This window comes from Lemur catta, chromosome 16 (genome assembly GCF_020740605.2).
Source record: "Lemur catta isolate mLemCat1 chromosome 16, mLemCat1.pri, whole genome shotgun sequence".
In the NCBI taxonomy this organism is placed as follows: domain Eukaryota; kingdom Metazoa; phylum Chordata; class Mammalia; order Primates; family Lemuridae; genus Lemur; species Lemur catta.
In genome coordinates, this window is record NC_059143.1 from 37129989 (window position 1) to 37418346 (window position 288358).

A 288358-nucleotide genomic window follows, 5' to 3' on the forward strand; every position below is an offset into this window, starting at 1 on the left:
CAGCTCTATTTATAATTGAGGAAACCGAGGCCCAAAGATTAGTCCAAGGCTATATAGCTAGAGTCCAGCAAAACATCACAGAAGCATCCAGAATAATGTTTGGCCAAATATTTGGACACTGTGGTTCAGCCAGTTTGACACCTAAAATGAATCGTCACAGGCTACCATAACAAAGTACCACAGAGTCAGTGACTTAAACAACAGAAATGTATTTTCTTACGATCGGAGGCTAGACATCTAGATTGAGGTGTTGGCAGGGTCGGTTTCTTCTAGAGCCTCTCTCTTTGGCTTGAAGAGAATCGTCTTCCCTCTGTGTGTCTGTGTCCTAGTCTTCTCTTCTTATAATGATACCAGGCACATTAGAGTGGGGCCTAATATGACTTACAGATCCCATCTCCAAATACAGTCTCATTCTGAAGTACCTGGGGTTAGGACTTCAGCATATGAACTTTGGAGAACACATTTCAGCCCATAACCTTTCCCATACCATTCGCTCATTTAAAGTGTACAATTCAATGTTTTTAACATGAAAGAGGGAAGATCTACAGCTCTATTTATAATTGAGGAAACTGAGGCCCCAAGATTAGTCCATGGCTATATAGCTAGAGTCCAGGAAAGAAAAACCATATGGCTCCCTTAGGGGAGAAATTTGAGATACTACTAGATAGTCACTTGCTCGATTGTACTATTTTTAAGTGTCAGGATAAGAATTAATATCCCCAGGAATTTTTCCAGCTGTGTGATATAAATCACACTTGCATGATTTTCCATGGCATATCTCATAGATATATCAACTGTGTGATTGTGCTGCTAGATATTTGCTTCTTTTACTCTAGTTCCCTGGTCTATACTTAAGTGTCTTATTTATTACCCCTGGGTTGTATGGACAACGCACCCCAGTGGAGAAGTGTCAGCTAGTGGAGGAATATCCACATCAAAGGCATTCCCTTTTCACCCACACACCTGATGTTTAACTCATACCATGAATGTCAAGAAAGAACCATGATATTAATGGTACAGAAATGCTCCAACATTATCCTCACTTAGAATAGACAAACTGGTTTACATTATTTAGAAAGGACATTGTGAAATGTCAAGATAAATTATATAACAGGTTATGTGGTTTTTGGATTTAAAAAAAAACAGGAAGGGAGGATTTTCTTTCTAGTTATGCATCCCTACTGGTTACTTTTGACTTTCACTTACTTATTTACTAAAGTGACTTCAAGCACAGCATTCAGTAGTCACCCTTAAACTTCTAGCTCCAGAGTTTTCAAGGAATATCGCTGTGCATTTTGAAGATGCCCACGTAGCGTACTACTATTTTGATAAAACAAACATGTACACTAAGAATCAGGTGAAAAAAATAAATAAATACGAAGTTATTCTTGGGTAGTGGTGTTTCCTATGAAAGAAAGCATTGTAGGAGACATAATTTATAAGGGACTGAGAACACTATTCATAGTCTGGTATGGCAGGGTAGATGCTGGGAAAAGTGAAAGCTGGCACCTTTCAGTAGAACCTACTGTACTAGATTTCAGGGCCTCAAAAGTTAGGAACAATATATTCTGCATTGTTATAAATGCAACGATGTATTGTTTGTCCCTCTCTGTAACTGTATCAGAACAACCTTAACATCAAAGGGTTGCAGAATTACATAGCAAGCTCAAAATAGCCTGTGGTTTGGAGACTGAATATAGCCCAATTACCAGGGTCAAATACCTACTGGTGAGACAGGTTTATAGCCACACTTCAGCTCTACTTAGTGGTGCAAGGGTATTCCAGGCCTAAAAGCTCAGAGCAGGCCAATTCTTCTTGAATCAAAAATCATAGGCTGGTCAAAGTTGTTGTTATAGTCCTGTTCCAATTCATTCCCCTTCTAGCTTGGCAAGCCAGTCCACACTCAAATTTCCAGCTCTTCAGGTCCAAGAATAGAACCAGAGATGTGAACCACCCACATTCTAGAAAAAGACATGGATGCTGCAAAGGTGTACACCTCTGCCCAGTTTGTGGGCCATGCCCACCTCCCAAAACAGAAACACAAAACTTGTCAATTCCTCACATGGACAGCTAAAAAAAATAATCCAGGCCAATTACAGATATATTTTTTTGCTTGTCTATGATGTAATTATCTATTAATAATAAAATAAGAAACTATTTGTATTAGTCATTGTTCTCCTGAGAAACAGACCCAATAAGAAAGATTCTTTCTTTCCTTTTCTCTTTTCTTTCTCTCTTTCTCTCTCTCCTTCCTTCTCTCCCTTCCTCTTCCTTCCTTTTTTCCTTCCTTCCTTCCCTCCCTCCCTCCCTCTCTCTTTCTTTCTTTTCTTTTCTTTCCTTCCTTCCTTCCTTTCTCTCTCTTTCTTTCTTTCTCTCTCTCTCTCTTTCTATTGGCTCACATCATTATGGAGGCTGAGAAATCCCCCAATATGCCAACCGCAAGCTGGAGACCCGGGAAAACCTGAGGTGTGGTTTGAAGGCCTCAGAGTCAGAGAGCTGATGGTGTAGACTCCAGTCTGGGTCTGAAGGCCTAAGAACCAGGAGCACCGGGGACAGGAGAAGATCAGTGTCCCAGCTCGAGTGCTCAGGCAGAGTGAATTCAACCTTCTTCTGCCTTTTTGCTCTATTGAGGCCCTCAGAGCGGGATGAGGCCCACCCACACCTTTGGGGAGGGCCGTCTGCTTCATTGGGTCCAACTCACATACTAATGTCTTACAGAAACACCTTCACAGACATGCCGGGAAATAATGTTTAACCAGCTATCTAGGAATCCCATGGGCCTGTCAAGCTGACACAAAAAATTAGCCGTCATACTACCACTAACAACATGAACTGGTTTTCAGATGAACTCAGTGAAATCTAGAAGCATGAAAGTACAGGGCAGAGCCTTATTAATAAAGAGATGCACGAAGTACTAGGACCCAAACTGCTTCTTCACCTCAATTTAGGATTGCAACTCCCCAGACTTTTTCTAATGCTGTCACCAATTTCTAATCAGCCAAGCATAACATTCTAAAACTTGGAGTAATTTTTGACTCATTCTTCTTTTTTTATCTCTCTTATCCCATTAGGCATCAATTTCTAGGCATTGCTTCTTTGAAAAAAACCCATGTTCTCTCTCCTTCTGTGCTCAGCCTGTGCAGGTCTTTGGTAACCATAGACAGAGGGGAACCCCTCAGTCACATCTGCCCGGAACATCCTAGCTAGATATCTCTGCAATATCATCTTCACGGAGTAATTTCTTAGTGCAAACACCTAGCATGATAGCTCGCTGGCACCTCTCCAACGTCAGTTTATAGTCTACTACCAGCTTTTCAGGATCTTCCCTCCAGTAGACTTTTACCTTTTGGAAGGCTGATCTTGCTGATCCTCTGTTATAAGACTGCACAGTGTGGAATACTGAGTACACAGGGAGTGAATTCCAACCAAATGAACCAAAAAACCTTGGAGCCCATGGAGCAAGTCGTATCTCCCATTGGATTATAATTACTGGGGCAGAGTAGTTGGTGAGTGGTGTGGATGTTTTGCTTTCGCACAAAAAAAGCACAGAAAGGACATTTTTTTTTTTTTTTTTGAGACAGAGTCTCACTTTGTTGCCTGGGCTAGAGTGCCGTGGCATCAGCCTAGCTCACAGCAACCTCAAACTCCTGGGCTCAAGTGATCCTCCTGCCTCAGCCTCCCGAGTAGCTGGGACTACAGGCATGTGCCACCATGCCTGGCTAATTTTTTCCTATATATATATGTTTTTAGCTGTCCGTATAATTTCTTTCTATTTTTAGTAGAGACGGGGTCTCACTCTTGCTCAGGCTGGTCTTGAACTCCTGAGCTCAAACAATCCTCCCACCTTGGCTTCCCGAGTGCTAGGATTACAGGCGTGGGCCACCACGCCCGGCCAGAAAGGACATTTTGATAGGTGCATGATCTTGTAAGTTGCTAAGATCCTTCTTGGGTGCAGAACAATAAAACACAATTATTTCATGAGTACTTAATAACAGCACAGACTTAGAGGAAGTGATGTCAAACGTTCCTTAACATTTATTACACATAATGTTAGCTTATGATAAATATCCTGAGTGGTAAGAGCTCATTGATTTTTTTTTTTGTCAGACACGATTACCTACAAATCATAATTGCTATAAATAGGGCCACTTGAAAATATAAAAATAAAAGAGAAGTGCCTTTGGGCAAGCCACTTAACATTTCTGGGCCTCAGATTCCTCATCTTTAATTGAGGAGGTTGCACAGACCGGATGGTCCCTGTGTTTTATTCAGTTCTGACATTATTTGATTCTGTAGGCAAAACACTACCCCTCCGCTCTTTAAATCAGCAAGTTTACTAGTTTGAGCATTCAGTGTTAAGACATCACAGGCCATCAAAATTCCTTTGTCCCTAGCTTTTTTCTGTGGGATCTTCATAGGGTTAGAAGCCTTTTTTTGGGAACAAGGATGGACATTTTTTTTACCAACCATTACCATCATGTCATTTTAACAAGCCATTTTAAGACCAGAAATTTAATCCCTGGGTAAAAGATAATCCTTGTGTTTAATACGTTTTAAGTTTGTAAAAAACTCATTGCAGCTTCCTCATTTTTCTCATTTCACCTCAGACTAGTGAAAACTTTGTCATAGGCTGATATCCGTTGTCATCCTGACTTAATGCTTTTTTTTTCCTCTGGGTGACTTAGAATGTATGAAATCCCATTTCCCCATCTGCAACACAGAGATATGAGGAAATGCACCATTTTGTCATCCGCAAATATTATAAAATCTGAAATTTCAGCATTGGAAGGTATATTAAATAGAAGTAAGGGTAACTGGGTCCATCCATCCATCAGAAAGATGTTTGCATTCTTCCTATTCTGCCGCCTCCGGAGGGTTGTCACACTGACAGCTGACAGCTGGGCAGCTCTCTGATTCTGAAAGTGGGGGGTGGCACAAGAGCAGCTGGCTATGTTTAAAAATACATATTTACTACCATTTTCCTTGTGATAAATCCCAGCTGAGTGATTTATGGCCTCTGAAATGAGACTGAGAAACATGAACATGGTTCAGTGTATATATTTCATGTAACGTAGTTAAAATGTCCCATTTCTGAGTGTTGAAGTTGTCTCCATTTTTCAGTGCTCGGTGCAAATGTCCCCTCCTCCAGGAAGTCTTCCCCACCTCTCCAGCCAGAAGCAACCTGCCTTCTTTTGCACTTCCTCAGTAGTATCTGGCTTTAATCTTATGGCAATTTCCAATTTCTTCCACTTTTGTGTTATGGTGAAATATGTAAAAATCTTATATTCTCCACCAGGTTGTGAAGACCTTGGTGTCAGGAACTACGTCTTTGGACAGCATGTCTAGCCAGACACGTTTAGCAGAGCACCCTACAGGAAATAGATTGTCAGTAAATCGAGGTAGGAAGGAAGCAAGGGAAGATGACAAAAGAAGTCTGTTACATAAAGGAGAGGCCCTTCTGAGTGGAAACTCCCTTTAAGGGAGTATGCAAGAGAAGGTGAGGGAGCAGAGGATAAAGGTGAACTGGGTGAAAAGCCAACTGGTTAAGGAAAGGGACTGTGTCTAAACAAATAAGGAGCAGATAGCGGAGGCAGAGCACGTGGCAGGAGTATGTTACCTAGATGGGTGATACTTGGCCCCACAGCCTGTGCTTGCTGGCTTCTCTCATCAGTTGCTTTTCAAGTCTGCTTGCTCAATGGCTTTGCTTGCTACCCTTAAAGAAGTCAGAGGTAGGCCAGGCTCATGCCTGTAATCCCAACTACTCAGGAGGCTGAGGCAGGAGGATCACTTGAGGCCAGGAGTTGAAGACCAGCCTGGGCAGCACAGCAAGACCCATCCCTCCCACCCCCACCCCCACACTGCCCCATCCCCATCTCTAAAAAATTTAAAAAGAAAAGTCACAGCTAGGCATATGTAACAACCACATGCAGGCTTAAACTCTAAGAAACCAGGTTAATTCCTTCCCTAGAAGGTAAGCGCTGTGTGTATGAGAACAAACAATTGGCTCAATTAGAAACCTTTCCTTGCTGCAAATGAACAGATTCATTCCACTGACTAAGTTACTGGGACATCTCATTCCATCAAATCATTGCTTGTTCAAGGAAACCTATGCCACTGCTGACAAGGATGGCTGTATGTCCCTAATCTAGGACATTGTGTTGACACAGAAACATGATCAGAACCCTCTGATTGGATTAGAGATTACTTCACTGCACACTGCATACTGCGTATCAGACCATCCTTCCCAACTTAGATTTTTTTTTTTTTTTTTTTTTTAGACAAAGTCTTGCTCTGTTCCCCGGGCTAGAGTGCGGCAGTGTCAGCCTAGCTCACAGCAACTCCTGGGCTCAAGTGATCCTCCTGCCTCAGCCTCCCAAGTAGCTAGGACTACAGGCGCGCACCACCACACACAGCTAATTTTTTTTTCTATTTTTAGTTGCCCGGCTAACTTTTTTCTATTTTTAATAGAGACGGGGTCTTGCTCTTGCTCAGGCTAGCCAACTTCGATCTTATTTTCATTTGAAGCAAGCTGGCTGCAAACCAATGAACTCTATCCATCTAAGTCCAGCTCTCCATGTCCTGTTCTCATAATGCCAGCACCTCAAATTCAACTTGTCCAAAATAGAACCCTTCACCTTCCCACATGCCAAGGCTGCCTTTCTTTCTGGTTTCTCAATCCTGGATAAACATATCTATTTCCCAGGCCAGGAGGCACAGAACTTTCTACCACCCAGCCCCAAAGCCTTTTTCTCTCCTAGGCCTTCTCAGATGCCAGGGTCTCCTCCCATGTTTGCTGTCACCTCTAAGGGTGAAGCCAGGGTCCCCTCCTCATCCAAGGGTTATCCCCAAAGCCAAAGTTAAGTCAAAGAGAAGAATGTACAATCCCTTTTCCAAAGAAGGGTTTTATAGCCACTCTCATGGCACAGCAAGCAGTGATTAACTATAAATAAACTTGTAGTTTGCTTCTCTTTCCAAAGGGAAGCTCACCAAAGCCTCGTCACCTGCTTCCTTCTGGCCTGACCTTCAACCCAGGACAGTACAATTCTTGCAGAACACTCAGCTGCCCTTTACCAAGCAGTCTGTTGGCATTTCTGAGACTTTCCGGATTACAGACAGGGACTCTACCTAACTGAAGATTGATCACCATTTTCTCACATCTTTTTTTGAAACAAACTAGTCTTAACACTTTGAAAAAACTCCTCCCTGTCCCTCACAAACTTAACATAGCTCTATCCTATTCTTCCCTTTCTGTTCCTATTCCCCTGGCTTAGGCCCTTAGTGGTTTAGTTAGTCCAGGGTATTTCTTTACCCTCCTAATTGGCCACCTGATTTCTGATATAACTCCAGAATGATACTTCTACAGTACATTTTGTTCTTTTTTTTTTTTTTTTTTTGAAACAGAGTCTCACTTTGTTGCCCGGGCTAGAGTGAGTGCCATGGCGTCAGCCTAGCTCACAGCAACCTCAAACTCCTGGCCTTAAGCGATCCTACTGCCTCAGCCTCCCCAGTAGCTGGGACTACAGGCATGTGCCACCGTGCCCGGCTAATTTTTTCTGTATATATTTTTAGTTGTCCAGATAATTTATTTCTATTTTTAGTAGAGACGGGGTCTCGCTCAGGCTGGTCTCGAACTCCTGACCTCGAGCGATCCACCTGCCTCGGCCTCCCAGAGGGCTAGGATTACAGGCGTGAGCCAGCGTACCCGGCCCTACAGTACATTTTGATCATGTCACTACGGTCACTGCATCCCCCTGTAAACTCTCAAAACCTTTCACTGACTCTCCATTGCTTACAGAACAAAGACCATGTGACTTAGCATGGTATTCAACAAGGGTTCCACATTTGAGCTCCAACCTACCAGTCTAGTCTTACTTACATTCTCATATCCTAAATTCCTGTTAGTGGGGCAAGCTCTAAGATTGCACATCTACTCCTTGGTCTGGACTTCATTTCTTCCTATCAGAACCCTACCTATCCTTCAAAACTCAGATAAAATGGCACCTGCTACATGAGTCTTCCTTGATTTTCCCACCTGAATGCTTTCTCCCTGCTCCTGGCACTAATATGAACCTCCCCCCTAACACTTGTCACCTTTTACTTTGTATTACAGTAGCTTGTATACACACTCTAATACTTCCAAATAGCAAATTCCATGGTCAAGGACGGTGTCATTGAATTTGGTATCCCTTTCAATGCCTAGCACATTCCCTTACATAAAGTTACTTAACAAAGTATTTGCTAAATCCATTAATCCATAAGTGGGTAAGTTTAGTCAACAACTTTTGTTTATAGTTAAATAGCTTCCACTTCAACCTTTTTTAGTTTGGGTACATTTTGTCCAGAAATTATGTTACTTATTTCTCATATGATCATACTCTCAGTGCAGAGGTTAATTCACGCAGAAAAGAGCTTTTCTTCTAAATCCGAGGGTGTTATACTCCAGATAACTGTATAGTGCCTACTTGGCACTTTTCGTAAGAACCAGTTCCTTTGTGTTCCCTGCGAGGCAAGGGGAGGAGAGGAAACTGAAAGGGTAAGGAACATATTCAAGGTCCCCAGCAAATGAGGACAGAGATTAGATACAGAACCTCACGGGGCTGAGGGAAGGTTTGCGCTGAGGTCCCCTGGGTGCTGGTTCTCAGAGCAACTGGGGAGTCGTCCTAGAGGTGCTGACTAATGAACACTGAGATTTAATCAGCCTGTCATGCAGGACACTGAAGAAAGATTATTTTATAGACAGATGATTGCCCTGACAGTGTGGTCAGTGAAACGGGTCAGTTCTGGCCCTGAACTGCTCTGGGCCCTGAGGTGACTCAGTCACTCACCTGTCCACGCCTCGACTGCACCTTCCAAGAAGAAAAAATGTTGGACTTAGGGAACAATAGCTCCTCTCTAGCTCTCAAACTGTGATCTGGAGGCCTTCATTCACTTCGTCAGTCAAAATCTGAATGAGTTCCTCTGTTATATCCCTGGGAAATGCAAAAAAGCCCAAGCACAATTGGGGAGGACAGAACTAACAAATCTGAAAAAAAAAATAACAACTAAGTGGAGGATAGAACAGGGTAGGGATAAAATGGGGCCAACTCATGGAGAATCTGGAGAGCAGGCTGTGACATCTGACTTTGACATGGGGAATGGAGAGGAGAGGGAGGGGTGGGGGGTAAAGGAGTGATAAGGAGAGAAAACAATGAACTTCAGACTTTGAACAAAACATCCTCATCTTATCTGAGCCTCACAGTATGCTCAGTGTTGTGTGAGATCCAGGGATAGCAATCAGGTTCAATGTACTGGTGAATAAAATTTCAGGCCCTCCAACAATAATGCCCCACCTAAATATCTTGATGGGGGATTAATTCCAGGTCCCCTTCCGGACCATCCAGCTCTAGTCATTTGTAGTGGCTTCACACCGTACCTCCCCAGACTCCGGGAAGAAGAAAAACCTGAAATGGGAGAAATGAAATGTCTATCCAGACTTCTGCTGTAAAGTTCAGGGCCTCTTTCCACTACTCTGGCCTGACAGGATAAAAGTGTTGTTTCTGAAACATAAGTTAGGCAGCCACTTGTAAGACAGACAAGCACTGGAAGAGGAAGGGGACAGAAATGTCGCCAGTTAGAAGGTGTGGCAGTTAATGAGGGCAGGAGAAGGCAATGTAAAGAGTAGGAAGCCGGTCATGGTGACAAATTCATTGCAGGAGATGAAAGAAAAACCATTTTCAGAGTCCACTGATGTCTATTGAGCACTTGTACTGTTTCCAGCTATACACTTAGGCACTTTCACATGCCTGTTTAATTCGGTCTTCAGAATGACTCTGAAGAGATAAATGAGTTTTATAGGAGATGTTGAGAGAATTGCCATGGTTTATGGCCAGCAAGCAGTGGGGCAGAATTTGAATCCAGGTGTCTTCACTCCAAGTCCCGTGTTCTTTTCGTGACATCACGAATCTGGAGAAGCAGCCCTTACAGAAATGGCACAGTTGGGAAGGGTGGCCCATGGAGGGGAAATATGGTGGCTTTGATTTTGGGTATGTGGATATTGATCTGTGGGGGGACATCCAATTACAGATTTTCTGTATCAATGATGCTCATGTCTTGCCTTCCATCCTGACTCACATAAAAATCAGTGACCTTCACTGCATTACTCCCCCTGGGTCGTGCTAGATCCCACCATCTCAAGCAACTGCTCCACCTAATACCTCCCTTTATATCTATAACTGTCTTAGTCCATTTGTGTTGCTATATAGGAATACCTGAGTTTGAGTGATTTATAAAGAAGAGGTTGATTTGACTCACAGCTCTGCAGAATGTACAAGAAACATGGTGCAGCATCTACATCCTGTGAGGTCTTCAAACTGCTTCCACTCGTGGCAGAAAGGGAAGGTGGGGGGGGAGGGGGAAATATGTGCAGAGATCACATGGGGACAGAAAGAGAGCAAGAAAGAAGGGGAAGGTGCCAGGTTCTTTTTAACAACCAGTTCCCAGGGGAACTCTCGCAGGAACTAATAGAGCAAGAACTTACTCATTACCATGAGCAGGGCACCAAACCATTAATGAGGGTTCTGCTCTCTTGACTCAAACACCCTCCGTGAGGCCTTACCTCCAACACTGGGGATCAAATTTCAACATGAGACCTGGTGGGGTGGCCAAACAAACCATAGCCAAACTAGTAACAACTCGCCAAACTTCCAGGCTTCCAGTTCTCTCATTCCCATTACAAATGCCTTTGACTTGTTGGAAACATCAATCCCTTGATCTTTCTATTTTCTCCTAATCTTTTCTTAGTTCCTCCAGGTTCCTCCATCTCCCCAGATGACTCTAGACGCCTTAGCTCATCATCCAAATCCTGCTCTAACCTTTGATTCCCCAACACTCTGCCCCTCCACAACATCTCTCAGACAACACCCCAAGACTGGCTTGATATTACAATCTGCAACCTTTACTTAGTTGCCAGAGAAAACTTTCTCAGTCTTGCAGAGAACACTCACAGATCCATGATCTCCAAACTCATTTGGGCCCCCAGCACCCCTCAATTCGTCCTCTGCCCAGCATCTCTCTCTCTCATTGCCTCCTATTTATGGAGAAGTTTCAAGATCTTCATGCCAGCTCTCCCCATCACCCTCCTACCTACAAAGGCAGCAACATCCACACCCTTCCTTACTGCTCTCCCTGCCCCAGCATAGAAGCCCCCACTCCTCTCGCCCAAGTCCAGACCCCACCTTCCTCTGCTGCCCTCGGACTCTGCCCCTGCACACCACTGTGTGTCCTCTCTCTTCCTCTGCTGGCTCCCTTCATTCAGCTTCAGAACATGCTCCAACCTCTCCTCCTTCAGTTCCTAACTTCTCCTTCTCTGCTTCTCCAGACTTCTCAAAAGAAAGCTAGCCGTGACTTCTTCACCTCACACCTGCTTCTCAGCCCGCTACAGTCTGACTTTCACTTCTAACTGCTTTTGAAACTATGCCCCTAAGATCAAAAACACCCTCCCAATAGACACATCTAATTTTTATCTTACTGGACCTCTCTGCTCTTTTTAAAAAGTTTTATATTTTTAGTTCTGGTGAAATACACATATCATAAAATTTATTGTCTGAACCATTTTTAGACATACAATTTGGTAGTGTTAAGTAATACATATTCACATTGTTGTGCAACCATCTTCCCAAACTGAAACTCTCACCCATTAAACAACTCCCCACCCTACCCTCCCCCCAGCCCCTGTCAACCACCATTGTACTTTCTGTGTCTATGAACTTGACCACTCTAGATACCTCATATAAGTGGAATTATATAGTATTTGTCTTTTTGTATCTGGCTTATTTCACTTATCATAATATCCTGAAATTTCATCCAGGTTGCGGCATGTATTAGACTTTCCTTCCTTTTTTTTTTCCCTTCTTTTTTTCTTTCTTCATGAGTCCAAGGCATGAACTGGTCATGGGCACAGACCAAAAGCTAAGCTGGGATAAACAAGGGGTTGTTTTGTCTCTGGCTGATATGAGATGGGCACCCCTCCTTCCTTTTTTAAGGCTGGATAATATCCAATTGCATGGACAGGCCATATTTTGTTCATTCATTCATCTACCGATGGACATTTGGGTTGCGTCCACCTGTTGGCTATTTTGAATGATGGTGAAATAAACATGGGGGTACAAACATTTCTTCAGGACCCTGCTTTCAATTCTTTTGGATATAAATCCTAAAGAGCTATTTCTGGATCATATGGTCTGTTCCATTTTTAAAAGGCCATTATTTCCTCCTTCCTGAAGCTCCCTGCTACACTGTCTCCATGAGACACGGTCCTCATTCTCACCTCCCGTTCTCTTGGTACCCTTCTTACCCTTCTGTCTCCTTTGCAGGCTCTTCCTCTACCTCCCCCAGGGGTCTGAGTCAGTCAGGGTCCAATCAGGAAAACAAAAGCTGTCTTGTAAAGAAAGGGTGTTTGACCTAGGGAATTGATCATACAGACATTGGAGAGCTGAAAAAATATACAGGGGAGTGTCAAGGTAGCCCAGACCAGCAACTGCAGGAAGCCACATCCAAATCCACCTACCCTCGCAGACCTCTCCACTGAACTTCAGACATTTCTGAACTTCAGACATATTTTTTCCCTGGTTGCCTTCTAGGAATGTCCACCTTGATGGCTCCGTAATTAAATGAGCTACAGGCTGGACTTGTCATCTGTCCTCCTCAGCCTGCTTCTACACTTCTGTTCTCTGTCTCAGCTGGTGGCATCACCTGTGCCATTAGCCAATCCAGAAACCAGGGTCCTCCTCAACCTCACTGGCTCCTTTGCTTCCCAAGTCTCTCTCCAGTCCCTTCCCTGTGCTCCATCACTACACCACTCTCAGTTCAGGCCTTCATTTGGTTTGCCTGTGGGTTAGGAGTTCCCACAACCTCCTAAAAGTCCTGTCAGCCTCTCTCCTTGCCCCCATTAGGCTGCCCAAGTACTTGCTCCAAAATCCAAAACTGGCCCTGCCACTCTCTTGCTTACAACCCTTCAGTAGCTTCCTACTATCCTACTCTCATCTGGCCCTTGCCCCCTCCCCGGTGTCCTCTCTTGCTTTCCTACCTTGTCACTTCTTCAGAAACTCTGAATTGCTCAAGCTAAATTGTTTCTCACATTGTATCCCCCTACCTGGAAAAACTTCCCTTCTCTAAACTCCTTCTGAGCTAACCTTACTCGTTCTTTAAAACTCAGGTCAGATGCCCCAGAAAATCTTCCCCAACACTCAGATATAGAGGATACTCGAGTGATGAGGTGTGACAAGGAGTACAGAGTGGTGTCTCCACCCCTGCAAACACAGGTCTCCAGGCTGTCCCCCACCATGGTCAGAACTCCAGCCACCACTGGACTCCCCCATGGCCCATTCCTGCAGCCTGACCACATGCCACGTCCCCACCCATGCAACATCCCAGCACTTCTGGACCATTGTTCTCCTCCTTCTCTTCTAATACAAGCAGCTTCTCCTATGAGCTTTCATATCTACACCTCTCCCTCACCCCCAACATCCAATCACTAGACCCTCTGGTTTCTCAGATCTGTCTACTTCTCCCCACCTCTACTGCTCCACCCAAAACCAAGACATCCTTGACCCTCATCCAGAAGGATGCAATAGCTTCTCCCCTCATTGGCTCCTGCCTCTCCCCAATCCATTATCCCCCTATAGCCAGACCTTTTCTGAACGGACATTTGATTCTGTCAACTACCTGTTAAAAATGAAGACTAGGCCGGACGCGGTGGCTCACGCCTGTAATCCTAGCACTCTGGGAGGCCGAGGCAGGTGGATTGCTCGAGGTCAGGAGTTCTAGACCAGCCTGAGCAAGAGCGAGACCCCGTCTCTACTAAAAACAGAAAGAAATTATCTGACCAACTAAAAATATATATAGAAAAAATTAGCCGAGCATGGTGGCGCATGTCTGTAGTCCCAGCTACTCGGGAGGCTGAGGCAGTAGGATCGCTTAAGCCCAGGAGTCTGAGGTTGCTGTGAGCTAGGCTGATGCCACGGCACTCACTCTAGCCCGGGCAACAGAGCAAGACTCTGTCTCAAAAAAAAAAAAAAAAATGAAGACTATTTTAAAAAAAAAAGTCTGTAGTCCCAGCTACTCAGCTACTCAGGAAGCTGAGGAGGATCGCTTGAGCCCCAGAATTTGAGTCTAACCTGGGTGACATAGTGAGAACCCCCATCTCTAAACAAACAAACAAAAAATTGTGGGATAATTGGCCTTTGTTTTTAAGATAAAGATCACGGTTTTAACTACAAGACCCTGCAAACCACCCTCTGCCTGGTATTCTTACTTCATTATCTCAGTATCAGTCAGTCCTTTGCCGACTTCTACTTCCTTAGGGCCATTGTACACCCTGACTACTCTTTCCTCTTTGCCTAATTAATTTCTACTCAGACTGCAGGTCTCAGCATAAATGTCATTTCCTCAGGAAAACCTTCGCTGATTCCTAAGCCAGATTAACTCTCCCCATTACACACTCTTTGGTGCTTTCTGCTCATCTCTCTGTAGCAGTTATCACAATTATAAAATTATATGAATCGTTTAATGTCTTTTGTCTCTAGCTTGGTAGACTGGGAGCTCCATGAAGGCAAGAACCAGGCCTGTCTTGTTCACACTTGCAGTTTTAGTGCCTGATGACTGGCATATAGCAGGTCCTTGCTATTTTTTGTTGAATTAATGTTAATTAATGGATTTCCCCACCCCCATCCCAGGTGGGTTAGGTGTCCCTTCTCTATGTCCTCATTATACACTGTGACACTTATCTCTATCTTTGCACTGACAATATAATTATCTGTAGATGTCTCTGCCTCCCACCTCTATTCGCCTCTCAGTCCTTCACCTGCCACCCCCATCACCACCTGGGAGCTCTGTCATGGTGGAGGTCGTCATATGAAACCAAGTAGGCATTCCAAAAGTGTTTGCTCAATGAATGGTGCCAACTGGGGAAAAAGACTGGCTTAAAAGTGAAAACCGGCCAGGTGCGGTGGCCCACGCCTGTAATCCTAGCACTCTGGGAGGTTGAGGTGGGAGGATCGCTTGAGCTCAGGAGTTCCAGACCAGCCTGAGCAAGAGCGAGACCCCATCTCTACTAAAAAATAGAAAGACATTATTTGGACAACTGAAAATATATAGAAAAAATTAGCTGGGCATGGTGGCACATGCCTGTAGTCCCAGCTACTTGGGAGGCTGAGGCAGGAGGATCGCTTGAGCCCAGGAGTTTGAGGTTGCTGTGAGCTAGGCTGACGCCATGGCACTCTAGCCCGGGCAACAGAGCGAGACTCTGTCTCAAAAAAAAAAAACGATGAAATAAAAGTGAAAATCCACCATGGAACACCCAGATGTGGGAGTCATCCCGATGGAATTCAGGAGAGAGTCGAACCTTGGTGATCACCCTTAATCATGAACAGAAGGAAGAGTAGATGGCCAAGGTGAGCCAGGAGATCTGGAAGAGCACCATGCCTCAGACGCCAAAGGAAGCGTTTCAAGAAGGAAGGGAAGACGTTGGGTCAAATCTTGCTGAAAGAATAAGGAAGTTGAAGACTGAGAAAAAGTTTGAATTTCACCAAAAAAGAGTCACTTTTAAACAGTTTTAATAAAGTTGTGGAGACAAAAGCCAGATGGTCTGGGCTGCAGAAGGGACTGATTTTCCAGGCGGGAGCAGACCGGTGGGCTGTTTGTTGAAATGGCAACGCAGAGGGGAGTGAAATTCCCCCATTTGGATAGAGTAAAATGAGCTCCAGAATGTTCTCTTTGTCACATTTTCTTCTCACTTCTCCTTTCTGCCCTAATAAATTCAGAATGGGCTGAGAGTCATGGGGTCTGTGACCAGAGCACAGTTCCATTTCCCTTTCCTCACTGTTGGCATCATGCATTTTGTCTACTATATTCACAACTGGATTGAAATAAAATCTTATCCCTTCCCCTAACCTTACACAAAGATTACTGCTGCCACTCGTGCCTATTGAGAGAATGTTAATAAAATATGAAAATATAAACAATTCGTTTGTCTTCACAAAAGAAGCTAAAATATATTTTTCTACCAAAAAAATAGCTGTAAACTGTCGTGGGGATTTTTTTTTGTTCGTTTTTTAGAGACAGAGTCTCACTCTGTCACCCAGGCTGGAGTGCAGAGGCCCAATCATAGCTCACTGTAACCTCAAATTCCTGGGTCCAAGCAATCCTCCCCCCTCTCAGCATTTTGAGCAGGTAAGACTATAGGTGTGAGCCATGACACCTGGTTAATTTTTTTTAAATTTTTTGTAGATATGGGGTCTCCCTATGTTGCCCAGACTGGGCTCGAACTCCTGACTTCAAGTGATCCTCCTGTCTCAGCCTTCCAAATTGCTGGGATTATACCATGCCCAGCCTAAACTTTTATTTAATGCACTATAAAGCAGCATATATATTATTATATCACACATTGGGGATTCAAAAATTATTTTGGTAACTTTATTTTATTACAATTGGATTCTGTGGTTATTCTATGTATTTTGTTTTATGCATTTAAAAAACCATTCTGAGGAGTCTGTAGATTTCGCCAGATTGCTGATGGGGTCCATCACACAAAAAAATGTTGAGAACCCCTGATCTGGTACTGTATGGACAAAGCTTATGGTTCATCATTTTTAGTTGCAGGCAGGAAGATATGAACAAGAGATTCTATCAGTACCATTTAGTGCCCTTGGTAAGCTGGAATCTAGATATCCTTTTTGCAAAGTAGTGTTATTTAGCAATTATCAATTAGTCCATATTCTGTGCAGTCTAAGTACAATTTTGGTTCTGGAATTTTTTTTTCCAGACCTCAGTCAGAGACTTTGCCTCCATCCTATTTAGTGCAAACTTTCTACCTGGTACTTTGTTTGTTACTACACATCTAGTGAATAGTATAATACGATTGTACTGTTCACAGTTTAAGTATAACATATAGTTCAAATGCAAGGAAGCAAAGTTATTCAACTTCCCTTTAGATGCCTGTTAATCCAGAATGTTCCCAGTTAGTTTCTGGGGCTGGTGCAGACCCCCCAGATAACCAGGTTCCAAGGTGAACAACTCAAATTGAGTAAAACCTCCAAGGAGATCCTGGGGTCCTCCAGGCATTCCTAAGGTAACTGACGGCCGTGGGAAGAACATTTGGAAGAATCCCCAGTGCAGGAGTACAATTTAGTGTAGGAGGTACTTCAATTCAGAAAGCATTTTAGAATGATAAATCTAAAGTCAAAAACTATCAGAGGGGAAGGCACACCTAGGAGGTTTCTTTTGTGGTTAGACCACATCTTGTTGATGTAAAATATAGGAAATATTCAATGTAAAGTGTAAAAACTGTTTTTAGGGATCTGATATCCCATGCACCAAAGAACCCACCATTTGTTATTTAGTAGGAAAACATATTTGACAATCAAACTCAATTTATTGATTTTGGTGCCCTTAAATTACCGTTATCTGTTGTAGCTGCTCTCTTGGCCAGAGGAATCTTGAATATTTTATAGAAAAAATGTCCCTGTACTGCCCCCAAGAGATAGACTCTCAGAGGTAGCTTTTGAAACTCGTAGTCTAAGAACAATGAAGCCTGCAGGGTCTATGAAAGACATTTATGTAGAGTTATGTTCAAGATACCAAGGAACACTATTTGATCAAGGCAAACATCCCTGGGATTTTTTTTTTTCCCAGGTCTCAGCCAGACACTGCATCTGTCCTATTTGGTGCAAGCTTTCTACCTGGGGCTTACTTAGTTCATTACTACAGATCTAGGGAATGAACAGTAAAGTTCAATAATGTTCATAGTTTAAGCATAGTGTAATCTGGGGTAGGAAGGAAATGAACAACTATGTGTTTGCCTTGGCACAGGAACTTGCTCTGTCAGCTGGGCTATGGTGTAGTGGCATCATCACAGCTCACTGCAACCTCAAACTCCTGGCTCAAGTGATCCTCCTGCCTCAGCCTCCTGAGTAGCTGGGACTACAGTCATGGACCACCATGCCTACCTAATTTTTCTATTTTTTGTAGAGACAGGGGTCTCACTCTTGCTCAGGCTGGTCTCGAACTCTGGCCTCAAGCAATCCTCCCACCTCAGCCTCTGAAAATGCTAGGATTACAGGCGTGAGCCACTGCACCCATCTGACATAGGAAGTTTTTGAAGGTAAAGAAAGTATCATAGGCTTTCCATTATCCCATATCTAGAAGTAAAAATCTATTTGTGGCAATGTGTGTTCACAGAATCTAGAACTTCAGAGGTTCTCTGTGCTTCCCAAATGTAACTGTGACCTGGGCATGTTGTTACAGAGCAGATTAGGATGAAGTGAGTCTGGGGTGGGTATTTCTAACAAGCGCCCTGGTGATGCCAGAGTTTCTGCTCCAGGAATCCTCTTGTGAAGACTTATAGGTAATGATGCATCCAGGACTAGGATTTAAAATAAGTAACACCAAGCATCCTATGGCTCAGGGAGACTTTTAGGAGCAGCCTCAGCAAGACTGATTCATGTTTATAAAAGGAAGGAGGGTATTTCCACAATGCCATAATGCCAGACAACTTTTATTTTACTTCCCCAAGGTTACCTAAAGTTTGGGAGAAAAATCAGGTGTAGAACAATATTATCCATAAATCTCAACATGCAGTTTTTCCTTACGTTCATAAACCTATGATGTTAACTTCTTCTTCACAAAAATTCCTAGAACTTTCCTTAAAATATTTTGATAATGAAGACACTGCCTATAATAGTATTAGTTTACTCTTTATATAGTCTGAAAAGTTGTACTTATTTTAATTAGTACTTTTTTGGAGGTAATTTCCACCATTAGCGCTTCACTGTATTTTGAGAAAACATTGTTTTTTCTTAATGATAGTACTTACCAAATGCTTTTATGTCTTGCTTCCTGACTAGCTGACAGGTTTGTTTCTTCAGTGTCTAGCTAAAATGCCCTTAGATATGCTGTTTACTTTCTCATGTATTTTTTAAAGAATTTGCATTTTTAACGATCTTAATTTATTACAAGATAATTCCCAATGGTGTAGTAAGTATTCATTATTAATGTTTTCTATTCCAAGGCAGATGGAGTTATATAAATCCAAAGATGTGATTATCACAATCTATCTGCTTTTACTATAGATGTGTCAACCGAAAACCAGTGATCCTACTCATGTATACTCTCTTTACAAAGAGAATGAGCTTCCGTAACTCTGAAACCTCAATAATATGGATTTTCCTTAATGAAACACACCATGGTGTTTGGGTGAAATAAAGCCGTTCTATTTTCATGGCAACCGTTACAATGGCTTTTCCAGGCATCTTCCTTTAATTTTGAGAAACACTGATGGATGTGTGTCTGTCTTGAGATAACTGGCATATATACCTCTTTAAACTCTGCCAGTTAGAAAGTTTTATAGGGAAGTCATGTGGCCAGATGTGCACCTGCACAGTCCCACTTTAAGGCTCCTTCCACTTCACAGGTAAACAGGCCAAACTGAAGACAAAGCCCCAAATAGCAGCCTCAACTCCCAACAGTACAAAACACGCCTTTCTCTGTTCAGTGACCAAGCCCAACACCTATTTCCTCCTTCTGGTTTCCTGTTTTGGGCCTTGGCACCTTGTTTTACCTGATCCTCTGTCTTGCAATCCATCCTTCTTCCAAGAAGAGCTTGTCTATTCCTTCTGGGCTTGGCATTGTCTGTATCATCTGCAAGGCTATTTGACAGCTCTGACAAGGCCCGGTGAGCTGCATTCTGGGCAACCAAGAATGTGCCAAGAATGGTTTCCTCCTTTTTCTTGGAGGGTCCAGTGTAGGACGCCAAGGAGGAAGGAAGAGATTAAGTGCACAACAGAGTTCCAATGGACATTTACTCCAAAAGAAACAGCAATGCACAATGCAAATTGTTTATTTTATGTATTCATTGGGGTAGATATAAAATTCATGCAGAGAGGTGTGCACACCAACTTCAAGCATAATGAATTTTTACATATGTACGTATCTGTGTAGCCATTGCCCAGACTGAGATATAGAACATTTTCAACCCCCAGAAGTCTCCTTTATGTCTCTTATCAGCCAGCCCCTTAAAGGTAACCACTTTACTTACTGTCATCACAAATATTTCCTTAAAAGCTAAGTTTTTAAAACTCATCAAATCAGTTGTTTCTGTGCTCACAGCAACAAGTAAAATGTCACAATGGTTGTTTCTCATTCAAGATAAATTTACTTTTCGGGTCTTATAATGAGCAGTATTTAAGTAATAAATTATCTGCTTACTCCCAGGAAAATTGCAATTAAGAACTACACATGGCCTATCCCTAATTTCAAGGGTTGACTTTTTAATCATATAAACGGATGAAACCTTTGGAGCCAGCTGGGCTTCCAAATTTAGAAACTTTTGCATTTGGGAAAACTTATAAGGAGCATGTGTTATATGATACTATATAGGGCAGAGGGTCATAAACTCATTCACATTTCTGAAGAGAAATAAATATTTATATTGGGGGAAGAAAAGACTATAGATAGCCTTGTGACAAATTCTCACTTGTCACCAAATAAGTTCTGGCACCATCAAAATTAAAAAAAAAAAAAAAAACTTTTGGATTTTGGTATTATGGATAATAGTTTGTGGACCTGGAGTAAATAATATATTATTTAAGGAACTTTTCTACTTAAATCAAGGCCCACTCTGATGTCATGGTCTCCATAAATTTTTCTGAGGTAATTTGAGTTTAAGAAATGACACTTTTTTTGAACTACTACAGCACTTTGAGCTTATTCTTCACGTAGTGCCTTTAGAAAAAAAAACTTTTAGTAAAGAAATGTTCAATTAAACAAAAAAATGTAGTATAATAAACCCCTATATTGACATCATCCAATCATAACAATCTTATTTCAAACATCGTGGTTGTATCACTTCACCCATAAATATTTAATAACACACTGCTTTTTATTATACTTATATGAGTAAATGCTTTGTTTCCATATTACAATGTAGACTCCCTGAGGGCAAATGTATCATTTCATTCCAACTTCCCAATTACCTCTTCTCAGCAGGAAATTTGATACAGAAAAATAAATTATGCCCTGAGGATTGCTTGATCATGCTTGGCATCAGACCGTGGTTTTTAAACTTGAGTGTGTGTCCAAATCACCTGGAGGGCTTGTTAAAAGTCAGATTGTTGGCTGGGCATGATGGCTCATGCCTATGATCTCAGTACTTTGGGAGGCTGAGGTTAGAGGATCACTTGAGGCCAGGTGTTGGAGAGCAGCCTGTGCAACAGACCCCATCTCTACAAAAAATAAAAAATTTAGCTGGCCATAGTGGCACATGCCTATAGTCCCAGCTACTCAAGAGGCTGAGGTAGGAGGCTCCTCTGATCCCAGAAGTTCAAGGATGCAGGGAGCTATGATTGCACCACTGGACACTAGCCTAGGAGACAGAGCAAGATTCTGTCTTGGAAAAAAAAAAAAAAAAAAGGTAAGATTGTTGGGTCCCAAGCCCAGAGTTCCTTATCCAGTGGGTGTAGGGTAGGGCATGAGATCTTGCATTTCTAACAAGTTCCCTGGTGATGGCCATGATGTCCCAGTACTACACTGTGAGAACTCCTGCATAAGATGTCGACACTGACTCACCTACTCAAATAAAACAGAAGCTCTTGTCATTTAATCAAGTGTTAATCATCTGTGAGTATTTGGGAGGAAGACAGGAAGAAATAATTCTTATAAATCTTCACTTTCACGGCATTTATAATATACTGTATAAGACGTATCTAAAACAAATACATGAGAACTATTAAGAAACACAGGTGCTCGAGTTCCAGAACATTCTGGAACTGGTGTAGGGTAGGCATCAATTTTTTTAAAAGCTCCCTGGTGATGTCAAGTGCACCTACATACTATTACACCAGGGTCTTCTGAAGAGGTGAGATTAGAATTTGTCCTTGAGTCATGAAGTGGAATTTAACTGACATCTTACAGTGGGAAGGGCCTTCCCAGGTTGGGGAATGGGGTGGCATAAGCCCCAAATGTTCTTTCAGGTTTTTCCATGACATTGAACTGTACATAAAAATATTTAAAAATATTCAGAGTTTGTATAGCATAGCTTGTATTTTTTCCCACGTATTAGTGATACCCTTGGACAAATAAACTTCTAAGTCCTCAGTTTTCCCATATGTTAAAGGGGGGTAATAATTATACCCACCTCATAGTATTTTTAGGACAATAAAGGATTTTAATATATATACTAGAGGCCTTAGAGCAATGTTTAGTAAATAAGTGCTCAATGAATGATAATTATTATTTATTGAACAGCATCTACATGCGAGAAGGAATCCTGAATGAGAATACTTTGTTTGCATTGTACCGTTTTTAACTTTACAAAACCCTTGCATATTTTTCACCTCATTTCCTCTTTTCGATGCCCTTTGAGATGGGTAGGGGAAAGTTTAATTGCGTCCACCTGACAGGAGAAAAAGGCATCCCGTGCCTTATAAGGAGAGTTTGAGAGAGAGCACTAGAACTCAAGTGTTCCAGACTCCCCAAGCATGCTCTTTCCTTCAATGTAAACAAGCAAAAAAAAAACAAAAGCAAAAAACTGTTGAAGAATTAAGGCAATTGTCCAGGTAATTTGCAAATACCTGCCTTCCACAAACCCCACCCCCCACAACATAGGTATCAAATCGACCTTTCTTCTGTCATTCCCTGATTATGCACAAATGGGATGTCTAATTTTGGACAACCTGCACTCTCCTTGCGGTTGTATTTCTTTTTCAGCTGTAGTTTTAGTCTGGGATTGTCAGGTTCTATCTGCATTTACTGGAGAGACCCTGCATTTAGGAGAGATTCTTTCATTCTCTCAAGGAAAATCCAGAAAGTGATTGAGCCATGTTGAGCCTTGGATCCTACCCCCATATTTCTTGCTTTGGGAAAAAAGCTTCTATCTGTATAAATCAACTTGAATAGGGTTTTCTATTGTTTGCAGCTAAAGAATCATTTCTAACAGTTGCTGTTAAAATGCACAAAAATCTTGTTCCTGTCATAATATTTTAATGCATACTTCTTTCTTTAGAATATAGCTTGTAATTCCTATTAGGCCCAATTGAAGATATCAGATCTAAAGTAGTAGTATTCATAGTAGTAATAGTAATACCACTTTGGTTCTGTGAGCCTGAGACCTATTGTATTAGATATCAGGTCTTTAAATTTATTTTTAAATAAAATTCTATACCTGAAAAATGTCTGCACACGACTTCTAGAGATATATGATTCCCCTTGGCCTTTTAAACATTAAATGAGACATCTTAGTGGCTCACTATAACTATTACTGAATCAAAATAGCATTACTTAAAGATGAAGTAACTCAATTCAAGCAAGAATGCTGGACAGATAGAAGCTAAAAGGTAAATTCAAATGAGCACAGTGTTTTCCAAAGTGTAAGATGATTATAGTGATTAAAGTATGTGAATGACTTTGCACACATCTGTTTTCAATTATACAGAAAACTCACCACCAGTTGCAGAATAATGACCACTTTATTTAACCAGGAGTTACATCCTTCAGTGTAACTCTTGCCCGCAGAAACCAGCAGAAGAAAACTTCAGGAGGTTTTGGGTGTTATGTCTCTATGAATGATTACTCATATTTTCCAATTACATTTATCTTTTTCCTACCATTTCATTATTCAAATCCCAATGTAATGTATATGTCACCAAGTACCTGTTACATCAAAGGAACACATTAGGTTGCTATATTAATTTCCCAGTATGCATAGGTGTGCATTGGAGAAGAGGAATCCAGGCTCTTCTATCCTGCCAATACCCCTAGAGTGTAGGCCTTCATCCTCTTGCTTGTGATCTTACAGCACAATGATGGGCACCATGCCTCTAAACATTGCTGGCAAAAAGTGGGAGAAAAAAAAAAAGCCAAAGGTACAGGCCAGATGAGTCTGCTCTTTTTTAAAAAAGCCTTTTCAGAAGCCCTACCCATTGGCCTTCAAGTGTGTGATTCTAACAGGGTCTCCTTAGACCAGCACTGCTTAACTGAAATACAGTGCAAGCCACAGATGGGAGCTACATATGTAATTTTAAATTTTCTGTAAGCATATCAAAAATGAAAGAGATGAAATTACTTCTAATAGTATACTTCATTTAACCAAAAATATCCAAAATGTTATTCCCACATGTGATTGATACTTTTTAAATCAGGATATTTACATTCCATTTTTGCACTGCCTTCAGTGTGTATCTCAATTTAAACTAACCACATTTAACTACTTTATAGCCATATGTCACTATGTTAGGTAGGAAGCTGTGATAGTGTGATAGAATAAGAAATATATATTTGGTCTCTGCCCTGGCCCGTGGGCCAGAGCTCCTAAATCCCTTGGAATTTCCTGAGTGGTGTGAGGATCTTTTGTTCTAATGGGGCAACTCTTGGTGGGTGGTGGGCTCCTGGATAGCCTCAGGATGGGGCTGGTTGCCAGGGGAACCAACCATGTGACTAGAGGCTTGGAACTTTCAGTCTCACTCCCTTTCCACGCCCCAACCCCTGGCGAAAGGAGAGGGGCTAGAGGGTGAATTGATCACCAATATCAATGATGTAACCAATCCTGTCTACATAATGAAGCCTCCATAAAACCCCAGAAAGACAGGGTTCAGAGTTGCCAAATGCATGGAGATTCCTGGAGGGTGGCTCGCCCAGAGAGCACATGGAAGCTCTGTGTCCCTTCCCACATACCTTGCCCCATACATCTCTTCCATCTGGTTGTTCATCTGTATTCTTTATAATATCCTTTATAATAAACTGGTAAATCTAAGTGAAGTGTTTCCCTGAGTTTTGTGAGCCATCCCTAGCACATTAACGGAACCCGAAGAGGAGGCAGTGACAGCCTAGGGCTTTTGATTGGCATCTGAAGTACGACACAGAGTATGACTGAGCCCTCAACTTGTGGGATGCTATCTCCCAGCAGACAGTACCAGAACTGAGTTAAATTATAGGACACCCAGTTGGTCTCAGCTGGGGAATTGGTTGTTGATAGGGAGAACCCCACACATTTTGGTGACCAGAGGTGAAGTATTGTATTCTGTGGTGACTGTGTGCGTAGAAGCAGAAACACTTTTTTTTTTATTGGAAAGCCTTTGACCAATCACTGAAAATGGCTAAGGAGAAGGAATCTGTGAATCAGAGTAGACCAGCCAAACTGCTTGACATTAGCAGATACTACATTTAATAAGAAATGAATTGAACTCAACTTAAGCATAGTAAGTACCATCCATGGTAGCTCTTCAACCTGGGATTGTTCTAATGTAGGGCAAAATGCCTTTTTTTAAACACAAAAAACCCACTTAATTAATTAATTTATTTATTTGAGACAGAGTCTTGCTCTGTTGCCTTATCATAGCTCACTGCAACCTCAAACTCCTGGGCTCAAGTTATCCTCCTGCCTCAGCATCTAAGTAGCTGGGACTACCGGCTCAGGTGGCCTGGGTAATCTTTCTATTTTTAGTAGAGACTGGTCTCACTATTGCTCAGGCTGGTCTAGAACTCCTGACCTCAAGCAATCCTCCTGCCTCAGCCTCCCAGAGTGCTAGGATTACAAGTGTGAGCCACCTCACCCAGCCTAAAAATTTTATTTTTAATTAACAACTGCATACATTCATGGGGTACAATGTGATGTTTCAATACATGTATACATTGTGGAATGATTAAATTAGGCTAATTAACATATCCATCACCACACATGCTTATCATTTCTTTTTGGTGAGAACACTTAAAATCCACCCTTAGCAATTTTGAAATATACACTACCATTAACCATAGTCACCATGCTATGCAACAGATTGCCAGAACTTATTTTCCTCCTGACACTTTGTACCCTTTGACCAACATTTCCCCTTTCTCTGTCCACTTCCCAATTCCCCCCAAACTGTCTTTCAAAGACAAAAGAATTTCACATCTACTAATGAAGCATTCTTAAAGACGCTTGTAATTTTTGAAGCTTCCTTCATTCAACTTGCTGCGTCTTGAACATTTCTGGTAAGCAGGGTTATTTTAGGTCATGCTTATTTATAACCTCTCTTTTACTGGTAGTTCCTACAGCAGCCACACCTATCGTTTGTCATCTAACTACAGTGTTCCCCCACACGTCACACCCTTTAATGTTCAGAGTGGGGTGGGTGCACCACATTTTACATAATTGTCAAAAGTTTAGGTCTATCCTACATTTCCATCACTTTTGATTTTATTTTATCTGCTTTTCTCTTTTTTATCTTTCACATCTTTATTTTTAAAATTATCACTACCATACCTTGCTTTAACAGTGCAAAAACTTGATTACAGTAAAGAATTTTTGGTGGTAACATTTTCTGAAGTAAGAGTGAAGAAATATCCTCCAATATCACAACTGCGGGTGGATACAGATGTACGAATGAATGGTCCCCACTGTTTTCAAGGACAAAACAATTTAGTGTTCCAGTGTTTTTGTGAGAGAACATTGAATACCTATTTATAGCGAGTGTGACGGTAGAGGTGATTAGTGGATTCCCTGCGGGCCAATAACTGTGCCAGCAACTGCGGAGAGTGGCAACCAATTTTGCAGAAGAGCGAGTCCTACACACACAAACACAGCTCAGAAACATAACACGTCCCTAAAGTGCGGGAGCCTAGTAGTTCTGGGTCCTCCCTCTCCTTACTTTCCATTCTCCCGCCCCGCATCCAGCCCTTCGGTCTGCCCGCCACCCTCCGGCTCCCTCCACGGGGGCAAACGCCTGCGCGCGCTGCGAGACGGGTACCCGCCGGCGCCCCCGTCCGCGCCTGCGCAGAGCCCCTTCCCGCGCGAACGCGCTGCCACAACCCCGATACCCCCGCGGGCCCCGGGAGTGTGGGGGGCGTGGGGTCCGCAGTAAACCGGCCCCAGCTTCTTTCTTGGGGCAGCGTCTCTCCGAGCTCCTCCTACTCTGCCCAGTCCTCACAGCCTCGGAATCGTGTCCACACGGACGCGCGCCCGGCCTCGGAACAGCAGCCTCGAGGCAGCGGACGGAGGAAGGTGCAGGGGCCGTAAGCCCGGCTCCCGGGCCGCCGAGCCTCTGGGTGGAGCCCCGCCCCCAGCCGGCTTCCTGCCTCCCATTGGCTCGCGCGCCTGTCCGTCTCCGCTCCGGGGCCGCGCCGGCTCTCCTGCCGGCCAGCTCTTCTCAGTACGCCTCTTTCTTGGCTACCTTGGCGGGTGTTGGGCGGCCCACGCGGAGGCAAGCCTGAGCTGGCGCCGGCTCGGGCAAGCTCGGAGAAGGGGAGGGCCGGGCGGCGCAGCCGCTGAGCATCGCCTGGGCGGGCGGCAGGGCGCGGCCTCTTCGCCGGCGGCACCACCTGTCGCGGGCCGAGACGTGAGGTAAGGCTGGGCGCGGCGCGCGGCCGGGGGCGTCCTGGCCCGCCGGGGCCCGGGCGGGAGCTCCGGGAGCGGAGCGGGCGCCGGCCTTCTCCGGCCGAGCCCCGGCCGCAGGCCTGTACGCGGGTGGCCCGCAGTGGCCTCCGCCTGGCGGATGGTTGCTGGGTGAAGGGAAGGAGCCCGCGGAGTCCAGCGGAGGGCGAGGGACCGGTTCGGTCGCGGCGACCCCGGGTTCCACCGTCCGCGGCTCTTGCCGGCGCTCGATTTCCCGGTTTCTCCGCTCGCTGGCGCCAGGGCACACCCCCTCCGCCCGGGAGTGAGGCCCTGTGGCCTCCAGACACGAGCATCTTCTTTCTCTCCCCCTCTGCGCCCGTTAAAGTCCAGTTTGTGTGGCTCGAAACCCCTTTGGCAAGTAAATCTCCTTTTCACCCGAGATGAGTTAGTGACAGGAATGACGCTCTGTGTGTGTGTGTTCGTTCGTGTTCGTTCCTTCCTCATTTTAAAAGAGAGTTGTTGAAGGCTAGAAAGTTCTAAGATTGGAACGGTTCTGTCCATTCATATGAAATGGCATCTGTGCGCTGGGATTGGCAGGTGTTTCTGGGACGCTCGCGATAACCACCTCCGCATGTGGTGTTACGTTCGTGGTCCCAGACTTGACTTTCTTTTTTGGCTCCGATGATAATTCTAGAAAATTGATGTTGCTTGTAGTGAGAAGCGCGATCAAAATAATCTCATCCGAAGTGCTTCCTTACAAAACGTTTAATCATACCTGTGGATTTACCTTCCTGTAGATGTGTCAGTCACTGCAAGCAAAGCAGTTTAATAGCATTGTTCTTTCTGTTTGTATTGCAGTTGGTGATGGTGATAGAGCACGTATTCATTGTTAGTGATGAACTAGGCGCTGTTCTCTACAGGGATTACCTCAAAACAACCCTTTGAGGTTGTTACTGTTACTATCTCCAGTTTACAAAGGAGGAAACTAAGATGTAGGGAGGTTAACTAACTCGCCCATGACTACAGTTTTTAAGTGAAAGCCTAGATTTAAACTCAAATAGTCTCACTTTACAGCTCCACACCCCCCCTCCTTAGCTTGTATGCTCCTTAAGCATTGCTCATGTTGTTAAGCTGTTTGCAGTGTTGTACTCATAAATTTTGAGTTCTAGTTTCCAAATATTCTGTAAATTAGATACGAAACAGTCGTTTTCCAAGAATAAGTAAATATATGTATCTTTCCTGTTAACTGCTCTAGTTGATTGTCTATTGTTGTGTTACCGTTTGCAGAAATACAGGAAAAAAACAGTTTAACTCCCTCTTATAATATTAGACCTCTAAATAATCAACTCTGATTTGTAACCTGTGCCTGACTCTTTTGTGGTATTTATAAAGACTTGGAAGTTAGACAGAGTCCAGAAATGCTGATATAACTTTTATCATGCATTAATAGGAAATGTTGAGGTCTGCTTTTGTAGAAGTTCTTCATTCCCTTGAGAATAACATACTCCTGCTTAATAGCTGTTCCTGAGAACTGCTTTTACACCCTTAGAAAGTATTTATGTATGGTTTTGTCTTTTAATATTTTATGAAAACACATTAAAAATTGATAAAGAAAAAACCCATTTACCATTTCTGAATTTCTTTTGTAAATTAAAAACTCCTGTGCTGACCTGCATAATTTATGTATTGTTAAACTAAAATTCTAATTTATTTTGGTGAATTTCAGGCAAACTAGCCATGTTTTAAAATGCAAATAACACTAAAACCCATATTGGTTTACTGAGGATTAATGTTAGAGGATAAAATTAACACTAAATAAAAATTACATTTGATTTTATAAAACGTAACTATTTTATTAGAAGTTAACTACTTAATTTGAAAGTCACTATTTTGATTTTATGGGTGCATATTATATCTTTGATCAATAAGTACAAATTTCAAAAGTAATGAAAAATACTGTATTGATTCTATAGATACTGTTTAGGATAACATTCGATGTTGCCTGGATCTATATGGCATCCAAATTCTCATTCTTGACCTGGAGACTTAATTTGAAATATTTTAAATAAATGTTAATTATGATTATCCTTTTAATGGGGATTTCACCATTAGAAGATATTGATGCAGAAACTAGCAGGCATTTAGAAGGCATCTTCTGACCGTGGTCTGTTACTACTAATAATAGTAATGCTTGGCCGGGCGCGGTGGCTCACGCCTGTAATCCTAGCTCTGGGAGGCCGAGGCGGGTGGATTGCTCAAGGTCAGGAGTTCGAGGCCAGCCTGAGCAAGAGTGAGACCCCGTCTCTACTAAAGATAGAAAGAAATTATCTGGCCAACTAAAAATATATATACAAAAAATTAGCCGGGCATGGTGGCTCATGCCTGTAGTCCCAGCTACTCGGGAGGCTGAGGCAGTAGGATCGCTTAAGCCCAGGAGTCTGAGGTTGCTGTGAGCCAGGCTGATGCCACGGCACTCACTCTAGCCTGGGCAACAGAGTGAGACTCTGTCTCAAAAAAAAAAAAAAAAATAGTAATGCTTATGATAACTAATGTTTTTAGAGCTCCTGGAGGGCACTGTGGTAAGCATCTTAAATGGATTATCTAATTTGAATCTTAAAACAACCTTATTTAGTAGGTCTTGTTGTTTATCAGCCCCATCTGTGTGATGAGAAAACTGCAACTCAGATTGTAACTTAGGATCACAGAGCTAGCAAAGGACAAAGCTGGAATTTGATTCCATGCAGTTTGACTCTAGAGCTTGCCCTTTGATCACTCTGCTAGACTACCTGGGTATGGGTTTTATTAAGGAAGCCTTCAAGTCAAGTAGTCAAGCTCTTTTTAATGGTGATGATGATAAAGCTCTAAAGGCTTGATACTATGTATGTATTTATCATCATAATTACACAAAATTCTGCAAAAGAGACTTTCCCTTCTCTCATTTTACTGATGAGAACAATGAGACGTCTAAGTCAGTGGTTCCCAGACTTTTGGACTTTGTGGACAAGTAAAGTGTGTGTGTAGGGGTGCAATTGGGACCAGACATAAAATCACCTACTTTTAATTTTGCCAAAGTTAAGGACCATCTTAAAAACTAGTACAGATTTCAAAAGTAATCAAAAGATTATATTGGCATGGTGGCTCACGCCTGTAATCCTAGTACTTTGGTAGGCAAAGGTGGGAGGTTTGCTTGAGGCCAGGTATTTGAGACCAGCCTGAGCAGGAGAGAGACCCCATCTCTATACAACATAGAAAAATTAGATGGGTGTGGTGGCACTCACCTGTAGTCTCAGCCACTTGGGAGGCTGAGGCAGGAGGATTGCTTGAGCCTGAGAGTTTGAGGTTGCAGTGAACCATGATGACATCACTGCACTCTCGCCTGGGCAACAGAGTGAGACCGTGTCTCAGGGAAAAAACTGCAATCTACTGTCCCCATTCTTTCTTTAAAAAAAAAAAAAAAAAGGACATTCTTACCACCAAAAAGGTAGGAAGGTGGTCATTACAACATAAAAACAAAGAGAATAAGTTTAGTATTATGAAAAACTATATGACATTGTCCTAGTTTTGGTCAGAGACCAGTAAAAAAGAACATGTCCTAGACTAACACCTATTCATAGATCATTTGGGAATGCCTGGGTGGCGCAACTGATTCTAAACTAGTAATTATCTGAGTCCAGATTCAAGCTCAAGTCTGTCTGACTGGAAAGTGAGTGTGTGTGTGCGTGCCAAGTCATGACCCTCTTTCTAGGGAAAAGTCTCTAGAGTTTTGGGCTCTAGTTAACAGTCTTTCTCAGCTGTTAACAGTATCCTTTCTGCCCCAGGGTAGAGGATGGGGGAGAGTAGTCTCTGGCAGCCAACCATTTTAGTCCCAATCCAATTTGTAAACACCATCCAGAGACTGAATTCCACTGCCTTGTAGATCAAGAACCCCTCCTTTTACCAGTGCTCACTTACAGAAAGGACAAGGCAGTGTGAATGACAGTGGCCACACCAGGGGGAGAAACCACAGGCATATTCCAGGATCCAAGAAACACTCCAGTAAGCAGCTTAATTTTATGTATTTATCCAAAATTAGAAGCCCCACCTTCTTTTGTTTGCTGTTTTTATTTCACCCATTCTTATAGTTCTTCTGTCATATCTATATAACATAAGGAGTTAGGTATGTTTTTCCCCATTTTGTCTTGTCTCTAGCCCATATTAAACCCACCTATCTGTTTCTCTCTTTAAGTATCCTAAGTTGTAATTTTGGCAAAGATTGGTTGTTTCCTTAAGTTGTTTTTTTAGTTAATGCCTACTAAAAACTCTACTAAGATTACTTTTATATTTTATTTGACTCTACCACTTAGTAATAAAGTTCTCTAATAATTTGATTGGTATAACACTTGGTCTTTATGCTTTTTGCATATATTCTCTCATTTGATCATCGGTTATCTATGAGGTAGATCTGACAGGTGGTGTTATCTTTGTTATACAGGCTAAATTCATTATTTGATAGGAGTTAACTACTGATTGTAAAATGTATTTGTTTTAGATTGCCTTTGATTCAGATTAAATATATTTCATACTATTTTAGATTTGTCTATCACACCAATACATTGCAATACTGATCTAATCTTTTGGTATCAGAGTTTTAATTGTGGTAAATAGTGCTGTCTCTCCTGGGAGAGCCACACAAACATAATGAATTCTTCTTTTAAAACTGTTTCTTAATGACACAGTCAGATTTTAAGAATTTTTCTCCATTCACCTGAGTGTCAGCCATCCTATTTTGTTAATACTTTCTTGCCATGTTGTGGGAGGGAGTGGAGAAAGCTACTTGCTATATGTTATTCCACCACTGTATTGCTATAATTTATATTAGTAATATGGTACTGTTTGCCTAATTATTAAACTGTAGAAACTTGGTGTACACAGAATCCCAACTTTTAAAGTCAACTGCTAGTGCTTTCTGCGGTACATTAATAAATGGAAATAAAGTGACATGGGCCTTTTATGTAACAAAGCCTTCAAAAGATGTGTGAAAGTCAAATTTGAGTAATTTGAAATTTCAAAGTGGCCTGAAGGAACTTGCTTCAGGCTACTGAAGCAAGGAGCCCAGTGAGGAATTCTCTTTTAAAGCAAATTCTCTCCCTAGAAAATAAATTCATTGGAGTTTGCTCAAAGCAGGCTCTACCTCTGTTTCTTCTTCTAGATTGTATAATATGTAATCAATAGATATCTAATTATTATTAGGTTGAGATAGTAAAGATAATTCATAAGCACACAAGTTTTTTAGGCAGTGGAGAAATTGCTTACTTTCTGGCTGTTCATCTGTATCTTTTATAGTATCCTTCATAATAAACCAACCTTTTAGAAGAAGCATTAGAAAAAGCAAATTTACTACGGACAATAAGACTTAAAATGGCCATGGTTAAAGACCTGATAATATGCAATGGACAAGGAAATTTAGTTATTTCTGTGACATACAACAATGTAGTATTGGAATTATGACTGATAATGTATCCTAAGCCATCAGATTTCTAGGACTCTCATAGAATTTTGGAACACATATTAACACATTTATACAAATATGACTCCAAAAAGGATTAAAGATTATTTCTTCCTTGACCATGCTTCCTATATAGTTGATCATGTCCAATAAGCCTAATATGTTTCTCATGGACTTCCCAGGGCCCTTTTGGAATGTCAGGAAGTTACTTTGAGGTCAGAAAGAGTTAGAATGTGAAATTTGATTTTAGGAAGCTTGTCAAATATGTCAAAGGTTTTAAAACACTTTATCAAACATAGGATCACAGGTCCACTGTGAAATAATATTCATTTAGCCAAAGTGATAGTTAAAAGATCTCAAAAAGCAAAAATCTTTATTTTTTGGTAGAGAGGAGACTCAGTTTTTCAAACAATGAAAAGACCTAATAGAGATAGCATGAGGCAAACAGAATCTTTCTTTACCTTCTTTTTTTTTTGCAGTTTTCTTAAACGATGAGCCACCCAAAGTCTTTTTCTTATTAATACTGCATGAAAATCTTGTTCAAAAGAAAAAAACAGATTCAGTGTACTATTACTAAAGCTAGTTTTAATAAAACTTTATAAACAAATCCATCCAATCTCAATCAACTTTGACCACACAAGATTTCTATAAAGCTTTTATGACTGCTTAAAAAATTTTTTCTTTCCCCAACTTTTTATATCTGTTAAGTTGTATCTGTGTCATTTTCCACTTCACATTGAACAATGTTTAAATACTCTCTAAACTAGACAAAACTACTTTTCTTTAACAAAAACCACATCTTTATGTCTTTCTTATAACCTTCCTCACCAAAAACACTCACCTACTTTTCTTGTACACTCTGTATACAGAATTGTTTTCTTTATATCTATTTGTCTAATTACATATGTTATAGTTTTAACTCTTAATAACCCTAATTTCCAGTAAAAAGCCTAGAAATAAATGACTTAATTGTTATACACTAGGTGCAGAGCCCAGGACAGAAGACAGAGCTGCAAAGATGATGCCTTGAGGACCCGACCCCTCCTAGCATGGCAAGGAGGCACAGCTGGACCATGCAGGATGGCGCCATCTTGGGCTTGGCACTGCTCTGCAGCTAGTGGCCCAGACGCTGTGGACACCCAGGTCCCTAGGCCTCCTCATGGCCACCTGTCTAGACCATAGAATCTAAAGGTTCAAAACCAAAGACTGAATCTCACAGACAAATCAAGCAAGTATCAAAAATACCACAGAAGAAATAGTTTTATGGCCTTAAAACATCTAACAGAGATAGTATAAATTTGACCAGTGGACCCCAGCAAAAATGTCTAAATTATATCTAATGCTGACAGTTCTAAAGACATATCTATTTCATTTTACCAACAATTTTAAAACTAGAGAGAGAATTTAAGCTTTTTGAAGAAGGAGTTTGAAAAGGAGACACAGAGGAAGATTAAAAATGGATGACAAGGTAACAAAATCATAGGAGTTTACTGCAGGATTATACTGGTAAGTCTAGGAAAAATCTTCACTGGATTACTGAGCTCAAGGCAGAGCTCATTAACAGATAGAACCAAACCCACTCACCACTTTTGGGGCTTCATGGGAAAGACAGAGGACCCAATAAAAGGGGTCAGCAGCATATTAGCTGTGTTCCTCAAGGAGTCTTTAGAAGTCTCTCTTAGATCCCTTTATGTAATAACCAGAATTGATGTTTCCTCTCAGTAGCATTTCATACACTGACCACCAAATGGAGGAAACAGAAGCTAGATGCAAGATTGGAGGTGGCAGAAGGAGAGCCAGAGGCAGATGGAGGAATGAATTGTAGAGGAGCCAGTCTGAGGAGATCTTAAGATTCCTGAAAAGGCCAGTGAAATTTTACATTCTTCTCAGCACAAATCATGCCAACAAGAAAGAAAGTGAATAAAGGGACAAAATATGTAATTTTAAAAATGGATTCAGGAGACTGAAAAGAATTCCCAGGGGAGAAACAGGATCCAAAAGAGGAAAACCAGAAAGCCGTTTTTAAAAACAATTACAGCTCAAATACCAGCTTTTAATTAAACCAGCTTTTGACTATTGAGCTCTTTAAAAACAAACAAAATCTTTTCAAATCTCTTATTAGATTTAGCTAGGACAAACAACCAATATTCTTGGATTTTGAACTTTTTTTTCCTTTCTTTTAAACCAAAGGTACCCGCCAGGTGACTCAGAACCACAACCAGTAAGCCTTTAGCATGAGGCCTCCCCAAAGAGTTGCAAAGAAGCAGATCCAGAGCCACCCCCAAAGACAGCTAAAGGGAAAAAAGAAGTTTAGATATCCCCCTGAGAGCTGGCAACAGTCAGTACACTAGCCACAGATGGGATCCATTTGTGTTCAGCCATATTGGTTTTTCTTATGGGAGTCCCCAAACTTTTAGTTGGCTGCCTGACGTGCAAAGTCAGTAACTTGTGTGCCTCTGACAGGCAGCAAACCAAGCTCTCTTAAAAAGGTCTCAAATCTATGTGTGATTTTGAGGTTTTATGCTATTGATAACATATTCAGAAATGAAATCATTTTTGAACAATACATTGATGAAGATTTTATATTGCTGGCTTTTCCTCTTAGTCATCATTTTTATGTTCTTTCCATTTTCTACATTGTCAGTGTTTATTTCAGGCTCACAATGAATTCTTAAATTTTTTCCTTGGAACCACAAACAAAACCATCCCTACTCTCTTGGCCTGGCTGTCTGTACAATGCTTTTTCCTTTTTTTGACAAACCTTTCAAATAATTCACACATTCTTTTTATCTATTCCCTTCATGCCTTGACTATTTAAAGCTTAATTGAATCCATGACTATTTAATGTGAGTGAAACATTCTTGGCAGTACTGAAGGACTCCAACACTGCATCACATTTAATATCAGGATGACCATTCACAGCCAGATGTGTTGATGAGACTCTAAGCCTCATACAAATGGTCTTGAAACAGTAAATCACGCTTCACTTCAGAGGCTGGTAGAAGAAAGTAATAGGTGAGGCAGAAAACAACATAGTTAACTTGCAGACTGGAGTGTTTCAGTGTCCAGGAATAGGTGATCAGCAACACTCGCAAAACATCCCTTATTTGAAGTCCTTACCTTTGGATTCAAATATCTGTAGAACTAATCCAGAAATAGTGGTGATACCACTCAAACGTACGTGTGTGTGTGTGTGTGTGTGTGTGTGTATGTCTGTGTGTGTGTACACAACACAGGCAGGAGATTTTACTTCCTGCCTTTGAGTTCACGGGAATTTGTAGCCTTTATAGTGGGAGTTGGCAAAAAGCTTTCCTGTAAAAGACCAGATAAGAATTTTAGGCTTTGTGAGTCACAGGCATTTCTGTCACATATTGTTTTGGGGGTTTTGTTTTGTTTTACAGCCTTACACAAATGTAAAAAACATTCTTAGCTCAGGAACCTTCCAAAACCAGGCCACAGCCTATTGCTTTTCAGAAATGCAAGCTTAGCTTTGAGTGCCAGACTACACCACCATAAACAATTATTGGTTTTCCCATAAAACAGTACAGTCTTGAGATTCTGTGAAGCCAGTAACTTGTCTAATGATGAAATTTAAAGTTCAGAGGGCATTTTTTTTGTCCTAGAAAAATCTCGTGGCTTCAGTATCTTAAAAACCTGTTCTAAACGTTGGGGGAAGATGAAACTGGGAGAGGGATGTATGGGAACTCTGCACTATCTTTGCAGCTTTTGTGTGAATCTAAAATTATTGGAAAATAAAAGCTTATTTTAAACATCTTGTTTTTGAAGATAACACTTTTCTTCTGGGATTTTCTTTAGTTGGTCAAGCTAGATTTTTGTTTTTATAAACAAATAAAGCCTAACTACCAGTCTACATATTTTTGGCATTGATATAAACTTTTAAGCTATCTTTTGGTGGCTTTGAAGTTCTGCTTATCAGAGGCTGCTCCTCTTTGGTAGGTAGTTTGAAAAGTGAAGCCAAAAAAGCCTTTTCTTACAACATCAATAGATAAATAGCTAAAAGTCATATCTTCCAGCCCTATATTTAATACCATTTTGGTCTTTACTAAGGTCTTATACTGCAATTAGATTGCTGCTGTAGCATTTGTTAGCATATGTGATGCTAATGTACTGACTGTTTAGATTTCTGTCTTTTTAAAATTTATTTTGGAATAATTTCAAAAGATCATATACATTACACTCCTTTTCCCCTTAATACTTCATTGTATATATTCAGAATAAGGATATCTTATATATGGTCATCAAATTCAGAAAATATAAAATTATATAATACTTTTATGTAATCTACAGTATATCTTCCAATTCTGTCAACTGTCCCAATAATGTCCTATATGGCATTTTTTTCCCCAATATGCAATACAGTTCAGGATTAAGTTTTGCTTTTAATTATCATATGTTTAGTCTTCTTTAAATTGCAATAGTTCCTTAGTCATTGTCTTTCATGACATTAACATTTTTTAAGAAAAAATGTCAGTTATTTTGCAGTATGTATCTCTTGATTCTTGATGTGTCAATGATGATAGAGATTTCTTGTTTTTGTGGTCATGTTTAGGTCCCACATTTATATGAAATATCTAGAAGAGGTAAATTCATAAAGTCAGAAAAGAGATTGGTGGTTGCCAGTTACTAGTGGTAGAAGGGGAATGTGGAATAATTGCTTAACAAACGTGATGTTTCCTTCTGAGGTGATGAACATACTTTGGAACCAGCTAGAGGTGGTGGTTGTGTACAACATTAAGAATTTTCTTTAAAATAAAAAAAAAGAATTTTCTAAATGCCTCTGAATTGTTCCCTTTAAAATGGTTAATTTTATGTTACGCGAATGTCTCTTCAATAAAAAATTTTTTTAATCCTTATGCAAATGATTTTGATGCCCTCCCATGTACAGACCATGGATTTCTCAGCAAATAGAAGTCACATTTGAAAAAACTTAACTGCATGATCATTGCAATGATTTGTAATATTTAAAGAAATGGGAAATTCTGAGTTTTGGTAGAAGAATTGATAAGCAGAAGGATCTGTTATCACTAAGTATTGAAGGTTTTATGTATAATTCTTCATTTAAAAAAGTCCCATATGTTTATGATGTATGCAGAAGTTCTTCATATGTTTTCTAGCCAATTTACATGATTTGTTTATATTAAATAACAGGTTTTCTAAGGTAAAAAATTCTAATTTATTTATTTATTCACTTAATTAATGAATGACAAGGTCTTGCTCTGTCACCCATGCTGGAGTGCAGTGGTGTTCATAGCTCACTGCAGCCTCCAACTCCTGGGCTCAAGCATTCCTTCTGCCTCAACCTCTGGAGTAGCTAGGACTACAGGCATGCACCACCACATCCAGCCCTAGTACATTAAATTTAAACATTGAATATAGTACATTAAAATTCTAAGTCTAGATTAAGAATCTGTATAGTTTCCCTTCCGCTTAATGTGTATGCCCCAGACTTTCCTGTTATTTACTTCCACCTTCAAGCTAAACTCCCACACTCATTACATGGAACTCACTTTGCTGTTTACTAGATGTTCCCTTGTTTCTTAACATCTTAATTTGTTTCTTTCACAAGTGGGAGATATGCCTTGCCACACTTGTGTGCATAGGAGGTTAAATGCTTTGCCCAGTGGCTGACATATATATAGTAGGTGGTACATACAGAGTAGCAGTGATTATTATCTGAGAATTTAAGAGTGTTAGGAAAAGCAAGTCTTCACATTCACCTTATTGTTACCCTTTGCAACTGTTACAACTTGAGAAAACATAAATGTATTTTGTAAAAACATTTTCACATGTGGAAAGATAAGGTTTTTTTTTTAAATCTGCTTTTGAAAACTGATACTCGATGTACATGAGGTTCTGTGTTTCTCATCAATGGTTTATTTGCTTCATTTTTCCCAGGTGAAAAAAAGATGTTATCCCGGTTAAGAGTAGCTGCCACTCCTTGTACTTCGGCATGTCGTCATTTGCACGTAAAAGAGAAAGGCAAGCCTCTTATGTTAAATCCAAGAACAAACAAGGTTAGTAACATTAACATCAAAATGTGTATTCTCTCTTCCTGGTAGAGGTTTGATAATTTTTAGACTGATAAAAGTATGACTTTTTTTGTAGCTTTATGCTGAGACTGTTCAGAGCTGTTTGCTTTTTCTGCTTATCATGCTTCTCCACATGGCAAGAATCATGGCTGCTTTATGCCTTCTAAAGTTCACCCCTCACAACTTTTACCACCAGAAAAGGATTGACTTTGCTTCCTAATTCTAGCTTTAAAAAAAAAAAAGAAAGGAAAGAAAGAAAAAAATTCCTAGAATAGTGCTCTGACCAGAACTTTGGGCCAGATGTGGGCTGTGGGATATTTAGATTTACCCAGGTCAAATAAGGTACTTAACCTGGGCCACTCAGGATCTTGGAAGGTGGAGTCAAAATTGTGAAATGAACCTTTATTTAAAGTCTACCCCACCCCACCTCCACCCAGCTTTTTGGACACAAACCACTACACACAAGTAATTTTGCCTATTAGACTACTGCTTCAAAAGAGAGAGGGACCTCTAAGTCTTTTCATTATCACTCTTGGGATAGAATTGTTGGGTAATATTGAGATCCAGTCATCACGTCATCCTTTATCTAAGCTGGGTTCAATAGGCAAGTCCCTCTCTGTTTTTTAGTTGCAGTATTAAATAGCAAGTAAATATAATTCTGAAAAGAGACTTTTTGGAGGAAGCTTCAAGAGGATACATTGAGTTTATTGTAATATGTGAAATTGGCCTTTTTGGGAAAGGTACATTCAGATTAAAAGCGTGACTTATTTCAAAAGAACAGTCATCAAAAATTTGCCAATCCCATTTATTTCCTGTTATCGGAGAAAACAGTTAATTGTATACTATGATAAGATTTGAAGGGTGTCAGGCCTAGAAGGGAAAATTTGACCATGGGTCACACGGAGCACCTCATCTTTGTATTTTTGGTATCCGGTACAGAATGAGAATTCAGCAAGCAATTAGTGAATTAAATGAAGCTTAAGGAAGGATATTTTAATCCTCTCTTGTTTTTGCCTCATGTCCTCAAATCTTGTGTGCTCTTCAAGGTGTAACTTATTTGAAATTCAGTTCTCCTGTAGAGCCTTTTCATACACCATACACTAAAGTAATTGCTCCCTTCTCTGAAACTTCATAGCAGTTTTTATCTTCCTATTTCTTTGACAAGTAATCAATATGTGTTGCTTTATGTTTCTTTTCATGTCTTAAGCTGTTACTGAAATCACTGATGGTAGTTATATATTCATGAATTTATATCATCTCGACTATATTTCAGGTTCCTTTTAGGCAGGGACCATTCAGATACTTTTTTGTGTGGACCATTCAGATACTTCTTTGTGTCTTTTATAGCGCTGTGGATATAGTAGATATTTGATGACTATGTTGGTTTATGTTCTTTTTTATCCTTATGAAAATATTTAATACCTACTCTGGAGACTTAGGGGTTATAAAAAACTTACAAAACACATTGAGTGACAAACAAATTTCAAGAGGGAGGATAGTCTTAAATGCATTACAGTACTTCGATAAAGAAAGTAAGATCTAATGCTCTGGAATCTCTAAAATAAGATCTAGTGCTTCGGAAATCTCTGAGGTTGAGTAACATCTGTGTAGATACGTCATTGAAGGGCCACTTCTGGAATTCCCTTGAACATCAGAAAGAGTTTGTTTTTGTTTAAGAAGGAACATAGACCAGTGATTCCAAATTCATGGGTTATAAACTTCTTAGAGACTTAAGAAATGTTAAATCAAGTTTGTGCTTCAAACATTGTAGACTGAATTAATTTTCACATATGTATAAATATTGTTTTTAAGAGTATGTTGCTGCTATGGTTAATGAATTAGTAATTAAAGGCAGTACTGAATTCTGAATCTTTTTAAATGTATGTCTATAATCACTGCCTACCTGTTACTATGTTCATAAAACTTTTTTATTGCAGTTAACATAATGTGAAATTTACAGTTTTAACCATTTAAAACTTTACAATTCAATGACATTAAGTACATTCAATTTTGTGCCATCACCACTATCTACTTCTAGAACTTTTTCATTATCTCAAATGGAAACCTAATACCCATTAAGCAGATGCTCCCCATTTCCCATTTCCACTGCCCTCCCAGCTTCTGCTTGCTGTTTCTGTAGGTTTGCCTATTCAGGTATAAACATGAAATTCTTTATGCAAATTCTAAAAATTTCTTATACTTTAAAAGGTTGGACATCATATGCTGGGTTATAAGCAGGAGTTTAGGTGCTAATTTGAGCTCTGCCATTTACTAACCATGACACTCTGGCAAATACCTCTCTAGGCCTCAGTTTTCTCATGTAGATAATAGCGTTTTGAAACATTTAAAGGGCTGTAGAAGTCTAAGATCAGATTTCTCCTTTTCTCCCCATGCTTATTTGGTTAACTTTTCTAATAATATTCCTACCATTCCAGTATATTGTCTATTTTTATTTTGCCATGATCCTCTTAAAACTATATTTACTTTTAAGATCGTAGTATATAGTTTCATATACCATTTTACCACTGGAAAAAGTATATTGTAAATTATCTTCAAAATGTTTGATAAGCCTTATATGGCTGTGTAATAGTGTAGTAGGTAGATTTGGAATCACAAAGGCTGACGAGAGTCTCATCTTAACCCCTTATTGACTGTGTAATCTTTAGTGTTGATGTACCTTTAGACCCAGCTATGGCCTGAATGTTTGTATCCCCCCAAAATTCATTAGTAGAAATCCTACCCCCAAAAGTGATGGTATTAGGAGGTGGGGGCCTTTTGGGAGGTGATTCATTTATGAGGGTTCTGCATGGGAGTAAGTACCCTTATAAAAGAGGCTCCAGTGAAAGCTCCTTCCACTGTGAGAAGATGCAACGAGAAGGCTCCTTCTATGAAGAATAATCTCTTACCAGACCCTGAAGTGCTGACTCCTTGATCTTAGACTTTCCAGCCTCCCAAACTGTGAGAAATAAGTGTTTGTTGTTTTTAAGTCAGTTTGTGGCATTTTTGTTATAGCAGCCAGAACAGACTAGCACAGACTCCAGTTTCTTAATTTAGATTGCTGTATAGAAAAAAGAAAAACTACAAATCTACTTTAGATACAGTAAGATACATATTATATAAATGTGAGTTCTTCCCTTTAGATGTTTTATAATTTAGTTAGCCATGACCCTGTTGTTGAATACTGTTTCCAATTTTGACATTATTAATCATTAGTCACTAGTCATGTTATCAGCTCTATAAATATTTGGAAATTTCCTAATCCCTGGCAGATTATGCTAACTGAACTAAGAGGAAAAGGAGTAGAAGAGCCCTCTATTTGCCCCCTGGCACGCTTACCAGCGTGTTCGAAAGTCAAGTTAAGGGATCTTTATCAATATTGACTTATGTGGAGAAGCAGTATGTGCTAAAGGAAAATAGCTCAGGATCCTTCAGGATCAGCTGAAGGAAACACACCTCTACTATGTAAAGTGGGAGGGAGGGCGTTGCTGTTGCATAGATGAGAAAAAGGGAGAAATAGCATTGGAAGATGGAGAAAGTAGAAGAGTAGACGAGAAGACAGTTGTTTCTGCTGAATGTTAAGAAAGTAATCAAACTGTTCATTTTAAACTAATGTCGTCATCACAGAGTTGCTTCACTTATTAACACCAGGCTAGCAAATTTAAGAATTTGATCAACTATTAACATAAATACCTATAAATAAAATTATGTCTTTGATAATCATTTTATTTCCTACCCTGCATTATAAATAAAGCAATTTTGAGTGTCCCTTAAATCTAAATAGAAGTAAGATAGTGAACCCTTGTGTAGCCAACTCACTTACATTTGGCAGTAAGGATAGATAAAGCACTTTTAAATGAACTGCATAGTTCATTTAAACATAAATTTTAGCTTTTTCTTTAGTCTTTTACTAGAGTTGGAAAAAGGGAGCAAGAGTGACAGTTTGGGTTTTACCTCTTTTATATTTCCCATCCTTCAATAAAATCTTAGCAGCATGAGACATAAAGGATTTAATGATTTGAGTCTTCTTTTTTTCTGTGTCAGTTTATCTCAAAGTTTGTCAATTTTGTTGATCTTTTCAAAAAAGCATCTTTTGGTTTCATTGTTTTTTGGTTTTTTTTCCCAATTGTCTTTTCCCTGTTTGATTTCTTTTCACTCTAATTTTTATTTCCTTCCTTCTGCTTGCTTCAGGTTAGGTTATCGATTTGAGATCTTTCTGCTTTTTTTGAAATATGGGCATTTACAGATGTAAATGTGCCTCTAATCATTGCTTTCACTGCATTCCATAAGTTTTGGTATGTTGTGTTTTAATTGATTTCAGAGTATATTCTAATTTCCCTTGTGATTTCATCTTTAACCAATTGGTTATTTGGCAGAGTGTTGTTTACTATCCAAATATTTGTGAATTCCCCTGATTTCTTTATATTACTGGTTTATAATCTCATCGCATTGCAGTCAGAAGTCATACTTTGAATGGTTTAAATTCTTTCAAATTTATTGAAACTTGTTCTATGATTTAACATATGTTCTGTCCTGGAAAGTATTCCATGAGTACCTCAGAAGAATGTGTATCCTGCTGTTACTGAGTGGAGTGTTCTGTAAATGTCTGTTATGTCTAGTTGATTCACACTGTTGTTCAAATCTTCTCTTTCCTCATTTATCTTGTCTGGCATTTCCTCTATTATTGAAAGTGAGGTATTGAAGACTCCAACTTGTTGAGTTGTCTTTCTTCCTTCAATTCTGTTAGTTTTGCTTCATGTATTCTGGACTTCTATCGTTAGAGGTGTTATATCTTCTTAATGGAGTCACCCTTTCATCATTATAAAATGTCCTTCCGTAGTTACAATGTTTGTTTTAAAGTCTGTTTTGTCTGTTGTTAGTATAGCCAATCCAACTCTCTTTTGGTTTCTATTTGTATGGTATATCTTTTCCATTCTTTTACTTCCAACTTACTTGTGTCTTTGAATCAAAATGTGTCTCTTGTAGACAGCATATAATTAGAACATGTTATTTCATCTATTCAACTAATCCCTGAGTTTAATCCATTTACATTAATGTAATAACTGATAAGGTAGGATTTACATCTGCCGTTTTGCTATCTGTTTTTTGTAAGTCTTTTTTTGTTTCTCTATTCCTCCATTACTGCTTTATGTTACATAGATATTTTCTAGTATACCATTTTAATTCTCTTGTATTTTCTTTTACTACCTGTTAGAGTTCATTTCTTAGTGGTTTGCCCTGGGGATTACAATGAACATCTTTATAACAATCTAGTTCAGATAAATACCAACTTAATTTCATTAGTGTACAAAAACTTTACTCCTATATGACTCTAACCCCCCATTTGTGCTGTTTTTTTTTGTACAAATTACATCTTTATATGTGTGTTTCCATCAGCAGAGATATATAATTATTGCTTTATGCAGTTATCTTTTAAATCAGGAGGAAAAAAGTTGCTCTTTTTATCTTTGTGTATATTTGAGTTTCTGTCTAGTGTCTTTCCATTTCAGCCTGTAGGGCTCTCTTTGATATTTCTTATGGGTAGGTCTGCCAGCAACAAATTTTCTCAATATTTGTTTAGCTGAGAATATCTTAATTTCTCCTTCATTTTTAAAGAATAGTTTTGCAAGATATATTGATAGAAACTATTGGTTGACCGTTTCTTTCTTTCAGCACTTTAAATATGTCATCCTACTGCCTTCTAGCCTCCATGATTTCTGATAAGAAATTAGTTGTTACTCTTATTGAGGATTCCTTATACATGATAAGTCACTTCTCTCTACTTTCAGATTTCTCTGTTTGTCTTTTGACAGTTTGATTATGATGTGCCTATGTGTACATTTATTTGAGTTTATCATACTTGGAGTTGAGCTTCTTGGGTGTGTAGATTAGTTTTTCTCATAATATTTGGGAAGTTTGGGGGTGTTATTCAAATATTCTTCTGCCTCTTTCTCTTTTCTCCTGGGACTCTGTTATACATATGTTGGCACAGGAGATGATGGTGTCTCACAGTTCTCTGAGTCTCTCTCATACCTCTTCATTCTTTTTTCTTTCTGTTTCTTAGACTGGATGATCTCAGTTGACCTGTTTTTAAGTTCACTGATTCTTTCCTCCATTTGCTCAAATCTGCTGATGAGCCCCACTAGCGAATTTTTTATGTCATTTATTGGACTTTCAACCCCAGAACTTCTGTATGGTTCCTTTTTATAATTTCTATATCTTTACTGATATTCTCTTAATTGGTGGAACATCATTCTCATACTTTCTTTTAGTTTCTTAAACATGGTGTCCTTTAGTTCTTTGAATATGTTTAAAGTTACTGTTTAAAGTTTTTGTATAGTAAGTACAATGTCTGGGCTTCCTCAAGGACAGTTTCTATCAACTGCCTTTTTTTCATGTATGTGAGCCAGACTTTCTTGTTTCTTTGTATATCTCATGATTTTTTGTTGCAAACTGGACATTTTAAACAATGTGGCAGCTGTGGAAATCAGATACTCCTTCTTGGGTTTGTTGTGTGGCTGCTGCTTTTGCTTATTTAGTGTCAATTCTGAACTAATTATAAAATCTGTATTCTTGTTCTGTATGCCTACTGAAGTCTCTGCTTGGTTAGTTTAGTGATCCGCTAATGATTAGACAAGGACTTAAATGTTTAGAACCAGTACATTCCCCATTCTTTGTCAAGGAACTCTGTGTGCCTGCTAGGGCGTGCCTCCAGCTCTCTGCCAGCCTGTTTCCAACCACACATCAGCCTTCGCTTCCTACTTGCACAGAGCCTCAAGGTCAGCCAGCAGTGGGAACTCAGGGCCTTCTCAAGTCTTTCCTGGGCATGTCCACAGTTCATGCATTGGCTTTCTTGATTCCCAGTACCACCTCAGAGTTTGTCAGAGCTCCTCCCACAAGGACATCTCATTCCTTAGTCTTTCTTTTTCAGCTGTTTGGTTACCCTATTGTTTACCTCACTGTTATCCACTGCCTCAGCAACTACCTTACTAAATAATTGCCTCTGATTGTTTTCAACAAGCACTTCTGGGGGAAAGACTGCACTGGGTGAGCTCCAAGTTAGGTCAAATAAGGACAGCTTTGCAAGTGGAGTCTTCCAGGGAACCACCAGATAGGTCACATAATGACATTTCCCTGAGAACGGGGCTTTGGAAGAATCTCTAGTCCCTTCTATCCTCTCCAGTGGTTGTTCCAGGCTATTGATTTTCACAGTGATTGTGAGCTATTGGTTTTCAAGACTACCATGGAACTAGAGAAGGGAGCATGATAAAATGTCATGAAGTTTGCTGTTTACTAAAATTCAGGTGTTTTTCTTGAATAAGTGCTCCCCAGTAGAATCTACAAATGTTTGGTTAATTTCCAGTATTCCAAAAAGTGATTTTGATCACTTGCCAGTGTTCTGTTGCTTTTATGGATGAAAAAAATCTTCCGAAGTCCTTAGTCCATCATTTTCACTGACATTGCTTTGATGCAATGAATGTAACCTACAGCAGAATACCAGAAATCGAAAAAGATTTTCTTATGACACAGATTAATTTTTCCTTAGGTATCATTTCTTCCATCCCCCTTCCCTTACCCAACCTCACTCCTTTCAGAGTGCAGAGGTAGCCTCTGCTATGAGTTGGTTTATGTTCTTTCAAACTATGTTGACTTCACTCATAATGTGTACGTGCATCTGTGTATAATATGTAGTTTTATGTGGGTTTTCTAAACATGAATGCGTTAACAGTGAGTTTGCTTTGATTTGAAACTTGCTTTTTTTTTCCTTAACTATATGTCTTGGAGATCTTTCTACTATATGCTTAGAGATATATGTTTAACTATTTCTATGGTATTCATGGTATGGGAATACCATAGGATGCTTAACTGTATCATAATTCATAGACTTTTAGTTTTTAACAGCCAAGAGAACTAGAAACAATACTACAACTAATCTCTTTGTATATGCCTTTTTATTTCATGTGTGAATATTTCTCTAAGGTGGCTAGCTAGAAGTTGAATTGCTTGATTGAAGAGTATGTGCATTAAAAAATTTAAGAATACTTTAAAATTGTCTTCCAAAAGCCTAAACTAGTTTACATTCCCAACAATGGTATATGAGAGTAACTTTGTTCCCCATGTCTGGGCAAAAATAATATTTAATCTTTTTATTTCTCCTCTTTAGGGAATGGCTTTTACGTTACAGGAACGACAAATGCTTGGTCTTCAAGGACTTCTACCTCCCAAAATAGAGACACAAGATATTCAAGCCTTACGATTCCACAGAAACTTGAAAAAAATTAGTAGCCCTTTGGAAAAGTAAGAGTTGATTAAATGTTTTGTTTTTTGTTGATATTCTGATTAGGAATATTGGGAGCATATTATGGTTACTATAGCATGAGAAATATACAGTCTCTTAATAGTTTGTGTTTTTGTCAGTTAACTGTTTTTATAATGATTGTTTCTTTCACTTCACTGACTACTTCACTGTGTTCACTGTTGTAAAATTTAGCAGAAATCAGTTTTTATGCTTAAACTCAGAGCATTTCAGGTTTTAATAGAACATTAGAAGCAAAGTTTACCATCTAATTTGCACACATTGTATTCGACAACGTCTATTGATCACTTACTTTGTGTGCGACACTATACTAGTCACTGAGGGTATCAAGTAGGTAATAGATAGAGTAACCATTTACTATATCATCTAAACCAGGCACTTTGAGGAGTGAAAAAGAGGTGTGACCAAAACTGTCCCTGACAAACTAGAATATGTGACCAACCCAGTAAGGCACAGCCCTGTCTTCTAGAAGCTCATCAGTAGATAGTTACACTATGCTTGTCACTGTACTCTAGACCACAGTGTAAGGTACAGTAAGAAAAAGGTACATGCGAGGTATACGCTGGAAGCATGAAAAGGGTACCTAGCCCAACTTGAGGAATCAGATAAAGCTTCTTGGAGGAAGTGATGCAAAAGCTGAAGTTTTTTAGGAGGTGAGTTCTCACTGTGTTGCCCAGGCTGGAGTGCAGTGCAGTGGCTATGCAGAGGCTCAATCATAGCACACTACAGCCTCAAACTCCTGCCTTCAAGTGATCCTCCCACCTCAGCCTTTCAAGTAGCTGGGACTACAGGCGCACACCACTGTGCTGGCTGAGCTGAATTTTAAACAATATGCTGTAGGTAGCAGGCTAATGAGAAAGAAAGACGAGTTATTCTGGGTAACGGGATCAGCCTGAATACAGGCGAAACATACCCATTGGGTTTGTTAAGTATAGGGGATTATTGGTGACTGGTGAGAGAGATTTCTTTGATGTGACGGGGCAAAATGGAAACTGCAGTGGTTTGAAAAATGAAAGGGAGGGAAGGAAATGTAAACCACTCTCAATAAGTTCAGGCAAGAGGGGACGGAAGGACATTAACAGTAAGTAAGTAAAGGAGGACTTGGGTTGAAGTATGGTTTAGGCTGGGAGGAAGCTGAACATGAATGAGCCCAGGAGAAAGAATAATCGATAGAGCAAGGTCTCAGGAAAAAGGTATAGGATCAAGTGCAGAGGTAGAGAGGCTGGTCTTGAACAAGAACAAAGAATAGTTCATTCGCCGAGGCAGGAGTTAAGATAAATACAAGTATTAGGAAGAATAAGTATGGAGGTGTTGGAGCAGAGATAATGAGATCTCATTTAACCTCTTTGACCTTGATTTTCTTTATGATATAAAATATGAAGGTCATGGCTTAGTTTTAGAAGGGCCAAGGTTGAATAGGTTGGTGAAGGAGAGAGGTAAATGTTTGGAAGAGTCATGTAGCTATGAGATAAAGCCTGCCAATATAGTCTTGTTTGTATAGGTGCCATTCTGAACAGCAATGTTATTTTTCCGCAGAAAAGATGAAATGTAACATTGATTCAGGTTTGGAGTTTGCTGGGCTGGCAAAGGTGCTACATTAATTCAGCTAATACTGATTCAGGGCTGTTATGTGCTAGGCATTGGTCTAAGCTCTGGAACTCAAAAAATGAAAAAACCTAGTCCTTCCTTTCAGGGGATTCACTGTCTGGGTGAGCGGTGCAGTGGTAAAGATAGTGTAATGACAGAGAAAGATTTGCTTGGAGTGAGAGATTTGATTATGGGATCCAGTAGGGAATGAAAAGGATCCCAAAGGGAGCTAATAGAATGGGAGAAAATGAAGGGATCAAGGAGCTAGAAATCCCTGGAAGGATGATGAAGTGAGGGCATTGTATAACTATCCAAAATGGTAAAGGGTTGTGATCTGCGATTGGAATAAGGGCATTCACCATTTCTGAGCTGTAATGATCCTAGGTGAGTGCTACAGTATCCCTGGGAGGAACACAAGGAGTGAGTAAACTGAAATGAAGGTGAGAGTGATAACATTAAGGAAGTCCACAACTTGCCTAACTTCCCTATGTCACATGCCTGATAGGTCACCTGTTCTTTCCTTAATATCTCTGCTGTCTCTTTCACAAAGCCATCTTATTAATAACAGCTCAGGTCATTTGTTTGCTTACTATCCTATACTGAGGAAAAATCTGCTTCCCTTTAATTTCTACCTATTGATACCATTTCTGCCCCTAGTGCTAAATAGAAGATATAATTCCTCCTCTAAATGGATCGCTTCTCCTTACTCAGTCACCAAATATTTGCACAGCAGTTGTGTGCCACATACTTGGCTAGTTCCTGGAAATATAGAAGTATATGAGGTCCCTAGCTCATGGTATTGTCTATGCTGGAGGGAAGCTGGAAAGTCAAGAAGGGGAGTGCAGGTTACAGAAGAGGGAGTAGGGCATCATGGGAAAACAGAAAAGTCTAATGTCTGTGTATGTATGTGGTGGGGGACAGGACTGGGCAGAGAATGGGCCCCAGAGAGCATGCCACCTGAGCTGCATTTGGAGGACATGATTATAGGACCACTCCACGTCATCCAGCCTGGGCAACAGAGGGAAACCCTGTCTCTTAAAACAAACAAACAACAACAACAAAAAAAAAACTAGTTAGAAGGTTCTTGAGGTAGTCCCGGTGAGAAATGATGGTGCCTTGGACTGGGCAAGAGTAGAGGGAGGAAATGGGCATGTTGGAAAGACACAGAGTTTACCTGGTAGGACTTGGTGATTCATTAGATTGGTGTAGGGGAGGATGAGAGAAGAAGAAATCAAGAATGGACTCTGGGTTTTCCATTTGGTCAGATGGAACAGGAGAAGAAACAAGTTTGGAGGAAAGATAATGAGTCTGTTTTAGACATATTTCATTCAAGATGATTACTGGTGTTCAAGCCAATATTTCCCTGTTCTTTAAACTTAAAACGAAGCTACTTATATATGTATTTACATGAATTGACCATTGCCTCCTTTTGCTGCCTCGGTGCTCCATGCAGACCTTCTAATGCTTATAACCCTACTGGGTTACCAACTCCTTTATTTTTTTTTTTTTATTTATTTATTTATTTTTTTTTTTTTGAGACAGAGTGTCACTTTGTTGCCCTGGCTAGAGTTGAGTGCCGTGGCATCGGCCTAGCTCACAGCAACCTCAAACTCCTGGGCTTAGGCGATCCTACTGCCTCAGCCTCCCGAGTAGCTGGGACTACAGGCATGCGTCACCATGCCCGGCTAATTTTTTATATATATATTTTTAGTTGGCCAGATAATTTCTTTCTATTTTTAGTAGAGATGGGGTCTCACTCTTGCTCAGGCTGGTCTCGAACTCCTGACCTCGAGCGATCCACCCGCCTCGGCCTCCCAGAGTGCTAGGATTACAGGCGTGAGCCACCACGCCCGGCCCCAACTCCTTAAGGACAGTGGTCAATTCTTATATCCCTGGAGTTCAAAGTAGTGCCTGGCACGTACTGTTAAGCTAACCTTTGAATGAATGCCACTTGCTTTTGCTTCCCTTTTTAAATGTCAGTCTCCTCGAAGATCAATTCCTTAAGGCAGTGGTCCCCAACCTTTTTGGCACTAGGGACCGTTTTCATGGAAGACAATTTTTCCCATGGACAGGGGCAGGGGTTAGGGGGACGAGGGTTTCGGGATGATTCAAATGTATTACGTTTATTGTGCACTTTATTTCTGTTATTATTACATTGTAATATATAATGAAATAATTATACACCTCACCATAGGTTGGGGACCCCGCTTAAGGTGATCTTTACATTTCCAGTGCCTTGTACAGAGCCTGACTCACAGTAAGGGCTCAGTAAACTTTAGGTGTTGTTTGTGTTGTTATTTTTATCATCATCATCTTCATCTGCATTTTAAGTACCCTTACATTTTTGTTAATTTTTAGTCCAAACCTTTAATGTAATGTGGGCTGATTAGCCATTATTTACTTTGGTTAATTTCAGATACATCTATATAATGGGAATACAAGAAAGAAATGAGAAATTGTTTTATAGAATACTGCAAGATGATATTGAAAGCCTAATGCCAATTGTATATACACCAACAGTTGGGCTTGCCTGCTCGCAGTATGGACACATCTTTAGAAGACCTAAGTAAGGCTTATTTTAAAAAATACAATTGTAAATGATTATTGTATAAGGAAAATATCATTCCATAACACCTGTTATATTTCTATTCTACGTGTTGCAGTCTTATCCCAACCACATTTCTCACGTTACAAAACCTTAATTTGGTTTTAAAGGGATTAATAAAGACCCAACATATTCATAACTTTTTGTAGAAATAGCATTATTCATTCCTAACCTTCTTTAAATTATTGTGATTATTAGAGGAATTGTGTACTTTTGGAACCAAAAAAAGTCTTAATTCTGGGGGCAGATTCTCCAGAATTATCATTAAAGGCTTTGTCAGTCTGGCTAAAATACCGGATTGGTTCTTTATCATTTTATGTCAGCTTTAATTCCTGTTGATTGTTCTCCTTTTTTATGAACTTTCATGAATTTTAATTTCAAATCGTTCTAACACCTCCAAATATTTTAAGTGAGAAGAATACTGGAATGAGCCATTGCCGTAAGGCCTTGAATGAGTCACATAGTCCTCTGGCTGTGTTCTCTCATGTGGGAAATGCAGATAGCAGTACCTGTCAAAGAACTATTGAGAAGAAACTGATAGAACAGTTCTTTGTTAACTTATGAGCATTATATAAATAACTATTTTTACTTAATTTGAATTTTCTTCTCTTGTTACTCTAACCTATTATCATTTTCCCCAAGCCTTATATTTTTCCCTTACCTAGCTAACGTACTGATACAAATGTAGAAATTCAGACAAGGTGTGACAGCGTTTATCTTCAGTCTCCTGCCGTTGAGTCTGATGGCTTTCAAACTTTAATGTGCATAAGAAACACTGTGGAACTTATTGAAAATGTTAATCTCTGCCAACTTTCCTCTCCTTCCCATCCCCAAGATTTCTGATGAATAAGAGATCTGGAGGTCTGGATTTTAGTGAACATCCTCAGTGATTGTGTTGCAGGTATTCCCTGGAAGACACTGAGAAACACTGTTCTGATGTTTATGCTGCCATCAATTAATGTATCTAAAACATTTCTATGAGATGCTGTTCAACTCTTTCATAGTTTCTTATTAGAATAGTGGTTCCCAACCTAGATTAAAGGATAAAGGGAAACTTAAAGATACTGATGCCTCAGCCCCACCCCCAGAGATTCTGATTCAGTTAGTCTAGACTCGGGCCCAGGTGTGGGGGTTTCATTAAGGCTCCTGAGGTGATTATGATGTATGTGCACCCCCAGAGTTGAGAACTGACATGAAACATGAAGAGCACGGCTTTTGGGTGTGGGTAGCTGCTGTATTTTATTTTTGTAGTGTATTGTGCAGTAGGTTTTTTTTGTTGTTTTTTACATAGAAGATGGTTAGTAAATCTTGCTTGATTGATGCACACTCTAAGCCAGTTAAATAAGAATCTCTGGAGGTGGGACCATGGCACTTTAAAAGTCTCATCAGTTGAGCCTATTATGTAGCCATGCTTGAGAAACTGCTGAGCTAAACTGATTTGAACTACAGTAGTAATGCCAAAGTTAAGATACCAATGAGAAAGTTAAATGTAAGAATCTGTTTGAAGGCAATGGGGACCTGTTGGCCCTCATCTCTACCTGACATGTTTTCTAGAAACTATATTTCTTTTCTATTTTTCTCCTTTCCTCCTTTCTCTTTTGAAATCTGGATTATTTATCTCAATTAGATAGCAGTATACTGTGTTTAAAATAACTTTTCATTAACCATTCCACATATGAAATATGTATACATACTTCAAAACATGTACATGATAAATACAGTTGACCCTTGAACAACACAGATTTTCTTCCACCTCTGCCACCTCTGAGACAGCAAGACCAACCCCTCCTCTTTTCTTAATAATAATTTCTTTTCTGTAGCTTACTTTATTGCAAAAATACAGTATATGACACAACATACAAAATATGTGTTAATCAACTTAAATTATTGGTAAGGCTTCTGGTCAACAGGCTGTTAGTAGTTATGTTTTTGGAGGGTCAAAAGTTATACATGGATTTTCGACTTTTGATTTTCTAACTCCCACATTGTTGAGGGATCAACTATACAATTTTTGTCAATTAAAAAATAAAAATAACTTTTCACTTTTCCTAATGCTTTAGGAGTGTCATCTTTTATGTGAATTTACCATAATTTTCTTCCTTCCCTTCCTGTTCCTTCACATTTCAGATTTTTGGTTTTTAGTTTTAATAGTAGTTTATTGGCCTTGTTTTGCTCTCCTACATTGGTGGTTTATCTTTAGTTTTTTTTGTTATTGTTTTTTTTTTTCCTGGAGATGTATTGAGGTTTTGTTGTTGTTGTTTCTGAGACAGAGTCTCACTCTGTTGCCTGGGCTGGAGTGCCGTGGCATCAGCCTAGCTAACAGCAACCTCAAATTCCTGGGCTCAAACAGTCCTCCTGCCTCAGCCTCCTGAGTAGCTGCGACTACAGGTGTGCACCACCACGACTAGCTAATTTTTTCTATTTTTAGTTGTTTGGCTAATTTCTTTCTATTTTTAGTAGAGACGGGGTTTCGCTTTTGCTGAGGCTGGTCTCAAACTCCTGACCTCAAGTGATCCTCCCATCTTGGCCTCCCAGAGTGCTCATATTACAGGCATGAGCTACCATGCCTGGCCTGTATTGAGTTTATTTGAACATTAGATGTGGGTACATTTCTTCTTGGGTAAAATGATCTATAATTTAACGATAATCTTTGTGCAACTGTTACATGAACAATGTAATTACAGTTTGAAATAGTTGAAAATGTTTGAAAATAAACCAGTGTGACTTAGCTAAATCTGCTTGGAAATTATACCATGTCTTGATGTTTTACTAAAATACCTAAATATTCCAATTATGAACAAAAACTTAGAAACAAAACTGTTGTGAAATGCAAAGGTGTTTTTGTTCTGTTGCAGGGGATTATTTATTTCAATCTCAGACAGAGGTCATGTTAGATCAATTGTGGATAACTGGCCAGAAAATCATGTTAAGGTACTATAATAGCACAACCCTCCTTTTCACAATGCTTTCTCTTGCCTTGTAAATTGCCTCTAAATTTTCAAGAAGTTTTTTGTTGTTGCTCTGATTTATTTTGCACTTATATACATGCAGATTTAGTACTTTGTATCTGAGGTGATGATAATAGTAATAGTTATAAAATGGTTTACTGGTTTAGTGTTTGACTCTGAGAAAGAAATTGGAGGTATTACAAAGGGGAGCTCTCTCAGTGTCAGTACCTGGTGTCTCCTGCTTTCTCTGTATTCCTTTTCGATTTCACTAATATTATTCTAGGCAGAGAAAATGCATTAAAATGCCATAAAAACTTTTATTCTGTAGGGTGTTGGAAAGGATTTGTTACGTCTTATTTTTCCTTTAAAACCAAGATAGATTTAGATCCTTAGCAAATATGAGAGTTTTAAATTTAGCAAATATAAATCATGGTCAATCTGGCTGTCTTTCATAAAATAAAAAGTAAGAACTTATTTCAAGATCTTTTGGTAGGCTTTTGTTTTTATTGTAGGTAGTGATCTTACTTGCCTTTATTATGTATGTATTCCTTACCAAAGTAAACATTGATGAACACTCATTAGTTTGAATAATCTAGAAAATACTTCATCAGATAATTAAACTCACAGTATCATCTTAAAACCTTGTAGGTAGGTTTATTTTTTGTCCTAGATCTTTTTCTCTTTCATGGTTGCTAAGGTTTTTCTTGTTTGGCCTACATTATTGTATCAAAGTCCCATGCTATTTAATTCTAAACTCTTATTTTTCTCTTGTGGTAATCTCTCCATCAGAATTTTGTTCACGTCTGCCGTATTTAGTCTTTCTGAAGATATTTAAGTTGGTCCTCTAGTCAAAAACATTCTATTCCTAAACCAAAGTCAAAATGAAATCAAATCCAGTTAATTCTCTTTTTAATATCTTATAATAGTCAGAAATCCTAGAATTTTGAGTATGCTTGTTTGGTTTACATTGGAAGTTAGCCAAGAAACAATTTTATTTTTTAAAAGTGAGAGTGAAATGAATCAATTTTTAAAAATGCTTTTCTTTGGTGCCCTATTATTGACAACTTTTAATTTGCCTTTTTTTTTTTTTTTTTGTGATTAAGGCTGTTGTGGTGACTGATGGAGAGAGAATTCTGGGTCTTGGAGATCTTGGTGTCTATGGAATGGGAATTCCAGTAGGAAAACTTTGTTTGTATACTGCTTGTGCAGGAATACAGCCTGATAAATGCCTGCCTGTGTGTATTGACGTGGGAACTGATAATGTAGTGAGTAACATCATTCTCCCCCTTTGATCTTCTTCCTATATTTTTAAAACTTTTTAGTTATATTCCTCTTTTGAAGATAAGAAGGGAAAATTTTGTGATGGGATGTTGGTCATTTTCTTAAACTCTACTTATAATATTTGTATAAATAGTAGTAAATTAAGCCTATTAAAAGTTTCTTAAAGGGCAATGAAGTTTAAAAAATTGTATTAGTTATTTTTTTATTTTACCGTTTTTGTTTTGTATGTTTAAACTGGTTATGTAATAAAAATGATTTTATTTTTATATTTGGTTTGTTTTATAGGCACTCTTAAAAGATCCATTTTACATGGGCTTGTATCAGAAACGAGATCGCTCACAACATTATGATGACCTGATTGATGAGTTTATGAAAGCTATTACTGACAGGTATTAAAAAAATAGTTTGAGTATATGAAAGCACCTTTAATGAGGTGGGGAGCAGGAACCACAGTTCTTTTGTTTTCCTTTATCTCTTACGAACATTAGCAGGAGATTAAATTTTTGAGAACTTTGGTTCTTTTCTGTCTGATTAGATGTGCTGATACAAGGAGGTATCCATACTCTGCCTTGCTTTCTTGAGTTCCCTGACATCCTGAGGGAAGTCTGCCCTCACTGTGTCTCTCGAACCGTCACTTCTCAGTCCTCCTTTCAGCCGTTGACATCTAGGGTCACTCCCACCATTCCACTGCAGTTCTTTTGTAGCTTTTGTGTTTTAAATTCCCTGACCATTTGATATTCCTTCCTTTCTATCTCTTTGTAACATCTGACCAAGTTTTCCCACTCATACGTCCTTAAAACTCTCTGTTTTGACTACCAAGAGACTTTCCTAGCTTGGTCTTTCTCCCACCTTTCTTTCTTTTATCGTCTTTACTGGTTCTTCTTGCTCTCTTTTATTAAATGTGGGGAACTACATAGTCCTCTTTTTGAGCCATGTAAACTGTTACCTTGATGCATGTGACTCCTAAACCTATGAAAACCCATCTTTGCAGTCGCATTGCCCTTCTGAGGCATGTATTTCTAATACCTGGAATCGATTATTATTGTTATTATAGCTATTATGTCCCTATTATTGGCAGTAATATTCACCCTGTTGCCAAACCTTTGGTGTTGGTATTATCTGTGATTCTTCCTTCTTTATCAACCCCTCCATGTAGTCAAATATTCCTCAAATCCAGCTGATACTAACACTTAAATGCTTCAGAAATCTGTCTCTTGTTTTCCATTGCCACACTCCTTATCTCTCTTCTGGATTCTTCTAATCCTTCTTCCAATTTCTCTTCTCTCCAGTTCATCTACACCTTAATATCAGATTAATCTTTTAAAAACACGTTTCATTGTATCATTCTTTCACTCGAAATAGCTCATTGGTGTCCTACTGCCATAGGGTAAAGTCCAAACTCTTTACCTTAATGATCTAGCCCTAGCCTACCTTTTAAATTACTGGCACATAGAAAATACTCAAAAATTAATTCCTTTTTGGAGTCAAAGTTGACATATCTAAAGCTGAATTTTTTGACTTGCTAGAAATGGCCATCTCCCCTTCTTCTTCTCACTTCCATACCTTGAACAACCAAATAGTATCTTAGTTGTTTAGGTTGCCTTGGTATTGTAACAACTTCCTCCATACTTCCCAGCTGATGCTCATCATCAATTTGTTTGTTCGTTCTGATGTCTCATAGTTACATCCCTTTTGCTTCCCGTATCTTCTGCTTCAGATCTCTTGTCCTTGTATCAGAGTAGCCTCCTAGCTGCTGCTGTTGTCCTCATCTCTCCCCACACCAGTATGTGCTACATATCACTGGCAGGTTTGTCCTTCCTAAAGGGAGTCTTATATGAATTCTTTCCTTCTCTGCAGCCTTCAGTGGTTCTACATGGGATGCAGAAGAAATTCCTTATTCTCTAATTTGGCATTCAAGATTCTCCACTATTTGGCCCCAACCTCCGTTAACCAAGTTCTCCCTTATCTTTTTTTTTTTTTTTTTTTTTTTTTGAGACAGAGTCTCGCTCTGTTGCCTGGGCTAGAGTGCCATGGCGTCAGCCTAGCTCACAGCAACCTCAAACTCCTGGGCTCAAGCAATCCTACTGTCTCAGCCTCCCGGGTAGCTGGGACTACAGGCATGAACCACCATGCCCAGCTAATTTTTTTTCTATGTATATTTTTAGTTGGCCGGCTAATTTCTTTCTATTTTTAGTAGAGACAGGGTCTCGATCTTGCTCAGGCTGGTCTTGAACTCTTGACCTCGAGCGATCCACCCGCCTCGGCCTCCCAGAATGCTAGGATTACAGGTGTGAGCCACTGCACCCGGCCTCTCCCTTATCTTTTAATATAAACTCTAAAATATCTAGCCAGACTGTTAAAAATTCCAGGTCACCCAGGTACACCTTGCTTTTCTTCCCACTTCTTTACTTTTTGTTCTTCTTTCAGGGCCCAAATAAAGTCCCACTTCCTTTTCAGGCCTTCCCTTATTCCCCTAAGTCACCTAGATGTTGATGTCTTCTTTTTCTGAATGTCAATAAACTCATAAAGCAATTATTTATTACTGCTAATTTAATATATACTTTCCTGTGCCTCTGTTTAACTGTTAATGTAATAAGAATGTACATATCAAATATGTACTTTTTGACATTCAGAGTCTCTTTGTTTTAGAAAGTTATTTAGTGTGTGTATGTGCTGGGCACCCTCCTAGGCACTTGGAAATAGTTTATGTAGATTGGTATCCCATGTGCTCATCATGGTACATGTTCTTTTTAAGTATGCCATACATTTTTTTTTTTTGATTAATAGATTTCTACATTTCAGGTCTATCACAGGCTCTGAACATTTTCAGATGACCTTAATTGAACTAACATAATAACATTATTTTTAAATGCTGTCACAAGGAATGTTGGACATAAGGAAAGCTGTTTAATAGTGATATTTTCAACACAACAATTGTGGGTTTTGCTGTTTTTAGATATGGCCGGAACGTACTTATTCAGTTTGAAGACTTTGGAAATCATAATGCATTCAGGTTCTTGAGAAAATATCGAGAAAAATATTGTACTTTTAATGATGATATTCAAGGTAAAACAAAAAGAAAACTTTAGATTTTTGATTCCTACTTTTTTAAACATTTTTATTATGCCCATTTTTTATTTGCAAAAATCTTTGTTTTTCTTATAGGGACTGCTGCAGTAGCTCTAGCAGGTCTTCTTGCAGCACAAAAAGTTACTAGTAAGCCTATCTCAGAACACAAAATCTTATTTCTTGGAGCAGGAGAGGTAAGTTCTTGTAAACTTCTAAAAACAAAAACCACCACTCTGCTTTAGAATTGGAAACTGGGACAGAATGTTGAAAAGACCATAATGAACTTCTAATTTTTTTGAGATAGAGGGTATGAATTCAAGACTTCTTTTGTAAAATAAACAATTTAAGTTTAGAGGGAATATCACAAAGAATCAACATTGTTTGATTTGTGAGGGAAGAATAAACCAAATATTGCTCATAACATATAATCTTCATATATAAAGTAATTAAAGCACTGTGTTATACTCTTTATTCTTAAAATTTATGTTTTGTTGCACAGGCTGCTCTTGGAATTGCAAATCTCATAGTTATGTCTATGGTAGAAAATGGCCTCTCAGAACAAGAGGCACAAGAGAAAATCTGGATGTTTGACAAGTATGGTTTATTAGTTAAGGTAAGGTATTTAAAATTTGGAGAAGCAAAAAGTATGTTATTGTTGTGATATTTTTAGTTGAGTTTTTAAAATATTATCATTTCTTGAAATCTTGCCTCTCACTGGGCTATCCAAATTGTACCAGTTGGGACCTTCCACTATATTTTCAACAGAGATCCTCTAGTCTCAAGACTTGCTTTGTATGTAAATCACAGTCTCTATGTTGGCAGCTGACTTACTCTTTGTTCTCTTGCTCTTAAGAGATCAAATAGCCATTGTACAAGTATGATTGTATTTGACACTTCTGTTAATAAAATTAGGTTTTTAATGGGAACTCAGAACTTCTTAATTAAATTACAGTATTATCAGTACATCTGATATTTGAGCAGAAATTCTTTAACCCTTTGGAAATCATAATGCCCTGTAGCAATCTAATAAAAATATATGGACCCTTTCCCCAGAAAAAAGCATGTACTCCTGAAACCAATTTATTGATAATAAAGAACTTCTCTTTCACAGGGCCTGCCTACCTTCTTTAACATTGATTACCATTTTTTATTATCTTAAGAATATCATATATCTTATACTGTGTAACACATTGAAATATAGGTAAATTGTTTTATAAATGAGCCTATCCAGTATACAATGCTATTGTATTTTGTATGTGCACATCATAATATAATGGTATACTGGTCACTTGGCATTTACGTCCATGGAGCAAGTGATCTCAATGTACTTTCCTCCAGTTTGGAAATCTTTTCTTCTTAATTAGTACCAGTATTCTATTAGTACAAAAAATAAAATGAAAAACTGAAGTGTGTTCATGAAAAATCTTGAGTGCTTAAACTACCTATAATTTAAAATAATAATGGTTTAAGATGTACCAGACATTGTAATAAGACTTTACATGTATTATCTCCTTTAATCCTCTCAAAAATCCTGTGAAGTTTTATAAATGAGAAAACTGAAGTTTAAAAGGTCAGGGAACTTTTCCAAGGTCATTAATTTATAAGTTATCGAGGTCGGATTCAAATCCAAGTAGCCTGGCTCTGAAGCCTGTGCTCTGAATTGTTAAACTGTGCTACCTTCCAAGGAGGCTGCAACTACTGTGCTTGCTAGTGTCCAAGATGCAAAGAAAGATAAAACATATTTTTAGAATGCTGTTGGGGGGATATATATTTTTTACTAGTACACAATTAGTTTGGTGCTTCCTTTTGCAATGTTGTTTTTCATCAAATGTGTTGTGATTCTTTATCATATTGGTAGGTCAGGTCTAAAATGAATAAATATAGTATTGGTAGCTACAGTGTGTTTCCTTAGCACAGGTGAGAATCTCTGTCATCAGAGTATATGCTTCTCTTAGAGTGTGCAGGTAGCTTGACCTATGGGCTTTAGGCTTCCAATGTCTCCTAGCGACCCTAAGTGCTTCCTCTTATTTTGAGACTGAGGGTCTCCTGTTGAACCCCCATATTAAGCTTTGGTAATCCTGGGGGCAGGCAGAAGAAGTCACTGTTTCAAGAACCAGGTCTGCTGAGGCTGTATTTCAGTCCTTTGATTAACTTCTTAGCCGACGGATGATGGTGTGCTTCTTTCCTGGCGTTTGCTAGTTCTTGTCTGGGATTATTCTGGAGTTCTGACAAAAAAAATGACTTTTGCAGGGGAAGTCTTCTCTTACCAAGATATGAATATGAGTTTCTCAGCCTGGTTGGTTTTTGCATTCAATATGTTTTTGTCTGCTTTAAATCTTTGAGAAATTCTTTACTGTTCTAGTCTGTCAGTGGTACCTCTTCTGGGTTTGTGGCACTACTAAGGATTTATTTTTTATTATTTTTGACCTGGGATTTGGGAAGGAAAGCATGTTTCTTCATTCAACCACCTTGAACCAGAATTCCCTATTCCTCTTGTTTCTGAACTCTTGATAGTACAAGTCCATGATGTCAGTGTGCAATTCTGAAATCCTAAAAGCCCTTAAAACCTAAAGTTTTTTTTTTTTTCCCTGAAATTCATTTGGTGGCAAATCTGATTGATCTAAACTTACCTGGTAGCAAAACTTGACCTGAACTAATGAGAGGCTATTTTGTAGTCTTAACCTTTTGTACTTGGTATGACTATTCTTAAGTTAGTTCAGTTATGGGGGTGCCTATCGGGAGGGGGAAACTCATAATATTTGATATATTGCCATATTACATTTCTAAAACATGAAAAATTCTTAACTCTAAAACTCGTCTAGCCCATGTAAAGGATTGTAGGTATTTGTGCCATATTGGATTTAGGAGGACTTCACAGAGTAAATGACTTTTTGAGAAGGACTAGAAAGTTTCTGGGTATAATAGGATTTGATTTTTGTTTTATATTTGAGTTTATGGACACTGTGGAGATAAAATTGGAAGATAGGGACTGAAGAGGAAGGTAAATGAAAATGAAAAGATATTTCTATTGTAGAAACAATTTGTAACTCATAATGATAACTCTTCACTTCATCTTCAATGTGTATGTACCAAAAAATACTGTATTTTATCTCAAAATTCAGGGGCGGAAAGCCAAAATAGATAATCATCAAGAACCATTTACTCACTCAGCCCCGGAGAGCATACCTGATACTTTTGAAGATGCAGTAAATATACTTAAGCCTTCAGCTATAATTGGTAAGTAAAGTTATTTTGATAAATAATTCTGTTCCTTAACTGTATGTTGCTAGTCATAACTACCATGTAGGATTACTAAAAATGAATTGACAGTTTTACTTAGCTTTTGGCATAGATGATGTTTTCTATGATAGTTTTTTGGTTACTGTACATGAAAGTTCAGTTACAGATGTTGCTTGTACTTTGAAGTGCTAGACACTAGCTAGGCAATTATCATGCTTTGCTTTTAGAGTTGGTATGACTGTTGGGCTCAAAACATGAAAAAAAAAAAAGAACAAGGTCATTTGCAGACTATACCACGAAAATCCTATGCAGAGTCCAAGACTCTCATTGGCAACAAAGCTGAAAACTTTCAGTGTGTTTTGACTCAGGCATTGCATAGCTGACATCACACTATGCCAACATGGCATTAAGTTCTCAGCTGAAAATGTAAAAGTCTTTAAAAGAGGTGCTACTTGATTTCCTGTATACCTGTAATATCTGAATCTATTAATTTTTTTTGTAATTTTATTTCATACAGGACTCTATTGAGTAAATAGTAAAACACACTCGCAAACAGTATGTTCCTATGATCAGGAAAAGGATGTCTGTATTAGCTGCTTCATTGGTTAGAACTCAATCAGAATTTTTAAGCACAATAAGGTCCTCTAGTTCATTTCTCTAAAAACTCGTGTGGAGAGTCAAGAAATAAAATGAAAAAAGTTTTTAATTTAAGTAATCTTCCTGGATGGACTATTTAAGTACTACTTAGCTGAGGCATCAGGTTGTCATCCCCAAACTCCAACCATGGCTTAAGTATTCTTCCTTCATGCTGTTCTTCCACTACACTGCATACTTCTATCATCGCACCTGTTACAGGTTTTCTGATTTCTTTTTATTTTGTTATTTTTCTCTCAACCACAAGCTGCCTGCATTGTACTCATTTTTATATTCTAATGGCCTAATACAGTGTCTGGGACATTGTAGGGGCTTAAGGAAAGGTCATTAAACTGAACTGTTTCAAGAAAGTAGATTGCTTTCATCAAGATGATCTTTTATCACCATCAAATTGGTTTCCCTGATCATCACCTAAGAGCACATTTAGGAATAACGTTAATCGGGTGTCGGGCAGATGTGGGGGGGAAGGGGATGGGTGTGTATGTACATAATGAGTGCGATGTGTGCCGTCTAGGGGATGGACATGCTTGAAGCTCTGATTTGAGGGGAGGCCAAGCGCAGTATACGTAACCTAAACTTTTGTACCCCCATAATATGCTGAAATAAAAAAAGAAAAAAAGAAAATTAAAAAAAAAAAAAAAAGATGATCTTTTATCCCTTCTGGATTCTTACTGTTTTATAAGGAGTACCACAGAGTTTAACAATTTAACATTTGGGACACAAACCTTATCTTTTTTAAAAAGTTTTTAATTATGGTGAAATACATATAACAAAATTTTCCATCTTAATAATTTTTAAGCATATAGTTCAGAAGCATTAAGTGCATTCACATTGTTGTGCAACCAATCTCTAGACCTCTCTTCATTTTGTTAAACTGAAATTCTATACCCATTAAACAATTCCACGTTCCTGCAGCCCCTAACAACTATCATTCTACTTTCTGTCTTCATGAATTTGACTATTCAAGGTACCTCATATAAGTGGAATCCCATGATTTATCTCCTTGTGACTGGCTTATTTTACTTAGCATAGCGTCCTCAAGATTATTCATGTTGGGCCGGGCGCAGCGGCTCACGCCTGTAATTCTAGCACTCTGGGAGGCCGAGGCAGGTGGATCGCTCGAGGTCAGGAGTTCGAGACCAGCCTGAGCAAGATCGAGACCCCGTCTCTACTAAAAATAGAAAGAAATTATCTGGTCAACTAAAAATATGTATAGAAAAAATTAGCCGGGCATGGTGGCGCATGCCTATAGTCCCAGCTACTCGGGAGGCTGAGGCAGGAGGATCGCTTGAGCCCAGGAATTTGAGGTTGCTGTGAGCTAGGCTGAGGCCACGGCACTCACTCTAGCCCAGGCAAGAGCGAGACTTTGTCTCAAAAAAAAAAAAAAAAAAAAAGATTATTCATGTTGTAGCAAGTTTTGTCTCTTGAGAGAGTGATGGAGATAGTTTTTTGGTTTTTTTAATTTTCCATAATTTGCTATGTGTGTAGTACATAATAAGTATTTAAGTGAAAACTTTCAGCATTTTATTGTTTTCTTTTCGGATTTGAGACTGTGTTCTCATAGATTTTGCATTGCTGAAATAGTGCTGTCTTTGTAATGAACCTGTGCTTTTGTTATGGTAAACCTGTTGTAGAAATGCTATTGATAAAAATTGCTTTTATACCTGTCATGAAATTGCCTTTTCCCCCTTTATTACAGGAGTTGCAGGAGCTGGCCGCCTTTTCACTCCTGGTGTAATCAAAGCCATGGCCTCTATCAATGAAAGGCCAGTAATATTTGCATTAAGTAATCCTACAGCACAGGCTGAGTGCACAGCTGAAGAAGCATATACACTTACAGAGGTATTAATAATAATTATATGAATTGATATGTGTATTATTTCTGCTTCATTAGCTTATTAGTTATACATTTGCACAGTTCTTTTAGTGGTTTCCCTAGAGATTACATCATGTGTCCATGGGTCTCAAAATCTGTTATAAATTATTGTATCAATTCCGGAAAGCAGTTACCTTATAAATCCATTTTAATGTCCTCACTCTGTTTACACTAATGTTGTGCATTTCGACTTTCTATATATTTTAAGCCCAAAAGACATTATTGTTATTTTATATAAAAATTATTCATTTAGATTTATGTACATTTTAATTTTTTCTGTCACTATTCCTTCCTGTATGCCTGTGCTTCTACCTAGGATCTTTTTCCTTCTACCAAAAGAACACCTTTTCTCAACTGTAGATCTAATGAATTCTCTTGATAATTTCTTTATTTTGCCTTCATGTTGAAGGATATTTTCACTCTGTATAGAAGTAATACTTGGTAAATACGTGAGCACTTTAAAGATATCATTTTATTATTTTCTGACTTCTGTTTTCCTTTTGCTAGGTGTAATTTTCTTTGTATTTATTCTACCTGGGGATTATAGTGCTCCTGAATCTGTGGTTTAATGTCTGGTTTTGTTTTAATGTTCTGGAAACATATTAGCCAGTATCTCTTCTTTGGCCACATTCTCTCCTCCTATGGGGATTCCAATTACAGCGTCAGATTTTTTCACCATTTCTAATGTATCTCTTACACTACTTTCTATATATACTATCATTTTTGCCCTTTCAGTCTGTTGATTTTTTTTTTTTTTTGGACCTGTCCTCCACTTCGCAGTTACTCTTTTAGCTGTGCTAACCTGTTGTTTTTTAGTTATTGTATATTTTTCATTTGTAAAATTTCTGTTTGATTCTAATTATAATAATTTAGTGACAGACTTAAAATCATGTATTATAGAAATAGGCAATTTACAAATACTGCTTTCTTCTGCTCACATTTAATGAGATAATTCTTTTTACTCTCTTCAAATGCATCTTCACTGTCAATGTTTATCTTTACTGGAACCATTTTTTTTGAGTCATCTGACAGCTGTGTGGAACAAATTTTTATTTACATCCAAATTGTTTGAGATTCAGTGCTTTTGGATTCTTTGAAAATGCCACTGGGTTATATGCCAATTTAAAATACCTGCTTATAATACCATTAGGACAGCTCAGTTTTTTCCTACCTTCTGTAGAAAGTACATAATCACTTTCTGTGTTGTTTTTGTAACTAATCTTTAAGTGGCTCGCGGAAGTGATTTTTGAAGGCTTGTTTACAATGATATCTAACAGTTTTAATTGTTAGGTTATGCCCTTGAGAATGATTAATAAATCTATGATAAAATTTTTGTTTCTACTCCTTTAAAAAAAGTTACTATGGAAAATTTCAAACGTACAGAAAAGAGCGAATGGTATAATCAACTCCAATGTACTAATACCTAGCTTCAAAAATAAATCAACTTATTGCTAATCTTGCTTCTTCTGCATCTCACATACCACAGATCATTTTGAAGGAGATCTCAGATATCATATCATTTTATTATAAATATTATGGTACATCTTTCAAAAGTTAAGGATTCTTTTAAAAATAAAATCACAGTACTATTATACCTCATAATTTAAACAAGAATTTCTAAATATTTCTTTAATCCTTTTGTATAAGCTTGCAGTTCTCTGCTGAAATATTCTATCTAATCATTTAATTTCTTGAATATATGAATTATAATTAAGGTTTCTGGTAATAACAAATATCTCACTCTCTGTGAATCATTTTTATTATTTGTCTTTTTCTCCCTCTTGGTTATCAGTTCTTTTTGTAAGCCTAGTTTGTGCTTTGTTTTTGTTTTGTTTATTGAGTGATAGTGTAGATCAAGAATTGTAGCAGGCCGGGCGCGGTGGCTCACGCCTGTAATCCTAGCACTCTGGGAGGCCGAGGCGGGTGGATAGCTTGAGGTCAGGAGTTCGAGACCAGCCTGAGCAAGGGCGAGACCTGGTCTCTACTAAAAATAGAAAGAAATTATCTGGACAACTAAAATATATATAGAAAAAATTAGCCAGGCATGGTGGCACATGCCTGTAGTCCCAGCTACTCGGGAGGCTGAGGCAGTAGGATCGCTTAAGCCCAGGAGTTTGAGGTTGCTGTGAGCTAGGCTGACGCCATGGCACTCACTCTAGCCCGGGCAACAAAGCGAGACTCTGTCTCAAAAAAAAAAAAAAAAATCTGGATTCAGCTTCAACTGCTACAATTTTGGTGTGTGACTTTGTACTTGAAAGTATATTGAAGTCTTGGTTTTCTGATTTTTTTTTTTTTAAATCAGTGAAATGGAGATGATGATAGCCTCATGAGGTTTTCATGAGGACTGAACTCGCTGAATTCACATATAAAGCATCTGGTACAGAGCCAAAAACAGCAGATGTACAGTGAGTGGTAGCAGTTTAAATTTGATGTTCCTCCTTCATTCAGAGGTGTTGACATCAGTCTTTATTATTTGGGATGGTATTTATTGGTCATCTACATTTTAAATTTTTTAAAGGAAATGGAAGTGTCATGTTTTTAAAAATTAATTTTTCAACTTTATTTATTTATTTATTGAATATACACTATGAGTAAAAATGAACCTCATTTTTATAAAAGGATTATAATGAAAGGGTTATATCAGCAATCCCCATCCTTTTTAGTACCAGGGACTAGTTTCATGAAAGACAGATTTTCCACGGGTGGGGGTGGGGCACAGGTATGGTTTGGGGATGATTCAAGTACATTGTATTTTATTGTACACTTTATTTCTATTATTATTACATTCTTACTTGCCACTTATGGATAGGGTTTTGATATGAGTCTGCAAGCAATTATTATGGTCTCTGTGCAGTCAAACCTCTCTGCTAATGATAATCACATGACCACCTCAGCTCCACTTAAGATCATCAGGCATTAGATTCTCATAAAGAGCATGCAGCGTAGATCCCTCACCTGTGCAGTTTACCGTAGGGTTCCTGCTCTTGTGAGAATCTAATGCTGCAGCTGATCTGACAGGAGGCGGAGCTTAGGAGATGATGCAAGTGATGGGGAGCGGCTATAAATACAGATGCAGCTTTGCTTGCTCCCCACCGCTTACCTCCTGCTGTGTGGCCTGGTTCCTAACGGAGCCATGGACCAGAGTGGTACTACCCTGTGGCCCAGGGATTGAGGACCGCAGGGTTATATAATATAGTAAATTATGCCTTGTTTCCAAGTAATGTATTGGTCTGCTTTACTACAGGGTTTAGTTTGGTATGAATTTACCTCACTCTTCTAATCCATATAAAGTAAAAAAAAATGAAGTTATTTCATTTTATTAACAGGGAAGGTGTTTGTTTGCCAGTGGCAGTCCATTTGGGCCAGTAAAACTCAGCGATGGGCGAGTCTTTGTACCAGGTCAAGGAAACAATGCATATATATTTCCAGGTAATGTATTATTTATGTTGTAATAGTTAATTAAATAAAAATACTTTCAGGAATTCTTTGGAATTTAAGATTGAAAAACTGAGCAACAATACTTACAGAATTTTTGTATGAATGTACAGAGAAAGTCAAGAAATTCAGCAAATCCAGCTTGCTTTATTTTCTCTGAAAATTTATTCATATTGTTAATTAACCTTGTTTTCCTTATAGAAATGATATAGTACATGGTTCATGTAGAGGAACAGAATGGTATAAAATTATTTAACGCTCTGTATTTCCCCTTGTTACCTCATCACAGTTCTCAGATGTAACCACTGTCCCAGTGGTGGTCTTTGAGTTTTTCTGGTGGTTACCATCATAGCTGATACACTTATCTCCCTTTACTAATTCTTCCAACTCAACTGTATGTATGAATGTCTCACTATGAAATATAAGTAATAGTGCACAGTATCTTCTAATACCTTGCTTCCTCTCTCTACTGCTCAGTTAGTCTTACTACTTTTAGTTTTTCTCAGTAGTTACCTTTATCTTTATATAGCATACTTAAAGAACTTTTTCTTAGGAACTTAAAAGTTTTTATTAGCTTGTCACAGTGAAAAGTAAAAAAAATCTGATGTTTAGCTTTCTTATTTTTTACTCCATCTCAATTTTGGTCATTAATATTTCTACATTTTAGAGAGGTTTTTAAAATTCACATTGTATTCTTCTGTCTTCTGTGTTTTGTCTACAGATTGATTCTGAATATTCAAAACCATGTTTATGTAAATGTTATTCATGATCTAAACAAGAGTGTGATTTGATAAATATACTAGAATATGCAGTTTTATATCACTGAATTTTTGGCACTCAAAACCTTTCAAGTAATCAAGTGTAATGAATGAATCCTCCTTTAATTTCTTGCCACTGTTCTTCATTTCTTCTTACTCTGCAGCAAACTGTTGCTTGTATCCCATGTTATTCTCTCTCCTACCCATATGTGCTATTCTGTTCCTTCTCTGACTCATGTTTCTAGAATACATCTTTGAGAAAGTTTCTTTTCTGAAATGCGGAATGAAAACTTCCTGAGTTTTTACATATCTGAAAATGTCTTTATTTTGCTCTCACTTGATAGTTTGGCAAGGTAGAGATTTGTAGAGTGAAAGTCATTTTCCTCAGAACTTTGAAAACATTCTTCCATTCACACCTAGTGGCCAGAGTTGCTGATGAGAAATCTGATGGCAGAGAGATTATCATTCCTTTATACATTAACTAGCTTTTTCTCTCTCAAAATCTTTAAAATTTAAAATTTTCTCTTTAGATTTCTAAAGGTTACTGGGATTTTTGTTTCAAGTCTTTTTTTTTCTTTTTATTATGGACAATAATATATATTTCACACATATACAGAACTAGAGAAAATAATTGAATTCAGTCCTATGTTTCAGTCTCTCACTTTTCAGCAATTATCACCATGTAGCCAGTCTTATTTAATCTATAGTCCCTCCCACCTATGCCACCTTCACTGAGTTATTTTAAAGCAAATGAGAGACATTATATAATTTCATTCACAACTGCTTCAGTATGTATCTCTAAAAAATTAAAAAGTATTCTTATTTCTAACCCAAGTGCCCATCAATACATGAGTGAATGAATAAAATGTGGTATATGTGTACCACAGAGTACTACTCAGCTACAAAAAGCAATGGTGATCTACCACCTCTTGTATTATGCTGGATATAGCTGGAGCCCATTCTACTAAATGAAGTATCACAAGAATGGAAAAACAAGCACCACATGTACTCACCATCAAATTGGTATTAATTGATCAACACTTATGTGCACATATGGTAGTAACATTCACTGGGTGTCAGGCAGGTAGAGTGGAGAGGAGGGGATGAGTATATTCAGAGCTAATGGGTGTGGTGTGCACCATCTGGGGGATGGACATGCTTGAAGCTCTGACTCGGATGGGGCAAAGGCATTATATGTAACCTAAACATTTGTACCCCTGTAATATGCTGAAATTTTAAAAAAAGTATTCTTATTTTCAAAAATATAACCATAATACTGGTAGCATACCAAAGGAAATTAAGTTAAATGCTTAATATCATTTGTCATCAATTCAATCAGTTCAACAACTTATTTTTTTATTCCCAGTACCTTTTTCTTGTTCTAGAACTGCTTTTTTAAATAGCTGCTTTTTAAAAAGGGGACAGCAGTATTCTTTCAACTATCTCTGGAGAATTATTAGGATTCTTTTATTTTTATTTTTTTTTTTTTTGAGACAGAGTGTCACTTTGTTGCCCGGGCTAGAGTGAGTGCCGTGGCATCAGCCTAGCTCACAGCAACCTCAGACTCCTGGGCTTAAGCGATCCTACTGCCTCAGCCTCCCGAGTAGCTGGGACTACAGGCATGAGCCACCATGCCCGGCTAATTTTTTTGTATATATATTTTTAGTTGGCCAGATAATTTCTTTCTATTTTTTAGTAGAGACGGGGGTCTCACTCTTGCTCAGGCTGGTCTCGAACTCCTGACCTCGAGCGATCCACCCGCCTCGGCCTCCCAGAGCTAGGATTACAGGCGTGAGCCACCGCGCCCGGCCTGGATTCTTTTAAATATTTCTTTCTTTGTGCTGTTTTTTTCCATGCATTTCGGGTGATCCCCAATTGTGCATTTATTCTAAGGAAAGACTTTGTTGAGTAAAATAGGGATTTGGTATGAGTTTCCTTTGTACTTGTGTCTTTCTTCTTCTTGTGGGCCTTTCCCTGAAGAGCTGGCAGCAGGCTCCAATTAAGATATGACAAGTAGACTGATAGCTTACATAGGCTGGCATCAGGCAAGCATGTGATAACTGTTGTCAAAGAAAGTATTATTTAGACCTGCAAAGTATCCTAGTGCTTTTGTATATTAGCTTTCCTCCTTTTTCCCTAACGAAGTTGTGGTTGTTTCTTGAGACCTAGCATCTATAATACAAACAGTCCCATCATTGATAAATCTCTTTCTAGAACTTGATAATGTTCAAAATCAATCTGTTCTATTCAGTAATATTTTTATGACATAAAGGCATGAGGGCATGAAAAGGAATACTTTTCTGCTGATTTTAACAAAGCCATTTTTTATATCATGTATTTTTATATAATATATTAAGGAATTTGGAAGTTGATTACTTTTATACAGTACTTTAGTGTCCTAACTTTATTAATAACAGTTATGAGCACTATAAATATAGACATAAAAATGACCTGGTAGTAGAGGTAAAAATGAGTGTTGCCTGGGCGCGGTGGCTCATGCCTATAATCTTACCACTTTGGGAGGCTGAAGTGGGAGGATAGCTTGAGCCCAGGATTTAGGTAATGAACTCAACTCAGAAGCAAAGAGAGCCCCCATGATGATAAAGGGATTTTCCAGGATGACAGCTCCACACCTGGAAGGGAGAACAACCACATCAGAGCTTCAGCAGAGATTTGTTCTAGAGGATGAAATTAGAGACTACATAAAGTAGCTAAAATAGAAGAAGATTTAAGCAGTTGAATGAGAGTTTCAGGGTAAAATGATATTAAATCATGAAAAATCAAAGAAAAGAAAAAAGAATAATAATCAGGAAAAACAAAGTTATGCAGAAGAGTAAAAGTAAGTCATGCTATAATGTTAATGCATGACTTGGCTGTGAGTAACATTTATGAAGTCATAATAATATAAACATTGAATATTGATTGAACCAAAATTATGCTCTAACTATATTGGGAAGAAAGGAGAAGGCTGGAAATACAAAAGAGAGCTAAATACTTATTTCCCACAGGAAGGAGTCTCAGTGATCTCTAAAACTCAGAAATCACAAAAAATATAAGCAAGTTACCTAAGAGTGAGAGTGATAAATATTAAGATAATCAGCCAAAAGAATTGAAAGTAGTTGCCTCTGTAGAGCAAGAATTGGAGGGTTAGGGGTGGGCTGGGAACTGGCGTTTTTTGTAACAAGAGTTGATAAATTGTATGCCTTTGTCATTTTGATAAATGTAAAAACTAAATTGAGAAAAGCCATTTGATATTTCTAAAACTATTTAGCAAATAAGAATTATAACAAAGATCATTTTATTTGATTTTCTGTTTTCTCTTGGCTGCTTTCTGCTTTGGGAGAAGCTGTTTGGGATGGGGGAGGGGTTGCCATTTATTTGCTTGCATTAGGAATTTGACTCCTTTCATAATTTGAAAAGTGACCTTACTAAATAAACTACTTAAAATGTATTCTAGGTGTGGCTTTAGCTGTTATTCTCTGTATGACCCGGCACATTAGTGACAGCGTTTTCCTAGAAGCTGCAAAGGTAAATATTTTAAATGTTGTTTATGTTATAAAGGATGAATTTTAAAGATGAATGGATCTTAAAAGCAGGCAGAAAGCCAGGTGTGGTAGTTGTGTACCCGTAGTCTCAGCTACTTGGGAGGCTGAGGCAGGAGAATCTCTTGAGTTCAGCCTGGGCCACATAGTGAGTTGCTGTCTCTTTACAAAAAAATAAAAAGAGAAAGAGAGAGACAGTGTGTTAAATCTACCTTATTAAAGAAAAGGAAGTTATCTATAATTACTTTATGATTTACCTATCTACTTTTGCATAAATTAATTTTTTAATCATGACTTTTCAATATTTGTAAACTATGAATCCTTTCATATTAAAACACTTAGATTGTACTTACATTTTATATATATATATATATATATATGAACATATTATGATAACATAGATAAAATATAACTCCTTGTGTATTTTTAATGGACAAGTACTGGTATTATTTGGAGAGCTGGCCAGTTTGAGTTCACAATATGAGATCTGAAGAATTCACATTAATATAAATATTAATGTCTATTTTCATAGTAGCTGTTGTAATTATGCCAAGCCCTGTATGTATAAAGTAGAATATATCAATAACTCTTTAAATCTGGTTATTTCTTTATTGTTTACTGGTGAACAGTTTAAATTTCTGCTGTGGTTTAAGTATATTTCTGTGAGAAAGGAGAATTATATTACCTGTATCATTCTGTTCCCCAGTGCTTTTTCCATTTTACTAGGTCTTTATTCTGTTATTTAAACAAACAAAAGCAAAATGCTGTTTTTCTCTTCAGGCACTGACAAGCCAATTGACGGAGAAAGAGCTAGCTCAAGGGAGACTTTACCCACCGCTTGCTAATATTCAGGAAGTGTCTACTAACATTGCTGTTAAAGTAAGTAATCCATACCTCTTCACATAAGTTTTAATGACATTTTGTTATACTAGGAACACAAGTTCACTAGATACATTTGAAACATTTAGAAGGATTCAAAGAAGAAATTTTAGGTCACCCATATTCTTACTACCAGAATGTAACACACATTATTATTTTGGGTTTGTGCCTTCTAGTCTTATTTTTTTATATTAATAAATATATAGGTAGATATACATGCATATAGTCACTTGTGCCTGGTTTTATAATTGGTTTCTCACTGCACTTTTTCCATTTAATATACTGTAAGCCTTTTCCTTGTAAGTCAAGAATTATTGTCATGTGTGATCATTAATGTTGCATGGTGTTCTCTTTGTTACTATATCATAGTTTCATAATTTCTCTGTTTTGGGGCATTTAAATTTTTAGTTTCCTATTGTCAGAAATAATGCTGTAGTAAACATCCTCATAGATAAGTCTTTATGTGCATTTGTGATGATTTTTCTTTGAGATAAATTCTAATCATAAGAACAAAAGGTTTTAAGATGCTTAAGGCATCTGATACATATTGCCAAGTATCTCCTGAGAAAAAAAAGTACTGATTTACATGCAGCAATTAGATATGAGTGTATCTTTTCTCACACTTTTGCCAATACATAGAATTATTTTTTAATCTTGCATATTTAATAGGTGAAAATTGCATCTCATTTTTATTTAAAGCACTTATTTTACTAGTGAGATTGAAGAATTGTTTTGTGTTTATTCAGCAATTGTATTTCTTCTGTGAACTCCCTGTTTCATGACCTTTGCTCATTTTTATATTGAGATATTTGTCCCTCCACTTTCTAGTATTGATTTGTAAGGGCTCTTTATATATTAAATATAGTGATCCTCTTGTTGATATGTTGCAGATATTTTCCCATTTGTCGTTTGTTTTAACTTTACGAAATTGTTTGACATGCCATTTTTTAAAAAAGTTTTTTACAGAATTATCTGTTTTCTTTATTTTGTGGATTCATTCCTCAGCTTTTATGACTATTAGTGCCTTCTCTCACCCCAAAATCATAAATATCTACCTAGATTTTTTAATATAAAACTTTTTAATCCTTCTGAGATTTATTTTAAGGTATGATGTGAGATAGGGAACATTTTTAACCAGTTGCCTCAGCAACATTTATTGACTAATGATCTGTTGTTTCCAGTTGATTGGGAATTGAATCTTTTCCTGGCATGTCTGTTCCCTACCATTTTTGTTTACTGTTTGGCACTGTTTTAATTATCATAGTGTATATAACGTATATTAACATTCGGTACTGGCTGGGTACAGTAACTCAATGTCTGTAATCCTAGCACTCTGGGAGGCCAGGGTTGGGGAGGATCCCTTGAACTCAGGAGTTTGAGACCAGCCTGAGCAAGAGTGAGACCCCATCTCTACCAAAAATAGAAAATATTAGCTGGGTGTGGTGGTGTAGTCCCAGCTACCCAGGAGGCTGAGGCAAGAGAATCACTTGAGCCCAGGAGTTTGAGGTTGCAGTGAGCTATCATGATACCACTGCACTCTACCCAGGGGCAGAGGGAGACTCTGTCTCAAAAAAAAAAAAAGTGGTACTTTATATTTCCAATCATTATGCTTTTTCAGTATTTTCTTGCCTGTTCTGAACTGTATATTCTTTGGGAAATTTTTTTGTATGAGTTTTTTAAATTCAGAACTCAAAAAAAATCCTGCAACTTTGTATGACATTGTTACATTTATAAATTAGGTTGGTGAAATTAAGTCTTTCAATGTTGAGTCTTCCTCAATCAATATCTCTCTCCACTTAAGGTCTTTTTAAAAAGTCTTTCAGTATAATTTTGTTGTTTTCTTCATCTGAATGTGACATTTTTACTTCTTTTCCTAAATATTTTAAAAATTTTATTAATCTATGAAAGGTTTTTTCCCATATATTTTTCTCACTGATCATTTCTAATATCTAGAAAAGGTATTAATTTTATGAGTTTACTTGATAACCAGTTTCTTTATGAACAGTCTTAATTCTTTTCAGAGTTTCTCAGTTCTTTTGGAATTGAGTCATCCCGCAAATAATTTTTTTCTTTTTTAAATATATATAGCTCTTTTTTCTCTATCTTACTATAAATTAGCTGGAACTGCAGAACAGTTTTAAGCAATTAGGTTGATAAAGGCAGTATCCTTTTTTTTTTTTTTTAAATATAGAGCTGAGGTCTCATTATGTTGCCCAGGGTGGTCTTAAACTCCTGGGCTCAAGCAATCTTCCTGCTTTGGTCTTCCAAGGAGCTGGAACTACAGGTGTGTGCCACCATGCCCAGCTAACAACCTTGTATTTTAATATTAAATGGGATGCTAGCTTTTGATTAAAATAAGAATTTTCTATCTTTTTTAAAGAAGTGGGCTTCTATTCCTAGTTTACTAAGATTTTCTTAAACATCAGGATTAGATGTGGAATTTATCAACCGTATATTCAGTTTGTATACAGATGATCATAAGATTTTACCCTTTTGACTATTTTATTGTTGCATTGTTTTGATGCTCATAACCTAACCAAAGATTGGAAATTGGGAAAGGATGATGTGTTTAAGGAACAGACACCAGTCCAGTTGAGCTGGAGTCTTAGGTATAGGTAGGAAAATGGCCTAAGAGAAAATCTGAAAGTTATATTAAAGCCAGCTCGTAGAAATATACAAATGACAGGCTAAGGAGTCTGATTACCTTACTACTGCAAGACAATTGAAGATTTTAGACACTAAAACTAGGATGACTGAGTTCAACTTTACAATTTATAGAATGACATTACAGGTGGGGCAGATTTAGGGAAATATGTTGGTCAGTTAAGAGATCCCTGATATGTCCAAATAAAAGGCTAGTACATGAGGTCATTATTAATAGTATAGGAGCACAGCCCCAGGTTCACGTCTCCTCCCCCTTTGCTGCTTCTGCAGTGGTTGTAAGGCTTTCCTTTTTTAGAAACAAAGGAGAAAAGGGCCACAATAGGCAGATTTTGTGCCTGTCCTCACCCCAACCCTCAGCCCCTGATCTCCTCCTCTCAGCCATGTGGGCAGGGCTGTGTGTGGCTTCTCTTCTAGCTACCAGTCCCCTCCTGCTTGCCCACTCTGATCTCATGCCTCGCCCCTAATCTTTTTCTGTGGGTACCACTAGAGGCCTGCGGGAAAGAGATGCCGGTGAATGCAGACTCCCCCCTCCTTTGCGTCTGAGGCTTGTGGCTATACCAGACAAAAACACTAGCTCACGTTGACCTTTACAGTTCCTTAAAATTTTAGCTGACTTCTGACCTGCATGTGTGGTGGCCAGTGCCTCATTCTCCCTCCCATGCTCTGCCACAGGTAAGAGTTTGTATGTCTGGTCTGCCTTCTTCTCTCTTCCATTTATTTATGTACATATTTATATATTGATTTATTGATTGAGACGAGGTCTCACTCTGCCACAGTCATAGCTCACTGATGCCTCGAATTCCTGGCCTCAAGTGATCCTCCCACCTTGGCCTCCCAAAGTTCTGGGATTAGAGGCATGAGCCACCACACCTGGCTATTTATTTTATGTATTTTAATACTGCTCATCAGCTCCAAAACCTTCCCCCTGCCCCAACCCCCAGCTCATGCTAGCAGGCCACACACTCAGCTCTCCAAGGGTGGCTTCTCTACTGCACACTTGGGAGTCTACAGCATTAGTGAGTTGTCATGGTACACATCTCCTTTTAGAGTCGTCTTATGTTTGTTTTTGTATACAATGTCCTGGGGGTTTTAGTTGTATTTAGTGGAAGGAATAGGGAAAAGTGTGTTTACTCTACCTTCCTGGAAGCAGAAATCTTTGCCTATCTTTTCATATCATTTCTGTTTTTCCCGTTTAATAACAAAAACTGAGAAAAAGTTTGCTCAACAAACTGTACTAATGACATGTGTGGTGTTTATTTGGCACTTTGGTTTTTAAATCTTCTCAGATCTTCATTGCTCTTGCTTGCCACTGAGGACTATTCCTTGCCTACTTTGTTTTCGAGTTAATGATGTTAAAATATTGGTCAAATATGTATTCTATAATAGAATAGAAAACAATTCAACACATTTTCCATCACAAATTACACTGAGGTTGAGCTCTTGGAACCATGGATTATTTTTTAACCACCATTTTATTCTTAAAGTTTTCTTTTAGAAAGCTTCTGACACAAAACGTTAATAGTGGTCACCACTGGGAATGGGAATTAGAGGAGGAGGAGAGAGACATGACTATTTGAATTTTCTCTACCACGTGTCACTACATTTTTTTTAAGTTAAAACCATAACTTGAGAACATAATTGTATGACAGGCACTGTACTACCCTGTAAGGAAGCTTTTCACCTTTCTCATTTTACATCAAAACTGAGGTTTAAAGGGCTTATCCTCACCACCAATTGTGGTATGTGGCTTGCTTGCCAAGATCAGATATCCACTCAAGCCACCTTAGGTGGGGAAGACCCTAACTGTTTAGGGTCTGGTATCTGGAATCAGAATGCTTTGAGTTTGAAACACAGCTCTGACTTAACTACCTTGGACAAATACTTTAAGTCCTTATACTTTGGGATCCTCATATGTAAAATGAGAGTAATAATAGCATTTATAAGGTTCTTCAGGACTAAATGAGATCTGTGTAAGACACTTAGAACATGCCTGACACTCAGTGATGGTGGTGTGAGTTTTACCATGTATAGATTCTAGCCCTAACTTTACTTGAATTTATAGTTCTAGTGTCCAACACCTGATGTACAATAATTTCTATATCTGTTAATCCAAATTCTAGAGCAAAGTCAGCTGGCTCACCTTGGGTTAGGTTTTCACCCTGGTCAAGTCAGCTATGGCTACTAGGAAGCAGAGTCTCCTGCACAACATGGCCCCCTAAGCCCACCCTTTTAGCAGGGTTGGGGGCAGTGGCCTGGGCTGGGGCAGGTTACCTGACTATGTGCACTAGATTGACACATAGTAGAATTTAAATTTGTTTGATTTTATCTTTTAAACTTTTCATAGTTTCCAAATATTTTGAAATGAATCAAAGTAATATTAGTAATATTATTTTTTATTTTGAAAAAGGAAAATGTCATTCTTCTAAATTCATTTCTCTGTGTTATTATAGTACCTTGTCTCTCTAATAGGTTAATACTCAGTAATCTTACTTATTTTTATATTTATATATTTTCTCAGTAAATACAGTAATCTTACTTATTTTTCAGGTTACAGAATACCTGTATGCTAATAAAATGGCTTTCCGATACCCAGAACCTGAAGACAAGGCCAAATATGTTAAAGAAAGACTATGGCGAAGTGAATATGATTCCCTGCTGCCAGATGTGTATGAATGGCCAGAATCTGCATCAAACCCTCCCCTGATAACGGAATAGAAGCACTCCCACTGTGAAGTTTTTTCCATGCTTCAGGGAACCCATTTTTTCAGACAAAAAGAGATAATGTCCTGAGATTTGTGGTGTTTTCTGTGTTTTATTCTCCCCTACCACTTTGCTTGACTTACTTTTCTCTATGAAGTACACATCTTTGGGGGACAGATGTGTTGTTAATGCCCACCAGTACCCTTCAATCAAATAACCATGATGCTTTAATGCTAATTTATAACCTATACCACATCTAAGAGATGTTAAAAATGTATTGGTGAATGTCTTTACTTAATAGTACTCTTACTCACACTTGCCAAAGTATTTGCTTTTTATTGTTATAGGTAATAATCTTTTCTCACCTAGTTCTTTTAAGGCTACTAAAATAGAAACTTACTTTTGTGGATGTGAGTACAGAATTCTGAGAGGAAGCCAAATTTTAACCAAATTCCAAGGAAAAATTGTTATCTAAAAATGTTCTTTTATATCTGTTTTATCTTACCTTCATGTTCTAAAATTCCCTTATAGTAAACAGATCTAGGAAACTATGAAAATTTTACCCTATTATTTTCTGGAACTAAATCAAGGCTTAACAATAACATTATGAGAGAGTAGTGGGAACTACTGCTGCCTTTACACAAATAAAACAGTCATTGTTTTCAACAGTATATAAAAATCATAGTGTAACTTTTTTATTTAATAAAAGTAATATCTTAAATTTAATTGCACCAGTTATGCCATCTTATTGCCCAAATGGAAATTTAGGTTTGCTTACTATGAAAAACACATAATTTCATTACTTTTAGATGATTCTAGGAGGGAGTATAGGATACTTAAACATATATATGACTAATGTAATGTCATGTGACTTTTTAAGAATAAATTAGTCATGCTTCACATTTAAATGAGTTATATTTAACTGGAGAGGTTATACACTTATTCCAACAATGATGCTCTTCTTTTTTCTTTCTTTTTTTTTGTTTTGAGACAGGGTCTCGCTCTGTCACCTTAACTAAAATGCAGTGGCATCATCATATTAATAGCTCACTGCAACCTCAAACTCCTGGGCTCAAGCAGTCCTCCTGTGTCAGCCTTCCAAGTAGGAGTAGCTGGGAGTACAGGTGTGCACCACCCCAAGCCCCAGCTAATTTTTCTAGGTTTTTTTGTAGAGATGGGGTCTTGCTCCTTGCTCAGGCCGGTCTCGAACCCCTGACCTCAAGCAGTCCTCCTGCTCAGGCCTCCCAAAGTGCTAGGATTACAGGCATGAGCCACCGTGCCCAGCCTAGTGTTGCTTTTTATTACTTGAAATAATTTTGTAATGTTCCTATGATACCTCTCTCTGAATATCATTAGTAGGGGCAACTCTTTTTCTCCATTGAAGGTGAATTTAAGTTTTTTAAAACTACCAAAATTAATTAAGAGTTAAGTGGGATGAATAAGGTAGGTGTTCAGACCAAGAAATGCCATTTTTAATCCCAGTAAAATGGGCAATAATTGGTTACTGAGAACAGTTTTCTTGTGTGGCTTATATACTGGGGAGCTCTAAAGGAAAATCCAGAAGCATTTTGAGAAATACTGCTATGTATCTGCCTACCATAGTTGCTTTGAGGGCAAAACTTTTAAGTGCTTATTCTAGGATAGTAAAAACAGCAACAGATATATTCATAGGTACATATTTCTCTGTAGAAAAAAGGGTCTTCAATTTTTTGTTCATTTTTTATTCTGCCTATAAAGATTTATTCATAATAATTTTGAATGTAATTTAATATTTAAAGCATGGTTGAAGTGGCATTGCTGTTTGGAGTATGGGAAATGTAGTTGGTTAATCCATTTAACAGATGAGTAAAGTCAGATGTCTTTTTCATAAAATAAGGAATTACGTCACAATTGGTTTCTCTTAATTAAAGATGAAAGCTTTATGTTTTTCATGTTACCTTTGTCAAAACAAATTCACCCCTAAAAGTATTTTCTATGAAATCTTGATTTCAGTTTAACATGAGAAGAATAATTACAATCCTGTTTTTTTGCTTAGTGCTTATCGTAGGCAGGAACATAGGCTGAATTTTACTAAGATGTTTGCTTATTATGTATATCTGGTACAATCCTAATGGAAATTGTTAATGGAAATTATTAAATATTTTAAAGAAAAAAATAGGCTAAATGTCATATAGCCTATTAAATAAGACAAATTTTAGATTTTTTTTAAAGCTAGCTGTTCTCATTGTTATTCGTCAACCAGTATTTTAACAAGTATCAATTATTAGTTGTAAATTAAAATTGTTTAATTTAAGCTCAGGCTACAGGGAGGAACTATTAGCATAGAGGAGTAGGGGAGGGAGGCCAGAATGGCATCAAATTGGAAAAGAAACTAAAACATTTGGGCCTTCTATAGAACTGTTATCTAGCAAGAAGATAATTATTTTGAAAAATAGCAATAGAGAATCTTTCATTCTTTTAAATAGAGAAGAAATTCTGCAGAGTGTCAGTAATTATTTAGTAGGAAAAGATGAGAATACATGTTTTTCTAATCTGCCACAACCACCAGTAGTGTGAAACAAATTGGATAACTAGGGAGGGTAAGGCTTATTGACAATAATGGGGAAAGTTTTAGTTCAAGATTTTGGTTAAAATATTTTTAAAGGATTTATTCTTAATGAGGAGGTTGCCTCAGAATCACTGTGAAGCTTCTTTACAATGCAAATGCCTCTGCTCTCCCTCTTTCCTGGCCACCCCTGGACCACTGGGACAGAACCCTGGCAGGTGTCCTCTCAGCAGGTTCCCAGGTGATTCTGACATGCTCCCCCTGCCCTCACAATCACTGTCTTAGAGCAGACATCAGAATCATCTGGAGAGCTACACGGTTCAGATGCTGATGCAGGGGGTCTGCCGTGGGGCCTGAGATTTCTGACACGCTCCCAGGTGGTGCCTGTGCTGCAGGCACAGAGAACGCAGGCATCGCTCCCGAGTACTGCATGTGCTGTGCAGTGTAAGGTTAGTGCTTACATATCATACACTTCAGTTTATGTGAAAAAGATCAACTGAAATTATGTTCTTACACAAAATAGTTTTCATCTAGTGTTATGTTTAGTTTTTACATAATGTTTATAAGAACAAAAATGTTTTTAAACAGATTTTTCTGCAAATACATAAAAGCTAAAGAACTTAAATCTAAATTATAGATTTGTAACATACTTAGTAAAACGTAACAACCAGTTTTCATTTGTAAAAGATTATCAAGTAGACATTTATTAAGAGTTCTCAAATGACATGACTTACCTTATCCTTTGTCTTTTCTTTCTCTAAATTATCAGCCTCTAAAGAAATAAGATTTTATATACTTGCAAAAGAGTTGCTAATTATTTAAGACCAAAACATAATTATTAAGGAGTGTGGAGCATTATTTGCTGCTCTCAGATAACAGAAAACCCAAAAGGGATGGTGGAAGAGTGGAAAAAGCCTTGTCTTGGAAAAAATACTTCATCCAAATGCTCATGTAGCTTTTTTCTCGAGCTCATTCAGTATCCCTCAAGGATAACTTTTTCATACTCTTAAATAGCTGTAGGGTTCTGTTGGATTCACCAAAATGGAAGCTCTGTTGAGCACATGTAATACTTGAGAACATTAATGTAAATCTCAAAGCTCTTAACTGGGGTTCCATTTAAAGGGAAGTCCCAAAGACTGAAATAGCATCAATACTTTTTTCTAAAACCACTATAAAGAATGTTTAATTTAAAAAAATTTTTAAACCATTATAAAGAATGTTTGATGATAATGTATTTCCATCCAAGACAAGACCACACATGTTCAGGTGCAGGCACATATTTCTATCTACTTCATTCTCAACTGATTTGTGATTTGCACTTTGTGCATCTAAATGTTAAAATGAAAACCTCCATAGATGAGCTAAAGTAACACACTTCATATTTAAAATATTTTAGACAATTTGACCACAGAAAGCTTTCTCCTCATCTGAGATCAGAATAAGATTTTTTTTTAATGTAAGCAGAGAAAAGACTCAGTGCTTTGATTCAAACTTCAGTAAATTCAGTTGGGCCTAATTAGGGCACAGCTCTATTGCATAATTCCCTTAATCTGTGCCAGGAGTTTCTTAGATAAACTAATGATTAGATTTTAAAACATTCATGATTTTTATTTCTTGGATAAGGAAAATTGTGCCTCTCAGAGAAAAGTAAATATGAAAATGTGTTCATAGTTAAGTTGCATAAAATAGACACGTTAAGTCTGTAAACAGCATTTTGCCAACAAACTCTTTTCCTGTGGCTATTTAATCTTGTTTTTTCCAAATAAAAATTTACTTGCCACTTTGCTATTTGAGAAGTTATTCCTACATTCAGCACACTTTAAGTTTTAAGACAGAGAAATTTGTGGGTATGTATTCCTGGGTTTTCAGGATTTTCTTTCATATTCTAGAAAAATTATTTTCCCTTTCCTAATTTTAAGTGTATATTCTAGCAAATCATTGATTCCTATACAGTCAGTGAATTATCACCAACACATTTGGTATATACAGTTGGCAAATAATGACAAACTAAATTTTATTAATAGTAGCTACTCTGTGCCAGATGTTCTAAGCATCTTACATATTTAATTCTCATCATCCTCCGTTTCTGTGCCTGTTTTATAGATAAGGACAGAAGCACAGAGAGGTTAAACCACTAGCCAGCTCTCCTGGCAAATGGCAGAGCCTGGACTCTTCACTCAAACCCCTCTCAGAGGAAAGGAAGGCTTCTGTGTGGGCAAATATATCTGAATCTTACACACTTTAAAGAATCGTTATTTCAGATGAAAATTCTTCACCTATTCTTGCTAGTCTTAGGTCCTTTTTAGTACATTTTACCAGTTCATTTGATTTTTATTTTGTTCCCATTTATAATAAATATGTAATATAAATCTCTTTTCCTTAGTCTTCATTTTAAGTATTGGATGTAAACATTACAGATTTTGTTTTGAATTTGATAAATTACACCAAAGATTCTCAGTAGCCAGTTCACTAACATCCTTTGATTTAGTAATCTTCACAGAACCACAACTGCTATCACTTCTGTGCAAATCAGTTTCAATAGCGCTTACATAATATTCACTTTGTGAATCCACCCATGTCAGTGTGCATTTGAATTATAAGGTATATTTTAAATATCATGTGCATATGTAACTTCTTCCATTAAAAGGTGAGAACAGCTAGAGAATAGTAATATAAAATGTATGTGTGGAATAAGAAATGAGACCTATTTTAGCTAAATATTTGACAAAATTTCTGCCCAATGTTTTATTATACTTTGCCTAATGACCTTTAAAATTAACTAAAATTAAAACTGTATTTTTGCAGTTGATACTTTTTGTGTTCCTTTGATAACATCCCAAGCATTAATGATTGACTTCAAGGAAGCTACACATTGCAAGTCGTTGCTGATCCTTGCTCATCGTTGTTTTTTAGCTGAAATGATGGAATGAATAGTCTTGTGGTAATTGCTTATAGGAAAACTAGGTTAAGGGGAATGCCTGTGTAAAGCATATTATACCAGATTGACTTCTTACAGATGGTTCCCAGAATCGGTCTAAAAACTTCATAATTATGTGAATTATTGTTTTCTCTTTGTGATATGTTAATTGTAACGAAATGCGTGTTCTTATATTTTCCTAATAAAGTTTTTATATGCATAAAAAGTGCTTTATGACCTTGTTTTTAAAGGCTGCCGTGTATAGGACACTTTGAAAACTTGTTATTATTATAAACCCTAAAATACATGCACACACACACGCACACACTCCAGAATACTTGATCCCTTGGGAATGTATTGTTAAAGTCACATGTGGAGTACTAGTTGTGCTCACCTTTTCATTTCCTTTTGTAGCACTTCCTACTCCATTTCTTTCATTTAATGACAACAGTAAAGGAATTATTTCTCACCTCTTCTCCTTCCCCCACCCAAAGCCCCCCATACACAAACATCAAGACCCTAACATTAAAATACAACTCAGGAAAGACTATGATGATTCTGTGATCAAGGGGGTAAATGATAGATAGCTAATACCTACTGAGTGCTTACTTCAAGTCAGGCGCTATGCTAAGTACCTGCTACATATTTACTCATTTAGACTTCACAACATCCCTATGAGGTGTAGGTACTAATATTTTTGTGTTTTACAGATGTAGAATCTGAGGCACAAAGACAGTAGCTAGTAAAATGGCAACACGAGGATTCAGATCTCTCACGTGGTTTGACAAGACCTGGATCCTACTTAAACCAGACTCTTCATCTACTCTGAGCCTGTAGCCCATGCAGCAGATCATCATGTTCATGCTGTCTGTCTCACTTTGTAGTTAGTTACAATCTCTAAATGCAAGAAACCCTTCCTGCTGCCTGGCATTTCTTCATCCAGTGACTCTGATACCATCCCTGCGGTCAAATCTCTGACATCCTACTGCATCCTCACACTGAGCAGGTATCCTTGCCTTCTATCTCATACAGAAATAGAACATTCAGAAGATAATGTCCTCAAGCTCCCCATCTCCCCAGGTACCTTGAGAAAGTGAAAAGCAGCAGCCTCTGACACCCCGGAGCTGGGCTTGCGCTAAGAGCTGGGTTGATTGAAACTCACCTGACCCTGGTGTTCTCCTGTTAAATGTATACCATTTCACAAAACATCGACATCAGACAAGGCCACTCTGACCATTGTAAACTAAAAATAAAATCCTAACCCCCACCCCCGTCCCCAACTGAACGGACCCCCTCTTGGCCAAAGGGACCCCAGAAAAATCTTAAAACTGAGTTCCTGGCCATGAAGGGAAGGGAGGTTGGACATGCCTCCTTATACCTCCTCCCTTTTAGAGTTTAGACCAATTGCAAACAGGACTTAAGGCCATGTAAGGCAATAGTAACACCTGCAAACCAGCAATTTGCTTCACAGATCACTTTGAGTATATTGTAGCTTGCTCTGATAAACAGACTTCCTTATCTTACAACATTACTTTCTACTGATTCCAAGCCTTTAGACAGAACTTTATTTCTTCAACCCATTACAAATCAAAGAATCAACCTGCCTATAACCTGTAACCCATCCCCCTTCGAGACATCCTGCCTTTTTGGGCCAAATCAATGTGTACCTTCCATGTATTGATTTATGATTTTTACCTACAATTCCTGTCTCCCTAAAATGTATGAAACCAAACTGTAACCTAACCATCTCGGGACCACTTAAGGTTTCTTGGGTATGGCTACCTGGGCCAGCAATAACTCATATTCAGCTCAGAACAAACCTCTTTAAATTATTTTACAGAGTTTGGTTTTGTTTGTTAACACCATGATGGATCAAGATAAAAACAAGCCATGTGCAATCATGTCTATGCACAGACAAAACACAGGCGTTGTCCAAACCACAAAATGACCAAATGCCCCCTACCCTAGCAAGTGTGATTCACTACTGATTCTTTACCAATTGTATTTTTAGCCACAATCTAGTCTACACTCCTAAAGATAAGATTTATTGAAATAACCAATCATAAAGTAATTTGTGGGGAGATGTTTTAAGACCATGTGAAAAACCTCTTCCTTATCAAACTTTCACCCACTAAGTTTTAACATCCATCAATTTTCTAACTATAATTCTATAGTTATGAGTTGACATTCTAACGGGAAGGCTAATGGGAAACTTCATATTGGATAGATCAGGCTAACAACACTGGAACCCACCAGATATTTCCAATATTCCTAAAATGTTAAACATCCCTAAGGTTATGTGACACTTGATATGATACAAGAGTAAGTACCCAGCATCACCTATGAAGTAGACTTGACAAAAAAAAAAAAAAAATCCTGAATCAGAAAGAGCCTCTAGATCTAAATCCCAGGTAAAAGAGTAAATACAGAGGATAGAGAAACATGTTTAATACAATGAAGATGTAATCAGACAAGTCCAGAATTTCAGAAATGGTAGAAGACAAATGACCCAATTTCTTCCACAATTAAATGACAAGAAAAAAGAAGAGAGAGAAGAAACAGAGACTTAGGAAACATATCAAATGCAAATTATGAATCTTTTTTGGATCCTGATTCAGACAAACCAACTACATATGAGATATTTGGGAACAATTAAGAAAATTTGAACATTGAGCAATTATTAGATGATATTAGTAAATAAGTAGAAGTTCTAATGAATTAGATTATATTAAGGAATTGTCAAATTTTCCAGGTACAATAATGTTGTAGTTATATTTTTCTAAAAGACCTTTTCTATTTTTTGACTTTATATTTTGATTTTCTGATTTGAACAAATGAGTTTCAAAATGTTATGAGATGATCAGGAAAATTTGAAAAGTGGCTGAATATTTGATGATATTAAGGAGTTATTTTCTTCTTTGTACAATATGATAATGATATTATGGTTGTATTCTTAAAGCCCTTGTCTTTCATATTTACGTACTGAAATGCCAACCATTGTTATATAGTGATGAAGTTTTTTTTAAAGGGTCCTTAAATGCTTACAGAAGTATTTGTGGATAAAATGATATTATGCCTGGAATTTTCTTTAAAATAATCCAGGGTTTTGTTGCTGTTGTTGCTGTTGGAGGGGGACGGGTTATAGAGAAACAAGATGGATCAGATGTTGCTGACTATTGAAGTTGAGGGATGATTATACATAAGGGTTCATTAAACATTTTCTCAACTTTTTTGTATGTTTGAAATTTTCCACAATAGAAAAACTTAAAAATGAACAAACAGTTCTATCCACTATTCTCTAGAAGAGTGGTCCCCAACCTCTTTGGCCGTTTTCACAGATGACAATTTTTCCATGGACCAGAAAGGGGAGGATGGTTTCGAGATGATTCAAGCGCATTTACATTTATTGTGCACTTTATTTCTATTACTATTACATTGCAATATATAATGAAATACTTACACAACTCACCATAGGTTGGGCACCCTTGCTCTAGAAGATAAGAACCTCCAAGAAGGGTAGTAGCAGGAAATTTTGATGGATGGGTAAGAACAAGCCCTGGACAGGTCTCCAGAGGGCACTGCTCTGGGGGACCCCTAGTTGAGTTGTGATCAAGACTAAGCTACAAAATGATATGTGTTTTCTTGAGCAACTTTTAGCTAGGCAAATGTCAGGATAAAGTTCAAGTTCTGGTGTTTAATACTTGCTCCCACATGACCAAGTGCATTTTATTTTTCCAGTTCCACAACATTGATTCAAGTCTCTCGCATCCTACAAGATCCAGGTCAAGTCCTACCTCTTCCTCACTGACGTCTTGGCTGGTGACGTCCCTTTCCCCGTATCTTACCCTTTCTTTTACTTGCTCATTAGTTCCCTCATATTGTTAGTTGATTGCTTGCTGATATCTATTTTCCCAGCCTGAGTGTAGGCTTCTTAAAACAAGGGACCATGACATATTTTTAAAATTCTCTCAGCGCCAAAAATAATACTATCCATAATACTACTCCAAAGTAGACCAATTAATGGCTTTTGAGCTAAGGGTGGCGGTAGGGTTTGTTCTTGATCCCACTTTCCTGGTAGTTTCCCAAAACACCCACTCTTACTCCTGTTGTGAGGCTGTTGGAAACTTTGGCCACCTCAAGCACACTGAGCAGGAAATCAGTGCATCTGGCACTACACAGGAGTCTCAAATACTTTTTGTTAAGGTTGGAATTTAAACTGAAGGCATTTTCCCCTTGTGGTTGTAAGCGCCACGTGCGCGTTGTGTACACCGCAGGCCTGGACTTCTCGCTCTCACGTCTGCTACTTAAGAGGTCACATCTGCAAGGCTTGGGGTGAGTACAGCACAATCAGCCGCAGGTTTTAAGCAAATATTAATATTTCAGCGTTTCCTTGGAACAGGAAAATGAAATGCACGCGGAGGCTCATCAAGGTACACGGTCAGGTCACGCTGATATGAACTCTGCCTCAAAGGCTTTTAGTGGTTACAAGATAGTAAGATTCATTCCAACCAAAGGCTAAAAGTTACACGAACATACGCATGAGCAAAACATCAGGAATAACACTCTTGTTTGAAAAACTGCACGGAAAACAAAAAGCGCAAGAGTAACGTTTTCGTTTCCGCGCAGCCAGCTCCGGTCCGCCCACCCCTCGGCCCGGGTCACCGCCACCGTCTAACACCCAGCCACCCGGGAGGGAGAGGAGCGCCCCCGGGCACTTTCCTCGCGGCCCCCCGGGGCCCTGGCGCGCGCTCGGAGACTGGCCCCGGCGGCCGCCAACGAGCGCGGACCTCCCGCGAGTCCTAGAGCGGCCGCGCGGGACCCGGCCGGCGGCGCACTTCCGCCTGCGCGCGCCGCCGCCCCGCGGACGGCTGGGCCTCGGCGAGGGCCTGCGCCTCCCTCGGCTCCTGCCGCGGGCCTCGGGGAGAGGGTGAGTGGGGCAGGGCGCGCCGGAGGGGGGCGGGCGCGCTTCCTCGGGACTCGCCGGCTCGTGCGGGCCCGGCGCGGAGGACCCAGGCCCCGGGAGCGCCCGGGGCGAAAACGCGCCTCGTCCACCGGCCCGGGCCGGAGCCTCGGTCGCCCGGCGCTGCCGCCGCCGCCGCCCAGCCGCCGTTTTCGAGACTCACAGCGTCTCGTCGGGGAGCCTGGGCTCTGGGCCTGGCTGCGCCTCGGCCGCTCGCTTTCTCTCTCCGGGCCGTGGTTCTTTCAGCTCTAAAATGGAGGACGGTGGCGTCTGCCCTGCGTACGCCACAGGGTGATGGCAGGGCTGACGCTGCCTGCCTGGAAGCCGAGGAGCGCTGTTGCTGAACCCGGCAGCCATTCCACTCCCTTGGGAAGCCTTCCAAATGCTGAGGCTCCGTCGTCACCGGGTGATTGTGATCTGCTGCCGGGACCGAAACCGCGGGCCCAGAGTGTGAAATGACAGTACTGTGATCACGGCCGGAATGTGCACTTCGTCGAAGGTGGATCACAGTCTTGAGAAAGCAAGCGGCTGTTATTTTCTCCGCGAACACAGGGTCCTAATCTGGTTTGCGCAGTTTTAATTCCTAGTGCCTAAAATGGTGCATGTCCCAAAACATGCACCACTGATCAGAGAAATTAATTTCTAATTACTTCCCAACTTAATGGGAGGGTTTTGCTTATATTTGGTTCGATTTTAAGCTTTTTATTATGAAAACTTTAAGACATATACAAAAAATAGTATACTGAACTCCCACTTCATGATCAGCCTTGTTTCATCTATAACCCTCATCTCCCCTAGTATTTTAAAGCAAATCTGAAATGTACCATTCCATCCGTTAAGTCCTTGTTTATGTTTATAAAGCACAATAACTCCTTTTTTAAACATAAAGCCATTGTTAGTCTAATTAGCATTTCATATTTTTTTTTTTACTACCCAGTCAGCGTTTACATTTCTCCAGTTGTATACCCCACTCCCCATCAGTTTGTCCAAATCAGGATCTAGATAAACTACACATGTTAACATTTGGCTGATGTCTCTTGGATCTCAAGCTCTTTATCCCCTCCCTATTTTTTTCCTTGTATTTTACTTGAAGAACAAGTCATATGTCCTGTAAAGTTTCTACATCCTGGATTTTGCTTTTTCCATACCTGTAATGTCCTTTACTAAGCAGTTATTTAAATCTACAGCCCTTTTCAGGTTTCAGGTTCTACTTTTTAGCAAGAAAACGTCGTGGGTACTGCGTATTTCATACTGCATCACATCAGGAGTTAAATAAGATGTTGTCTTTCTTTGTGGACCTTTTATGTACAAATAGCACCACAGGGTAACCAAATAAATGACCAGGGAATTACAGAAGGATGCCAGCTAATAACTGCAGAAGGAATGAGAGTATATCACCTTTTGGCAACCGCTAATGAAATAATGGATCCTGGCAATGATCACTAGTGGCTGTTAACATCAGAGAAAGAGAGACAGCCAGACAATGGGTGCTGCTTGATGGAGGCCCCTCATACTACTTATCCAGTACTGGAGTAATGGAGATGGGGCGGGGGATATAGTTGAAACAAGATTCCCCATGAGTTGATAATTGTTGAAGCTCAGTGATGGCTATGTGGCAATGCATTTTACTAATCTATTTCTGTATGTGTTTGGAATTTTTCATAATAAAACATTTTTTGAAAAGATTGGCCAGTTGACTAGTGAGTTCAGGTCAGTCTGATGCAATCGATTATAGTTCTCCGCTAGCCATTCACTAAGTGGTTCTCAAATCTGACTCCATGTTAGAATCATGGGGGAAGGCTTTTTTTTCTCTCCTCTTTAAATTTTTAATACTAAAACACATGTCTCACTTGCAGAATTTCCTGTCTAATTGTTCTGGGATGGAACCCAATCATTGATAAGGTGTAAAAGCTCTCCAGGTGATTCTAATTATGCTCTCAGGGTTACAGTACCACTGGTCTAGATCCATTATTTGTTAGGGATGGCAACGTGATTATTATCCCTTCTGCATTTTATTAGTTTTTGCAAATTTTAACTTTCTACAATCTGTTTATTCTCACCTGTGTTGCAAACTGTAATCCAATAGGGAAGCCTCAGCAAATTAAGCTCCTTAATTATCAGAGGAAGACTTGATCTTGGAGGTGAAAATGTAGAGTAACATGTGGAAAAAGGTAGCAGTAACCTCAAGGCTTGTGTGTAGGGTAGAGATGTACCACCTTGTATGTGAAAGTTGTGGGGAGCAAGTTGGTAGGGAACTGTTTCCCAAAATGGAAAGGAAGACTGGGTGATGGGTAGCTAGAAAAGCATGTTTATCCTTATGACACATTTAAAAAAAATCATCAGTATTAAATAAATACAATACATTTAAATTAAATAGATGAGATGTCACTGATTGGAACCTAAAAGTATCCAAAGATTTAAAACTAAATAATCCCGTTCCTGTCCCCTGCCTATCACTTTAATCACCCCTGAGATAACCAGTATTAACAGTATGGTATATATCCTTCCACACCAGACTTTGTCTTTTAGAAGTATAGGGGCTTGGGGCATTGTTATAAAAATGAAATCATCTCATAGCTATCTGTAACTTTTCTCACTGTCATTCCTCCAGGACAATAGTTACAGACCTGATTCTTTATTAGCTGCAGAATAAATAGTTAAAAAATAGTAGAATAACAGTATGAATGTATAATAAAATATTCAACCATTTCACTATTGACATATTCAGATTGCTTCCATATTTTAGTTACCTTAAAAGCACCTTAAAAATGTAAACATCATTATACTTAGATCCTTTGATTCTGTAGGGTAGATTCCCAAAAATGGGATTGCTGGGTTAAAGCATATTTAACAGCATTATTATTGGTAATATGTATATGGATAAATTATTCTCCCAGAGCATAATAGCAATTCATACCTCCACCACCAATAACTTATGAGAGTACCCATTTGCCCTCATCCTGGTTAGCACTACCTAGCATTGCTTCACTGATATTTGCCAGCTGATGTGTAGAAAATGGTCTCTCTTTTTTCTTTAATTTGCTTTGTGCTAACTACCTGGAGACTGAGCACTTTTCTTTTTATTTACCTTTCTTTTTTTATTTTTATGGATGCATAATAGTTGTCTGAGCACTTTTCATGCTTATTGGCCGTTTGGATTTCTTCTGTGATTCCTGTATTATCCTTTGCCTGTTTTTCTATTGTATTATTATTTTTTGAATGCATTGGAATACATTTTTTTCTTAGGGGCGTTTACCCTTTGTCATAAGGCGTGCAAACAGTTTTCTCTAGGTGCTTTTTGTCCTTTGGCTTTTTGAGTCTTTTAATATATAAAAAGATTTTATGTAGTGAAAATGTCTGTTTTTTTAATTTCTGGGTTTCCTGTCTTACCAATAAGAGCTTTCTCATCACCAAAGTTAAACAGGTACAAATTCTCCTAATTTTTTCAACATATCTTATTGGATTTTTTTACATTTAAATTTCAAAGCCGTGTGGAATGTATTTTTATCTAAAATGCAAAGTGAGCATCTTGCTTTGTTTTTTCCTGCAAGAACAGCCAATTCTGTCAGTTCTGTTCATTAAAAAAGCCACCCTTTTTGCGTTTTTTTTTTGTTTTTTTTTTTACAGAGTCTCACTCTGTCGCCAGGGCTAGAGTGCTGTGTTATCAGCCTTGCTCACAGTAACCTCAAACACCTGGATTCAAGCCATCCTCCTGCCTCAGCCTCCCTAGTAGCTGGGACTACAGGTGTGCACCACCATGCGTGGCTAATTTTTTTTATTTTTAGTAGAGATGGGGTCTCGCTCTTGCTCGGGCCTAGTCTCAAACTCCGGACCTTAAGCAATCCTCCCGCCTTGGCCTCCCAGGGTGCTAGGATTATAGGTGTGAGCCACTGCACCTGATCCTAAAACCACCCTTTTCATACCTTTGTTATTTACTGTATTGATTCCCATGCATACTTGGTTTATTTATGGACCTCCCCTTCCCTTTCACCTCTATTTATGTGCCAATATTATTCTGTTTTAATTACATCTGATTAATGTAGTAAATATTAGTATCCAGAAAGGCAGGTTATTACTTACTACTTTTTGTAATTTTCTTGTCCCATTCTCAGACATGTGTTTTTTTCTTCCATGTGATTTTTGGATTATTCTTGTTCCAAGAGAAATCCCACTGGAAATCTAATAGGATTTGCACCAAATATACCAACACTAATTTTGGAAAGATGAACATTTACATGATACCAAGTCTTCCTATCAAGGAGCATATGTGTATCTCCATTATAAGTTGGTTTATTTATTTATTCTTGTGAATGGGATATTTTTCCCATTTCTGTTTTTATCTGGTTATTGCTAGGACTGAGAAAAACTATGGAAATTTCTGTATATTTAGCTCTGTCAAATTTTCTTATTATAGTAGTTTTTCTTAAAATTATTATGTCTTCCTCCTTGCCATCAATGTGGATAATCTATAATTGGTTGGGTATATGTTTCAGTTCATTCTCATTTATTCTGTTTGATACACATCTTCCATCACAGAAATATATCAGAGATATTACAATGTGGCCAGAAATAGTGAAAGGAACAGTGCCAGGAGTTGGTAGGAATCCACACATTCAATAGTTTATTGCTGATCAGTTAAAATAGCAGAGTTCCAAGTCTTAACGAGTCATGGACCCTAACATGTAGGGAGTGAGACATTTGCTCAGCATTGTTATGAAGTATCAGCGTTACTGTAGCATATATAGAGCATTACTGTTCATGATCATTCAGAGAAAGGCCTGATCACCAGGGGCACCATTTGGAAAGCATCATTAAATACCATCTCTTGCCCAGAATCTCAACTAGAATTGTTGTTTAGTGTTTATTAGAAGGACTTAAAAAAAATAAGTGGAAAGTAAAGTTCCCATATACCCTCTCACCCCTCACCTCCCAGTTTCTCCTGTGTTAACGTCTTGGGTTTAGTATGATATGTTTGTCACAGTTGATGAGCCAATATTGATATACTCGTAATAACTAAAGTTTACATTAAGGTTCATTCACTCTTGTGTTGTACATTCTGTGTACAGTTGGCCAATGCATAATGACGTGTGTCTGTCCTAACTGTATCATACAGAATAGTTTCACTGCCCTAAAAGTCCCATGCTCCACCTATTCATTCTTCCCTCCATCCCCTGTATCACTAGCAAACCCTGATCTTTTTATGATCTCCATAGTTTTGCCTTTTTGAGAACATCATATAGTTGGAATCCAGCTATAGTTTTCAATTGACTGGGTTTAGTTTTTATTTGTGTGTGTAAGCAGTTGTGCAAAGTTTGGTAATTGTAGTTTTAGCTGATCAAGATTTATTAAAGTCTTACTTTGGATTTGTGTGGAAAACTATTAGAAAATAGGAATCCAGACAGTTCTGAATGAACAAAAAATAAATAACAATAAAACTCACAGGAATGTGTTTTTGGTGCAGTGATATGAAATAATTCCCAGGTGATCTTTGTGTTGCAGGGTGGAAGATGTCTATGGATGTGACGTTTCTGGGGACGGGCGCAGCATACCCATCTCCAACCCGGGGTGCGTCTGCCGTGGTCCTTCGGTGTGAGGGCGAGTGCTGGCTCTTTGACTGCGGAGAGGGAACACAGACACAGCTTATGAAGAGCCAGCTCAAAGCAGGTTAGTGTGCCTTCAGCTCTCATCAAGATTATCTTTGGTCTGCTTCATTTTCCTGGCTCTCCCTGGGCCTTTTGTTCAGAAACAGCCCTGACAGTTCCATCTCCCTTCAGTGCTAGAGCTCTGGGAGACTGGAAAGGCCCTCAGGCATCTGGCCATGCACCCTGAACTTCATTACCTTATTTATTTGCTTTTCATTCATCCTGGAAATGTTGAGAGCAAGGATTTGTGGAAGCTTGGCAGGTGGAGGATGGAGTGGGATACATCAGGCATATTAGATAGACACTGCCCTAGCAAGGGAGCAGTGTATATACTTACTTCCGCCAGGAGATAGTTGTCATGAGAGCATGCAAAGGGCAATAAATGTTCAGAGGAGGGAGATGTACTTTTCCACTTGGGTTATCAGGGTGAGCATCTCAGAGAGATTGGCCTGTGAGTTGTTGAAGGAGGAGGCTGGGGAGAAGAAAGGTATTATAGCCAGAGGGAATGGAGTGAGCAGAGGCCGGCACCTGGGAGCTAGAGGATTCCAGTGAAAAGCCTCAACCCAGAGTCAGGCAGACCTCGGTTCTGGTCCCAGCTGTGTCTTTGGCTTGTGACCTTAGCAGATTAGCAAAGTTAAACTTCACTTTTCCCATCTTGAAAATGGGGATAACAACTCTACTTAGAAAGGGTGTTGTAGCCAGGCCTGGTGGCTCATGTCTGTAATCCTAGCCCTCTGCGAGGCTGAGGTGGGAGGATCGCTTGAGGCCAAGAGTTCGAGACCAGCCTGAGCAGGAGTGAGACCCTGTCTCCACAAAAAATAGAAAAATTAGCTGGAATGGTGACAGGCATCTGTAGTCCCAGCTACTCGGGAGGCTGATGGAGGAGGATCACCTGAGCCCAGGAGTTTCAGGTTGCAGTGAGCTGTGATGAGGCAATTGCACTCTAGCCTGGGCAACAGAGTGAGACCCTATCTGAAAAAAAAAGGGGAGGGGGTGTTGTGGGAATTGTGTATAATAATTCTTTCTCTGTGCTATTGCCTCTTTCTCATAGTTAAATCTTAGCCATCTCCTCAGAGTTTTTTCCTGAACCTCTTGGGTTGAGTAGTTTCTCCCTCACCCTAGTCATTCGTTTACTTCATCTTATTTTTGTTGACTTCTTAGCATCATCAGTGTCTGGAATTATGTTATTTAAGTAATTTGTTTCTGTGTTCTCTATCTCCCTGTACTATAAAGTAAGTTCAGTGATCATTTATGTACCTAGTAGTTGCCTAGTAAATGTATGTTCCATTAGTGAGTAGATAAGACATTTAGCAGCTTAGTATAGTGCCTCTCATTTATTAGGTCTTGATAGATAGTAGTTATTGAAGTCATTATTCCTATAATTCATCACGGTACATGGCACTTGATGACTAAAGAAAGGATACTTCCAGTGTCCAAGGATATCTTGGTCTAGTGATGGAAACTGACATCCAAACTGACAGTCATCAGTGATGTAATATAAATAGAATAATAGAGGTGTTTTCTAAATACTTTTCGAGCACAAAGGAGGGGGACATTAACTGCGCCTCGGTATTAAGAGAAGGCATCCCAGAGATAGTAACAGTTGAGCTAGGATCCAAGAGATAACTAGAAGTTTTTGTCGGGAGAGAAGTAGGGATAGACATTCAAGGAACAGACAACAAAGTAAGCAACAAGTAAGGCAGTTTCCAGGAGAGAAATGGCATGTTTGGGGAACCCCAGGTACTTGGCTGGGCTAGATGGGACTACAAATGCTGAAAAGGAAAGTGAGGGCTGACTGTGAAGTCCTCTGTGGCATAGTACGGTATTTGGACTTTATTATTCTACTGGCAGTAAGGAGCCATTAAATGTTTTTAAGCAGGAGAACGATGTGATCTGATTTGTGTTTTAGGACAGAGTTTTCTGATGGCACATTCATTGGGAGAGAGAGAATAACACCAGGGAGACCAGTTCCAAGGCAGCTGCGATTCATTTGAGAGAGTGAAAGAGAGAGGTTGAGAGAGAATATGAATGAGGGTGTTGAAGCAAGAAATTAGATAGGGATGGAGATGAGAGACTCAATTTCAGAAGTACTTGTAGGGCCGGGTGTAGTGGCTTATGCCCGTAATCCTAGCACTGTGGGATGCAGAGGCAGGAGCATTGCTTGAGCTCAGGAGTTCGAGACCAGCCTGAGCAAGAGTGAGACCCCATCTTTACTAAAAATATAAAACTTAGCCAGGCGTCATGGTGTGCGCCTGTAGTCCCAGCTACTCAGGAGGCTAAGGCAGGAGGATTGCTTGAGCCTAGGGGTTTGAGGTTGCATCATCAAAACTCACTGCAACCTCAAACTCAGTGGGTTCAACTGATCCTCCTGCCTCAGCCTCCCAAAGTGCTAGGATTACAGGCATGAGCTACTGCGCCCAGCCTGCATCATGATTTTTTAGAGGATGCTTATTATTCCACTCCTCTGTGGATGACATTCTCCCATGACTTCCCTGTTTGCAAATGAAAGAGAATTCATGCATTTTTCTCTCTTCATTTGATAGCTTCCTCATACCTTTGATAATTGTGGTTACCATTCCTTTTCCCTCTGAAATCAAGTTTCTTGAAAAATAAAATGTTTGTCTCCTTGAAACTGTGATAACAGTAGGAAGCAATTCTTCACTTACTTATTTTGCCTCACTTGCTTTGGGTTCATGGGTTGTTTTGGTGTTCAGTTTGGCTTTGTTTTGGAGTAGATAGGGAAGGGCCGAGGAAGTCTGACATTGGCAGTTTTGAGGCCAACAGGGGATCTGGACTCAGCGACTGCTGTAGTTCTTTTATCTGCACAGTCCTCGGGTCACACTTGGAGGTGGCTTTGCAGCCTGGATGAGGGGAAGGGGAAATGAAAGGATTCTGGAAGTCAAAAAACAGAAAAACAAGGACTAAAAAGAGAAAAGAAAAAGGAGCATATTGAGGAAACTTCTAGAGTGCCTCCTGGGGATTCTCAGGTCCAAAATCAGCCTCTGCCCACTCTGTTCTCTGCCACTGGGGCCTGGGCTTGGTGTAGTAATTTGGGGAAGACTTGTTTGGAGAGTACTTGATGTCATAGGACAAATCGTATCAATAAACTATCAACAAGTGGTATCAACAAGTGGTTCCTGTACACTTACAGTATCAAATGTTTAAAATAGGTGTGTCTTGAGCAAAGAACAAGAAGCCTCTGTTACACTGGAAATGTGTTAGTTGTGATTGTTACTTGGGAAATGCTGTGTGATGCATCTCAGAAAATGCTGATGTGGCACCCTGCAACATACAGCCGTAAACTCAGTTTACCACTGGCTAAATCAAGTGATAACCTGAGCCAATATGCACTGAAAAAGCTGTTGTGTTAGTTCAGACTGAAAGGAAGAGATGGGCTGAAGTACCCTTACATGATACCGTAGGCGATCTGCCCTCCAGTCTGCATTCTGGCATCCCTGCCCACCCTCTCCCCTCTCAGTTCCTCACCTTGTTCCTCTCCTACCTCTCTTTCCTCTCCCTCCCTTACCCTCCTTCCTTTTTCAGTGTCCCCTTCAACCTCACCCAGACAAGCAGGCTCTGCCTTGATTGGTTAATCTCTGTCCATTGTAGGGAGTCCTTAAAAGGCAGTTTGGGGTTCAGGCACTGGTCCAGTCAGTTGGAGTCAGTGGAACATTTTGTTTTGCTTGATGTACATGTTTGCTATTCTTAGAAGGAGCAGTAGGGGGCAGTGTAACTGCTAAATGCTCTTGACACTTGAGGCCTGTCTACTTAAGTGAAATATTTTGGTATACTTGTATATTTCACATATTCAAGTGGGAGAATATATCGGAAAATGCTCTGAAAACTGTAAAACTGTGTAATCTGAAGATGTTTTATGAAAAAGTTGTACCTTATTAAAATCATTCAGTAAAATAAAGCTTGTTTTTCTTGCTTCTGGAATCATGTAACAAAATGTAAACAAATAAGTTTACAGTGGTAAGAACTTCTAAGTTCAACTTACCACTTTTTATGTGAATTTTTATGCCTGTTTCAAATAGCTTTGTACAGGTTTTTATTTCTGAAAAATTTCCACATGTATTTGTCTGTCTCAATCAAAAGGGAGAATTACCAAGATTTTCATCACTCATCTTCATGGAGACCATTTCTTTGGCCTTCCTGGGCTCCTCTGCACAATCAGCCTGCAAAGCAGCTCCGTGGTTGCCAAGCAGCCTATTGAAATCTATGGCCCTGTAGGACTTCGGGACTTTCTCTGGCGAACCATGGAACTCTCTCACACGGAGTTGGTCTTCCCTTACGTGGTCCATGAGCTGGTGCCTACAGCGGATCAGTGTCCTACCGAAGAACTAAAGGAATTTGCACATGTGAATACAGCAGACAGCCCTCCCAAAGAGGGACAAGGAAGGACTATCCTATTAGACTCAGAAGAAAACTCATACCTCCTGGTTGATGATGAACAGTTTGTTGTAAAAGCATTTCGCCTCTTTCACAGAATTCCCTCTTTTGGGTTTTCAGTCGTGGAAAAGAAACGCCCAGGTAAACTCAACGCACAGAAACTAAAAGACCTTGGTAAGTGTTTTTTTTTTTTCCTTCTCATCAGTCAGGCTATTGTTAACTGAAGCTATTAGAAGTGTCGTAGTATCCCAGGCCTATATGCCAGACCTAAAACTGACATTTTCCCACTTACTTCCTTTGCCCTAAGTTTTCTTATTAAGGGAAATATTAATACATGAGGCCAAAATATACTATTAGAGCAAAATCAAATACATATTTGAATCCTTCTCTCTTCACCTCCCTGGATCCACATTCTTAGTCTGTCTTATCTTCAGCTTACACTGTCTTGGTTGGCCAGGTAGTTTGGGTGGCAGTAGTGGTTGTTTTAGGTCCAGGCTTTATTTTTTCATGTCTTCCTTTTGATATGTTTTCCGTAACATCTTTGGTCTTAGAATTTTTGCCACATTTCTTAACCTTACAACTACAACCAACTACTTTCAGGCTTTCCTTCTCTTTCTACTTTGCCTACTCATTCAACCTTGACTAAGTTAATTTGGTATTCAGAACATTATGCCTCAACCACTTTTACATGCCAGGGTTCATCACAGTTGAAAGCAAGCATACAAACGTGGGCTTGGGGCCCATCTAAGGCTTCACACCTCCTGCATGCACACATGAGGAGGTCTTCAGCACCTCTTCCAAGGCAGAGTCTGGGGCATTAAACCTCCGGTATCACCACCTTCCTTGGCACAGAGTGGCAGTGCCTGTAAAAAGCAGGGTAGCTGGAAATTGCTCTGAACCTATTCTGGTTTGGGGGGCTTCCAGATAAGAAAGAAAAAGAGAAAAAAAAAGCATGGTGGTGGTTTTTTTTTTAATGTCCTTTTTTTAATTTATGCAATCTCTTCCTCAGCTAAAACAAAATGCTACATAAAGAGGAAATATGACTTAAGCCAAGGGTATTTTTATTATTTAAAAGCCTGTGGAAATACTATTATATTTGGAAACTTTAAATGTGATCTGGCTTGGAATTGATGATCACATTATACTTGTTTGTAAGTACTGTCCAGAGTGATGTTATTCCAGATTAATATGAGACTTAAGCCAAGTTTGGTAAACGTGGAACTGTCCCTATCTTCCAAGTAGATTGATCGTGTATGATTGCCTGAAACTCCTTGATCTTGTGATCCAAACAATCCTAACAATTTTTTTTATTAAGTTAGTTTGTAGGTACCTATCTTGATTAGGCATTGATCATATCATTATTTACATATACTCTAAAATTTTACCCAAAGGTGAGTTTATTAAATAAAGCACTCCCAAAAACTGATATTTCCATGCACAGCAGAGAATTAAGACTTTCTTGACTGTGTAAGTTCTTAGAGGGATTTAGGAGCTTAAAAATCATCTGACATATGTGCATGGGAAATGTTTTAAATACTAAGGCATTGCTAATATCAATCAACACAGAACTTAAAAAAATGTATAAATATTTCAGTTTTCCATGAGTAGTAAAACACAACAAGTGTGAAAAGAATTGGATGCCTTTTCCATTAGCTATTTGCGATGCTGTTAAAATAGACTCTTAAATGGTCATACATTCCATTCCCATGATACAATGTTATCTGCCTTCATCATTAGGTGTTCCGCCAGGTCCTGCCTATGGAAAGCTGAAAAATGGAATTTCTGTTGTTCTGGAAAATGGGGTTACAGTTTTTCCCCAGGATGTCTTAAAAAAGCCTATCCTTGGAAGAAAAATCTGCATACTGGGTGACTGTTCCGGGGTTGTGGGTGATGGAGGAGTGAAGCTGTGCTTTGAAGCAGACCTGTTGATCCATGAAGCGACCTTGGATGATGCCCAGATGGACAAAGCAAAGGAGCACGGCCACAGCACACCACAGATGGCAGCAACATTTGCAAAGTTGTGCCATGCAAAGAGGCTGGTTCTGACTCACTTCAGTCAGAGGTACAAACCAGTTGCCTTGGCCAGAGAAGGAGAAACAGATGGCATTGTAGAACTAAAAAAGCAAGCTGAATCAGTGTTAGATCTCCAAGAAGTGACTCTAGCAGAAGATTTTATGGTGATTGGCATTCCAATCAAGAAGTAAAACCAATGTTCCTGAACACATGTTGACATATCTGTGAACTGGACCTATTGTCAAGTTTTTTATTTTTTGTTTTTAGTCTGAAATTATTTGAGCCCTATTAATCCTAAAAAGGATGGAGCTGCATTGCTGAACTGACTCAGTAGTTAGAGGGAGCAAGATTTTTGATAATAAATCATTTTTAAAAGAACAAAACCCCAGCATTCTTCTTAAAGTCCATATCTGACGAAACGATAGACTGTTCGGGTATACTTGTCATTTTGTGCTGCTGCCACAGATATAAGCCATTACTCCATGCAGTCCTCGGCTTAGCTTCTGCTCAGCATTTTTGCTATTGTTCACAAAGTACACAGAGCCTGGCCCTCATGGCTAAAAATAGTATTTTGGCAGTTTATGTTGAATCTGTTTGTGTTATTAACAGAATAGGGAGAAATGTAACGAGACATTGGATATACAGGATTGATGATAGCATGACGATAGCTTTGCTGGAATACGGAATGTAGGGTTGGGCTAGGTGTTTATTCTAGTATTTTATTGAACTTTCTGGTTTGCTCTTAACTCATGATTCTCAGTTGGAGTGCTACTGCTCCCCTAGAAAGAGTTTTGAAATTATGGGGATGTTTTCTTGTTTACAGTGACTGGGTGGGTAGTGATGGTGGTCCTACTCCTACTGGTATTTAGTCGGCAGGGGTCAGGGATGCTAGATGTCCTACAAAATTTGGGTCAGTCCTGTATAATAAAGAATCATCTCACCCCAAAATGCAAATTGCAGACCCATTGAGATACACAGAAAGTTGAAAACTTAATACTCCAGTGCGAATATACTTTACCAAAATTAGTGACATAATAATTTGAATTACTAGGTAAGTCAAATCTTACAACAAATCCTAAAGTGTGAATATGTTGGAATTGGAATGTCATATCAGATATCATTTGAAAGAAATGAGCCATCAAGTGAAGCTTATGAATCTGGAGGTAGAAATGGTATCTTAAACTGAGGTTTAATTTACATGTCCCTATTAATAATTCTTTGAGCACAATTTTAATAAATGTTCGTTCTAGAGTAGCTCTTCCTTCTGAGCTGCCTTCCACCTCCTGTCTGTCTGCCATGCCATGATGTATCTCTGACTCACTTGCCCCACAATGTTTCTCAAAATGTGTTCCACGGAAAGCTAGTCTTACGTGCTGATTCTTTCAAAAAGGCTCCCTAATCAAATCAGCTTGGGAAGCCCTTTATGCTCTGCATCCTTCTGGGAGTGGTCCAGTGCCCATCAGCATATTGAAAACATTGTTAGTATTGCTTTGATGCCCATGAACCAGTCTTTGGTGCCAGAAAGACCTGATATCATAGTCCCATTCTGTACCTTATGGTGGTACCTCTGTGTGAGCTGGAGCAGGTTCCTTAATTTCTCTTGAGTTTCTTCAGCATGTCCATCTCTAAAATGGGAAAAATAATAAGACCTACTTGGTAGGATTGTTGTGAAGGTTAAATGGGACAATGCATATAAAGAACATAGCACATTGCTTAAAGATGCTGAGAATCCTGCAGGCCAGAGGCCTGTCAGCGCTGCTGAATCCCTTTCTCAGTCTTACTGCACCACATACTATCTGTTAACATGTCAAGAACCTGGAGAGTTCTGCAGTACAAACATTGTCATAGTGTATTCCTCTGGGTTCTGGGGATTCTTTGGTCAAAATTTTGATTCCTGGCTAGTTGTGGAGACTCCAAAGTAGCAATGATCAAGATAGGTCTGGTTGCTTAAGATTCAGTCATTCTGATGCAGTCTATAGAGTGGTCTGATTCTGTCCAACTCTAGACTCTGCCCCCAAAGTGCGAAAGTTTGATCAGGCTTAAAGTGTGTCTTGGTTTCCAAACTCAATTCAAATGAACATTAATTAGACACTTATGCCCAAACCTATACAGAGGCTAAGACTAGTATCTCTACTGCATGGAGCCCTTGAGGGTAGAGACTGTGTCTTAGTCACCTTTACATTCTTAGAAATGCCCACCTATAGTAAGCACTCAAATATTTTTTCAATGAAATGAAGCCTTGATAACATGAGTGCACAAACTTCAGGACATACTTCTATGTTTAGCCCATTTCATTACTGAACTTGTCAAAAAAAAAAAAAAATTAAACCGTAGCGGGGTGTGGTGGCATGCGCCTATAGTCCCAGCTACTTGAGTGGCTGAGACAGGAGGATCGCTTGAGCCCAGGAGTTTGAGGTTGCAGTGAGCTATGATGATGCCACTGCACCCTAGTCAGGGCAACAGAGCAAGATTCTGTCTCAAAAAAAATTAAACCACCTGGCTGGTGGGACCCCATTCACTGAGTACAAAATAAGTGCCAGGCTTTATTGTGTTGGGAGTACATAAATGAATAGACAAAGGACAAAATTCCAGCTCTAAGCTAATAGTCTAGTGGTAGGGACAGATAAGTAAACCAAAGTAAATCTGCAGTTACTTCAAATGTTCTCTTAATCTTGCAGCCTCCCACTCAGTTTTGCTGTTCCTAAACATTACTTGCTAGCTGACTTGAACCATGCCCTTAGAAGCAGGCTCTATAAATATATATGGGCTAAGCCCTCAGAGACTGTGGGAACGTGGAAATGAATTGATATGTTGGATCAAGTGTAAGATATCAGTACATGGTGAGAACTTTTTCCAGACCCTCTTCTGGCCTAGAATTTGCTTTCAATGCTAGGAACATTCTAAGAATTTGTGGAGCTGGAATTAAAGTGAAGCTTCTATTGGACTTCTCAGAACCTGTTATCTACTCATGGTTTTGACTCTGAGAGGGGAGAGGGAATGATAGTATGTCTTGTGCCCCAAATTTATTTGATCACTGAATCCTCTTTTTGCCAAGGAACATCTTGGAACATTAGAAATGCTGTTCCTTATGCTTCTCAAAATTATTCTATTTATATTTTTACCTGCACAATTTATTGAGGTAATGATTTCCATATCTACACTTAGTATAGTAATTTCTTTGTCCTAAACTGACTTTCTATTGTCAGGAATCCATAGATACCTACTTAGTACTTTCCAGTTCTCAAAAGTTATTTACACTTGCCCAAATAGATGCTAAGTTAGCTCCATTTTCTAAAGCTTATGCCTCATTAATGCATTTTAAATGAAATTTGAATCATAAAAGCAACATATGCTTGGTAGAGAATTCAAGATTCAAGAAAGGAAGACAATTACTCTTAATCCCAGCACTCAGAGAAAGGTGTAATTTCTGATCCAGTGGTCCTCAAACTGAGGTGTGAATCAGGATTACTCAGGGTGTGTAGGTAGACAGAGATCCTTAGGCTCTGCTTACAAAGACTCCAATTCAGTAGGTCTGGTGTGGTACCTAAGAAGCTGCATTTTAATAAGCCCGCCAGGTGATTCTGAAGTATATGGCTGGCAGACCACACTGGGAGAAAAAAAACTTTTCTTGATGCATTTTAAAAAATTGGGGTATGTATAGATATATATGCTTCTACATATGTTTATATGTGTGCACACTACACACATGTAACATGTATATTTTTACATGTAGCCTAACTGTTTTTCTCATTTAACACACTATGAGCATTTCCCCACCACATTAAATGTTCTCTGTAAGCACAAATTTAATGATTTTATATTATCCCATGCTATAGATGTATCGTTTAGCCATTTTCCCATTTTGGTGCATTGAGATTGTTTTCCATTGTTATAAATAATACTGTCGTGAATAGTCTTGTGGTAAATCTTTTTATCTCTGAGTATTTCCTTCCTTGGAATTGATTTCTCGGAGGGTGAAAACATCTGACTGATTTTTGTAGACTGGATAGGAATCACCCGCTTGTTTTCATGCTCACTTATACTCCTAGCAGTAGCATAGGAGTGGCCTATTTTGCTACTCCATCTGCAGATGATATGGAGTATCGTCAATTAATGACCTTTCTAACACTTCTTCCCCAAGACATTAGTCCTGTAAAGATTATTTTTGCCTCGTAGTGCAAATAAGATTATTGTGTCTTTCAACTGGCACATGTTATGATTTCCTTGAATATTCTCATGCCAGCTTAAGAACTTGGTAGTTTTTACTTAAAGGGGTAAAAAATCCTTACCCCTCAGTCCCCGACAGATGTACAGTGAAGGTACTTTTGTACTTACAAAGGTATACATTTCCAGTGAGATGTACTGTTTCTGTCCTTATTGATTGATGGGTTTTTCAAGCAATGAATGAGTCAGTATTTTTCGTATATGGGAAGACTAAAAAGGAAGTGCTGGTAATGCGCTGAGTGTTCCCTCTTGGCAGGATAAGAATAGTTTTAAGGGAGGGGAGGGAGTGCAGGGTAACAGCAAGAAATTCTTTTCTTCTGTAGTAGGAAGTAATGTCTAAAATTGAAAAATAAATATCACTTTAAACATACTATGTTTTTAAAAAGCAGGGAGAAGGGAAGACCACCAGATGAATAGTTAAGAGTGGAGGGGGAGAGGTCCTTAGTGGACGGGGCCAGGGGGTGGGGAAGGATGGATGGTCAGGGGACTGCTATTTTTTATAAACCTAATAGTACTAGTACTAATTGATATTCTTAACTATTTGTATGTATGTGTTCATTTTGTTTGAGCATTGTATTAAAATACACACAGATAAGGTGATGCTCTGGATAATTATAGCAACTGCTTGTCTCCACGTGGATGCTCCAGGTGGCAGATAGTTCCTCTCAAGCCTTTGTGACGTTCCAATCCCTTCTCCATGCTGCAGCCAGAGTATTTTTTTTTCAAAATGCAAATATGAGCCTCACACTCCCCCTGCTTGGAACTTTTTAGTGGTCTTCTCTTACCCAACTTTCCAACCTAATCTTACTTCACATTTTTGCAGCTCCAGCCACGTGGGCCTTCTTTCAGTCCTTTGTCAGGGCTTTTTGTTGTCACAAAGCCTTTGCATGGCCTGTTCTCTCAGCCTGGAATGTTCTTTCTCTGCTCCCCAAATTAACCCTTACTGGGCCTTCAGGTCACAGCCTCATGGAAACTCTCCCTGGTCCCCTACTGGGTAGTGTATTCCTCTCATAGCACCTGCACCCTGTCTTCCTGGTGCTTGTCACTTAATATTTTCATTTTGCTTGTGTGAGTATTTGATGTTTCTCTTTCCCACTAATGTTGTCAGCTTCACAAGAACACAACTGTCTGATTTTGTTTCCCTTTGTGCCTAGCCCCGTGCCTGGAACATATTAGGCACTTAATAAATAGTGTTGCCTGGCTCAATTTTCCTTGTCATCCTGTTATTCAATTAATATGCAGTGCCTTTGTCTTGTAGGGATTTTTCCTGATTAATATGAACCACAAAAGCCCCTTCCCTAGTCTCTGAACTAAAACTGGAGTGGAGGAGAATGGTTGGTTGCCTGTGACTTTCAGGGGCCAAATCCTTAGTACTAACATTAAAGCTGTAGTTTGGTCCTAAGACATGCAGACAGAAGCCTAGACCCAGTGAAACGGTTGGAAAAATACTTTCTCTGCCTAAGAAATTGGGCTGTTGGCTTTTGCTATGTGTAGGGAAATCAGAACACAGGTAAGAAAGAAAGGAGAGGGCCAAGCCCCCTGCAGGAGTCTGGAGCCCCACGCAGGTAGGAATAGGAAATGGTGGGAGACCTTAAGAACACAGATGGCTAATATTTAATTTTATGGTGGCTGCATTGCTTGGAAGTAAATCCTCATTTCCCCCTAACTTTCTTTGAAGTCACATGATTTCGGGATCCTTCCTCAGTCTGCACACCACCAAAGGAGGACAAGTTCTGAATTCCGTGACTGGGTTGATCTGGGGGAAAGGAGGCAGCAGGAGGAAGAGAGTGAGACAATCTCCAAATGAATACAATTCGCAGGACCTGGAGTCAGAGGCGACCGTGAGAACCATTTCCCAGAAATGTCCAGAAAATCTGAGGAGGGCATTGTCCTTTAGATAGCTCATGGAATGAGGGTGAGAGGGGTTGAGCCAATTTCATGTATATCTTAAAGGACAGGGTAACTCCAGCTGACATCTGGACACAGATATTCCCGTGCCCTTGACATATTCCAAGGGATAAAAAGCTGTCATACCCAGGATAACAAGGAAGTTGGGCAGAGGAGGGGGGAGCAGTGCCTAAGTTTATCCAAAGTAAGAAATATTTCCACCCCTAAATAAAGCTAGCTGAGAAGCACTGCTGCTCAGATGTCAGCATGCTAATTATACACTCAGCAGACATGGCAGGTACAAAGATTAAATGTGCCCACGAAAAAATAAAAGGGGAAAGGTGAGGGATCAGGTTTTCCAGCTGTATAAATCCCCCTTTAACTGCCACAAACTGTTCAGGCAGCCTCAGGTAGACCTGAGAGTTAGTTCCGTGTCACCAAATGAAACCAAGGTTATCTTGCCCAGGTTGTTTTCTACATTGTTGTGGCTTGCAGAGATCATAGGCTTGTCTGACCCTATCTCCTTCACTCTTTCTGGACTGGAGTTGACCTTGTAGAAGTACCCATGTCTGGGTCAGCAGCCCAAATGCAGATCCTAACTGACTTACGAAGGGCCTTGCCATGGAACGTGTTGTCACACAGCTAGCAGATACTAGAACATGACCCATTTCCTCCCCCATGTGCCTATACTGAGAATATAGCCTAGCTATATATAGCCTAGCTGGTCCTCAGACTAGGTGATAATACTCCTCATGATATGCAAAGACTTTTCTAAGGGTACACAGGCATGTTTTTGTATCAATTTCCTAAAATTGATCTTCCTGAGAACTAGTGTAGTCAAAGTGTCTTGCTGGTACTATTGTGCAGTGTTCTAGGATGAAAAAACCTCTGGGATACCAAAGAAAGGGATAATTGAAATACTGGTATTGACGTTGAAAAAACGAACAATTAGATAATGATTCTTTTGCAAGTTAGGTAGTTTCCAATTTGTTGTTTTGAACAAAAGTGAAGGAAAATCTAATCTGTCCAATGATCAATTTTTTAAATAGCTTATTGAGATATAATTCACATGCCTTAAAATTTGACGGTTTTTCATATGTTCACAGAATTGTACAACCATCGCCACTATCAATTTTAGAACCTTTTCATTATCCCCCAAAGAAGCCCCATACTCTTTGGCAGGCATTCCCATGCCTGCCCAGACCCCAAACTCTCCAGCCCTAGGCGACCACTAGTCTGCTTTTTGTCTCTATAGATTTGCCTATTCTGGACATTTTATATAAATGAATTCATACACTATGTGACCCTTTGTGAATGGATTCTTTTACTTAGCATAATGTTTTCAAGACGTATCTCTGTTATATCAGTACTCTATTCCCTTCTATGGCCAAATAATATTCCATTGTATGAATATAGTACATTTTATTTACCTACTCATCAAATGATCCAATGATAGAGTATTAAAAATATTGTCTACAAAATATCCGTATCAGGAATGAAAAAGGAGATATTGCTACAGATCTTGCAAACATTAATAAGATAAAAAAGGACACTATAAATAGCTTTAATTTAAGATAAAATTACTAAAACAGCATTTTTAAAAAATACGATTTACCAGAACTGACACACACAAAAAGTAGGACTATTCAGATTTTCTATTTATCAGAGAAATTGAATTTGTGATTAAAAACCTTATAGAAAAATCTCTAGGCCCAAATTAGTGAATCATTTAAATGATTTAAATCATTTAAAATCAATTAAGCAAGAAATACACCTGGATAGCTTTAAGGTCAACTGGCTTGGGACTTTAATTAAAGTCCCAAAGTCCATTCACAACAGTGGCTAGATTAGAGCTTGATTGAATAACCAGAAGATAAGATCTTTAGAATTCTGCCTAGAAATTTTCATCAAAAATGTTCTTAAGTCAACTTCCCATTGAAAGCTATCCAGGTGGGCCTAGCTCAACCAGGGGAGCCCTTTAATAGCAGAGAATTTTCTCTGGCTGGTAGTAGAAGGGGAAGTGAGATTTGAAGCATGAGAAAGATCTGATCATCCAGTGCTAGCTTTGAAGATGGAGGGGGCCACATTCAAGGACCTAAAAGTGGCCTCTAGGAGCTGAGAGTGGTGTCGGGCCAACAGCTAGCTAGCAAACAGGGACTTTAGTGTTACAACTGCTAGGAACTGAATTCTGCCAATAAGCTGGATGAAGAACACTTCTTCTCCAGATAAGAGCCCAGCCCATCTTAGCACCATAATCTTGGACTTGTCAGACTCTAAGCAGAAAGCCCAGTCAAGCCTCCCCATTCTCCTGAACCCTCCTCCCCGACTTCTGGTCTACGGAACGGTGAGATAATAAATGGGTGGTGTTTTAAGCTGCTAGTTTTGTGAGAATTTGTTATGCAGCTATTGAAAACCAATACAATCACTATGTAATGTTTACCACACAACTTGGGCATAGTCAAAAAAAAAATTGGGTAGCACTATCATTAGAAAATGATTTTCATATTTTCATCCCCATCTACTTATTTATAAAACAAGATTCTCAGTGCTCACATCTACAAAAATGAAAAATAGAGATCATATAGATGTGGAACCTAGTTTTGTTTTAGTAGTCAGTAATATTTATCAATGGATACAAAACTAATTTTTTTAAAAGACTCATCTATCTCATATAAGATATACATTTCCACTAAAATAGAATTTTTTTTTTTTTTCTTTTTTTGAGACAGAGTCTAGGTCTGTTGCCCGGGCTAGAGTGCTGTGGCATCAGCCTAGCTCACAGCAACCTCAAACTCCTGGGCTCAAACAATCCTCCTGCCTCAGTCTCCTGAGTAGCTGGGACTACAGGCATGCGCCACCATGCCCAGCTAATTTTTCTATTTTTAGTAGAGACGGGGTCTCGCTCTTGCTCAGGCTGGTCTCGCACCCCTGACCTCAAAGGATCTTCCCACCTCGGCCTCCTAGAATGCTAGGATTATAGGCATGATCCACCATGCCCAGCCTGAATTTTTTATATTTATAATTTGTAATTAGGTTACAAATTATATGTAACCTAACGTACACTCAGAATTATTGGTTGAATGAATGAATATAAGGTAAATGACAGGGAAGCCCTGTTATTTTTCAGTATGGAATCAGTTTTTCAAGGAAATAATTCATTGCACAGCCCCAGCTCATATCCTTAATCATCATTATTAAGGACCTATTAGGTCTCTGGTGGCTGTTGTTTTGGGCTACCCAGCATGCTTCCACACCATCCTTTCCCTAATCCCACACTCCACTGCTATTTCCAGTCCCCAAGGACAAGCACTCACTCTAGGCATGGTCGACCAGAGTGCTCCAGAATGACTGGGCAGAGATGTGGGCAGAGATGAGCTCATGACCCAAGCTTGGCCAATCTGTGACTTCCTCAAGATCATTCTCACTGAAGTAGGGGAGAGGAAGTAGCCCCTGACATGTGTCATATCATTGAGGCTGTGCATTAAGGGCTCTGGGCGGGGCGGGGGGGGGGGGGGTGTTTCCCAGGCTGGGAAAGAGAGGGATTGAAAGAAAGGTGTTCCAGTGGTGTGGAGCCTGGGTCCAGTTTCCAGAAATCTCTGCTTCCTGCAGCTCTTGCTCTTTCTTCAACCCATGCATTCCCCCAGCATCCTTCCAACACTTCCCTTCCTGCTTTAGCAAATGCCAATCGAGTTCCTGTCACTCCCAATTAAGACTCCTCACTAATATGATGCACCAGGCCGCTGGGCTGGTCACTGAGGATGCAATGATGACCTGGACGCTATCCTTGCCTTGGAGGAGCTTCCAGTTTCCAGGGAGAGACCAGGATGGAAAATGGCAATTGCAATGCAGTATGAACATGTGTAATGGATATGGGACACACTGGAATTCAGAGGTCTGACACATTTCTCATGCCATTGATCAGCTTCTTTAAGTTATTATGATGATTTTATGTTCAAAGCAACCTATGTATCCAAAACAATATTGTCCATGAGCAAATCAATATATACTGAGCACCTATTATGTGCAGGCTCACTATAAGGGCTATGATACAGACCTGTAGAACATTCTAACCAGGGTGGGTTGCACATCTAAAAAAATAATAAAAGATATATAGTAAGTATGAAATGAAGTCATAGGTCATTCTGTTCCTTCTTCTCTATGTTTCTAGAGGAGCAGTTTAGTGCAGTGGTTAGGAGTGTGGGCTTTGGAATCCCAACTCCGTTACTAGCCATGTGATCTTGGGTAAAATCACTGAATCTCTGTGAGACAATGTTCCCCTCTACAAACTAGAGAATATAACAGTACCTATTTTAGAGGGTTGTTGAGAAGATTAAATGAGTCAATTTGAGTAAAGCACTTAGAATAGTGCCCAGTACATAGTAAGTCCTCAATAAATGTTACAGACTATATTATGTCTAAATTATATAAATTATAAATTCGTCAAAAGCAGGGGCCTTTGCATTATTTATGGCTCTGCTAACATGTACAGACCACTCAAGATTTTTCTACTAGCTTGGCTCAGCAGTATTAATTTACTAGCAGATGTAGGCATTGTCTTGCTTGCTGCTTTCTCCATCTGCTTTAAATTTAGTACTAAATAAAGACAGTTGTGGGGGTGGAGGAGGTTTTAAAGATCCCTGGTCCAAATCCTTTGGGTTTTTTGTTTTGTTTGAAAGCTGTAATCCAGAGAGAGTTTGAAAGCATCTGCTGAAGACCATTTTTAGGCATGTTTTGCAGAAATTTATAGCATCTGTTTACATTATGTGCTTCCATACTTTGAATCTTCAACCATTTGCATATAGTAGTATTCTAACTGATGTTCCAAATTTGATCCTACTCTATGCATGGGCTTGCATAATTCCTAACCCATGACATACAGATATTAAATAAATTGGTTTATGAGAAGCAATTCACTTTTGTCAATCTTGGTAAGCAGAATAGTCACAGTCCAACAGACCCAGGTTTAAATAAAGATGTCTAGGACTAGGGCATCATAATTATATCTTAGATTTGTATAGTACATAACAATACCTTACATTTGCATACCTTGTTTAATTCTTACAACAAGTTAGGTAAGCAGGCCTGGGAATATCATGAATTCCATTTTACAGATGAAGAAATTAGAACCAAGAGGTGCTAGCTAACTTGCCTAAGTTTTTTTTTTTTTTTTTTTTGAGACAGAGTGTCACTTTGTTGCCCAGGCTAGAGTGAGTGCCGTGGCGTCAGCCTAGCTCACAGCAACCTCAAACTCCTGGGCTTAAGCGATCCTACTGCCTCAGCCTCCCCAGTAGCTGGGACTACAGGCATGCGCCACCATGCCCGGCTAATTTTTTTCTATATATATTTTTAGTTGTCCAGATCATTTATTTCTATTTTTTTAGTAGAGACGGGGTCTCACTCAGGCTGGTCTCGAACTCGTGACCTCGAGCGATCCACCCGCCTCGGCCTCCCAGAGGGCTAGGATTACAGGCGTGAGCCACCGCGCCCGGCATTGCCTAAGTTTACTAAATGGTAATAATTGGCAGAGCCAAGATCATACTCTGGTTTCCTGACTGCTAGCCCAGTGCTCTTTCTACTTTACTGGCAGAACGAAGTGTTAGGAATTCTCATTTTCTTCTACCAAGATTTACAGCCCAACTCTACAAAGGACCTTAATAGTACTTGCCAATAGTGGTCAAGCAAAGTCCGGGTCTTGTTTGGTCAATCCCACTTTGTAAATGTTACAGGCTCATCCCCCTGGCAATGGAGATTTATATTAGGTGAATGTTACAGATAACAGTGTTTAGCTGCATCTGCTAGAGATGAGAAACTTTGGAATTGAAAGACAGGAAAGAATAATTGATGAACTAACTTTACTAATGGGGGAGAATCTTCCAGTCAATGCTCAACCTCCTCGCTCCTCAATTCAAGCTAAAGATGCCTATAAAACCCAATATAATGTAGCTGCAGAGGTATTTGGTAGACAATACTTTTGTTCAATACTTTGAACAAAAGCAATCGTAGGAGATTTGCAGAGTTTGTTTCCATTGGAAAAGAGCCACCACTTCAGAATTTCTTATCTTTGAGTAGGTGGGAGGGAGCAGGAACTAGAAGTAGAAAGAGAACCAGGTTGAACACACAGATGCTGGGGACTATGGGGTTGAGAGAGTCTTTATGTTTCAAGGGACTGAAAATTAATCCAGTGAGCTTGAAAAATAATGGGATTCAGTGATTCGTAGGTCAAAAGGTCAAAAGGACAAGGATGGTAGCAGCATCAGACATAAGTGGATCCAGGGACTCAAACGATATTAGGGCTTTTCTTCTCTCTTCTAACTTTCAACTCTGCTTGCCTGTTTATTATCTTCTTTCCTAGTGCAAATGAGCTTCCTCTATCCAGTCAGAGCAGGTGGCTGCCAGCAGTGGCAGGCTGACGCTTCTTCATCCTGGGCTGGCACTGTGGAATCTTAAACCAAATCCCAGCACAAAGAAAGAGCACTTTTTCTTGTGGCTTCCATATATAAATTCCCAGAGAGCGATTGTCACTGGCCAACATGGGCCATAGATCCACCTGAGGACCAGTTTCAAGCTCTAGGGCAATGGAGTGCCAGGATTGGCCAATCCTTGGTCATGTCTCCACACCCGTAGCCCAAGCACATGGAGTCTGTTACCAGAAAAGCGGTGTCGAGGAATTTGGTTGAGCTATTATAATCTGCTACAGCAATAGTTCCCACATTTACCTGAAGATAAAAATCACCTGGACCCTTGTTAAAAAACAGATTCTTGGGCTCCCAACTTAGACCTATGTAATCAGAATTTATAGGGAGAGAGATGGTGATTTGTATATTTAACAAATACCCCAGGTGTATTAGTGTCCTGTTGCCACTGTAACAAATGACCACAAACTTAGTGGCTTGAAACAACATGAATTCATTATCTTGTAGTTCGGGAGGTCAGAAGCCCAAAATCAGTTTCACTGGGCTAAAGTGAGGTATTGACAAAGCTGGTTTCTTCTGGAGGCTCTGAGGGGGGAATCCATTTCTTTGCCTTTTTCAACTTCTAGTGGCTTCCTCTATTCCTTGGCTTGTGGCCCCTTCCTCCATCTTCAAAGTGCATCATTCCAACCGCTGCTTCTATAATCACATCATCTTCTCTTCTGACTCTGACTCCTTCCGCGTGCCTTTTAGAAGGACCATTGTGATTATATCTGGCCCACCTGGACAGTCCAGGGTACTCTCCCTACCTCAAGGTCCTTAACTCAATCACAGCTGCAGACTCCCTTTTGCCATATGCCATGGTTTGAGTATGTCCCCCAAATTTCATGGGTTGAAAACTTAATCCCTAAACTTGTATGTTGATGGTATTTGCAGGCAGGGCCTTTGGGAGGCAATTAGTATGAGACAAGTCATCAGGGCAGGGCTCCCATGGTGGGACTGGTGGTTTTTTAAGAAGAGGAAGAGAGAGCTGAGCTGGCACGCTCTTGCCCTCTTGCCATGTGGTGATACAGCAAGAAGGCCCTCACCAGAAGCTGAGCAGGTGCTAGCACCATGCCCTTGGACTTCCCAGGTCTAGATCTGAAAACAAATAAATTTCTCTTCTTTATACATTTCCTAGCCTCAGGTATTCTGTTATAGCAACACAGAAAGTAATTTGATGCAATTACACTAAATTTATAGATTAATATTGGGAGAATTGTTATTTTTACAATGTTAAGCTCTTCTACCAATGAACGTAAACTATGTTCTCATTTATTTAGGCTTCCTTTTATCCTTTTTAAGAGAGTTTTACATTTTTATCCAGATAATTCACGTGCATTCTTTGACAGGTTAATTTCTACATATTTTATAATGTTATGATTACTATAAATGGTATCTTATTTACACTGAATTACCTTATTATTCAAGGTGTAGAGAAAGACTACTGATTTTTGTATGTTGCCCTTCTATCTAGCAACCTTCCTGAACTTGCATTAGATGTTAATAACTTGTTCATTCTCTTGGGTTTTCCATGTAAATTATAATGACAAGATTAATATATTATTAATTATTAATATAATAATTATAACAACAAATTATTTATTCCCCTCTAATCCGTAGTCTTTCTCTTTTTTTTTTTTTTTTTGAGACAGGATCTCACTCTTGTCACCCAGGCTGGAATGCAGTGGCATGGTCACAGCTCACTGTAGCCTCAAAGTCCTGGGCTCAAACAATCCTCCTGCCTCAGCCAGGCATGTGCCACCACACTTGGGTAATTTTTATAATCTTTTTAAAATAAGAATTTTTTTCTGTAAATAATTTCCTCCTTTTTATTTTGTCTTTTGTTTACTTGTATATCTTCCTACTTTCTCTTGATCTGTCTTACCAGAGATTGGTCAATTTTAGCAGTCTTTTCAAGAAAATCATCTTTTGATTTTATCATTCTTATTTATTGCTCTTCTTCTTCCTTCCCCTACTACCTCATATCATTGGTTTTTGCCCTTATCTTTAGTATTTCCTGCCTGCTTATTTCTTCAGAGTTTTTGTACTGAACACTTAGCTCATTTGGTTTTAATATTTCTTGTTTGCTAAATAAATGTACACAACACTATCAATCCTCTTTATGCACCATCTTACACACGCTTTCACACATGGTGCTTTCATTGTAAAAATTCCCTTATTATAATTTCTTTATCCCAATATTATATAGTATCTTTTACACTTCCAGACCCTAAAGAATTTCAACCCGTCCTTTTTTTTTTATTATTGGTTTCTAAATTTATTGCATTGTGGTCAGAGAATACAGGCTGTATGATGTTGATACATTGGAATTTAGTGAGATATATGACTGGTATGTGACTAATCTTTGTGATTATTCCATGTGTTTTTGAGAAGAAGGTATATTCTTCATCTGTTGGGTATAAGGCTATTCGACTGAACTTACTAATTGAGTCATTCAACTGTATTTTATCTTCACTTTATAAAAACTGGTCTATCAGTTTCTAAGGGAATATATTAAAATCATTGATTATAGTTGATTCTTCTGTAGATTGTTGCTGTATATATTTTGAAGCTATAGTGTTAGGTGTATATATATTAATAGTTTATAATCTGTATAGCTTCTTTTTTTTTTTTTTTTTTTTTTGAGACAGAGTCTCACTCTGTTGCCCAGGCAGCAACCTCAAACTCCTGGGTTCAAGCGATCCTACTGCCTCAGCCTCCCGAGTAGCTGGGACTACAGGCATGCGCCACCATGCCCGGCTAATTTTTTTCTATATATATTTTTAGCTGTCCATATAATTTCTTTCTATTTTTAGTAGAGACGGGGTCTCGCTCTTGCTCAGGCTGGTCTCGAACTCCTGAGCTCAAACAATTCGCCCGCCTCGGCCTCCCAGAGTGCTAGGATTACAGGCGTGAGCCACCGCGCCCGGCCTGTATAGCTTCTTAATCTACACTATATATAAAGTCTTCTTTGTTCCTTATATTTTCTACCTTAAAGTCTATTCTGAGTGATATTAAAATTGCTACCCTAGAGTTTTTTTCATTCATATTTACCCTGTATATCTTTTTCCATCTCTTAAGATTGAAATAATCATTCATTGGGCACTTTTCTAAGTAGTGTTTTGCTATAAAATGGCAAGTGTCAGGATGCCTCTGAGTCCAAGTTCAGCTCCTAAAGTTGCAATAGGTAGCTTCAGCCCTTTCTGTGATCTTGTCACTCCACCCTGCTCATTTTCTTATTATTTTCTTCTGCCAAGTCTGTTTTGTTCATGTTGTCCCTATCTTGTAACATAGTACCTGGCACCTGGTAGTCATTCAGTAAATATCTATCCAGTGAATTAATGCATTCATAGAGCATGCAGCCTTATTAGGAAAATAAGACCCCCTTAAGAATAGTTATTTATGGATCACTTACTACATGCTAAGCCTCTTCCACACGTATTACCTTTCTGCTTTCACCTTCTAGTTCACTCCTTTCTTACCCTGCCCTGTGTTGCTCTTACTCCTGTTATGTGAATATGCCCAGCTTATTTCTGCTTCAGGGTCTTTATATCTGCTCTTCCTACATTTTTGCATAGCTCCTTCCTTTACACATTTAGGGTCTTGCTCAAATGTCACCTCCTCAGAGAATCTCCCCTGATTGCCCTATCTAAAATAACACTCCACCCCATCCCCAAATCTAATCACTTTCTATCACTTTCTATTATATAAAATAGCAATTATTATTATTCTTTACTAGTATATTATCCATTTGTTTGTCATATGTATCACCCACTAGAATGTAAGTTCTTTAAGGAGAAAGAATTTGTCTCAGACACCACCATATCCCCATGTAGAGCAGTGCCTGACAAATAGTAGACAGTAAATTTTTGTTGGATGAGAATTTTCATTTAACTCTTAGGAAAAGAAAAACATTATATATATATATATTAGAGATAGGGTCTCACTCTGTCACCCAGGCTGGAGTGCAGTGACACCATCATAACTCACTGCTGCAACTTCAAATGCCTGGACTCAAGTAATCATCCCACCTCAGCTTCCTGAGTAGCTGAAACTACAGGCATGCACCACCGCACCTGGCTAATTTTTCTATTTTTTATAGAGACAAGGTCTTACCATGTTGCCTAGGCTGGTCTCAAACTCCTGGCCTGAAGTGATCTTCCCTCCCAAAGTGCTGGGATTACAGGCATGAGCCACTACAACCTGGTCAGGAAAAGAAAAATTGAAACAAACATTATGATGCCTCCTTTTACAGATGACGTGACTGAAGTTGAGATGGGTTCAGTAACTTGCCCAGGAGCACACAGAGATAGAGCTAGGATTTGGATGCTTGTCTGTTTGATTTCCAACCTCATCCATAATCTTAGCCTCTATGCCACTGTCTCCTAATGCAGTAGAACGTAAACACACAAAACAGTACAAAATCAAGCGCCAGCAGAGGACTTGCGGTTGTTTGGATGAGATCAGCGGAGATGGAGTCATCGGTAGGAGGAGAGCTGGGCCTCATAGAGGGTGAGACTTGTAAAGATGGAAGAGGGAGGAAGGGCAGACCCTGGGCCTGGGCCTGTGATTGTCCACAGTGGCTTTGTGCTTGGCTGAAGAAGCCAGTTCCGATTTTCCCCTGGAGAGAGCAGTGAGGCTGGAGGGCCAGCTGTAGGGGCAGGACTGCCTAAGCCCACATTCCTGGGCCTTTGTGTCAAATCCTCCAACAAAGAACATTTTCCAAGTAGCCTTTGTGGACTGTGGTTAGGGCCGAAGTCAGGGCCTGCATTCTAACTAACCGGTGTAGCCTCGGGCAAGTTCGGACTAACTTTGCAGCTCAGTGATCTGTGTGCTGGAGCAGGCAGCCAGGCCTGACAGGGCTTTTGGGCCATGGCATCTTTCTTAAAGACGATGGGTGCGACTGTTGCACCAAGTAGGAGGTGACCTGGGAACCAGCCTCCCTGAAAAGGAGGAGGGAGAGAAACAGCTACGACCAGTGGTGTGTCACGTTCTTATTTCCTTCCTGATTAAAGATGGGGATGGCTGGGTCCTCGAGGCCCAGAGGAGAGCACTGTGGCCCCAGGGCTTCTTAGGAGCCAGGTCTCCAGGAACACCACGCATTGCATTGGCAGCCTGGGGGGAAGGAAGTATGGGGGCAGTTCAAGGGCAGCAGCTGGGTGAAGCTTGTCAGAAGTGCCAGGGAAGTGAAAGTCAGCCAGGGAAAGGAAAGGGGAAGAAGCAAAAGTAGAGAGGCAGCAGCAGCCCTGGGAGAAAGGGACAGAACAATCCCAGAGGGGTAAGTGTTCTGGGAGCCTCCCTGTGGTGGGGGGACTGGGGGCCATCACGTCTTGCAGGAGGGGCTGAGTCTTGGAACCACCTTCTTCTCTACCCTCCACGAGGCTCATGCGGAGGAGCAGATGTGAGGTCTGCGCCTGCCCAAGTGCTCACAGCATCCTTCTCTCTTCAATACCTGTTTCTGGGCCTAATTCCCACCTTCAAAAAGGTGGTACTTGATTATTCCTGAAACTTTAAAAAAACCAAACAGTAACTGCGATTTTGGTCTCAGCTAGCATTAATTATTTTTTTCAAGGTTGTTTCCCAAGAAAAATCCTTTTAAAATATGAAAAAGATTTGTGTTGTTGAAAGCTAAAAAAAAAAAAAAATGAGCAACACAAATATTCATTAGAAGATCCTTTTATCACTAAAATGATCCCACAGCACATATGGCAACTCTTTTCTTTTCAATGTTTGGTTTTTTGCTTTTGATGAATTTGTCATTTCCAGCACTCCCTGCTTGTGATATTCTCTCTTGTGCCTGTGACATTAAGGGTGACTGGTAGATGCCAAGTTTACTTATTGGACTAAACACTGTCTGCATTTAAGGCTGATGTGGAGTCTCCTGGGAGAAGGGAACGACTGGGTAAATTATCCCTGTTTCAGTTAATGTTCATCCCCATTCAATTCTGAATTCTGAAATATGGCACCCAGTAGTAGGCTCACTCTGCAGGTTTCTGGAATGAAAGGAAGTTTGAAAAAACAAGGCTCAACTTATCACCGAAAATCATTTTAAATGGATAGAATCATGACAGCAAACTGTCTCCTAAATCATTTAGTGTTCCCTTCCTTTATTCTCCTCCCTAACACATTCTGAATTTTAGGCCCTACAGGTCGGGGCCCTGGGGGCTAGGGCCTTGCCTCTGGACCCATGGTCCAGGGACCGGCAGTATCAGCCTCACTTCGAAGCTTGTTAGAAATGTAGACTCTCCAGCTTGGCTTCAGGTCCACTGAATCGGAATTCACTTTTAATAAGATCTCCGTGTGATTTCTGTGTGTGTTAAAGTTGGAGAAACACTGCTCTGAGGCACGGGGACGGGAGGCCTCCCAGGCCTTCGCTTTGGGCTGTAGCTCTTTGGGTTGCAGGGTAGCACCGCAGCACACACTGTGTGCAGAGTCTGAATACCAGATTCCAGCTCTGCTGCTAATGAAACTTCATCACATGGACAGGTGACTTAAAATTTACAAAAATATTAAACTTACAGAAAACTTACAAGAATAATACAAATGACTTCTGCATACCCTTTACCTAAATTCACCAATTGTTAATATTTTACAATGTATGCTTTAACTTTGTTTCTATCTACATATTATTATTATTGCTCAATTATTGGGGAGTTAATTGCATACATTGGTATGCCTTTGCTGTTTTTTTGGTTTTTTTGTTTTTTTACAGACAGGATCTTGCTCTGTCGCCCAGCCTGGAGTGCAGCAGCCTGATTACAGCACACTGTAACCTTGAACTCCTGGGCTCAAGTGATCCTCCTGCTTCAGCCTCAGGAGTAGCTGGTGCTACAGGTGTGCACCACCATGCATAGCTAATTGTTTTATTTCTCCTTTACCCTTCAGTGTGTACTTCCTAAGAACAAGGACATTTTCTTACACTATCACAATACCAGGGCCAGAACCACACAGAGGCGAGCAAGGCCTGAGAGTGAGTGGCCCCTCCAGTGGGCTGCCTTCAATTCTGCACCCTAGGAGACTTTCTTGCTTCACCCCAGTCCTGGCCCTGCATGCTACAGTTATCAGAATCAGGAAATCTAACACCAATTCCATACTACTACAGTCTATTTTCCATCCCCTAGACTCAATTCGGGATCACGCATGGCATTTAATTGTCCTACTTAGTCTCCTTTAGTCTGGAGCAGTTCCTTGAGCCTTTGTCTTTTATGACATTGACATTTTCAAAAAATACAGACCAGTTATTTTATAGAATGTTCTCCACTATGGGGACAAGTTGCTTACATGGGGACAAATCTCTTAATGGTTCACCACCTGTAGATTGAGAAAAGTCCTTCCTTCATGTTAAATCAAATAGCTTAAGACATGGAACGACTTTGAAATATGGCAGGTGTAGGTGGGTTAAACAAGAAGCTAACACTGATGAGGCACTTGTCAGTACCATGCTAAGTGCATCACGTGCATTATCACATTGAGTTTTTACACAACTCTGTGAGATGGCCTCTATTTTTACCCCCACTTCACAGATGAAGAAACTGAGACTTAGAATCATTTGTCTGAGGTCTCTTAGCTAGTAAGGAGTGAAATGGAGACTTGAATCAAGTCAGTTTGCCTCCAAAGACTGTTTGCTTAGTAACCATGCTGTGATGCTTACCTAAAATGTACTTTATAAAAGATAAAATTTATATAAAATTTGCCATTTTAAAGTGTACAATTCAGTGTCTCTTAGTATGTTGACAATATTGTACAACTCTTGGCACTATCTAATTCCAGAACATTTGCTTCACCTCAAGAGGAAACCCCATACTTCCCAATCCCCCCTTCTCAATTCCCTGACAGCCACTAACCTACTAATCTACCTCTGTTTCTGTGGATTTGCATATCCACACAGTGGAATACTACTCAGCAGTAAAAAGGAACTAACTACTGACACACAGTAACATTTTGGATCTCAAAAACAACATGCTGAGTGAAAGAACCCAGATACCAAAGATTATGTATGGTAAGATTCCATTTATGTGAAATTCTAGAAAAACCAAAACCTTAGCAACAGGAAGCCGGGCAGTGGTTGCCTGGGCCAGGAGTGTGGGCGTGGACGCTGACTACAAAGGGACACAAGGGAAATTTTTGGAGGGAGCAAAGTGTTCTAAAACTTGATTATGGTGGTGACTGCACATCGAATATATTTATCCAAAGGCATCAAACTGTCTATGGAAAAATGTTTGTAATATGTAAATTATACCTCAATAAAACTGTAAAAAAAAAGAAAAAGAAAGTCCAAACATATTTGGTCCTGAACGAAGGTCATTCATCAGCATGTCTCCCTTCCTGATCTGGCCCCAGATCTGTCTTCCCAGCTTAATCTCCCACCCCTCCCCTCCACACAGTCATTCAACAAACATTCTCTGACATCTGCTGTGTGCAAGCCTTGGTGTTAGGCACTCAGAGAAGGTGGGGAAGGAGAACCTCTATGGTCAGGGAACTCACAGCCTGGTCTCAGAGCAGATAGAAAGGGTGGCCAACACTGACAAACAGCAGGGAACCATTCCTAGAGGATCACCGGGTCTTAAAGGAAAGGAACAAGAATTTCACTTGGAATTTCAAGTTTGAATCAAGTTTCAATTTAATTTTTTGGACAGGTAATAAATTTACATGGCTTAAAAATAAAAGAAATTTTGCAGTGAAACATTTCTCCCCATCCTAACCCCCATCTGTTCAGCTCCTACCTCACCCCATGCAACCATAGTTGTTATAATACATATTATTTCTCCTCCTTTTAAACACAAAAGTTAGCATAATTTTTGTTGTTTTGGACCTTACTTTTCATATGAGATCTTCCCATATAGGTACAGTGAATATTTTTACTCTGTTCTACAGTTATGTAGTGCTCTGTCATATGGATGTGTTATAACTTATTTAAGCAGTGCCCTTTTAACATCTGAGTTGTTTCCAACCATTTGCTATGGCAAATAATACTGCAATGTGTAACCTTTTACAAATGGTGTTTTGTTTTTGTTTTCATTTTGTTTTATACATGGGCAAGTATATCTGTGGCTACACATTGATTTTTTTTTTCCCAACCATTCCACAAGCAGAACAACCACTTTCATATCTCCAGCCTGTTTCTTCTGCCTTGAAAGTCCCCACTCAATCCTCACTCCTACTGTGCCTCACCATGCAGCTCAAATGTCACTTTCTCAGAGAAGCTTTCTGAACTCCCTCAGGCAAGATTTGGGTGCATCTTCTCTTTCCTCTCCCAGTATTCCCAGTCATCAGAATTGTCGCTTTACACTTCACTCTTGCTCCACTAGACCAGGAGCTTCTTAAGGTCAAGTGCTGTAGATTTATCTTGGAATCCCTCAGTATTTGGCACCTGGGAGGTATTGAATAAAATGTTCATTGCATGAATGGAGGGATCGGGGCAGACCAAGGGTGTGGTGCTGCTCCTGTCCCTCACTGTCAGCAGCTCCCAGCCTCTGTGAATACTTGGAGGACAGCGGCCAAAGGTGGCTGAGAGTTTTCCTTCCCGACCACCTAATTCCTTCCTCTCTGCTCTGTCCCTTTCTCCCATTGGGATTCTGTCCACAGCTGCCCTTGTGGCCCTGCTGGATCTTGCATGGACAGCAGCTATTATAGCTTTTTAGAAGAAAATGAAGATAAAAATGGAGCATTGGCTCCACCCATCTTCTCTCTTCCTCATCAAGTCTTTGGCCTCCTCTGAAGCTAAGGGAACAAATTGTTTGACGGTCAAATGCACATCAAATTCATCCTCAAGCATAACTGTTTATACTTTAAGCCAAAAGAGATGACAGAGTTTATTGAAGTGCTTTTAGGAATGTGGGTAACACTTGCAGTGATTAGGTTAATCCATGTCAAGTAATTTTCAGAGGCAACTTGGATTTTTATTATTATTATTTTTTTCAGAGACAAGTTCTCATTCTGTCACCCAGGTTGGAGTACAGTGGCATGATCATAGCTCATACAAACCTCAAATGCCTGGGCTCAAGCCATCCTCCTGCCTCAGCTGCCTGAGTAGCTGGAACAACAGGTGTGTACCATCATGCCTGGCTAAGTTTTGACTTTTTTTAGAGACGGGGTCTCACTATATTGCTCAAACTCATCTCAAACTCTTGGCCCCAACTAATCCTCTCACCTAGGCCTCTCAAAGTGCTGGGATTACAGGCATGAGCCACCATGCCCAATCACCTTGGATTATTTTTAAAAGGCATTGGGTTACGATGGCATGCACCTGTAATTCCAGCTACTCAGGAGGGTGAGGGAGGAGGATCACTTGAGCCAGGAGTCTGAGTCCAGCCTGGGCAACACAGAGAACCCCCAGGCCCCCTCCCAAATTAGATTGACACTAACTTGTGCCTGGATCTGTCAATTGCTAGGTTCTTTCCAGGATAATATTTCATTCTATTCTTTCCAAGGTGGGCGATGCTGGAGGTGAGAGCTCTCTATCTCCACCCCTGGGATGAAAAGGTTAAAGTTCTAAATTCTCCTCACCTTGGAAAGCTCCTATTTGTAGGAGGTGGAACCATTAAAGAAAATAAAAGGAAAAGAAAACTTTCAAGCTCCCTTTGAGGGCTTTGGGACTGTGGTCTTCAAAAATTTTCTTGCTTTCCTCCTAAAAGAAATTGGAAAAACTGTTTCTTCTTGTACTTTTAAAAGTCATATCTAATATGTTTCATCATAAGTTAAAATAATGGCAAGGTTTGTTATTTCTGGCATTAAGTATTGGCATTTTAAAATAAGATTGTTACATCACTCTTTAAATGTATCCAAGGAAACTTAAATATCATAATGCAACTATCATTCATTTAAAAAATACATGAACAAGCTTTTCTTTAAAGGAAATTTTACATCACTCTTTTTCTCCTTATCTTGTATTTCCCTGAGCATTTTAATATAATATTTTAGGCTGGAAAGTCTTTTATTGATCAGCCTATCATATTTCTCTATAAAAAATTTTTTAATTTTTTTAATCAGTGGACATTAGAATAATGGCCTCTATAAAAATTTAAAAAAAAATTCTTTTGACTCAGTCTCTTAAGTTAAAAAAACATGTTAATTGTATAATTAACATAACTTTAATACCTAATTGATCTTAACATTTAACATAAAATACTACAAATTTTGATATACTGTCAAAATTAAAATGTAGCACTTTTTGCTGGAATGGAATAGAATTTGGAGTGAACCTTAGTTCTAGTTTTCATTTCTATGGATAGAAGCATGAAACACCTTGTCTATTCATTCAACACATATTTACTGAGCACTTCCTGTGTGTCAGTAGCTACCTAGGCACTTGGGATACATTAGCAAACACTACAGATAAATCCCTGCCCTCATGGAGCTTACATTCTGGTGGAGGGCGATGGGCAATAAACAATAAACACAGCACATAAGTAAATCAAATAGTACGTTAGAAGCTGAGTGCCATGGGAAAAGAGAAATCAGGCTAAGGGGATTTGAGGTACAGAGTGAGAGATAAGAATGGGTTGTGATCTTTGTAAGGTCAGGGCAGGCCTCATTGAGAAGGTGACTTTTGACCAAAGGAGGCGAGGGAGTTAGCTGTGCAGATACGTGGGGGAGATGTGTACAAGGCAGAGGGCACAGACAGTGCAGAGGCCCTAACTTGGGCACATGGCTGGCATCTTCTGGGGTCAACAAAGGAGGTCAGGAAGGCTAGAGCAGAGTCACCCAGGAGGAGAGTGATAGGAGATGAGATTAGAGAGGGTGGTGCCGATCTTGCAGAACCCTTTAGACTACTGCAAGCATGTAGCCTGTTACTCTAAATGAAATGAGCGTTTGATGGAGGGATTTAAACAGAGAACTGACATCTGGCATAGGTTTTAAGAGGCTCACTGTGGCTATTATGTTGAGAGGGGCAAGCACGAGAACAGGGAGAGCTTTTAGAAGACATTATAATCTAGGTATGAGATGATGGTGGCTCAGGCCAGGGGGTAACAGTGGAGGTGGTTAGGAAAGCTCTGACTCTGGACTAGACAAGGAGTGTGAGAGAAAGAGGGGGGTCCAGCATGACTCTAGGGTTTTTGGTCTGGGAAACTTGAAGGATGGAGTTATCAGCTGAGATAGGAAAGCTGGTGAGTTGAACAGATTTGAGGGAGAATATTATTCAATTCGTGACATGTTAAGTTTGAGATATGCAATAGACTGCTAGATATCAGAATATAGAGTTCAGGTAAGAGGTCTGAACTGGAGACATAAATTTGGGTGTTGTCATCATATATGATGGTATCAAAAGTCAGGAGCCTGGATGAGATCACCAAGGAAATGAATATAGATAACAGAGAGAAGTCCAAGGAATGAGCCCTGGGTTGCTCACGGCAAGGTTAAGGGATCTGAGAGAAGAGATGGAGCCAGCAAAGAAGACAGGGAAGGAGGGACCAGGGATGAAGGAGGAAAACTAAGAGGGTGCGATGTTAAAAAAAAAAAAGTGAATCAAGTGATTAGCTGTTTCAGCTGTTACAGACAACTCAATCAAGATGAGACTTGAGACTAGACCATTGGGTTTAACCAATGTGAAGTTCACTGCTGGGCTTGACAGTAGCTTTCATGGAGTGGTGAGGATGCAAGCAAGAATGGTGTAAGTTCAAGAGAGGATGGGAGACCTACCACTCAGCTGATGACCTAAATTATGCCACATATGTAGTCTTGTGTGTGTTGTTATGTTTCTACTACATACATATGCAGTCTCGATATACATATGTTTGACATGTTTTTGAACTTTATATAAATGGTAATCATACGGTATATATTCTGCTACTGCAGAATGGGAGGAGAACTAGAGACAAAGTATAGAAAACTCTATTAGAAGTTTTGTTTCAAAAGGAGCAGAGAAATGGGTTGAAGACCTTGTAGGATTGGAGAAATAACAGCTGATTATGGGAATGACCCGAGAGAGGGAAATATTGATAATACAGAAGGGGAGGGATAATTGCTGGAGTGATGGTGATGATCTTGATTAGGCAAGATGGTATTGGGATTTATTGTTTTTTTAAATTTTTATTTTTTAGAGACAAGGTCTTGCTCTGTTGCCCAGGCTGGAGTACAGGGGTGTGATCATAGTTCACTGCAATCTCGAACTCCTGGGCTCAAGCCATCCTCCCACCTCAGCCTTCTGAGGAACTAGGACTACAGGCATGTGCCACTACACCTGGTTTATTGTCTTAGTGGAGGGACTGGCTTTAGCCAGGAGCATGGGAATTCAACTATGTAATGGAGGGGAAGGCAGAGAAGAGGCTGGTGTGTGGGTATGGGGAGGGGTGGGATTCTGTGGAAGTTTTTGTCCCATTGCTTCAATTTTCTCAATGACATAGGAAGCACGGTTCTTAATTGAGAATGAGGATTGAGGGGAGGATGTGTAAGTTAGAGCAGTGGTCCCCAACCTTTTGGGCACCGGGGACCAGTTTCATGGAAGACAATTTTTTCACAGACGGGGGTTGGGGGTGTAGCCAGGGAGTAGTGTGGGAGGCAGAGCTCAGGTGATGATGTAAGCGATGGGGAGCAGCTGTAAATACAGATGAAGCTTCACTGGCTCTCCAACCACTCACCTCCTGCAGTGTGGGTGCCCCCCCCCCCCCGCATCCCCCACCCCCACGGTTCCTAAGTTTCATGGAAGACAATTTTTCCACAGACAGGGTGTGTGTTGGGTGGGCGGCAGAGATCTGCAGCCGCATCCCTAACACATTGAAGACATGTATGGATCAGGGACCGCACGGTTAGAGGACAGAGAAGGTATGAAATCTAGAAGAATGGAGGCAGGAAGTAGGATTGCTGGGTAGCACTAAGGGTCCACCTGAGGTTCACGGTGATGAAAGTAAAGTGAAACTAGTCCATGTGATTGTGTTTTTCTCCAGTCATCTTCAGATGCATGGGTGCTGCAGTATAGGTGGAGAACTGGCTTGAATCAGGATTGTGGTTTTGCCAACCAAGCACAACAAATGGGGAGGGAGGCCAGGGGGTGCAGAGTGTGTGCAAGAGTGATTATAATGATTGGCCAAGGGTCGAAGCTGGGTAAGGAGGGGAGTGAGCAGCTATGAGGTTTAAAAAATTCTTGGAGTTAGAGTACTACAGGGAATGACTTGGAAAAATGAGGTGGTGATCAGTGTGAGATGTCTGAAAGCGTGATTGTGAAGAAGTTGCAGAGTTTGATGTGGCTCCTGTGATTATGACCATAGGAGTCAGTGGCTGAGTTAGGATAGAGGACAAGATCCTTCGGAGTAGAAGAACTCAGGAATTGAGAGGCCAGGGCATTGGGAATATTTTATAATCACCAAGGATTAAGCCAGAAGTGGCATTGGCCTTAATGACAGACTAAATGGTGCAGAAATGAAGGGGAATGAGGGCAACAACGCAGCACTGAATAACAAGAGTCAAACCTGCTGGTTTATCGGGAGGAGGAGGGTAAGGGTCTGGAAGCAAGGAGCAAGGCTTCCTCACCTCCAGGCACAGGCTAAGAGACTTATGATTGAAAACACAGTTGCCACTACTAGAGAGGGGAGAAGCAGCGTCCCAGGGGAAAGTCAGGTTTCTCTTAAGTGCAAAAGTGAAGGGAACCTGAAGGGAAATTCAGCAAAGAGGTTGAGCTTATAGGGAATGTCATTTGCACAAACCATTAGATGGTGTGGTAGACAAACTCTAATGTAGGCCCCGTTTGATCCCCACCCCTTGAGTGTAGGTGGGACCTGTGATTCGCTGCTGGCCAATAGAGTATGGCAAAGGTAGTAGGATGTGTGTGATTTACTGTGTGTGATTATGTTACATAAGATTGTAACCAGTGTCTTGTTGAGATTCTCCCCATTGCTGGCTTTGAAGAAGCAAGCTGCCATATCGTGAGCTTCCCTATGGGGAGGGCACATGGCAAGGAACAGAGGGGGTCTCAGCTGACGGCCAGCAAGGAACTGATCCTGCAAGAAAATGAATGCTGCTAGCAACCACATGAGCTTGAAGCTGATTCTTTTTCCCAGCCTCCCTTTGCAGAGGACCCAGCTAAATCATGTCTGGACTCCTGACCCATAGAAACTTAAAACAATAATGTGTGTTGTTTTAAGCTTCTAAATTTATGGTAATATTGTTATGCAGCAATAGATAAGTAATACAGATGGGATGGAAGAAGTTTAATTATAGCAATGTTACTCAATATTTAAAACTCCTTCTGAGGTATATTACCTAAGAATCACATATTAGTCTATTACCAAATCATTTTTAATAACCTATCAGCTGACAGATCTTCCTTCAATTTTGTTGACAGCAAAGAATTGGCAACTACTTGACTTACGAAAAGAATTAAACCCATTCACTAAGGTCATTTACTTTCTCAGCATAGACACCAATTTTTTCATTGGGGAAAAAACTGAACTGTCCTGGAGATTTTTAGATCTTGGGTCAATGCACCTTAGTAATGGATACGAATTTTTTACTTTCTTTTGCAAGGTGGGATAAGGACAGTTTTAAAAGGGGATGCTGTGTCCTCAGCTCCCTTCTCAAACTGAACAATTTTAAAAAACAGTACATATGGCAGTGGAAGATCTGGAAATGAATTCCCTTAAAACTGGTCTTGGAAAGTCTTCATAAACCCCAGAGATAAGAGAAGACCAATTTGAAGTTTTCGGGGCCTTCTGGTAGAAATGACTGAGGGCAGAATGGAGCACTGAGTGTGGATGGCAGGGGGGTGGGTGGGTGTAGAGAGTTTCCGGGCAACATGACCTAAGAAATGACTTTAGGACTATCTAATAATCAGTTTTGGAGGGACTCCCAAAGGAAGTGTTTCGTGGTTGGTGAAAAACACATGTAATTAGTGTATTTTCTGAAACCTTTTAAGTTACAGAAGAAATTGCTGCGTCTTGTAAAAAAAAAACACATAAAAGAAGTATAAAGTCAAAAGCGGGGCCTTTCCCCGCCCAGCAGGTAGCCTAGTTAATAGGTGTGTGTAGGGCTCAGAGGTCCCCTCCAGCCCCGAGGCTCCGCCTACATCTCTTCCAACAGGAACCACTCACATTTCCTAACAGCTGCCCAGGCTCTTAAATGGGTGATTCCTGGACTGTCCTGTGCGTCTCTCGAGTTTAACCACCTTTGGAACTCGTGATTCAGGCCTGGAGGAAAGGGAAGGAAGGTGCAGCCATCGCCAGTTTCTTCTCCAAATAAACCGATACACACCTTCGCCCCGGAGTTAGCGCTTGGCTGTAAAAGTCTAATTTTTGTGCCCACACAGATCCTCAAAGCAAACAAAAAAACCAAAAAAAGGCCCTGATCGTTATTTATAAACACTTACTGGACGCCCACTCTACGCTGTGCTCTCCTGCGTACTTGGGGACTGTTTTGCCAAACAATGCCAATTTCTCTGACTGCCACCCCCTCAAGCAGGCTCCCCTCACCACAGCGGAGAAGCGGCCTTCGCCAGCGCCCGGGCAGGGAGTCGGCGCCGCCCGCCGACGGCGCTGCCCTGCGGGCGCCTGCGCAGAGCGCCACCCCCGTCACTCGGGGCGGGCGGCGGGGGCAGCCGGGAGAAAGGAAAGCTGCGGGGGGAATAGGGCCAAACCCTGAAATTACCCGGATGTGGTCTGCGCGCGCGCATGCTCAGTGTCCTCTCGACAAGTTGGCAGCAACAACACGGCCCTGGTCGTCGTCGCCGCTGCGGTAACGGAGCGGCTCGGGTGGCGGAGCCCGCGTTCGCGCCCGCCCGCTCTCCTCTGGAGACCCTTGCCGTCCTCCCCTCGGCTCTGCGGCCTCCCAGGGGGTAGGAGCCGGTGAGGGGAGCCGGGCGCCCCGCGAGAGAGACCCCCCCGCCGCGGGGCGGCCCGGGAGCTCGAGGCGGTCCGGCCCGCGCGGGCAGCGGCGCGGCGCCGAGGAGGGGCGGCCTGGCCCGGACGCCTTGGGGCGGGGGCCCAGGAGCGCTCCGGGCCGCCCGGGGAAGCAACTGGCCCTGCGCGTCCGCGGACAAGCAGCGGCGGGAGAGCGGACTCCCCTCGCCACCGCCCGAGCCTAGGTAACCGCGCCATGTCCCCTCCACTTCCCCCGACCGGGCCCGCGCGCCCCGCCCGTGGCTTCCCCGCCCCGGGGCGGGCTCCCGGCGGCGGCGGCGGCGGGGAGCGCGCGGGAGGCCGGCGGGTCCGCTTGGAGGGCGAGCGCGGCCGCCTGACGACCCTGGCCGGGGCCGAGCGACGGCCCCTGCGTTGGCCTGGCCGGGGCGGGCGAGTGCCAAGCGGCAGTGCCTCGCGTCCCTCGGGCTGCGGGGTCGATCCTCCGGCCTCGAACTCCGCTCGCAGTTTGTCGGAGAACCAAGTTAAACTCGGCTAGCGACTCCTGCCGCGGCCGCCGCTCCTCTTTGTTGTTCTTGAGTAGTTTCTCTGTCGCCCCGGCAGAGCGCGTTGGGTCGGCTGGAGTGTGTTGCCTTTGGGTCTAAATGAAAGTTGTAAATGGTTTGTCTTAATTTCTTTACTCAAGCAAATTTTTGTTTTCTCTTTGTCCCTCACTTTCTCTTGGTTGTGTCATTCCAGTTTACGTTTCTACCTTTGATTTGTTTACTTTTTGAATATTGTGGGTGATGGCAGCATGCAGAAAAGATTCTTAGCACCTAACTGAACCTTCCCCCACCCTTAATAAATCATGTCTCCTAATAGAAGGTTTGGTGTGTCTTATTGTTAGGACTAAATGTATTGAGCATAAAATTGGTGTAGGGTGGAGGGCGGTGGCTCCATCACATGCCCCAAACTGCTGTTACGATTTCTCAAGGTAGATTTTCAAAGACATGGTTGTGTTTAGTTAACATGAAAGATTTGTTTGCTGGTATAGAGGGGCTTTAAAAAGCCTTTTTGAAGATTGATAGCTCTTTTCCCCTTAAAACCGCGGTAAACTTGTTGTTTTTTTAAAAATTATTTTTAATTTATTTTGACATTAACTTCTTAACATCTTTAGTTTTTGCACCATAGTTTAAGGTGGAATTGCCAGTTATGTAGGAATAATAAATATAACAAGGTAATCGGGGAATCGTTTTAAGCACCCTGAATTGACTTTCTGTAGGCATAGAGTCCTGGCTAACTTTTGTGAACCTCCTTTGCGTTTTGCCGGAATTAACATCCTTTTAGTCTCGGTAACAGCGTGATTATTCAGGTGTTTTAAGAAGCAGGTTCAGTACTTTTTGCTGGCAGAAACCATTTAGCGTCTTAGTGGAAAATACAGAAATGCATAATTTCATAAAGTAATTAGATTTAGAGCATTGCATTTGAATAATTTTTATTGTAGATTTCATAAATTACCTTTGCTATACCCTACAGAGACTATATATTTCAGCTGAAATATAAGGAAGTTCTAAAGTGTAACTTTTTTTTTTCTACTATGGACTTACTCTCTATTGGAGAGTTCTGGTATGATTAGTGCATGATATTCCAAATTGTAAATGATTAACATTTAAGAATAAGACTTCTTAATGTTTCTTTCATAAAGCTGTCATGATTTTATTTTCTTAAATGGGTTTGTTACAGAACAAATGTAATAGAGGTAGGCCAAGCATTTATGATTTGAAGTAGTTTTAGGTCTAAAGGTGGTGATGAATTATATAGGTTTACGTTATTGGAATTAAAACTAAAAGCCTGTGTAGAGAAAATAGATACAACATTTTGTGAATCTATTAATAGAAGTGGCTTTTTCTTTGCTTTCCAGGTTTTTGGGTGAGTTTGCTTTAAAGAGGTATTGCATCTTGATTTAAAAATTTTAAGATGAGAGTGCCTACTTTGTTTAGCTAAGTGCCTTCAGCGTAAGCCTTGGGCTTAGGAAAAACAAAAACAAACTGCCAGTCTGTTTCAGACTTAATGAAAATTTGTGTGAAGTCTCTTTGAAATATTTTGAAATAAGTTTTAGGTAGATCATTGGCTTTTTCTGATGGCTTTGCTGCTAGAAGCAATTATGCTTATACCACCCAGTTACACTCCCGCTCTCCCACTTGGAAGCTAATTTTTTTTTTATTGAGCCAGTGTTAATAGTAACATCTTTAGACACTGTTCTAATTGAGCTGTGAATTGCTGAGGCCTCTACGACGGGAGCTTACCCTACAGAATCTGCTGGATTCATTACATTTAAAATGAATATTTAATCTTGTCTAAATTTTTCCATATTTTGGTGACAGCATGTGTTATTTTTCTGATTTTTAAACTTAATTCTATTCTGTCCCCCTCTAGCTCATGCCTGACTTTTTTTTTATTCGATGATTTTTACAGTGATTGGTTCTTTAAGCATCTTATAATATATTGGCCATTTCAGCGCTCATTGTACGTGTTTGGATTTCGTTTTTTTTCCTAGATGATTGTGTAGTTAGGCAGAATTTTTTTGTTTTGCTTAAAGGAATGGTGAATGATGACTGAGGTGATCCTTAATCTTGTATAAAACTGACAGTTTTATTGATTTCATTGTTTTCTATTCACATTAAATGAAAGTTAAAGGAGTTAGACCAGCATAATACAGCATTTAATACAATTTTGTTAAATTATCAAATTTTGGACTTTTTGCTCAGTAGTTAAGACTGAATTGTTTTAAAATGAGAAATTAAACAGTTGACAAATATGTCTAGATATCATTCATTTGCGCTACTTTCAGTATGATATGTTTGCATCATAATATGCCAAACATTTGATAATGAGTCAGATTTAGGATTTTTGAATTTTTTTCTCATTCTAAAATATGTGATTTTGGTGATGGGAAATTTGGCTGAATTCCAGTTTCTCAGGAACAAGGTATTTTAGGTTGTGTCACCTTGCCACTGTTACATGCTGTAATTGGCATCCAGGAAAATTTGTTTCAACCACAAGAATGAATGAAAAGTAGGGTAGTGCTCACATATGTAGAACTAAGATGGTAGGTGTTCATATTCTTATATTAATAACTTAAAAGGTTCTTATAATTTCTGATTTGTCTGGATAACTGCTACTGCAGATTACATGATAAGTTAGACAACTACCAGAGACTGATTGTAAAGAGGGTCTGTTTGTAAATACTTTTCAACTCAAGGACTATATTTCATTATTCACACTTGGAATGAGAGTTTTTTGCAGTTTGGAAAACTTACAAATGTGTTGGGTTCATCTTCTTATTGCCTTTTTACTCCCAGGGTTTAGTGCCGTGGTTTTCAGTCTTGGCTGCACTTTGAGATCTCTTGGGGAGCTTTACAAAATACTGATGCCTGAATCCCACCCCTAGAAATTATTCAATTGGTCTGGGGTGCACCTAGGTCAGAGCTCCACATTGGTTGAGCTGTTGGGGTCTTCTGACTTCTTTTGAACTATTTCACTCCTGTCAGTGTCACATTCTTTAATACGGTGATTTACACGTGCACAATGTAGTCATCTCACTCGTCTAACTTACTGGGTCTTTTGAAGGTATTGCCACGTTTGTTTTACTTCCCAGCCTGCCTGCCTGTTTTGTCTGTCTGTCTGTCTTCTCTGTCCCTTTCTTCCTCCCTACCCCCTTTTCTTCCTTCATTTTCAATTCATTTGAACTGTGTGGTAGCAAGTTTTAGGAAGTTGTATTTTCCATGATGAGAAATTGTATATTATCACTATTTTAAATAGGAAGTTGGTCTTCTTTTAAAGTATACTCTCAAATGCTTGCTTGTGCTCCTTTTGGAGACTAACAACCATAAGTGCCTAAATTAGCACAAACTCTCAACAGAATTTGGTCTTCTTAGGGGGTTAATCTGCTTGGAAATCATAAAATTTTTTAGCCACCAATTAACTGGTTCGTTCACTGGTTTTTGAGAGGCAAGTTGCGTTGTTTAGCTTTTGCTGTTACTTCTACACTATAAGACAGTTGCTCAACTAGCCCAGCTAGGTAGCACTTCTTTAGAGATCATCTAGGGGCATATTCAGTTCTCCATTTATTTGTATCACCTGAAGTATTTCCCAAGTGCTGATCTATAGAGTAGTTATATCTGTGTCTCTAGAAGAGCTGTTTAGAAAAGTAAAATATTCTTTGCCACCCAGTTCCAACACACACGCACTGATTTAGAATGGGAATGGAGTGAAGTAGGCATGGGCGTCTCTATTACTTAAAAAGTACCTCCTGATTTTAAAGGCTTTAGTTATTTTAGCATGCTTATACTTACCGTTTCATTTGTTTTAATATAGCACAGGCTTTACTTTTCGATCATCAGCACATTGGAGTAATTTACTTAAAACCTGTCAAATCCCAATTTATGTGTTTTGAATGCAAATCTTATTTATGATTTAAAAAAAAGGACTGCTACTGAGTATTTGTGTTTGTAGTAAGGTACGATTTCTGTATTTTAATGTGGATGAATGTATGCAATTCAGGTCTTTTTCAAGTCAACGTATTTCTAAATGTAAAACTGAATTATGGATATTTATCAGTGATGGTCACTGGTGAATTCTAAAACATATGATATCAATAGATGGCCATTCATTGTAATAATTGAATCATTTGCTGAAAGAACGACTGGAAGTAGTATTTAATGGGGTAAGCTAAGCCAAGAATTATTGTACATAAACCCACTAGGTGCATCTATGTCATAGATACCCCTACTGAAAACTAGGTGAAGAAAGAATTGCATGTGTATAGATGTTGAAGTGAAGCAGCTAGCTAATTGTAAAGAAAAATGACACAGCTTCTATATAATTAGTCATTTTAATCAGTTGCACGTATTCATGATATTTGTTTCACAATCTTTTTGGTAATTTGTAAGGTGAAGCTTGTAGACTAGATCAGTGCTTTGTAAAACTGTCAGTACTTCAGACTCCAAGAATGGTCTTTAAAGGTAGGCCCCTCCCCTTGATATCTATTTAGTAGAGCTGGGCTAACCTGCAGCAGATTCTGATACAGCCCCTTTTGAAAGAATAAGCTAGATGATAGTCTTCTTCATTTAAAAGTTTTATGAAATGTATTTTTTAGTTATCAGTTATTGAAATTCAACTTAGTTTCCAGTCTTCTCAAAGTATGGTCCACAGACCCCTGGAGATCCCTGGGACCCTTTTATTTAAGGGTCATGAAGTCAAAATTATTTTTGTAATGAATCTAAGATGTTATTTGCCCTTTCACTGTGTTGACATTTGTGCTGATGGGTAAGGAGCAGTGGTGGGTAAATTGCTGGCACCTTAGCGTGAATCAAGGCAGTTGTACCAAATCCTATGAATCCTTATTGTGTTCTTTACATCCACACACATGTTAAGCATTTGAAAAAATGCCAGTTTCACTTAAGAATGCCCTTGGTGAAGCAGTAAAAAGTTTTAATTTTTGAAATTTCTACTCCGGCATGCATGTCTTTTAAATATTCAGTGTGATTAAATGGGAAGAATGTATAAAGCATTTCTGCACATCAGAGTGCAATGTTCTTTTCTAGGAGAAGCACTTGTGTGATTGACTTACAAGCTGAACTGGCTGCTTTTTAAATGGAGCATCATTTTTATTTTTACTTAACAGAATGACTGATAGATAAACCATGGTTATTTAGGCTTGAGTGTTTGGCAGGTATTTCCTTGAAAATGAATGAAGTGAGCTGGCCACTTCAAGGAAAACATTAGTTGCCAGTGATAAAATTTTTTAAGTGTAAATTAGATTTTTGGAAAACTTGTATGTGTCCCTATGAATTTGCCAGTTTCCTAATAGTTAAAGACTTTTCTGATGAGATTAGTGGTGATATTGAGGGATGTATTTTTTTTTTTTTTTTGAGACAGTCTTGCTCTGTTTTCCTGGCTAGAGTGCAGTGGCGTCATCACAGCTCACTGCAACCTCAAATTCCTAGGCTCAAGTGATTCTTCTGCTTCTGCCTCCCTAGTAGCTTGGACTTACAGGCATGTGCCATTACTTTAGGCTAATTTTTAATATTTTTTGTAGAGACAGGGTCTCGCTCTTGCTCGGCTGGTCTTGAACTCCTGGCCTCAAGCAGTCCTCCTACCTTGGCCTCCCAGAGTGCTAGGATTACAGACATAAGCCACCATGCCTGGCCATAAGGGATATAATTTTAAAAAATACATAAGGAAATATGTCAACATTTGGTAGATTTGTATAACTTACTGAACCAATATTTTCCCCAATGACCAATTCATGATGTTACAAAGTCATGCATGGGTGGGAGATCCATTCAAAGTATAAGAGAAATCATGCATTTTTATATAACAGAACCAAAAATTTTGTTGATAAGGATTCAGACTCCACATTGCAAGTAACTTTTGAAGAATTGCCACTTGCGGAGTTTTGGTGTTGAGTAAAAGGTGAATATCCTTTATTATCTGAAAAGGCTATTAAAATACTTCTCTCTTCCAATTATATCTCTGTGTGAGGCACATTTTCTTCATATACTTTAACCAAAACAACATATCACAACAGATTGAATGCAGAAGCAGATATGAGAATCCAGCTGTCTCCTTTTAAGCTAGACATTAAAAAAAATTTGCAAAGATATAAAACAGTTTCACTCTGATTCCTAACTTTTTTTTTTTGGAAAGTACCATTTTTTCATAAAATGTATTATTTATATTAACACATAATAGCTTTATTATTTTAAGTGATTTAATAAAATAAATGTCTAAACTTTTATTAGTTTTAATTTGTAATATAAATATCAGTTGATATAGCCCACATAAACAAAAGCTATTTGGCAGCCTCAATAATTAAGAGTGTAAATAAAGGTATCCTGAGATCAGAGACTTTAAATTAACAGCTGCTATTTTAAAGTAACTAGTTCGGTGGGGCATGCTGGCTCATGCCTATAATTCCGGACGCTGAGGTGGGTGGATACCTTGAGCCTGGGATTTTGACCAGCCTGCGCAACATAGTGAGAACCTCCTCTGTATTGTTTTAAAAAGTAACTAATTATCTGTATTATTGATTACTGATTGGTTCCACTGTTTATGTGGTTAATACTTTATTGCTGCTATTTCTGAGGATGTTAGTAATTCAATTTTTGTTCAGTTATTATATATTAGGGAACATGTAGCAGTCAAGCTTAAGTAAAAGGGAGGGGTTCATTGGCTTGGTATGGAGATAGAGCTGGCCTCAGACTGCTGGATCCAGAGTCTCAACCAGTATCATCAGAACTTGGCTTTGCTTTCCTTTCTGTTTAATTCTCAGGTAGTTTCCAGGCTAACTACTCCAAACTTCAAGTCAGCATAAAGAGGGCTTTTTTTTTCTTCTGTGTAGTTTCCATCAGAAGTGTTGGAGCTGTGTCACTGGCCTGGCTGGGGTTCTTTTCCATCTCTGAAACAACAGTGTGGCTGGGGGGTGGCTCTGATTCGGCCGGGAACTGTTCTATCTGCCGAGATCGGGAGATTCTTCTTGGAAAATCAGACTTCTGTTACAGAAGTGGAAATATGCGCCGGTAGACAAAAACAGATGCCACCTGTAGTACTGTTGTTCCTTCTTTTAACAATCTCTATTAATCTAGAAAATGTTAATTTGGAAATAAAATTATTTTAAAGCTGGTCTACCAAAATGACTTTAAATTTAAGACCCATGGGTACGCAAGAAGTATACCTCTCAATTTGTCGCTTGTAGGACATCTTAAAACTTACCACAGAAACATTCTTTTTGTTGCTTTGATTGCATTGTTAAACTTTTGCACTCTTGGAAGTTTTGTTCCAACTGCCCTCAGTTTGAAGAACCTCAACTTGATGTCTAAAATCTTGTCTCTAACTTGTGCTACAGGCCTGTACTAAGCCTGAACACCTGGTAAGCCTATGCTTAGAATTTCTTTCTAGTGATATTTGATTTACCAGGCCAGGCTTTTTTCCCCCCACCTGGTTAAACTTAAGCGTTTTTCTCAAATATTTCCATACTAAGTAGTTTATTGATTAATGATCAAAAACACTTAAAACTTCTAGAAAATATACCTGTATGTTTGACACTTACAATACAGTCAATGCAAAAGTAAACTAACATCAGAGGACTAAAAATGTCAACACTCATTAACTAAAATTTATGATTTTACACGAGAGCCTCAAGCCAGTATTCAGCCTATTTAATTTTAGAGAGTGTCTTAATTAGTTTGGTTATCTGGGTTTGGAGTCCATTGGCTGTTACATCTATGGTCAACGTCAGGTGACAGCTTACGATTAATAGCAAGGCTGGAGGAAAAAACACACAATAGGTAGATAGGAGAACAAACCTCATCCCTTTTGCTGACTCTTTACCTCCCATTACCTTTTACTTTATCTAATACCTGTATATGCTAGTGACTTTTTTTTTATTTTTTTAATCATTCTGTCTTCTGGATCAAGGTGACTTTCAAATAGGCTTAACTTGTCTACTAAGCTCTTCAAACTCAGTGTATCTAAAACTGAATTTGTTACATATCCCCTTTTAAATCTTATTCTTTCTTTGTTAGTTAACCTGTCAAGGAAATGGGTCATCTTTTGTCTGTCCCCTTTTTTTCACCCTTCATATTCAGTTGGTTAAAGAGTCCAGTCTGTTCTACCTAGAGAAACCCCCTTGGTTTCCACTGCTCATACCCCAATCTAGGATCTTATCACTTTTCTGATCATTGTTTCTTAACTGGTTTTCTGTTTCCTTTTCCAAAGTTGTTCTTCGTGTTCTCACTAAAGTTTTCTTTCTAATACAAATCTAATGCTGTTATTTCTCCTCTCTTTCCTACCATGAACCTACCCTAGATAAAACATGTGTTCTCTTATACCTCTCTGCTTTGTGATTTTCCTTCAGCCTGGCAAATTCTTGTTCACATATGGTAGTCATTAGTACTATTCTACCAGTACTCTAATGGCCCTCCTCTGGCACATGGTAGTATTGCATTTCTTTGTCTCCCCCATCCCTCCCTTGAAATTAGGCATGGGCCAAGGTTTCTCAGCCTCGGCACTGTTGACATTTTGGGCTGGGTAATTTTTTGTTTGTGGGGTGGGGGCGGTCCTGCGTGTTGCAAGACATTTAGTAGTGGCCCTGGCTGTTGCCCACTCGATGCCTAGTAGTACTGCGCCTCCCCCACCTCCCCTTTCTAGTTGTGACCATCAGAAATGTCTGCAGACATTGCCAGATGTCTCTTGAGGGACAGAGTTGCTCCTGGTTGAGAACTCACTGGCATGGCCATATGACTTTGGCCAGTCAAATGTGAACATAAATGATAGCCTTTAAAAGATGGTGCATGAACTGTCCTGTCCCTTCCCTTGCCACTTAAGCACATTTGTAGAGATGGAGCCTTTGTCACTCTAATCCCTGAGAGATGACCATGAATAGTGCCTCCAGTTGATCTATGATGAACATGTAGCATAAGCAGAAAGTAAACTTGTTTTAAGCTATTGATATTTTGGGGGTTGGTTGTCAATACAGCATAGCCTAGCTGATCCTGACATATCACGGTAAGATTTAGCTTACCTGTGAACTTTCCATGCTCCCTCATTTATAGTCCCAAATTATTTTATACCTATCTCTTTTATTAATAGCATTTATTGCTTACTATAATAATATGTTTGGGTCTTCTAGATCAGTAGTTCTTAATGGAGCAAATACTGCTCTTTAAGGAGTATTGTGGAAATTTGTAGAAGGAACTTTGGTGGATGGGGGCCAGGGATGCCATCCTGCAATGTGAGAGACAGTGAAGAATTATTTTGCATCCCACAAGACTTCTAAATCTCTGGAAATTCCTGAAGGAGGAAGACATAATTAGCTTAATATATATTCACTTTTCCAGGAATTAAATTTCTCTTAATTTATTTTCTTAATTGAAGTTGTTTTGTTTGGAATTTCTTCAGGAGTTCGCCATTTGAGAAAATCCATGTTACCAGCTGCAATGCCATTGTGTTATTTGAGTTGCCAATGCAATACACCTGTCTTAGAAGGTCTGCATTGATAGCTGCCATAGTTGTGATGATTCTACCTAAAAGTGCAACCATCTAACTTCTTATACATTCTAAGCTAGTTGGTATGCGTGAGCATTTATATATGGGAATACACATTTTATTGTATATTAATCTTTTCCTCCTTTTTATTACAGTTAGGGCATTGTTACATTTTTAAAAATACGAGTTAGTAGTTTAGAATTTTGATGTAGCTAAGGAGGTGATTATAAATTGCTAGAAAAAAAATGAGATGTTGGTCTGAGAGAGTTGAGATCCATTTTCTGAGTATGTGCTACTTGTCTTTATATGTGTAGTGCTTTGTACGTGATACATACATACAGTGTTTGCTGAGTTGCATTTAATTACCACAGTAAGTCTGTAAAGTTGTCAGGGCAGAAAGTGTTCCCATTTTATGGAAGAGAGAATTATAAGAGATGTTAGTTAACATGTCTATTCTTGCCGTTAGAACTTCAATTAGAATATATAATTTTATTTATACCAGTATTATGCCCTTGTCTGTCATACTTCCATAATTTCCAGTCGTTTTTAATGTAGAAAATATATCTATACATCCCTGCTGGTATAATTTTTTATACATGGAACTTTTAATTATGTTTCAGGAACTTGTGGTCATAAGACTACAACAAAGAGAAAGATGAGAAAGCTGTGTTTAAGAAAGCAAGGTCATTTTCATTCATGTTCAAAGAAACTTGTAATTAAAACAACCTTTGAGATACAATTAGGCCCCCAAATAGCATGAATTTTAGAAATGATGACATCTGAGATTGTGGTGAAATAGTCACAGACACTTTAATTACATTATAAATTGGTACATATCTTTCGAAATATAATATCAGAAAATGAGTCCAATAAAATTGTTTGTACTCTTCAAAATTTATTGTAAGAAAATTCTACAGAATAGGCCAGGCGTGGTGGCTCACACCTGTAATCCTAGCACTCTGGGAGGATGAGGCTGGAGGATCACTTGAGCTCAGGAGTTCGAGATGAGCCTGAGCAAGAGCGAGACCCCGTCTCTACTAAAAATAGAAAGAAATTAGCCAAACAACTAGAAATAGAAAAAATTAGCCAGGCATGGTGGCACGTGCCTGTAGTCCCAGCTACCAGGGAGGCTGAGGCAGGAGGATCACTTGAGCCCAGGAGTTTGAGGTTGCTATGAGCTAGGCTGACTCCACGGCAGTCTAGCCCAGGCAAGAGAGTGAAACTCTGTCTCAAAAAAAAAAAAAAAAAAAGGAAAGAAAAGAAAATTCTACAGAATAAATAGCTGTAGTCAATCCACACACACTTTCATGGTGTTTCTCAGGAATTGTGCAGGTGCTGGGAATTTCTAAGATGAAAGGGATTGCTGTTTTCTTGAACTTCTAGATTTTTGGCAATGTGTGACAAATACATAATCAAATAACTATAATGTAATATGTTAAATTGTAGTAGAGGTATGTTTTAAATTTGAGGGAGGGTTCCAAGTAACATACCAGGAAATGTACAGTAAACACAAGCAGCTCTTTGGGATTGCGAGGAGATGAGACAGTGTGTTAGGGAAAACTCTTGGAGAAATGGAGATATTTAAGTTGCACTTTGAAGGATGGCCAGGACTTTACTGAGTGGATAAAATGGGTCTGGATGTTTTAGGCAAAAGAAATAGCGTGAGCAGGTATCTGAAAGCACATACAGAGATGCATTCGTTGGACAACATGGAGCACTTACCTGTCCTAAGAATTGGGCATATAATCATAAATAAGACAAGTACGGTCTCTGTCTCCCTAGAGCTTTCAGTCTAGAAATTAAAACTGTTGTGAAGGTGGCATTCAGAGATTTCAAACTGGTGGTTCTCTTGGGTCAGTTTTGAATTGAAGTTATGTTTTGTTTGGCATGCACATTGGTTTCTCGCAGACCCTCTCCTTTCCTTCCTTTCCCCGTAATAAATCACCAACACTCAAAAATGAGATTTCCCATTCCAATTTTTTGGTTTCTCTTTAAATTGAAGACCTGGCAGCAGTGGGCCAGCATTCTCAAATGCCACTTCTGGAAGTAAGTAGTGGCTACCCACTTTAGATGGGTATGCATTTGTTCCTCAGTACCTTTCTTTACACTGGGCACATTGTGTTCGTTTATAGAACTTGCCTGCCTCCTCTGTGCATTTGAGTTGTGAGTCCTGGATCAGTGGTTTATTTCTGTCTCTGCCCTCCTATATTTTCTTTGACAATTTTTAATAGAAAATGCAGAAAAGTGCATAAGGTGTTTTAGGAAAATATTCTTTTAAAACAATTAAAATAAGCATTTGAATATTCAGACAATAGCTACTTTTTGCTTAACACTATGTGCCCAGCACTTTAATATAGATTTCTTCCTTTGGGCTCTATAAGCCTTTTTAATCAGAGAGTTCAGGGAATTTAAGTAACTTCATTTGTCTGACTACGTGATGTGAAAGCTGGCTTTCTAATCCAGACCTCTGACTCCAAAACCCCCCATGATAATCTTTGTTTATCTGGAAGGTGTGTCTTCAACATGTATTTATTGAATGTGAGCAAGTGCTATAAGACGTAAAAACCTGCTGCTTTGCATGGGGCTTATAATAAATTGAAGAGACAGGCATTTATGTAAAAAGGATAACAATAGAAAGAAATATTAAATACTGAGTGATTGCTATAAATTCTAAGGAGGCTCAAAACTGTACCAGTGGCGGGGAGAATAGAAAGTAGGAGACAGTGCCGGGCATAGTGGCTCACACCTGTAATCCTAGCCTTTTGGAAAGCTGACACGGGAGGATCACTTGAAGTCAGGAGTTCCAGACCAGCCTGAGCAAGAGTGAGACCCTGTCTCTATAAAAAATAGAAAAATTAGCTGAGCTTGGTGGCACACACCTGTAGTCCCAGCTACTCGGGAGGCAGGAGGATTGCTTGAGCCCAGGAGTTTGAGGTTGCAGTCAGCTATGATGATGCCACTGCACTCTAGCTGAGGTGACAGAGTGAGACCATGTCTCAAAAAAAAAAAAAAAAGAAAGAAAGAAAGAAAAAAGAAAAGAAATGACTAAGGTAAAGAATCTTGTAACTTTGTGAGGGAATGGCGTAGTGAAAGAAAGGGAGGCCAGAGGTGATTTGCTAAACTTTCCAAGGCCGGGTAATTGAGTTGAATTGATGCTTTAACAAATAAGGTTCTTCAGAAGAGGAACAGGTTTGGTAGAAAAATGATGAGTTTTATTAATTTTAAGGGAGCGTTTAAAGATTCATATAAATAGCAAAAGAAAATAAAAGCAAAATAAGCCTGGAATGCAACAACATCAATGAACAAATAAAATACAATCCAGCATATAAAGTACAGGCTCCAATCCTGTTTTATCATGTTTATTCTTAGGCTGATGGCCTTTTCCTATTCTATGTAGGATCTTGAGGTCAGATAAATTACTTTAGTTTTCAACAAGTTGAATGGATTCTTCATTAATATTCATTTTCAGTATTTTAATTTTTCTGCAAAATAATTTACCTTGTTGCTTTTATATATAAAAACTTTTGAGGAATTCAGTGGTCTCTTTTTAAATAACAGTTTTATTGAGATATAATTCAAATGCCACAAAATTCACTTTTAAAAAATGTACACACAATTCAGTGGTTTTTAGTATAGTCACAGAGTTGTGCAGCCATCACCACTATCAATTGTAGGACATTTTCATTATCCCCAAAGAAACTGCATACTCATTAGCAGTCATTCCTCATTCCCTTTTCCCTCGGCCTCTGGCAACCATGATCTGCTTTTTGTCTCTATGGATTTGCCTATACTGTATTTTTTTTATATAAACGGGATCATAATACAAGATGTGACCTTTTGTGATGGATTTCTTTCACTTAGTATATGTTTTCTAGGAATATCCCTGGTATAGCATGTATCAGTACTAAATTCTTTTTTATGGCTGAATAATGTTCTGCTGTTTGGAATTTCATTTTATTTATACATTTGTTAATTGACAGCCATTAGGTTGTATCTATGTTTTGTCTACTATGAACGTTCACGTATGAGTTTTTGTGTGGACATAGGATTTCATTTCTCTTGGGTAGCATTGTGAAGAGTGGAATTGCTGGGTCATATGGTAACTGTTTAACATCTTGTATAATTGTCAGACTGTTTTCTGGAAGTGGCTGTGCCATTTTGTAATCCTACCAGGAATGTGTGGGGGTTCCAGTTTCTCTCCTTCCTCCGCCATACTTACTGTCTTTTTGACTTATCCATCCCAGTGGGTATGAAGTGGTATGTTATTGTGGGTTTTGTTTATTTTGTTTTTTTGTTTGTTTTTATGAGATAGGGTCTTACTCTGTTTTCTGGGCTAGAGTACAGTGGCATCATCATAGCTCACTGAAGCCTCAAACTCCTGGGCTTAAGTGACCTTCCTGCCTCCCAAATAGCTGGGACTACAGATGCGTGCCACTAGACCCAGCTACTTTTAAAATTTTTTGTAGAGATGGGGGTCTCACTATGTTGCTCAGACCAGTCTCAAACTCCTGGGCTCAAGTGATGCTCCTGCCTTGGCCCCCCAAAGTGCTGGGATTATAGGCATGAGCCACCACGCTGGCCTCATTGTGGTTTTGATTTGCATTTCCCTAATGACTAATGTTGAGCATCTTTCTGTGCTTATTGGCCATCATCTTTGGAGAAATGTCTGTTAGAATTTTTTTGTCCATTTCTAAATTGGGTTTTCTTTTTGTTATTGTCAGTGGTCTTTTAACAGAGGTAGGTGTTGTTAACTGCCAAGTAGCATTTTGTACCAGATGATGGTGAATTTTTCGTAATATAGATTAGTGATAGACTTTTAGGCATAACTAGTTGTTAATCAAGAATACTTTATATAAAATGTGCATCCTTATAAGTAATCCTTTAAAAAGTCCTGCTAAGATTTTACTTTAAGGTGACTGGAACAGTCAGTAAGACTTGATTGAGCATGCCTCTGTAGTAATGAGAAGACCTAACTTTAATATTTTTGGAATGTCAAAAACAGCAACGTTTTAATTAAGTAGTTTTAAACTCTAAGCATCAAATTTTAATTATGTACATTGAGTCTTTGACTTAACTGGAGCAATTTTGTCTTTTCCCAAGTAATTGAATCTACTTTGTGAAATGTGTTCTCATATCTTTGTTTCTTTTTTTTTTAGGTTATCCTGAATACATGTCTAACAATTTTCCTCGCATCGTCAGCCATTGTTTTTCACTGCCTCTAAAAGATAAAAGTTGCTCCGGAAATTGGAGACATATTTGATTTAAAAGAAAAAACTTGAACAAATGGACAATATGTCTATTACGAATACACCAACAAGTAATGATGCCTGTCTGAGCATTGTGCATAGTTTGATGTGCCATAGACAAGGTGGAGAGAGTGAAACATTTGCAAAAAGAGCAATTGAAAGTTTGGTAAAGAAGCTGAAGGAGAAAAAAGATGAATTGGATTCCTTAATAACAGCTATAACTACAAATGGAGCTCATCCTAGTAAATGTGTTACCATACAGAGAACGTTGGATGGAAGGCTTCAGGTTAGTCTTATACTAGAGTTTTTCTATGTCTTCCGTGGTGGCAGATTTTAAAAAATTATTGTTTCCTTTTAAGTTACTATAGGATAATTTAATGCGTGCTCCATCTCTTCAGATACTGTGCATCCTGTACCAATATGCATTATGGGAATATGTGGAAGAATATGCAAAAGATATGTCTTAAAAGTTTTTTAATGTTCTGACTCAAAAGTTCAATGAAGAAAGTTTGGAAAATAAAAATAAAAAGCAGAAGAAAACCCCACATTCTGAGAGAACTACCTTTAGCACTTTGGTATTCATTCTTATAGCTGTTTTTCTTTTTTGGTATTGTATGAACATTTAAACATCTGAATTGTACTTATTTCTTTTATAATTTAGAAATCTGACATCATTTTGCACTGATATCAAATGTTTCAGTGGTCACATTTTTCATGTAGAACTACATAATACATTTCCTGTACTTAAAGAAACTTACAGAAATCTTATGTCATTAGATTTTAAAATTTCATTTCAAAATTTTAGGCATAGTTTCTACAAGAAATTCTTTTTGCATTTTTAAAACCTGGCACAGGACTTAAAGTTATACCTAGGTTCATTTCTACCTCTGATGTGTGCAATGGCCAAGTTAGTTATTTTAAGCTTTAATTTTCTCATTTATGAAATGGGGATTACAATACTGACTTTGTAGGATTGTGAAGATTAAATGAGAACATATATAAAGTGTCTTGCATAATGTCTGACATGTAACTGATGCTCCTTTATTTTTCCTAGGTGGCTGGTAGGAAAGGATTTCCTCATGTGATTTATGCTCGTCTCTGGAGGTGGCCTGATCTTCATAAAAATGAACTAAAACATGTTAAATACTGTCAGTATGCCTTTGACTTAAAATGTGATAGTGTCTGTGTGAATCCATATCACTATGAACGAGTTGTATCACCTGGAATTGGTAAGTAGACTATGCTTTGGTCCTTAGAATAATAAAAGGAAAAAAGATCTCAGTAGTATTTTAATTTTTCTAAGTGAAATTATAAATTTGGAGATAGCCCAGGACTTCAAATAAGGTTAAAGAATCAGACATTTTTTTAAGTATTTAAGTATTTAAATTTGAACTTGGTAAAAAAATTTGTATTTTTACTGCTAAAACTGAGGAGTATATAGTTGATATTTTGACCATTTAGAACATTGTTTTTGAAAAACAAGATAGAAAACATTATAGATTTGAATAGTTTATGTATTAGATATTTGTGCTATTTCTCCTTAATTGAAATGGTTCGTGAAGTTTTATAATTTCTGGCTTAAATTTACATTCTGTAATTTTAAATATAATATTTTTTATTTTAAATATAATATATTGTCATGGTAATGATTAATGTTTCATTTTTTTTCCCTTTAAAAAATTAAGATCTCTCAGGATTAACACTGCAGAATACTGGTAGGTAATCTTACAACTTTCTGTATTTTCTTTCATCCTAGCCTCTCTGTTTGTTGACCTAGAATTAGTTGGTATGAATGCCAGTAACATTGACAAGAAAAAACCTTACTGCTTTGGAAATGTGGATTTTTAGGGGACATGCGTCATCATTTAAAACTGGATTTACACTTTGGGAGACCGAGGCCGGGAGGATTGCTTTAGGCCAGGAGTTTTGAGTTTGAGTTTGCAATGAGCTATAATCATGCCACTACACTTCAGCCTTAGGTGACAGAGTAAAGACCCTGTCTCAAAAAACAAGCAAACCTAAAAAACCCCTGGATTTAAATAGGCTATTGGGGACCAGGCAGGTGCCTGTAATCCTACCGCTTTGGGAGGGCGAGGCAGGATTATCACTTCAGCCCAAGAGTTCGAGACCAGCCTGGGCAACATAGCAAGACCCTGTCCCTACAAAAAATTTAAAAATTAGCTGGGCATGGTGACGCATGTCTGTAGTCCCAGCTACTCAGGAGGCTGAGCCCAGGAGTTCAAGGCTATAGTGAGCTGTGGTCATGCCACTGCACTCTAGCTTCTGTGATAGAATGAGACCCTGTTTCTAAAAAATTAAATAGGCTATTGGCTTTTTGGATTTGAACTGCAATTTATGAACTTAAGTACCCTAAGGAATATGATAGAGGAGTGCACCAAAAACATAAATACAAGGTAGAATATTTTTGAATTACTAAAAACTGGCTATTTTGAAGAAAATCTCACAGAGCCAATTTTTAAAATCGGTAGTAAGTACCCATAATGTTTGGTAATTTGGAATCATGTATAACATGTCCTTTAATAATACTAGTACTGTAATTTTTCTTCATTTCAGTCTAGCTGATTTTTAAGAATGATATTGTTGAGAATGATTAAAAATTACATTTATTAGTATTTTTTTCAATTTTGTTGCATTTTGAGTAAATAAATCAAGGCTACTTTAAAGTATACACCCATCACAGCTAATCTAATCCCATTTTTAAAAAGAAAAATGTTTTGAGGTGAGAAAATGAAACACAAGTGGGGGGTGTGTTTTTTTTTTTTAGTGTAATATTTGAGAACAGAGTTTTATTAAATCTGTAGCTCTGCTACTTAGAACTTGGTAATGAACTAAAATTTCTGTAAGAACTAATTCATTTGCAGAGAAACTCTGATAAAGAATCTCTATTATCTTGGAAAGGTGTGCTGTTGTTCTGGAGGGGAATTAGCTTGGCACCTAAAGTTGCATAATTGTAGAGGTGGGTCAAAAATATCATGTGACCTTAAAATTTAGGAAGAGCACGCAAGTCTACTTGTTTTTATTCTCCACTTTTCTTTCATGTCACTAATACTAGATGATGCCAGTGCCTTGTGGTACTTGTTAATGATTACTAGGTTTCTGATAAGTGTGGGTTGTCAATAGGAGCTGTTGTGGTCTGGGCAGGGTGGCTTTAAGATCAGGTAAAGCTCTGCCTCTTTGCCCCACGGACATTGATATCACATCACTTCTGTTTTTGGAAAGTAAACACCCTTCAGATCTTCACCATTCTTGCTCAGTCCATGTTTTTGGAGAATTAAAACATTTAGCTCAGTGGATATTAAGGGTTGGGAGACTGTAATGATAATTGTATCAGAATCTCTCTACGGAGTTTGGGCTTGGTGGCTTACTTACACCTGTAATCCCTAGCACTTTGGGAGGTGGAGGTTCAAGGATTGCTTGAGGCCAGGAGTTTGAGACCAGCCTGAGCAACATAGCGAGACTCTGTCTCTATCAAAAATAGAAAAATTAGCCAAGCACCTGTAGTCCCAGCTACTCGGAAGGCTAAGGCAGGAAGATTGCTTGAGCCCAGGAGTTTGAGGCTGCAGTGAGCTTTCATGATGCCGCCGCATCTAGCCCAGGCAACAGAGCCAAGACCCTGTCTCAAAGAAGAAAAAAAAAGAATCTCTCCATGGGAGTGGTTGTGAGGGGGTCCAAATTCTGAATGCTTATCACATACCTCATCCTAAAATTACTGCTGTTCTGAACACTGGTTATTGATGGGATTGTATGGGTTGATAGCCTCCCTTTAGTGACTCTAGGGCTGTGTTCAGCCTGTGTATCCCCCTAGTGGTGGTTATGCAAAGACAGTTTGCAGTGGTTTATTTCCTCAGAAAACAGCAGATGTTTCTCATAGCTCCTTCTAGATCTGGACAAAGAAATAATATAAGACCAGACCACTGGAAGTTAAGAAAATGGAAAAGTTTCTTCACTTTTGAGTTGAAATCTTATGGTAATCATTTGCAGCCTGTTTCATCTCTTTCATGAAATTTTCCTTGACCACATTGACATATGTATTCATTTTAACAAATATTTAATAAGCATGTATTGCCTGGTAGTGTGTTAGGTTCCAGAGATGCTAAGATAGTAAGATATGTTTTCTCCACTCTAGGGAGCTCATGATCTAGTGAAGGAGAGAAAAAGTAAATAAGAGAGTGATAGTACCATTTGACCAGTGCTGTGGCCTGCCTGCTGATGTTGATAAAGAACACAGACCTAGGGTAGGCCCAGTGGCTTCAGCTTTTTTGTCGCCTATAGAGAGTACATTTTTTTTTTTTTTTACCCCTTGTGGAACATTTATATATACATATATGTAGTAATACATTATTCTCTTTATATATAACTACTCTAAAAATATGGTTCAGTAATAATAGCTAACACTGAATACTCATTGTGTATCAGGTACTGAGCTAAATGATTTATGAGTACTGTGTCATCATTCTCATATTACTTCTACATGATAGGTGGGATTGTCCACACTTTACCAGATGGAAACACTGGTGCATGGAGAGGTCAAGGGACTTGCCCAAGATTAGACAGCTAGGAGGAGCTGGAGTAGTGTATGCTATTAGATATTAAACAATAGAAAAATAATACAGGACTATAAGCTCCACGAAGGCAGGGATATTTGTTTATTGATATATCCCAAGTACTAGAACAGTACCTAGAACATAGATGCTTAAGAAATACTTTTTCAGTGAATGAATTTGTTGAATGCTAGACCATGAGGGAAATACTTAATGGTTTGGTGTCTTTTTCTGGACTTGTTTTTTTGAATAGGCAGTAGATGGTCCATAAATCAAAATACTATAAAAAGGTATACAGTGAAAAGAAGTGCTCCTACCCCTGTCCCCATTCCCCAGTACCTCAGGTAATCACTTTTATTAGTTTCTGGTGTTTCCTTCCAGGATTTCTTTATGCAAAAAATACTTGTATTATTTCCCTCCTTTCTTACACAAAAAGCATACTGTGCACACTGTTCTGTACCTTGTATTTTTACTTAGAGTATGATTGTTTTTTTAAACAGCCTATGATCTCAGTGTACAGTAGTGTTTCATAACTTTTTTTCTCTTGGTAAAAATATATCGCAGACTTCTATCTTTGTAGATACCTTCAGTTTTACCTAAGAAACATATATTTTAGGTTATTTGATTAAAGACACCTGTAGACTGGTAGAAGTCCCAAACTTGTATTTGGAAAGTTTGGCCAATATATTAAGGTGAGAAAAATTTGAATCATAACTATTTAAAAGCAAAGTACAGCTAGTACTTGGAAATGTCATGATTGCCCATTAAGCTGAAGAGTCAACTGAAAAGCAGAAGCAATAAGTATCAAGTTGACCAAGTATATCCTGAAATCAGCTAGCAGTGCCAATATATTGGTTAAAAGATCCCAGTCACTGTAACAACAAAAAACCTAAAATGTCCAGGAATTAATTAGAGATGTCAAGATTTTTCCAGCCTTTTGGTTTTTACCTACGTCATGTTATATGTTTAGGTGATTATTATTCTAGGTTTATTAGCTGTTGGAATATAGTCTAGCTTCAAATTTGAGTCAGATTGATAAAATACACGTGTTGCTATTACCTCTAAGAAATTGGCTTTTGCTGATAATGTAGTAAACTTTTAAAATAATATGAAAAAAGTCTCAATTGGAGTTATTTATACTATAGTTGATTTTAGGCCTTATGAGATTTTTTTCTGGGAATAGAAACTTATAAAAATTAAAAATATGTTTAATTTTCTACATAGGTCCACCACCAAGTATGTTGGTAAAGGATGAATATGTTCATGACTTTGAGGGACAGCCATCGTTATCCAGTGAAGGACATTCAATTCAAACCATCCAGCATCCACCAAGTAATCGTGCATCGACAGAGACATATAGCACCCCGGCTCTGTTAGCCCCATCTGAGTCTAATGCTACCAGCAACGCCAACTTTCCCAACATTCCTGTGGCTTCCACAAGTGAGTTCTAGAATCAGATGTAGTCAGCAAGTTGAATTTTCCCAATCGTTGCATATTTATATGTAGTCACTTGTAGGAAAACTCCAAGTAAGTAAAATTAAGAGTGCTATGATATCTTTCATAGGTAAACAAATATTAAATAGATCTTTGGGTTGGTCCTAGAAAAAATGATGTTTGTAATTTATTTAAAGGTTCTTATGTTGATATACATTCACTTGGAATTTAAGTAATGACTTTGATTTTAATATTGATTTTAAATTAGTGATCTAATTTGTACTTTACTATTACATGCAGAAGTAAGAAGCTTGAGTTTTCAGATAGATTTTAGGGAAATATTTAAGTTATTCACAGGTAGGTAGATGTTTATTAATATAAAGATTAGTGTTACTGGATTTGCAACCTTTCTTTTAATCCAGTGTTCTTATTTTGCTTTATCTAGGAGAATAAATATTACATTGTAGTAGTCATCTCATTCTCACATTGTACAAACTTAGAAAAAGAGATCTTGATAAACTTTTTATAACATATCCTTCAAGATAGACATTAAGTCTTTTAGTCAATTTTGATACAAAGCTAAATTCTACATCTCTCTTTTTTTTTTTAAACATACTAATTTTTTCAAATAAGTCTATTTCAAAAGGGTTCTTCTTCTCTGGCAGTGTTACAGGAATTAGAAGCCCTAATAAGGTTCAGGTTTTTTGGAGCCTGATCATGTGACTTGGTTCAGTTAGTACTGCTGTTTATTTTCACAGTCACCAAAGGCTGGACAGTTTGCTGCTTGGCAAGTGGAGTGGTTTTTTTTTCTCTTCTTCTCTTTTTCCTTCAATTCACAGAGCATTGTCTTGGTATGTGTATGGTATTAGTTGTATCTAAATCCACATCAATAGATTTTTGATAGATCTGGACTCATACTTGGTTAGTTGCTACCAAAGGGACCACTATTTTATTTAATATTAGATCAGATTCATTTTAAGAATTTTATCTTTGGAATAAATGGGGACTGATTTCTATAATTGTGAATTTTCAAATATACCACATTTCCCCCTCTTTAATACATTTCACTACTTCAAAGCAATATCTTTTTGGTTTGCTTATGTAAGAGATGACAGTCTCTCACCATGGACAGCATATTCTAAGTGGGTCATATAGGTTAAGCACAGCAGAATCTGGACTCTTAATTGCTTGGTGCTTCTGTTATCTAGTTTTTATTTACCAATTTGGGAATATGGTTGACATACAATGGGTAGTAATGGAAAATAAAATAAGGTACGTTACAGCCACTTGAGCATAAATTAGTGCTAGAGCGCTCTGTTTATATTATCTGGAGATTGAATTTCTGTGCCTTTACTATGTCACTTTACTAAAGTGACTTCATTTTGACTGTTCTGTTCCCTGGGGCTGAGTCCAATTCAAAGACCAGAAAAAGTGATATGAACGAAATGCAGCTAATTTTGTCTCAGTATGTTTTGGTTAGATATTTACAATTGAATAGTAAATACTGTAAATTTCAGAACTTGTGGCAAAATGGTTCCTTAGATCTCAGAAAGTGTATTGATAGAAAATGAAAGGAAAGAAGTTGGACTAATATAGAGGAATTGGCAGGCTGTTTTCCATGAGCTGATTTAGTTGTATTATTTATCTTATGCACTTGGAACTAATGTAATGGAAACATCCAATACAGATAATTCTACCGGGCCACTTTACAATTTATGTTCATTTGGTACCTGAATGTCTTCAAAGTTTCTTTTTAAATATCTGTAAATTAAAATCATTTCATTTCTCCTGTGTAGTGATAGTTTTTTTTTGTGTGTGTTACCTAAGAATATGTAGAATTGTTAAAAATGAGCAAAAATGTAATTAACCTTTAAAGATACCTTGCAGAATTTTGGGGGATGAGTAGAAAGGGAGGTTGCTAAAAATAGTATCTTTACAAATAAACAGTTCGGGGAGTACTGAAATTTTCTCCTTAGCTTTTGGTTTTACAATCTTAGCTTTAATGAAATGTCATCTGTAGAGAAGGTGTTCCTTTTCCATGATACTTTGAGCAATGGTGACATTGACTCTCTTCCATCTGATTATACTCCCATTTAGATGAGGAAAGAATGAGGTGATGCCAGTGACAAATAATTATAAAATTTAGTGCTTTCCAAATGGGATAAACAATTGACTAACTACTTGCTTTAAGAAATCAAGCTTTTTCCACTTTAAAAAAAGAGGCTTAAAAATGTAAGAAAGTAAGCAGTATCACAGAATGGTTTTTTTGAACAGAAGCCAGAGAGGAAGTTTAGTCCTCCTGGTGTATTACATGTAGAGAGGGCAACTAATGTGTAAATCTGGGAATATGTTGTTCTTGAAAAGACGTGATTCTTGGCTTATAACAGCACATGAAAAAATTTCAAAGTAGACTGATAGGTGTTTTTTCATTTGTTCTTAACCACTAAATGCTCTATTGATTGGATAGTGGAGCTGGATCTTTTTTAACTTCCTCATTTTCCCCATCACATCCTATTTAAAATATCTTTCTGTTCTGCTTTTCTTTTATCAAATCCTAGCATTCTGCCATTACCAGTACCAGTGCTGATAATGATTAATTTTCCAATTTGCAACATTATCTTGAGCCTGGATTTTTGAGGTCCTAATCAGAAAGGTCCATAGAAAGCTGGATGGAGTGGCCAGTGGTGAACTGATGTGCTTCTGAAGAAGTTATTAGTTATTGCGATAGATTAGACATATTAGAATTTTGCTGGCATTTGAAGAATATTTGTGAAGAAATAGGTCACTAAAATTAGCTAGACATTGCTTAAAATGGAATAATTTTGAGCTTCTTCAAGTTAAGGTTTGCCTTTATAAATGACTAGGTTTTTTATTTGATAGGCCATGGGTGAGTTCCACTTTTTACCCATCTTTATAGTTGTGGATTATCAGATATAATTGGTCCTTCATGTATTATAGAAAATCGTAGAATTGGATCTATATATGTGCCATGTTAATGTCTTCTTGTTCCTCTAGGTCAGCCTGCTAGTATACTAGCAGGCAGCCATAGTGAAGGACTGTTGCAGATAGCATCAGGGCCTCAGCCAGGACAGCAGCAGAATGGATTTACTGGTCAGCCAGCTACTTACCATCATAGTATGTGCATGCTTTTTAAAATCTTTTAAATAGTTGAGAAAAAAATAGGCAGCCTTTATAAAAGCAAATTAATCCATGTGGGCCTTAATTTTTAGACAGCACTACCACCTGGACTGGAAGTAGGACTGCACCATACACACCTAATTTGCCTCACCACCAAAACGGCCATCTTCAGCACCACCCGCCTATGCCGCCCCATCCCGGACATTACTGTAAGCTCTTGTTTTTGTTGTAAGGGCTTTTTCTTTTGTAGGACTTTGTTTTCTTTCTATTTTTTAAAAAACGTTTTGCATCTTTTATTCATCCTACAATTTTGTTTCATTAAATAATTAGTGCTTTTCAGTATTTTTTTGTAAACGGTATTATTTACTTTTCATAATTATGTTCTCATACCTTCTTTATAGAAGAGTGATATTTACTAAATACATTTATTTCTCTGCTGCTAATGTTTCATTAACACCACATTGATTTCCATTCATTTGTTTGTTTGCTTTGTATGTATTCTTAGATCTCATGTGTATCTTGTATATCCACCCAAAGTGTATTGAAACCCCTTGAGTGCTAAGTTCTCAAGGTTTCCCTCACCTTAGTATTCACTGCAGCATAGATACTCAGTTGTTGAATCTGTAGATACTCTGTGCAGGCATGATTGGGAGGGATACCCTATAGATAGCCTATAGTTTCAGGCAGAATAGGAACACTGTTCATTTGGCTTAGTAAAATTAAGAGTATAAATCTTTCATATATATAAAATCCCTTACCTCTCATTGTAAGATTAATAGTAGTACCAAAGAATACTTAAAATACAGAAAAGTATAAATAATAACTCAGAATCCTACCACCCAGAGAAATCCACTTTTAATATTTTATCGTTTTCCTTCCAGTCATATAAATGGGTATATATAAATTATGCGGGGGGGGGTCATACTATATGTATATTGTATATATCTTGCTTTTTTTCAATTATGTTACTGTTTTTCCACATCTTTAGAGAATATACTTTTTAATGGCTGCCTGGGTCAGCATAGGGGTTAAGAGTGCTGAGTTTGGGGCTTTAGCTGTGTGACCATTGGCAAGTTATTTAACCTCAAGGGGTGTTGTGAGAAGTAAATGTAATAATGTCTCAACACACAATAAGCTTTAAATGTTGTTAACTACTATTCCATTATATAAACATCCTTAATTTAATAAGCACTTGTTTTTAGAAGAGACTTAAAATTTTAAATTATTATTATACATTACAAATTATACGGTATTACGTGTTACATGAATAATTTCTTTATAATCTACATTAAATATCGCATGTACAACCATTTGTAAATTGCTTAATTGCACTTGGCACATAGTTCTAAAATGTTAATTATTAAATATCTACAAAAGTAATTTAAGAGTATTTGTTTATTATACTTATAAAGTAATATAAACTAAGCTTTTAGGTTCTTAGACATTGTATAAGCTTGTTCTAAACAAGTCCTAAGGTATGATAGTTATATTTAAGTAAGGTCTATTAAAAGGTTTAGCATTGGAAAACTTTTAATAAATAAAAATGGGGTTTTTATTGTCGTTTCTTTAGGGCCAGTTCACAATGAGCTTGCATTCCAGCCTCCCATTTCCAATCATCCTGGTAAGTGTATTTCAAAATTGATTTCCTATATTTGGATTTTCTTCACGGTGACTGAAACATACACATATAAGTTTTAATATAATTAATTACAGGGTAACTTGATTTCTAAGATAAGGACAATATTCATTATGACATGAGTTAATCAGCAGTTTAAGAGTAGCTGTTAATAGTCACACATAGAATGTCTGTATTTTAGCTGAAAGCATAGTTCTTTTCTTTTAGAGATAGTTAAAAATCAAATATAAAGTATGGAAATGCTGACTTCAGCATTGAATAAATAATCAGCAGAATAACATTAGGTTTCAAAATAGGACAGCTATAAAACTATAGCTTAAGAAGCCAGGGAAGAATCTTAGGTAGATGCTGAAAAGAAAAGTAATTCACTGTATCTGTCTTAGAAGATAGATTTAGGAGTCTCTGGTTGACTAGAATTTAGAAACTATTGATGAAATTGTGTTAAAAAGAGTAAATAGCTAAGTACCTTTTGAAGTTTATACATAATTTTGAAACTACAGAAAGCATTTGAAAATAAAATACCGAGGGTCCCTTCCAACACAAACATAGGATTTTGAAGTTTTTTCCTTTACCCCTTCATATCCATTTTTCTTAGCTTAGAAAGATGCAAACATACTACTTTAGCTCATAACCTTAGGTTTTTTGTAACCATAAAATTCAGTTTTGCTTTTAGTTAAAAAAAAATTATTATGAAGAATTTCAAACATAATCAGAATAGTATAGGAAATCCCCCCATTGCACCCATTCTTCAGTTTCAGCTAATGGGCAATCTTATTACATTCATATCCTCCCCCTTTCTGCTATCTGTATTGTTTTAAAGCAAATTCATATAATTGCTTTATTTGTAAATACATTAATAAATATTCCCAATAAAGATTTTAAAAAATGTATAAACATAGTACCCGTAATGATTAGTTTACTGGGTAGCTTACAGTTCTCAAGTAGATCTACATGGTTTTCTTCATGTACATAGTGTTCTGTTATTACTTGTGTTGGTTCCAATTTTTCTTCTAGCTGTTTAAAAAAAGTTGAGGGGAAGATCTTTGTATTTATAACTTTTCTTATATTTCAGTTTCAGAGATTAGTAGAATTTCTAGACCACATTGCTCTCCAGTGGCAGCATGAGAGTAGGAGAACCAGTTTTACCATGCTCACTGGCGGTAGATGTGAAGTTTAATAAACTTTTTGCTGATTTTGGAGGCAAATAATATTTGTTTTGGTTAGGAGAAAGTGCTGGTGGGGCAGAAGCATGTTTTTTAGTTATACATATTTACTAGTTAAATTATCCTCTTTGATGAATTTTCCATATATGTTGTGTATTGTGATTTTAAACATTTTTTGTGGGTCACGCCTTTACATAAGCATTTTATTGAGAAATGTAATATACAGAGAAACATAATACTAGTGTACAGCCTAATTTCACTGAAGCTAACACCTGTGTACCTACCACCCAGATTGAGAACTAGAACATTGCAGCACCCCCAAAACCCTCCTGCCTCATGCTTTGTGTCTCAGTCAAAACCTTTTTCTCTGTTCTTCCTAGAGGTACCACTGTCCTGCTTTTTATAGATGTCATTTTTTTCTTTTGGTTTTTTTTAAAGTGATGAATACATTCCTAAACAGTCTCATTTAGTAGTTTGGTTTTACAAGTTTTTGAAATTATATAAAGAGAATCATTATATCAGGATCTTAATTTGCGTGTGAATATATTGTGATAAGAGGGGGAAACCTAGAGTCTGAAGAATGAGAATTTTTCAGGCTCTCCTTGAGAGTCAGTGGTGGCTCCTGGCAACTTAGTGGGAGAAGGTCTGCAGGAGCAAGGGTAATCAGGGCTCTGAAGACAGACCTTCCCTGGATGGAATCCTGGGGTGGGGGTGGGGGTGATGGCATTTAGCCAGTCATTGGACTCATTTTTGAATTCCGCAATTGCCTTTGGCCTCTTGATATATATACTTCATTCTTGCGGTAGAACTGATATTTAGGGCATTTAGGCCTAACAGCTACTGGTGGTTTAGGGAATAGCATTATCTAGTTGAGGATATGTATATGTAGCAGCATGCACTGGCATTAAAGCCTCTTTCTTCTTCTTCTTCTTCTTCTTTTTTTTTTTTTTTTTTAAAGAGATGGGGTCTTTCTGTGTCCAGGCTGGAATCAAACTCCTGGGCTCAAGCAATCCTCCTGTCTCAGCTTCCTGAGTAGCTGGGACTAAAAGCCTCTGTCTTTGAGTAGAATAAGGAAATGACATAATGGTGAGGCTATGATCCTGAAAAGGTCTCTGTCCAGTTGGTTGCAGGAGGGGATTAGCTCTGCATATATGCCTTTAATGGGGCCAGGAGGTTTAGAACCTAGATAGTCTTTGGCTGTGGATACTAATGGGGCACTGAGGAGTTTGACCTCATAACTGTTCTGTTCATTTCTCCTCTTGTACTGCTACAAGAACATTCTAACTGGTCTCTGTGTGAGGAGCACTTCTAGTCCTAGTACCCTCCTTCTCACCAATTAATCTCTATTGCTGCTCAGTATTTGTTCTGCAGTTTGACCCTACTTATGTTATTTCTCTGCCTAAGTACTTGCATTAATTCCCCTACTCATTGCTTGGCCATAGGATAAAGTCCAAATTCCTTAGCTAGGCAGAAAAGCGTGTCTGGTCTTTGTCTTTGTGTACTTTTCTGGCCTTTTTTTTTTCTTGAGACAGTCTCTCACTCTGTTACCCAGGCTAGAGTGCTGTGGCATCTGTCTAGCTCACAGCAACCTCAAACTGTTCGGCTCAAGTAATCCTCCTGCCTCCGCCTCCCAAGTAGCTGGGACTGTAGCTGGTACACACCACCACACCCAGCTAATTTTTTTTTTTGTATTTTTAGTAGAAATGCAGTCTCACTCTTGCTCAGGCTGGTCTGGAACTACTGACCTCAAGCGATCCCCCAACCTTGGCCTCCCAGAGTGCTAGGATTACAGGCGTGAGCCACCATGCCTGGCTTCTAGCCTTATCTCTTGATTCTTTAACCATCCTGAACTGCTTACCTAAGATTGCTAGGTATATCATCCTTCTGTATTTTTTTTAAATGCCATTCTTTGCCTGATATATCTTGTATTCTATATTAGTTATCTGCTACTGTGCAACAATGACCCCAAAACTTAGCAAGTTAAAACAACAATTACAATTTATGATATCACTTAGTTTCTGTGGGTAGGGATCTGGGAGTGGCTTACTTGGGTGGGTCTGGCTTAGGGTCTCATGAGGTTGCAGTAAAGGTTTTAGCTGAGGTTACCATCATCTGAAGGCTTTTGTGGGGCTGGAAGATTCACTTTCAGTGTGGTTTACCGGGCAAGTTAGGGTTATTGTTGGTAGGAAGCTCCAGTTACTCTCTGTATGGACTTATTTTAGAGCTGCTTGAGTGTCTTCATAACATGATAGCTAATGAGTGATCAGGAGAGAGTAAGACAGAGCCTCAGTGGTCTTTTAAGACTTAGTCTCCTAAGTCACATTATCATTTTGGTAAAATCCTATGTCATGTGAGAGGGGACTGCATAAGGATGTGAATATCAGGAGGTGAGAATCATTGGAGGCCATCTTGAATGCTGGGTACCATGCACCCCTGCCCTCCCAAGTGTGGCAAACTCAAGATCCATCTGAAGCATACCACCGTTCGGAAGCCTCATCCCTTGTCTCCTGCTACCTAGTATTTTCTAATCATACTAAATTGTAGTTACTACTTTGTATGTCTGCTATCCTTGCTTAATGCAAATAGAAAAGAAACCAAAGTGGAAAATATTTATATAGGTATATGGTCAGTGAAACCGCTAAAGGTCTGATTATGAAATGCTAAAATCTACCACAGACCTAGAACCATTTGAATAGGAAATATGCATATACCTCTGAGTCTTTTATATATGTCATCATCATCACAACATTAATATATAGTAAATCTATTTTGAGAAATTATGTTTGAATATAGTTACATACATGTTTCAGAAAATAGGTGATATAGGTTGTAGAAAATGAAAATAAATAATATTGGTCATTACCTTTGTATTAAAGATTTCAGACAGGCAATATAGTTGGTATTTCCATGCTTTGACTTTGATAACAAAGTTGAAAAACTTTTCAGCTTCTAAACCTTTTTGGAAAAGGTTAATCACTTCATTTCTTTTTCAGGGACTTTCTCGGTTTTTGCTTTTTCTTAAAGTTGAGATATATTCATCAAATTAAATGTTGATTGCAGATTAAAGGGTTTCTTCAGTGTCTTTGAGGTTGTTTTGTGTTCAGATTCACAAATGGATTGGAAACCAACAAATTTCCAAGTTCCGGTGCACTTTAGAGCAATCCTCCATTCAAGAGAGTACCTTTATGTGTTCATAAAAGATTCTTATTCAGATCTGAATAATAAAAGGCATAATTTATAATGAGTATGTTAGGTGCTTTAACTGCTTTTTTTTTTTTGAGACAGAGTCTCGCTCTGTTGCCCGGGCTAGAGTGCCATGGCGTCAGCCTAGCTCACAGCAACCTCAAACTCCTGGGCTCAAGCATTCCTCCTGCCTCAGCCTCCCGAGTAGCTGGGACTACAGGCATGCGCCACCATGCCCGGCTAATTTTTTCTGTATATATTTTTAGCTGTCCATACAATTTCTTTCTATTTTTAGTAGAGACGGGGTCTCGCTTTTGCTCAGGCTGGTTAACTACATTTTTTTACTTTTTCTTGAATGACTTTATTTCAAAAATTAAAGATATGCCTTGAAGACTTCAAATTTTTTATTATAATTAAGCAATATTTGATGATAAAACTGTGCTGTATAATACATTTCTCTATTATAAAAAATATTTAGCTAAGTTCTTATATTGTAAAAAGAAAAAATTTTAATGTTGTTAACTCAGTCTTTTTAAGAACCTTTTCTCTGGCCAGCGATGAACAGCCCATAAGTTTAGGCTTTATGAAACTGGCTTAACTTCACTAATTTAGGAGCAAAAACTAAAAATATCAGAGTTAGCACATCTCTCTTACAAATGAGTTGAGGCATTCAGAAAGCCCACTCTATACTAATTCTAGACTTCTTCCATTGAGGCTAGTTTTGAGAAGCTGCAGTGTTGTCATTTACATGGCATTTGGTCCTTGGAGGCAAAAAAGAGCAAAGAAATATCCAGAAAGGTTTAATAGGTGTTTCATATTACTCTCTTCTGTTATAAAAATAAGAATGTTCCCTTCTGACTGTTCAGCATATTGAGAGTGGCGTAGAAGTGTTTTTCACATAGTATTTTGTATCCCAACACTGCCAAATTTTGGGGACCCACTTTGATCTCCCTCTTTCTCTTTCTGTCTTCATAAATAGTAACCCGCTTCCTCTTGCTTTCCTAGGCTTTTTTTCATCCCTGGTCTATGGTGTAACTCTGATGCCAGGTTGTTTTTATCCTTGTTTCTTAAAACTCTTTTTCCCAATAATAGTAGGTCAACTAAAACTAAACCTGTTCAGAGATGCAGCTTTATATAACCAATATGGTTGTGTTATATGGTGTCTGAAATATTAGGCAAACAAAAGAAATCCTTTGGTGACTGGGAAGTAATAAAATAAGGTTTAAGTGCAGTTGCAGATGCTGTAATTCGTGATGATGAAAGTATATTTTTCTTAAACATATGGAGGCTGTAAAACCTCCCCCCTTTACCCCTGAATTGACTCTTCATGGAAAAAAGGTTGCTCACCATCACACTGTACTTCCGGATTGTATCCTTCAGTATGAACTGGGAAATGCACATACTTGGGACCTCATCTTTTCACCTAGTGTTATAAACATTCTCAACACCAGGGCATTGTTTATAACAAAATTTACTGTTTGGATTAATTGTTTAAAGACCTCTTTTAAAGTGCTATTATTGTTTTGTTGCCACCAAACCATTGAGTAATTATCTTGTCTTAGACAGTCTCTTTAGTTTTAGCTTCAACCAGTATACCTACCAGTTGTTTGCTGAAGCTTCTTGTCCACAGCATAATGTGATATCTTCAATAAAGAATTTTACTATAGAAAATAACCTCATAAATGCTTCAAAGCTGGCTTTTTAAGAAGATGCTTTTGTGTATCACTAGTTTTTATGTTCTAGTCATAACCAACTACATTAAAGGAATGTTTGTTTGTGATGAGTTGATTAGATTGACATAGCAAAACATTCAAATTTTTTTTTTTAAGTTTTTGAATCACCCAATCTTCACGTGGTTTGTTTTATTAACTTGTCATTGGAAAGTACTTTATTGCTTGATGGCATTTTGAAAAGCACTTAGGTACATAGCCTTTGTAAGTTTTTTGTTTTTATTATTTAGAGACGGGGTCGCGCTCTGTCACCCAGGCTGGAGTGTAGCCACATGATCATAGCTCACTGCAGCCTTGAACTCCTGGGTTCAAGTGATCCTCCCACCTCAGCCTCCTGAGTAGCTAGGACTGCAGGTGCAAGCCATCACGCCTAGCTTATTTTTTTAAAAAATTCTTTGTAGAGACAGGGTCTTGCTGTGTTGCCCAGCTGGTCTTGAACTCCCGGCCCTAAGTGATCCTCATCAAAGCACTGGGATTACAGGCCTGAGCCACCACACCCAGCCTGTTTTAATTTTAAACATCAGTCATACTTCATGGTTTTTTTTTTTTATTTAGTTTGAAAAGATCCGGGTTTTTTGTGGGTTTTTTGTCATTCTAAGTAATGTCAGATTGTTGAAAATTTTATTGCTTCAAATTCTAGTGTAACGTTCATAAGTAGCAAATTGAGATGCAGATAACTTTGCAGACAAAATTGTGCCACTCTCCTTTTCATTATAGCACTGGCCTTGTGTTTTTCTTTTTCTTAAAAACGTCAAACCCATTTCTACTCTAGGGTGTTTGCTTTTGCTTTCCTCTCTGAAGTGTTCTGTCTAGTCTTCACATAGATCCAAGGCTTTTCAAGTGTTACTTTTTCCGATAGGATGCCCCCCCACCATCCAGTCTGAAGTGTTCTTCCTAATCATCTTCTGTACCTTGTTTTATTTTATTCATATTGTCATTATCTGAGTTATCTTGTTCAATTTTTTGTCTGCCCTTACACCTCTGTGAGAATAGAGGATGTAGCTGTTTCATTTCTTGCTGTGTATACAGTGCCTAGAGTGATCCCTAGATACTCTGTTAAGATACCTGTTAAATGAGTTAAATAAAGGAAAACCACATAATTTTTGTATATATGGGCTTGATGTAATAATTGCTGTGTTCAAATGAAAATTAAAAGTTACTTGATCAGCAGTATTTGCAAACCAAACCAAGTAATGCCTCTTTTCCGCCCCTAATCATCTTAAATTATTTTAAATCATTTATTGTTCAAGTGAGTACACTAAACACATCTTTAGAGTTAAAATTGTCGTTAACATGAACTGATTTCACTAAAAATATCTGTTGCTATGGCATACCCGCACAGATGGGACGAATGACCTTTCACTCAAGAGACAATTGAGAATCCCTATGTTCAACAACTGTGTGGTTAGAGTGTAATTAAGCTTGACTCAGGGCCTGGGATAGCTTACTTGCTTATGCACTTTCTCAGTTAGGAATCTATAAAAATATGCAGTGGATTGATGTTATTCAAGAACACATCCATGAAATACATCTTAGAGTCAGTGTGTTTTAAAAAAAATCAAAGTTCAGATACATGGAGAATATGTGCAGTCAAATAAAACATTGTAAAATTATTTTAGATTCTGATTACTTGTTTTTTAAATTCAGTTGACTTTGATCCTTTGAGGTAAGAATCAAATGCCAGATTTTAAAAATGACTTTTAGAGTTTCAAGAATAGTGCTAGGTACAGAAGGCATGGAAATTCCTACTTTTTAATGCATCGTTTTATTTTCATCCAAGTCTTTGAGTACTTTTCATTTCCCTCTCTCCTCCCTTCACCGTTTCTTTTAGGAAGAGCTTTGTCTCGAGGAGTGAAAGTCTCACATCTTTCTCTCATGGGTGGATGTTCTTTCTCATTTCCTGCAGCTCCTGAGTATTGGTGTTCCATTGCTTACTTTGAAATGGATGTTCAGGTAGGAGAGACATTTAAGGTTCCTTCAAGCTGCCCTATCGTTACTGTTGATGGATATGTGGACCCTTCAGGAGGAGATCGCTTTTGCTTGGGTCAACTCTCCAATGTCCACAGGACAGAAGCCATTGAGAGAGCAAGGTATTGATTGTATAGTCAGTAATTTTGGAAATTAAGCATAGTACATTGTCTTTTATTCAAGGTTATATTTGTTAATGTACATTATATAAGTTCTTAAATGTAAATAAAGGACTAAAGGTCACCTTGAAAATTCAGAATTTATAAGTATTTGATTTTAATTGTAGATGTTTGTTTAATATATAATGATAAAAGTTGGCTGTTTTAAAGGTTGGTCCAGGGCTGGGAAACCTGTGGCCCCAAGGCTGCAGGTTCCCCTTTGGAAATTAATTTACATTTCTCTGATCATATATTATTTCTACAAATCTACTGAAAGGAAATAATATAAAGTGAGAACTATATTTCTGAAAGCATTATTTATAATGTTGAAAATTGGTAATAAAAGGGAAATGGTTAATTATAAACTTTCAGTTTTTATGAAGTTATTAAAATGTTCATAGAAAGTTTATATAATAGAAATGCTTAAGATGAAATATTATAGGAAAACAATTGTAGCTACTGTATGATCTCAACTCTTTAAGGACGTGTGTATGTAAGCACATAATCTTGGCCCTATCACTTGCTGTGTGACTTTGGCAAATTACTCTTTAAGCCAATGCTGGCTATTAGAATGTTCTGTGATGAAATTATTTGTATCTGTACCATCCAGTTCAGTAGCCACTAGCCACATGTCACTGTTCAGCACTTAAAATATGGCTTGTGTGATTAATTGAATTTTTAATTGTTTTAGTTAATTTAAATAGCCACATGTTGCTAGTGGCTATCAATTTGGACAGTGTAGCTATATAAGCCTTAGTACCTACTTTACTGAGTTGTGAGGGTTAAATAAGAATTCAATTTGAAAGTACTTATCAAGATGAAACGTAATTCATTTTTTCTTTCTAAGGTTGCACATAGGCAAAGGTGTGCAGTTGGAATGTAAAGGTGAAGGTGACGTTTGGGTCAGGTGCCTTAGTGACCACGCGGTCTTTGTACAGAGTTACTACTTAGACAGAGAAGCCGGGCGTGCACCTGGAGATGCTGTTCATAAGATCTACCCCAGTGCATATATAAAGGTTAGTTGCAATTTTATTTGAATAGTTTAGATTTGGAGAGTTCCATTTGTTTAAAGAATTGAAATGAAAGTGGGAGGAATAGAAAAATGTCTTATATATTAAGTAAATTATCAGAAATTATGTTTGTTTTGAGCATAAAACATTTCTGGGGATATTTATTGACGTAATCAGTTATCTAGTTTTGTGGTTGGCTTCATACCCTAGTGTTTTTTTTTTCTTGTTTTTATTTCAGCATATTATGGGGGTACAAATGTTTAGGTTACATATATTGCCCTTGCCCCCCCCCATTAGAGCTTCAAGTGTGTCCATCCCCCAGATGGTGTGCATCACACTGATTACATATGTATACACCCATCCCTTCCTCCCCTCTCCCATGTGCCCGACACCCGATGAATGTTATTCCTATATGTGCACTTAAGTGCTGATCAGTTAAAACCAATTTGATGGTGAGTACATGTGGTCCTTATTTTTCCATTCTTGGGATATTTCACTTAGTAGAATGCATACCCTAGCGTTTTATTAGCAAATTTGTTAAATGTTTTAGAGTGAGTGAAACCTCCAAACTTGTATTCCTTTGACTGAAATTTGTAAAAATCAGACTCTGGAATTTCATCTTAGCCAATCTTTACGATTTTGTGGAACAGAATTCTAAAATTAATAGCTTCTCAAATTAAGAACCTGAAAAAAACTGAAATATTTTTCACTAATTATATATTCAGACTATTTCAGTTTTCCTCTACAATATACACTATTTTTGAAAGAGATAATTGTAATTAGACAGCCTACATATATTTTTAATTTTAGATTTTTCAGTCATCCTAAACGTCTTCATTGGCAGCTATTATAAATTAGTGGAATAAACTGTACCTCATCACGTATTCCCAGAAAGTTGCTTAGGATACAAATAATAGTGTCTACAAAAATGGAATTGCTTGTTTGCCTTACAGCAGCAAACCTAGTATCTCATTTTCAGTTATAGTTCAGTTATAGGATTTTTTAAAAAAATTTGAAACTTTTTTAAACATACCAGGTATAAAGAAAACAGTAAGACTCTCATGTGAATCACTAAAGTCTTCTGAAAAACGTAAGCACAATGCTGTTTATTACACCTAACAATAGTAATTCCCTGTTAAAGTTTTTGACAGTAGAGCATCAGTTATAGCTTTGGTCTGTTAGAACAATAGAATATTAAATTATATTTATTGATAGATATTCATGGTATAGAAAAGTTGGTTATTAATAGAGTATGATCCCATTTTTGTTAAATAATGTCATGGATATTTGTGTTCGTTTATATATGTCTAGAGTGGTATGTACAATGTCTCACCAGGAATTGTCTTTGGAAGGTAGAAATCATGTATATTTTGCAATTTTGCCACAAGGAACTTTTGTGTTTGGTTACTTGCACTTTGTTGTTATTTTTTAATGTCATTAGATTTCCTTATCTGCTTTGTAGACCATTTTGTATTTGTTGGCAGGTTTATTTTGAGAGAATTAATTCATTTTAATTTTCTCTTCTCTGTCATTGCTTCTCCCTGTAGAGCAATTTTGCCCTATCCTGGCACCTGGGATTCACATTTCAGAACCAGATATTATATATTTAGGAGGTAGGGGGACTTTGTCTCTTGAGGAAATTGGGTTCCATTCTGCAGGTGTGCTCAAAGCCTAATTCCCATTGTATAGGTTTCTCTGATGCTTATCTCTGCCATGAGCAAATATTTTATTCCTAGGTGCAATCCTGAATTGGCTGTCAAAGTATTTTACCAGCACTTAATTCATGGGCAGGTGCCCAGTTGTAATCCCCAGAGAGCTTTGCTGTTGTCTCTTTCCATATTATTTCAAGAAGTCAATCCCTGTCCCTACACTTTGTTTATGGTCTTGGTATTCCTATTCCTAATGCCTCCTGTTTTTAGTCTCTGCTCTTTACTGTGGGTTTTGTTTCTCATCAGTTGATGGACACATGGGTTGTTTCCACATGAGTTTTATGATTGGCTTAGAGAAGGTGACTGTCTTTAAGTTTTCTGTTCTTTATCTGGGTTTGGAGTTATGTATACCCACTTATCTATCTTGACTGGGATGTCTCTGGATTATTTATGTAGTTCGAAGTGAATGGATGGAGAACTACTGTGTTGAATATATAATATGTGCCAGAATAGTATTTATGAACTTACCACATAGGACTAGTTACTGGTGTTCAAAACAATCGAGCTTAAATCATGTGGAGTCTTGCATATTTAAAGTAATATCTTACATTGCCAAATAAATATACTGTAACTTGTTTCTGTTTTGGTACAAAAGGCCTTCATGGTGTGAGACAAATTATCACTTGATTAACCACTGTTATGGACAGGTTTTTTATTGATCTCATACTTTTGCCATGAATAGGTAAATATATGGCAAAAGATGTTTGGAGCTAACTCATTTTGTCATAGTAACTATGATTTAAAAAGAATTGTTTCTATTTACCAAATATATTATTGTTCTTCAGAAGAGTCCTGCTAGAAAGAGGTACAAGTACAGTAGTTCCCCCCTTATCCATAGTTTTGCTTTCCTCGGTTTCAGTTACCTGTGGTCCAAAAATATTAAATGAAAAATTCCAGAAATAAGTTTTAAATTGTGTGCTGTTCTGAGTAGCATGATGAAATCTTGCTCCATCCTGCTTGGGCTAGGTATCCCTTTGTCCAGTGTATCCATGCTGTCTATGATACCCAACTGTTAGTCACTGAGTATCAGTCTCAGTTATAAGATTCACTATCTCAGTATTGCAGTGCTTATGTTCAAATCACCTTTATTATTTGGGCAGCAGTAACATATGTAGATTTCTGTTTAGGTTGCCAGATTCTGAGCAGAGGTGATATTACTAGGGTAATTGTATACAGATAACAGGAACCCCTGGAAGGAGTGCCCACACACTGAGAATACATACATAAACACACTTTCCTTTTTAATTCAAATGAGGAAGACATAGATTTGGAGAGTCATAATGTCATTTTTTAAATGCCAAGAAGGTAGAACTAAATGGGGTGTGTGTTTTTTCCTTTTAAGATGTTGGGGTTTTTTTCCTGCTTCTTCAAAGACATAGTAAAAATACATTTACGTAAATCTGATGTAATGAAATGACATTACGCAAGCTTTTAATGAAGCAACTGTTTAAATTCTCTTTAAGTGGCTTTGCTCTTTTGCTTTCAGAAGTAAGATCTGTTTTGTTGTTTAGCACTAGGCATTCAGGTTTTTAACAGCTTTATTGATATATAATTCACATCCTATACAAAGCAACAATTTAAAGTATACATTTCAGTGATTTTTAGTATATTCACAACATTATACAGTCATCGGCAATCTCAATTTCGGAATATTTTCATCACCCCAGAAAGAAACCTCATACCCTTTTAAGCTATCACCCCCAAACCTCCATTCCCCATAGCCCTAGGCAACCATACTGTGTCTCTATAGATTAGCCTGGTCAGGACATTTCATATAAATGGAAATCGTATAATGTGATCTTTTGTGACTTGCTTCTTTTACTAAGCATAATGTTTCAAGGTAGTGTATATCACAGTACTTCATTTCTTTTTATGGCTGAATAAATACAGGGTGTCCCAAAAGTCGCCCAAGGGAAAATGGGAAATTGTAGCTAAATGTAACCTTTATTTACAAAATACTCATTGTGAAATTTTACAGAATTTTTCTGTTGTAGTCCTGACAAAGGTATGGTGACTTGTGGGACACCCTGTATTCCATACACCACATTTTGTTTATCCATTTGTCAATTGATGGACATGGATTTCCACTTTTTGGCTACATTATGAATGATATTGCTATGAACATTTGTGTATAAGTATTGATGTGGTCACATGTTTTCATTTCTCTTGGGTATATATCTAAGAGAATTGCTGGATTGTAAGGTAACTTTATGTGCAGTGTTCTGAGAAACTGCTAGATGGTTGTCCAAAATGGCTGTACCATTTTACATTCCCACTAGCAGCGTCTGAGGGTTCCACTTTCTCTACTTAATCTCATCAACATTTGTTACATCTTTTTTATTGTAGCCATCCTAGTGGGTGTAAAGTGGAATCTCATTATGGTGATTTTTTTTCCTGATGACACTGAGTTGGGTTTGTTTTTGATGATATATCTGTTAGGGGCCAGGGAATGCTTCCAAACCACAGGTGGGCTAGTTTGAAGGGCATTATGAATCCCACTTAAATTTATTCCTGGATTGTGATTCTCCAGGTAACTTAGCATGTCCTTAATGCAGTCTTATGTTCAGGTGCCCCAAACACCAACAGCACACCATTTCTCTTGCTAGTTTGAATTAACACCAGGAAATAGTAATCTGATACACAGTTTGCAGTTAAGTTTTGTGAAAGACAGTATCCTGAAGATGTTGACAGTGACCTTTATAAGGTACTCAACTTTGTTAAGTAATAGGTTTGTAATACATTTACAGAGTAACCACAGGAAACATGGTTAAATAAATTAAAGCATAAATTAGCTCAGGAGTGATGGGCTTCATTGAAAACTTCTGCTCTGTGAAGGACAATGTCAAGAGAATGAGAAGACAAGCCACAGACTGGGAGAAAATATTTGCAAAAGATACATCTAATAAAAAACATCCAAAGAACTCTTAAAACTCAACAAGAAAATGAAGAACCCAATTAAAAAATGGGTAAAACACATGAGGAGACACACCTTGCTGAAGAAGATACGCAGATGCCAAGCAAGCATACGAAAAGACGTTTCAACATCACATGTCATTAGGGAAGTGCAATTTAAAACCAAAAGGAGAAACCACTACACACCTGTTAGAATGGCCAAAATCTAAAACACTGACCATACCAAATGCTGATGAGGCTGTGGAGAAGCAGGAACTCTCATTCACTGTTGATATGAATGCAAACTGGTACAATCCTTTTGGTAGACACCTTTATAAAAATAAACATATACTTAACCATATGATCCAGCAGTCATATTCCTTGGCATTTATGTAAACAAATTGAAAACTTTTATCCTCACAGAAACCTGCACGTGGACGTTTATAGCAGCTTTATAGTTGCCAAAACTTGAAAGTAAGCTAGATGTCCTTTCAGTAGGTGAATGGATAAACTGTGGTATTTCAGACAATGGAATATTATTCAGTGCTAAGAAGAAATAGGCTCTCAGACCATGAAAAGACATGGAGGAAACCTAACATACTGCTCAGTGTAAGAAACCAATGTGAAAAGGCTACTACTGTCATATAGTATGATTCCAACTATATGATATTCTGGAAAAGTCAAAAACCATGGAGACAGTAAGAAGATGAGTGGTTGCCAGGGGTTAATAGGAAAGGGAGGGCCAAATGCACAGGACAGAGGCCTCTTAGGACAGTGAAATTATTCTGTATGATATACTACATGTCATTATAAATTTGTCCAAATATACAACACCAAGAATGAACCCTAATGTAAACTGTGGACTTTGGGTGATAATGATCTGTCAATGTAGATTGATCAGTCGTAACAAATGTACTACTGTGGTGGGAATGTTGATAGTGGGAAGGTGTTGTGTGTGTGGGGACAGGGACGTTGTAGTTTCTGCTCAGTTTTGCTGGGAACCTGAAACTGCTCTACAGAGTAGAGTCCCTACTTTGTGCTGTGGCAGGTAATACCTTCCAAAGATCACAGCCCAGTGGAAAAGTTCAGCATCTAATGGACTGTTGGGAAATTTGAAAAGGAAATAGTCTCATTTCTGGTTTCTAGAAACCGGACTTTTTCATGCTTTCTTTACTGAAGTCTCTTAGGATTAATAATGGGGCCAGGTAACACGTACAAACATATTTGACAAATTCATGTCTCTAAAGAATAGGGTAGTCTAAGTGTTGTCCTTCATTGGTGCTAATTGGGAAAGATTTTTTTTTTGAGAAGATAGGCCCTGAGTAGAGAAACAAGTAAATAGGAATGTGATTTGCTATTTGGAGAGAGTTTGTTTTTGTGGTTTGTGTAAAAACCATCGTTAAAGACAATGAGAAGTTTTTTATGCATTTGCAAATTTATGGCTTAAGTCCCAAATCTGTTTATCAAGTAGTAAAATAAAAGCAAGCAAAGAATGCACAAAGATAATTATGCTTGCTCATATTGGATTATGTACATTTGAAAAATTTAGTTTACTTTTGGAAAGGCAGTGTAGCCACGTTTCAGTTGACATTGAGCAACCTTGCTTTTACCCTGTCCTCATCCTCCTCTCCTACAGCTTCTGTAGATGACCACTCTCTGTGTGATCTTCCAGTGCTTTTTATAAATGCAAATATGAGCAAATAGATTATTTTAGGAAGATGTTTTTTACTCATAAAAGGGTGATATAATTTATAATCCATAATTTGTTGCTTGTTGATAGACCATTCTAATACTTTAATGAGGATAAGGGTAAATGTGGCAACCTCCCCCCTTCCTTAACTATACCAGTCTTGGCTCAGTTGATAAAGCACATTGAAATCACTTACCAGCTCCTCCGTAACTCATCCTGAAAGGTAAATGGCTATGGGGGAAGTAAAAAACAAAATAATATGTAACATTTATTGACAGCTTACTGTATACTATGCCAGGTTTACAACAACTCTATGAAAGTATTCCCAACACTTAGCATTCCCATTTTATAGATAAGACAATTGAGGCTCCAGCGAAATTAAGAAAACTTAGCCCATGTGATTAACAAATATTAGTGCTAGGATTCAAAGCTAGACTTTTTTTTTTTTTTTTAACAATTATGAACATTTTCAGACATACAGAAAAGGAGAAGAAACTAGTTTAATGGAATCCTATATACTCATCACGCAGATTAAATAGTTCTTAAGATTTCATATTTGCTTGATCTATCCTTTTAAGTATTGAAAAACAAGTTCTAGAATGTTATATTGCTCCTATGTACTGAAGTAAACATCTCTGAAAAATGTAGCTGTTTTTCTTATATAGTGACGTGCCATTTGTTACACTCCTCCAAATAGCAAGAATGATAAAGAATTGTAAGAGAAGAAGTTGGCCAGGTGACCAAAGCCCTCAGCTCTAGCCTAAGGAAAACTCAGCAATTTGGTTATGAAAGGGTGGAGGTGACTTCTTAACTGTTCATTTTACACTGGGGTGGCTTTTCACAAGAACAATAACAGCTGACCCACATTAAACTAAATAAAAGATACAGAGGCACGTGGCAGCCAGTGTCATGTTGAAATGTGAGTTTCAAGCCACCTTTTCTAACTAGTTTTATCCCGGTTCAGTCTACATAAAAATCTAAAAATTTTCATTCTTTTCTTGTGAGAGGTTAAATGAAACTGAATTTTAAATAAATTGCATATTTATTTTTGATGTATGGAATCTTTCCTAATGGACTCATAAGATGAAACTTAAACACCTTTCTTTAAGGTCTTTGATCTGCGTCAGTGTCATCGACAGATGCAGCAGCAGGCGGCCACGGCACAAGCTGCAGCAGCCGCCCAGGCCGCAGCCGTGGCAGGAAACATCCCTGGGCCAGGATCAGTAGGTGGAATAGCTCCAGCCATCAGTAAGTACGCTTTGGGTTTTTGGGTTTTTTTTTAAGTGTAATAGTTGGTGTTTTATCTTCATTTACTCGGTTAGTTACTTTGAGTAATAATAGAAATTAAAATTCTTTACTGGGATGGTAACATTTTTGAATTGGTAAAAACTGTTCTTCTGTAATAAGCCACCCTCTGCCTAGGACCCTGTTTGCATTCTTTTTGTATCAAAAAGGAAGTATGGGCTAAAGGAGAAAGGGGGTTGTTATTATATTGTTCCATCTCCCTTTTTTTTGATACTTACTATGATTCCTACCTCACCAGCCAGGGTGGGTTGTAATCACTGAAGTGCTTGGCTTTATTCTAGTAAGGAAAGTATATTTCAATTTCAGAATTGGACACCTCTCCAATTTTTTTAAAGTATGCTAAGCATGGAGAGAAAACTAAGTGAGGGTGGTATTTTGATAACTTGTAGACTTTTTTTTAATTTTAGGGTAAAATTGAACTGTGTGCCAGGTTTCACACTGATGGGGAATTTTTTACTGCAGAGTTAAACTCCTGACTATAGACTTTTATGATGGAAACACGTGGCACCCATCTTCCACGTCTGAAGGCATAACTAGTGATTCATTCAACCCCTGTTCTTAACCTCTTCAGTGTGGTAAGCAAATCACACTGGCTAAGAAAACTGCAGTGGCCCTGCAGGTTTCTCTACAGTATATGCAAATTCCTCCCATTAGTTTCATTGTAATGGTGAATGCAGATTGACTATATGACTGTGTGTTCTGACTGGAAAACTAGATGCAGAGTCTCCATTGTGACTTATGTTCAGGAGTTTACAATTTAGAGGTAGATAAGGCATATTTAGTTAGGGAATTTGAGCATCTAAACCATTAATTCGCTACTTTTGATGTTATAAACATGCTTTTCCTAAAGAATCCAGAACTATTATTAAATTTCTTATTCTCAGCTATTGCCCCCATTGAGTAATTGTGAATTTGAGAGACAGACATCATGTGGGTCCTCCAAGAAGTCAGTAGAACCAGGAATATTAACTGTCTCATTTTTAATTATACTTACTCTGACTAGGCTGTTTAGACAGACAGTAAGGGGTTCCTAGAACCAACTTGAGGACATGCTCTACCTCTTAAAAACAAGTTGTTTCTCATCCCCTCACCTCTACTTCTAAAAAGAAAAATAGGTGGGGTGGTGGTGGATTGTGGTAATTTACCTTATAATTGGTTGTAGCTAGAAGACACATGTGGAATGTAAACTGCCTTAACCCAAAGTTTTCAGTCCTGTTGATAAAGTTTAGATCTACAGTTACTTCTTGGCACTTTGACAGAGAAGTTATATGCTGAGGAGAATGCAGTACAGAAAGCTGGTCACTTGGATTAATGTAAGAATGAGGGAGGATGGGAAGAGAGAGATCACCTTGTTCCTCTGACATCTTCCCAATGTTTTGTTAGGTCTGTCAGCTGCTGCTGGAATCGGTGTTGATGACCTTCGTCGCTTATGCATACTCAGGATGAGTTTTGTGAAAGGCTGGGGACCAGATTACCCAAGACAGAGCATCAAGGAGACCCCTTGCTGGATTGAGATTCACTTACACCGGGCCCTCCAGCTCCTAGACGAAGTACTTCACACCATGCCAATTGCAGACCCACAGCCTCTAGACTGAGGTCTTTTACTGCTGGGGCCCTTAACATTAGCAGGATGGTGGACTATAAAATACAATCCTGTTTATAATCTGAAGATATATTTCACTTTTGTTCTGCTTTATCTTTTCATAAAGGGTTGGAATATGTGTTTGCTGCCTTGCTCCTAGCAGACAGAAACTGGATTAAAACAATTTTTTGCCCCTATTTAGAACTTTTCAGGCATGGCTCAAAGCTTGAAGATTAGGAAAAACACATTCTTATTAAATCTTCACCAGTTATGTATGAAGGAATCATTCCTGTGCTGGAAAGTTTAGCCCTTTAAAACGTCTTAGAGCCTTTTATATGCAGAACATTGATAGCTGTTATTCTACAGAATAAATCCAATATTACTGATTTTAAAGGCAGAGAAGTTCTCAAAGTTAATTCACCTATGTTATTTTGTGTGCAAGTTGTTATTGTTAAACTTAGTTTACTCCAAAAATATTGTGCCATGTGGGTGAGTTAATTTTACCAAGAGCAACTTTACTCTGTGTTTAAAAAATAAGATAGTAATGTATTATAACCTTTCATCCAAGATATTTTTTTCAAGTTAAACTAGTGAAGATGATTTCACAATTCAGATTGTCTTGCAACTTCAGTTTTATTTTTGCCAAGGCAAAAAACACTAATCTGTGTGTATATTGAGAATTCCTTAGAATTACCAGACAAAGAAATGCCATTTAAATTACATTTGTTATCCCTAATGGATGACTATTTATCAAGAAGTATACGTTTGCCCTGTTAAACAGTAGGTGTATTCTTCTGTATTTCTAGGCACACTGTTGATTACTGTGAAGCCTAGAAAAGGAATTTCTTTTTCCTTCATTAATTCATAGGGAAAGGTTTTGTATTTTTAAAAACACTAAGAGCAGTGTCACTCTACCTAATATCTCACTGGTCTGCAAAGGTGGCAGTGCTTAAACTAAATAATGAATATTTTGGAAACTGCTAAATTCTATGTTAAATACTGTGCAGAATAATGGAAACATTACAGTTCATAATAGGTAGTTTGGATATTTTTGTACTTGATTTGATGTGTGACTTTTTTTTCGTATACTGTTGAAATCATGTATGTTATGACATTGTTTAAAAATTCAGTTTTTGTATCTTGGGGCAAGACTGCAAACTTTTTTATACCTTGTGGTTATTCTAAGCCCTTTGCCATCAATGATCATATCAATTGGCAGTGACTTTGTATAGAGAATTTCAGTAGAAAAGTTGCAGATGTATTGACTGTACCACAGACATAATATGTATGCTTTTTACCTAGTTAGTAGCATAAATAAAACTGAATCTCAACATGCAAAGTTGAATTCTAGGTTTGATTTTTAAGATTTTTTTCTTTTGCACTTTTGAGTCCAATCTCAGTGGTGAGACACCTTCTACTAAATGACAGGCAACAGCCAGTTCTATTTGGCAGCTTTGGTTTTTTTCCCTCATGCTCTACCAGGACTTCCCCACAGACATTATGGATCATGTGTAGAGTTGGTTATTTTTTTAATGTTTATTTTACCGTAGCAAAAATAGGCCTGATTGTCTACACAGTGATAAATAGGTTGTAATAAAATCAAGAATTATCTTTTAGATGCTTTTACTTTCTGCTTGGAGGGGTTTGTAAAGCTATAGAAACACTTGTGGTGACAGTCCTCCTTATATAACCTGAAATGAACAAGTCTTCTACTGCCTTGCTCAGGTCTTTTTAGTAAGGCCATCCTGGAAACCACTGAGTTTGCTTATTGTTGTGATTTGAACATGGATCTTGATCCAAGCTTTGTCTTTTGTTTTCTAAGTAACTTCTTTACCAACTCATTTGTACTCTTAAGTACTTAAAAATACTTTTGTTACAGACCTAATATGCTTCTTTAAAAGTTTGGTGATTTACGTTTTATTGGCAGATTTATAAAAAGATACCTTCTGTAGAACTTGTTGACTTTAGGTCCATTTTACTGTGAATGAGGAATAGGAGTGAGAGAGTTTGAGTAACAGATTTTTTAAAAATCCAGATGATTTCATTAAAACCTTAACCATCCATTGATATAATCCATTTACCTCCTTTTCTACTTTAAGGAAGGTTTTCATGTTTAATCATCTGGGAAGAGTATGTGGGAATATTTGCTAAGAAGTATCTCTTCAGAACCAAGCCACCTGTCTTGGCTTCTTTCTACTAAGAGCCATAAAAATATAGAAATACTTCTAGTTATTAATTGCTTATATTTGTACCTAGATTTAGTTACATGCTTTTGAGAAAACATCTACTATGTTGATCAGTTATTCCTGAGAACTTTGTTGTTAATCTGTATTTCTGTTCCTTGGAGGTGATCATCTTTGATGAGTAAGGCTAAAGAATCTCACTGGGTTTAAACTTTTACGTCTACTTGAAGGGTAAAATAGTTTCTGCAGTTCTCAGAATCTGATTATTATGAGGATATGATTCTGGGTGGGTTTTCTCTAGCTAATTCATATCTCAGAGACTCTCAAAATGTTGAACTTCAGTGACAGCTGACTGAGAGATGAACCACGTACAGTATGAGACCCGTTCCACTTCTGTCCAGTGCCTTTCAGTGCATTATCAGAGGGAGTGCTTCATGGTGTTGCCTTTCTTTTCCAGGGTGTAGCTTCCTTTGTGGGATATAGTCTATCTTGTTTTTTATAGTTTTACTGCCCCTGGTCTACAAAGATAATGATAATAAATCACTGCCATTTAACCTTGCTTTTTCCAGAAACATGGCTCATTTGTATTGCCATAACCACTAAATGGGTTGCCTATCCCATTCCTCCTGTCAACAGCACAGGTTTATAGGCTGTATGGTTTGGCTTCATGATAACCATACTTGAAACATCCAGGTAAACTGCACACATATTAGCTGTGTTGTATTTCAGATTTAAAATCCATTTTTGTGGGAAAGGGTGCGGTGTATAAAGGGAGGTATTTGTAATACAAATTTTGAAGGCAAAATAAAATGCCCTGTCTTCCAGATGATAAATATCTTTTTATTTTAAAAGTTTATTGCTAATTGTAGGAAGGTGAGTTGCAGGTATCTTTTTGACTGTGTCTGTCTGGGGAAGGAAAATCTTACTTCAGGAGCAAATTGGTAAAATGTATCTGTGGAGGTTAAAGAACAAAAAAAATGAGATGTTTCTGTGCCCAGTTTGGTGGTAACCGGTTCATAGGTACTCGCTAGCTTTTCAATGCAAAGTCAGATTGGTTCAGGCCCTTTTTTGAGAGCGTTTTGGGAGAAGTTTCATTCTGAGTAGGACATAGTTCTCTTTGTTGATAATTTCGATAGTTTAATCCCTTTGTCATTGCCATTTTTATTGGCGTTGTATTTAATGATGGATTGAGAAAAATGGTGACTGAGGTAAATGAGTGTATGAAAACAATTACCTATAAAATCAGTTACCAACTCTTGTAGGTTGGGCACACTCAGCATGAAGAAATGCTTTTTTCCCCCCAAAGGTAGAACCCATCTTGTTGTAGATAGCTATCTGTAAATAATCTCCTAAATAATCTCCTAAATCTTCCTTTACAAGATTACAGAGAATCGGCCATGAGAATCTCGTGCAAGCCTTTCCTTACTTTCCCTGATAACTAGGTAATTTCTTTTCTACAATAAGGATGTACAGAGTCAGTGGCCTTATTCATTCAAAAAGCAGTGTCCTTGTCCCAGTGTTGCTAGGTTTCTTGTTTATCTGGTATCACCGTGGAATGAAATTTTCCACATAATCCAAATTTGCCTTATTTAAGCAGAAAACTTTTTGTTTTAGCCATTTTTTTGATGGAGTTATTTAATATGTATATCAGAATATACTGGATTTAATGTTTCTTTTTTTGTTTAGCTATCTTTGAGGCACTTCAGGGGCTTCTAAGACAGGCAGGACTGGTTTGCCTTTATGAAAGGGTCTCAGACTGCTACGGTTTTGAATTTTTAGTTTTTTAAACCCTCTCTCCCCCTCCTGGTCTTCTCCCTTTCTGACAGCTGCCACTTCATATGCGCTTGTTAGTGTGCTTCCCCTTAGGATTTTCTTCTTCCCTTTCCCCATTCATTATGTCTAACTGCTTAGGCAAGGAAACCAGATAACCAAACTTACTCAAACTTACTTTACAACACAAGAACAAGCTCTGGGACAGGACCCAAGATGCTTTGCTGTAAAGTGTTGAAGAGGACTTCATTGCATTGGCATTTGACATCGGTTTGACTGCTTGGAGTGCTTCCTGTTCTTGCTGAGTTTCAGGTAGTTACGCTAGAGAGAAGTGAGTCATATTCATATTTTGCCCCTTAGAGTAATATTTTGAAAGGTTTCATTGCTTCCACTTGAATGCTGCTCATATAAAAACTGGGGTTACAAGGGTTACTAAATTAGCATCGATAGCCAGAGGTAACACTGTTGCCTAGAGGACACCAGTAAACAAACACAACCAAACAAAACAAACCTTGAGAATCTAGAGGGTCGTTTGTTTTGTTTTGGTGTCCCCTTTTAAGCCTTCTGGCCTTCCTCGTGTACAGATATTTTTGACCTATAGGTGCCTTTATGAGAATTGAGGGTCTGATATCCTGCCCCAAGGAGTAGCTAAATAATTGCTGATGTTTTCAGGGATTTTAACATCAGACTTGAATGAATGAATGAATGAAGCTTTTTTCCTTTTTTTAATGTGGGAAGGACTGAGGAGAAACCTTTGGTGAAGACAATCATTTCTCTCTATTGCTGTGGATACTTCTCACACAGTTTATTTCAGATGCTTTCTTGATAGACCCAGGGCCACTGTTCCTGTTCAGCCTGAAACAGCCCTGGGCCGGGCCAGCCAGTTGCACTCTCTAGTTTACGCTCTGCCACTATTTTGATGTGTGACCTTGGGCAAGTCGCTTACCTTCTCTGGGCCTCAGTTGCCTCATCTGTAAAATGAGGGAGTTGGACTAGATTAGTTATTCCAGCTCTGAAATTCTAAGTGACCTTGCCTGCCTTGCAGCAGTTCTGGATTTCTTCCTTATCTTTCTTCTGCTGTTTGAGGGGGCTTTTTACTTACTTCCATGTTATGCAAATGAGACTAGGCTTAACATTTTATTACTGTTCTCCCGTGGACAAAAAGTTACATAGTATGTCCTTAAGACTTAATTTTAACCAAAGGCCTAGCACCATCTTAGGGGCTGCAATAAATACTTCACAGAAAACCCACAAAAAATTGAAAGGGGGAAAAGCCTTTATTTTATTTTTCCATCATCTCTGGTCAAAGTTTATTAATAAGGCTTTCTTTGAGTCACGACATGCCAACTTTCAAGTTGGTATGTGTGTGACACCATCCTCCTAAGTGCTGTGTGCTGGTAATGGTTTTTCAACTAAACTGTATTGAAAACTTACTGTTAATGCCTAATGATTATTAGCGGTCATTACTTTGGGTCTTTGGTTTCTTAACTCTAGTATGCTCAAAACAGGGGAATTCCTCCAAACTGCATCACTTAAAATGGTTTATATGACTCAAGAAAACCAGTAGATCATTATTCACTTTATTCTTGGCTCTTCTTAGGTCTATTTTGATTAGATGACTTTTGGCTGGATCATTCCTTTCAGAGTTCTCCTCCAGCCTACCCTTGGATGAGTATAATTAATGAACTTGACTTTTTCAAGGACCTGGGGAGCCTTCTTTGGGGCTGGGTTGAGGGTCGGGGGTTGGAGAGTCCTGGTAGAGGCCAGCTTTTGTGGTAGCTGGAGAGGAAGGGATGAAACCAGCTGCTGTTGCTAAGGCTGCTTGTCATTGATAGAAGGACTCATGGGCTTGGATGGATTGAAAGGCTAAACTTGGAGTTGGCAAACTTCCAAGTATTGGGTTCTGTTCAATACATTGGACATGTGATTTAAGGGAAAGGTATGAATGCTTGTAGATGATAAAAACCTGGTGGGCTGCAGAGCTCAGTGTGAACGAAATGACTGGGGGTTTGAGGACAGATTTGGTGGTGGTATTTCCCAACTCTGTTTCTTCCCCTGAAGTCAGAGGAATGCAGCTATGCCAAAACCCAGAGGAGAGCCACTCTTAGCTTCTGCTTTTGGAACAACTGGTCAGCTGAAGCTCCAGTAGTTCCTTTGTGGCTTTCTGTATACTTTTGCCTGGTTGAAGTCTGTGGCTAAAAAATAGTTGAAACTTTCTTGAGAACTCTGTAACAAAGTATGTTTTTGATTAAAAGAGAAAGCCAACTAAATCCTTATGTGCTCATTCTTTTTCTTAAGTTTGTGGATGTCTTGGATCTGGAAAGAGTTCTTAATCACTTAGAATTCTCAAACTTGAGGCCGACATTTTCCTTTATTGCTCTGTGGCCACTGAAGTGGGAAATATGACATTTTAAATACGACCCTGGAATAACAAGCCCCCTTCTTTTCTCATTTCTAAAAGGAGGGGGTAGAGTGATGGGGGATTGGAGAAGAGGTGGGTGCTAGGGGATTAATGAGAACCAGGATGCTTAAAGGAGAGGCAGAAATTGCGGACCCTTCCATTGCCCATTTAAGGGCAAAGGACAGCTATTTCCCTCCCATCTGCTGCCTCTGTGATATGGAGGTCAATGTTGGAGGGTCAGGTAAGGTGGTTCTTTGGCAACAGCTTGTAAATAGCATGACCATATCAACATTTTCTCTTGCTGATATGAGTTTCAGAGATACTTAACAGGCTGAGAGATTCAGTCTCATCTGCTTGCTAACCCAAAATTTACAGTGTTTTAGGCTAGAACTTGAAGAAGGTAGTAGATTGGCATTGAGTTGAGAAAAAAAAACATTCCTTTGTGGGGTGAAAAGGTGATTCCGTATTTTCTTCATTGCTCTCTGCCCTCTGCTTTTGGACTTTGATTTTTTTTGTGCTTTATTCCATCTGCCCTCTCATCACAGCTCTCCCACAAATGGCAATCTCAAAAGTTAGGACATCTCTAGTTCTCTTTCACACCTTCCCTACCACTGTTGTCTCACTGATAAATTGTAATGCCCTTTCACCTCAGCCCTTTATGTTCTAGAAGAGTAATTCCATTAGTTCTGGCCCTCCTTTTGGGGTGGCATCCACATCTATATTTTGATGTAGTTTTGTTGGGCCACCACTAGGTCTCAGATAGATAGGCCAGATGGATTCAAGGAATTTGTTACCAGCAGAACTACCCTAAAAGAATGGCTAAAGGAAGTTCTCTAGACAGAAAAATAAATGATAAAAGAAGGAAGGTGGAAACATCAGGAAGAAACAAAACAAAACAAGGTAAAAATTTGGGTAAATAGGCTTTCTCATCTTGAGTTTTCTAAATTATGTTTCATAGTTCAAGAAAAATTATATCACTGTCTAAGGTGCTTCTAAATACACAGAGAGGAATTATTTAAAATAATTATAACCAGGGAAGAATAAAGGTACTTATAGGAATCCAAGTTTTCTACATTTCATTCAGACTGGTAAAATGATTATAGTAGACAGTGATTACTTATGAATACATAATGAAATGCCTAGTACAACTACTAAAAAAGCTATACAAAGAGATTCAGTCAAAAACATTATAAATTGAATTCTAAAAAATATTCCAGTAACTCAGGATAGAGCAGGAAAAAGAACACAGAAAAAACAAAGAGGAAATAATAAGGTGTCAGATTTATGTGCTAACATATCAGTCACACTTAATGTAAATCGTTTAAATATACTAATTAAAAGATATTCTGACAGAATGGATCAAGAAACACGAGCCAAGTATATGCTGTCTACGAGAAACTCCAAACAACAATATAGGGAGGCTAAAAGAAAAAGTATGGAAAAATATATATCAGGTAAACTAATCAAAGGAAAGCAGGAATAGGCTGTATTAATATCAGATAAAATAGACTTCAAAGCAAAGAAAAATATGAGACAGGGACATTACATAGTGATGAAAGGGTCAGTCTATCAAGAAGATTGGAGAGTTCTAAATGTGTACTCCCCAAACAACAGAGCTGCAAAATATGTGAACCAAAAAAAGGGTAGAACTGAATAGAGAAATAAATCCACAACTACGTTTGGGGACTATAAGAGTCCTCCTTCAGCAATTTATAGAACAACTAAACATAAAACTAGCAAGAATATAGAAGAACTCAACACCACCATCAGCCAGTAAGACTTAATTTACATTTATAAGATAAGCCATCCATCCAGCAACAGCAAAATACACATGCTTTTCAATTGTTAACATATCCCAAGACAGATTATATCATGGGCCATAAACAAAACTCAAATGTAAAAGAACTGAGGGGGCAAGATGGCTGACTAGAGACATTGGTCGCCAGATCGTCTCAGAAAGTAGGAAAAGTTTTAGATTTAAAAAACCCACACAAACATAGCTCAGGTGTAATTCAGAGGGAAAAGTGCCAGAACCTACCAGAGATTCCACAGGAAGAAGTTGCAGGACAGAACAGAAAGCAAGATTTCAGCACAGATCAACCCCCGGGAAACTTGGGTAGGTGGGGGTTTTGTTTCTCTTTCCCTCACACCTTCTGGTAGTCAGTAGGTACCGGAGCTGCTGGGGAGCTTTTCTACCCTGATGAGCCCCAAAACTGCTGCCACCAGTGAAATGGGAGCTTCCTGAAAGCAAAGCACCAGGCTGCCAGCCCCCTTAGGGTTGCTCCCCCTTGAAGCAGGGATGATGGGCACCATACCGCTTCTCTACCCATTGTGTGCCTTTGCCAGGGAGGTTCAGCCCTTTAATTCTCATGTCACTGGTCCCCACACAAACATTTCCCGACTCCTACTCAGACTGTGGTGGCCACGGGCTGGTGGGCCCTGAGAAACCATATGATCCCAGAGTTTGGACATTCTGGGTAGGCTGCCTTCCAGGCAGAGGGTCTCGCTCTGTTGCCCAGGCTGGAGTGCAGTGGCATAATCCTAGCTCACTGCAACCTCAAACGCCTGGGTTCAAGTGATCCTCCTGCCTTAGCCTCCTGATTAGCTGGGACTACAGGCACACACCACCATGCTCAGCTAATTTTTTAACTTTTTGTAGAGATGAGATCTTGCTCTTGCTCAGGCTGGTCTCGAACTCCTGGCCTCCCAAACTGCTGGGATTACAGACATGAGCCACCACGCCCAGCCCCCAAAGTCTTTTTTTAAAGTGAATTACCATGCTGACACTATGGCATAGCTAACACTCAAAACCTCCTAACAGGAAATAAGAAAGGGATATTGTCCACTGAATAGCAGGAGAACCTTTTGGTTCTGTGAGGCAGAGGGTTTTCAGGGATGGGCTTCTGAGTATCTGGAGTTTTGCACAAAACTGTGTGTATGTGTGTCTGTGTGTGACTTTTATGAAGGCAAGGCTGCCCACTGTCACCACTTTTATTCAACATAGTATTGGAAGCCCTAGCCAGAAGTATCAGGCAAGAGAAGGAAATAAAGGGCATCCAAATTAGGACAGAGGAGGTCAAACTATCCCTGTTTGCTGATGATATGATCTTATATTTAGAAAACGCTAAAGATTACACCAAAATACTCCCAAAATTGATAAATAAATTCAGCAAAGTCTCAGGTTATAAAATCAATGTACACAAATTAGTACCATTTCTATGTGCTAATAACAGTCAAGAGCCAAATAAGGGACTCAGTACCATTCACAATAGCTACAAAGAAAATAAATACCTAGGAATATACTTAAACAAAGGGAGTTGAAGACCCCGACAAGAAAAGCTACAAAACACTGATGAAAGAAATTGCAGATGACACAAGTAGAAAAACATCCCCTACTCACGGATCAGTAGAATCAACATCATTAAAATGTCCGTACTGCCCAAAGTGATTTACAGATTCAACGCAATGCCCATCAAAAGACCAGCATTGTATTTCACAGATCTAGAAAAAATAATTCTAAGCTTTATTTGAAACCATTAAAGAGCCCAAATAGCCAAAGCAATCTTATGTAAAAAGAACAAATCTGGAGGCATCACGTTATCTGAATTCAAATTATACTATAAGGCCATAGTAATCAAAACAGCATGGTACTGGTATGAAAGTGGAGACATAGAACAATGGAAAAGAATAGAGAATCCAGAAATAAAACCATCTGCCTAACAATGAACTCATCTTCAGCAAATTAGACAAAAACATACATTTAGGAAAGGAAGCCCTATTCAATAAATGGTACTGGGGAAACTGGACAGCCACATGAAGAAGAATGAAACAGGATCCTTATCTCTCACAACATACAAAATTAATTCAAGATGGATCAAGGACTTAAATGTAAAGCATGAAACCATAAAAATTCCAGAACAAATGTAGGAAAAACTCTTAGACATTGGCCTAGGTAAAGAATTTATGGTTAAGTCCCCACAAATATAGCAACAAAAATAAATGGGACTTAATTAAATTAAAATCTTCTGCACAGCCAAGGAAATAATTGACAGAGTAAATTGAGAACCTACAGAATGGGAGAACATATTCACAAACTATACATGCAACAAAGACTGATATCCAAAATCCACAAAGAACTCAAACAAATCAGCAAGAAAAAAAACAACACTGTCAAAAAGTGGGCAAATGACATGAACCAAAGTTTTTCAAAGGAATATAGAGAAATGACCAATAAACCCATGAAAAAATGCTCAACATCACTAATCATCAGGGAAATGCAAATTTAATCCGCAATGGGATACTGCCTTACCCCTATCTGAATGGCCATTATTAAAAAGTAAAAAAACAACAGATGCTGGTGTAGATACAGTGAGAAAGGAATATTTATACGCTGTTGGTGGGACTGCAAATTAGTACAACCTCTATAGAAAACAATATGGAGATTCCTCAAAGAAATAAATATAGATTTACCATTTGATCCAGCAATCCCACTGCTGGGTATCTACCCAAAGGAAATGAAGTCACTTTATCAAAACCACACCTGCACTCGAATGTTTTTCACAGCACAATACACAATTGCAAAGATGTTGAATCAGCCTAAGTGCCCTTCAATTCATGAGTGGTTAAAAACAATGTAGTGTATATATACACCATGGAGTACTACTCAGCCACAAAAGGAATGAAATAATGTCATTTGCAGCAATGTAGATGGAACTGGGGACCATTATCTTAAGTGAAGTATCTCCAGAATGAAAAACCAAACCCCGTATGTTCTCACTAATAAGTGGGAGCTAATAGATGAGTACACATTTGCACGAAGTGATGTAATGGGCATGAGAAACCAAGAAGCAGGGAGGGCGGGAGGCTGGGTGTGGGATAAAAACTGAACTATTGGATACAATGAACACTATTCTGGTAATGAGCACACCAAAAGCCCTAACTTAAGCATTATACAAGATATGTGATAAAAACACTTGTATCCCCCTTAAGTCATATTTTGAAATAAAAAAAACAAAAAAGTAAATAAAAGAATTGAAATCATACAGAGTGTTCTCTGACTGCAATGTAATCAAACTAGAAATAAATAACAGAAAGATAACAGGAACTCTCCAAACACTTGAAACTAAACAACACACTTATTAATAATCCATGGATCAAAGAGGAAACCTCAAGGAAACTGACAGTGACTGGAATGAAAAGGAATATGAAACATATCAGTGTTTGTGGGATATGGCTAAAGCAGTGCTGAGAGAGAAATTTATAGTACAAAATGCGAAGTTTAGAAAAAGGAAAAGTCTCAGATTAATGCTCTTAGCTCCCAGTTTAAGCACCTAGAAAAAGAAGAGCAAAATAAACTGAAAGCAAGTAGAAGGAAGGAAATAAAGATATGAGGAGAAATCAATAAAATTAAAGAGCTGGTTCTTAGGAATTATTAAAATTGACAAACCTTAGCAAGACTGACAAAGAAAAAGACACAAATTACACACACGGGGAATGAAATGGAGATCATTACATACTCTGCAACCATCAAAAAGACAATAAAGGAATACTACAAACAACTCTACACACATAACTTTGACAACCTAGATGAAATAGACCAATTTCTTGAAAAACAGAAACTACTACAACTCATCCAATATGAAACAGAGATCACTTGAATAGGTATATAGCTATTAAGGAAATTATAATAGATTCATAATTTTATTTTATTTTATTTTTTCTTAGATTCATAATTTTAAAATCCAAAAAAGAAATTTTAGGCCCAGATGGTTTCACTGGAGAATTCTTACCATACAAAGAATTAACACCAATTCTATTATCTTCCAGAAAACAGAAGACAAGGAACACTTCCCAATTTTTACAATTATGCTAGTATTACCATAATACAAAACCAGACAAAAATAATACAAAAAAGAAAACTATAGGCCTATATCCCTCATGAATACCCATGTAAAAATCCTTACCAAAATATTAGCAAATTGAAATCAGCAACATATAAAAAAGAATGATACACCATGACCAAGTGGGGTTTATCCCAGTCTGGCTCAGTATTTGAAAATCAACCAATCAATGCTATCAGACTAAAGAAGAAAAATATCATCATATCAATTGATGCAGGCAAAGTAAGTGACAAAATCTAACATCCTTTCATGAAAAAAACTCAGAAAAATAGCAATGGAGGGGAACTTCCTCAACTTGATAAAGAACGTCTATCAAAACCCAGCACCTAATAATATATTTAATGGTCAAAAAATGAATGCTTTCTGCCTGGGATTAGGAATATGTCAAACATGTCTGATTTTACCGTTCTTATTCAAAATACTGCTGAAAGTTCTAGCCATTGTCATAAGGCAAGGAAAGGAAACACAGATTTGGAAAGGAAGAAACAAAATGTTTCCTATTTGCAGATGACATGATTGTCTATGTAGAAAATCCCAAAGAATTTATTTTAGACAAAACAACTAATAGGTGAGTCCAGCTAGAACACAGAATATAAGCTCTACATACAAAAAAGTTTATTATTAGCAATGAATGTGTGAACACAAATTAGAAATACAATACCATTTACAATCACTTAAAAAATACTTAGATATAAATCTCACAAAATATGTTTAGGACTTAAAAGCTGAAAACTACACTATGTTAATAAAATAAATTGAGGATCTAAATAAATGGAGAAACATCCTGTGTTCGTGAGTTAGAATGCTCAACATAATGAAGATGTGGCTTCTCCCTAAATTTTGTTCAAATTGACAGGTTTAATACAATTTCTACCAAAATCTCAGCAAGATTTTTTTGTATACATACACAAAATTATTCTAAAATTTATATGTAAAGACAATCCAGAATACCTAAGATAATTTTGAAAAAGAATAAAGTGGCAGGAATCAGTCTGATTTTAAGATATTATAGGTACCATAATCAAGACTGGGTGTTATTGGTGGAGGGAGAGACACCCAGAACAATGTAACAGAAGAGAGAACTCAGAAATAGACCCACACAAATACGCACAATATATTTTTGACAAAAGTGCAAAATCAATTCAGTGGAGGAAAGGTAGCCTTTTCCCCAAATGGTGATGGAGAAACTGTACACACATTTTTTTTATAAACAAAAAAAAAAAATGAATTTTGACCCAAGTCTTACATAAAAATTAACTAAAAATGGACTACAGATTTTAAACCTAAGCTGGTTAATGGTTAACTGGTTAACTTGCAAAAGTTTTCTATGTAACTCCTAGAAAAATAATCAAAATCTTTGAGAGCTAGAAGCAAGCAAGAAGTTCTTAGGATTGACACTAAAAGCATGAGATATAAATGGGAAAATTGATAAATTGGATTTCATCAAAATTGAAAACTCTTGCTTTGTGAAAGACCTTGTTAAGAGGACAAGAGGACAAAGTTTGCAAGCCACATATCCAATTAAGTCCTGGTGTCTAGAATATATACAGAATTCTCAAAACTGAATAAGAAAAATCCAATTAGATAATGGGCAAAGGATAAAAAGATATTTTACCAAAATAGACAGACAGATGGCAAATAAACACAAAAAGATGTTCAACACCACTAGCCATTAAAGAAATGCAAATTTAAACCACAATGAGTTATCACGACACATACATCAGAATGGCTAACGTAAAAAAAATATTAAAAGTGACATTAATAGTGACCGATATATGGGGATGCAGAGAAAACGGACCTCATATCCAGTGCTAGTGGAGGTGTAAAGTGGTACAACCACTCTGGAAAACATTTTGGCGGTTCCTTTAAAAAAAAAAAAAAAAAAACTAAACATGCACCTACCACATAACCCACCAATTGTAATCCTGGGCCTCTATCCTCGAGAAATATGAAAGCTGCTGTTCACACAAAACCATATACCTGAATGTTTATAGCAGCTTTATTTGTAATAGCTAAAAAGTAGCAACAGATGTCCTTCAACGGATGAATGATTGAATAAACCGTGATATGCCAATGGAATACTACTCGGCAACAAAAAGGAGCGAACTAGTGACAGATGCAGTAACTTTGATGAATCTTCAAAGAATTATGCTGAATTAAAGCTGGTCCCCAAAGATTACAAATTATTCCATTTATAGAACATTCTCGAAATGAAAAAATTACAGAAATGGAAAACAGAGTAGTTCCCAGGGAAGGGTATGGGATGGGAGGTCATTGGGTGTGAATATTTCCAGGGATGGAAACATTGTGTGTCTTGCCTGTATTAATGTGGATATCCCGGTGTGATATTGTCCTATTGTTTAGCAAGACGTTACTGTTGGGGGAAACTGGGTAAAGCATACGTGGGAATTCTCGATAATTTCTTACAACTGCCTGTGAATCTATAATTATCTTAAAAAGTTTGATTTAAAGAAGTCCTTACTACAAGGCTTATGATGAAAGACAATAGTCTCTCGTCTCCCCCCTCTCCACTCCCATTCCTGTTTCTTAGCTATTTGGGGGGGGTGGTTATCTCTGTCTTTCTAAATCATACTCATACTGCCATATTTTTCTTTTATTTTTAAATTTAGACATCCATTGACTTCCTACTCTGGAAAATGAGGAGTTAGCTCTCTCCCATCACCATTACCACCCTTATTATGCTTTCATTAACGGCAGTAAATCATAACTTTTGATTAATTCATTATTCACAGCTGAGCCACTTGGTGTACATTTTCTTTCTTATACGACTGTTTTCTTCTTTGTTTTGTCTTTTTCCAAAAGTTGATTCCCTCAGTGTTTTCATTTGTCTGTTTTTCTGTGTGGCTCTTATGTGAGCCCCAAACTTTGCAACAGAATGATAAACTTCCTTCATTATGGTCAACTGCTTCATGTAACCTTTCAGTTACAGTAGTTAATTGACCCTTCTGGAGGTAGCCCCTTGTCTCATAGCTCCGATTGGGACTAGCAGTTCTCCAGGGCTGCCTCATGGTTGTCATCTACGGACATGTTTTTACCATCAGTGACAGGGGTCTTAAGGATTACTTCTTTGGGAACAAAAGGTGAAAGTGAGAGGTAGAGGATATGACCTTAGTGAGTTGCCAGTGAAAACCTAGAGAAATGAACTTAAGAACATCCCTCAAGCATCCGTTAACAGAGGGGATTTACATTAGGGAAGGTGACATTTTATCTGATGGGGCCAGGAAGCAAGATTCCAGCAGGGTTGTCAAATTTATGTGTGCAGAGTTGTTTGTAGTATTCCTTTATTATCCTTTTGGTGGCTGCAGAACATGTAACGATCTCCGTTTCATTCCCCACTAGTCCCGCAGCAGTGACAGCTGGCCTCGCTGGCAGGAGCCTGGTGCAGCATCTGACCCCGTCTACAGCGGGAGAGGAGGACAGGCAGCTCCGCCCACAAGAGCTCAGTGCACGCTTAGTAGCGTCTTGTGCTGACTTGCCCGTGCGCTTTGCAAGATTCCTTATAACTTGGTAAACATCCCCACTTTGCTAAAAGTTCTTGGCAGTAAAATGTTTAATTAAATTAAAACAATGCTGTGTAATGCTTGATAAATAAAAATGAACAATATATAAGATGTGAAGTATAATAATGAAATGAGCACCCACAAACCCACTCCCCACCTTCAGACCTGGAATTGTGACAGTAACCACCTTTTACCAATCTCCTGTGGGTTTGGGTACCCAGGGCTACCGGGTCGGTGGGGAAAGCGTCACTTGAGGAAAACCTACAGGACTGCCTGGACAAGGGCAGGTGGCCACGGCTGCTGCCTTAGGGCAGTGTAGATCACGGCAGCACAGGATGAGGGCAGGGCTGGGGACACCTGTGACCCACTGCCATCCCCATAGGATTGAGCTCTGGGAAAGCCCACATCAGCCGTGAATGGCCTGCAGGGCTCTTCCGAGCCTCCTCCTCTCACCCCAGTGTTTGTGGTGGGCTGCTGTCGGGTGAGCCAGCTCTCTCCAACCGCGAGTTCTCAGACAGCACACAGCGCACTTCACACTATTTCTCTAGACCTCCTCACACGCCACTTCTGGTGCCACCTGTGTGGGTTTTGCCCAGAAAGCGATTCTCCAGTCCTCTGTGGATACCGCCTGGTGTCCCACATTTGATTCAATTCTCATGCCAAGTACCGGGAATCGGCGCCGCCCCCACAGGTTAGGGACTTGGTCTCCCAAGTCTGCTTCTCACTTCAGGTGCCAGTCACACGTTGTGGGTCCTCATGTCACCCATACTTCTGTCTGGCTTGGTGACAAGTTGGGCGTTCCCTTAACTCCCTCCTCAGGTTCAGGAATTTGCAGGAATGCCTCACAGAACCCAGGAAAACAGTTGACTTACTATTACCCATTTATTACAAAGGAGACTTTTAAATGACACAGATGAAGTGATACATAGGGTGAGTTCTGGAAGGGTCCTGAGCATAAGAGCTTCTGTCCTTGTGGAGTTTGGGGTGTGCCACCCTCCTGGCATGTGGACACATTCTATCTCACCATCCCAGAAGCCCTCCGAACCCTGCTGTTTAGGGTTTTTATGAAGGTTTCATTACGTAGGCAGAACCGATGGAACCTGGCCATTGGCGATACAACCCGTCTCCACCCTCTCCCCTCCCCGGAGGCGGAGGGAGGACTAGAGTTCCCACCCTCTGCTCATGTGGTCGGTTCCCCTGGCAACCATCCCCCATCCTTGTGGGCATAAAGGTGCTTGTTGTAGCAAAAGACACTCTTTTCACTTTTATCACTCTGGAGCTATTTCAGAAACTGGGGACAAAACTCAAATATAACTAAAAATGTTCTTTTACTTTTATCACTTAGAAAATTGCAAGGGCTTTAAAAGTCTGGCCAAGAGCTGGAGACGAAGACCAAATATGTATTTCCTATGATTTCACATTTCCCACATGAAATCTCGCTCATGCTTGTTTGTTGTAGTTGCTCAATCACATGTGTTGATTGGTGGACTAGAAACTTCTCTCTTCTTTGGGAGGAGCTTGAGTCCTTCTAAGTGCTATGCTGCTTTCCTACCAGCCTGGTCCCCCAAGAAGCACCACATCCAGAAAGAACTTGCTCTGGTGGGGCCATTTTCCCTTGAACGGTGTCACCAGAAGTTTGTCCAGGTCCCACTGGCAATGCTCAGTGAGCGCACCCCAGCTCCTCCCGTGCTGCCGAGTGAGCTCTGGCTCTGAAGAAACCGAAGCTCTGCGGTTCTTCTGCACCTGGGGAACAGGGGGCCTTGGGCCCGCAGGTCTCCCAGCCACATACATGGCCGTGGGACGGAGCACCGCTCACCGCCTACTTTGATGACTGCTTGCCCGCACCAAGCCTCTCTTCTCAAAATCCCTGAATCACTACACAATCCCTCTGGCTTCTGAGCTTCTAGTTTATTCTCCCCAGCATAGTTGTGTAATTCCTCTCCTTTTCGTTTCCTCTTGTTTCAGGGAGTCGGTGTACGTATCTCCTCTAGAGTATGAATTCCTTAAGGACATGTGTATCTGGTAAGCAAAGCAAGCGACTCTGACTAATGCAAGCGGAGAAGGAAAGTGTTTAAAGGATGCAGCTTAGGGATCATTCCCTCATGACCTAGTCGCCTCCCAAAGGCCCTACCTCCTAATGCCATCACCTTGGGGTTAAGACTTCAATCTAGGAATTCTGGGGGGGACACAGACATTTAGAGCCGGCAGAGGGTCAGGCAAGCCCCTCCTGAGGGGGTGCGAACTGAGCAGGGACTGGGTTCTGGAGATGACCCGGAGGTGACCCACGCCATGCTGGGCGGAAGCCCCCCAGGGCAGGAGGAGCCGAGAGCCCAAAGCCCCTGAGGTAGGAACGAGCTTGGAGGCCAGAAGTGGCGAAAGGTGAGAGGTGGGAGGTGAGGCTGCAGCTGGGTCACCTTGGGCCTCAAAGGGCACGGCCCTGAGCTTGGGCTTTATTCCACGTGAGACAGGAGACAGGTGACAGCTCACCCTTTGTCCAGGACCTATGCAGCCTGCTCAGGTGGCTCCGGTCCCAGGTCAGCGCCTGCGCTTGTGCCCAGTCCCCACCCCGTGCGGGCTCCCGCACAGCCTTCCTGCCTGCAAGGTCTACACCGCTGGTGCCGCAGCCTCTGCCCCAACCCGCCCTGTGACACCCCAAGTGCCAGCCTCCCTTCCCAGCCCAGGCCCAAAAGGCTCCTACTAGGGCACCTACAGCTTCTGTCACTCAACTCAGCAAATTCCAGGGTGGGGAGGATAGAGGCGACTTGCTTTCCCTTTTGCCGCTGGTGTTTCCGGTTTTCCGACACTGAACCCGTCTTGTGTAAGAAAGGATAAAAACTGTACAAAATAAAAACTCCAATACACACTTCTCAGTCAACTGGCTTGACCCCCGGACCCGTGACCGTTCCTGTCCCCTTAAAGGCTGGGGTCCTTGGGGCCAGACAGAGCCCTCCGGGGTGGCCTCCCCAGGCGTGGGGCGGTCCAGGGCTCCGTGGAACACGGAGTTTGAAAAAGCACATTCTGTACTGTGATTTTATCCTCTGGAAATGAAACAGAACAAAAGACACTGAACCCCACTGCTGACGTAATAATGTCGGCTCCAAGATGTGGGCATTGCGTACTCTTGTACTTGGCACAAAGATTTCTTTATCTTCCTTTCTGGTCTCTTCCCAACTGCCACCGAAGCCCTGCCATGGAGGTCAGGATGTGCTTTTATTGTACGTATGTATTTATTTGGTAGCAACAGGGGTCCACTATGTGCTTCTGGCTGGAGACAGACCCCTGGCTCCCACGTCCTGAGGCTCCTGTGGCAGGCCACTTCAGGGGGACCTCCCCAGAGCCCAGCCCTCTGCGGTTCCACATATACTGACAGCAGGCCCCAGCCTGAGCACCGGCTCCCCTTCAAAGCTGTCCCTGCCAAGTGCACAGCTGGAGCCCACACTCCTTTCCTCCCTGGCCCCCAGGGCCCCACTGTGGCCTTCACCGGGTCCCCATCAGCACTCACCCGGATCCCTGCAGGGCTGCCCTAACAGGCCTTCTTGCAAGGAGGTTTCTAAAGCTCAATTATGCAGTGCCTACTGTTTACCAGGCTGCCAGGCCCCTTCCCAAGGACCCCCAGGGAGTCAGTGCAACCTGCCCCAAGCATGACATTCACTTAAACGCATGTGTGTTCTCCTAAAAGCAAAGCAAGTCATTCTTGTCTCTTTATCCATTTTTCCATAATAATTTTCTGACTTATGGCCCCATTAAAGTACTTGATTTTCCTCCCAAACCTCCAGAAACAGGGATGAATGCTGCAGGGATCTGCACGTTACCTCCTGAGTCCTCCGATAGTCCCGGGCCACCCCGCTCCTAAGGACAAGTGACCAGATGTAGGCTGTCCGGTTTAATTGCCATGTCCTCAGGAGGCCTCCAGATACCCGAGTATCCACACAGCCAACTCCTGGGGCCACGTGCCACTGCTTTTCTGGCCCATGGGCCACTCTCCCAGCAACACCTGCCTCACTGGAGCATCCAGCTGGGTCAGAGGCTGGCGACATTCAAACCCAGGCCCCCAGATCCCTAGTTCAGGGCCCACCAGCCATCACAAGCACTGGACTAGGAGTCAGCAGACCTGGGGTTGGGGTCTCTGCTTAACGCATGGTCTATTTAGATTCTAAGAGTAAAAGGAGCCCCCACATGAGCGCTGGGGTCCCCTGTACCACCAGGCTTCACTCCTGACAAACACCAACACGTACCCCCCGGACCAAACACACATAACCTCTAAAACCTGACCCTCCATGAAACGCATAGCCATTGCAAGCCCCGTCCCGATTTTAGAAACAGTAACATCTGAATTAAAAGAACTGTGTGATCTAGAACCTGGAAACGTGGCCGAGTGCGGCCTTGACTCCAGGCCCTACAGAAGGCAGTTGGGCCGGGCCTATGGCAGCGACTCTGGCCGGGGAGGACAAAGTGCCCAGCCCGGCCCTAAGGCTCCCGGGCTCCGGGCCTCAGAAGCGCTGATGAAATGGGGGGGGGGTGTTGCCAACTAAGACCCGCTCGAGGGAACGGGGGATCCCCTGAAATAGCCAACGTCAGGGACTCCAGACTCCCCCCCAGGGGGACCCAGAGGCAAGCCCCCTCCGACTCCGGCGTTTTTGCGCACCCCTCGCCTCCGCCTGGTTTGCCCCGCCCGAGGCCGGCGGATCCCCCTCTCCGAGTCAAGGCCCGACGTCCGGCCCCCGCGGGCACACGAGGGACGCGCCCCATCCGGCGGGCTCTGTCCTGCAGCCCTTCCAGTCCTGGAACCTCCCTCGCTCCAGAAGCTTCTGCGGGAAGGTGCGGTCGCCCGAGGGCCTGGCCGCGCCCCACGCCCCGCTTCCGAGTTCAAGGTCGCTCCCCTCTGCCCCAAATGCAGCCTCGGCCCCGCCGGCAGCCCGGGCGCGCTCGGACCCTCAGAACCCGGTGCTGGGCCGGGAGACCGCAAGTCCCCGAGGCACCGCGCCTCCTCTCCCGCCGGGCGGCCACTTTCTGACTTTTGATAACGCATTTTTACCAACTTAATTGAGGTAGACAAAAAAGTACACCAATTTCAAACGTATAGTTCAATGAGTTTTGACAAATGAAACCATCACCACCACCACCACCACCACCACCACCACCAAGAACATTTCCATCCCTCCAAACTGTTCTGTTGCACATCTTTGCAGCAACAGGCTGGTCCCCACCTCTGGCCCCAGGCAACCATTGTTTCCCGTCACTATGGAGTGATCTTTTCTAGAAATGGAATCATGCAATATGCATGTTTGATTCCGTGTTTGGCCTATTTCTCTTAGCATGTTTTCAAGACTCATCCAAATTATTGCATGCATTGAGAGTTCATTCCTTTTTGTGTTGTATAGTATTCCATTGTATGAATATATCACAATTTGTTTATTCATCCACCTGGTACAAGACATTTGTATTGTTTTTAGCTTTTTGCTATTATGCATAAAGCTGCTACGGACATTTAGAGGTGCAAGTCTTTGGAAGGACATAGAGTTTAATTTTTCTTGGGTAAATACCTGAGAGTAAAATTGATTGGTTGTATGGTAAATGTATGTTTACCATTTGAAGGAAGTTCCAAAGTGGTTGCAACATTTTACTTTCCTAGCAGAGAAGTAAGGAAGTTTCTGTTGCTCTACATCCTCATCAGCACTTGATATTGTGCGTCTTTTAAATTAACCCATGCTAGCGAGCATGGAGTGGTATCTCATTGTGGTTGCAGTTTACATTTCCTTGATGACTAATGATGTTGAACGTCTTTTTGTGTGTTCATTGGCCATTTCTATATCTTTTTGTGAAGTGTTTAAATCTTTTGCCATTTAAAAATTGGATCGTTTGCCTTCTTAATGAACTGTAAGAGTTTTAAAAATATATTCTAAAGATCTATAATATAGATCTTTATTAGACACAATACACTGAATATATATAGTGAATATTTAATATTTCCTCCAAATCTGTGGCTTGCCTTTTCATGTTCTTTAATAGTGACTTTCAAAGACTAGTTTTACAATTCTGAAGAAGTCATCTTTATCAATTTCTTAATTTACTGTTTGTGCTATTTGTGTATTAAGAAGTCTTTGCCTACCTAAGAATCACAAAGATTTTCTCCTATATTTTCTTCTAGAAGTTTTATACTTCTAGCTGTCTTGTTTAGGTCTACAATACATTTCAAGTTAATTTTTATGTGTGCTATGAGGTGAGTGTCAAGGTTCATTTTTTTCCCCCGTAAGAATACCCAAATTGCTCAAGCACCATTTACTGAAAAGTCCATTTCCTCCATTACCTTGTTACCTTGGCACCTTTGTGAAAAATTAATTGCCCAAGTACTTTACAGTGGAGAAACCTGAGAACCACCACCTCAGCTAGGTGATCAAGGTTCACGTGAACAGTCATGCTGGGACTCTGTACCCTTGATATGTGATAAAAATGACACTTTACTACTTTCTTCCTTCCAGTCTAATCACGAGAGAAACACCAGACAGATCCTGGCTGAAGGGCATCATACAAAATACCAGTACTCCTAAAAACTGTCAAGGTCATTGAAAACAAGGAAAGTTTGAGAAACTGTCACAGCCAAGCAGAGCCTAAGGATACATGGACACTAAATGTAATGTGGGATTGTGGATGGGATCCAGGGATAGAAAAAGGACACTGGGTAAAAACCAAGGAAATCTGAATAAAGTGTACTCTTTAGTTAATAATAATATATCAATATTGTTTCATTACTTATAACAAATGTACCATTCTTTTTATTTTAAATATTTTTTAGAGAGACAGGGTCTCACTATGTCGCCCAGGTTGGACTTGAATGCCTGAGCTCAAGTGATCATCCTGCCTCAGCCTCCCGAGTGCCTGGCACACGCCACCGTGCCTGGCACAGATGTACCATTCTAATGGAAGATGTTAATAATAGGGGAAACTGGGTGCAGAGTACATGGGAACTCTTTGAACCATCTTCGCAAACTTTCTGTAATCCAAAACTTTCTAAAATAAGTTTAATAAAGCCAAACAAAAAATTGATTGTATGTGTTTTGTAGCTCTATTATGAGTTGTGTTTACATTTAGGGTTTTTTTTACAGCCTCTTGATGAATTGGCAATTCAATAGTTAAATGTCTCTTTATCCCGATTGTATTCTTTGCTCTGAAATGTATTTTGTCTGATGTTAATGTGACAACTCCATCTCTTTTGATTTGTATGCATGGTATGTCTTTTCCTTACAGTTGGGTCTTGCTTATTTTTATCCAGTTTGTTTTTCAAATCTCTCTTTATATGGTTGGTTGGTTGACTTGTTTGTGCGTTCATTCATTCATTCATTCATGACAGGGTCTCCCTGTCACCCAGGCTAGAGTGCGGTGGCATCATCATAACTCACTGCAACCTCAAACTCTTGGGCTTAAGCGATCCTCCCACCTTGGCCTCCCAAAGTGCTGGGATTACAGGCATGAGCCACTGTGCCCAACCTAGACCCTTTATATTTAATATAAGTATTGATATAGCTGGATTTAAAACTACCATCTTGCTATTTGTTTTCTATTTATTCCATCTTCTTTTTGTTCTTTTCCCTTCTATTCCTGATTTCTTTTGGGTTGATGTAGTATTTTATATGATTCAATTTTATCTCCACTATTGGCTTATTAGCACTACCTCTCTGTTGTATTTTGAGCGGCTTTTTTTTTTTTTTTTTTTTTTGAGACAAAGTCTTGCTGTATAGCCCAGGCTAGAGTGAGTGCCGTGGCATCAGCCTAGCTCACAGCAACCTCAAACTCCTGGGCTTAAACGATCCTACTGCCTCAGCCTCCCCAGTAGCTGGGACTACAGGCATGCGCCACTATGCCTGGCTAATTTTTTCTATATATGTATTTTAGTTGGCCAGATAATTTGTTTCTATTTTTAGTAGAGACAGGGTCTCGCCCTTGCTCAGGCTGGTCTTGAACTCCTGACCTTGAGTGATCCACCCGCCTCGGCCTCCCAGAGTGCTAGGATTACAGGCATGAGCCACCGCGTCCGGTCTTGAGTGGCTTTCTTAAGGTTTACAGTATAGATCTTTAACATAGTCTATCTTTAAATAAGATTGTGTCTCTTCACTTATAAGAACCTTATGTCCATTTCCCTTCTATCGTTTGTGCTACTGGGCTCATACATTTCATTTCTATATATCTTATACACTCCACATTACATTGTTTTTTTTTTCATTTAAACAATTATCTTCTAAGAAATTAAAAAGCAAAAAAATATTTAATTGAAATGACACTTACCATTTCTGCTGCTTTTCATTCTTTTGTGTAGAGCTGACTTTCCATCTGGAGCACTGTCCTTCTGCCTGAAGAGTTTCCTTAGCATTTCTTGTAGTGCAGGTCTGCTGGCCACGCATCCGCTCGGGTGGTTTGCCTGAAAAAGTTTCACCTTTAGATTTTAATATTTTGTCTGTATTTGGGTCTGTTTCTGGACTTCATTGGTCTGTCCATATAGTCATATGCTTAGTACCACCCTGTTTTAATTGCTGATATTTTACATCAAAATATTTTATATTTTCTGGGCTTTCTATTCACTTCCATTGATATGTCTGCTTATTCCTATAATATTACCATACTATTTGAATTCCTATAGCTTTACAGATTTAAAATATTACATTATTCGCACACTATATATTACTATATAACATATTATATAGTAACATATTACTATATTATATTGTACTAACAGTGTATATACCACAGTATATTATACTAATAAATTATACAGTATTATATAGTAATTATATAGTGTACGAATAATGTAATATTTAAAATCTTGTAGGATGTTTTTATTCTAGATTCAGAGACATACACAGTAATTAGATTATTAGTAACACACCGATTATATTAGATTATACAGTAATTAGATTATATAGTAATATATATACTATATGAATAATGTAATATTTTAAATCTTGTAGAGTGTTTTTATTAAAGATTCATAGAGACGTACACAGTCCAATGTTAAAGCCTTCTCTACTGCTCCCTTCTCACACTGTTTTTCTCCCCAAAGATAACTTTTCACAGATATTTTATATCCTTCTATAGTTCTAGTCTTTTCTGAATTCATTTAATATCATGTGCATATACTTGTAGCTTATTTCCTGCTAACACCAATGGAATCATACTATGGCATCTTATCAGATACAAGATACCATCAGTAATAACATGCTCCACACACCACCAAGGAGGGAAGGATATACTGACCGGTAAACTATGATTCAACGCCTTCTTTTCACTTATGCCTTTTATTTTACATTTGTTGGAAGAGTTTAGGTTTATTTACACATGGCTTTTTGTGGGTGTCATAGCATGTCCATACATTAAATGGAAAATATAAATAAAATAGATCGGTTCAGCTGTTCGCTAACATTTGCTGTTCAGAATCTGACTCTTCTGAATGACTGCCGCCCCGGAATCGCCCGTGTCCGTGTTTTTACACACTGGATCCTCTCTGCACCATCAAAAGCACTGGGATGCAGCATTTCCTAGAGGACGACTGCATTCCTATCTCCGGGACTGGCTTTCAGGGCACCAAGACCCATTCTGCAATTCTTGATGCTGGTCCCCTTCTCGATCTTAGGAGATATTAAAGTTTTGGAAGACAGATAGGACTCCTGTTTCTTCCTCAAATGGTCCTTAAATGGTTTATTCACTGAAATTTCAAGGGTTCACATGTGTTCAGGATATATGGCTACATTTTGACAGGCATTAGGCCAATGGCACTTATGAATAAAAAGGTGCCATCATTGATTTAAAGGTGCTTCTGATTTTCAGAGATATTGAAAGGTAATAAAGTATGTGTCTCCGAATCGATGGATAGGATATGGTATATAAATATTGCTCGGCAACTTCCTTTTCTCACATAGTATGTGCAGGAGATCTTTTCATGTTAGTCCATTTGGACCTGTGTTTAAAAACGCCGTGTGAAAGCTGCAGTCTTCCCGGTATGATGATACCACAGCTTATCTACCTGCTGTTCTATTCGTGGATACCTAACTTGTTTCTAAGTAATATAAAAATGCTACAACAAGTATCTTTCACATGCATCATTGAGTAAACTCCTCTAGGCCAGGTACTTAGAAGTGGAATTGTTGGACTGAAGGGTACACCCATTTCAAGTTTTTCATTATCCTCCCAGAAGGTCTTATCATTTTGCAGTGCCACCAAATGTGTATTAGTGCTTCTTCGTGCCAGTTGCATTGGGTTAAGAGCAATGTCTTAATGTTATTTTAGTTTGCAGTTCCCTGATTCCTAGTAAGGGAAGAAGCTTTTCACATACAGAGCAGATTAAAATAAATTTCACTTATCGGCCCAACGTTTCCACGGGGCAGGAGTCCAGCCCGTCAGAGCTGGGTCCTCTGCTCAGAGTCCTTTAAGGCTGAAACCCAGATGGGCCAGGGGCATCCTCATCGGGAGGCTCGACCAGGGAAAGATCTGCTTCCTCATGCTGTCAACAGAGTTCATTCCCTCACAGTTGTAGGACTGAAATCCCCGTTGTCTAGCTGTTGGTTGGGAACTGCTCTCAGATCCTAGAGGCCACGCTCAGGTTCTTGCCACGTGGCCACCTCCACCTCAGCCGCAGGGGACCTCCCTCTGTCAAATCCCTCTCCTGTGCTGAAGCTCTCAGACGTCCCCTTCCTGCCCAGCTGAAGAAAACTCTGCTTTTGCAGGGCTCCTGCGATGAGGTCAGGCCCACCCAGCTCACCTCCCTGTTTTAAGGTGAACTTTGCATTACACAACCTAATCACATTCACATCCCATCACGATCACAAACCCATCGCACTCACAGTCCCAGGGATTATTCAGGGCACATGCAACTGGGGCACAGGAAATTTTGGGGGCCATCTTAGAATTCTGCCTACCACATCACCAAAAAGGAGTGCAAAAGAACAATCTTCTACATGAGACAGGAGGTTGTATTTGAGCACTGCTTGTGCCTGGCACAGAGGGGTGTCTGTGTGTGTGTGTGCGTGTGTTACAAAGACATCAAAAGCAGCCCAGGGATAGTTTCCATAAGGAGCTCACAGTCTGATAGAATCTGAGCAGTTGAAGGAAGCCTGGGACACGTGACTCCAGGAAGCCTTCTCTTTTGCAAGGAAACATCCCCAGCAACTTAAGCTATTTCTTCTATGAGTGATCTCCAAACTTCTATTACTGCTTAGTAGGAGTAGGGAGGAGGGTAAAAGACATAAATTTACTTCAGACCAAAGATGCCTGTGGTCAGTCCTTGAACGGAAGGTCAACCTTCTGAGGAGGAAGCTGGAGTATCAGGGAAGGCTTCCTGGAGGCAGCGGCCTTTGAACTCAGACTTTAAGATGGGGGAGAATTTCAACAAGAGCTGGATATGGAAAGAGGCTGCCAAGAATGACACAGCACAAGCACAGGTGTGAGAGCCCAAGGAGCATTTGGGGAAGGGCAAACAACTCCTGCATGGAGCTCTGGGAGCTGGAGGATTGAGGAGCTGCGGCAGGCACGGAGAGCCGGGGCTGGGCTGTGACAAGGTGTAGGGATCAGGCAGAGGAGTGTGGACTTCACTGAAAACGCAAGGTCAGCTTGACTTCTTTTGACATTACAGTGTTCTTGCCACGGGCCAGGAGGGAGAGGCTATATTCCAAGTTAATAGTCCATTTTAACACCTAACATGGGAGAGAGAGAGAAAAACACAGGCACTTAAGCCCGGAGTAAACAGTCATTACAGTGACCACAAAAGCATCACTGATGGACCAATAAAAAGGGAAAGAGTCACAGGGGAAACCAGTTCATCTTCGCAGTGTGTAAAGCAGCGTCAGCTCATAAATGCTGCTGACCCTTCACGTGGCAGGCCAGGCCCCCAGAGCTTTAGCTTTAATTGAAAATCGGACCACAGCAGATGCCCTTCAGTTGTCGTGGGTTGAACTGTGTGCCCCTAAAATGGACGTTGAAGTCCTAACCCCGGGTACCTGTGAATGTGACATTTGGGAAGAGAGTCTTTGCGGATGTAATCAAGATGGGGACCTCAGAGGCAGCCTTAGTTCAATATGACTGGTGTCCTTTCAGGACGAGGAGAAAGACTGACACCCAGGGAGCACACCACGGGAAGATAGGCAGAGACTGGGGCCACGTAACGACAAGCTGAGGACCACCGAGGATTCACAGCCACCACCAGAAGCGAGGAGGGAGGCGAGAAGGATCCTCCCTTGCAGGTGTCAGAGGGCACATGACCCCGCCACACCTTGATTTTGGACTTCTGGCCTCCAGAACTGTGACAGGATCAATTTCCATCGTTTAAGCTACCCAGTTTGTGGTACATTTTTATAGCAGCTCTAGGACATTAATACAATATTTGTTTATTCATTTATTCTGAAAGTGTGCAGCATGTGCCTGCTCTGGACCAGGCTCTGCGCTGGGGCCTTCAGGTGGCCTGAGTGAGAGGGTGGCTGACTTCGTGCCCCAGCAGGTGGTTTTCTTTAAGGAGAAGTCAGCATTGGGCCAGGCCATGCCATGCTGCAATGTCCTTAAAGGAATCCACCACAAACACAGAGCCTCAGTCTACAAAGGCCAAGGCTGAAGATCGTTTGGTTGGGTCAGAGCAAGTCCACGAGATACTCAGGACAGAGTTAGGGCAGGAGGACTTTGCTGTCACCTCCTGGTGCTTTTCTTTGGTACACTGAGGATCAATCAAAAGGAATACTCAGACAGGAGGGGGAATAAAGGTGCAAAATAGTCCACTGAGGGTGAAAACACCAGCACAATAGTAAGTCTTCCTACAGGTTTACATAAATCAGTAACTGGCAGCCACCTGGAGGTGTAGCCGTCATGGTTAGAGGGTCTTGGCATCTGCTAGCCCTGAGGTCAAATTGCAGCTGTTACTCATTGGTCGTTGGAACTTTGGCAACTTATGTAACTTCCTAAAGCCTGTTTCTTTATCTGCCAGGTGAGATGGCGGCTGACAGAAATACTTAGCCTGTTAGGTTTGGTGGGAGCATAAGGAGAGAAAAACATACGTTGAGTTCTTAGCCAGGTTCCTGGTGCGCACAAAGGCATTCGCAGAGCATAGCTGTCATCATCACTAGACCAGAATGGAAAACCAGTATGTCGGGGGAGATGTCCCCTACCTTTGAAATGGACAAACCTGATTACAACATGAGGAAGGAGGCTGTTTTATGTCCTTTTTGGGGACTGGTGGCCACTTCCCCTCACCTGTATCAGGAGTGGCCATTCTGGGCGTGGCAGGGAGCCCCTCCCCATCTCACCTCCGCGGGGCTGACACTACAAGCTTTGGGCACAGGAAGCCAGATTTCAGGTATGGGCCAAGCCCTTTACGAGGTGACAACCTGAAGTCACCCCAGGCTCTTTCCCCCTACAGAGCTGCCTAGCGGAAGCCAGGCAGGAGGGGCTGCAGGAGCGGTGCTTATTGCGAAGGCCACCAGGTAACCAGGGGACAGGCATCCAGGGTGAGACCAAAGGTAGGTGGCAGTTCTTTGCATTCAGGGCGACCTAACACCTCCCCCGACGGTGGGACCCTGCGAAGGAGCCGGCTGCCCCCAGCGGGGCGGGCAGCGCCGAGGGTGAGCTGGGAAGGGAGACGGGTGCTGGCGGAGGGGAGAGGGGAGGCTGAGGCGCCGGGTCCGGGGGAGCCGGGAGAGGACAGGCAGGGCGGGCGCCTGCTCAGGGCTCGGCAAGTCCGCTTTCCCGCGGCCACCACTGGGTGTCGCCATTGGCCCGCGGAGGGCGCAGGAGACTGTGTTCTCCGAGACGCCTCCTTCCTCCCCAACACCTCCCGGGTTAGACAGACATCATCCGGGACTGCGGGTACCAAGATGAAACACACCTGGTCCCAGCCTTGAGTCTCCCCCCATGGTCCCCTAGGGTCCCACCCTGTGCAAAGCCCCAGGGCAGAGGCCCACCAGAGGGGGCCAGGGCCGCCGCCTACAGGCAGCCCACCGGGCCCACCCTAGAGCCTATGTTCCCAACACCCGGGTTCTGCAGATTATGGGTCTTAAATGCGATGCTGCAAGGCCTTCTGGGGATATCCCATGACAACTGTCGTTTTAGGTCCTCAAGAGCCTCGGTCTGGCAGAGTGACCACTCCAGGCCCTCGCTTGCCCGGAATCAGGCTGGGGGCAGAGTCGGCCTCCCCAGGACGGAGGCCCTGCTCGTTCGGCCGGGTCCGAATCTTGATGTCCCCACTGCTGACCGCCTGGCTTCTGCAGCATGAGAGGGAAACGTCCCTCACCCGCCACCCTGACCCAGCTCTCCAACAGCCCGAGTGTGGGAAATTCTAGAGCCAGCCCGGGAGGCATGAAAATAATTAGCAGCAACAGCTGACACTTAGTGAGCACTAACCCTGTGCCCGGCACTGCCCTAAGAGCACTGCTTGTAACTGCTCATTTAATTCTTATAACAGCTTTATTGGGGAATATTATCACTGTTTTACAAATGAACAAAGTGAGCCACAGAGATCTTCAGTCTCTCTGGGTCTCAGTTTCCTGAGAATTCAACAGTTTTGAAGGAGAGTGCCAGAAAAGTCCCTTGGGAAGGGGCTCAGAGGACCAGTAGCTCAGGAAGGAGGATCCCGACCCCCACCTCTTAGCTATAATCACCGTACTGAAGTAGCAGGCACGTTCCTGGCGAGTGCCCGGCAGAGCGCAGGGGTGAGACCAGGAGAATGTGTATTTGGGACAGGCTGCAGCGGGATAAGAGTGTTAGAAAAACTGCTGAAGGGACTATTGGGAGCAGCTTCTAACGCACTTCCTAGGAGTTTCTCTCAGGTGCCCCCGGTGGGCAGGGCGTGCCGTCAATGCCATGGCGAGGAGCCTCAGCAGCCCAGCCCTGCAGGGGACGGCTCCCACCCCGCTGATGGAAATGCAGGCTTCACCTTCGTGGGGTGGGCACAGAGCAGCTTGGAGGGGCACCCGCTGGGATACCTGACTGGTGGCCCATGAGAGGCCAGAGGCAGCTCCAGTGGTGCCCAGGCCACGACAAACGGAGGACTACGGCTATTTGCCGTGTGTACACGGTGGAGGTGACATTGCAGAGGGGCTGGGAGGCAGTGGCTTGACTGTCCCATGGCAGACCCAGAACTGCTGACAACGTCAGAAATTCCATTACCAGACAGAAGAGGACAAGGCACAAAGCGGGGTACCCATTTTGCTCCACTCTGTATTTAGAAAATTCTTCCTAGTGCTGAGACAAGACCCTCCTCCCTGTAACGGTAACCTCCTTCCAGGCTTAGAGCGCCGGTTTGGACAGGGAGGATGTCCAATGCCCTGGGATACATGAGCTCAGCAGATGCTTTTGAGGGCCTGGGGGAGGAACAGGGCCCCCTGGGGCAACAGAGGAGGTGGAGCTGGGAGTATGTGGATGTTGGCCTTGTTTAAGAGCTGCCTCTGCAATTAGAGCTCAAACTGCCACCAACTGCTGTCTCAGGCATGGGTATAGGGTGGGAGCTTTGTCACCAGAGCCATCACTCTACACATTTTGGTCAGCAGATAGCTAGTGGGCACATTTCTCCTTGAGAATGATGCACCCCCCCAGTCAGGGAGCCGGGACCTTCAATGCCGTTGTTATAGAAGAGCCTGGCTGTCCCACTGGATGTCAGCTCCAGGGACAAGCATCCTGTTCCATGCTGCTGCTCTAACGGTTGGGTCTCTGCTCCTGCTCCTGGCCCAGTTCTCACCACCCGGCCACCTCGGTTTCTTTCTGAAGCTTCCTGCCCATGTCTGGAGCCAGCCCCTTCCTTCCATGACAGCCACAAAGAATGCAGTGGCAGGCACTGGGGGGTGTTTAAAAAATACTGATTGAATGATGTGGTAGAAGGAACATGAGCTTTGAAGTCAGACCCGGATGCAAATCCCAATCATGCCATTTATCAGCTAAAATACTACGGGCAAGTTTCCTCATCTATAAAATGGTGACGGCCTTGATGGTGGGGAATGAGAACTACATTATGGGATGTCGGGAAGATGAAGAGAACACCCGACATGGGACTGTGTGCAAACGGGAGACAGAAGCAACCCAGAGGCCGGGTTGTGCAGTAGCTGTGCCCCGCTGTGATTCCAGATTCTGCCCTCCTGACCCCAGGGCCATGTCATCCGGGCCCCCCTGCTTGGTGTTTGGGGACAGTCTCTGTAGTGTGCCCTTGCCCGCTTGCTGCAGGCCTCTGCCTGACCCGGTCCCAGAATGCAGGTGCCCCTACCCTGTGCCCGGGTTGGAATTACGATGGGGGGAATGTGGGAGGGAACTAGAGAGAAAAGAACATGTTAAAATAACAGAAGCTGACGCTTTGGAGGACAGTCTAAGACGACTTAAATTAGTAAGCCTGGGAGAGTTAGACTCCAGAAAGGACCGAAGAAAAGAAGATGAGGATTTGGATCAAACTGCAGGAGAATTTCCCGCAGGTGGAACCGTTGGGGGCGGAGGCCGAGCAGCTGCCGGTGGTCACCTGCAAGGCCACCAAAGCCAGACTACGAGGATCTAATCCCAGCCCTTCTGCTTCCAAGCTTGGCTTTGGTCTGTCTGTGCCTCAGTTTCCTTGTCTGCAGGACGGGGACAGCCACAGCCTCTCACAGAGTTGTTAGAAGGATTAAATGAGTCAGTGTATGTGAATCACTCAGCGCAGTGCCTGACTTGTAGTCAGTGCTCTATTTGAGTATTACTTTTCCTTTGAAATGAAAATTTCTAGAAAATGAGGGAATGAGAGCAGGAAGAGCTCACAGGGCCATCCAGCCTAACTGCTTCCTTTTCAGGTGAGGAAACTGAGGCCAGAAATCTACTCTGCTGGCTGGCACCTGAGCGCAGGCTCCCGCCTGGGGCCTCCTGCCCACTCCTTTCTCTGCCAGCGGGGCAAGCAGGACCATTTCCACCGTGCTCCTGGGAGTGTCTTGTCACACGCAGCACCTGGCAGTCACCACGGCCCGTCCGTGCACCAGTCAGCGTGCTAAGGACAGACAACCCAACTCAAAATGCTGTAAGCCAGGAAAACAAAAGAAGTACTTGCTGCTGTAACTAAGTCGTGCGGGGTGCTTTTCAGGGATACGTAGATCCAGGCCCTGAAATGGTTCTGCCAGGTGTGAACTCAAATAACATTTTAAGGCTCACCCCCGCCCCTGCCGCCTCATTGGGGCTGACTGCATGGGCTCCCTCGTGGCCAAGGGGATATCCTAAAACTAAGTTGCCTGCCAGGAGGAGGGAGGTCAGACATGTCTCATCATGCCCCCCTCCCTTCTTGGGGACATCCTTTGTAACCCATGAACAGGCCTAAGGGTATGCCAGACGCACCTGCAGGTCCTCAGTGTACACAACGAATCTGTGTCCTGTGGCTTATCTCTGATAAACAGCTCCTTGTGTTAAAACATTCCGAGCCTTTTAACAAAGCTTCATGTCTTTAACCAATTACAAGTCAAAGAATATTTAAACTCACCTGTAACCTGTAAGCCCCGCTTTGAGATGGCCCACCTTTTCGGGCCAAACCAATGGATGCCTCCCTCGTATTGATTTATGACTTTACCTGTAACCCCTGTCTCCCTGAAATGTCTAAAACCAAACTGTAACCCAGCCACAGCGAGTCCACTTGCTCAAGGCTTCTTGGGCGTGGCTCCGGGTCATGGTCCTCAAATTTGGCTCAGAGTAAATCTTAAAATTATTTTACAGAGTTTGGCTTTCTTTTCCCATTAACACAGGACACTCCCCTCCGTGTTTCCAGAGGTGGGCTTCGTTCTCAGCAGGCTCTCCCTCATGTGGGGTAAAATGACCATGAGCAGCAACTACAGCTTATACCTGCGGTCCCCAACCCGGGCTGTGGACTGGCACTGGTCCCTGTCCTGTTAGGGACCAGGCTGCAGAGCTCCACGCAACCCCCTCCCCACCCGCCACCATTCTGTGGAAAAATTGTCTTCCATGACACCAGTCCCTGGTGCCAAAAAGGTTGGGGACCGCTGGCTTCCATTGTCCTCATGTTTTAAAATGCAGGTTTTATTGTTATTCAGGAGATAACTGCCATTGAAAAGATGGTTACTCACAGGTCCCAAGAGGAGGGAGGGGTGGACAGCACCGTAGGGCCACTGGAAGGAGGAGACCAGAGTCTGCTGGGAAGCAGGAGGGAGGGAAACAGGTGGGCAAGAGTCTTTATTGTGCGTGGTTTTCGCGGGAAGGGAGGGGCGAGGCAGGTCAGCAGGTTTAGCAGGTTTGGGATGGGCCAGTTTGAGTAATTTCAGCTGGCTCTGGGATGCAGGGGCTGCCTTAATCGTCTGATAGGCGGCCCTGGGGTGATTGGGGCAGGTGGTTTGGGTGAGGGCCCAACACTGGTGGCTGCTGGGGAGCTCGGGCTCTGGATTGGTTCGTTTGCACGTGAAAGGCACAGTCCCAGCTCTAGGGGCAGCTGGCCCTGGGAGGGGCAGGCCCTTGAGGGTCAGCAAGGCTGAAGACATTAAAGCCTCAAAAATACAGAAAATAAAAAGCCACCTCACAGTTGGCCAGCCCAGTAAAGAATCTGCCTCTCTCGCTGTCACAGGGAACTTGTGTCATACCCTCAATACCAAATGCCGGCGGCGATGCGGAGAGGCCAGGTCTCCCCCACACTGACTGGGAACGCAAAATGGTGGACGCTCAGGGAAATGGTTTGGCAGTTTCTGAAAATACTAAGCAGACACTTACCCTGTGACCCAGCAGCGGCACTCCTGGACGTTCATGCCAGAGAAATGGAAGCTGGTGACCCCACAAAAACCCACACACGCCTGTTCACGACGGCTGTGTTTGGAATAGCCCCAGAATAAGCTGATCTCAAAATGTCACATACTGTATGATTCCATGTATGCAACATTCTTGAAATGACAAGATGAGAGGTGGAGAACAGATTACTGGTTGCCAGGAGTTAAGGATGGGGGGGGGCGCAGGGTAGCATGATGTAGCCCCAGGGAGATCTCTGTGGCGCCAGAGTAATTCTTTATCTTGACTGGGGTGGTGGATACAGGAATCTGCACCGGTGGTGAAATGGCACAGCAACACACACACACACACACACACACACACACACACACACACACACACACACTCTGTATCAATGTCCATCTCCTGAGCTGCTATTGTATATACTTACGTAAGGAGTAACCACTGGGGGAACTGGGGGAAGGGAACATGGGACCTCTCTGTGCTATTTTTGCAACTTCCAATCTATAATTATTTCAGACTAAGAAGTAAACAAATATTAAAGAACCCTTAGCTCTAGGGGGATAAAACGCTTCTGTAGGGGCTCAGGCCGTGCTAGGTGAATCCCAGTTGCCCCGGGGGGAGAGCGGGACTCCTGGCCTATTTCCCTGCCCGTGCACCTGCTCTCAGTCGGCCCCCGTGGCAGCCACACCTGTGCTGAGTGACGAGCTTTAGACTGGTCCACTCTGAGCTCAGGGAGGAAAGAGAAGCCGCAGTCCCACCCCCGGGTGCACACAATCCCCAGCCCAGCGGAGGAGTCTCAAAGGCACTGCGGGCCTTTAGAAATAAGAAAGTCCATAGACTTTCATTCAGCCAACCAAAATGAATCCTACGTGGCAACCTTCAAAGCACTTACGCTGGTCAGTGAAACAATTAAGAGACAATTTTAGGTGCCCTATGACTATATCCATATATAAACTATAAAAGTGTATGAATAAAAACAGTAAGAGAAAACGCCAAAATGAATATACTGTATCTAGGCTTTTATGGCAGTAGGATTAAGGGTGAGTTTTCCTTTTCTGCTTTTCAAACTATTTATGAAGTTGTTTGTGGCACTTTATTTTGAATTTTCCTTGTAGTTTTTCAAAATGTATACTTTGAGACTGAGACATTCCTTCCACCCTGTCCCCATCTACCATGTCCCCAGCAACCACTTTTGTTAGTTTCTTGTGCATCCTTCCACATTTTCTTGATGCAAATATGAACAACCCTGAGTAATATTCTTATTTCCCCTGATTCTAACATAAAAGCAGCATACTAAATGCATGGGTTTTTTTACCTCTTTGTTTCACTTAGCAATCTTTCTGTATCGGTGCATGATGCTTTTACCCACATAAACAAGCAAATAGAAGTGCGAATGCTGTGGTTGCCACAGCAGCAAGCTAATGGGAACTCTGCAGGTGGAGGCTCACCTGTTGGCCACCTCTCTCCACCCCAAGTGTGACTCTCCACTCATTTCCTAGAGAAACAAAGGGCTCCCCACCTTGGCCACCTGCCAGCAAGTGTTGCTCCCAGTCCAGGCAGTTTGGCAAGCCTCTGTTACTATGTCGGTTAATCACTTTTGGGGACAGATCTGAATGGGCTTCTGCTAGCTGCCAGGGGCATCTGCCTGCTCTGCTTTTGTCACTTACTGTCTCATGACCCCCGATAAAGTAGACTAATTATTCTTGTTTTTTATTTTTAATTGACACACAGAATAATTATATAATACATATTTAGGGGGTAGTGAGTGATACTTTGATACATGTACACAATGTGTGATGGTCAAATCAGAGTAATTAGCCGACACCTCAAACACCCATCATTTCTTTGTGTTAGGAATATTCAAAATCTTCTTTTCTAGCTATTTGAAAATATACAATAAATTATTGTTAACTGTATTGACCCTACAGTGCTACAGAATGTTAGAACTTATTCCTCCTATAAAACTGCAACTTTGTATCTATTAGCCAATCTCTCCTCATCTCCTCTCCCTTCTCCCCTTCCCTGTCTCTGATAACCACAATTCTTAAAATAATTAAAAATCAAGTATATTTCTAACAACATAAGCAGCCTTAGTTATACTTAAAGCCCAATTCTGTGCCCTGCAGAGGCAGCCTGCCCTGTCCTGCCTGCTTGTTTGGGTACAAGAAACAGTCCCCAGGTCTCCTGGGACAATTAGGAGCGTCCAAGCTCTTCAGCCGGGGAGTTGAGAAGCCCCCCTAGCTTTGGGTGCTGCCCGGTTCTGGTCTGGCACCCTGTTTAGCCCATTCTGAGAGCTGGAAGCATCTGTGTGTGGCCGGCCCCACACACCCTGGGAGGCAGGACTGGGCTGCAGGCCCGGAGGGTAGGATGCCATCAGGGACAGAGGATGTCCCCACAGAGCTAAAAGTAGCAGGTGAACGTTTCACCAGAGGCAACTGCTCCCCCCGGATGTCTCCTCCCTCAGTTTAGCTTAAACTGTGTCCCTTTCCCCTCTGTGTCTGGGTGTGGCCTGGGGACAGCCTTGGAGTGGCAGACTGAACTGTGTTCTGCCACCCCTTGGACGGACAGATCCTGACGACCTGGCCCTGGAATGTCGGGACGCTGAGGAGAAGCCCCAGAGCTCAGGACCCGCCCGACCCAGGTGCCCCCTCCAGCCGGCTCCTTGGATTCGGTGGACGGCGGCTTCCTGGTGCCTCGATTTCCTCATGGAAGTTGGGGAAACGGCCACCTTCCCTTTTGTCGTGGGCTGCAGCAGAAAAAAATTAGACCAGGATGGCAAACTCAAGTGCCTGTGGTCAGCAAATGGGGGAAGCAGCTGGGGGAAAAAAAAAAAATCTTGAAACCTGGAGCTGTTTTGGCTTAGCTTTTATTTTTTAGCGTTTTGGTAGAGACATAGCTATGAAAAACAAGTCACTTTCCTTCTCACGGCAGCTCTAAGAAAAACTAGAGACCTAGTTGATTGTAGCTGTCAACTGCCCCGGGCCGCTCTGGTGGGAGGGGATGGGCCGGGTGGGATGGAGGGGACCGAGGGGGCAGTGCCACATCCAGGGTGGCAGCCGTGGCGTGCAGCAGGCCGTGGGCAGGGAGCAAAACAGGCCTCGTGCCGCCAGGGCCAGTTTTTCAAGAGAAGTCGGAAACCCATATTTTTAGTGACATTTCCCAATGTTGAAATGTTGGCAAATGATTCAAAAAGTTGTCAGATGCTTCGGGCCAATCAAAACATGTCCGTGGGCCAGGTTTCGGGCTCGGGCTGCCAGTTCGTTGACCTCAGACCCAGGCCACGTGCTGTCGGCTGGCACTCAGCCGGCGTCTCTGCAGGTGGCCGGGCATCTGCAGACTGGCCTTGCCACCCGGCTGGCATTCCCCAGGGGACGCTGAAAGATTACATTCTGAGGCATAAATGGTCGAAGGATTTTATGCAAGTTTGTCACTCATCTTTCCCACTGTTTCTCAGGAATACCTTGAAATACCTCAAGTTCTTGGCAGTAACACAGCGGTGACAACAAGCCAGGCCGGTCATTCCTCTCTGGGCCTCAGTTCCATCATCTGTAATATGAAGGAAGGGTCCAACTAGACACTCATCCAGATCAAGCCTTTAGGGGCTGCAGGACCAATTTTTCTTGGGAGGGGAGGGAGGTTTTCTAACATGGTATTAAAATGTAACAACTTCACTCATGGTTTTAGCTGAGTCCCTAAGGTTGCACTGTCTGATGGAAATATGATTCCAGGCTCAGGGGTAATTTTAAATTTCCTGTTAATAGTAGTCACATCAAAAAATTAAACAGAGGCCAGGCATGGTGGCCCATACCTGTAATTCCAGTGCTTTGGGAGGCTGAGGTGGGAGGATCACTTCAGCCCAGGAGTTTGAGACCAGCCTGGGCAACATAGTGAGACCCCATTTCTACAAAAAATTTAAAAATTAGCTGGGTGTGGTGGTTCGTGCCTGTAGTCCCAGCTACTAGGAGGCTGGGGTGGGAGAACTTGCACCCAAGAATTCAAGGCTGCAGTGCTACTGCACTTCAGCCTGGGTGGCAGAGCGAGACCCTGTCTCTAAGGAAAAGAAAAAGAAAAGAAATGGGTGAAATTAATTTTAATAATACATTTTATTTAATGCAACATATAGACATATTATCAGTTCAATATGTGATCAATATAAAACATTAATATTTTACATTAGTTTTTGCACCAAGTTTTACACTTATAGCACATCCCAGGTGCTCAACAGCCTGGGGCTAGTGGCTGCCGTACTGGACAGTGTAGCTCCAAGGCAAGAAGTGACAACGGCAGCCACATTCCCAAGTGAGAGTCCAGATTACCTGAGCAGGAATGAGAATCCTGCATTTCATCTAGCGGGTAACAGCAGCGCATACTCTCCTCTCTTGTCCCACCCCCTCCAATTTTTCTTTCCACTGAAGAAAGGTCTCCGTAGCGAAGGACGACCACACCAGGTTTCCATGTTTTGTTTACCTGTCGTGCACTCCTGCTCAACCCAGGCAATCGGACAGCACCGTAGTCCCCCCCTTATCTGAGGTTTTAGTTACCCAAGGTCAACCTTGGTCTGAAAATATTAAATGGAAAGTTCTAGAAATAAACAATTCGGTAAGTTTTAAATTTTGTGCCATTCTAAGTAGGGTAATAAACTCTCTTGCTGTCCCACTCCATGCCGCCCAGCATGTGAACCATCCCCTTTCCAGTGTGCACACACCGTAGATACTCCCCACTCCTAGCACTCAGGAGCCGTCTCAGTTATCAGATCGGCTGTCCCATTAGTGCAGTGCTTGTGCTCCAGTAACCCTCATTTCACTTAAGAATGGCCCGATAGTGCAAGAGTAGTGATGTGTTGTTATAATCGTTCTATTATAGTTATTGTTCTTAATCTCTTATAATGCCTAATTTATAGATTAAATATCATAGGTATATGTGTATAGGAAAAACATGGTGTATAGAGGGTTCGGTGCTATTTGTGGTTTCAGGCATGCCCTGGGGGTCTTGGAATGTATCCCTCATGGACAAAGGTCAGGGGGCTACTGTATCTGTTTCCACCATCCATCCCTCAGCTCTGGGGACAGCTCTGAGTAGGGAAGAGCTGCAGGGCAGAGAGGAATAGTGTGCTCTGGGGTTTTCCTGCCCCCTGCCTAGCCTGTGAGAGCCAGTGGGAACATCTCCCATCTTCACTATCTGCTGCCGGTGGGCTGTGAAGGAGCCCACGACAGCTGTGAGCGAGAGGAGAAGGAGAAACTTGAGGTGGGGAATGGGTTGGGGGGGGACACCCACCTTGGCCCCCTTTTGAAAGGTGGGCTCCCAGCCTGGGTGGGAGAGTGAGCTTTAACTGCAAATGAAGTTCCAGCGTCTTACGTTACTCTGCTGCGCTGGACTTACCCATTACTGAACTTTTTTCTTTTTTCTCTTTTTTTTTTTTTTGAGACAGAGTCTCGCTTTTTTGCCTGGGCTAGAGTGAGTGCCGTGGCATCAGCCTAGCTCACAGCAACCTCAAACTCCTCGGCTTAAGCGATCCTACTGCCTCAGCCTCCCGAGTAGCTGGGACTACAGGCATGCGCCACCATGCCCAGCTAATTTTTGCTATATATATTTTAGTTAGCCAGATAATTTCTTTCTATTTTTAGTAGAGATGGGGTCTCGCTCTTGCTCAGGCTGGTCTCGAACTCCTGACCTTGAGCAATCCACCCACCTCGGCCTCCCAGAGTGCTAGGATTACAGGCGTGAGCCACCACGCCCGGCCCCATTACTGAACTAAGGCCAGTTGTTTCTAAAAGTAATCAGAGGATTTGCTTTTAAATATTCCAGCAAAAACAAAGTGTGTGTGTGGGGGGGGGGGGCGGGGGGGATTGATCAGACATGACTGTGATTGATTACACAGGGGGTTCACTACACCGTTGTCTTTTTTCTGTGTACGTCCCAAAATTTTCATAATAAAAATTCTTAAACAGTGACTAGAGGACTTTTTAAAATTGGGAGTGACCAGCAGAGGCACAGACCTGGCTGGAAATTCACGCACAGGTGGGATCAGAGGTAGCCTCACAGAGCAGGTTTCAGTGGGAAAATTATAAAATAATCCAGTTGTTTTCTGAGGACACCCCATAAGATCCACTTGTCCAATGTATGGCTTATTTTTTTTTCCGGGTTGTTGAATTTCTCTGTTTCCACCCTCCATTCCCAGGGACGTGCCGTCTGGCTGAGACGGCCCCAGTGCTCGCCCCTGCGGGGTCTGGGCAGTTCAGTTGCTCTCGGACTTTCCTGAGTGACTTGATGACACGGTAGCTCCCTGCCACAGATACCAAGGTGAATGCTCCTGGAGCACACAGCCCTCGAGGCACGGAAGGACAGCCTCTGTGAAGATCCTCGGCACAGCAGGGGCCATTAGTCACCAAGGATCATTTGACATTTTGAAATGAACTCCTGGTCTCTCATAAATGAGCTGGAGCACTGAATCACGCCCAGGGCGGTGGCTGTGATTGGGGACTGGGGGTCCCCACATCTCCCCGTGCAGTGCTGTGGGGAGCTTGGTGTAGTGTCTCTAAGTGAGCAGCGCAGCGCACTAGCGGGAAGCTCCCTGGTCAACCTGCTGTCCCTCTGTTGGGACACGGCAGCTTGAGCTGTGTGGGCGGGTGATCTCAAGAGCTATAGACCTGTGTGACAAGACTTACTGGCTCCTCTGCACGTGGCCCAAAGCCTGAGCCCTCTGGAGCCTGAGGGCTGGGCCAAAGGCCCCTCTAGCTGTCCTTTCTCAGGCCCAGAGGGTGCTGGGTCAAGAGAAGCCACCATTCAAGTTGAGTCCATCTCTGGCCCCAAAGCTCACAATGAGGCCTCCCGGGGAAAAGTCTAACTCTTTACAATTTGACTTTCTTTCTTCCCTGAGTGTGATAGCTAACACTTTATGAAGACTCCCCGAATGCTAGGCATCGCCCAGTGCCTTGTGTGAATTATTTAACCCTCACAGCCCCTGAGAGGAGGGGATTGTCCTGTCCCTGCTGTATAGATGAGAAACCAGATAAGAAACCTTGCCCAGGGACACCCAGGGAGCGAGTCAGTGGGGACCAGGGCTCAGCCTCTTGGATCCTGCCTCCCAGGGAGCTCTGGAAAACCAGGCTTCTTACAGATACAAACCAAGCGGGGGGTTGGGGGGGGTGGGGGGGGTGGAAGGCTCTGGGGTGGCGTTGCCCCCTCTGGCCCCAGAAAAGTCCAGCAGCATCACATCTCCGTGAGCCGGGCAGCTGTGGGACATTCCAATCCACATGTGGTCAAGTGTGGCCCTTGTCAAGTAGGGGTTCTTGAGTGACCTGGGTGAAGAATGGATTAAGAATAATTTGTGATGGGGTCCAATGTTTCTTTCGAAATGCCAGAGATATCTCTAGGCTAAACCTTCCCTCTGCCCAAGTGCCTGCACCCTTCTCTTGCTTAGCAAACTCTTTTTCCGGTGGTCCTGCAGAGGCTGCCTGGTGAAAAGGAGCTCGCAGAGCCTAACACTTTTGAGTTCACAAAGTACTTTCCTGATAGGATTTTGCTTTGCTCGCGCCATAACCACGAAGAGCAATTTAGACCCAATGCAGAGATTAGGAGGCCAGAGCGGCTGCTTGGTAGCTCGGCCAGGACCCGAACTACAAGTTCCAAGCTGGCCTTCCCAATGATGAACAATGGAAAGGGAAGAGAGATGCCACACGGATGAGATTTTCCTCAAACCACCCTGTGTTCCTTAAGGATGTGAGTGGCTGTTTCTTGAGTAGATTCCTCCCAAGCCCAGTTCCCCTGTCCTTGTCACGACAGAACCTCGCCCTCCCCTCCTCCCAGGCCTTCTTGCTGGTGAGTAAACAGGATACCGTAGGGTCACTCACCTTGGAAAATGACGGCAGCGTTTTAGCTGGACTCACCAGTGTAGGTGTGCACGGGCAGGCTCCAATCAACTCAAGGTATTATGAAACAAACAGAAACACTGCAAGCAGGCAAAAAAAAAAAAAAGTGCATCTTGTCCTTGGGTCCTTGAGACCCCGGGGAAACATTTCACAAATGTAAATATGCGTATGAAAAAATGCATATTTTACCCAACACACACACACACACACACACACACACACACACACACACACACACGTTAGTCATGCGCAGAGAACAAAATCTGAAAAAATAAATGCCAAGTCATTAATAATGGTTAATCTTGGGGTGAGGTAAAAATGTCGCTATAAGCCATTTTCACTTTTTTGCATGCTTTTAGCTTAGTCAAAAAATGTTTTTAAAGTAAAATACTGAGTATGTATAAAAGAATAGTAGTAAAATATAAGACATGAAGAATTGCGATATAACAGACACCCATATAGCCACCACTGGGGCAAAGAATTAGAACACAGGTCTGTTTCCTCTGAAGTCCCCTGTTGACCCTCCCCACACCACCCCTGCCCCTCAGCCTTCAGAGGTAACCACGGTCCTGAATTCTGTGTTTATCATTCTACTTTTCTTTTAGTTTTACCATATGTATTTGCAGCCTGAGAGTTGCTTTGGTTGATTTTGCATTTTACACTTTAAATAAATGGAACCATAGTGTAGGTACTTTGTGTGACTTGGTAGATTCTCCAGGTTCTTACATGTAGTCCGTTTATTTTCAATGCTACATAGTATTCCTTTGTATGAAAACATCACAGTTTATTTAACTATTTTATCATTGTTGGACAGCCGGATTGTTTAGAGTTTTTTTTAACATCACAAACAGGGCTACGTGAACGTTTTTGTGCAAGTCTCCTGGTGTTATACATTACAATGGGAAAAAATATCTGATAGACGAATTGTTGGTCATAGGATATGCACATATTTAACGTTACTAGATGATGTCCCTTTTCCAAAGTGGCTGTACAAATTTATACTCCGAACCACAGTCTGTGGAAGTTTCCATTGATCCTCTTCCTCACCAGCACTCAGCAACTGTTAGATTTTTAAATTTTAGCTGTTGGGTAGGTGAGTGATAGTGTCTCACTGTAGTTTTAAAGTGCATTTCTCTGATTATTGATGAGGTTTAGCACCTTTTCCAATGTTTTTTGGCCATTTGGAAATCTTTTTTTTTTTTTTTTTTTTTGAGACAGAGTCTCACTTTGTTGCCCGGGCTAGAGTGAGTGCCGTGGCGTCAGCCTAGCTCACAGCAACCTCAAACTCCTGGGCTCAAGCGATCCTACTGTCTCAGCCTCCCGAGTAGCTGGGACTACAGGCATGCGCCACCATGCCCGGCTAATTTTTTCTATATATATTTTTAGTTGGCCAGATAATTTCTTTCTATTTTTAGTAGAGACAGGGTCTCGCTCTTGCTCAGGCTGGTCTTGAACTCCTGACCTCGAGAGATCCACCCGCCTCGGCCTCCCAGAGTGCTAGGATTACAGGCATGAGCCACCGCGCCCGGCCTGGAAATCTTTCATGAAGTGCCCGTTTTTCTGTTTGGTTGTTATTTTTTTTCTTACCGGTTTTTAGGGGTTCTTTCCGTATTCTAGATATGGACTCTTTATTGGTTATATGTGTAGCAACTATTGTCTCCAATTCCATGGCTTGCCTTTTCATTCTCTTCATGCTGTCTTTCAATGAACAGGAGTTCCTAAATTTAATGTACTCAAATTTATAAGCCATTTTGTTTAGTGCTTTTTCTGTTTTGTTTAAGTTTTCCTACCCTGACAGCATGAATATACCCCATCTCTACAAAAAAAGGGAAAAATTAGCTGGGCATGGTGTCAAACAGCTGTAGTCCCAGCTACTGGAGAGGCTGAGGCAGGAGGATCGCTTGAGTCCAGGAGTTCAAGGCTGCAATGAGGTCTGACTGCGCCGCTGCACTCCAGTCTGGGCAACATTGAGACCTTGTCTCTAAAAAAAATTAAAACAAAATAAATATGTTATATACATTGGGTTTTATTTGCTAATCTTTTTTTTTAAGGATTTAAAAAAATCTATATTAGTGACATTGGCCTGACATTTTCCTCTCTTGTAATTTTTCTGTCAGGTTTGGTATCAATGCTTTGCTTTATAAAGTAAATTTGGGATTATTCCTCTTTTTCTAATCTCTGGAAAAGTCTGTGTAAGATTAGTGTAAGGGCTTCCTTAAAAGTCTGGTAGAACTTACCAGTGAAGCCATCTGGGGTGTTCTTTTGTGGGGGAGGATTGAATAACAAATTTAATCTCTTTTATACATATAGACTATTTAGAGTCTCTATTCTTATGTCCGTTTTGGTAAGTGGTATTTTTCTAAGAAATTGTTCATTGTAAATGTTCCAATGTAATGCCCAAAGCTGTTCATAGTACCCCCTTATTATTTTTCAAATGTGTGTGGCATCTATACTAATGTCTTCTTTTTCTTCCCTCACATTGGTTGTTTGGGCTTGACTCTTTCTAAATTGGTCAGCTGTTATTAATTTAATTTTTTTGAACAAAGAACCAATTTTTTGGCATTGTTGATTTCTTTATTATGTTTGTTTTCTATTTTATTAGTTTCTGTTCTTATCATTATTCTTTCTTTCCTTCTACTTCTTCTGGGTTTGGTTTGCCTTCCTTGAAAAAATTGTGTTTTGAGAAGAATGCTTACATTATTAACTTTCCGTCATCTTTCTTCTTTTCTATTATGCAATGAAAGGCATACATGTCTCTATAGCCATAGTTTTCGATGTATGCCCCAATTTTAGAGATTTATATTATATATTATGGTTTGCTTCAAAATGTTTTCTAAGCTTTTGTGATTTTGTCTTTGATCTAAGTCAGCAGTCCCCAACCTTTTTGGCATCAGGGACCGGTTTCATGGAAGACAATTTTTCCATAGACTGGAGAGGCAGAGGGGTGGGGGGTGGTTTCAGGATGCTTCACGTGCATTACATTTATTGTGCAGTCAAACCTCTCTGCTAATGATAATCTGTATTTGCAGCCACTCCCCAGCGTTAGCATCACTGCCTCAGCTCCACCTCAGATCATCAGGCGTTAGGTTCTCAAAGGAGCTGCAACCTAGATCCCTCGCACATGCAGTAGGGTTTGTGCTCCTATGAGAATCTAATGCTGCAGCTGATCTGACAGGAGGCGGAGCTCAGGTGGTGATGCGAGTGATGGGGAGCGGCTGTGAATACAGATGAAGCTTTGCTCATTCGCCTGCCACTCACCTCCTGCTGCATTGCCCGGTTCCTAACAGCCACGGACCAGTATCTGTCCGAGGCCAGGGGATTGTGGACTGCAGATCTAAGTGTTATTCAGAAGCTCATGAATTTACAAACATATGGAGATTTATAATTATCTTTGTTTATTAAAATCTCATTGCTTTGTGATTTCACTTTTTTTTGGAATTTGTTTCAACTTACTTTATGATCCCAAACATGCTAAACTTCTGTAAACAGTCTATGTGGCCTTAAAACAAATGTGTATTCTGTGGTTATTGGGCTCAGTTGTTCTACGTATATCAATTAGGTCAAATTTGTTAATCATGTTATTTAAAACTTTGATTTTTTAAAACCTGTTTATTGTTAAATATAATACACCTTCAGAAAATCACATTAAACAATGTACAGCTTAATGAATTTTTAGAAGGTGAGCATTTTGCAACCACCACCCATATAGGAATATAGAGCTTACTAGCAAGTGCCCTCTGCTAATTGCAGCTGTCCCCCCACCCACCAGAATAGCTGTTAATATTATCCCGACTTTTATGGTAATTACCTTTTCGCCTTTATAATTTTGTCACCCAAATGTAAATACCTAAACACTATCGTTTTATTTTGACTTTTTTGTTTAACTTTTGATATGTCTGTTTCAATCTGTAGTTTTCCTCTTCCTCTCTCTGTCTCTCACAACTTGTTTTTAAAAAATCAGGTCATTTGTCCTGTAGAGTTTCTCCTATGCTGGAATTTGCTTATTACATTTCCATGGCATAATTTAACATATTCCTCTATCCTCTGTATTCCCTGTAAATTGGTAATTTCATCTAGGGGTCTAATCAGGATCAGGTTGGTTTTGCTGTTGTTTCCTTGTAAGATTCTTCATAAATAGTTGCCTGTTTTGTTTGACATCGGAAGGCATTTAATGTCCGGAATTCCCACTTTATGAGATTTAGCAGTTATTGGAGTTCAAGGTCTAGGTGCATTAATTCATTCAGGGTTGTAAAACAGTGCTATTATAATTCTTTCATTCCTTCTTCATTCATTTCCTAGAATATTCTAGAAAGAGAAATTTTACCTCACGTACTGTTTCATTCCCAGTTGTACAGTTCAATGGAAGAAGCAAGATAAATGCTTAATTAATTCCCCTTACCAGTTTTCAAAATAAAGAATTGGTTTCTCAGCATCCTTCAAGGGTGACAAATTAGTATTTTTTTTTTGTATCATAATGAGCCAGCGGATTTAAACATATTGAATGTGTTTCATCCATTGCCACAATTATCCTTGATGCTCATTTGGACAGTTGAAGTGCACTTGACTCCAGTGTTTCTGAAAGCTTTTCTTCTATCTGGTACAACAAGATACTTCAGGCTCATCTTGTACAATTCTTGTCCCAGACATTTCTCCTTGAAGCATTGGTTTCTTTTAGTGGAAAATGATACACTACTGTCCAAACTTGGCAACTGAAAACAGTTGGAAAGATTATTTTATGTGTGTGTTCTCACCAGTTCTATCTCCCCCTTCTTTTGCTCCTCTTCTTCTAGGGAGCGTGCAGTTAGGACATACTGTACTCTCTTGTATGTCCCTTGTGCAGTTTTAGGTTTACATACACACACACAACACACAGAGATACACACATACAATACACACAGTCGTCAAAATTTCATTCTCTAGCCATTTCTTAAGAAAGGGCTACAGAATTAATATCCCCTGAAGTTTTGTATGTTCCAGACACAATATTTTTGCAATATTTGTATTTAAAAGTCCATTTGGCTAGATTAAAAAAAATCCTTGGGCCGGGCGTGGTGGCTCACGCCTGTAATCCTAGCACTCTGGGAGGCCAAGGCAGGTGGATCGTTCCAGGTCAGGAGTTTGAGACCAGCCTGAGCAAGAGTGAGACCCTGTCTCTACTAAAAATAGAAAGAAATGATCTGGACAGCTAAAAATACATATAGAAAAAATTAGCCAGGCATGGTGGTGCATGCCTGTAGTCCCAGCTACCCGGGAGGCTGAGGCAGGAGGATTGCTTGAGCCCAGGAGTTTGAGGTTGCTGTGAGCTAGGCTGACACCACAGCACTCACTCTAGCCCAGGCGGGCAACAGAGCGAGACTCTGTCTCAAAAAAAAAAAAAAAAAAAATCCTTGGCTTTCATTTTCTTTCCTTGAATGTCTTAAATATCTTACTCATTTTCTTCTGGCATAAAATGTTACTATCATAATGATTTTGGTAATCAAATTTTCTTTCCCTTATAAGTTAGTTGGTCTTTTTGCCTGGATAGCCAGACGATTTTTCATCCTTTTTTTTTAAGTCCAATATTTTACTAGAATATATCTTGGTATTGGCTATTTTCAGTCAATTTCTCCAGTTAAGTGGTGGGCCCTTTTGATTCCTTTCAGATTTTTTTGTTTGTTTTTTTCAAAGTTTTGGGGAAAATGTGTTCCTCTCTCCTAACTATAATTTTGGATTTGTCTGTTTTCTTTTAGTTCTGTTAATTTTTGCTTTCTACATTTTTGAGGCTATGTTTTTATGTACATGCAAATTTAGATTTGCTAGATCTTTTTGGTGAGTCAAATCTTTTATTATTATAAATTACTTCTTCACCTCTAGTAATGCTTCTTGCCTTTAAATCTATTTTTTTCTGATATTAATATAGCTACTCCAATTTTAAGTTTTTGATTGTATCTTTTCTCATACCTTAACTTTGCCATTCTGTATTTTTTTAAGTGTGCTTCCAGAAAGAAGCTTATAATTGGGTTTTGTTTTTATCAAGACAGACAATTTTAATTGGAGCATTTAGTCCATTTGTATTTAATATAATTATTGATTCACTTGAGCTTAAATGCTATTATTTGTTCTCTCTTTGTCCCAATTAGTCTATGTTCCCTTTCCTTTCTTTCCTGCCTTATTTGCTTCTTTTAAAGTTATTTAATTTTCTCATCTCTTAATTTTGCAGTTATCTTTTTAAAAAACATGATATTTAGTAATCAGTTATTACAACATAATTCTTTGAGTCATCAAATTCTAAAAGAAATTAGTACATTTACTTCTTTTCAGACAATATGAGTGCCTTAGAAAAGCATTAATCCCATTTACTCCACTTCTGATTTTTATGCTATTGTGATGTGTCCCTGCCCAGCGGCCTATGAAGCTTCCAAAAGCCATGCTGTCTCTCATCAACAATCTGTGTAATCAGCAAAGGCACCCGGGCTCCAGACGCCTGCCTTATCTACCTGAGTCTCTACTCACCAGAGATCTTGGCTCAGTCATTTTTCACTCTCATGTGAGTTTTCTGATGCCTTCAATAATTTTTATATGTAGTCCAGATTTTCTAGTTGTCTTTGGTGGAACAGCTGGTCTGATTTACCTATTCTGTCGTTACTGGGAGTGGAAGTCTGGCACTATTAACTGTACTGTACCCGACGAAGACCCATTGAGCAGGCATGGAATACTGCTGCTAGCAGAGTAGCCTCAATCCCACAGCTCTTCAGCATCTGTGTTGTCTGGGAAAGGTGACTCATGGACTCAGCATGTGATGTTGCATCCGGAGTCAGATGCATGTGCTAGCCAGGCCCAGAAACTACACATATTGCTTCCTTGTCTGAGTAAACATAATCCAAAAGGGCACCTGAGGTGGCTTGTGCTGTCCTGAGCAGGTTTTGGATCAGTGCCCGGGGTCCAGTGCCACTGAGGCCTACCTAGACTCAGTGCAAGTCAATGAACAAGCCCTTGAGGTCAATGAGAAAATAGTCTCTTTGTTCCGCTGTCAGCAGGACAGATACAATGAGTGCTCCGTGCTGGTTCAGCAGCCTGCAGCCCAAAAGACAGGAGTCTGGGCCAAAGGTCAGAGCCAGCCCATCCTTGTCAGGGGCTGGGAAGGGTGAGCCATGGGCCATTCCTGGAGCTGCTGCTTTGCTGTCCTCTCAGCTGCCATCACAGGCGGGGGGCTCCACAGGGCCCCCACTGGCAGGGACGCAGCTTGGGCCCAGAACTTCCGCACCTCACACAATATCATTTTATTGGTCTTATAGACTGAATTGGGCGCCCCCTCCAAATTCGTATGTTGAAGTCCTAACCCCCAATACCTCAGAATGCGTCTGTATTTGGAGATAGGACCTTTAAAGAAGTAATAAGTTTATATGAATTCATAAAGGTTCAGCCCTAATCCTATAGGACTGACGTCCTTATAAGAAGAGGAACAGACACCAGGAACACGTGCACAGAGAAAGCCCATGTGAAGACACGGTGTGAAGGTGGCCGTCTGCAAGCCAAGGCAAGGGGCCTCTGGAGAAACCAAACCTGCCAACGCCTTGATCTTGGACTTCTAGCCTCCAGAGCCATGGGAAAATAAATGTATGTTGTTCTGTAGTATTTTGTTACGGCAGCCCCAGCACAAATACACCTGGGCTGGGGTCGTTCACTCTCAGTGGAAGGTGCTGGTGGGAATTTCTGTCCTCCCTGGAAACACCCACCTGAAGCACCTGGCTTTTAGAAAGCGACTCCCAGTGCTTCATTTGCTCCATTTGTTTCTGAGTATGTCTGCGTCGATTTCCAGCCTTATTTTGTCTTCCTTTATCAACCACCTGCTTCCAAGAGATTCTGGCAGGTTCCTGTCTCAGCAGGCAGAAAGACCAGATCTCTGGGGTTTCTGTCCCGAGGGGACCTGGCGCCTGACTTCCTGGCTCAACTGCTGGAGGCACCAGGAGGACTGTGGATTGGACTTGCTCCTTTGTGGGGTCCCCATACCGCGATTGGCAGGGACAGAGACTTGTCACATTAGGGGCTTTTTCATTGACTTGCATGAACTTTACCATTTCTGGCTCCAAACCTCTTGCACTGCTGCATTTCTTGTTTGGCTCCCATGGGCACTGTGGTTCCCGGGAAGCCTAAGGAACAACCCAAAGCTGTGACCCTTGCCCTCCGGGCCAAGACAGCCTAGGCTTAACCCCTCTGACCCCCCAAGCTCTTGAAGCTTCACCACCGCCCCCATCCCCAGTGAGGAGCCAGGCGAGGAGTCACTTCTTCACTCCCGGGGCTATGACTTCACTTGCCCGCTGTGGCCTCCCGGGTGTCTGCAGCTGCTTCCCGGGGAAACCTCCGTGTGTGTGTGTGTGTGTGTGTGTGTGTGTGTGTGTGTGTCTGGTAGTAAACAGGGCTGGCTGTTTCTTCCCCAGCTGTTAGCGTCACCTCTTTCTACTCTCTTCCATGCCTGCTTAGCCTCAGCTCCTAGTAAACACACACGTGACAAGAGACCTCCCTAGCGTCCCCTCTTGGCTAGTCCTAATCCCTAAAAGACCTCTCCTTAATTCTTCCAGCACTGGCCTCTCTTGTAGACGATTCTGGACATCTGATCCAAATATGAGAGTCATGAGTTTTAAATCTGAGTCACATACAAACCTCTATTAAACAAAGGAAACCAAAAGTCTCATGATCCCCCAGGGTTGTCTTAGATTATTTTGCTCATCATATTACTTAAATAAGTACAAACATAAAATTATTTACACTCTGTACACTTTACTAGCTCTTACATAACTTTAAAACCAAAATCAGTGTACAAATGAAATACCAAAATTCCCTGAGAAAACATCCACACTCAAGTTAGAACACTTACTGTAATGTGGCCGGCCACGGTATTTTTCTGACCCCAAACACTGAATATCCTACCCTGTGATGCCACCCTGTGTGGTGTGCGGATGTGTTTCCTCCGTGTTGCTCCCCTGCAGGGAAAACTGCCACATTTCACTTGGACAGAACAAACACCACGCTGGCCTTTACAAATGAAATCCTCTGCTCCATTATTTTTTAAAAATTAGCACTATTTGGCTCTGAAATCTCTAGAAACAGTTGTGTGATGATGTTTTATAGGATGTGTAACATGCTTACATTAATTTTAAAAATTTTCATTCAAAAAAAAAAAAATTGACATTCTCCTAAAGGGGTCATGGACGTCCTGAATGTGTCTGGAGGTTCTCAAGCGTGTTCATAGACCCCAGACCTCAAATTCCTGGATTGGAGGTTCCATTTTTCATCCAAGAGCCTCTTTAACTGCTTCCTTCTGAGCCTGCATGGGTCCCCAGACACTCCCAATGCCCTGCGGGCTGAGGTCCCCAAGCCTGTGCTTGGGCCTGGCTTGTTTTGCTAGGTGTCTCCCGGTGGCCCAGGTGCACACCACATGCACTGTTCGGGCCACAACAGAAGCCAGTGCCACCGCTCAGGGGGCGCCTCTCTGGTCCGCAGGGCTCGCTGCCCAGTCTGTGCAGCGCCCACGTTCCCGGGCTGGGGCTGGCCGAGGGGGCCTCTGTCCCCAGCTGATCCCGGCGGGGAAGTGGCTGCTCCCTGTGCCTCCACCAGAGGAAAAAAATAGCAGTTTCAGTCTTTGGAAAAAACTAGCGACTCACACGACCGCAATAGCAGCTGAAGACGTACTTAAAAACAGAAACACCTGCTTCGGCATTGGGACAGGAAATGAGATTTCAGAAATGCCGCAAGAAGCCGGTAACGCAGCCCCTCCCTCGCGTTTCCCCGGCTTTCGTCGCCAGCTGGGCCCCGCCCGCAGGGAAAGCCCGGTCCGAGCCGGGCCACGCGGTGACCGCGGTGGCCGCTGGCCGGCCCGGCCTGCGGGGTCAGGGCCCGGTGTGGCCCGCGGGGGCAAGTCACGGTGGCCGCAGGCGAGACCCCACCCTGCCGTGCCAAACCTGGGCAGCAGCAGACACTCAGGGAGGGCTGGTCCCGGACGGAGGGGGACGCGAGGGTCCCCAGACCCGCCTGGAGCGAGCCCTGCTTACGGGACTGCACAGCCACCGGCAGGTCCTCTCCATCCGCGACGTCTCCTTTAGGGGCCTGGGGGAGGGGAGGGGCCTGACGCCCAGTCCCCAGCCGGGGTGTCCAAAGGGGGTTCGCGCATCCCCCAGGGTGCGCAGGATGATCCACGGGCTCGTGGAAAGAAAATAATAGCCCATCTGTTTAGATGAATGTTTGACTTCAAAAATGAAAGAGAAAGCTCGGCCACGGTATTCTTCTTGGGGGGCTCCGGTGCCCTGGATCGCCTGGGAGGGGGGCCCAGAGCAGGCAGGCGGGAGGGGCGGGTATTTCAGCAGCGCTTACCCTGCCGGGAACTTAGAGATCCTACTATCTGTATCTAAGTAAACTAACTCTCCTAAAAAGGAGGAGCGGTTTTAAAACAATGTTGAAAAGAAACCTTGGACTGCAGATAACACTAATGTGGCAATCACGGCCAACACCCCCAAACGCAGACCCGGCCCTCCTCCTGCCATCCTGAGCTTGCTGTCAGCCACCTCATGAAGGAAAAACGATGGCACTTTCAGCAGATCTGACAGAGTTGGCCAAAATTGGAATTATCCAGAAGACTATTTGAACCATGGCTTTACACCCACAATCATTCAAGTCGAATGTTGCCTGAAGTAGGTATTGTGCCAAGAGAAGGTCACAAGACATTCATAATATTGTTAATTTCATTTTGACCTCATCCTTTTAACTCATCTTTTTTTTGGGGGGTGCTTTAAAATAATAGTACATGGGTGGAATTTATAAAATAAAATAAGTTATCAGAACTCTTGAGTGTGCGAACAACTTTTTGTCCCTTGGTAAGGGTGGGCAATATAAAAGCTCGGGGACCGCAGCCCCAGTGGGTAGAGCTCAGGCTGCAGGTGCCTCAGAGTGACCAGGCAGCTTGTTAAACTCCCTGGTCACTGGTCACTGGGCCCCTGCTGATGCTGATGGCCTGGGGACCTTCCTCGCAGGTGAAGACAGGGCTCTGGCTGGGAGACCAGTGACCTCACCCCACAGCCTGAAAACACTCGCAGTGCTGGACTCCTCAGCCTCAAGTAGGGCTTTGCAACAGCCTTGGTGAAACTGGAAGCAGCGTGAGTGCTGAGCAGGGACACAGGGAGCAGGTGTGGGGACAGGGAGGGGACTGTGGGCTCACCTACTGGCCTTACCTCACTCCCCCCCTACGGTTCTGGGGCTGGGGAGGTCTGAGTTGGAGTCCCCGTGCATCTGCTCGCTAGCTTTTGACCTCAAATCTTAATATATATGTGCAATGGAAAGAAAGAAAAAAAACCCTTACTATTTCAAATTCTCTTGCTGCCTTCCCCGAAGAAGGGTGGGTCTGGGGGAGGGGTGCTGTGGCCAGCAAGGAAGCCCTGCACAGGGCTGTGGGAAGGAAGCTATGAGCCTCTGCCCCCCCTCCCCACCATCCTCCTCCTCTGTGGGGCACGTCCCTGAAGGCTGAGTCTAGCATCCTGGCGGGTGTGAGCAGAGGTCTGGGGCAGAGGTCAAGTTGCCAAGTAGGTATTAGGACCCTTCCATCCCGCTCTGCCCTGAGGCTCCCTCCCACACATGCAACCATCTGTTCTTTTTTCTTTCTTCATGTGCATTTTTATAGGGGACTCGTGAAAACCAGAAGGAGTAATGCACCAAGGGATGTGACTTTAATGGCAGGATTACCAGCACAGGACAGGCATTGAGACAGCCAGTGTCCTTGACATTGGGCCCGAATCACATCCGGCTCATACAGGCGGCTCACTTCTAGGAGTAGGTGTTTTCTGCACCTGCTGTACTGGCTGCTGGTGAAAAATATTAGAATTCCTGCCCCCACGTGCAGCCTGCAGGGAGAAGGAAACAAGCTCTGCCCTGCTCCTGCCTGTCCCAGCCTCGCCTGTGCCTGGTGCCACAGGCTGGGGCAGGCGTGGGGCCCTGGGTCCTTCCTTCTCAGCACTCCCTTCTCAAGGGGCCCAAGCCGTGTCGTTAGAGCTAATTACGGAGCTTCCTTTCCCTGCACAACTTAGTGCCTATGAAAAGCCGATGAGAATTGTGTAGAGACAATTGGCCTTGGAGGGTCCAAGCCCTCACCCTGCCACTGACCACATTGGTGACCTTGAGCAAATTCCTCAATGTCACTGAGCTCCAGGCCTTTGCTCTGTAAAACAGGGTGATGAAGCTGCCAACTGCAGATGGCGATGAGAATGAAGCGAACGTGTGTGACGAGCAGGGCCCTTGGGACGCTCCCTTGCGTCCCTGTTAGGTGCTGATCCAATTGCACTAAATTCTGAAAAAACCCCTGTGGGTCACTCCACTGAAAGCTAAACTCAGGGAATCTTCTTCTGGGATTCCTAGGGCTTCCGAAGGTTAGAGACATGAGCTCACTCATTCATCCGTGCAACAAATACACACTGAGTGCTGACTGCAGGTCAGACAATAAGCTAGTAAATTATCTAGAACAAAAGCCTCTCTGGGAGGACTATTCACGCAGAAGGGTCTTGGGCTCTGGCGGACCTCCCTGGAGGCTGGGCTGCTGGGCCGGTGAGGGTGGACAGCCTGCCCGTGGATAGGAGTCCCTTTTCTGCCCCAGGCAAAGTGGCAAAAGGACCACAGAGAGAATGCTAGTGCCAAGGGCCACAGTGAGACAAAGGGGAGGCTGAGGCTGAAGGGGGTAGCCAGCCTCCTTCTTGGGCCATGAGTACTTCCCACGCCTGCCCCCACCCCGTGGGAGGGTGGGGGGATGCTGGTCCCTGCAGGAGGTCTCTGCACCCCTCCCCACCTCAAGTCATCCTAGTGCACGGCAAGCTTTGGAGTCAGACCTGAATGCTCCCCTGCTCTGCATCGGGAAACTCCGAGCCTTAGGTTTTCCATCTGTAAAATGGTGATAATTGCATCTTTTTATTCACTCCACCCAGGAGAACCAAATAAAATAGTAGGAGGTGCTTTGAAGATGACAGCATTTCATGCCCAATGTCTACTATGTGGCAGATTAGAGTCAGTCTATAGCAATAAGCTCCTCCTCAAATGGTTTTTATATTTTAAAAACAGCAAAACTAACAAAAATCCCTCAAATGTAACAGCAACATGGAACATTCTGACCTTTCATTCTCTTTCTGGTGAGAGCAGGGATCCCAACAGACGGATGTGGGGGAGGGAAAGGAGCTGAATGTTGGTGCAGCCGTGAGCCGAGGTGTGAACATGTGGCTCACCCTCCGTGGGCCAGCGGACACGGGCGTTAAAGCCACGGCTCTTGTGAGGTCTGATTGGCTCCAGTGGGCGCCCCAAATGCAGGGGCTGCACAGACGGCCCTGGGGCAGCTGCCCTGTTCTAGATGGGCTCAGGACACTGCACCAAGACAGCGGTGGCCAGATTGCAGACGGCAGCCACCTGTCTGCATTCCCCACCTCCTGCCCGGGGCGCTGGGTGGCTTCCCGGCCCAATCCTTTCATCAGAACCTTCACCCACAAAGCACAGCCACTGACCCAGGACACCCTAGAGCAAGGGCCGGCGAGCCAAGGCCCGAGAGTAGAACCTTGCCCTTTGTCTGTCTATGTGTAGCCTATGAACTAAGAATGGTTTTCAGATTTTTAAATGGCTGAACAAATTCAATAGAAGAACATTTTGTGAAAATTGTGCGAAATTCAAATGTCAGTGTCCATAAATAGTGATTTGTTCACTTGTGATGTCGTCTCTGGCTGATGTTGTGCTACAAAGGCAGAGTTGAGCACTTGCGACAGAGACTGTATGGCCTGCATACCTAAAATATTTATCTCGTCCTTTGTAGAAAAAGCTTGTCATCCCTGAGTTAAAGAGCCCTTCCTTCCAGGAGCACTTGCACTTTAATGCACACTCATGCCTTAAGCAAAAGAGACGAAGTTCTAATGGGATTTTAGGCAAGGTGGCTTCCTCGGTTTAGCCTTTCTAGGGGAGGGAACAGGAAAACCGGAGCCAGATAACAGAGAGGCAGCAGCATGTAAAATAAATGCCTGGAGCTAGGCTATAGGAATACTGATTTCTAACTGCAGCTTCAGCTAACTAATAATTATGAGATTTTTGAGCAAGAAGGCTTTTCATGTCCTGGTGCTTTCCTCTCCGTCCAAGATCTTCCCCCTCTTCCCCAGAAAGGAAGACAATAGCTGTGAAATGCCTTGACACCTTAAGTATCACCCAAATGCAAAGATTAGTCAATTCTAGAGCATTCTGATTAGGTATATTTCTTCCTTTCAAGGCAAGTGAAACAAGGTGTCCATAGATATAGTGGCCCTATTCTCCTCAAACTCCTTGGTTTATCACCAAGACCCTTGGCATTTGTGCAACTGACGCTTTAGTCGTTCCCAAGCCACCCATAAGGTCCCTCATCTGTATTTCGTATTTTGCCAAGGTACAAATCCGAGTAACTCAGCTGCTACTGAGTGAATCCAGTGAGCGGCCCCGTAGCCGCATCCCAGGACAGCGGGCTGTTCTCTCCTTGTTTTAACAGACATAGTAAATACTAGAATGATTAAAGACTCCTTTGTAAATAAATGCCCTGGATGCACGATGCTGGCACTCTCAAAAGTCTCAGGAGGGACTATCCATGGAAGACGTGAGTCTACATTATTTATTTGTAGTCAGGGACTCTGGCGTGTGGTGGCCGTTTCTAGAAGCTGCCTAACATGTCTTTCAATACAACCCCGGAAGTGGCTTCCTTTTATGGCAGTCTCAGTTTCCGGTTCCTAGAAATTGCTGATTCCAACAGCATCCAATGTCCACAAGTCACCTGAGGGTGCCTGAGGGCAGGAATGGAGCCACATTTCACTCAGACACCAAAGCGAGTTGCCATCTGAATTTCGCCACACCCTGCAAAGGCGCCAAAGCATGCAACAGGAACAGAATTTGCACTCGGTATGTTTATTTCTATTCCACTAAAGGTGCATGTGTGCTCTTAAAAAGGCAAACCCACATAGGAGCCCATGCCAGAGACAGTTGCAACAAATTGCATCGGCTGGGTTTTTCTGTTTGTAACAGCGAGCCCATGTTGGTGGTGCAAACTGGCCAGCTGTGTGCTATTTTAAACCTTGCCTGCTCCTTTTTCCCCTTAGTGCCAAGGGCAGACAAAGCTGCCCAGAAAGAAGGAATTCAATCAGCATCAGAAGAATGCATTGAAGTTCTGTTTCCTAAACCCCAGGGGAGATCTGAGTGGGAAGGGAGGACCCAGCTAACTGAGGACAGAGTCCTTTTTGCGTGTCTGTTTCCCCAGGCCAAATGCCAACTGGCTGACAAGTGTCAGTGGGCGGGAACAATGGAGGAGGGGGGCCTGGGGATGAGGGGGTGGAGGGACTTCCTGAGGGTCCATCCAGGCCCAGAGTTTCCAGCTGTCACCCCCAGAACGCCGCCTGCCTGCTTGGCCAGGTGGGGTTGGCCCTGGCAGAAAGGGCTGCAGGCGAGACCAGTCATCACCCTGTTCTTACCAGAGCCCCAGCCCTGGCCATAAACCTTACCTGGCCAAGCTGCTCTCTTTATTGGACACTTTAGTCAAATATCTGGCCTGCTGGGCTGACGGACACTTTTTTTCTCTGATGTCTCTCCCTGGTGGGTCTCAGAATTAATACTTCTTCCTCTGCTCGTCCCTTCCCTTTCCTGAAATGGCACAGAGGCTGCACTCTAAACTCACCCAGGGCTTGGGCTGGGCTGGGCTGGGTCGGATGTCCTGGGTGTGGGCACCTCCATGGGCCAGCCCACTCCCTGGGTTCAGTCTGGAAGCTGGTGACTCCACTGCCAGCCTGTCTCTCTGTTCCAAACAGTGACATACCTCAGGCCTCCTCTCCTGCCAGCTGGTCAGAATGGGGGGTGCTCTGTAGGCCCCTGGGGGTAGTTCAGTGGCCCAACTCTAAAGCCTCCGGGGTGTCAAAGCACAGGAGCCTTATGGAGGAACTGGTGTGGGACCAAGTCCATAAATGAGGCCCCGTGCCATTTTGTACCTGTTCAGGGGGCCAGGTTGGCTCTGAAAAAAAGGATAGTGTGTGTCAACCTCCAGTACAGTGTCTAATAATGTCCTAGGTGCTCAGTGATGATGAGTATCAAACACACGTGTGTCCTGGGGAGTCTGATTACTATGAACATGGACTAGACAGATATTTTTCAGGAATGAAATATTTCTCATGCAGGGGACTTTGTTTTACCATAGTTAATATCAACTGTGAGGTCAGAGCTTTCAATGCCGAATGCATTCTGAGAAGAGGCGGTTCCAGGCTGGCGCTGCAGGAGACCTTTCCTACCATGTGGTCATGTGGGCTCTGCTTCCCCAGTCACCGTCCTGCCATCCCAGCCTCCTGGTTCCAGTTCTGGGAACCACGCTGGGCCTCATCCCCCACCCCCATCTGTAAAATGGGGTAGCTGTCCTACCTCATAGGGTTGGCATAAGAGTCAAATATGATGATACACAGAATTCTTCCAGAGTGAAATAAAGACAGGGAGGCATTGAAATGGGGGCACCAGACGCCCCATGTCTGAGGACTCAGGAGGTGGAAGAGAAGACTCTCTCCCTGGCTTGGGCCTTATGAGCCCCTGCTATACTCTGCCAGGGGTTTTCCTCCATCTGTGCCATCGTTCCTGGTCAAACATGAATGCTATGCAAGCACATAGATTTTTGTTTCTTTTCCTTGTGTCTAAGAAGCAACTGCAGCTTTGCGGCCTATGGAGCCTGAAGAAACTGACCCCACACCCATGCACCGATTCCAGTGAAAAAGTGATGCCCAGAAGCCCAGGGAAGCGCATCCACCCTTGGGAAACCGGACAATTTCCTATCATGACACAGCTTCGTAGGCTGTGAGAGCATGTAGTGTTCTCGAAGAGCTGGTCCCCAACTGTCACAAACTAAAGCAGGAACACCAGGAAGCATGTGCTCTGACAGACACCTTCCTGTGAGTCGATTTTACTCTTGAAAGTGTGTGCAGGGAGCTAAGCAATTTAGGACAGTTTCATATCAAATACGGATGTTGTTGGGAAAATGCAAATTGTGCACTGATTAAGATTAAACACAAGCCTTTGAGGAAATGTCAGGCTTGCAATTTAAAGCAGTAGTCCACAAACTTGGCTTAGGAGAGCAGAACACCCCCACTCCCACACAGCCCACCCTGCCTGGGCCCCCCCCACCGAGTCAGGACCTCTGAGGTTGGGGTCCCTCATTAGCTCGTCTAAAATGCTCCCAGGTGACTCAAATGTTCTGGTGGGATTAAGCAGCACCGGCCCAAGGGTGTGTTTGCCCTTGAAAGCCAGGTAGGAGGCGGGCAGGTCTGGGGCATGCTCCCTCGGCACTGGTTTCTGGTCCCTTTGTAGATAAAAGTGATCTCTTCAAGGTCTGAGTGAGGTGCAGGCAAGCCCATCAGGGAGCTCTGCTGGATCAAACCAGTGTTAACATCAAAGCCCTGCCAGGGCCACTGGGGTTAGCTCCAAATGGTCTTACTGCTGCCCTCAGCACACCCTGAGAGACTGGGTACAGGTGTGGCAAAGGGGGCCATGGACTCCTGCTTAGGTGTCTTTTTCCATCTTTTGATAACAGAGGAGTAAACTAAGGATGTCCCTCTAAGCCCTGTGAGCACTTAGTCAAGAGGAGCCTCTCACAATCTTGTGAGACGGCACTCCCCAGCCCTTTCTGAGGCCTGGAGGTGACGGTTCTGAAGGCCTCTGGTTCCTTCCCGGAACCAGGGTTAAATGGGAAAACCACAGAAAAATGAGACTTCCTAAAAAGGTGCAGATGTCCTAAGTTTTCAAATAAAATCTCCCTTGGCACCTGAAGAAATGGATTCTTAGGCAGCTTGATTCTCCATTGTTTGTTCCACAAACATTGAATCTTTCACCAAATATGAATATATTCTGAGATAACCCGATGGGGCAGTCAGGAAGGGGCAGTCCGTCCTAGGTGGGAAGCGCAGCAGGTGGAGGGCCTGGAAGCAGAGCTCTCTAGGGTACCTGGAATGTGCCAGACACAGCATTTGTGAAGGGGCCCTCAGGCTTAGCAGGGCACGGAGGCAGCAGAGTGCCAGAATCCCACCACCTGGCCTGAACCTCACTGCATGACCTTGCGCAAACCCGTTCTTCTCTGAGATGGTGCTCTCATCTGTGACAAAGGGGGTACGACTTCCCTCAGAGTTAAGGATTAAGTGCAACTACATAAAACATTTAATAGCATGCCTAACTCAAGTACTCAAAAATAGTGGTTATTTTAGCCACTTGGAGACATTTTTCTATCACTTGTCCTAGTACCTAGGACTTTGCGCACATGAGCACATGCACGTGTGTGTGTGTGTGTGTGTGTGTGTGTGTGTACTACTGATGTCTAGTGGGTCAAGGCCAGGGATGCTGGTAAATACAATACACAGGATGGCCCTCCTCCCCAACAAACTATCGAGCCCACAATGTCAACAGTGTGAGGTTGAGACCCCTGATCTACAGAGAGAAGCTGGGGCTAGCCCACCCAGACGACAGGGGTGGGGGAAGCAAATAGGCTACAAGTGCGAGATCTGGCAGCAACTACAAACTCTTGCAACCACCCCTGGAAGAGGAATCCTCTCCTCAATTAGGACATGTTAGCAGCTATAACTCAAGTGTTACACACATTCTTCTCCGAATTGTCCAAGTTAGAGACACTGAATTCAGAATTAGACTCACAGGTCAGTGCACTGATTTAAATAGCTTTTGGGTAAGATGTGAAAAAGCAATAGTAATTGGAGGGACAGAAAGGAAAAGCAGCTAGAGGTAGAAATGTGGTCCAGAGGAATAAAAACACAGTAGTAAAATATATGAGGTTCATCCCCCATTCTTGATTTTCTTTGTAGGACAAGGCAAACTACATAGTTAAGAGACTACAAACACTTAAGTAAATGAGTTTGCATGAATCTGGAAAAAGACAAATCCTTTGGAAACTCAACCAAGTTATCTGGTTGGACCGCTACATGCTCATGCTACGGCCTCAAAGATGAAATAAAAAACTAAGTAAAAATTCTGATCCCACCAGTTTTGGCTGATTTTGACATTTCATTTGCTTGGCAGAGCACTTTGGTGCCCAGTATGAGTTCACAAATCAATCCTGAACCAGGAATTGGTGCCCTCCCGGTCATGACAGTCTGAGAATACAACTTAACCGTATCTGGTTAAAAAGGCTCCCGAGATCTTTTGATTGGCATGCCCAGGAATTACAGAACCACTGAGTTAAATGAAAAAAAATGCTCAACATTTGTTAACAACTGGGACATTTTCCACAAAATCTTCTGAAAATGCCTTTAGACTTGGGGATTTTTATTTTTACCTCAAGCCAGTTACTTAAACTCTTAAACCTCAGCTTTATTCTCTGCAAAATGGAGATAATAGTCCTTCCGCCCCAGGGCTGCGGTAAAGATTAAGGAAGATTACGTACCTGAGTTCACTTTGTGCTAACTGGGTCACACAACTAAAGGTAGTGTCCTAGAACCCAGAGGCTTTTTACTTTTATTTCACATTGCTCTTCAGGAGCACTTCAGTATTTTTCAGGGTCATGCTGTGTTTTTAAAAGAACCAGAACAAGAGGATGCTACCTAGGAAAGCAAATTAGTTCCTTCACAGCATCTCTTGGTCTTAGTTTCTTACTTGAGTTTCATGCAGTCCTTGGAGGTAATTATCTCTATTTTACAGGTAAGGAAAAATGAAAGAGACTCAAAGTATCTAATGTGCAAAATATGAGATTAGATGCCCTGTAATGAAGCCAGAAAATAAGGGAACTTGAATTGAAATGGAAGCCCAAAGCTGGAGAATAAAATGAAATTCTACAACTGCTTTGCTCTGGCAGCTTTGCAGGCAGGCCCAGCTTAGGAGCAGTTTTCTAGGCTAAATGACCAGGATTTGGAAAGCATGGAAAACGATGGAAAAATCAGATGTACACTAAAATGTACAATTCCCTTTAGTGGTCTACTTGGATTTAAAGACCTCAGAGACAGAGCTGTGACGTCCAATAAATTCCATCTTTTCCCTAGAAGAGGTGGTACCTAAGGGTGTCCAAATGTTGGTGGCAGGGGAAGGGATGGCAGAAAGATGCTATTCCCAGAGGTTAAAAACACAGGGGCAAGATCTGAAGTGAGGTCACTGAAAAGGCTGAGGAAATGGAATAGGATGATCAAGAAAAGCTTGTCTACTAGTAAAGAAAAGTAGAAGGGACCATTTCCGCAATCCTTGATCACAAAGACAATCTTTGCCGCGAGGATGTATTTTTCAAAAAACACTGGGAATCACCTGCTTAGGAACTGAAAACATAAAATATGACCCTGACTCAAGAGTCGTCAGCACAAGCTTCTAGTGATGAGAATAAGATCGTCTCATTAGATTACATACAGTTCAAGAGAGGCCGCTGGGAACAGTGTGGGAGAAGCACATTTTTGGAGTTTGCTTTCTGAAATTCAAATGAGACAGCAGCTCTCAGAGTACGAATTCTGAGAAGCTTCATCCATGTGCTGAAAAGACAAAACCCAGGAAGATCTGTCTAGCCTCTAGATAGCTGGAGCTCCCAGAATTAAAAAGAAACATCCTAAATAATACCATTGCATGTGACTTAAACCAGCAGTTTCCAAGAACAAATTCAGGAAAGTTGCTTTTTAATCCAAACACAACCAAGAGCCCATTCATAATCCAATCTTGTGTTTTTTATCAATAGCCAAGATGCATAAAAGAGCCGTTGAGGTGACATAGACTGTCTTAAGAGCTGCTTTCAGACACCTAACACAATTATTTTCACAGACAATTCTTAAGATTTCCAGCAAGTTCTTATCGTATTCTCCACCAACATGAAAGAAATGAACTAGACTCTCCAGTTTTTCTGTGGTTTTATAAATGGTCTTTCAGAAAATTTTACTTCATCAATACTAACAATTTTTTAATAATGGGTATTGCTATTTCTTTATTATCATATTTTGTCACCTAATAATAAACCTAAGATTTTAAATCTAGGAAGGCTAACATTTACAAATGCTTAGCATTAGCTAAAATCCACAAGTTATCAAATATTCCTTTAATCCTTTTTGAAATCTTAGCTCTCTAGTTTTATCTTCAAAGTATAATGCCTAGTAGTTTCCATACTTCAGCACTTCACATCTGACTCGAGTAGACTTGAAACCACTACCCCAATTCATGTCTCTTGTTACTATGCTTTGGTAATTCCCCTGAAATTGCAGGAACAGATCATGTCAAAAGTTCCATTCTGTTTTTGATCTTGGGAAATGTCATGAAACAGACATAAATAAGCCTTGGTGCTTTAAAATAGGGGAATACCGACAATTTATTTCCAAATTCGAGGTGATTATACTTGTACAGTTCTGGGATCACAAAAAGTCCTCATATTTTCATTTTGAATAGAGGGATATTGTTCACTTGTCCAAAAACATTCTAATCTAAACAGAACCTCCATCTGGCTATCTCTAGGGCATAGGTTGTCTTTGCATTTTGAGGTTCTGTGCAGCCTTTAAGATGATGTGACTTTTTGTGTATTGTTATTACTGCAGTAAATTATGCATAACACTGCTACAAGTTTTGGGTAAACACTGAAATGTTGATAGGCATTGAGCAAAGACTTATATGATCTTGACCCTCATTATTTGCTGCCTCTTCGTAAACTACCAAGCTTCTTGTTATTAAGGCAGTTCTTTTCAGCTTTCTTTTTGTGTACTCAGCTGAATACTATAGTTCCTCCTTAGAACTTCCCTATTTAAAAAGAAAGGTACTTAAGCACATGCTCTTAGAGACTAAAGGTTTACAATTTTAAATACATTCAAAGGCAGCAGGAAAAGTAATTTTACAACTCATTTAATCATCAGGTTACAAACCCCATTTCCATGAGATTTATGAATGAGGGTCTAACATCACCCCCAATGACCTAGAAATGTATGGTTTCTCTTCAGCTGTTTTCCTCTTTTCCCTCCCAATTCCCATCTCTGACCATTTACTATTTAAAATTATCTGAACACTTATCCTCTCTATGGAAGTTCTCTGCACTGGTGTACACATGATATCCCTTAAAATGTAAACGCACACAAACTAGTATGAAGGCAGTAGAATACCTCAGTGGCAGGAAAACGTCTTTCACAATTTTCCATTATTCCGTATGGCTGAGTGGGAAGGTATGCCACTTTAAGGAGAGTAGCTACTCTAAATCTTTACTAAATGGAATCTCCTCCTGAGGCTTCTCAATGTCCTTCCCTGTATTTCATCAGTGCTCCATTGTCCATAGTTACTTCAATTAATCACTAATAGCAAATGGTTAAGTTATGAAACCACCATAAAAGAATATTACTGCAACCATTAAATTACGTTGTTGGAAATATACTAACATTGAAAAGATGTTCATAATATATTACAAATATCCACAACCTCCATTATTTATAAAAAGTTTTGGATTGAGAAAAGCAGAAATTTGATAGAAGAGGTAGGTGGCAGATTGAGAACCAGTGTCTGGTTTTAGGCTAAAAGACCCATTGAAGAAAATAATCTGTAATAACACATTTATTGTACCTATTCTGCAACGACTTTCTTTTTTAGCAAGCCTTCATTCTTGCTAAAAATCTACTTCACAAAGGGATTCTTTCGATAAAATGGTTTATAGGAAGAATTATATAACATTACAATAACTTAAGCTGCTAGCCAAACCAAATATTTTCAGTTTAGCTGTCTACTCTCCCAGGTTGTGAAAAGGAATAATGTAAAACCCTTTTCAATAGGTTTGCCTAATCCTTGATTATTCACATTGCAGATCATCCAGTGTGGTGTGGCTATTTCCTGTTAACACGGGTCCACAGTGTTCCTGGATGCTTTCTTCCCCAGTACTTCAGTAAGCAAGAAAATTGACACAGGCACGCAAGGAAAGGCAAATCCAGACTTAGAACCAGGATAAGTGCTTATCAGTTTTGCTAACATTAGTTCCAGACAAAGTTTTGGCTTACTCTGACAAGCAAAGCCTTTAAAGTAGATTATTTTCAAGGTCCCCTGAAAGATCTTGACCTTGTATTAGGCAAAAGTTAAATTCTGGCTGGGCACAGTGGCTCAAGCCTATATTCTTAGCACTTTAGGAGGCTGAGGCTGGGGACCAGCCTGAGCAGGAGTGAGACCCCATCCCTACAAAAAATAAAAATTAGCTGTGCATGGTGCTGCGTGCCTGTAGTCCCAGGTACTCAAGAGGCCGAGGCAGGAGGATCCCTGGAGCCCAGGAGTTGGAGGTTGCAATGAGCTAATGATAACACCACTGTACTCTAGCCTGCGCCACAGATCGAGACCTTGTCTCAAAAAAACAAAAAACAAACAAACAAAAAAAACGAAAAAAAAATTCATTTCACAGGCCATCCAATCTTAACTGGAGTTGTACAAATAAAATACTGTAACACATTCAAATAATTTAACCTTTACTCTTCTGGAGGCTAATCCTAGAATTGGCAAAATAATTCTGGCAGATAATTCTAGGGCAATAATCTTGCCCATTATTGAATTTACATACTCCAGTCTTCTAGCACAGCCTAAGAATTTGTCCAAAATCTACAATGAGGACTTACTAAGGTTATGCGATACCTCAAAGTAGATTTGGTGATAAAAAGACAAAACTAGGCAAACAAAGAATACAAACTGAGTGGAGTCTAAGTAGAATTCAGGATATCAACTAATATTAATGTATAAAAAAGTCATTTACTATTTCATTTATAATAAATCAGTAGTGGTTATTATTATTTGTGGTCAATCACACAATCATGCAACTAATTAAAACCAGCTAAATCTCCAATTTCCTATAATGTAACACCCATTTAAAGAAAAAACTAAACTTGGACAGGAAAATAAGTGACACATTTAACACCAAAGAGTACACTAAAAAAAAAAAAAATCACCACAAGAGTGAACACAGATAGCTAGCTGGTGAATGGGTAAAGTTTGTAAAAGGAAATTTTCAATTCTTAAGTAGCCACATTCTAAACTGCTATGATTATATGAAAAATACCAAGGAGAATACATTCAAGTTAATGGAAACAAGTCTTTATTAAGTAACTTTTAATATCAGAAAAATAAAACTCTTATAATTCTCTTTACAGCAAATATATAATATCAGTGCTTTGGCCATCTTAAGTTAAAGGCCCTTTATCATAAAATATATGGTTTTAAACTTTACTCAAATTGAATTTATAATCCCTATGACTTCCCTACATATACATAACAAAAGAGTGTAGTAAAATTAGCAAATACTAAACTATATTGATAATTTATCATTCTTAGTTTGTGGTTTTTAGAAACAGTACACGCACCTAATATATGTCGATTCCTTGGCTTATTAGTTGCAGTGTACAATGCAACAAAATACAAAATACATGCTTGGTGAACATTCGTTCATATCTACAAGACGGCAGCTAGAGATTAGGTTTCAATACTGACATTTAACTATCCTACAAGCATTTAGCATTACATCATAATATGCCATCAAGGCAATTTTTTATACTGAAAAAATCAAAATAAAAACCGTTATTTGTAAACTTTTATACGAAATGTAACTCTTCAAGTGGAAATAAAAAATAAAATCTGTCTATTTACTATTGAATACACATAGGATTTCAATTTTCGGTATACCGAGAAAAAAAGCTCTTTTGTGTTGGGAAAATAACGCTTCAAAAAATAATTAGTAGAAAAACCCACCAGTATAATGTTTTGTCCTTTCAATGCCAGCACAGATTTGGGAACATACTGAGGATGAGTTATAGACATCCACAGGTGAAATGTACAAGCATATTTTAAAGAAATCTTTCCTTGTGATTGGAAATAGTTTTGAAATGAAGTAAACTGATTGGAGGTCGTCACAGCTGCTTTTGTGAATTATGCCAAGGGCATTATTATCCCTTTCTCCCCCCCCCCCAAATTACTAAAAAATAAAAATATATTTATAATGTGCAAGACAAATATGGATTAAACATAAAATGTTTCACATTTTGATCTATAGTCTAAAAATTAATTAATAGCTTGATCAGACTAATGAATGGAATGTTCGCATCCTCAATTATTAGCCAATATAGGTGCCACCCCAAAGCCCTTCCTGATACGGGAAAACCCAGGTGGCCATTTCCACATCCACCAAGGGAGGCAATGGGTAGGAATTCACAACTGCATTCCTGATCCACTGATCATACCAGCCTTGAGCACTCTGGGCGAGATGAAGGTCAATGTAGCAGTTTGTCCCAAATTATAACCAGTGATCTAGTAAACTGCCATCAGCCCTATTATTACCAATAAGTAATCACAATGCATTAAAAAGTGACTTGCAATCCTGCAGAATTAGGCATAAGTTGTTGTAAAATAAAAAACAAACAAACCTGTTTTGTCAAAACTGGCAGTGTAAAGAAGGCAGCACTGGAAGTGTCTGAATCATCTGTAATGCCAAGTACCCTCCATAAACTCTTAATGTGGTTAGGCTTTGGGACCCACTGTTCTGAAATCTTAGACGTATACACTTTCTCATAGGCTCACACAACCTATGATTATCTTCACTCAGCCAAGTTGAACTTCAGCTTTAGCAATTCTTAGATAAGCTATGTCTCTGGGTCTATAGGACAGTATTAATAATTAAAACCAAACTAATAGACAAGAGACCACTTAGGTTTAGTGTTACCATAGCAGCCTTTTATAAGTTTACTAACAACTTTAGCCTAATCCCAATAAAGCCTGATAACAGTCATAAGAATTCATTAGGAAGTTTACTGGGGGGTACCATTATACCCATGCCTTTACGAGTCCATATAGAGATATAGTATTTATGTATATATATATAGTTAAGAGTGAATTTGGATTGCCTGAGTAACAGCTGTCTGGCAAACTGGACATGATGGCGTTCTCTTTTCACAGATCTTGTTGGCACATTCCATGCAGAAGAGGTTGTGGCCACATGGAACTAGGGCAGCAATAACTTCATTCTCAAAGCAAATCACACAGTCGTGCTTTCGTCTTGATTCTGGAGGTGAGCTAGAAGTGGAACCACCATTGGAAGAGGAGTAACTATTGGTACCATTAGAAAAAGCAGGGATGTATATTGGAAGGCCAACATGGTTGCCTGTACTAGGTGGGTCGCTCCTAACCCTCCGAGCAAGTGGGTGTTCTATGCTCTCAGGAAATGTAGGAGACAGACGAGGAGTAGATGGCTGACTTCCTCTGCGCTGAGTCTTCATGTTACCAGAGGGATCACTCCCAAAGCCAGAAAGTGGGTTAACTGGTTCAAATGGAGTCCAGATAGTTTGAGCGGATGTTGGTAAAGAGTCAAAGGCAGGAGAGTCAACTGCAAGATCTTCTGAGCCTACAGATGGTAGTGTATCTCCAAACCAAAAGTTTCCTGTACTAAATGGGCTTGTTGGACTAAAGTCAGCCAGCCTATTGCTTCCAAAGTAGGAATCTGTGGAACCACTTCCTAGAGAACTGGAACTATCATTTCGGTAATTGGATATCATTCTTGCTCGGCTAGGAGGAACTGGATTGGAGGAGAGCCATGCAGAGCCCAGAGTGCCACCTTCAAAGCTTACATCGGTACCGTTGTAATGGAAATCATTCTCTTCGTTGAGCTCTATATAGTTTCCCGTACGCATGGCAATATGCATTTCTATTTCTTCCCGTGCTCGGTCAACATTTTCGGGCATCCCGGTCACTTCAAAAACAGGCTCCTTATCTCTGCTTGGTGTTACTATGTACGTGTGGGTCTGCTGCTGAATTCTTTTAATAGTTGCTCCTTTGGGTCCAACCACTAATCCCACCACACGGTAGGGAACCCTGACTTGGACGGTGGTTTGACCGGGCAGATTAGGACTACATGACAATCCTCCCAGGGCAGGGCCATTTTTGTTTCGAGATGCACGAATCATGGAGAAGTGCTCTGCAGCTGACAGGATTTCTCTTTTGGCCATGGCAACATCTTCTTTCCGTCCAGTGACAACAAAGATGGGCTCTTCACCACGGACAGGTGTCTTGATATACGTGTTTGTCTTGGCTCTCAGTGCTTTAATTTTACAACCTGTTAGAAAGAAAACATTTCGTAAGAATCAACATCTCTTATAAAGACAAATCACAGAAAGTGCCTTTTAACCTTAACGTACAGTTATCGGGCAATTTTCACTTTATTTTATTAAGTTTTAGAGTTTGTTCTTTCAAACTAATCACATGATAAAATTCCTAATTCTACTAATGCTCCTAGATCCAGAGGTATACTTGTCTGGTGATCCTTCATTTGAAAAGAGGTGGTACCTCTACTGGGAGGTCTTGACTCACTCAAGTTAGGCATATCATTTTCTTCCTCTTCTTATTAGAAATTATAAATGACGCATAAAGTAGCCTATACAGATAAGTTACACCATGAGTGGGTTTGATTTTCAGAATGCGCAGGGAGTTGGTGGCAACGAAAAACAATAACATGCATGTGAGACATTTAATACCTATTCTCACTTAATCTACACAATAACTCTTAAGAACCAGACTATTACACTATTATACTCTTTTTATTGCTAAAGAAGCTGAAGTTATACAGAAAAACTGAAGAACTTGTCAAAGTTCACACAGCTAGTAAGAAGCAGAGCCAAAGTTAAACCCAGTCTGGCTTCAAAATCTTTTCATAATTCCCCATTTTAAACAACTTTCTTTAAGTAATCACAGATTACTAGTGCCAACTGTGTAAGATTAGAGGGCTTCACACTGCAACCTAAAAATGCCAAATATATAACTAAGGCATATAAGCCTGGGGTCATACTTTTCAAAGATCCGAACTTGAAGCTTGCCAGAATAGATTTGTTCTCATGAATGTATCATGCTATCCTAGTGCCTCAAAATAAACACATAGGTGCTAATTGAAGATAAATGTCACAATTTGAGCAGGTCTTTTTCTTAAACTTTTCCTTCCTTTTCTGTCCCTAATAAATTAATAATGTGCTTAACTCCTGCTAGTCCTTCAGATTTTAGGTTGGGTGCCTCAATCCTCTCCAAAGCTTCCTCTCCCCAAGAACCAGTTTGTGTGCCCTTCCTGAGCATTCCCAAAGGACTGGGTGGTTGTCTATACAGGTTGTGTATCCCTTATCCAAAATGCTTGGGAATGGAAGTGTTTTGGATTTTGGAATATTTGTGTTATATCTGCTAGACAAGCACCTGTAATCAGAAAATCCAAAATGCTCCAAATAAATATTATGTTGGTGCTCAAAAGCATTGGAGCATTCTGGATTTCAGACTTGAGATGCTCAATCTGTATCTGTTTTTGCTCCACAATAGAAAATGAATTAGAAGACCAGAGCAACAAAAATTCTGTTACCTACTTACCATTTATATAGGCTAAATGTCCAGGAGACTCCCTCATTCAGCATAGTGGGTGTTTTCTTGGGACTGAGAATTGAGATCACTTTCACTGGCCGATATATGACTGATGGAGATGCCTAAGCAATTCATCCCTAAATTCATACAGGGATGTACGAACATATAACTAACTGGTCATGCCCTATACTCTGGGGAGTTATTGGTATTATTTGAATACATAAGTTTACCTGGGCTACAACTTGACAAGAAGGCAGTCTGCTGTAATCACATTCTTAACAACAGACAGTCCTGATCATCCTGCAATTTCTACTAAGGACAAAGGGAGAATTAGCCTATGGGTCTAGTGTTGGTCCCTTTCAACCCTTACAAATACTGGCCATTAGAAAACAGAATTAAAAACCTTTCTAAATAAATACTTCTGAGACTATAAGCAACTGTCAGTCATACCTTAGAATATTTTCTGTTTAATACCTATATAGTATTAACTAAGGCACCCCCTCTACCCAAAAGGGTCATGTGCTTATTGGGTTTTATGCATTAGGGGAAAGCGGTAACAGGAATACAGCAAAGCCATGCCCTTTTAAGCCACTGCCAATAAAAATAGAAGTATTTCTTCTCTCCTCTAAATTTTATAACAGTTTTAACACAGTACTCTAAATTCAGATTAGGACTACAGGAAACCTCACCAAACATAACATTGTTTCTATAGAAACACATATTCTGAGCTCCAAACAACATGTGATTTCTAGAATATGAATACATTCTGAAGTTGGGGACTATATGAATAGGTATTAAAGTATTAAAAAGATAACACAAACTAAAGGAGAAAAAAGAGTTCTGTTTTATAATTTTGTGAGTGAGGGAGGTAAAAAAACTTTTGAAGTATTTTAGATTGAGTTTCTACTTGAAAATTCAAAGATACTTTTAAAAATCATATAAGAATTTATAATCCCAGAAGCCACAAAAGTACTGATAAATTAGACTGTATTTTTTAAATTGCTACATGGCAAAAGTCACCAAAAACAAAGAAAAAAACTAAAATATAACCCATCTCACAAATGGCTAATTTCTCTTTTACACACATACCTCTCCCCTACAAATCAAACTACCAAAAGCCCAACAGAAAAATACGCTAAACAAACAGCTTGCAGAATATACAAATGGCTCTGAAGATGGAAATTTCCATTTTCACAGGAATTGAGCTATTATTTTCCACCTAAAAGATTGTCAAATATCAAAAACCTTATAACAATGCTAGTTAAAAGCTCACATTTAGCTAGTGAGATTATAAACTACCTGCTCTGGAGGGCAGTTTGCAATATTTATCAAATTATAAGTACATACACCCTGTACCTCTCCAATCCCACTTGTAGAATTGATCCTGTGGAAATACTTGCACAAGTGCAAAATGACCTCTGTATTTTATTACTTATTGTTTGGATTAGCTTGAGTCTAGTACAGGTATATAATGGAATACTATGCATTCATAAAACTGATTGACTTAGAGGGACAGGGTTAGAGGGAGATTTAGTATATTCTTATTTCTTATAAATTTTGAGCCATACAAATGTATCACCTTTTCAAGGAAATATGATTAAATTAGAAAAAAATCAGATATAAAGAAAAAATACATTTTACTAGTCTTGGCATATTAATTAGACTTTTGGCTAGTATTACTGAGATTATAGTCCCCCCCGCCCCTGCCCTATCCACAGTTTTGCTTTCCATGTTTGAGTTACCCAGTTAACTGCAGTCCAAAAATAGGTGAATATAGTACAATATTTGGAGAGTGAGAGACCACATTCATGTAACTTACTACAGTACAATGTTATATAACTTTTCCATTATTAGTTGTTGTTAATCTCTTACTCTGCCTTATTGATAAACTTTATTATGAATATGCATAGGAAAAAAACGTAGTATGTTTACACAGGGTTCAGCACTATCCCCAGTTTCAGGCATCCACTGAAGGTCTTGGGAATGCATGCCCTGAAGATTAGGGGTAATCCCTGTACACGAACAGTAGGGTAAACGATTTCATAACCTCAAAGTAGAACAAGGTTTTGTAGTTCTAAAATGTAAGAACACTTGTTTTCTTACAGCTGCAGATAAAAACATGTACTCAAGGTAGTCAATGGGCAGAAGCCTAGACCAGTTAGTTTAGATGTCAAAAACTAGGATAGCACTAACAACTTTCACAGCTATAATTTTATCTTGATTTGGAAGTAAATTCCCCAAATAAAATGTCCCAACTTACCCCACTGGTATAGAAGCCCATTTCCCCTTCCTACATCACTATTGCTGAGGCTGTGTTTCACCTTAAAACCCTATAGCTGCAACCAGAACTCTGGTCCTATCGTTCCCTGGTGTAGCAAAAGGATTCTGCCTTGCTTCTCCAGGGTGAAGGGAGCTTCTCCCAGCTTTAGCAATTAGGAACAGACATCCTCTGCTGCTGGGAGAGGAGCTGAAAGAAAAGGAATTTAAACAATGGTATCTTCAGTGTTTTCCAAAGTATTCGTTGTATTATCAATTTAGTGGGTTGCATAAGAAAGAACTCAATGTGTTCCAAATGTTTTAGTGAAATATGTGTACAATGGGATGCAATGTTGTTCTTTTTGCTGTGGGTTACAGTCAGAAAAGTTTAAAACCATTAGAGTAGATCATCCTCAAGGCCACTTTCTAGTTCTACAAAACACGTGAAATGATGTACTTACCACAAAAGAATCAGTGTAGTGAAGCGGGAGGAGTGTGGAGTTGTTGAGAAGACCTAGGTTTACAGATGAAATTTTTTATATAATTGAAAATGGTAATACCAGAGTTCTGCTCTATTGACACCTAAAGTAGCTTCTGGAGGCCAGAGAATGCAGATGTATTTATAACACTAAATTTTAAAAAGCCATTTATTCTAGCCACTAGAAACATATCTTGGATGCCCACAGCAGGATTCTGCAAGTTTTTTTTGTTTGTTTTTGTTTTAAACCATGGTTCACTTGGGTGGTAGCAAAAAGACCACATGGCCTATCTATACCATTTGTTCCCACTTTCCAATAGAAAAAAACAGTATGTGATAAAGAATCGAGTTAACATTTAGGCCACCAGTAGTCTATAATTAAGCAGAAAATAAAAGTCCATAGAGTTGTTCATCATTCACTACTAAATCCTTAAAAAGGCACTTGCATTTATGGATAGTGTGGTAGGCAGAATTCTAAGATGGCCTCCCAACATTCCTGGCCCTGGTGTACATACACTTTCTTTTAGTTAAACAAACACTAACCTAGGTGGCCCTGTGAAGGGATTTTGCAAATTATAGTTCAAATCAGTTCACCTTAAAAACAGGGAGATTATCCAGACTATCTGAGTGGGCCTAACCTAATCACAAGTCCTCTAAAAGCAGGTCTTTCTCCCAGCTGATCTCAGAAGAGAAGTCAGAGAGACGTGCTCTGTCTGGCTAACCTGGAAGAAAGGAAACAATCTATGCTGTGAATTGCCTGTGGTGACCCCATGATGAGGATCTGCATGTGGCCCTTAGGAGCTGACAGCTACAAAGAAAATGGAAGTCTCCATCCTTCAACAAGGAAATAAATTCTACCAATAACAAGTGAGCTTGGGTGAAGACATGAGCCCCAGATGAGAACGGTGGTCCTGGCCAATTCCTTGATTCGAGCCCAGTAAGACCCTGGATAGGCACATGATGCCTGGACTTGACTTACAGAAACTGAGACAATAAATTTGTGTTGTTTTAAACCACTAAATTAGCGGTGACTTATGCAGCAATAGATACTACTGAGTTCTCAAAGCCCTAAAAGACTCCACAATCACTGCCCTAAAAGAGCCGAGACTAAAACGCTAGGTATTACATTCTTCTTCAGTACCCTACAAGATACTAAGGAAGGCTCTCAATCAGAACGAAGAAGTAGCTTTCAACATGTAATACTATATTAAGGTGTTATAGTAAATATGGAATTGCCGTTTGTTCAATTAAAGTCCAGAAATCTTTTTCTGTCCTTTAATTTCCCTATTTCCTGCTTTAGTTTTCTAATGCTGCCATAACAAGCTACTTCAATGACACATAAGTTTGACATGGGTCTCGACACAGCTAAAATCAAGGTGATGGCAAGACTGTACTCCTTTCCAGAAGCTCAAGGGATCCCTTTCCTTGTACATTCAGGTTGTTGGCAGAATTCAGTTGCTTGTAATGATAGGACTGAGTTTCCTTGCTGGCTGTCAGCTGAGGGCCATTCCCAGCTTCCAGAGGCCACCTAAATTTCTTGGCTTGTGATTCCCTTCCTTCGTCTTCGGAGCCAGCCATGGAGGTCCGGTCCTCCTTCATGTTTCAAATCTCAGACCCAGCTGGGAAAGGCTTTCTACTTTTAAGGACTCATTTGATTACACTGGGCCCACCCCGATGATCTCTGACAACCACCCCACAGTAAGGTCCATACTCTTTATCACATCTGCATAAAACATCTACAAAGTCCCTTTTGCCAAATGAGATAACATATTCACAATTCCTGGAGTATTAAGATATGGGCATCTTTGGGTGTGTAAGATTATACATTCTGCCTACCACATTACTGTTTTCCTTTCCTCCAATTATTTTCCCTTTCTTCTAAGTACCTAGCTTTTAAATCCCAATCCAGGAATAGTAACCCAACGGCTAGGGTAGTGGATAGACACAAGGCAGGGTCAGGAAAGGTTTGGGGAATTATAGGCATTGGAACAGGGTAAAGGGATAGTTTAAAATCAAACAGGAAGAAAAGAATAAAAGCCAGGTGTTGACAACAACTCTTACCAGGTGACTGCATTTACGTTAGGAGGTGAGTGGTTTGGCAGGTGATGCACAAGTAAAAGATGGCCTCCACTTGTCCTAAGGGCTTTGACAAGGTGTTCCCAGCTAAACACTGGTAGGGACCCAAGAGCATTTCACCAATTGTGAGATAAAGTTCATTTCGGCCTAATGGCTGAACTTACCCATTCAAATGTTAAATTCCCTATAAGGGTGTAGGTGCTACTTCCAGGTAGTATAAAGGATCTATCAACATTTCTGCTCTCAAGGAGCTCAGTCTAGAGGGGAAACAGTAAAGCAACACTGATGTAAGATAACTGGTTTAATGAAAACAGGCATACAAAGCAGAGGAAGCATAGAAAAAGAGATGACTTTACTGCTTATACTAAATAAAAGGCTTCAAAGGCATTTGAACCGAGGCTTGAAGAAAGTGGTTTGGCCAGGTGGGAAGGAGAGCAGAGGAACTATTAACACAAGTGCACAGCCAGAGACAACTGTTCAGTACTGTGAGTGCTTCAAGTGAATGGAGAGTAGATGGCGGGGGATACGGCTGGATGGGGAGGCAGAAGTCCTCAATGTCAGGCAAGGGAGTTTAAACTTTATTTTATAAGCACAAAGAATTTTGGGTACGACTGGTAGGAGCATAAAAAATGCAAAAAAGAGACTTACCTGAAAGGCTATCACAACAACCGGCAGAAAAATGCTGAGAATGAAAGACAGGATGCAAGGCAGGGGCTTGTATGACCACTGTTACGGACATCTGGTGTATTTATTTCAAGTTGTGTTGCTGATTTTTGACAAAGGAGTTTGTTTTCCAGAAATTAAATCCATTATATTTTCCATTCATTTCATAAATTAGCTATATATTAATATATAAGTTGATTTAAGAAAGCACAAACCCATACAAACACCAAAATTATGTATGTATTTCCACTTTTGGTAATCCTTCAGGTAGACCTTTCTTCAAAAATTTCCACCTAAGAGGTTTTGTTTTGAAGGGGAAAGGATGCTACTGGGAAATCATGACACTCACTCTTTAATAAAAATTGGGAGAAGGGAGTTAAACTCCATTGAGTAGCTCTTTTTACTTTCAAGAAAAATAAAACTCCTTGGCCTGATATAAAATTCCCTCAGCCCCTGCCCACATTAAGTGGCTATATAACCTACCTTCTCCCAGACTTTATCATCTCCTAAACATGTCTTGTTCTTCTTCTATCTCTGCTTAGGTATTTCCTTAAATAATCTGGAGAACTCTCCTACCACACTCCCTTCCTCTCTGAGTTACCTGAGTAACAAATGTGGCCTCTTGGAAAAGATAAAATTGTACATGTGAAAAGCTCTATGAACTCAAGAGTAATATAAACATAGGTGTAACTATTATAGCTATCATATATGAATCCTTCCAGTTCAAAGGAAACAACGTAAGGAAAAAAAACCTGATCATCTACAGAACTGGGAACTTGTTTTGACTTCAGATCATTCAACCTCCAGGTCTTTTCCAATGCTTATATTTTTTTAATCAATCCCTCCTTTCCTAGGAAATGCACAGTCATCTCTTCCTTTCTTGAAGTCTAAAAAAGCACTTGGGACAATCAGATACTATCATATTTTGCATGCATATATCTGTTCTTCTTTCCTCAAGGAAAGATTGGTGGAGTAACAGTTGGGAACATGAAACTCTGGACAGACCATCACTAACCAGCTTTGTGAAACTGAATAGGTCACTAAACCTTACCTCTCCTTCATGTGTAAGGGACTATGATTATAGTTACTTCCCTCATTTAGTTGTTGCAAGGATTAAACAAAATACTGTATTAAAAATGCTTACTATATTGTCTATTATTCAGTTAAGTACTCACTAAAGGGTAGTTTTTATTTTATTTTTTTTATAACTATTCCCCACTCCCCACCTTTCCCAAGTTGAGTATTTCCTAACCTCAGCTAATATCTGAGATTGGACTTAGTTTTGAAATAGGAGAAATTTATAGAGCACTCCTCAGTTTTCTGAGCTCTTTCCCAGATACATTCTCATTTAATCATCATAAATAGAGTGCTTTAGGAAGGCCAGGAAAGAGCTTAATTGCATTGTTCAAGATCTCCCAGCTATAAAGTCAGATCTCAAACCCAAGTTGTCTTAATTCCACACTCCTTTCACTACTGTACAGTATTTTCCCCTAAAAGTATAACACTTTACATGTTTCAAAACATATTAGAATGGATGAGGGGGGATAGTATTACTTAACAGTTTTACATAAAATGAGCACTTTTCACTTGACAAGAACTCAATTTCAATATTATATTTTCAAAGATTGATGAACATCAGCCAAGTCCCAATAAGTACACAATTTAATTCAACATCTTAAGTAATAAATAGTTTAAGAATGCAATGTATTCCCTAAATGTATAATACAGAAATATTAGCTTTCCTTTCCAGGGTTCAAGCATCCTTGTAGCTCTTCTAAGGTCAAAATTCTCCAAACTTTCTTAGGAAAACTGTCTCACTTTAGGGATTACTACAACAGTACTTCAAAGAGCTTCACTATTTTATTTTAGTTTATTATCAGCTTACATATGGACATTTAATGCCTTCAATCATGTAGCATCTACTATCCTTCAAACAAAAGCTCAAAACAACTTGAGCTTGACCGGCTCTTTTAAATAAAAAGCTGGGAATAAAGGCAAGAGGGAAGAAAACCCCAATTAATGCAATACGGAAAATGAATAATAAATAATAAAACGACATGCTTCTAATCCAACAATTCAGTTCAAATAAACAACACGTTATCTACTTCGTTTCAGGTACTTTAACTGATATTAAGGATGCAAAGATGACTAAGATTCAGTTCTGTTTTTATTGATTTGTATCAACCTCAAGCATCAGAAGTATTTAGTGCCAGTCCATGTTCATGCGCAGATATACATCTGTCATTTTCTTTTCTTATATTGTTGGTGGTCAAATCTACTAAATCCTTGCTGATTTTTGTCTGCTTGTTCTACCTCTTACTGAGACAAGACTGTTGAAGTCTTAACCTAGTAGCTCCAGAGTAGCTTGATCTAGTAGCTTATACCTCCACAGTCCTCTCTGTCTGGTGGAAATAACAATGGATTAAATGAGATGATACATGTAGTTTTACATAGTGCCTGACACACATGTTAAAACAAATGAACTAATTTTCTATAGGGAGTTAAAAACATATAAAGAATCTATCTTCAAGAGATAAAATATATTTAGATTGTGAAAAACATGTTAAGATATTAACCCAAAGTTATAAACTAGTGACTCCTATATCCCCACCCTCCCAACCTGCTTTATTTTCCTACTTGATTTTTGTATAACTGGAGAATTCCCTGCACGTACAAGTTATTTTAAAAAAAAAAGAGGTTAAATGAAATCTAAAAATTTCTTTTTTTTCACTTATTTTAGACAATAAGATAAAAAATATTTAATGAAAAGGTTTTTATTTGGCATTTCAGCAAAGCTGATACAACCAGAAGAAGGTGTAAATTAGAGATAAAAGGCAGAACAATTTTCCTAACTGGGAGCTTTAAATTACATTCACGCCCTTTAGAGGATGTTAACAGAAACCTTAGCATTATCTCAGTTTAGGTACCATATAATGGAATCTTCCAGATTTATTTGTAAATGATTCTCTTCCAGAATAGCTTAGCTCTTTGCCAGGAAATACATTTCCAAAGCTCTGACTTTAGATAAATTTTAAGATATATCATAAATTTTAAAAAATGTAAATAATTTAGTTAGTGGTATACCGTAGGAAAAACTTATACCATGAATTTACACTAATGATATTTTCTCAAACTTGATCCTCACAACAAATGGGGAGAAGGAGCAAACTGAAAAAGTAGATGGAACAGATTTTTTTTCCCAAGAAAGGAAACTGAGGTTAAGAGAAGTTAAATGATTTGTCCAAGGTCACAAGCAACAATAAGTGGTGAAACTCAAGTTTTCTAATTTCAAGTTCAATGTCCTTTTCTACAGTATACTACATAGTACCTGTGGAAAGTCATAAGGCAAAGGGGAAAAGAGAGTGGCACAGAAAAGGGGAACAATAAGAAGGTAAGCTCCAAATGTAAAGGTATTTTACATTGGTGGCTATTTGGGGGGATCTTCCAGTTGCTGGGAATCATTCCCTTCCCAGCCCCTTTCAATCAAGTTCAAGACCAAATTCTTCACGCTTACCTTCTACTACATCTGTAGTTTCCATTAAAGAATTATTATTTTACGGCCTAGTCTTATTATTCCATGATACAGTTTTACTTGTGGTCAAATCAGGCTTCCCCACATGCAATAAACCGTACTCCTTACTCAACAAAGGCAACAAAACATGAAACTTGAATTGTCCTTAAATCCCAAACACCGGCATCAAAGAAAGAGGTTCTATAGTTACTCAGTGTAACCTAAAATTCCCCAAATCAGTCATAGAATAAAGACTTGAACTACTCAAATAGGATTAGGCTATGCATATATGCAGTTTAGTATAATTGGGCTCAGTAATGCTAACATTAGAAAATTATTTTAAAGCCTTAGATATCAGATTTAATCTTTGCCAATCTTTACACAGTAACTAAAGAAAAGCATGGGAAAAAAGTTAAAATGAAACAAATTATGGTATCTGAGCCATCTGGGAAGCCTTAAGGATGCAGTTTAATAAAAAATATATCACTACAGAATCACCTGAATATCAATGGGGATTTAAAATAATTGTTTATGATCTATTTGGAGCTTCCTAAAGAAGCTTACAATTTAAAAAAAAATTAAAATCTAGTATCTTATTTAGATACTAACAGTTATTTAGTAGCTTATAAAAATTATTTATTTTTTCATTTTGAGTTTAAACTATAAGTTCCATATAGCAGAAATTACCTTGTTTAAAATTCTGTAACAATCCTATAAATTATAAAATAGTACTGTGGTAATCATAGCTGCTCACTAGTACCTTGGCTCTGTGCACATGGTTGTAATGCACTTTCTTGCCCATTTGAAATTAGGTGTGGCCAGATAACTAGCATTGATTAATGAAATATAAGTAGATGTGGTATTACTTCCAGGTCTAACATTTAAAGATCAGTGTATGCTATGCCAGTCTTTCATCCTCTAGCATAGGGGAGAACAGTAACACTTGAGATGGTGGCTACTCCACTGGCCTGTGTCTCTGAATGACTAAAATGAGCAGAGCCACTGTGAACAAAAAACAAACCTTGGTTGTTTTAACATTGCGATGTTGAGGTTCTTTGTTACCACAGCATAATTTAACCCTATCTTGACAGAAGTGCCAGGTATCTATCTATCAGGCACTTAGATATCAGTTGGTTCCAGTTCTATTACATTAAAAGAATATAATGTGTGAAAATGTCTGCTAAAGCTGAAAAAAGGTGAACATGATCAAACAGAGTGGTTCTAAATTAATCTCAGATTTACCTGAACAAAATTTATATGCGCCTATCACTTATAGCTTCACATGTCAATTTTATTTGTGTATCATTCAGATACTCTAGAGTTATTACAGATATAATTATGCCCAGCTGCAGAAGAGGAATCTGAAGCCTAGGGAGTTTCAATGACTTGTCTAAGATCACTAAGTGAGTTAGCAGCACAGAGTAATCATCCTTCAGGAATATCAATTTCTGATTGCTGGCTCTTTCTAATACACCACAGCTCAACAGACACTGTGAACAGGCAATTTGGTGTTGCTTATAAAATGTATTTTATATTAAAATACATATACTAAAACATTTCTGTATTGAATTTAAGGGAAAGTATTAACTTCCCATAAGTATTCAAAACCAAACCAGCAATATATTAAGTACTATCTCATAAGTAAATTCTACTTTTCCTTGAAAACTTAAGATGTAGAGAAGAATCACCTAGAATTCCAACCCATAAACGTTGAAAAATTTTCTAGGCAGAAATCTCTAAGAGAAACAGTTCTCAAATATGTGGCTCCCTAGAGCATTTTTAGGTTGTTGGTAAGGGGAGTGGGGTGTAGAATATACACCCTTGGCTGGGCCTGATGGCTCACGCCTGTAATCCTAGCACTTTGGGAGGACAAGGCAGGAGGATTACTTAAGCCCAGGAGTTCAAGACCGGCTGAGCAACATTGTGAGACCCCATTTTTACAAAAAAATAGAAAAATTAGCAAGGCATGGTGGTGTGCACCTGTAGTCCCTGCTACTCTGGAGGTGGAGGCAGGAGGATCCCTTGAACCCAGGAGTTTGAGGTTGCTGTGGGTTAGGATGCCACTGCACTAGAAAGAGATCCTGCCCTACCCACCAAAAATACACCCTTGAATTGCCACTTTATTTCCCATTTCCTTCCTAGTGAATCAGAATAGTTCATTAGAGGAATAAGGCAGGAAGAAAATGTAGCAGATTCCCTGCTTATATGCAAAACAATTACAGTAATTTGAACCTTTCCCAAGGGCCCCAGAGCTAATACAAACCATTATCAACTAAATTTAAATTTTAAAGCCTAGAAGAAAAGTTGTAATTTTTAAAGCTAGTATGTATGTATGTATGTGTGTGTGTGTGTGTGTGTATATATATATATATATATAAATTACTGACTATAAATGACAGTGAATTTTTAGATACTTTAGAACTACACTGTAATGATAACTGTCCCTTCTGGGTAGTGAACGACACCAAGATTTCATTAAGTAAACTAATTATGACAGTGATGATATTATGTATACTAGAAATACAGTATCCCAAAACTCAGATGATTAGGGCAGAATTTAATCCAAAGTATTATTAACCTTCCAGAGCAGAATGCCTCAATACTGAAGCAGCAATGTCAAGTGGAACTTTATTTTTCATGTCAAACAAACTGGTCTACATCCAAGTTCTGTTATTTGAGCACGTTATCTTTCAGAACTTCACTTTTTAAATCTGTAAGATGGTGATAACTGCCTAGCAGGGTTACATGGAACTGGTAAAGTACCTAACAAAGGACTTGGCAAAGAGAAGGCCAACAACGCCACCCCTCCCCTATAAAAGAAAACGACATTGTGCTTTAGCATTATCCCAAAACTGTTTATTCTCATGAAACGTGTATTTCTTCTTGAATAGGAAATTTATGTTCAGTAAGACCAATCTTTTTTTCTCATGGTCACACGTACATACACCTTATTTCAGTTGCTTTGGAGCTTGAAGGGTGGTTCCACCCTAAGAAGTTGGGACAAATTATTGCAAGGATGCATTTAAGACAACTTGAAACAATGTAAAGTGTTAGCTGTTAAAGTGACAATACACACTGCCACTGGGGGTCAGTGGAAACAGAATAGCTCATATAAGGAAGAAGAAAATTTCCAAAATGGTCTAGAATGGTCTAGCTCAGTCACAGTCAAAGTAGAGGAAAAGAAAATCCACTGGAGTGCAGAAAAAGTTAGAACTCCTGTTTCCATTTTTACCTCATTCTTTTAAAATTTTACATATGTTTTATAATGTATATTAGCATAAATATGCATACACAAATATCCAGATATTGGGAGTACAAGCTTAAATTTTATTGACAGGGTGTACAATCAAAAACAGCTGGAGATCACTATTCTAGACCACGAGGCTGGAAAACAAACATACACTGTTCAACTGAAACCTAATGAAAAGAGTATAAGATACTCATTTATCTTAAACAGTAATATAAAACTTTGGGCTACAAGTCTTTAAACAACTGGATTTATGACATTTATAATAAATATTTATTTATAATATGTAGTTAAGAATGGGTATAGAATTCTGCTTTAATTCACTTTTTAGTCTAAATTGTTATCAATGACTGTATAAATTGGAACAAAATCCATTGACTTAAATTAGAACTGTTAACTACTATTGATGTGTCCCCTTCAGGTATTACACTTAAAGAGATGTTGCTAAGTTTACAAAATTCAGTGTTAAAAGTCCACTGCTAGCCTTATTTTTGAGGTCCATATTCTAAAACTTCTTTGATTAACTACATCAATAAGCCTCTTTAGTTCCTGGCTTTATTTTACAATACTGTTGGTTTCACAATAGGTGCAAAGATGAAAAAAACAAGGCCAATTTAGCATTTACAAATGACCACATGCTACTGAGGAGTATAAATAAGAGGTCACTCAGCCAACTTTCATTACTATCAAAAGCAGTTTTTTTTTAAATAAACACAACAAATTTATCACATGCACGTGTGCACAGGAGTCATACAAAACACGAAAATTCAGTGGTTTGGTTTTTTTGAAAAACGCTGAAACCAGAGATCATCTACACCGAGTTGCTAGTCTGAGTCAGAATTCCTTTTGTCCTGCTCTTTGCTTCAGAGCTTAAGTCACAAATGTCTCCATCTGTGACACAATTATTTCCAAAACCAATTAAGAGATGTCACACAGAAAATTATGACTTCAGGTAATGAATAAAATGACAGAAATGGATAATTCTTAAGGATGAAAACTTAGCTTCTCTAAAGCAAACAAGAAAATGAAATGATTTACCCTGCTTTATTCACTTAGGACAGGTTCTCTCCCATGGGGAAATGATCACACTGTAAAAGGATGTGAACACTGGAAGTCACTTAGTTCTCCATAGAAGTAAATACTTTACAGGTTTTATTCCTATGCTGCTAGAGCATGGGGGTGGCAAAGGGGTCAATGATCCACTAGTTCAATGGTTTAAAATAAATAGGAAAGGGGCAAGAGTTTCTGCTTTTAAGATAAGATAGAGGATAATGACATACTGTCAATTCTGGGAAAATATTAAATGCCAAAAGGAATAGTCAGCAATTTGTCTCCATGTCCTAAGACATAAACAGATTTACATTTCCTTATTAACTAATAAGCACAGCCTGAAAAAAAAAAAAAAAGACTATCTCATTTGCTACCATGTAATACATGGTACAAAATATTAATAAAAACTTGGAATTAATTTGATTTATTTTTATATAATGGATTTGTATAAAGATAACAGTTTACACAATTAAGGATCGTTTTATAGTGTTTTAACAGGTATGATATAGTAAAGGACAAAAGTTTGTATTAAACTAAATTTACAAAATATGTTATCTGGTTCCTTAGTAAAACTGGCATGTAAATGTTCTTTTCCTTTGTTACCCTGGACTGTCACCATAAGCACACTGAACCAACTTGTGCCAAGGAAGTAGCATCCTCACATAGCGTTCAGGATTCTTCATATTCTGGCCCTTACAACTGCATTCCCAGCCTTTCACTACTTCCCTTTACTGACCTTAGATATCAACAAAACTCACCACTACTTGCCAATTACACTTAGAGGTTAGTCCTCCACACCATTCCTCATGTCCTTACTCGGTCTTGCTCCAATCTCCATTTGTTAAACTCCTACCCATTCTCCAAGGCCCTCCAGGATATATGTTCTTACATGTGTAACTTTTTGTTTGTCACACTAGAGTTAGTGCCATTCCACTGTTTATCAGACTGTTAGCTTCTTAAGGGCAGAAAGTTTGAACCAACTTCACATTCTCAACTCAGTACCATAAACTCAATACCTGGCAAAATACAAGCTTGATACATAACAATCCCTCAGTGTTCTTATATGAATAGCCAACTCATTCTGGATCTATAAATTAAAATGTTTTGCTTTTATCCTGTATAGGTGAAATAGTTTTCTCCTGGAGATTATTATCCTAAGTATTGTCAAAAACAAACAAGGTATCTGAAACTCATTTACCAGAAGAACTACAAGAATAAACTCCCTTTCAATTGAATGGTTCCAGATTTGAACAGTGCCAATCATCAGGAAGTCTGAAATAAGCTCTTGCTTCTATCCAATTTTCAGGTAAGTTTTCCTTATTAAAAACCTACAGGTAAGAAATAAGTCAACTCTGGTATGTGAAACCACAATTTCGACAAACCTCTTATTTATGTGTACTTTAGACCACTTGGGAAAGATGAGATCATTTAAGCAGCAGCGCCATCATCTCTTTATTTGACCCCAACAATGCTCTCAACCTAACAGTAAAGAGGCATGCATCAACCAGGCTAAACCATATTGTAATGAGGTGGCAGCAGGTAATAGTTACCCCTTTAATAAAGGGGGAAAAGCCACATTACAGAGCTTAGGACCTTCCCTAAAAATGTCGGAAAAAGAGGTACTCCAGGCATCCCCTTCCCCCACCTTCACAAATCTACTCCTGGAATCTGAGACATAGGTCCTTTGTCTGAACAATGTGGGAGGAGTCTGTCTGCAGTACTGGTGTGCTGGCAAGAAGAGTAAATTACTGAAAACTGTATAAACGCATAAAGTTCCTTAATTACCTTACTGTCCAATTTTTCTTCGTCGTGCACACTGAAGTGTTCGAAAAGATAGCCAATGGTGCCTTTTCAAGAGTTTAAATGTAACGAGAGGAATACAATAAGATCAACAGAGTTAGGCTGCTCTTCAAAACCTAAGTTTCTGAATAGATGAGGGGCTGGGGGATGGTGGTGATGCCGACCATTTGCACACCCCTCTCCTCTCGAATAAGCTCTTTCTATGAGCCTCCATTTCTGTCCATTTCTCCATCTGAATAAGCCGTTGTAAAGGAAGCTGAGAGCTTTTATAAGGCACTCGGCTGTGCAAACTTGCAATCTCGAAGCTTTCCGTACACAACGCCGAATCCACAACTCCTCTGACCCGACCTTTTACCACCTCACTGAGGTTTTTGGTGACACGCCAACCTGGTGTTCCACGAATACAGCCCAAGTAAAGTGAACTCCACCGGACTGGGTGGCCCGAGAAAGTTCACACTTTTTATCAGGCAAAGCGAGCGGAACAGCGTGGGTTTGCGCAAGGTGACCCATCTTCTCAACTCGTCGACCCTCGGCTCCTCCCAGACCCCTTCACGGTGGACCCGGGGGACTCGCCGGGTTTGCTTTCTCAGCCCCAAGCTCGTATCTTTCGGCTCCCCACCCACGCCCAGGGCCATGCCCAGCTGGACCTCCCCACTCCCCACACTCACCCTGGCGGCCGACAATCTCGGCGACATGCTCGGAGCTGGGCACCGGGACGCACTCGGTGGTGTTGACGCTCTTCCTCCGGAGCAGGGCCGCCTGCTCCCCGTTTAGGGCGGCCGCCGCCGCCCCGCAGCCGCCGGGGCCGTAGGCGTGGGACAACATCGCCGCCATCATGCCCTGGGCATCGTCCCCTCCATAGAGCACCCCCGCCGCCGCGGCCGCAGCCGCCGCCTCCCGGGCATCGAAGCCGGCGGCGGGCAGCAGCACCGACCCCAGGGACCCGCCCGGGATCGGCTGGGTCTGGGAGGCGGTGGCCGCGGGCGGCGACAGCAGCAGTAGCGACGGCCGGTCCTCCTCCTCTGCTTCCTCCAGCTCCTCCTCCTCTAGCAGTTCTCCGTCCAGCTCCGCTTCCTCCCCCTCCTCCTCGTCCTCCTCCAGCTCCAGCTCGGCCGCCTCCGGGGCCGCGGGCCGGCCGGGCGGAGCCCGCTCCTCCGGAGACAGCCCCGCCGCCCGCCGGGCCTGGCCCTGCGCCGCCGCCGCGGCCCGAAGCGCCGGGGCGCCGGGCTCCGCCGGGCTGGGGTCGTCGAGGCCTAGCACGGCCAGGCGCTCCCGCAGCAGGAGCCCGTCCCCATCGAGGTCCGGGCCGCCCGCGGGCGGCGGCAGCGGCGGCGGCGGCGGCGGCGGGGGCGGCTGCGGCAGGGGGGCCGGGGCCGCCGCCAGGGCCAGGGCCGCGGAGCTGCCGCTCGGCATCGCGGCGGCGCGCTGTCAATGGCGGCGGCGGCGGCGGCCGGGTCAGGCGCGGCGGGCGGCGAGCCCCATGGCGGACAGGGCCCGGGCCCTGCTCAGCGCGCAAACACCTTTCCTCTGGGGAGGCGGCGGGGCCGGCGAGCCGAGCTGAGGAGCGCCAGGGCCGCCTGGAGACCGGAGAGGGCGGGGTGGAGGGGCAGGGTAAGGAGGCAGAGGTAGGTAACTAGGTGGGTGGGTGGGTGGGGACGGCGGCGGGGCGGGCTGGTGGAGGTGGCAGCGGCTCCCCTCTCAGGGTTTCTTTTGTTTCATGGCCTTAACCAGCCCCCGGCGCGCGCGGCGGCGGCGGCGACGCCCCACGCCGCTCACCGAATGAAGCCGGCGCGCTCTGATTGGCTGCTTTTAATCCCGGGGAGCCCGCCCTCTCCTCCCTCAGCCTTCCAACTCCTGTCCCTGGCCCCACCCCCCGCCCTCGTCTGGGGCCCCGCCCCACCCCTCCCCAGAGCTCCCTGATTGGGTGACTGGGACAAGCCAGCCCCCAAAGCCCCCTTCCGTCCTCTCCCCTCCCCCCACCCTCTCTCCCCTTTCCCTACTGGCTCTCCAGGAGCGGGACTGTGATTGTTCAGTTTCACGTCACTCTTTGTGACGTACAGCAGTGGGGGCGGGGAAAGGGAGGCGGACGAAGCGCTGCAGCGGAGCATGAAGCCTGGGGCCCAGCGGGACTTTAGCGCAGGCGCGTGCACTTTACGCGCGCACCTGGGTTCCGGCCCCCATCCCTCCCCACCCTGTAGCCCACCTTGGGCGTGTTCTTTTAGGAGAGGCAAAGTGTGAGCGGCCCGGGAGCGGAGCCGCAGGCGTGGGTCCGAGGGCGTTGTTTGCTCAGGTTGAGGAAGAGCTTGCCCCTTTCTGGATAAGGGCCTAAGAACGGTCATCAAAGGAGGGGTCATACTTACCTGGCAGGGGAGAGACCGTGATTACAAAGGAGGGGCCAGGGAGGTGTCCTCCTATCCTCTAGCGTGGGTGGTTTCCTGAGCCACGTGGCTGCTGGGCCTTCCTTGCTAGACCCGGGGATGCTCCTCCCTCGGGGCCGGGCCCTCCCAGGCCGAGCTGGCCCGGCTTCCCGCCCGCCGGTTGCTCACACCGGGAGCTTTGAGGTGCTGAACTTCAGTTCTTTGAAGCTTTTAAAGGAAATTAATTGCTTGTTTCCTCCTCTCTAAAAGCTCTGCCTGCAATATGGCTCAGGAGATCTCTCACCGTGGCTATCTTATCGAGGGATTACTTTAAAATGGCTTGTTAAAACAAAGCCTATTACTTTCCTCTGTCTTAGGCTGTGACTACCCCACCCCTCCCTTCAGTACCGGATAGTCTTCCCAGGTTAGTCTTAACCAGCAACATTGTCCTGTAGCGATAGAATGCGGGCAATATAATGTCATTTCAAAGTTTCTAGCGGCCTCACTAAAGTATTAGGTTATTAAATATGAAATGTCTAATTTGAAATCAAAAGTTTATTATATATTTCAAGAAGCAGTACAATTAATCAAAGTATGAGCCTAAACTACTGACACAATTTTGCCATCTTAATGGTAGCTTGTTTATGCCAGCAGCGAAGAAGCCTGGAGAGCAAGTGGTGATGAAATCTTAAAAGGTGTTTTCCATAGCTTGTTGAGAATTGAATATTTTTCCTTGCAAGAAGTGGTCCAAAGCCTGGAAGAGGTGGTAGGCAGTTGGTGCAAGGTCTGGTGAATTTGGTGGATGACAGAATGTTTCCAAGTCGGGTAGTTTGAGCAGTGTTGTTTGTGTGACGTGTGTTTGAGCATTGTCTTGCAAGAAGATTGGCCTGTTTCTATAGACCAATCTCAGCTGCTTAATTGCAAGCCTCCTCGTCATTTAGTCCAATTGGTTGCAGTAGACATCTGCTGTAATTGATTGACCAAGTTTCATGAATCTGTAGTGGATAATACCAGCACTGGACCACCAAACAGACACCATTAGATTTTTTTGATGAGTATTCTGTTTTGGACTGTGTTTTGGCACTTCATCCTTAGCCAATCATTGTGCTGAACGATTGCAGTTGTCAAAAGGAACCCATTTTTCATCACACATAATAATACGATGTAGAAATGGTTCGCCTTTATGTTGTGGCAGCAAAGGCATGCTTCAAGATGGTTTCTCTTCTGATGCACATTTAATTCATGCAGAACCCTTCTATCCAGCTTCTTTGCCTTGTCGATATGTTTCAAATGGTCCAATATTGTTGGAATAGTAATGTTAAACCTTGCTACTATTGTAATTCACGCGTCAGTTGAGATAGATGTGCTTCCACTACAGCATTCAGCTCATCATTACCCACCTTGGTCTCAGGTTGCCCACATGGCTCATTTTGAAGATTGAAGTCACCAGAATGGAACTTCTCAAACCATCCATGTACTGTGCTTTCATTAGCCACATCCTTTCCAAACACTTGTTGATATTTCGAGCTATCTGTGCTGCATTGGTTCCACACAGAACTCATATTTGAAAATAACACGAATTTTTGACTTATTCATGGTTTCACAAAAATTGCTCTAAAAAAAATTTGAAAGATAATCACAAGCCGAACCGTCTGTTTGAAGAATAAGGATGTAGCTTCATAATAAAAATAAAACAAGAAGTGTCGAAGTGAAATGTCAGAGATATTAACTGTCAAATAGTACACTTGAGGAAATCAGACATTTCATACTTAATAACCTAACAGAAAGAAACACAGTTTTAATAAACATGCTTAGTTCAATATGTCCAAATATTATCATCTCAATACGTAAGCAATATAAAATCATTAATAATACATTTTACAGTTCTTTTTAAGTCTTGGAAACTGGTGTGTGTTTTACACTTAAGCATATCTCTATTCAGTTGGCTTCACACTAACATGACATTTCAAGCAATGCTCAGTATCAACTAGTAACTCTAGACCTTGATTTTTGAATCAGAACTTGGGGCCTTTTCTATGTTGGGTTTATATACTGTATCTTATTCCCTCAAACTCTTTTCTTAGGAGTCAACTTCAATTGAGCTCCTATGTTTCTCAATTGCCTAAGCTGTTGCAGAGAGAGTAGTACAAGAGAAAGCAGAAATATGCCTTCCATTTCCCTATTTTGTGCCCATAGAACCATTTGCACAATCCTACCTACCCCACCCCTCAAATCAAAGGGCTGGAGAATTTTAGCTAACACCAAACCTTTCCTATTATTCCTAGGTTTCCCCAGCCCATCTAAAACCCTGTAGGTTGCTTTTATAACAACTCATTTGTAGCAGTAAGTTATGGAGCAGTTGGGTTTACAGAAGAAATCTTGCTATTAACTCTACTGAAAAGTGATCTGTTCCTTCCCTACCATCCCAATTAAGCACAGTTTTCACCTGCACCCTGTTTGAAATATGCCCCAAGGGCACATTTCATGACATCTTGATAAAAGGTACTGAATCTTTTTTAATGTACCAGTGACTAGCTAGTACAACTAGACATTTACTTATAGAATAGACAAAAATGCTTGCTGTCTGATATTTCAGTTTAATTGGTAACCGTTATTTGAAGGGAAAAACTTCTAAAAAAACAAATCCAATCAAAGGAGAAAACCAAATAAAACATGCAGTGGTCACTCCCAGGATATATTGGTCATTGGAAGGAAATTCGTAGTAGAATTACAACTGAAACTGTTGAAAGTCCTTTTCTCCACCTCTTCATGAGTTGTCAAATGCTCCCCCTTTAACCCCAAATTCTCTTCCAAAGGACCCAAAGCAAAAGCTAGAGCAGGAGTGATAGTCAGCATGTGTTTTTCTTTTGAGAGGGGGAGATGTAAGGAATAGATTCATGTAGGTAAGACCCACAAAGATAAGATCCATTTGGCTAAGATTTTAAATGCTTTAATTGAGGTGTTCATAATATAAAAATTGCTTTTTACTTTATTCTCACATAATAAATGAGGTTTCATGAGTTCCCATACACAAATATATACATTCGTGCATTAATTTATATTTGATCAATAGTGTGATTTATGAATAAGGCAGGAGATATCGAAGCTCATGGACCTTCCCATTTGGGCTTGTATTAAATCTTGTTTATGAAGCAATTTTGAGATTTGCTTTTGTTCTAAGTATTTGACTAGGATTCTTTCATATAAACTTATCAGACAACCCAATCCCTTCATTTTCCCTCAGCCACACAGCACACTAATTTGCAGCTCAAGAGGGTTTCCCTTTTATACCCTGGGGAAGAAGAGTTGTTTTAATGATTGTAGGACAAAAAAATGACAGAATTGGCTACCCTTTATCAAATAGTGGGTAGACTGCTGAACTAGCCTTTTAAATCTATCCAATTGTAATATTAAGGTTGGAATAATTGCAAACTAAACAAAACTTAACAAGATGTTTGTCCTAGTAAGAAAACTGAGATAATTAGACAATAATTTGGAAACAATGCTTCAAAATTCACAAAAGTGTGGTGAAAGATTCTGCTAAGACCCTCACCTAGAAGCCAAAACTAAGCCTGTGCTGCATTTTTAAGGCAGGATGAGTTTCTCTAGGGTAGGATGTCCCCTGGAAGCAGTAGTACCCAGCTCCAAGATAATTCTTCCTACACAGGACCACGAACGTGTCATTCTCTTGCTTGAATGGCTCCTCATTGCCTAGGAACAGCCTGGATTCCTGGCCTTCCACACTCTGATGTCATTCTTCCATGTGCTCAAAATTGTCACACGAACATGCTTATATCTCTTGGTATTAACAGAAACTCTTCCTTGACAACATAACCCCTTCTTGTTACCACCCTCTCTTCTCTACTCCAAATCAACCTCCAATCAGCTGTCTGCACTACCCTGCCATGCAATGCAGCCATGGCTCTTGCTCCTTCACTGAAATTATTCTCACCTTGTCACTAAAGCCAATGAGCACTTTTTATCCTTATCCAGCTTAACCTTTCCATGGCAGGATTTGACACTATTGACTGCTCCTTAAAGCACTCTCTTCCTTTCCCTTCCTTGGGAGCACATTCTTCTGTTTTTCTTCCTACTTCCATAGCCGTGCCCCTTACAAGGTCTCCTGCATCTAGCTGTGTCTACATCTTTAGCTTCATTCGTACCATTCTTCCTTTTGCATTCTTGGCCTTACCATAGAGGCCTTCTGGCAGATCTTCACATATTCTACATACTGTTATCATGCCTCCAAGCCTGGAATATGGCTTTTCTCTTTCCATGCTTAGCTTTGCTAACTTCTCTTTTGTCCATCAAGGCTCAGCTTAAGCATCACTTCCTCTAGGATGTCTTCCCTAACCTCCTAGGTAAGGTTGGTGGTGTCCCTGCAGTAGGCTCTAATGGCATCCTACACTTCCCTAGCAACACTCATCATCCCTTGTTATTTAGTTGTCCCTTTTCCTCTGTTTTCATCCTTATAAAGCCAGGACTATGATAGCACCTGACACATAGTAGAGACCAGTATATACTTGTGGAATGACTGCCTGACTAAATGGATATTCTTCCAAATAAACTCAGTACATTAGCTAGTATGAGCTTTTGGCCATTTTGCAAATACACATTATAATCTCCCATCTTTGTCCCTTTTCTGGTATTGGTTTTCTGCTCAGTTTTCTCTCACCTTCTATCCTACCCTCCCCCACCTCTACACATTTTGAAGCCTCAGCTTAAATTTAACTTCTTCCAACATATGTTCGTAGCCAATTGAATCAGGGCTAGCTAGTACTTTCCTTCCTCTCCCCAGGAAAATGTATAAAAAGGGAACATTTTGTATTTATCTTTGGGTTGCTTAAACAATCCTCTAAAGTCTATCCATGGGACCCTGTGGATTCTATAGACCCGTGACCCAGACTGGCTAGATGTTCATTAAACCCATTTCCTCTTCCTCCTGTAGCTGGACTACATTTCCTGGCCTCTGTTGCGTTTGGGAGGAGTATTTATAAGACCGAGTTTTAGCGCATCTTATACCACTTCTATACCTGACCCTCAAAAATCCCTCCTTATCCTCCGTGTTCCTTCCCTATACGTGGATATAAATGAGTATGATGAACTTAGAAATCACAGGTTAAGGATGACAGGGCCACAAAATGAAAGGTGCCCTCCAATCAGAAGTATTTGTTTTAGACTTTACAGGAGTGAAAGAAATATTTTTATCAAGTCTGAAATATATATTTTTATGTACATTTGTTACAGAAGTTAGCTAATATAAAACACCAAGTTAAAAACCCCTGGTTTGCAAGGAGATGATAAAAAAATTAGTGGTTGCCAGGGATTAGAGGGGAGGAAGGAAAGAGTAGGTGGAGCATAGAGGATTTTTAGGGCAGTGAAACTACTCTGTATGATGCTGTAATGGTGGACACATGTCATTATGCATTTGTCAAGGCCCATAAAATGTACAACACCAAGAGTGAATCCCGATGTAAACTATGGGCTTTGAGAGACAATGATGTGTCGATGCAGATTCACGGATAGTAACAAATGTTCCACGGTGGTGCTGGATGTTGGCGATGGTGGTGGGCTGTGCATGTGTGGGGAGGGAGGTGTGTGGGAACTCTCTGTACTTTCGGCTCATTTTTGCTGTGAACCTAAAACTGCTTTAAAAAATAAAGTCTACTAAAAACAAAGCAAAACCAAAACCCCGGTTTGCACATTCATAATATATAGTTTGGGCTACTTATATGATCTGATCCCAAACTGCCTGAGACTATCTTGCTTTGTAGAACAGAGCCCGATAAATAATTACTTAGATGGGGATCAACCCACCAAGATAACACAGCAATCCTAAATGTGTATGCAACCCATCAACAGAGCTTCAAAGTACATGGAAAACAAACAAAACCAAAAAATGATAAAGCTGAAAGGAGTAATACAGATCCACAATTATAGAGACTTCAACACCCCCTCTCAGAAATTAATGGAAATATTATTAAACAGAAAATTAGCAAAAAAATAGACCTGAATAACACCATCAGCCAACAGAATCTAACTGGCATTTATGGACTACTCCACCCATCAACAGCAGAATATAACTTCTTTTCAAGTGCCTTTGAAACATTCATATACATATACCATATCCTGGGTTGTAAAACAACTTCAATGAATTTAGAAGAATTGAAATTATATAGCGTACGCTCTAATCAAACTAGAAATCAATAACAGAATAAGAAAATCTTAATACACAGAAAGTATACAACACATTTATAAATAATCCCTCAGTCAATGAAACCTCTCCAGGGAAATAAAAAAATACACTTATCCAAATGAAAATGAAAATACAGCATATCAGAATTTGTGAGACATAGCTAAAGTACAGCTGAGAGAAATTTGTGACACTAAATGCTTATATTAGAAAAAAGGAAAGGTCTCAAATCAATAACCTATGTTCCCTACCTCTATGAACTAGAAAAACAAGAGCAAAATAAACCCAAAGCAAAAGGAAAGAACTAATGAAGTTAAGAGAGAAATCAATAAAATTGAAAACAGGAAAACAGTAGAGAAAATCAATACAAGAAATTGATTCTTAAGAAATCAATAAAATTGCCAAACTTTTAGCAAGGCAGACAAAGAAGACACAAATTACCAATATCAGCAATTAAATGAGATATCACTACATATCCTGAAACCATTAAAAGGATAAAAGGATGTTACTGCTGAGGCAGTATTTCATTAAAAGAAAAGAAAAAAACCAAATGAAAATAAAAGGATAAAAGGAGATTACCACAAATAACTTTATGTTCATAAATTCAACCACCTGAAAAAAATGGACCAATTTCTTGGAAACTGTAAACTACCAAAATTCAACCAAGATGAAATAGACAATCTGAATAGTCCTATAATGATAAGGAAATTGAACTCATCATTAAAAAGCTCCCAAAAAAGAAATCTCTAGGTTTCACTGGAGAATTCTACTAAATATTTAAAGAGGAATTAAGCCCAATTTTATACAATCTCTTGCAGAAAATAGAAGAGGAGAGAACGCTTTTCATTTTATGAGGCCAGTACTGATACTAAAACCAGACAAAGATGATATAAATGAAACAAAACTATAGATCAGTGTCTCTCATGAACATCAACACAAAAATCTCAACAAAATATTATCAAATCAATCCAGCAACATATAAAAAGAATCATACACCACCACCAAATGGGGTTTATTTCAGATTTTAAGGTTCGTTCGATATTTAAAAGTCCATTAGTAGAAAGCATATGTTCACACAAAGTCTTGTACAGTAATGTTCGTTGCAGAATTATTCATAATAGCCAAAAAGTGAAAAAAAACCCAATTCCCATCAACTAATTAATGGATAAACAAAATGTATATCCATAAGGTATATCTAAAAGGTATACCCATATGATGGAATATTATTCACCCATAAGAAAAGAATGAGATACAGATATATGTACTACGGCGACACAGATGAGCCTTGAAAACATTTTGCTAAGTGAAAGAAGTCACAAAGGGCCACATATTGTGATCTCATTTATATGAAATATCCAGAATAGGCAAATATATAAAGTCAGAAAGTAGATTAATGGATGCCAGGGGCTGGGGAGTAGAGAAAAAGAGAGTTATTGTTATTGGCTATGGAGTTTCTTTTTGGAGTAATGAATACGTGTGAAACGAGAAGCCATTGCTGAGTTTTAAGCAAAGAAGTGATGTCACAGAAGTGTTAAGAATTGACTGTAGGTGACATGAATGGAAGCAGGGTGATAAGACACAGTAGGGTTTGGGACACACTTTTGAAGGCAGTGCCAGCTGACTCCACGGTTTTTGGTCTGTGCAACTGAAGAGTGGTGTTGCTCTTAGTGGAGAGGGCTCCAGCCAAAGCAAGTCTGAGATAAATATTTTTAGGGTTTCAAGGGTTTCATGACAATTGGTGGCCCTTTAAGAGGCTCGAATCCAAAGGTCACTTCTCTGACTTGGTCTTTCTCATCATCTCTTCTGTCAATCCTCCTCTTCTCTTTCGCAACCCTTAAGCCAGAGCTTTACGGGAGGAAGGCCAGCCTAATTTTCTAGGCGGCCTATTGGCTGGTTCCTTTTACCCTGAGCACCTAATAATACGTCTAAAATTTCTCCCAGGGCACTGGGTTTTGAGGGAAGGTGATGACTTATTTATTTTGGTCATGTGTAGGTGTTGTTGAGTTTACAGTGGATGGAATGAGTTTTACAATATGCCAGCTGTCCACTAGGACCTGAGTTGAAACTATTCACTTATTTTGTTCATGTCTTTTTCTGCAGTCGTGATGGAGGCATCAGTCCCTCCGGTCAGGTTTGCACTAAAGTCATTGCGAGCAAAACTTCCCCAAGGCTACATTTTTATGGTTCATTTTCAGACTGTTGGTGCCATAGGAGCAATTAAAATTTGTGAATAGTATTTTTTCCCCCTTGATAAATAATGTGGATGGCCTGCAGTCTGCTCATATTCCTGGCAAGGGATTTAATAGGCTATTGTGTTAGTAACAATGTGAATACAAATTGTAAACATTTATCATATCCAGAGCTTCGTGAAATTTTCAAAGCAATGTCAGTTAAAACAGATGGTCTAATCCCCCCCTAACAAAAGTCTTTAGATGATTTTTCCACATTCGCCAAAAACATTTTGTCTTGCTGTAACTTCTACTTATTATATAAAATAATATTGTAAAATCTACTAGAAAGCAAATAGTAATGGATAATAAATTTAATGTCCTCTAAAACTTATTCTGTGTCTCTTTAGACACTATGAACTACTATTGTAATATATATATATGTATATATATATATATACACCATATTATTAAGGTAGAGCAATAAAATATCCTATATACTGGGATTTATTAATAAATTCCCTTTGTGTGTTTATTAGCATGTGTATTAGAAGGTAAACCACATATATGCTAGTGAAAACTTCCCAATATATTTTATATATAATCTTACAATTTTACAATTGTTATCTTGACTCTTGAAAACCACCAATTCAAATAGGAAGTCCAAAGATTTGAGTCTTAAGATCAAATTAATATTTTACCAGGGGGAGAAAACTCTTTCAGAATTATTATGACTCCTACTACAGCACGCGTTAGAGGAGAAAGACATGGATCAACAAATATTGCTTAACTTCTTATAAGGCCTTGCACCAAGCATGTGGGGAATATACAGAAATATAAATCATGGGCTAGACCGCAAGAGACTCACAATATAGTTGATAGAATGGTCAAAAGTTAAAATGTATGAGGGCATAGAAGACAATAATCTAATGATTCAGTGGATATCAAAGAAGTTTATTGTAGGCGTTTTGAGAAGATACATTATTTCTGTGAGATAATCAGGAAAGACTATGGAAGAAGTGAAATTAAGCAGAGATTTAGGGGAGGTGAACTCTGAATAGGTGGAAAAGAGGGGAAGACAGCTTCTTGGTGAGAAATACCACAAGTAAAGATACAAAGGCAAAAGAGAAGCCCACAGACTTGGGAATACTGGTGGGGATTGGGGGGTGAGCATGCATGTTTGATTAAAGGGAGGGATTGATATATGGCAATGTGAGGAAGCAAAACCTGGAAATTTGAAAAGGCTGAGGCATTTAGACTCTGCTCTGAGGCCGGTCTACCATGGGTTGGTTGGTTTCGTGTGTAAGGATTCAGGCAGAATAAAGTCCTAGCTCCATTTACAGATGGACAATAAATATGTTACTTAGTGATTTAACTACTTGAAGCCTCAGTTTCCCTTCTGTGCAATGGAGATTGTATCTGCCAAGCAGAGTTGTGAGGGCTGCGTGAAATAACAACAGGTCATTGTGACCCAGCCAAGTGAGTGCTCATCACAGGAGCAGTCACTCCCTCTTTGTGGTAGATGGGTGGGGCAGGGAGGCTGCCCGCAGGGCTTTTGAGGAGGAAACGACATCACTGAAGGGATGGAAGGGGAGCGCTGGGAATAGCGATTTTGTGATGGTGTGCAGAATGAACCCAAGAAAGGGAGCATGCGTGTGTTGGCAGTGAGGGGAACTTTAGACCACACACGAAGACATGGGGCTGAGCTAGCCACACAGGCTACAGCAAAGCCAGTAGAAATGATGAAGTGAATATCAGAAGGAAGGAATGAAGGGATTTGGTGAAGAGAGAGCTAAATGTAAAAAATGAAACCCAGATGAACAATTTATTAATTTCAGAATGAAGAAAGAATCATCAAACTAGTAGAAGAAAATACCAAGGAAAAACCTATAATGAATATTTGTTTTTGTCTGTTTCTGGGTTTTTTGTTGTTGTTGTTTCTTTTCTTTTTTTTCTTTTTTTTTTAGTTTTTTTCCTTTCATTTTTGTTTTGTTTTGTTTTGTCTGTGCAGTGTCCTATCCAACTCTTTCCTTTGGGTTAGCTACTCTCTTCTCACTTTGATGACATGTCTTTGGCGAATCAGAGTACTTTATTTTCCTGGAACCAATGATTGGTCTGGAGGTAAGGCATGTCATAGGCTGGGGCAATCTGAGTCTTTCCTCAGAATTTTCCTTCCTAAAGATAAGTCCCCTTGGACTCTCTGGATATGGAAGCTATTATAGAAGGTTATCAGTCAGGAGAAAGTTGCTGGCAGGAGCATATGACACCAAATGGAGATCACAAGAGATTAAAGGAGAAACAGAAAGACAGATTTAGAGGCTTGGTGATGTTGATATTAATTTTATTAATATTTTGTAAGGCCTACAGAGTTTCCCTGATTACTGAAGGATGCCTTTTTAAAATTCCTTTTTAAATTTCCTTCCAGTAAATCCTTTTCTGTTTAAGCTAGATTATGCAACAGAGATAGCAATAGATTTGATGGCACAAAAGTTAAAAATTTCTGCAAGCCAAAATATTATGAACAAAATCAAGTTAAACAAATTGGGAAACATTTGCAACAAACACAATATGACAAAAGGATAACTATACTTATTGCATGGGGAGAGTTTATAAATCAGTAAGAAAATATTAACATCCTAAGAAAAAAATGAGCAGAGTCTACAGAAGAAGAAATACAGAGTAAATAAGAGTCTGCCTCAATAACAATCAAAGAAATATAAACTAAAACAGCAAAATGTATTTCACTAATCAAATGCAATGGTGAAAATATCATAATAGTGTTTGGGTACAATGTGTGTGGGGGAGGTATTTCACTTTTCTTGAGGGCAAGAACCTTAAAAATGTCCATAGCCTTTTTTTTTTTTTTAAGAGACAGGGTCTTGCCCTCACCCAAGCTGGAGTGCAGTGGCACAGTCATAGCTCACTGTAGCCTCCAACTCTTGGGCTCAAGCAAGCCTCCTACTTCAGCCTCCTGAGTAGCTAAGACTATAGGCATACCACCACCCTCAGCTAATTAAAATTTTTTTATAGATACAGGGTCTTGCTATGCTGGCCAGGCTGGTCTGGAACTCCTGGCCTCAAGTGATCCTCCCACCTCGGCTTCCCACAGTGCTGGGATTAAAGGCATGAACCACTGTGCCTGGCCTGTCCATAACCTTTGATTGAAACCTTCCACTTCTAAGAATTCTAGTGAGGATATAATCAAAGATGTGCACAAAAATTCACATACAAGGATGTTTATTACAGTGATATTTATACTAGACAAATTGTAAATGTCTAATTGGATGATGGTTGAATAAATAAGAAATGGACACTCACATAATGATAAATTATGAGCCAATTAAAAAATCATATTTTTGGAATATAGTTCCTTGACATGGCAAATTCTCACTATATAATACTAATGGAAAATAAGTATAATGCAAAATGATGCGATAGGGTCCCAATTATTGTTTTATGTGTGTGTGAGTATGTATGTAGATATGTATTAGGATGTGAAATGGGACTTTTTCTATTGCCTTGAACTTTTGCCCAAAGCCTAAACTAAGAATAATTGATAACAAGTATCTTCATGTTCTCAAGAAAGGGGGTTAGACACAGCTTCACAATATCTACTATAAATTAAAAAAAAGAAAAGAAACCTAGTGATCACTATGATCACCACCAGATTTCCCAGAAAGGATAATTTGAAGTGCATTTACAGTGGCAGAGAATGATTTTGGCATAGACCCTGGTGCCTGACATGGTCCTGGACTCACTTCCACCCTTGGGGGTAAGGGTCCGTGGATTTTCCTATGCAGTGAGCAGGGTGGGGTGAGGAAAATGAAAAACCACACCATTGCCTGCTCTGCTCCGTGCACCTGAACTGCAGATGGACCTGAGCTCAGGGAAGGCAGAAGCATGGACTTGATTTAAATAAAACTGACTTTTTAATGCCTGCACGTGAACCAGTTCCAGCACCTGAAAATGACAGGAAAGCTATGGGATGTGCCTGAACCATGGCTCAGGGCAGAGAATGGAGACCAGGTCAAAGGCAGTGGTGGGTAGGAAACAATCCAGCTGCCTCATCTTTGTGCTCCACCAAGCCCATCTCATTTAATAATCACCTCTAAATGCAGTGACCAAGGTTGGAAAAAAAAAAGTTATCTGAAATCAAACATCTGAAATCATCTCAGAGTGGTGAGAGCATAGGTGCTATTTAAGGCCTTATTTATATTTTTTCTGTGTACTTTTCAAATTTTTTTTTCGTTTTTCTTTTTTTTCATCCTACATCATGTTTTGGTACTTTTCAAAATTTCTAAAATAAATATATAGGCTTTTATAATATAAAAAACAAATAAAAAACCCCAAAACAACAAGAAAAACAAGACATAACAACGAAAGGTGTAGAGGAAATGGCTCCAGAGAAAAGAACCACAATCAAAATTTTAAAAAGGAAGTGAATTGTCTCCTACTATGTCTAGAGAGGCACACATTATATCTGTATTTCTGTTGAAATGTCTTTTGTTTCTCTCCCTCTTCATTTTTATACATCCACACTAGTGCTGACTCTGGACACTTTCCCCTTAGAACAGCAGTCCCCAACCTCTTTGGTGCCAGGGACCGGTTTCATGGAAGACAAATTTTCAATGGACCTCTGGCAGGGGAAGTGGTTTCGGGATGATTCAATTGCATTGCACTTATTATGCACTTTATTTCTATTATTATTACATTGCCACTTGCCATTTATGGATAGGGTGTTGATATGAGTCTGCAAGCAATTGATTTATTATGGTCTTTGTGCAGTTAAACCTCTCTGCTAATGATAATCTGTATTTGCAGCTGCTCCCCAGCACTAGCATCACCACCCCAGCTCCACCGCAGATCATCGGGCATTAGGTTCTCATAAGGAGCGCACAACTTAGATCCCTCACGTGCACAGTTTACGGTAGGGTTTGAGCTCCTATGAGAATCTAATGCTGCAGCTGATCTGACAGGAGGCGGAGCTCAGGTGGTGACGCGAGCGATGGGGAGCAGCTGTAAATACAGCTGAAACTTCGCTGGCTTTCCCGCTGCTCACCTGCTGCTGTGTGGCCCGGTTCCTAGCAGGCCACGGACTGGTATCGGTTGGAGGCCCAGGGGTTGGGGATCGCAGCCTTGGAAGACTGCAGTGACCTCAAAATTGATGTATTTTCCTCCTATCAAGCTCCACACTGATAGGATCATCTTCTCAAAACACATTCTGCTCTCTGTTCAACTCTTCCCAAGTGTTCCAAAATACCACCCCACTACTCTCCTCAGCTTCAGGCCATTTTCTTCAAAGTCTCTTATAAAAGGCTGAATTTAACCCTCCTTGGGCTCTTGTTAATTTACAACACCCAAGAGGAACTTTCAGCCTATTTAAATGGTAACCATTTCCTGGAGTTTACCATAGTCCAGCCCCTTCTCTAATTTTAGAAAGCAGTAGGCACTGGATTTAGCAGTTGGATACATGTGAAAGAGTTCTCTTTTTCATATATGTAAAAAAATTATAAACTTCATGAGTAACAGGACCATGCCATGTATTCTGTGTGTATATCCTCATGTGAGATACCACAGTACATTTTTTAACATGCAGTAGTCTCAGAAAATGCTGTTGAATTAGTTGCATCTAAATAATTACTATGGAACCATTTAATCTGTTAATTCATTACCAAACTTACTAGGATTGTGGAACTTAAAATAGCCCATCATTTCCTTTCCTGAATCTGATTAACTTTCTAAATCATCTTTTCTCTTTTTTTCATTTCAGGTGTGCGATCATGTGAAAGTAATTTGACATCATAATATCTTAAATAGAATAAAAAGGTAGGCTGAGACAAGAATAAAATTAAAACAGTAGACTTGGATAAAAGAAAATAACCCTTATTTAAATCCATTCGTATACTTGCAGTGAAGAAAAAGACACTTTCATAATACTGTTGTCATTCCAAAAATTAATTTTTGAGTCTCTGAACAAGGGTTATTAAAAATATAAGAAACTTTTCATACCGTCTCCTACTCCACCATCTAGAAAAACATATATGATGTGTGGGTGTGGGTGTGGGGTATATGTGTGTGTGCGTGCAGGGTGTGTGCGTGTATGTGTGTGTGTGTGTGTGTGTGTGTGTGTATTTCACCTCTGAACAGATCCAGGGAAATCAGGGCTCATACTTGTTTTCTCTACACTTAAATTTTTTTATTTATAAGTAAATTTATCCTGACTCCAAGTATTAATTAATAATCCAAGTATTAATTAAGATGCAAATGAGAGAGAGAGATTAGACATAGACAAAGATCAAAGGTTCTCTCAAGTCTACAAAAGGACCACATCTAAGAGGACTGACAAACATTAAATATTTGTGAGCTACATATTTCAGAATTCCATGATATAGTACATTAAACTGAATTTGACTTCATTGATATTAAGCACAGTACTGATCACAATACCGATCTAGCTTTAGTACTTTTTTTTTAGAGACAGGATCTCACTCTGTCACCTAGGCTGGAGCGTGCAGTGGCTTGATCATAGCTCACTGCAGCCTTGAACTGCTGGGCTCAAGTGATCTTCCTGCCTCAGCCTCCCAAGTAGCTACGACTACAGGCATGTGCCACAACTCCCAGTTAATGTTTTTAAAAAATGTTTTGTAGAGAAATAAAGTAGCCCACAATAAGTGTTACTGACAGCCTAAACAAATGAAATGAAATGAAATATGAGGATAAAATAAAACCAAATAAATATACTGAGGTCCACACAAAAGACAAAATGTACCATGAACTTCAGGTGGTTCCCTACCGTTGGGTTGGCAGGCCGGGGAAGGTGAAAGCTGGGCTGTTCTCGCTGATGGCAATGGCAGAGGTTTCCTGGCTGGAACTCGGAACTCATTTCCCCATAGAAACCGTAGAAACCCTGGCACACAGTTAGGTAGGTTCTATAGTGTGTTTAGAACTCCAGATGAGGTATGTGGGTCAAACGAACTGTTGTGAGTTCTCCCAGGTACCTATCCACGCCTTTTTAGATTGTTTCCTTAGGCAAATGGCTCCAGTTCCAAACAATTGACCGTAAATCATCTTTCTATAGAGGGAGCCCCAGGGGCATAGGCCTGGATTGTTTGTCAGCCGTGAACTCAGACAGGTGTGAGCCCCACTGAGGGGCTTAGCTCCACTCCAGACCTGAGGCTCTTGAGCTGTTAAGGAAGCCAGAAGCCCCCTTAAAGTGAGCACCCAGAAGGGAAATAATAGACCAGAGGGAGGAGAGGATGCACAGGAGCTTGGTGCAAGACCTTGGTCTGGGGCAGGAAGGCTCAGGGCAGGTAAGGGTGGAGCTTCCCAGAGGGTTTCTTGGCTGAGCCCATAGAGATTTTAACAGTGTTATATTGTTGTTAGTTTCTATAGACTTGTGCCAGAGCCATTGGCAGGAGGCTTATAATAAAAAGCAAGTGGAGCAAAAAGCTGTTATCTTTAGAGTTCTCTAAGAGATGGAGGCCAAGGGTAAAGTTATCCTGTGACTAGTAACAGAGCACATCACGGGGTGTGTGCATGTGTGTTGTGTGCATGTGTGTTGTGTATGGTATTCCACTGTTCCATTGGAACAAAATAAATGTTCCTTGGCTAGCCCAGGCTACACTAACCTGGTGATGACAAGAGTGTGATGGTAGGAGCAGGGAAAGTAGGAAACAGTGAAAGAACAGGAGACCACCAAAAGATAGAGGAAAGAATGATTATGAAAAGTTATGAGTCTGTGTGTGGTCCCATAGGATCAGAAGGAAGAGGTTTCGGGGGGACTGGGATCCAGAGATTGAGATGGAAGGATCTAGATTTATCAAATAAGTAATGTTCCTGTTACTCTTTTGATTATGTGCTGGAGATATTTAGCTGCTTTTATACAGCTCTTGGTACTTAGTGTCATGCATACAGCAGCCCTCAAAGTGTTACCAACAGGCTAAACAAATAAAATAAAATATAATTAGTGTACAATAAAACTAAATAAATACATTGAGGTTCAGAAAAAAGGCCAAAAGTATCATGTGCTGCAGCCCTGTAGGTTTGGAGACTGATTTTAGCTTTTGTTGTTTATTATTCTGGCTGTTGAATGTGCCCATCCAATCTTTGCCTTCAGAGGAACTCAATAGAATTATGAAGACAAACCAGCCTTTACTGTGATGGTTCAAAGTTGGTTTTATGGCCTCTCAAAGTGGTCTGCTAGGGCTCTGAGCCTTCTCTCCTAACTGAGGGTGCGGTGGATAATAATGTAGAAGGTGAGTTGGTGGCAGAATTTCCATGGTGGTGATAGCAGTGGTGGTGGTGGCTGGGGGGTAGGGAGAAATTTTTCATGAGAGGCGTAATGTGTATTCTACCCATTGAGCGGGGGGCAGGGGCAGAGGACAGACTTGCTTTAATCTATACAATGGACAAGAATGTATGCAACAAAAGTAGTTCATAAATGCTAAATGATCTTGCTCATGAGAAATGTCCATTCATCATCATTTAACATTTATTGAGCTCCTATTATGTTCCAGGATTGTGGTCAGCCCTATAGAAATACTGGAGATGGCTTCGAGTTTCTGTGCTTTTATGGCTATAATTCCTCAAGAGCGGGGACTTAGATTATCTCATTCATTCTTTGAAACCTGTGGTTCTCTTTCTTGGGATTTTTTAAAGTTGCAGTGGAAGGTGTAGCTCTCTTTCTTGGATCCCAGAACTGCTGGAAGGTATGTCCCTTGCTGCGTGGAGGGCCTTGGGAGAATGAGCCCAAATACAAGGAGAAACCAAACAGAGTGGTAGAGCCATGAGGAGGGAAAGAGAGAGACAGAAAGCAGGACAGAGAGCTAGTCCTGGTGCTTTCAGTGTTTTGTCTTGAAGTCCTCTCAATCCCTACATTTCAGCCATTTGGTTTTATGACCTTAGAAGTTGCCAAAAAGTAGTTTGATGCAGGTTTTTATGACTTGCAGCCAGAGTCCTGATTTATACAATGGTTAACACTGAACCCATCATCTTTCTCTCCTCAAAGAACCTCCTCCTATATCCTGGTTAATGCTACCACTCTCTGCCTAGTCCCTTGCATTAGTCAGCTCTGGCTTTCATAACAAATACCATAGACTGGGTGGCTTAAACAACAGGAATTTCTTTCTTATAGTTCTGCAGGTTGGGAAGTCTGAGACCAAGGTATTAGCCAATTTTGTTCCCTAGTAAGGGTCCTCTTCCTTTCTTGCAGGTGGCCGCTTACTCTCTGTCTCTTCACAAGGTAGAGAGAGAGAGAGAGAGGATGCAAACTCTCTGGTGTCTTTTCTTATAAGAGCACTAATTCCCTCATGAGGGCCCCACCCTTACGACCTCTTCTAAATTTAATCAACTTCCAAACATCCCATCTCCAAATACCATCACATGGGGGGGGGGCAGTTAAGGCTTCAACATGTGAAATTGGTTAAGGGCAGGGGAACCCAATTCAGTCCATAGCATCCTCCCAGGTCAGAAGCCTGCAGGTCATTCTAGAATCCTTCCTTCTCATCACCCCACCCAACAGCCAATGATAATCACCAAGTCCTAATGTTGTAGCCTAAATATCCCTTGAATCCATCTTCTCCACATGTCAGTTGTCATCACATTTGTACAGGTCTTCATTAACCCTTGCCTGGGGTTTCTCAATAGTTTTCTACCAATTTCATCCTTGTTAAATCCATCCTCCAAGTAGCAGCTAGGGTAAGCTATATCTGAAAGGCAAACCTTACTTTATCAGTCCAATGCCTAAGTTTCCCACGACCCGGTTCTTCCCTCTGCAATTTCTCACTTTTCATTATACCATGCAGTGATCAACAAAAGCTTATTATTTCACGTGCAAACCAAGTCTAGGCTGTTGTGTCAGTAGCTTTGATGGCTTTAATACCAAAGAGAGGTGGTCTGTTTCCATTGGCTTAGTTCTCAACACAGTCTTTAAATACCACATTTAATACAAGATGAAGGCTAAGTTTTTTAGGTTGTTATTTAATTTACTCCCTAACTTTTCAACCTTTTCCACTCTACTAAAACCCTATAAGAATTATTGCTTCAGCCAGACTATTCTATAAATACTTAACAGCTATTTACACAGATCTGCCTGCAGAGCCCTGCAATTCTTTCCTGTTCATTTGCTTATACTTACTCTAAGCAGTGGTCCTCAGCCTTTTTGGCACCAGGGACTGGTTTCATGGAAGACAATTTTTCCACTGACGGTGGGGCAGAGCGGGGAGGAGAAGGTGGGGGAGAGGGGAGGAAGAAGTAGGGGACAGGGCAGGAGGACGCAGAGCTTAGGCAGTGATACCAGCACTGGGGAGCAGCTGTAAATACAGATGCACCTGAAGCTTTGCTTGCTCACCTGCCACTCACCTCCTGCTGGGAAGCCCCTGATTCCTAAGTTTCATGGAAGACTTTTTTTCCATGGTCCATGGCCTGGGGCTTGGAGACCACAGCCCTAAGCATTCCAAACCACACTGATTTCTTATTCTTCCAGCCTCAGCTTCTAAGTTCTTAGTGTTTGCCCTAGCCTTTTTTTTGGTCATTTATTACATATTGCTTTATATTGATGTTTGACTCTTCATGCATATGTCTTACTTCTGCCACAGTTTCCAAGCTCTGGGAGGGCAAGGACCGTGCCTTAAGCCACTGAGTGTGCCTAGCATGCTGTCTTGTGTACGGTGGGTAATCAGACGTTTGTAGATTTTCTTCTGTTGGATCCATTCTCTTCCCTTAGATCATGGTAGCCCCAAATTTGGGTGAATTTTTAATAAATGGGTTCAAAGAAGACAAGGCCAGTACATTTTTAACTTCCAAATGTAAAAGTTATTCAAGGTCAAATTCCTTAGTTCCCACAAAGGGGATAATCGCTTTTGTGAGGTGCCTAGCAACAGTCTTAAGTTCTCCTGAGCAAGTCCCAGGAGCCTAACTTTTGTGTCAATGAAAATTATAATTACTGAGTACAATTACAATGCTGTGGAAATTGTGAATATTACAATTTATGCATCTGTAAAATTGCCATTTCAGGGCTCATGAAAGATACAAGCTCAAGACAAAGGAGAACATGAAAACCTTGGAACCAGATTTCTGGTCACAATAAAGAAGTTATTTTAAGATAATCTGGGATTATAATTTTTAATTCTCTTTACATCTATGCCTATTTATTTCTGGGCGTTTCACCTTACATTAGAGTTCATGGACATAGAAACTCTTCTGGCATGTTTGTCTATTTTATTGTTCTGCTGTATTATGATTTCGATGAGAATTTTAGTTAACACCTTGATTATCTTGATATATAAGGCATTTTTCTTCTAAAGATCTTAATCACAGGTTACATTTCATTTGTCCTCTCCTAGAATTTAGTATTCTTTTCATTGGCTTATGCAAAAAGGGAATTTATTGGCTCATCTAAGCTAAAAGTGTAGGGGTCAAGCTTCAGGCACAGCTGGAGTTAGAGCTTAAAATATTTCATAAATATTTTGTTTTTCACCATCTTTCTTTTCCGCCTTCTAAGTGTTGCCTTTAGTCCCAGGCTTCATGTGGTAGCAAGAGGGTAGTAACAGTTCCAGGTCCTGTATTTCTTTAGGTTTAAGACGACAAAGAGTGATAGAAGTCTGTCATTGCATTTCATTGGCTCTCAGTGGTTATGTGCCCACCTCTAAACCAATTACTGTGGCCGTGACTTACTTCAAACTGGTGATGAGGCAGGGTAGGTACCCCCTAGCCTCAGGGTACAAGCTGTTCCATCAGAACGTCCTGGGCTGTTAGGGTGGGTGAACTGATCTTGATCTTCCAGACATCTACTTCCTGGACTCTCAGGAGCAATCAACTTTGTTGATCACAACCTTTAAAAATAACATATTCCTTTGGTTGTCATAGGACTCATTGTCCCTCTTTTATCTGCTCATTATCTCCTTTCTCTGGTCATTAAATGTTCCAGTCTTTTAAGGTTAGGTCTTAGGCACTCTTCTAACTGGATTCTCTTCTACGTTATTTCATTCCTTCCCATGGCTTTGATGACCACCTAAAACCCAAGGATTTGAAATTTCCTCTGCAACCCAGAGGAAACTCTGCAGTCTATAGTTCTGTCTCCAACTGCCCATGTGACTTTTCTACTTGGTTCTCTCTCTCTCTCTCTCTTTTGGAAACAAGTTCTCACTCTGTTGCCCAGGCTGGAGTGATGTGGCATGATCATAGCTCACTGTATACTTGGTTCTCTTAAAGCCACTTCAAAGTCAACGTGTTTAAAACCCTATCCCCTGTCCCCCCGACAAACCTGTTCTGAGTACAATGTTTCTCATTGCAGTGAATCGTACCACTATCAATACGGTTCAGCAACTCAGAAACCTAAGCCTCATCTTTAACATGTCCCTCAGCCTCACTCCCCATTGCTTAGCTGATCTGTTACCAAATCCTACAAACATTACTTCCTCAATAGTTCTCAAATCCTTCCAGTTCTCTCCATCTTTACAGCTCCCTCCTTAGTCCAAGCCATTATCTTCAATCATCTAATTACTACACAACTTCTCAGCTCATCTTCAATGTGTTTCCTCCTTCTTCCAATCTATTTTTCATTTTGTAGTTAGAGGACATTTTTTTCAAAAAGCAAATCCAATGACTTCCCATTAAACTTAAGATATAGAACGAAATCCCCACCATGGTCTACAAAACTTCGCTGCTATGGCCCCTTGCTACCGCTTTAACAATGTAACTCCCCACATTTCCCTTGCCCTTTGCATTCCACCACAGTGACCTTAGTCCATTTCTTGACACACCATGGTAGACAGAATAATGCGCCCCCGACAGATGTCCACATTGTAACCACTGAAGCCTCTGAATATGTTATCTTATATGACAAAAGAGACTGTGCAGATGTGGTCAAGTTAGGGATTTTGAGAAGGGGAGATTATCCTGGATTATCTAGCTGGGCTCAATGTAAACACAAGGGGCCACCTAAGAGGGAACCAGGAGGGTCAAAGGCAGAGAAGGAGATGTGATGATGGAAGCAGGGGGCAGAGAGACGTGAGGAGGGGGCTGTGAGCCAAGGAATGCAGGAGGCCTTAACAGCTCGAAAAGGCAAGGAAATGGAACCACCATGCCCCAAGCCTCCAGAAGGAATGCAGCCCTGCCACCACCTTGATTTTGGGACTTTAGAACTATAAGATAATAAATTTGTGTTGTTTTAAGCCATTAAGTTTGTGGTAATTTGTTATTGCAGCAATAGGAAGCTAAGAATACAAACTATTGAGCTGAATAGCTTCAGTTTGCCCTTCCAGGTTTACTCTCCACCCTTCCTGCTCGAGGCTGACCTGTGTGTTCTGCACCAGGGAACTCTCTTACCATCTGGTCCTGGTTGGGCTTGGCCAATGGGAGACACACATGGGATACTGGAGGGTGGAAGTGAAGTCGTGCTATTTCTTTCCCCTGCTACCGTCCTGCTGGAACTCTGTGGGCTAGTTGCATACCCAGCCCGAAGGCCACAGCTCCTGCCAGATGGCCCTAACCAAGCCTGTTGCAGTTTCTGGTAAGTACTTTCTCCCCTTGCCCCTTTAAGCTAGGGTGGTGAAGTGGTAATGGCTCCCTGCTGTTGCTAGCCTAGGGTACTGCACTATTCTGGACTACTTTCCCTGTAGCCTGGCCTGGGCTTGTTAAATAGTCTCTTTATTAAACACTCCTGAAATTACCCAGTTTGCAAGGGCCATCTGTTTCCCCACAGGATGCTGAGTAATACAGACCTCATTCTATTGCTGTCTGCCTCAGGGCCCTGGCGAATGCTGCTTCCTTTGCCAGGAAAGCCCTTCTCCCCAAGTGTACTGTCTTCCTGTGTTAATCTTCAGAATTCTTAAGGAACACTTCTTCAAGCAAGTCTTCCCTTGCCCTCAAAGTCAGGTATTCTACAGCCTCAAAACACTACGTATCTATACTTCACATCACTCCTTATGATTTTAGCTTTACAGTTGTTCCTGAGTTCATTTGGTTATTGTCTACCTTTCCCTCTGAAGCTGCATCATCCTACACAGTAGCCACGAGCCACACGTGGCTGGGGAGCCCTTGGAATGGGGCTAGCATAACTGAGGAACTGAATTTTAAATTTTACTTAATTTTAATTACTTTGAATTTAAAAATGAATAATAAAATTTTGGGAAAACTTCGTAAACATGTTTGGAACCACTGGGGGTGTGAATCTACTTTATCAACTGTGAATCTACTTTATTTATGAAATCTAAATACAGATCAAACATTTCTGATGAAATTTAGAATCTGAATAGAGATTTACTGTAAGGATAAAATACACAATGGATTTTGAAGACAACACAGAAAAGAATGTAAAATGTCTCCATTTTAAAACGTTGATTACATGTTGAAACAATAATGTTTTGGATCTACTGTGTTACCTAAAGCGTATTATGAGAACCAATTTCACCTGTTTCTTTTTACCTTCTTAAAACATGGCTACTAGAAAATTTAAAATTACATGTGTGGACTCACATTGTTATTTCTGGGACAGCGCTTCTCCAGATGAGAGTATAAGATTCAAGAGGGCGGTTTTCTCACCTTGTGTCCCTTTGCATAGCGCCTGATGCTTGCTAGTGCTGCATGGATATTCAATACATGGCTGAATGAATGGAAGTGTGTGTGCTCCTACAGAGTACACTGGACTTAGGGAGCAACCTCACCTTGAGTATCCACAGATTTCTCGTCTGGGTCTTAAGAGTTGAAGTTTTAGGGACAACAGTGATAACCTATATGTTTAATGAGGTTCTGGTGTGTTTCTGTCGCTTGGCAGTTAAGATACCCACAGCCTGGTAGGCAGAGTTGCCGTGGCTAAGCGATGGCAGACTAGACCGTATCCTGTAATAGGGCAGGGTGTGTGCTGGGGGTGGTGGAGTAGACTTTGCTGCACTTGGCAGGAAGCAGGCTTCTATGTGGTTTCCAGAGAACGTGAGGGCCAACTATGCCAAAAAGTCTCGGGCCACTCATGTAACAATACACCAGGGCGGCTACCTGCCAGCACTGTTCACTTCCTCACGATGTCACAATGTCTACGTTTCCTCTTGGAGACTCTTCACTCCTTTCCCCAAAAGGTTATCCTTGTCATTTTGCTCTGGTTTGACTTAGCCTAATCCCACTGAGCCTTCCCTAAGCTCCTGCGTCCAGCGGGGGGGTGTTTATTTTGTGGACAGCAGGCCTCTGCTTACCTGAATGGCCTTTTCAAAAGGAGATGGGGCAGCTTGGTTGGGGTGGGGAATAGATCATTTGCTTTTTGTTGGAAGGCACTCAAGTGGGTTAATAAGAGCTCTGCATCTCAGACTATCCATCTCCACCTTTTCAGTCCCAGGCAACTCTGTTAAACTTGCGAGAAGGCATCCTTCCATATAGCTAATCTCCCACCCTCTGCTCAGCCCTCCTCTCTTGGAGAAGAAAGGCATGTAGACACAGGAAGACAGTGACTCCACGTCTGCAGGATTAAGGTCCCTCAAACGTCCACTCTGCCTGTCTGACTAGTAACGCTGTGAGGTCTGAGTCATTGGAAGGCTCCCGGGGGACTTCCCAGGCCGGCCCCGCCCTGCCACTCTGCCCATCTTCCTACCGTTTTTTTTTTTTTTTTTTTTGCAGACCTCACATGAGCCCCAGCCAGCGGCTTATTTTCATTCATTCCATCTCTATATTCTCTTTACTGCGATGACCTACTTAAGTTAAAGGGAAATACAAACCACCAAGGAAATTTGCTGACAGCTGTTTCCTGGGTAGAATTAGGTTGGGTATGTGTGTGAAAGAAGCTCTAGCAATCATTTTGGCTGGAGATGAAAGTGGAAAAGGAGTGACAGAAGGTTACAAAAAAAAAAAAAGTGTCACGACAAGTCTGTCAGGGGGAAGTGGCTGGAGACTGAGGGTGGCAGGGACGGCTGGGGAAGAAACAGTTCCTCCAGGGAGGTTCTACACTGGCATTGAGATATTCTGTTTGGTCACTTTGCTCAGTTTCCTCCTTGGAAACTTTACTCCTAAAGTCATAGGTCTAAAGAATATTGGGGTCCAGATAGAGCAGATTAAGCCAAACCATTATTGGAAAAAATTACAAATTTAGTAGGCTGACAGGTACATAACAGCACAGTTTGGAAAATAATGTAAGGATACAGATGGCTTCAGACCAAGTATCAGAACACCTAAAATTTTCCCTTGGATTTTCTAGGAACTGGCTGTGCGCCTCAAACAAGTCATTTTGACTCCTCTGAGCCTCTTTCTTCTCACCTGTAAAATGTGTGGTTTAAACTAGATGCTGGCTAAGATGTTTCTTTAGCTTTTAAACTCCTTGCAATGCATAAAATTATTCACCTATTGGCTAAGATAGCTAACAATTGCTATTATCTAGTAAAGTTGTTAACAAGTAGTCAGATTGATTTATGTTTTTTCCTTCTCCTTTTTTGGTGGAGGTGTTTTGTAGCATGGCCAAAAGGTGGGGCACAGAAAAAAATCAAAGTTCTAAATAAGCCCTGAATCAGACACTCTGCCTCTGAATCATGGACAGCTGATTGGCTACGGACTGTAGAGTCCTTTTGGCAATGTCTGGTATGAGTCAGAGGCCGCACCGTCCAAGGCATCCAATCCCATGAGGCAGTCCTTTCCTTATCTATTTGTATGGTTTGAAGGAGGACCAAGTACCTCCATGACTAACAGCCCAGAAACTCCTGCCTGAGCCCTAAAAAGCACTTTGTATGCTGTCTTCATTCAATTGTAATGGTGCAATGAGAGTGGGCACTGAATAATGTTTGAAGCTACATTCCACAGCAAACTATCTGGTATTTATTAGAACTGTCAAAACTAGTTACGGCAGATAAAAGTACTGTCAGGTCAGTTTATAAGCTGAAACTTACAGTGTTAGAGAATTCTGGAGCTCAAAGACACTGGAATCCATCTGATCTAATATTAACACTTGCCCAAGGCCGGGCGCGGTGGCTCACGCCTGTAATCCTAGCACTCTGGGAGGCCGAGGCGGGTGGATCGCTCAAGGTCAGGAGTTTGAGACCAGCCTGAGCAAGAGCAAGACCCCGTCTCTACTAAAAATAGAAAGAAATTATCTGGCCAACTAAAATATATATAGAAAAAATTATTCGGGCATGGTGGCGCATGCCTTTAATCCCAGCTACTCGGGAGGCTGAGGCAGTAGGATTGCTTAAGCCCAGGAGTTTGAGGTTGCTGTGAGCTAGGTTGACGCCACGGCACTCACTCTTGCCAGGGCAACAAAG

General features: G+C 40.3%; 4 protein-coding genes, 1 long non-coding RNA gene, 1 other non-coding gene and 1 pseudogene across 12 annotated transcripts; 4 read left to right on the top strand and 3 right to left on the bottom strand.

Moving 5' to 3' along the window:
* Positions 1–11902: 11902 nt before the first annotated feature.
* Positions 11903–12023, bottom strand: LOC123621991 (annotated as a pseudogene).
* A 15138-nt stretch (positions 12024–27161) lies between these two features.
* ME2 (malic enzyme 2) lies at positions 27162–79150 on the top strand. Of its 2 annotated transcripts, XM_045528054.1 has the most exons (16): positions 27162–27346; positions 38739–38857; positions 47034–47167; positions 51190–51339; positions 54234–54309; positions 55430–55591; positions 55893–55996; positions 58564–58673; positions 58773–58870; positions 59176–59289; positions 61799–61913; positions 64270–64412; positions 67773–67875; positions 72097–72167; positions 72962–73060; positions 78272–79150. In XM_045528054.1, exons 2-16 carry the CDS (start codon positions 38750–38752, stop codon positions 78437–78439), a joined length of 1755 nt encoding a protein of 584 aa, XP_045384010.1. In that variant the 5' UTR covers positions 27162–27346; positions 38739–38749; the 3' UTR covers positions 78440–79150. The 2 variants fall into 2 exon arrangements, with proteins under 2 accessions (XP_045384010.1, XP_045384011.1); XM_045528055.1 differs by lacking the exons at positions 27162–27346; positions 38739–38857 and adding an exon at positions 41461–41837.
* LOC123621981 lies at positions 76681–76760 on the bottom strand. The gene has a single exon (XR_006729359.1). It is a non-coding gene; the product is annotated as a small nucleolar RNA SNORD55/SNORD39 (small nucleolar RNA).
* Positions 79151–88720: 9570 nt separating the features above from the next.
* Positions 88721–101271, top strand: ELAC1 (elaC ribonuclease Z 1). 3 transcript variants are annotated; one of them, XM_045528060.1, is made up of 4 exons: positions 88721–88813; positions 94346–94510; positions 98587–99054; positions 100618–101271. In XM_045528060.1, the coding sequence occupies exons 2-4, from the start codon at positions 94354–94356 to the stop codon at positions 101082–101084; spliced, it is 1092 nt and encodes a 363-aa protein (XP_045384016.1). In that variant the 5' UTR covers positions 88721–88813; positions 94346–94353; the 3' UTR covers positions 101085–101271. The 3 variants fall into 3 exon arrangements, with proteins under 3 accessions (XP_045384016.1, XP_045384017.1, XP_045384018.1); XM_045528061.1 differs by lacking the exon at positions 88721–88813 and adding an exon at positions 88979–89410; XM_045528062.1 differs by lacking the exon at positions 88721–88813 and adding an exon at positions 88979–89345.
* On the top strand, positions 94441–180898 carry SMAD4 (SMAD family member 4). 4 transcript variants are annotated; one of them, XR_006729339.1, is made up of 13 exons: positions 130061–130467; positions 145426–145801; positions 146570–146744; positions 147201–147230; positions 151302–151517; positions 154527–154646; positions 154742–154858; positions 156220–156270; positions 164268–164451; positions 165335–165503; positions 172898–173036; positions 173556–173668; positions 174477–174563. XR_006729339.1 is itself a non-coding variant. In XM_045528058.1 (12 exons), exons 2-12 carry the CDS (start codon positions 145553–145555, stop codon positions 174686–174688), a joined length of 1662 nt encoding a protein of 553 aa, XP_045384014.1. In that variant the 5' UTR covers positions 94441–94510; positions 145426–145552; the 3' UTR covers positions 174689–180898. The 4 variants fall into 4 exon arrangements, 3 of the variants coding, with proteins under 3 accessions (XP_045384014.1, XP_045384013.1, XP_045384015.1); XM_045528058.1 differs by lacking the exons at positions 130061–130467; positions 173556–173668 and adding an exon at positions 94441–94510 and having other exon boundaries at positions 174477–180898; XM_045528057.1 differs by lacking the exon at positions 173556–173668 and having other exon boundaries at positions 130055–130467; positions 174477–180898.
* Positions 180899–241022: 60124 nt separating this feature from the next.
* MEX3C (mex-3 RNA binding family member C) lies at positions 241023–262190 on the bottom strand. Its single transcript, XM_045528063.1, has 2 exons — positions 261078–262190; positions 241023–244048 (listed from the first exon to the last, which is right to left on the bottom strand). Exons 1-2 carry the CDS (start codon positions 261820–261822, stop codon positions 242823–242825), a joined length of 1971 nt encoding a protein of 656 aa, XP_045384019.1. The 5' UTR covers positions 261823–262190; the 3' UTR covers positions 241023–242822.
* A 14728-nt stretch (positions 262191–276918) lies between these two features.
* Positions 276919–282166, top strand: LOC123621956. The gene is made up of 3 exons (XR_006729340.1): positions 276919–276953; positions 281723–281794; positions 282141–282166. It is a non-coding gene; the product is annotated as an uncharacterized LOC123621956 (long non-coding RNA).
* Positions 282167–288358: the final 6192 nt, after the last annotated feature.

Coding starts and splice junctions, on each gene's coding strand:
- ME2 (XM_045528054.1), top strand. CDS start 38,750: ATGTTATCCCGGTTAAGAGTAGCTGCCACTCCTTGTACTTCGGCATGT. Junction 59,290..61,798: donor AGTATGGTTTATTAGTTAAG/GTAAGGTATTTA, acceptor CTCAAAATTCAG/GGGCGGAAAGCCAAAATAGA. Junction 72,168..72,961: donor TTTTCCTAGAAGCTGCAAAG/GTAAATATTTTA, acceptor TTTTCTCTTCAG/GCACTGACAAGCCAATTGAC.
- ELAC1 (XM_045528060.1), top strand. CDS start 94,354: ATGTCTATGGATGTGACGTTTCTGGGGACGGGCGCAGCATACCCATCT. Junction 94,511..98,586: donor GAAGAGCCAGCTCAAAGCAG/GTTAGTGTGCCT, acceptor CTCAATCAAAAG/GGAGAATTACCAAGATTTTC. Junction 99,055..100,617: donor ACAGAAACTAAAAGACCTTG/GTAAGTGTTTTT, acceptor CTTCATCATTAG/GTGTTCCGCCAGGTCCTGCC.
- SMAD4 (XM_045528058.1), top strand. CDS start 145,553: ATGGACAATATGTCTATTACGAATACACCAACAAGTAATGATGCCTGT. Junction 154,647..154,741: donor GCCAGCTACTTACCATCATA/GTATGTGCATGC, acceptor CTTAATTTTTAG/ACAGCACTACCACCTGGACT. Junction 165,504..172,897: donor ACCCCAGTGCATATATAAAG/GTTAGTTGCAAT, acceptor CCTTTCTTTAAG/GTCTTTGATCTGCGTCAGTG.
- MEX3C (XM_045528063.1), bottom strand. CDS start 261,822: ATGCCGAGCGGCAGCTCCGCGGCCCTGGCCCTGGCGGCGGCCCCGGCC. Junction 244,049..261,077: donor CGAGATTGTCGGCCGCCAGG/GTGAGTGTGGGG, acceptor TCTTTCTAACAG/GTTGTAAAATTAAAGCACTG.